Source organism: Phyllostomus discolor, chromosome 10 (assembly GCF_004126475.2).
Source record: "Phyllostomus discolor isolate MPI-MPIP mPhyDis1 chromosome 10, mPhyDis1.pri.v3, whole genome shotgun sequence".
Classification (NCBI taxonomy): Eukaryota; Metazoa; Chordata; class Mammalia; order Chiroptera; family Phyllostomidae; genus Phyllostomus; species Phyllostomus discolor.
In genome coordinates, this window is record NC_040912.2 from 14,473,894 (window position 1) to 14,762,251 (window position 288,358).

At 42.9% G+C, this 288,358-nt stretch overlaps 5 protein-coding genes, 4 long non-coding RNA genes and 1 pseudogene across 20 annotated transcripts in view; 5 read left to right on the forward strand and 5 right to left on the reverse strand.

The window, feature by feature from the left end:
• Positions 1-19,601: 19,601 nt before the first annotated feature.
• On the forward strand, positions 19,602-20,675 carry LOC114507943. Its single transcript, XR_004899590.1, has 2 exons — positions 19,602-19,973; positions 20,148-20,675. It is a non-coding gene; the product is annotated as an uncharacterized LOC114507943 (long non-coding RNA).
• A 2,671-nt stretch (positions 20,676-23,346) lies between these two features.
• IGF2BP3 (insulin like growth factor 2 mRNA binding protein 3) lies at positions 23,347-129,926 on the forward strand. Of its 2 annotated transcripts, XM_028525422.2 has the most exons (15): positions 23,347-23,959; positions 25,319-25,379; positions 65,518-65,566; positions 95,697-95,748; positions 95,845-95,908; positions 104,642-104,923; positions 108,596-108,730; positions 110,131-110,253; positions 112,424-112,559; positions 114,036-114,161; positions 121,943-122,059; positions 122,713-122,787; positions 125,274-125,405; positions 126,630-126,743; positions 127,657-129,926. In XM_028525422.2, the coding sequence occupies exons 1-15, from the start codon at positions 23,785-23,787 to the stop codon at positions 127,753-127,755; spliced, it is 1,740 nt and encodes a 579-aa protein (XP_028381223.1). In that variant the 5' UTR covers positions 23,347-23,784; the 3' UTR covers positions 127,756-129,926. The 2 variants fall into 2 exon arrangements, with proteins under 2 accessions (XP_028381223.1, XP_035866399.1); XM_036010506.1 differs by lacking the exons at positions 23,347-23,959; positions 25,319-25,379; positions 65,518-65,566 and adding an exon at positions 95,372-95,463.
• Positions 72,059-81,642, reverse strand: LOC118497045. The gene is made up of 3 exons (XR_004899591.1): positions 81,632-81,642; positions 77,628-77,631; positions 72,059-72,197 (listed from the first exon to the last, which is right to left on the reverse strand). It is a non-coding gene; the product is annotated as an uncharacterized LOC118497045 (long non-coding RNA).
• A 549-nt stretch (positions 129,927-130,475) lies between the features above and the next one.
• On the reverse strand, positions 130,476-144,245 carry MALSU1 (mitochondrial assembly of ribosomal large subunit 1). The gene is made up of 4 exons (XM_028525832.2): positions 143,969-144,245; positions 142,522-142,700; positions 132,308-132,389; positions 130,476-130,685 (listed from the first exon to the last, which is right to left on the reverse strand). Exons 1-4 carry the CDS (start codon positions 144,207-144,209, stop codon positions 130,501-130,503), a joined length of 687 nt encoding a protein of 228 aa, XP_028381633.1. The 5' UTR covers positions 144,210-144,245; the 3' UTR covers positions 130,476-130,500.
• A 13,274-nt stretch (positions 144,246-157,519) lies between these two features.
• Positions 157,520-178,949, reverse strand: GPNMB (glycoprotein nmb). 2 transcript variants are annotated; one of them, XM_028525998.2, is made up of 11 exons: positions 178,528-178,949; positions 173,080-173,232; positions 172,214-172,357; positions 169,976-170,146; positions 167,446-167,604; positions 166,802-167,113; positions 164,867-164,965; positions 163,890-163,992; positions 162,127-162,338; positions 159,069-159,162; positions 157,520-158,612 (listed from the first exon to the last, which is right to left on the reverse strand). In XM_028525998.2, exons 1-11 carry the CDS (start codon positions 178,595-178,597, stop codon positions 158,465-158,467), a joined length of 1,665 nt encoding a protein of 554 aa, XP_028381799.1. In that variant the 5' UTR covers positions 178,598-178,949; the 3' UTR covers positions 157,520-158,464. The 2 variants fall into 2 exon arrangements, with proteins under 2 accessions (XP_028381799.1, XP_035866400.1); XM_036010507.1 differs by having other exon boundaries at positions 162,127-162,341.
• Positions 178,950-198,784: 19,835 nt separating this feature from the next.
• Positions 198,785-211,057, reverse strand: NUP42 (nucleoporin 42). Of its 5 annotated transcripts, none has more exons than XM_036010510.1 (7): positions 210,830-211,057; positions 208,396-208,632; positions 206,723-206,817; positions 203,437-203,513; positions 202,581-202,667; positions 200,307-200,391; positions 198,785-199,620 (listed from the first exon to the last, which is right to left on the reverse strand). In XM_036010510.1, exons 1-7 carry the CDS (start codon positions 210,934-210,936, stop codon positions 199,046-199,048), a joined length of 1,263 nt encoding a protein of 420 aa, XP_035866403.1. In that variant the 5' UTR covers positions 210,937-211,057; the 3' UTR covers positions 198,785-199,045. The 5 variants fall into 5 exon arrangements, with proteins under 5 accessions (XP_035866403.1, XP_028381508.1, XP_035866405.1 ...); XM_028525707.2 differs by having other exon boundaries at positions 208,396-208,627; positions 210,825-211,057; XM_036010512.1 differs by lacking the exon at positions 206,723-206,817 and having other exon boundaries at positions 210,830-211,017.
• On the forward strand, positions 200,709-210,043 carry LOC118497046. Of its 2 annotated transcripts, XR_004899593.1 has the most exons (4): positions 200,709-200,743; positions 201,961-202,010; positions 207,560-207,704; positions 209,852-210,043. It is a non-coding gene; the product is annotated as an uncharacterized LOC118497046 (long non-coding RNA). The 2 variants fall into 2 exon arrangements; XR_004899592.1 differs by lacking the exon at positions 209,852-210,043 and having other exon boundaries at positions 207,560-207,788.
• A 79-nt stretch (positions 211,058-211,136) lies between the features above and the next one.
• Positions 211,137-288,358, forward strand: part of LOC118497047 — a 77,335-nt gene continuing 113 nt past the window's right edge. Inside the window, exons 1-4 of one of the 2 annotated variants that reach the window (XR_004899594.1) lie at positions 211,137-211,451; positions 221,630-221,776; positions 286,722-287,008; positions 287,714-288,358. The exon at positions 287,714-288,358 is cut by the window's right edge and continues 113 nt beyond it. This is a non-coding gene — a long non-coding RNA (uncharacterized LOC118497047). Of the gene's footprint in view, positions 211,452-221,629; positions 222,860-286,721; positions 287,009-287,713 lie in introns of those variants that run through there. The other variant, XR_004899595.1, reaches the window with a different exon arrangement.
• KLHL7 (kelch like family member 7) lies at positions 215,568-270,175 on the reverse strand. Of its 4 annotated transcripts, XM_036010508.1 has the most exons (12): positions 269,783-269,892; positions 254,703-254,835; positions 250,620-250,722; positions 249,641-249,734; positions 249,253-249,377; positions 244,940-245,115; positions 242,377-242,551; positions 235,660-235,802; positions 221,217-221,457; positions 218,923-219,124; positions 217,547-217,644; positions 215,568-216,564 (listed from the first exon to the last, which is right to left on the reverse strand). In XM_036010508.1, exons 3-12 carry the CDS (start codon positions 250,696-250,698, stop codon positions 216,281-216,283), a joined length of 1,617 nt encoding a protein of 538 aa, XP_035866401.1. In that variant the 5' UTR covers positions 250,699-250,722; positions 254,703-254,835; positions 269,783-269,892; the 3' UTR covers positions 215,568-216,280. The 4 variants fall into 4 exon arrangements, with proteins under 4 accessions (XP_035866401.1, XP_028381537.1, XP_028381538.1 ...); XM_028525736.2 differs by lacking the exon at positions 254,703-254,835 and having other exon boundaries at positions 269,783-270,175; XM_028525737.2 differs by lacking the exons at positions 254,703-254,835; positions 269,783-269,892 and adding an exon at positions 269,153-269,704.
• On the forward strand, positions 284,315-284,908 carry LOC114508057 (annotated as a pseudogene).

Below are 288,358 nucleotides of genomic sequence, written 5' to 3' on the forward strand. Positions count from 1 at the left end.
TCCAATTGGTTGTTTTTTCTTTCTTATGTTTCAAATCATTTATCTGATTCTTGCCTTCATCCATTCTACTGTTGTTTCCCTGTAAATTGTTCTTGATTTCAATTAGTGAATTAATCACTTCTGACCAGTCTTTTTTATGCTACTGAGGTCCTCACTAAGTTCTTTGAGCATCCTTCCATCCAGTGTTTTTTGTATATATATTTTATTGATTATGCTATTACAGTTGTTTAATTCCCACCTTCACTCCCCTCTACCCTGCACACCCCCTCCCACCCACATTCCCCCACTTTAGTTCATTTCCATGGGTCATACATATAAGTTCTTTGGCTTCTACATTTCCTATACTATTCTTACCATCCCCCTGTCTATTTTCTACCTACCATCTATGCTACTTATTCTCTGTACTTTTTCCCCCTCTTCCCCCTCCCACTCGCCTGTTGCTAACCCTCTAGGTGAACTCCATTTCTGTGGTTCTGTTCCTGTTCTAGTTGTTTGTTTAGTTTGCTTTTGTTTTTGTTTTAGGTGTGGTTGTTAATAATTGTGAGTTTGCTGTTATTTTACTGTTCATATTTTTTATCTTCTTTTTCTTAGATAAATCCCTTTAACATTTCATATAATAAGGGCTTGGTGATGATGAACTCCTTTAACTTGACCTTATCTGAGAAGCACTTTATCTGCCCTTCCATTCTAAATGGAAATTTTGCTGGATAGAGCAATCTTGGATGTAGGTCCTTGCCTTTCATGACTCAGAATACTTCTTTCCAGACCCTTCTTGCCTGTAAGGTCTCTTTTGAGAAATCAGCTGACAGTCTGATGGGAACTCCTTTATAGGTAACTGTCTCCTTTTCTCTTCCTGCTTTTAAGATTCTTTTCTTTTCTTTCATCTTGAGTAATGTAATTATGATGTGCTTGGTGTGTTCCTCCTTGGATCCAATTTCTTTAGGACTCTCTGAGCTTCCTAGACTTCCTGGAAGTCTATTTCCTTTGCCAGATTGGGGAAATTTTCCTTTATTATTTGTTCAAATAACTTTTCCACTTGTTGCTCTTCCTCTTCTCCTTCTGGTACCCCTGTAATTTGGATGTTGGGACATTTAAAGATGTCCTGGAAGTTCCTAAGCCTCTCCTCATTTTTTTGAATTCTTGTTTCTTCATTCTTTTCTGATTGGATATTTTTTCTCTTTCTGGTCCACACCATTGATTTGAGTCCCAGTTTCCTTCCCATCACTATTGGTTCCTTGTACATTTTCCTTTATTTCACTTAGTGTAGCCTTCAGTTTTTCATCTAGTTTGTGACCAAATTCAACCAATTCTGTGAGCATCCTGATAACCAGTGTTTTGAACTGTGCATCTGATAGGCTGGCTATCTCTTCATCACTTAGTTGTATTTTTTCTGGAGCTTTGATCTGTTCTTTCATTTGGGCCATTTTTTTTTTTTGTCTTGATGCACCTGTTACATAGTGAGGGGCAGAGCCTCAGGTGTTCACCTGGGCAGGGCAACACACATCCATACGTTGTGACTCTGTACATGGGGCAGGGGTCCAAGAGGGAACAATGGCGCTTGCTCCGCTCTCTGTCAGGTTTCAGTCACTCCCTCCGCTCCGCACCAGCAAATTGGGCCCTTCTGGTGCTGATTCCCATGTGGGTGAGTTTGTGTAAGTTCTAGGACTCTTGGGGTCTCTCCAACAAACTCTCCTGTGAGGCTGGGAGCCTCACCTGGTGCCTCACCCCCCACAGGTGTTTTCAATCAGTGGTTTGAGGTTTTATTTCCCCACTCTGGGGCCCTGGGTTGCGCAGTCCGTCCTGCTCCCCAGTCATCCCTCCCAGTTTACCTGCGCATGAATGTGGGACCGCTCGGTCCATAATCCGCCACCTCTCGGGGTCTGCCCGTTGCTGACTTGCCAGCCAGCTGCAGGCTTGCATGCCCCACTCCACAATCTGCCGCCTCACTGGGTCTGCCAGCCACCACCTTGCCTCGAGTCCTCTCTCCCCAGCTACCCACCTCCATCCCTCCTACCAGCCTGGACGAATATGTCTTCTTTAACTCCTTATTGTTGGACTTCCATACAGTTCAGTTTTCTATTAGTTCTAGTTGTTTTTTGTTTTTGAATTGTTGTCCTTCTTTTGGTTGTGCGAGGAGGCACAGTGTGTCTACCTATGCCTCTCGGCTGGAAGTCCTCCCAATGAGTGTTTTGAACTCTGCATCTGATAAATTGCTTATCTCCCTTTTATTATTTTCTGGAGTTTTGATCTGTTCTTTCATTTGGGCCATGTTTCTTTGTCTCCTTGTTTTGACAGCCTCCTTGTGTTTGTTTCTATGTATTAGGTAGAGATGCTTTGATTCTGTATCTTGGTAGCGTGGACTAATCTAGTAGGTATTCTATAGTGTCCAGTGGCACAGCCTCCCCTATCACCCAAGCTGGATTCTTAAGCCATTCCCTTTGTGTGGCCTGAATACACCCCCTTCTAATAGTTAAAACTATTAGAAAACTATGTGGAGGATCAGCTATGCAGGGGCAGGGTGGTGGTGCTCTGAGGTGGTCTGTAGTGGTCTGTAGCTGCCACTGGGTGCACAGACCCTGGGTACAGGCCAAGGTCAGCCCCTACTTGTGTTTTTCCTGGGGCCACCCTGCCTGAGTTGTAAAGCAATTTGAGATGGCTGCTACTTGTGCTGGGCTTGCAGATTCCCAGGCAAAGCCAAGCTGTGAATCTGGGCTGGCTGCTGCTAGTGCTGGGCCTGAGGTTCACTGAAGCCAGCTGTTGCTTATTTGAGGGGATTTAGGAAGTTGTGCAGCATGAGCTAAGACCAGCCATTCCTATAGAAACACCACTGTTAACAGCTATGAGTTGGGTGGGATGGAGCCTCAGGGAATCTCCAGGGCGGGGCAAACGTTGTTAGCTAGGTTGATGGAGGCTCAGATGAGGCACCCAACTTCAGGCTCTGTGGGGGAGGGTTCAGAAAAGGGACAATGGCTTCTGCCTGCCTTTCTTTCTGGGAGAAAGCTGTCCTTCAGCTCTTGCCTTGATGCCAGACACTTCCATTCCTCCCTGTATGCCACTGGTGCCTTTCAAGCTGCTCCGCTGGTGCAGGATCTCAGAGAGAGTGAGTCTGCATAAATCTGTGTGTGGGTTCTTTAAGAGGGGCTGGTTGGGGCTCCAGAAGTTTCTCCCACTGACTCAATTTCTACTGGTTTTTGCAGGCAGAAGTTATGGGGACTTATTTTCCTAGCACTGGGACTCTGGTCTGGGGAGCCCAGTGTGGGGCTGGGACTCCTCACTCCCGAGATATCCCTCCTGAATTTTTATCCACCACACGCGTGTATGGGACCAGTCTGTTCTGTGTCTCTGCTTCTTCTACCAGTCTGGATGGATGTGGTTTCTTTAATTCCGTAATTGTGAGACTGCCATTAAATTCAATTTCTGATAGTTCTGAGTGAGAATCGTTCTATACTTCAGTTGTCATTTTGACCGTGGTTGTGTGAGGAGGCCAGCCATGTTTACCTATGTCACCTTTTTGACTAGAAGTCCAAATGGACCTTAGTTTGAGTTAAATTTATGTTGATACCATGTAGTACTTCAAATTGGACATTTCGATTTAGTATTGTGTGTGTGAGAAGAAAGCCAAAGTAAATTCTGCTTATTTATTTATTTGAGAGAGAAAAACATTGGTTTGTTTATTCCTAAGTAAATTTCTTTATAATCTCAGTGTGACAAAATCCTTTTAAATTATGACTCAAAATCTAGTTACTATAGAAGAGATTGAAGCCCTGGCTGGCGTAGCTCAGTGGATGGAGCGCGGGCTGGGAACCAAAGTGTCCCAGGTTCGATTCCCAGCCAGGGTACATTCCTGGGTTGCAGGCCATAACCTCCAGCAACCGCACATTGATCTCTCTCTCTCTCTCTCTCTCCCTCCCTTCCCTCTCTAAAAATAAATAAATAAAATATTAAAAAAAAAAAAAGAAAGAAGAGATTGACAAGTTCAATAACATAGTAATAAAAACTGTATGGCAAACACCATAAACAAATTTGGAAGAGAAATGATAAACTGCAGAATATTGTGTAAACATATCACAAAGGGTGATAGAAATAGCAAACCACACAAACTCTTAAAAATTAGGGAGAGACAGAGACAAAGAGAGAATTTTTTTTTACAGGTGAATGCCAGTTAGTAAATTAGAGAGAGCAAGAATGAAAACTTGTTTTACAGGTGAATGCCAGTAAATCAGTGTACACATGAGAGGCAATAATCATTCTGCAGCCCTCAATACAATAACAGATTCAGAGAAAAATGACCAATGAAGTCTAACACCAGTGGATGAACAGCTGTTGCAGAAAGGGGTATTTGCTTGGACTCAAAGTGTCATGCCACAGACAAAAGAAAGGGCTGATCCTTTGCAACGGAGGGACCTGGCAGTCACACCATGGAATTCAGCATCACCAGCAGTGGAACGACCCAGCATGCCCCTCCACCACGGACCTGTACAGCCATGCAGTATAAGGTGCACAGCTTAGCTCATGAGTATTCTTGCCAGAAGTGTTTACCCTGAATCTAATTTGGAGGAAATAATCTGCAAAATTCAGAATGTGGGAAATTCTACAAAGCAGCTAGCCTAAAGGGCTGGGGTCGGGTGGAGGGGTCTCGTTTAGGAGACCCTACAAAGATACGACTTCCACAGGCTGTGCTTAAACCATGACTGTATCCTGGATCTAACAAAAGAAAGCATCAACCAAAGGTATTTGAGTGCGTGTGTGTCGATAGATGATAGATAGATAGATTGATAGAGAGATAGAGATATATAGATATATATAAATCAGGTAATATGATTGTATGGATAAGTGTTCATTTTCTTCACTGTACCAGGCGTTCTGATTCTACAGGAGAATCATCCCCAGAAGACGCCGGCGGAAAGGGGCAAACCGTCATGATGAGAGCAGCCTTCTTCACACAGAACAAACAAATATATTCACACTCACACACACACACACACACACACACACACACACGTGTAGAGAGAGAAGCCAAAGAAGCATATGGATTCATTGTACTATTCTTTCAGGGGGTTTTGTAAGTATGGATTTATTTAAGTAAAAATTAAAGGTTTAAAACCTATAAGTTAAAAAATGAGACCACTGTGGCTAAAAACTGAGGGCAGAAATCTTACCTTTAAAAGTGAGAATAATCCCAGTTTTCGGCACCAAAAACAATAAAATAATGAAACGAAAAGGAGATGAGTGGCTGAGTTCCTCAAAGAACATTTTTACAGTACATGTGGTATGCATTACTGCTCTGGGCTTGCTAGAAAGTGAAATTTCACTTAGCTAAGCACAATGCAAGTAGGTTTAGAATGTTTCTCAGCAGATTAATCCTTTAGAAAACAAATTATGGTCTCATATTGAGAGAAAAAATGCTACTGTAGTAGCATAATGTGTACTACATAAATAGAAAAGCTCAAAACATTTTTTTAAAGATCACACATGAAATGAAACCATATCCTAATAGAAAGACTACATCGACCTTAGAACTGTATCTCATCAGTTAATACTCCATTCTCAAGGTATGAGTTTAATTTGTTTTGATTTCTTGACTCTTAATGGTTTTAGCCTACATACCTATAAAAGTGAGTACTAAAATTTGACAAGAATTCATGTTTAGCTCTGGCCCAGTGGCTCAGCTGGTGAGAGCATCATCCCAATAAGCCAAGGCTGTGGGTTTGGTCTCTGGTCAGGACACACACAAGAACCGACCAGCCCTGATCGGTGTGGCTCAATCGGTTGGAGTGTCCTCCCCTAACTAACTGAAAGGTTGTGGGGTCGCTTCCAGTCAAGGGACATGCCTGGGTTACAGGTTCCATCCTGGTCCAGGCGCCTATGGTCCTGGATCCTGGGAGCCTATAGGAGGCAACCAATTGATGTTTCTCTTTCATATCATTGTTTCTCTCTCTGTTAAGGAAAAAAAAAGGAAAAAAAATGTCCTCAGGTGAGGATTACAAAAAAGAAAAACTAACCAATGCATGCATAAGTGAAACAAACTGATGTTTCTTTCTCTCTATCCCCTTTGCTCACTCTATCTCCCGAATTAATCAATAAAAAATATATATTTAATTTTATAATTAGTAGAATCAGAAGAGTAAATCGAGTCCAAGTGTCCATGGAATATGTTTACTCCCTTCCCCCAAATAATGTTTATTCCTTCTCTCCTTAAAAGTGGTGCTCCATAGGGTTTCCTCGGGGGCTGACCGGGCTGTTTGGGACCCAGATTGTGGTCATGGTCACACAACATGGTGAATGCACTAAATGCCAATGAACTATGCATTGTAGTGTGATCAAAATGGTGAATTTAAAAAAATGATACTAGAACAATCTGACAGTAACCAGAGGGGAGGTGGGAGGGTATAACAGGAGGGAGGGGGAAGGGTTTCAGGAACAGCTATAAAGGACACGTGGACAAAATCGGCGGGGTGTGGAAGTACAGGAGGGAGGTGGGGATGGCTGTGGTGGGGGGGAGGAGTTGTGGGGGGTAAATGCAGACAACTGTCATTGAACAACAATAAAATAATTTAGAAAATGATACTAAAATATCAAAAGATCAGTACCTGGGGACAAAAGACCACTCACCCCTCTCTCACTTTTATTTATAAGGGAGCCATTTAAAAAAATGAATTCTGCTATAATTATAACTCTACAAATGGAAATGTATTATCCTATAGCATATTCTGAATTTCTTCCCAGTAGAATCATCCTAATTATGATATCTATCTCCGTGTTGGCAGTAACATAAGTTTCTCCAGACAATATTTAAATACTGAGTGGCAAAATCAAGCTGTAAAGGAAGTCATCCTTAGGTAGCAGTTTCCTGTTTCAGAAGAATCAGTAAAATTTTAGAGCTGGAGAGGGTTTTAAAGACCCCTTAGTCCAGCCCACTCATTTTCAAATTAGGGACTAGTCAGATAAAAATATATAAGGCTAAACTTATGTGTGACATCATTTGGGTGAACCTGACTTGTTGAATCATTAGGAGGTAAGAGTATCCTATGGGAATATGAGAGTGGGCTGACACAGTAATTTTAAAGTACTACCTAACACACTGGTTAACAATTACCTAATTTCCCCAGTCCACTTACCCAAGAACACAAAGAATGCAAAACAAGCTTCAGCCTAGATAAGGATGAGGAGGGAAAATGAGGGGCCCTATTTTGAGCCGGGAACTGCTACTCTGGGCAGAAATTGAGAAGTTGTTGTCTGCAGTTGCATTTAAACAACAGCCTGATATGTCGCTCCCCCCTCAAAAAAAAGAAAAGCCTGAAATCTACCCACCCTGGGTGATACTCACAAATTACTGAAACAAGACAGAAAACAGAACTTGCACTTTCACAAAATTATAGTAAATCCATGCCTGGATGTTGAACATTGCTCCAGAAACAATGAAAGGAAGACAGAAGTCTGGGAAAAGGCAACAGATGATCAAAGGCATCCATCAGTGAGTGTCTTAAGAGACTAGCCTGAGAGAATCAGGACACTATTATCTAGAAAGTCAAAATAAGAGGATATATGATTGAAGTGCAAAAATTGCTGAAAGAAAAGGGTGGGATGAGCGTGAACTTGCTCATCGAATCTGGGTGTTAAGAATTAGAAGGCATGCTTTCAGATCTTGAGAGATGTTGGGGGCAAAAAGTTTTTAGAGGATAAGTGATCAGTTTCTTGCGGACCGTTCCTGCCAATCTCTGTTCGGACATGATGAACCCAGAAACCCACGACTGACAAAAAATTCATTAATATTTTGTTTGATGGAATTATTTTTTAAATCCTCATCCAAGGATATGTTTATGGATGAGAGAGAGAGAGGGAGGGGGAGAGGGAGGGGGGAGAGAGAGAGGGAGAGAGAGAAAGCAGGGGAGAGAAACAACGATGTGAGGCAGAAGCAGTTCTCGGTTGTCTCCTGTACCCGCCCGACCAGGCACCAAACCCACAGCCTAGGTTTGTGCCCCGACCAGGAATCAAACCCGCAACCTTTTGGTGTATGGGATGACACTCCAACCAACTGAGCTACCTGGCCAGGGCATGGAATTGTTTTTTGAAGGCACCTTGATATTTTCATTGCATTTAGATCTGTTCAGAAAAGGTTTGGATAAATTTTAAATGAGCCATTAAAAAAAGTTAAGGGCATTTTGGATACATCACTGACAATTTTAAGGATTGCATGAGTGGCATTTATTTGCTACTTCTTAAGGGGAAGTGGGCAAGGAACATACCCTATGCATCAATCTTTATCCTCTGTGGTACCTATACCTTTAGGGACACAAATATTTGTTGAGTAAATAAGTGAACACTAATTCACCAAATGTTTTTTGTTGAAACTTATTAGAGAAAGAATTGTAGATTTGAACAAATCCAGTTCAAATTCTATCTAATACATAAGTCTTTATAAAAAAGTGTACCTGCCATATTAATAATTTTCAGAATCTAATGCTTATATATATGGTAAATCATTTTTGTTAGCTAACCACACAATGAAATCTTATGACATTACACTACTACATTTTGGATAATACTAACAATTTGATATTGCCCATAATGAAAGAAGAAATGAAGAAATTAAGGATTCTGTAAAAATCAAAGCATATATTTCACTATCTAAAAATTATAGCTATTTTAAAATGGAATGAGTTTACTGTAACTTACTAGAATCTTATTTGGTAATTTATACTTTTTAACCAGAGAATTATTGTTTAAATAATTTAGATCACAGATTGGCTCTTTTTCTGGACAATCCTGTAGTTTCTTCTCTTCAAGTAGGACTATATAATAGGACTACATCATTAAGGCTACATTATAAAAACCTAATGTTTACTCAGTATATTTTGACAAATGTGACAAAAACCATCCAGAGTAAACCTCAAAAATGTTTCCTGTGAATTCAATTCTTTGTTATTTTTTGGAAGTTAGTCAATGTATGAAGTGGCTAAAGTTTATGATGTTCTCTGTTTGACAGGAGTGAACCAATAACGAATTATGACCAAAGATTTTTCATCACCCTCACAAAATTGAAAATTATAAAAAAAGAAAATTTTAGAGTTTTGGTATATTTTGGTTCAGAGAAATTAATTTATAATCTCATTCCTAAAGTAGTTAGGTTTTTTTTTAAATTTAAGACAAGGCACCACATGCCTTTTAGAGGGTGGAGTGGAGCATGTATTTGCACAAAACAACATTTGTGTGTTCAGCAACTTTCATAGAGGACTTGTCTCATAGGAGGCTGGATGTTAGAAGGTATCATGCATTCATTCAACAAATATTTATTGAGTAAATATTATGTGCCAGACACAATTTTAGGTATTGGAAAATTAACAGTAAACAACATAGACCAAAGAATAAAATAAAATAAAATAAAATCCTTGCACTCATGGAGTTTACTTACATAGTAAGATAAATCAGATCTTACTAATCAGTTTACAGTCTAACAGAGGATATAAGTGTAGAAAAACACATAAAATGATAAATGTCTTGCAATATACAAAGTGCTATGTCAAATTCACATTTTTAAAAATCTGGTATCAGAGGAGGGGAGATTATTTGTTTTATTTTTAACTTTTTTATTGTATTTTTTCCATTGCCATTTAACTTCCTTATACCCCCCTCCCCTCTGCAAACACCACACTATCTCCACATCCAGGAGTCCTGGGGATGTTATTTATAGTTTCAAGGATCAGGGAAACCTTCCTGGAAAATAACAACTCAGCTGAAACCAGCCTACAAGTGCAGCCTAAACTATGAAGCCTGGATTGATATCTAATTATTTTACATGAAATTCATTGTATTACAAAATAAAAATAACACAAAGAAAAATGAGGTAAGTTTAAAATGCAAAGTGCACAGTGTCATGCACATGGAAAATTTTCAACATGAAAGAACATAATAGCTCAGGAATTAAAAGGAAAAATAAGCCAACATTTGATTGCCCTCTTCCTTTTTAAATAATTATTAGTTTTGATTTTAGACCACAATGACTTTCCTATTAAAAATATTAAATACATTTAAAATTTTGCAGTGGAATAAAAATTTTATGAAATAAAATTCTTTTATCCTGTATTTGCATTATCAATGACTCCAAAGTCACAGGATTAGATGAAAAGGTTTTTATTTTTATAAGCCTTGAAGCTATAAACTAAATACACCAAATAATCTTTTCTGTTAGGTTACCATTGAGAGTCTTCATTTACTTTCACAATATAAACTTTGTGTTAACGAAATAACCTTACCATTTGCCTAGACTCTGAAAATTTTAGTCTCTGTGAGAATTGGAAATATCAGAGGTGAAAGCACCGGCCAAATCTCTTTCAATAAATTCCAACGAGCGGTGTTCTTTTGCTTTACAATGTATTGTTTTCAATAAGTGAGAAATAAGAAACGGTGCCCAAACCACTCAGTTGGCTCCATCAAGCTTCCCTCCCCTTCACTCTCTGAGAATAAATTAAACAGATACAATGTATGGGGATACTCATAATCACAGAGCATTAAAATCGGGGTCCTATGGCTGTGCTCATTTCAAATATTGAAAATAAATATTCGTCTGCAGGATCTTTTTCTGTTTCTCCTAGAGCTCTGTTATTCCCATTATTTTTGCTGGTTTTTCAAGTGCACCACTGTTAAAGCTATTTTGTAAGAAGAAGCAACTATGCAGAAGTTCTTTAATTCTGTGAAAACTTTCCCCTTGAATGTTGCTCAAATGAATGTGTCATCTTTAGTATGTTGCTCAAATCAATGTGTCAACTGTGGAGGAAAAAAACACAACAAAGCCAGAGATAGTTACTGTGGTACAACTGAAAATTTTATGTGTCATTCTTCTATCTAACTCCTACAGAAGATGTCAAGAAGCCCCCAGGAAGAGAAACAAACACAGACATTTAAACTGAGTACTTTACAGTCTTTAAATCCAATATACGTGGTCTAAAGCTGGTGACATCTTATTTACCTGTAAGTTTGATCTGGAATATCTTCCAGTGGGTCTCAAGAGGCTCCGGTTTCTGTTCTAACCATCTATAATTTGTTTCTATGAAATTAAAATAGCCAAATTGATCCTTTCTTTAGAAGTCCAAGGGAAGCAGTTGGATAACTAATTTCAGGGCAAATATAATTATTAGCAAATATTCTCACTGGCTGGTCATCTAGTAATTTGATATTTGACTTACCAGTTTTGAAATTTTGACATTTTTGTTTTTCTTTTTAGTTCTTTTACCCTTAAATTCTGTAGTATGGTAATAGTTTCTTATCTAAGTCTGTATGAGAGACAAGGATATGATTTAATAGATTTCCTTCTATTAAATCAGAAAATAAATGTGAAAATAGAGACAAATTTCATGTAACTTTTGGTCAGGACGTTGGCTTGTGTTAGTGGTCGGCATCAGAAAGAGACTCCTTTAGGAGAGATTTTAATTTTTATTCTGCTTTCCCCACCAACTGTTGCTTAGCTGTGGAATTTAAATAAACTTTTTTTCCTGTGATACTGGGTATATGTACACAAAATGTCCCTCCCTGCATTATTTCCCAATGTCAAGCAGTGACCCCTTGCCTCCTTGCATTTCATAGAACTTTCTGAAGTGGTACAATCATTTCATTGATATTCCCTGTCCTAATCTTTTTTCTGAAAACTGAATTCCAAAAATATTTGTAGCAAGCCTACTCAGTGTTTTGTTGTTGTCACAAATGTAAAGGGGGTATAAACAGTTTAACTCACTTTACAGCTGTGGAAACAAATACCAAGAAGGTGGAAAAACAAAGCAAAACAAAACAAAAACTGACCCAGGGTCACAGCAGGGTCAGCTGCATGCATAGAAAACAGGAGCCACTGTGGCATCCACCGTTCACAAAGATCAACAGATTTACAGGTACACGAGGTATTTAAGGGCAGCTTTTAATTCAAAGGCACAGCCAAGGACTTTGAGCTCTTACAACAGGATGTGGTTGGTGTATCTTGTTAGGGGTGGGAAGCCGGGAGGATTTATGACCAGTGACCACCACCCCGCACTGGTGAGCAAATAAGAGCTGATGGCAGGGTGAGCTTCTGCCAGTCACCCTTCCACAGCCCGGAGATGGGGGAGAGGGAATCTCAGCTGCACCATGGGAAGACATACATGCATGTGTGTATGGATGTGTATGTACACACACATTACATGTATATGCAAATAGTAAGTAATGCACAGAACCCCTGCTCCCTCTGAAATTTCATTTAAGCAAAAAGAAAATAGAATTCAAGCCTGCTGAGAAACTCTTGTTAATTTGAAGGAAATCTGGACATACCACTTTTAAAGTTTGACATGAGGAGGAATGTCTTAGCTTACTGAAAAGAGTGGGTTGCTCCTGGAGGTTCTGATGTAGCTGGGCCATAAAGCCAGCTTTTGAAAGTCTGCAAGCAAAACCATAGGCTCTTCATCCCTACCAGCCTTTCACATTGAATTGATTCTACCTATTTGGGATACTTGCAAGATCCTGAGTAAAGTTACTGAGACGAACCAGGTAAAAGGTAAAAAAAAATTTTTTCAAGGTCTCCTCTATCCTCAAGGCTTTTGCCTTTAGTTTTCAATGACATGCAGAACCTTTGGTCAGGATAAATGTAGGTTTTTTGTTTGTTTTTTTTTAAAGAGTCCTGTTGGATCTCAGCAAACCTTAACTTGGGTGCGTTTTCTTATAACCAAAAGTAGAAAAAAGTATTTATTACTATCTCTCACTCAGGATTGTATGTGATTTTATTCAGTGATAAACACATCCCATTACTGACAATGAACTAGCTGGTTGTCTACCTGCATTGACTGTCCTGTCCTCAGTTTTCTCGGCTGTGAAATGGGAATCTAGTAGACCCCCCCATAATCCTTCCAGCCCAGCCCAAGTGATAGAATCATCTTACTCTGAAACAGCTTCAGCAGAAAGTCACATAAAAGAGGACATACCCTGTACAATTCCCTAATTAAACACACAGAAAAACCTGAACTTCTTCATACACGGTATCCAAACATTTGGAATAGTTGTAAAAAGGGATACTTTATCACTTTGAGTCTTTTGTAGGAGGCTCTCATATACATTGCCTCAATCCCTCTTTCCATTGAATAAAAAGTGCTAACCTTTTACTCCAAAGACAAAATCTTAGCTACCATAGTTACATTTTAGAAACACTCTAACTTACTATTTACTATAGTAAGTCTAGATATCTTCCGGTTCACCCAGCCTTTTCCTGTTGCAAGTGCTTTAAACACTTCAACTTCCCATTATACTACAGAGTCTGCCTTCTTTGCATCCACTCTAGCCAGGGTTTTTGAAAATAATTTATTTGTATATTTATACTAATATAGCCATAACAGAATTCAAAATCCATAATTTATAACTTCATATTACATTGCCTAATCACTTTGATAAGGCTACTGTGGTAATTTGCTTAAATTCTAGTGCTTTCAAAATAAATTTATTTGAATATCCAACCCCTAATTCTCCAATATCTTTAAATTACCTGCATGGTTATATTTTTTAAAAATCACCAAACCTGTTTTATGTGCTTTAGATGCCATTAACTGTTGGCTTTTAATAAGTTATATTCTAGGTTTTCATGGAAAATTAGAGGAAAAAGGACATTTTAATCCACAAATAATAAATTTTAATAAAATAACTAATAGTCTTCAGCTTAACTTTCATGTTTTGATTTTACTGCAAGAAAACATGAAAAATCTTTAACAAAGCGAAGTTTTTTTAATATCACATGTAAAGTTACATGAAAAGAAACCACAAACTTTCAAAGAAATTTTTTCCATGATAATTAGTAATAATTACATACTAACAATACGCTCAAGTTTTAATTGTTGCACACCTTAAACAAGAAAAATTATAACCTTGATCACTGGATTTGGTTGTGGGAAGACACTTTAATTTTTACTTAACCAAGAGTTCCATAAACATGCTGATTTTTATCTTTTTCTTGCTGCATTTAGCTGTAATATATTTATTTCTATTGTTTTCACATTTCAGAGTAATTCAGTTTATTGCTATATTAGCAGACATGCATAAAGAAGGAAAAATGCATCACTTATTGTAACAAAAATGTTCATTTAAAAAGCAATGTTCATTCTTCATCTACACAAAGTTCAAAGTATGAAAATATTTGGTTATCCTAATGTAACAAGACATTTTGTAATGAAATAATTTAGGGGTATTTAATAACCAAGGAGAGAGAATTTCTTACAAGAATAGTAATAGGAGGGGCTATCATTGATTGCAACAATATTCTTCATTAATAGCCACTAAAACCTTCAATGGTGGTCAGACCTGAAGTCACATTACAGTTTAATCTGTTTCCCTCGACCTCCATAAATAAAGGCAGTAAACAACAGGACCCAGTTTTCACTTAAAGCCTGCATCTCTTTACTAGATTTTTATTTCAAATCACGTTGTTGTTTTCACAATAGCAGCAGACTATATCTTTGGCTCTTTTTTAAAAGTAGGAACATTTTTATCAAATAATGCTATTTACTTTGATTAAAATAAAGTACACACATTTGGATAATGTGCACAAACAGAAGTGGTAGAACAATCCAGCAGAAAGGATGTGATCATGGCTTCATACTTTGTAAATAAATTTAACACTTTCAAAATATGTGATCATACTATTCTATAGATTTTAAAATTGATTAAATGTGTGTTTGTTTTGTTATTGATTTTAAATTCTCTAATATGTGTATAATAAAAGTTTTTCAAATTTTTTATTTATTGACTTTAGAGAGAGAGAAAGAGGAAGGAGGGGGAGAGGAAGAAAGAGAAGCATCAGTTTGTTGTTCTACTTATTTATGCATTCATAGGTTGCTTATTATATGTGCCCTCACTGGGTGTCCAGCCACAACTTTGGTGTATGAGGCAATGCTCTAACCAACTGAGCTACCTGAGCAGGGTTACAATAAAAGTTTTTAAAAAATAGAAAACAAGGTACAGAAAAAAGTAAAATTAAAAACATATTTTGTATTATTTAAATTATAAGGTCGATGTATCAATAGTATCCTAATTTCAGTTTGGTCTGTATTGTTACTCTTCTCTCCCCAGCTTTGAACACATCACACGGAAGTGTTCTGCTGGTTAAGGGAAAAACTGAATAAAACAGTGTTTACCTTACTTGTCTTAACTTGCAATCTCAGAATTTGAACACAAGTTCTATCTTGCTTTACTCCTTCACAAATCTCCACAGAGGGCTTCTCAGCAGAAATATGTACATATATTCTCATTTGCAGTTGCACACAATGACTGCATTCCACACCAGAAAAAATTGCCCTCGACTGGAAGATTTGCTGTTGTCAAGGGACAAGGGTAATGCTCCCTTTAACCCTACTGCCTAGTTCACTGGGTTAAAACATTTACTCAACATTTTTGGTGTTTATTAACATTTAAAACAAAATTCAATTTAATCTGGTTTTAAAAGTCACAATATTGGCTCTGGATTAAAATAAAATTTGGTTGCCAGAGATAAGCTTCTATATATAGTGTACTACACAAACATTTTACATTGTTTTAGTTTATTTTTTATTTGGGTTTTTACAGATACCATTCATTGAAATCAAAGCCAAAAATGTCATTTTAATCTTGGTAGTTAAAGAAATATATGAGCAAAGAAATTACCATAAGAGATATGATAATCAAATCAAGGGACAAATTTCTAAGCAATTTTCAACAAACGAAAACAAAACATGGTGACATCATTCTGTATATAATTGTCCCAGAACAAAATGTTAACAATATAATAAAGCTCTGTTTGGGTAGCTCAGTTGGTTAGAGCATCATCCCAATACGCCAAGGTTGTGGGTTCAATCCCCAGTCAGGGCACATATAAGACTCAACCAATGAATGCATAAATAAGTGGAATAACAAATAAATGTCTCTCTCTCTCTCTTTCAACTCAATAAACAGAAAAGAAGAAACCTAATAAAACAGAAATCATATCTATTTTTGATATAACAAAATTCATAATTTCTTGACTTTTGTGTCCTTTGTTAGTGTCCTTTTTATAAATTAGATTTTTAATAGCTGTATTTGAATTAGAATGGATTAGAATTAGAATGAAGGACCATTCAGTTATATTAGCTTAATGGAAAATATTCAATATCATGTTTCATACTTGTTTGTATCAAATTATGCACATTTGAAAAAGTCTTTACTAATATTTTACACAGTAAGATTCAATTACTTTCAAATTATTCTCCAAGTTTTGGAAACTGCTAGGAAAAACATTTTTATTTAATAACATATCAATAGTTTCCAAAGAAAAATAACTTAGAAATAGAAAAAAAACCAGTTCAATGAGTGGCACAAGACACCTCTGAAATCTAAAAGATTAAATAAGGGGAATTATGAAACAGGCTCAATTACTGATATATTAACTTAAACCTCAGTTCAAACAAAATTTTGCCCTTGAGGAGGCACTAGCATTGCCAATTTAAAAATAATTGATCAATAAAATTAAGTCACTTAAGAAAAGCAACAAAAATATTCCCAGTTTTAGTCTTTTTAAGCTAATCTACAAAAAAGTAAATGTTTCAACATGAATTTTAGGGCAAATTTTTATAGTGTCAATCTTTATCAAGGTTTCAGATTAGGTTTTGTTTTTCTCTGCTCTATCTTATGTTCTCAGTTTCTCATGAACTTAGGCTGAGATGTTTTGAAATAATTTTAAAAAATCCACCTCCCCACCCTGCTTTCATCTTTAAAGCTGGGGTTATCATGCTAGGGAAGCTGAGGACCAAAATGTAAACTGAACTCAAGAAGCACTGAATTTTAATGAGTCAAAGTGGAAATGGTAATGATCTACCATTATTCTTTCCAATAAGGAATTTACAAATGTAGTTTGCCTTATTAAATCTAAGAATTAACTCTCCCTTTACAGACAGCATGAGGAACTCATCAGTTTTTCTCTAAAATCACAGAAGGAGTTGCTTTGTGTATGAGTGTGTTTTAGAATGGGATCTGGAAAAGTAATGGTCAGGAAAACAAAGCATCCAAGTATGAAAATAGTAACTTAAGATGTGTCTTTTACATGTACACGTTAGAAATGCTGGAAACCAGCTACCACCTCAGCATGTGCTTTGCTTCCCGATTATTTTAGTGAGGAGAGTAGCCTCTTTCCAGTGGGATTTCATGTTTGGATTGCTGTCCCACTTCACTCCATTAGTTAACACACTCTTTCTCTCCCACCTGCCCTCCACCATTAGCAAGGAAACCTTCAGGATAAGTGAGCTGCAGCCAAAAAACAAGTTTAAATACCCTATTCTTCTTAGCCTCTCTAGTCCCCTCCCCCACAAGCAAACGCCTGTCTTCTTTGTTTTCTATGGCTGGTCTGCAAATACTTATGTACACACCAATTACCAGAGACTCTTTTCACTAAAGGTCTCATCTCTCCCCCCTTCTAGAAAAACAGTAATATTAAACAAATATTTTAAAGTTTCACCTAAGTGAAATAAAAGATATAATTGCAATAAATTGCTTATAAATTTTAGCTAGGTTAAAATTCTCATTCCTCACTTAGTAGTTGAAAATTTAAAAAATCAATTTCTCCCAACAAGAATAAAGTTTTTTTTTTTAAGGAAAAAAATCAATTATATAAATCTTTGAATTTGAGAAAATGTTTGAATATATTTCAGGTTTTAGAGTTTTGGCTTGTTTAAATTAACTTTGGAACTTTTATAATTAAAAGTTTCTCTACATAAAAAATTCTTCAATATTTTTTCTAATGTATCATTTTCAAAATATGAAAATTACAGAATATGTAAATCCCAACCTGGATTTTTACAAATAATCCCATCTCATTTTAGATTTCTTAGGTATTTAGGGGTTACCTAAATTATTAACCATAATCTTCAGCATTTCCACTATAAATTTGTCTCTAAGCTTTAGTTTGTTCAACTCAAAATAAACCATTTTTAAGTTACCCTATTTCTGAGAAATAATTTTACATAAGAACTTCAAATATACATATCTATTCACCCCATTAGTGAAATGTGGTTGAATTATATAAAAAGTAAACAAAAAATCTGTATTTGAAAAGTTTTTCTTTACTAATTAAGTCAACTTTTGAATTTTGTTTTAAAAATCTACTAAAATAACTTTGTTTTAGTATTATGGTACCTGGAAGTTTATGTTACTTCAATTAGCTGGTTTTTAGAGACTAAAATGAAAGAATACAGAACTAAATAAAGAATAGTTTTTCCAAAAGAGCTCGAGAATGATGTAACTTCATAGCTAAGAGTTAACAATATAGGAAAAAAGCTGAACTTGCTGTTTTAAACCAGTTGCCTGCAAGTTTTTAGTATTTGCTGAGGAATTACCGTTTAACTTTTTTTAAAGCATGTCAAGCATTTTGTCAACTTAAAAATGAACAATTAAATTATCTGTGAACAAATTAAGTTACATTTCCAAGTGGTACATTTCCTTTTCCTTAAATAATGAAAGAATTGGACAGTATGTTATAAAATTAGATATACCAAACACATTTATACTTCCCTCTTTTCTGTCACGGTCAGAGCTCTGACCTTAACTTATTTTTGAGATCAATAGCAACTTATGTACATAATTACAGACGTAGCACAGACACCACTGCCTAGAATACACCACTGTAGCTGTTAGCTTTTTCAGTTATTCATTTTAAATATGATTATTCGTTTGTTTTGTGCTTCTCCAAGCCAAACTCATTTATTATTTTTTTTCACTATCTCCACCAAACGTAAAATTAGAACGTTTTAGCTACAGAAATCGCTAATCCTTCAAAGTCGGTCTCAGCTTCTTCGGTCTTAGGACAGCTTCAACGAAAACGTTGGTCTCGGCATAGCTGATTTCACCCGGAATTTTTCGTTTGCTTTTTTTTGGAGGGGTTGTTTGGTTTTGCTTAAAACAACCCTGTGGACCACAAAGTTAGAAGGGGAGGGGGCAGAATGAGTCAATTCTCTAGAAGCTCAGGAAAATCCAGGCACCTAGAAATGTGTTTTGTTGTCTCAACTGAATAAAAAGACGCATGCACTCTAAGATATTGGACAAGATGTGACTCCAGCTGCTGAGCACGGCGCAAACCCACGACCTCCGAGTGCTGGATGTTGGGGGAAGGGAGAGGACTCCGCGGGCACCACGCGGTCAGCCCAAGGGGCGGGCCCCACCGCACACGCAGAACTATTTTCGACTCTTCCTTAGTTACCTCCCCCTTTCCTCCTAGGGGGTTGGCGCTGGGGGCTCACAGTTAAAGGGCTGGAAAAATGAGAACACGAAGAGGAGAAGCCCAACCTCACCAATGAGAGGGAGCAAAGGGTTATTTTCGCGCCACAAAAGATGGAAATCTAGGGGCGGCTCGGGGGCCAATGAATGGAAACCAGCAAACGGCTCTGGTGGAGGCGGCCTGCAGTGATAGGCTCCTTCGGTCCACCAATCGGGTGAGAGGAGCAACCCCCGCCCCCTCCCCAGCTAGGGGCGGTGTCTCTGCACGCGGGTTGCTCAACTTGGTCTGGGCTAGTCGGCCCGGCGCAGCGCGAAACCCCGCCCCGGGGCCGCGTTTGCGCGCCCTGGGCGCCCCTCTCGCCTCGCCGCGCCGCCCCGCCCCGCCCGTGGCAGCGGCGCAGGGTTCAGCGAGGGCTCTTAGTGTTCTTTCTCCGTGGGTACCGAGCATCCCGCAGCGCCTGGGAGGCCCTCGCACACTCGGAACGGGCCGGAAGTGCCGGAGGGTCGCCAATCGCACGCTGTCTGGTCCGCCCTGGCAGCCCGCGGGCGGGCGGGCGCAGGAGGACTTCAGGTGGGGTCGTGCCGCGCGGGAGGCGACGGAGGCTCCCCGGGCCCTCACGTCTAACCCGTCCACGCTGCTGCACGCGAGGAGACAGGACCCGAGAAGGCAGAAAGCTCTGGTCCCAGTGCAGGGCCAGGGCGGCGCAGTGGTCGAGGGCCTCCGAGGCTAGCCGGCGGCCGACGAAGGATCTTCCACTGTGAGCTGCAAGGATCCCGCCCCTCTTTCTCCGGGAAGGGGAAAAGGAAACAACCCCATCTTCCATCTCCCGGGGCACCATTTTTTTTTTTATTTAAACAAAAAATAACTGAAGGCAGATTCCGAAGAGAGGGCAGAGCCAGATTACTACTTATCACGCATCTGGTTTCAACAGATCCGAGTCCCGGAGCGCTGGTTGAAGGAGCAAGAGTATGTTAAAAAATGCCTCCTAGGAGGCCCAGGCGACGTGGAGCCCACCCTAGTTACGGACTTCGGCCCTCGGCTCGGCCCCGAGGCAGCGGGAGTCCTCTACCTGCTCAGCCTTCGTTCATTACCTGTGGATACAGCCACGGTAATCGACCTTCTAGACATTATTTTTCCGCTTTAATATTACACTGACCAATGAGAAACATTTTTATTGCACTCAGGTCAGCAGATGAGGAGGTGCAGCTGTCCAAAGAGTAAACAGGCTGCAGTTGGAAAGACTCAGCTGATCAGAGCAGATACAATGGATGGGAGTCCTTCGTGGAATTATTAAATAGGACCTACGACTGTCTCAGGAAGAATTTGGAGTAGCCCATATACATGGTTAATTTCTTGTTTGAGACTCATCAAAAGACTGGAGTCAGATTGACTTTGTATTTATTCTTGAAAACCCATCAAAGATATTTTTGCACTTGAAATGCCAATAAAAAACAATTACCCTTGCTCTTTTTACTCGGCCATTAAATATATACTTATCCCCAGTGCCTGGAAGATTCGAAGTGAAGTGGACTGTATCCACCTCCCTTTTTGATGTCTGAGCTTGTATAACTCGTGTATGTTTTTAAGGTCCTAGATGGAGTATCCAGTTTGTTACAATAATACACAGATTAAGTTCACAAGAGGCTCAGGAACATATTTCATCAAAGCAGCACACACTGTTTTAAGTTCCAGCTGTTGGACTTGTTTGATAGTGACAGACAAGTGTGAGCTAATGTTTATGGAAAATAAACAATTTTTCCCATACTTTGGAAGTAGATATTTCCTTAGGTCTGTTTTAATATGAGCAAATACAGCCAGAAATCCAAAAGGCACCATTCAACTGATTTAAAAAACATACCACACAAAATTTATTAATGAGAAATTACTAAAAATCAAATGATCAACAGGCTAGTTTATAATGAGATCTTTAGAAAAGCAAGCAATACTAAATAAAAAGCACATTTTTTTCAAATAGCTTTTGATCACATGCAACAGGTTCATGAGAAGCTCACAATTTTTCATATTTACATTTTGAATACCCCAAGTCATAAAGAAAATCTTTTTTCTTTTTTTTGAACCAAGGTTTTCTTATTAAAAACATGAAAAGGAAAAATAAGTAAACTCTTTTGAAAAGTTAAACCTACTGTTTGGGGGGGGAAATGGTAAACCTAGCTATAAACATAAAATTTCAACCATCAAAATGGTTTTTTAAGCTACAGCTCCATAACACAGTTCTAAAGTATTATACAAAAACATGTTTGTCTCCTCTATCACAAAGTAACGTTTTACTGAGTTAAATGTGAATGAAAATATCATTAAAGTGAGGTTTACATTTTAAAAATTTGGATTTCCTTGGCAGGGGGAAAAAAAGAACAGTTGCATTTAAAATGGATGATCTGATACCTTCCGGTTCCTTAACACAAAATTATAAAATAGTTTACATTAAAAGAAAAAAACTGTAAATACTTTTCATACTATGCAATGATTCCCACATGCTTAAATAATCTGCCATTCATCTTTTAATTGGAATATACACTTTTAAATGCCATATACGGTTTGACAAGGAAAATTATATCACTTGCCATGATTGCTTAAGATGTTTTAGTGTAAATCACAATATTTTCTCTACTATACAAAACATTTTTCTACTAGTAAGAGTAGCAAGCCATTAGTGAGGTTTGTATTTATTTCCACGCTATACAGAATTTCATTCACTTGTTTCAGCATTTTTATATCTTTTCCATGCAATACATGTTGAACAGATACCACAAGTATCTGGTGCACACGAAGCCTGTGAATGGAGTACAAATCATTAAACGACACTCGGAGATTTCCACCAGAACCCCAGCCCTGCGCTCATTTCCGTATTCCTCGTCTCCAGCTCATTTTGTTGGCCCAGGAAAGCTCCACTGGGCCCGGACCCTCCCCCAACACCCACCATTGTACTCGTTACACACAAGGGAAATTAATGGTTCTCATGGCCAAATGCGGGCAGAAAAGAGGCAGAAAGAGACTCGAAGAATTTTCGAGTGCGAATACTACCTAGGGGTAACGCAGAGTGATCTTCCTGTTTTTGAGTCCCAAGTTCAACAAACTAAAATTATTTAAATGAAAGTACCAGCCTTCCCCACTCCTCCTCCTCCTCCTCTGGAAACTACAGGAAGAAATGGTTTCCGTTTAAATACCGACTTTCCCCACTCTGCCTTCTCTTCTCCGGCCTCCGAGGCCCCGGGACGCCCCCATCCCCACCCCACAAACCTCCGCCCCTGGGCTCCCCTCCCCCACCGGTGGCCAAGCCCGCCCCCGGCCTCATTTATCCCAGAGCCTTTTCTGAAGCGCGCAACCAATGGCAAGCGCGAAGCCCAGAGCCACCGCGAGCGCAGGCGGAGGAGGTGTCGCCCAGACACCCGCCCAGGACGCCGCGAGCTCCCATCCCCCACCGCCCAGGCTTGGGGCCGCCCCACTTCCCCGGTGCCCGGCCGGTGAAGGGTGCAGGGGTGGGGCGCGTCTGCTGGCCCCTCCCGCCCCACTCCCTCGCCGCGTTTCCGCCCCTGCTGGAGCTGGAAACGTGCTCGCGCCTCTGCCGAGGTTACACTTCTCGTGTCACCCGAGCCACCAGCCGAGTGGGATAGTGACTCTTTGGTTTTCTTCATTCTCTATTGTAGGAAATCGAATATTTAAAACTCCGGCCCTAGAACTGAGGAATTGCCTAGTTAGTAGCCCCATCCCATCTCGAGCAGAAAAAAAAAAAATCAATATTCCTCCCCTCTTCGTCCCCTCCCCCTCCGGATCCGCCCCGACCAGATAACCCTTTCCAAACTCTGGGTGCTGTGCTGGTGGGCGCCGCAGCCGCGCTCCGCCGGGCGCTGCGGCGGCGGCGGCTCCGGGAGCGTCTCCCCCTCTTCCTCCCCTCTCGGGGTCCCTCGTCCGATCTCCTCGCCCCTCCCCCTCCGCTCGCTCTCCACCCCGCCCCCCAGCCCACTCTAATTGAGGCGCTGGGATTCCTCACGTGAGACGTTGATTTGTAGTTTGAACACGTGGCTCATTCAAAAAGCCGGACACTCGGAGCGGATTTTTTCCGCCTCCTGCGCCTTCCTCCCTCCACCCCATCTCCCCTCCCTCCTGCCAGTCACCCTTGTGGGTTTTTTTTATGGGGAGGCGGTGCCTGCCCTCACGTAGTGTGATATTTTCACAGTCCGCTGGCCGATGCCAAAGGGGTTGGGGAGGAAGAGACAAAAAGTAGTTTTCCCCCCTCCTCCTCCCCCTCTTCTCCTTTTTCTCGCTAATCCCGCCTCCTTCTCCGAGTTAGGAAGACTCGTTGATGCGTTTGGGTTGTAGGAAGGCTTTTTCTTTTCCCTTTTTTTTTTTTTTTAATAGCCAGAAAGGGAAAAACAACCCTCGGATCTGATTTTTTTTTTCTCTCCTCGTTCCTGTCCTTGGTTCTTACTGTGTTTGTGTATTTTAACGGCGAGAAGACAAGGGGGACAAAACCGCCGGATCCATCCATCCCTGGGGGTGGTTTTAATTTTTCGTTTTTCTCATAATTTTAAAAACAACCACTCTTCACAATGAACAAACTGTATATCGGAAATCTCAGCGAGAACGTCGTGCCCTCGGACCTGGAAAGTATCTTCAAGGACGCCAAGATCCCCGTGTCTGGACCCTTCCTGGTGAAGACTGGCTACGCGTTCGTGGACTGTCCGGACGAGGGCTGGGCCCTCAAGGCCATCGAGGCGCTTTCAGGTGGGCCCCGGCCTGGCCCCGCCGGGCGCCTGCCCCAGCCCTGCGCCTCCGCCCGCCCGGGCCTGCCGGGGTCGGGGGCCCGGAGCCAGGCCTGCGGCTGCGGCCGCTGGTCCACACAGGGCCCCAGGCCCGGCCGAGGGCGGGGAGAGGGGCCGAGGCCCGGGCGCCCACACACGCGTGGGGTCCCGGCTGCTTTCTCAGCTTGGACTCCGGCCCGGGACCCCGCCGCTCTCCTCCCCCCGCTGGAGCTTTGCGGGCTCAGGGTGGACGCGCTGTCAAGAAAGCCCGGGCACGGGCTCGGAGGGGCAGCGGGGCCGGGGGAGGGGCGCCTCCGGCGCTGGACCCACGGCGCTCGCCCCGCGCCCCGCCCGGGCCCAGGCGCGTGCCCAGGCTCCCCGCACGCCGGGCCTCGGCGCCGAGCGCGAACGCCTGCTCCTCCCGTCGTCCTTCCTCTGCTCGACTCGTTACTTAACGGTGTTGGACTCGCTGACCCCGCTCCCACCCCAGGCCCGGCGGTGGGAGAACGTGCAGAGTGAGGCCGCGGGCTGGTGCCTTGCACCGGCGGCCCCGCGCAGCCTCTCGACCCTGCGGGAAGCGGGCAGTCGCGACCCGGGTTGCAAGTTCCACCTCCCCCGCGTCCTACGAGCCAGAGGGGCAGGTGGGTGGGGACCGTGGGTGGTCGCTAGGGAGGGACCCGCCGCTCTCCGCGCCCGGCCTTGGGCTGCGGCCGCCGGGGATGGCGGGGCGCGCTCGGCGAGGACCGGGAACGCCCCAGGGGAAGGCTGCTCTCCGGTCCCTTCGGGAGCCCGCGCCTGTCGGTGTGGCGGGCGCCGCACCGTCCTTCGCCCGTTGTCCCTTCCGTGCCGAGACGTACCGCCGGCGTTTTCTCTTTCAGCGCCCACCCTGCTGTCCTCGCGCCTTTCCCGCCACTCCCTGTTCCCCACGGGCCTGGGCTTGCACACCCGAGAGGGGCTCGTGCGCCCCCTCCCCCAAATTGGCCTCGGGAGAGTGTCGGGAGAGGTGCGTGGAGGGGTCTCGTCGCTTCGGCGACGGTCTCGGGGTTAGGTGGCCCCCTGAGGTGGGCGGAAGAGCCCGAGGGTCGGGAGGAAGAGTGTGACCGAGGTGGTGGGACAGCCAGTTGACTGCCCTCCCCACCGGTCTGTAAGTTACACCAACCCCGAGGGGTTGGCTTCCTCCCTCGCGCGGCGCCGCGCTTCCCCCTCGGCCTGGAGTCGCCTCCGGGGGCCGTTGTGGCTCTCCGAGAGCCACTTGTGTCGCCGCCGCTTAGGCCGTGCGGGTCCCTCGGGCCTGGAGAGCCGCTAAACACTGCCAACTGTCTCCCACTCCTTGTGTCCGCAGGTAAAGTAGAACTGCACGGGAAACTCGTAGAAGTTGAGCACTCGGTCCCCAAAAGGCAAAGGTGAGCTTATTTACAGTGTTCTCCTAGATTCCGTGCTTGGCCCGCTGTTGGGAGGAAAGGCTGTCAACACAGCTGAAAACAACTTTTCCTCCTAGTGCTTTTTGGGGCTGCTTGCTGTATGGCTTGGCCGCGTCTTTTTCTCTTGCGTTTAAGTGCGTGGCAGGTGTGTGTGCGTGGGTAATGCTGAGAAGACCAGAGGGCTTGTTGGTGGGTCCTTGACGCTCAATTAGTGTCATCGGCGTGGAAGTCTCTCGGGGAAGCTCTCACAACTAAATATTCTCCGGCAGAGTAGGTCAAGTCGCCACATCAGGAAATCAGTCTGGGAGGGCAGGTTTGGGGAATCTGTAGGACTTGGGAAGCAAAGGGTGACCCCCCACCCCCCCACCCCACTTGTAAGGACAGGATAGGCTAAAGCGGCCACGGACACTGGCGAGCGTGGCCTGCCTTTCCTTGAGAGGCCTAGGAGCCGCCTGCAAGTCTGAGAGGGGAGAAGTGGCCTTTCCCGTGTTGGCTGGCCAGCCAAGGGTCGGAGCACGTGAGTGGAGGCCTGGCCTTTTCCTGTCCAGAGTCGCCTTTCCGTCACTCCAGAGGTGCACAGGTTTCTGCAGACCCGCCTTTGTCTCCTGCTTCTCTCCCCCCACCCTTTTAAAACGATTTCTGCTTACAAGTAACCACCAGGAGATGGTGAAGGCTCAAGATCTGGGCCACTGCAGCCAAGGGACTGCCCTTTTTGGGGGGCATGTGTGGTGTGTCACTTTGTAGACCGTTTGGAGGCTGTGCTTTTAAGCTATGGAGTGTTCTGGAGAAATGGCTCCTTTCTCCAAATCCGGCCAAGACCCCGGCTCCATACATAACCCTGGCTGGAAAGGTGCTGCTCCTCCCCAGGGGTGCTGGGGCTGGCCTGTTAGGCTTTTCAGGGTTTCACAAGGTGGTGTTAGGCTTCTGCCTCTTCCCCCTCCCATCTCCCCACTCCCAGCCTCGGCCAAGTAATAAGCTGGAAGTTAATTTAAACTGGGGCTGTTTGCGTTCTGGTTAGGCATTGGTGACAGAGTGGGTGCTGGAGGCCAGGAGGGGTTCGCTCTGTCTTTCCTGTCGCTGTGCAGAGAGAGGGAAGGCTACACAAAATGTCCTTGCTTGCCTGGCTCTAGGTTGAGTTCTCATCCAGGTAAAGCATTTTCACAAACTATGTTTTTGTTAGCAAGTTGGTTTGGATTTTTGTGGATTTCTCCTGTTTATGTGCTTAATGTTCATTAGGATATTTGGAAAGAGATATTTGTGACCAGATAGATTTAGTTCTAGCTGGGAATTTCTGTAGGTGGTCAAATAATTGTATATAGTAGAATGGAATTTTTAAAAAAAATAAATTTACTAATGTAATAGAATGTGTACTGAAAAGTATCTAAATTGATCTCAGTTTAATAGGCATTAAAAGACTGAGGATGAAGTCGTATCTCCTTAAAAAGAAGTTTAAAGGCATAGCCTGAATTGTTTCTCTGGGGGGTACGGGGGGGGGGGGGATGTAAGCACATTCTGCAAATTCTGAATGGTTTCATGTTTAGTCACTGTGTCTTAATTTCCTTCAAATATTGAATTAAAAAAATAAGCAACTGATTGTGTTGAAGGACTGGCATTTTAACATTTGAGAGTTTCTAAATTTAAAAATTAAATGTCTTTTGCTTCTCAGATACAACTCATTGACCTGCATGCAAATGCAGATGACTTTCCGGCTTGGTGTTAGTTTCTCCCCATGTGTAGGGAGTTGAATTTAAAGCATCTGGCAAGGACTCCCTGTTTTATTCTTAAAGACTTTTGCTCAACCTAAAAACATAACTCAGTTACTTGTTACTTTGTAATAGCAGGTTCCTCTTTATAGGAAAGCACATAAGGTAAAATGTTACCAGTGGAAGCAAGGATTTATCAATGGAAGCCTCTTCAGTTTATTAACAATGTAGATTAAATTAAAATGCTTAGGATTTTAAATGATACTGTCTTACTAGCAAAATAAATAGGAGTACACTGGAGACAACTTTTCACTGATTTAGAGAATTATCAAGTAACTCCTTTGCTTGTATTGAAATGACTAAAAACAAAAGTGGAGCTCTCTTTTCTGGAATTTTCTTAGAGAGATTTTCTGGAAATCCACATTATAATTTTGTTGGAACTGAACCTTGGAGCTGTGACACAGTTTCCCTTATCTGAATGCGTCCACTGTCTGAACGGGCTTTGGGATTGGACAGAGAAGGGGTCCCGGTGATCCATGTGCCCAGCACCTATATAGGACGGTCAAGGGGTGGAACTGGTGACAGAGAGTTGAACGCCCCAGACCAGTCCTTGCCGAGTGAGGCTGCTGGACTTTTGGGTGGAGTTCTTTGTGCTTAGCAGTCATGGCATTCCATCCCATCATCCTGTAGGCATCTGAGGCAGGCACACCCACACGTGCAGCGATGACCTTTATACCTGCTGTGCAAGGCATGTTGGGAGCCCTGTGCTGAAGAATGCTTATGGCAGCACTCTGAGATGGATGAATGGGCTTGTGGCAACTAAACAGGGGAGCAGGCCTGGGAAGTGATTTGATGCTTGGCAGCCTGGCCCAACTTTGACTAGGGGCAGGGTTGGGCGGGGACCCTTTCAGGAAGGGGTATTGTTGAATTTGGTTCAGACCAAGCTTAGCTCCTGATTACCAAAGTCTCAAGGGAATGTGGAAGGAATGTTGCTTTTCTGCATTCAGATACCCCTCCATTGGGGAAGTTTATAGCAGCACTTCACAGAGCTGGAGGTCCCCTGCATCCAGAGTAGGGGGAGGATTGCTCTGAATATTGGCGATAGTGTAGCACTTTCTGTTCCAAATGTAAAAGCCACAGGCCGAAGATGTGGCTTCGCTCTGAGGCATAAGCTTAACCTTCCCTTCCACTTGGGGGTTAAGTTTAAGTTAAGGGTGGGTGCAGAGGTTGTTGTGACTTTGGAAGACTGTAGCTGAGTCTGGTTGGGAAGAGCCACTGGTATCTTGGTGGGACCTTGTATGTGCCCCTCCGTGATGATGTAAATACCACTGATATTTTTGTTGTTATGTTGTGGGCTATTGGGCATGGGAGAGCGACCAGGAAAGTCGCTGACACTGGGGAACTGAGAGGATGGTGGTTTTACTTCACTTTCCATTACTTTTTTAAATTATGAAAATCTTTTATATTTTCAGGTTTTTTTTATAGCTGCAACTTCCTCATGGTTTGGCTGTTAGGATATATTGATTAGGATATGTAGCCAAATATATATTTGATGATAGGAGAAAAAAACAGGATATTACAGTTAATATTTTTTCAGGAAGGGTTTATTAAAATAGACTGAGGTGCCTAAGCTCAAATGCCTTTTTTGTTTTGTTTTTTTTTTTTATTTAAAAATGTTAAATGAACAGCTCACTTCCATATTAGAATCTTATGTTTAACATGTAAATTGGATACAGCATGTATAAAAACTTACCAGGGAGGGCTTTCAGTGTATCTTATTTGAAAAGGCTATTTAAACACTAGTGCTGCATTTTAATAGCTAAGCATAGACTCGGCGGGTCCCAGGACCAGCTGTGTGCCCATTAGCCAGGGCACAGGACCCTGTTGTGTTAGGGCAACAAAAGCTGTCTTTAATGCTGACCATTTAAACACAGGTATGGAGACCTGTGGGGGCGGCTCCTTGCTTATCAGCCTGGTGGTCCAGGTGAACCTTGTGCATTAAGGGAGATTTCTCACACGCGGGGGGACGTGACATGCTGCATGTTAGGAAACTTGTGTGGCCAGTAAAGAATCAGAAGCAGGGTCATCTTCGGAGCCATCAGTTTCAGATCAGTAATGCACCGCTGCTTAAGTGATTGTAGCCAGGGAGAATTTTTTTTTTTTTGCTTTCATACTGTTTTCTCAATATAGTTTGAAAGAGTTGCAAGGATTTCTTACTTTGCCCGTATTAGAATTTAAACAGAAAATAAGTGTTAAGTGCTTGTGTGTGGCTGTGCGCAGTAACGAGGAGGATGTGAGGGGAAACCTGACATGTGCCTGGAGCCGGTGGGAATCGGGAATCTTGGCTTGTGTTTCTGGCTTTCCCTTTGACTTGTGTGATCTGCTCCTGCCAACTGCCATTATAGTAAACTAACAAGGGGCGTATTTTGTTCTGATTTGCCATTCTGCATGAAATAAATGAGTTACCAGCTAAGGCTTAAAAATATCTATTGGAATTACAGAGATCTGGGCTTTCCCCTCTGTAGTAAGAAACTTGACTTGCATTTCTTTTCTGTAGTTTGGAAGCTCAGTTGCTTTTGCACGTGTACCTCTTTCAGGCAGTCGGCAAGAGGGGAATGATCTTTGCCATACTTTGAAATTCTTTTATGAGCCACGCCACTGCAGTTAATGTGTTCTTACAGGTCTGGGATTTTGTGTGGAAGCAAAGCTGTTGAGCTACCTTGATATGTATTGAAAGCAACTTCATTGTAATTGTCTTTAGCAGCATTAAGACAGCAGCTTTTCCAGCAGTAGCATTTTTGAAAGGTACGAATTATCCATTCAGTAACTGTGGTGGTTGATTTGGTCTAGGAGGAAGGAGACAGGCTGTGCTATTCTTAGCTGAGTTTCCTTTATCGACTCTTGCCTTTGATTCAAGAGGCAATAAGACAGGAGGTGGCAGTGTGGTAGCAGTGGCCGAGGGGTAGATTGGCACTTTTAGTGAGGATCTCTGCCCCATAAATCTGATGCTTAAAAGTTGGCTTGGACTGCCAGGGTTTTGCTTGAAAGCTGGTGGCAAACGTAGTTTTCAGTGCTCTATTAAAATTGAGGGTGCAATTTCTCATGGTCTTAAATTGCTGTTTGGCAAGTGTTCAGTATTGGTAAATAAACACAGTTATAAATTTTAATATACTATGTGGATTTTGTTGCCCTGAAGGGGAACACGTAGTACATAAATTATATATTTTAGAAAATTATCCTGAGACCATTTAACTTGATTAGGAAACCGTTTGAAATTATGTTAGAACTATTCTTGGAGGACTCTAACGGAGCTCTAAGTGGAAAGAGGCCTAAATCCTTAGAATAGCTGGCATTATCATTTAATTGTTTAGGAAGTTGATTCGTAACAAACCACTGTGAAACTAGCCACTCAAAACAAGTTTTTCTCCCCTTGACTCTATGGTTCTTCTAGGTGGTTGCTTCTGTTCATTTGGTGTCATTTTGGGTCATTTACTAAGCTGGGGGAAAAGGTCCATGAAGCTACCCTCACATGTTTGGCCTCTTGGTGCTTGTCCTTCTGACCTTTCTCCACAAGGTATCTAATCACCTAGTGGTGGTGGTAGCCTGCAGCTGGCTGCCCCACTTGAAAGCAAACTTTGCTAGGTCTCTAAAAGGGTTAGCCCCCAGTTGGCACAATATTACTTCTGTCCCATTCTGTTGATCAAGGCAAGTCACAAGGCCATCCCAGATGCAAAGGGGATATGGAAATAGACTCTTCCTCTTGATGGGAGAGTGGCCTGCCAGGTGCAGAGAGGGGGAAGTTGATGGGTGGCCATCTTTGTAGGTTATCTTCCATCAAGTGGGGGAGGGGAAGACCAGTGGCTTGGAACACAACATACCTATGACCTTGGCATATTGGGATGACTTTCTGTCCAACTGAGCTACTTGGCCAGGACTCATTTTCTTATTTTCCAGAAACGTCTACGCACACATTCTGTTTAGGCGGAAGAGTCTGAGTTTAGCAGATCCTCTTGTTGAATGGACAGGACTTGTTTGTGACAGTGGCCTTACACTCTGACATCTGTTTCCACATTTCTTGTGACTGTGAATCTACCTTCTTATGGACAATCCGTTCTGCTTTTTATTAATGTGCATTTGGAAAATCTTCTGAATCTGTCTTAGGTTCTAAAACAGTGTAGACCAAGTCCACTGCTTCTATGTGGTTGTCTAAATACCTGATGATTTGACGAGCAAAGGCTGAAACTATTGGCCAAAACACCTATGGATATCACAGGCTAGGTTTAACATACTGGTTTGGCCAAAAAGTTCATGTGGGTTTTTTTCCCCATAAAAGAAAAGGCACATTTTTCATCTTCACCCATAACTTTATTGATTTGGATATTTTGAGTATGTTGGCTATCCTCCTGTGTGGTAGAACGTTGATTGTTCTCAGTTAACGTCTCGATTTGATCACTGTCAACTTCAGCTGGTCTACATGATCGTGGAGCATGATCCAGTGAGAGATCTCTAGCACAAAACTTTGCAAACCACTTCTGATGTGGTCGATTAGTCACAGCACCTTCTCCACACACTGCACAAATCTTTTTTTTTTTTTTTTGCATTTCAGTTGTTTTTTTACTTTTCTGGAAATAATGAAGCATAATATGCCAAAAATAATTGCTTATTTTCTTCCATCTTCAATGCTAAAATGGCTACATAAAAATTCGCCAATTTTGATAAGTTTTTTTAAATGCATGCTGTCATAATACAATCTGACAAAATTGCTTCAAATGACAACTAAGCACCACTTGAGCTATCTTATGGAGGAAAAAAACAAACTTTTTGGCCAACCCAATACTTGAATCGCTTTATTTTAGGATCCTGGAATAAGTCAAGCATTCTTTCCATTTTATTCATAAAATCTTAGCTATAAGAAATACAAGAAACCTTTTTTTAAATACTATTTTTATTTTTAAGATTTTATTTGGAGGGAGGGGAAGAGATGGAGAAAGAGAAGGGGAAACAGCGTTGTACAGGGGAAGTATTGATCGGGTGCCTCTTTCATGCCCCCTACTGGGGACCTGACCTGCAACTCAGGCATGTGCCCTGACCGGGAATAGAACTGGCACCCTTTCGGTTCTCAGGCCTGCTCTTAGTCCACTGAGCCACACCAACCAGGGCGGATTTTGTCTACTGCTGTGGCTTCCGCAAGAGTCCATTAATATCAGGTCACTGCTCCCCCTCTCCACAGGAAACCTTTTGTAAGCACCCTAAATTCTCTCGTTTTTGCATGTTTAAAAACCTGATTCTTGATAAAGTATCTGTCTTCACAAATGACAGATTCTGTCTTTTGCCACAGTAGTTACCCAAACTAGGTGATGTGTTAGAACAATCGATTTTGAGACAGCATAAGTCTTTTTAAAGACTTTCTGTGTCTACTCAAGTCCTTTGATCAATAGAGTACTACTTTCAAATTATGTTAAACACCGACTGTTTAAAAAAGGAAAACCAATAGAAATGAGATAGCACAATAGTTTTTTTTTTTTTTTTTTTTAAGTGACCTTAATTGCTTCACCAGAGGATTCTCCTTAAAGCCCGGGGAGCAGGAGCGGCCTGCCCGAGGCGCCGCAGGTGATCGGCGCAGGCCCTTGACTCGGCCGTGCCTTCATTCCTCCCATTTAAGTTGTCAAACCCTCAAAGGAGTTTAGGAGCAGCCCGGTCCTGTTTGCAATGGCAAGTCAGAGCAGAGGTGTCCTGTTGCCTGCTTTCTCGGAAAAAAAAAAAAATCTTGTTTGGCTTCTTTGAAGGGTTGATTTTATTGTCTTCCTGTAGGAAAAAGACAGGTACTTACTATATCGTAAAATGTCTGAAAAAAAAAAATGTCTGGACACCCCGTCTTAGGACAGAAAATGAGACTATTTTCCCTTTAAAGTAACTTTTAGCAGCTTCGCCTTAACGGAAAGGAGCTGCAGAGAAGTGGGAGGGGGGCCTAAGGAGCTGTGAGAGTGCAGCAGCGGGCATCGGGAGGCAGGTGGTCGGGACTGCGAGATGTGCTGGAGATGACAGCAGGCGGCTGTGTGCAGAGTGGAGTCCATGGTGCCGGGCTGGCCCAGCTTGTTAACTAAGATTAGTAGGGTCCTGGCTTGCAGAGGAAGCCAGTCTTTCTCTTTTAAAGATTTTATTTATTTGTTTTTAGAGAGATGGGAAGGGAGGGAGAAAGGGAGGGGAACATTGATGTGCGGGAGACACATGAATCAACCAAGGACCTGGCCTGCAAGCCGGGCATGTGCCCTGACCAGGAATCAAACTGGTGACCTTTCGGTTCATGGGAACGAAGCATAAACCCCCGGGCCACACCAGTCAGGGCACAGGAGGAAATCTCTTAGATGTGGAGCATTGTTAAGGATTAGAGAGAGCAGGAGGAAATTGTGCAGAAACCTCTTAATTAGGAGTCTTGACGTTTGCCTCGTGCCCTTGTTGAGCTGACGGGTACAGCCAGGAGAATGTGGGATATGAGGTCCTAGACCTGGGTTTGAATCCCAATTCCACTTTGTAAATGCACGATCTTGTTTAAGGATGAGGAACTCGAGATTGGGGGTGGGGGGAGGGTTAGAATGGAAATGATGCCTCATAAGTTCCTGGGGACAATGTGGGTAAATCATCAATACAGTATCCCTAGTAGTCACTCCAGTGGCAGCTGTTGCTTTTCCCCCCTCTTGAGATGTAAATGCCAAGGCTGGCAGTAGATCATATTTGGTGATAACAGAAATATGGGAAAATTTTTGTTCTGATTGGGGTGTGGACTGATGTAAGTAGAAATCTGTGGGTGGTGTCTTTCTGTTTTAATTTTCACTGAGCGTGTATTACTTTTTTTTTTTAATTAAGGTATAACCTAGATACAATAGCGTGTGTATTAAGTAAACACCTTAATGAATTTTTACGTATGTATACATTCAAATGAATTCAAACCACATGCAGTAAAATGTGAACATACTTGTTTTACAATCCTCCCTATTCCCAGCTATTTCCCAGGTCTTATAGCTGGTACCTCAGTGTACTATTTCCCAGAAATTCTTTCTTGCATGTATCCACAAACACCACTTTTTAATTGAACAATGAAATCAATCTGTTTATATATAATTTGTGCTCTTACTTAAACTATGTATTCTGAGGAATCTTCAGGGTCGGTATAAATAGTTCACCCGTTTTTAACAGTGGCATTGCTCAGCATGGGCATGCATAGTGTCATCATTCTTTTCATAGTAATTTCAGCCGAGCATGTGTATTTTATATGTGTATCATAGGAAGACCTGCGCATTTAAATATGAAGGTGCTCTGCCCCAGACACTTAGTTGACACATATTGACATGGTTGGTCATAGTTTGACAACCAAGAGAGCTGTCTTCAGCGAAGTGTGCAGTGAGACACTGCACACTTTTCAAGCATGGAGGAATCTGTTGCTCTAGGAACATCATATTCTTTCCACCGCGGTTTTTGCGCTAACTCCGACAACGGTCCATCCAGGTCCTGATTCATTTGTGCCCCTTGTATGTGGAAATTCAGTCAGTAGCTGCCAAGGTTTAGTTTTGATAACTTACAGCTCGAAGACCTGGGGCTTATGTTCTCCCATACTTAGCACTGTGAATGTGGGATCTTACCTCAGGAGCTAACAATATTTTCTTGCACCGGGAACTTTGCTAAATCATACTTAGTGGTTACATTTGATTAAAAGTTCGTTTCTGAAACAGAGTGCGGCTCAGGTTGCCACTCTGGCTGGGCAGATGATGATTGGAGAGCGTAGCGAAGAGAGAGGCTGTGATGTTGTTAAAACGGTTTGAGAAGTGGTTGAGTTCTCCCCAGTGATCCCCACGTGTCTGTTTTTTAAAAAGTGAGCTGTTGTTGCAAAAATAAAGCAGCTCCTGCCTTTTCTTTGGAGAAACTAGTGTGTTTGAAAATTATACTTTCCATATTTTGGGGGGGGGGGGTGCTAGTTTACCTACTTCTGCATTGTTTGAGTTTCAGAAATGAATTTATTCCCTGCGGCTCGTATCAGCTTTAGTTTAACAAGCATAGATGGAACATTTGTGCTCGTAGTCCATCTCTGCAGGTAAAGAGAAGCTGTGGATGTGGTGTAGGGTTCCTGGAGTGCCCCAGAACACAGGAGGGGCATCAGGCTTACCTGGGTTTGCTCGGCCAGCCAGGGGCAGGTTCAGACAGGGATGTGCAGGCAAACTGGGGCTAACCATGTACGTTGGGGATGGAAGAGGCAGAAGGGACAGCGGGAGCCAAGGCATGTCAGTGTGAAATATCCTGGTGTGTGCGGGGAAAGCTGCAAGCTTTTTGGGATTAGAGAGGCTCAACTGTGAGAGGATGGTGGTTGAAGCTGAGCCTAGAGGGGGGGGGGTGGCAAGAGCAGCCTTCGTGCTTGAGGAATGACTTTACAGGGTGGGGCAGAAGTAGGTTTACAGCCGTGGCTGGTGTGGCTCAGTGGATTGAGCCCCAGCCTGCAAACCAAAAGGTCGCTGGTTCAATTCCCAGTCAGGGCACACGCCTGGGTGGTGGGCAAGGTCTCCATTTGAGGGTATGCGAGAGGCAACCAATAGATATATCTCTCCCACATTGATGTTTCTCTCCATCTCTTTCTTGCTCCCTTCCCCTCTCTCTAAAGATAAATAAATAAAATCCTTTTTTAAAAAGTAGGTTTAGCCCTGGTTGGCATAGCTCAGTGGATTGAGCGCGGGCTGCAAACCGAAGCATCGCAGGTTCGATTCCTAGTCAGGCCACATACCTGGGTTGCAGGCCACAGTCCCCAGCAACCACACATTGATGTTTCTCTGTCTCTCTTTCTCCCTCCCTTCCCTCTCTAAAAATAAATAAAATAAAATCTTTTTTAACTATTTTTTAAAAGTTTTTATTTATTTATTTTTAGAGAGAGAAGGGAGGGAGATAGAGAGAGAGAGAGAGAAACATCAATGTGCGGTTGCTGGGGGTTATGGCCTGCAACCCAGGAATGTACCCTGGCTGGGAATCGAACCTGCGACGCTTCGGTTCGCAGCCCTCGCTCAATCCACTGAGCTACGCCAGCCAGGGTCCATAAAATAAAATCTTTAAAAAAATTATTTTAAAAAGTAGGTTTACAGTGGTTTGTATGGAAAATAATACAAGAATAAATTATAATACAAGAATAAACTTGGTTGTGTTTTTCATACACACAACTGTAAACCTCCTTTTGCCCACCCTGTATTATTCTGATTGTTCATGTGTTCAGCCAGTTTAATTTAGCAGGTGGTTATTTGGGATTATCATGGAAGACTTCATGTTAATTTTGGGATCTGCTCACCAGAGATCGTGTTGAACTGCTTTTACCTCTTAAGTTCTTCATGGGAATTGCTGTGCCCGAAAAGATTTCAGGGAATTGAGAGCTGCCCTCAGCATACCTTTGACAGAGGAGCTAGTGTAGACGGTGTGAGAACTGAGGAACCCTGCAGTGAGGCTGACTAAGTCTACGTGATTTTTTTAAGGTCAGCCATGAGAAGAGAGTAATCAGTGGTGCTGATTAAAGCACCTGGTATCATTTGATTTTTTTTAAGGCACCGCCAGGGACATAGTGGACCTTTGGAGAAAACGAGGTAGACGTATCTAGTTGCACACACTATTAACAGCAAAATGGGGTTGGGGGGCAGCGGTGCTTGCAGCATATCGATAAGGGGGCCCGGGGCATCTGGCTTGGAGTCGTAAAGACCTCAGCTGTTCAGCTCTGTGGTCCTGGGAAAACTGGTGAAACTCTCTGAGCCACTCAGTTTATCTGTAAACACGGACCATAAAACCGTTGCACAAGGCTGCTGGGGACTAGATAGTGTTTGTGAAGGACCTCTGGAAGTATCTGGCACCTACGTGGCATCGTCTCAGAGAAATTAGCTTGTGTCTTTGCACGTGACAGTTGGAAATCAGGGGCGGATCCGGTCCTGTGTCATCCTGTGGTTGGTGTCTCATCTCTGTAGCTACACAGGGATCTTTCGAGTTTCCTTGGGGAATATAGGTTATGTGTTGTAGGTAAGTTCAGAATTTGTACTTTATGTTTAGGTATGTAGATCCTAGGATCCTAAAATGAGCCTAATTTTGAAATTATCTTGAGAGATCATACTGTTAAAAAAAAAACTAGGATATAAAGACTTCCTGTTAATTTCAGAGGTAGACAACGTAGTATAAAAATTTACAAAGGATAAGAAGTAGAAGTTCAGAAAAGGATATCTTAAAAGACAGTCTGCGTTGGAAAAGATACCCAGTCTTACCAGGTATAAGAAAAACTGGGAAAAACAAACAAAATTGATACTATCTGGTGTTGGTGAGAGTGTGGAGGAGTGGACTCCTGCAGCTGGAGAATAAATTGTCGGAGGCTTCTCGGCATGTCACTGGGCTGCGTCTGTTGGAATTGAAAGTGCGAATACCCTTCAAGTGTCATGGAGAACGGCTCAGTCCTCGTGGTTCCGTGCAGCGTGTAGGCATAGTTTTATCGAAAATATGATAAAAGAGCTCCAAATCTCGAGGCGGGACCTCGTGCAAAGCTCTCTGGGTAGGAGTCCATAATACATGCAGATAAACTTGTTGGTTTTATTACCTCACTCATTACATTGTAACAGGTATTATGCAGATACTCCGGAACTTTCACCATTGTCTACTTTCCAGGCAAAGGGGATGTCTAGCCCTATTTTCACTGTCTGGGGCATTTTGCAGTTAACGATTTTTGAGCTTTGGAAGGTAGATTTTTGAAAAAGAGGAAGATACCTAGAACCCTTTCTCGTCTTTCTCATTTTTCCCCCCTTAAAAGCACTTTGAAGTAATGTTAAACAACTTCTTACTTTTAGGTATATTTAATGTCTTCTAGTAATTTCTGTTATAAAAAATACTTGTCAAAAGACATTTTGTTTGCAGTATTGTTCGGTAGAAAATTGGAAATAACTTAAATGTCCTTAAATATGTAAAATGCACCTTATTTTAACAAACTATCCTGTGGTATATTTTGTGGCAGTTATAGAGAATGATACTGATTTATATGAGCTGACGTGGGAGAAGCAAATTACAGGATAGCTCTTTACAAAGATGGACATTTGGGGGGATCCCCTTTACAAAGATGGACATTTGGGGGGATCCCCTTTTGGATGCACAGGTCTGTTTAAAAACAGACGAAGGTCTGGAAGGTCACTCACGGAAAAGAGTGGCTGTCCCTGCAAAAGGGAACTGACTGCGGAAGGAAGAGGCTAAGGGCAGATCTTTGGTTTTATGACCTTTCCTAAGGGTTCCCAAACTTTGGTTTTGATCCTTTGACCCTTAAAAACTGAGGACTCCCAAAGAGCTTTTGCTTGTTTTTATTTATTGATATATACTTCATGAGCAATCAACTAAGTCATGTTTAAAATTATTCTTTTTTTAAAAGATTTTATTTTTTTATTTTTATTTTTAAAGAGAGAAGGGAGGGAGAAAGAGAGAGAAACATCAATGTATGGTTGCTGGGGGTTATGGTCTGCAACCCAGGCATGTACCCTGACTGGGAATTGAACCTGCAACACTTTGGTTCACTGCCCGAGCTCAATCCACTGAGCTATGCCAGCCAGGGCCAAAATTATTCTTAAATAACTATAATAAAACCCATTTCATGTTAACATAAGATTTTTTTTTTAAACAACAACAACAAAGCCCTGGCCAGTGTGGCTTTGTTGGTTGAGGGATCAATTCCCGGTCAGGGCATGTAACTGGGCTGTGGGTTCCGTCCCTGGTCTGGGTGCATGTGGTCCCCTGTCCTGGCACATGTGGAAAGCAATTAGTCGATGCCTCTCTTTTGTGTGGGTGTTTCTCTCTATCCCTTCTTCTCTCTCTAAAAGCAAAGAAAAAGTGTCCTTTGGTTGAGGATTAAAAACAACAACAGCAACAACCCTCCTAAAACCAAAATAAAAATTAGGAAAGTGGGAATTGTTTTATGCTTTTGCAGATTTCTTTGATGTTTGACCTAAGAACCAGCTGAATCCTTGTAAGTACTTCTGCATGCAGTCTGTTGTGATTATTGCTTTGGTCCAAGCATGTGAAGAAAACCCAGCCTCTATGCCTGGGTTGTGGGCCAGGTCCCCAGCTGGGGGCACGAGAGAGGCAACAGCTCGATGTTTCCCTCTCTTTCTCCCTCCCTTCCCCTCTCTCTAAAAATAAATAAAATCTTAAAAAAAAAAAAAAAGAAAAAGAAAGGGTTATTTTAAAAATTTTATTTGTTTATTTTTAGACAGAGGGGAAGGGAGAGAGGGGAGGGAGAGAAACAGCAATGTGGGGTTGCCTCTCACATGCCCCCTACTGGGGACCTGGCCTGCAACCCAGGCTTGTGCCCTGACTGGGAATCAAACCGGTGACCCTTTGGTTCGCAGGCTGGCACTCAATCCACTGAACCACACCAGCCAGGACAGAAAGGGTTATTTTAATAGTCTCTTTAGATAGTTGTGGATATTCTTCATTCCTACGCCATTGAAATGTAGAACCTGAAATCATATCAGTGAATTTTTTATATTCTGTTACCTTAAAACCCATTGGTCTGTCTTGCACTTTGAATGGTTCTTTTATCCTTAAGTATTGGGAAGCTGTCAGAGCTCATGGTGGTGGATATGTTGGCCAAAATTCTAGTTTTTACGTAAAAGCTCAAATGTAGTCATTGGCGACACGTACTATTAGTTTTTCTAGAAGAAACTGGCTGACCTTATTCTGTTTTGAGCAAATGTGCACCAGGGACTCAAGGTTGAATCACCATGCTGTGTCGATAGCGCTTTTAAGTACACACGGAGCTCCGTGAAAAACGTGGCACGTTCAGTGTGGCGATTCCAGCAGCTGCGCGGCGCAGTCCCCCCGCCCCCCCAGCCCCAGTAGGCGGCGGAAGTGCTTCCTGCGCGCTGCCCTTTTCTCCACAGAGACACTGACAAGGTGTGTGCGCTCAAGGGTTAGTGAAGGGAATCAGTCATTGTTACTGCTTCAGCTAGGACACGTAAAAATGAAACTCGGGCTATATTTTTACTGCAAGTGAAGAATACAGTGATGACTACTACATCGTAGTGTTACTGCCTTGACTTATTTTGCTCACGTGCCTCAGTTTACCCACCATTGCTTTAATACCATCAGTGCAAATGTCAACACGGTGAAAAAGCAAATAACTCAGTAGTATAGCAATAGTTTTTGATTTCTTGGGCCTCTTGAAAGTGCCCCAGGGACCCCCCAGGAGTCCACATACTGAGTCCACATTACACTAATGGGATGTTTGAAATTAGTTGGATTAGGTATTCCTGTGAATACGCATTTACATCGTGACACAGCAGATGGCAAGAACAAGTGAGGATTTTATGCAACTTCAGGGCGTGTTAGCCGCATTAGGGAGTTTTGCGCAAGTCAGTTTGTGAAAAACGGGTATGAGAAGAGAGAAAAACAAAAGAAAAAAGGCCAGAAACTAAACACAAAGGAAGAATCTAGGTGTATGAAGGATAAAATATTTAAATAGGGAGCACTTAAAACAAATGCACATGGGCAAAATGAAGCGAGTTTTATCGTTTGGGCATCCAAGTGAGCTGTGTGTGTTGACTACAGGTTTTGCCTAAGGAAATGGACAGCCTTCAGTATCTTCTGTTGTTCTAAAACGTTAAAGAAACCAAAATAGAATCCACTGAAGTTTCTCTTGAGGAACTTTCTTTCTCTCTCTCTGTTTCTTCCTTCCTTCCTTCCTTCCTTCCTTCCTTCCTTCCTTCTCTTCCCTCCTTCCTTCCTTCCCTCCCTCCTTTCCTTTCCCTTCCCTTCCCCTCCCTCCCTCCCTCCCTCCCTCCCTTCCTTCCTTCCTTCCTTCCTTCCTTCCTTCCTTCCGCTTGCAGTGACGCATTGCATTTGTAAGGATGAGCCTGTGGGGAGTCCTACCTCTGATACACCTGAGCTGTCTTTCCTTGCCCTTAGTAACTGTTGGTTCACTGTAGAAAACAACCACTTTAGTTCCTATCACAGGAGAGGTACTTTCCTTGTCTTAGTCAATAGTGTTTTCTTCTTCAGTAGTTATAAAACAACAATTACCTATCATGGTATTTCACCCAGTCTTTTCTGTATATATCTTTTTCTAGTGTGAGAAAGCTTGGTAGCTAGCTAGTATGTTTTCTCTTTCAAATGGTTCTGTTTTGTAGATCTTGGATCTTAGCAGTTTTTAAATTGAACAAATTGGAGTGCTCACTGCATGCCAAGGTGCTGCCTCTGGTTCTGGGGAAGAGAAGAACGTGCTCTCATAAAGACCAGGGAGGGTCTAGGACTGCGCTGCCCACCAGGGCAGCCACTGGCCCGTGGCCTGTCCAAATTGAGATGAAATCCATGTACCAAATGCACTGGATTTTGAAGACTTAGTTCAAAAAGAGGATATAAAATATCTCAGTTTATCTTACTTTTATCTATTTCTTTTTACTTGAATTGGCTGCTGGGAAATTTAACATCATGTACGTGGCCTGCATTTGCGGCTTTTATAGTTCCGTTGGCCAGCACTGACTTACAGAGGAGAAGTGTGCGATATATATGTAATGTGAGGCGTGTTCGTGGCTGTGGAGGAAAATAAAACAGGATTTGGAGGAATGGGGGACAACTGCCAGGGGCTTGGGTTTGGTTACCGCGTGTCAGATGATCTCAGAAAAGCCTCACCCCTGAGGTTCGGTTTGTTCTCTGCGTGAGCAGAGCCATGTAGGAGGCGAGGCAGTGAGGTGAGCAGGTAGGTGCTCTGGGAAGAGTGAAGCAAGCAAAGGGGGAAAGGGGGAGGGCGAGCCCGGGAACACGGGGGTCTGTAAGTCCGCGAGCTCACTGCCTTTCTGGTCAAGGAGGAGGCCACTGCGGCTGGATTAGAGCCGCAGCTGGAGGGAGGCCAGTGTGCGTGTTAGTGCTCGGAATGGGATGGGAGGAAGCCACAGATGGGGTTTTAGCACGAACAGTGGTTTTAGCACGAACAGTTCTGTTGAAGTTTGGGGAAGTCCCTGCTGGGAATAGACTATGGTGGGTGGAGTGGGATCGGGGGCGGGGGGGGGGGACAGTCAGAAGAAAATCACAGTTATACAGGTGAGTGACGCCGGTGGCGGGACTAGGGCTGTGGAGGTGGCGGGGGTGGTGAATGGATTCTCCTTTGAAGATGGGACCAGCAACAAACGTGGCGGGACAGGGGTAGGCAGTGATGGAGGAGCCAAGGATGCCTTGACAGTTTAGGGGAGAGGCCACTGGAAGGATGACGTTGCCACGAATTGTGATGGGCAAGATTGTGGGGGCAGCATAATGGGGGCGGGAGGTGATGAGTTCAGTTTGGCTGGGTCAGGTCGAGGTGCCTGTCAGACATGTGGAGATAGGACAGCGAATACACAGTGAGGGGGGAGGGGGGAGGGGGAACCAGGGATGGAGTCCAGGGGACAAGCCCCTGAAGCAGGAGAAGAGTCTCAAAAGAGGTGCCCGGGAGTCCTTGTTAAAGGGTGTAAGCAGGGAGAGGTGTCCGCTGTGACAATGGATGCAGAATAGGGAGAGGACGGAGTTGGTGACGTTTACAACCCTGGTGCCGTGACAGGTGCAGTTCTGATGGAGCAGGAGGGCTGAGCAGTGCACAGTGAGGGCTTGTGGAAGAAGGGGTGATGGAGAGGAGGCAGAGCCAGTGGGCAGGGGCTGGCTTTCGGGCAGTTTACTGGGAAGACATCCGAGAAATGGGATGGTAGTTGGAGGTGTCATGCTTTAAAGCTTTTTATTTCAGTTTACAGGAAAGTGTTCAAAGCAGTACCGATGATTCATATATGCTCTACCCATTTTCCCCACATGTTAATTCTGACTAGTTTTTCTGGAGCATTTGAGAATACATTGCAGAACTGCCATTTACCACTCAAAATTTTAGTGCACATTTCCTAAAAATAAGGATATTTTGTTACACGAGCACAGTAAAGTTATCAAGATAAAATATTAAAACCCTAGTGTTTGATCTGCAGGTGTTACTCCGATTTTGCCTGTTGTCCTCCGATTTCCTTTCTCTGACCCTGGATCCAGTCCAACAGACACAGTGCATTTAGTAGTGATGTGTCTTTGCCTTCTTTTGGTCTGAGACAGTGCCTCCGTCGCTGGTGCCTCCTTCATGACCTCTGTGACTTTGAGGACGATGAGCTCGTTATTTCGTAGAATGACTCTTGTGCAGCTGGTCTGCTGTCCCTCTGTGGTTAGAATCAGGGTCTGTGTTTTTGGAGGAATGCCACGGAACTGGTGCTGTCCTCAGCGCACGGCATCAGGCTTGAGACGTTGGTTTTTTCTGTTCCCGTAGTGAAGAAGTGAACCTTGATCAGCGGGTAAGGTGGTATATCTGCCAGGCTTCTCCGGTGTTAAGTAACTGTTTTCTCCTTCACACTAAGAATCTTGTTAGGGGTAATTGAGAACAAGGTAAAGATTTGGTGTCTCGTCTTACTTTCACTAATCTAAGCAAGCGTTCATTGATGATTTTTACCTGAAACCGCTGTGGCTGCCAAATGGTGACTTTCTATTTCAGTCATTGGTCCTACATTGATTAGTTGCAATTTTACTCTAAGGAAGAGCTTTCTCTTCTCCACTTTGTTTATATTAATGTGAACCCATTGATTCTTACTGTACAGATTATAACACGTTACCATTATTTTGTTTCTCTGTCAAGGTCAGGGTTAAGGTAAGAGGCATTCTCCCACGGTGGTGGTTAGCTGAAGGCCCGGATGAGGCAATGATTTCGATACTCTAAAGTCCACAGTACTAGATGAAATCTTCGCAGGCTGATAGTTGATTGTAAATGAGTAGCTTTCTACTTAACTTGAACACAGGCTTTCGCTGCCTAACTGCAACAAATCTAATATATTTGACTCTCTCCTGGTGATGTTTTATAACCAGTGAAAGTCAGGTCACTCTTTGTGTGCAGGACACATCACATTTAAATTCGGGGCCTGTGCTGTGCCCCTGGAAGTGGGTGATAACTGTTGTCTAGTTGTGCATCACTTGCAGTCGATAATTACAGGCAGGTTACTGTTTCTGTACTAGTCTCACTGTGTTTTAGCTCGTGACTGGGCGTGTCCCCCAGTCTGTTGCATTTTGATGCACTAACTGTAGTAGGTGCGAAGTTGGAGGTGTCGTACATCTCTTCAGTGTTTCTGTCTGATTTTACCTCTCTTGGTGAGTGGCAACAAATACACACTGACCCAAATCGGATAGAATCTTACACTGTCTTCTTGAGGTGTAAGATACTGCATACAAACACCCACAGGAATTAAGCAGAACTAGTTTTTTCTATGATTATTGAAAAGGTTGGAAGGTTAAAAAAATATGTAGCTACATAGCAAAATTTAAACCATAAAAATGATTAAAATGACCTTTTTCTCTGTCCCCAAAATGGTTATTGTGTAGTTTCTTGTGTTTGGGATGGAAGGTTTGTATATGTGTACAAGAACCAATGAATGTATACTTTTTTAGAAAAATCACTACTTATTCAGTTCTGCCCCTTACTGTTTTGAAGGTTTTTTTTTTTAAGATTTTATTTATTTTTAGAAAGAGGGGAAGGGAAGGAGAAAGAGAGGGAGAGAAACATCAATGTGTGGTTGCCTCTCACTCACCCCGCACTGAGGACCCAGCCTGCAACCCAGGCATGCACCCTGACTGGGAATGGAACCTGCGATCCTTTGGTTCTCAGACCTGCCATTAATCCACTAAGCCACACCAGCCAAGGCTGTTTTTGAAGTTTTAAAAAGCAGTTTTAAAGTTGCTTTGGAAGCTGGAGGGGAGGAAATTGTGGTAATAGAGTAGTAGTTCATTACTATTAAAATAGGGGAGTGTTGATTTAGGAGTAAAGTGTGTTTACCCATATCTGGGCTGATAATACATTAAAATTTCTTGAAATGTCTTTGTTATTAATAAAATATCAACAATCTGTTAGGTTTCATTATTAACACTTGGTACAGATAATTCTGATTTTCTGAAAACTCCAGCATGTGGTTTACCTCCATTTTCACTGTGGAAAGAAGAAACATGTTTTACAGCGTTTGTTTAATCAAAGTGCCCCACCCTCTGAAAGCCTCAGAGCAGCCCTTGTAGATAACACCTCTGGGATGCGTTGTAGTAACCGGACAGTTCAGTGCTCCAGATTTAATTCTGTGAGCATTCTCCGCCCCCTACCAATTGTTTGTGTCCTTAAACTGCCTTTTTGGGGTTCTCAAAATGCTGCTCATTTTTTAAAGTATTTTTTAAAATAGTTATTTTCCAGTTCAGTTGACATATGACATTATATTCGTTTCAGGTGTACAACATAGTGATTTATATACCTTACAAAGTAAGTCTCATGCCCATCTGACACCACACGTAGTTATTGCCATATTATTACAATATTCCCTACTTTGTACTTTACATTCCCGTGACTATTTTTATAACTAGCAACTTTAAATGCTGTTTATTTTTAAAATTAATTTTTTTACAGAAAAATGTTATTAAAATATTCTGGAAAACACTGAAATTTGATTAGTAAGCATAAAGAAAATAGTTCAAGATTTTAAAGAAGGAAATTAATTTTAGTTTTTACACTGTTGACAATACAAATATTTTAAATTAAAGTATACATTAGTGAAAAGTCTAAAACAGACTTGTTTAAACTAATAGCTCTTAAACTATATAATTTAAACAAGTTTATTAAAAATATCACTGTTTATACTGTCTAAATGTGTAGTTCTGACAAATTTTAGTTGGCCATGTTAGATTTGTGTATCAATATTAGTATTTAACTTTTTCAGAACAAGTTTTAAATTTTATGATAGTGTAATTCATTTAAAATGTTAAAATTGCACTAAACTGCTTCCAAATGGCTTGGTCAAACAAAATTCTGGGTAGCTAGTTTTATTATAATTTTTAATTTGGTTTAATCACTGCCACATACTAAATCTCTAAAGTTATCAAAAGACTGGATGAGAGTATTTTAATAAAATAACAGCAAAGTACCTAAAACAAATACTTAAGGTTATTGATTCAATTTGAAACACTGAAACTTTTTAAAATCAGGAGATGGGTCCCAGGAATATCTGAGTATGTATAGTATTATTTATTGTTATTCCAATAATGAATAAAAACCACAAATGCTCACAATTAAGATTTTTGAAAATACAATTCTATGTTATTAATTGTGAACAAAACTAAAAAAAAATCTCCAAGGTAACATTAATTCTTAGCCAACTGATAATAAATTTGCTTCAAGGGAATTGTATTTTTAAAATACAAGCGATTGTATTTTAGAGCTATTGCTCTTTGACCTTTGCTGTGTGTGTGCAGTTTTATTTTCTTTCAGCTTACCTGTGCAGCCCTGCCAGTGACAACCAGTGTACCCAAGTGTTAGGGAGATAGAGAAGCATTGTCTTACAATTTTTTAAAAATTTTATTTTAATCATTGTTCAAGTACAGTTTTCTCCCTTATACTCCCAATCCAGCCCCCCCTTATCTTACAATTTTGAAAGAGAAAAAAGAACATTTTATAGTAATTTCATTCAAGTAAGCAGTTTTTTAATGAATGATATGTGCATTAACATTGGTAGCCATTGTCACGATTGGCAGTAATAAAATTAAATGCATAGCTGAACTGAGTCTTTTGGACTGATTAGGTAGTTTGTGGTGTCTGGAAGAGGCGGGAGCTGTTAAGATTCTGAAAGTTTCGTTTTGTAATTTACAGAGTATTAAGATGGGTGTGTTTTTTTTTTCTTAGTAAATCAAGTCTGGTTCTGATTGGCTGTCTTGATAGTTTTTGTTTGGTTTCATTACTGTGATGATAATTTACAGGCTCTTGAGAGAATAGACTATTACATGCCCAGCATTTTTTCTGCTTGTATCAGAGTGAAGATAGAATTCTGCAAGTAGTTTTTTAGTTAACCACTTTATGTATTTAACGCCTTCTCAAGTCCTAAACATAGGGGTGAATAACTATTTAAATAATGTCTAACAGATAACTCTATTAGGGTATTTAGAATCCCAAATGTTTGTAACTCATACTCCATTCTTAAATTTGAGACTTGTTCTAGTTTTAATCATCAGTAGAATATGCTAAATGCAAGTGCATATGTATGTTGAAGGGCGTCTTAAAAAAAAAAGTGAAAGCCTTGACCATTTTTGACGAGAGAGAAAAAAAAAAAAAGACGAACAGATGGCTGGTGGTTAGGGGTGTATGAGAGTCATGGTGTGCTGCCCCCTGGTGGACGGTCCTTCCTGATTGCTTACGTTTTGCACTTGTTTCTACAAGTCAGTCTTCAGGCAATTAATTAAAGTGCTTGTCCGGCGTTTAACACGTTCTTAAGTGTTTTGAAATGCCTAAGCTTTTATTTCAACATTTTTACAAGGTGTTAAAGTCTAAAGCCCAGCCCACTAAAATTTAATGCCCTGTACAGATTGTTAATGACAGGTTTAGTTTGTGATGGCTTTTCTAAGAGTAAAGCTTTCAAAAGGGTTAGAGCACTCGAGGATGGGGAGGGCGTTTAAAGCCCCAAGTGTCTATGTTAGAGAACGCCTGAGGGCAGGTAGCTGTGGTTTGGGTACGCTTTGAGGGTGAATACTGTGCCAAGGTAACTCTGGTGCTCAGTGCCCTCTCTCCTTTTGGCTTACGTTAAACTTTTTGGACCAAATACATCAATACACAGCAAGACCAAGAGTTGCTTCCTTTGAGAGACTTGCATCCTCCTTGGTCTTGGAGATGTAAGTCATAGGTCATGTGTTTTTTGCATATGATCAGTGATTATAAGCATGATACTACATTTAGGTTGTCACAATAGGCATAGTTTTAACATGTCACTTTCTATATTGAACTTGAACCACACGTAACATTTTTCTTTTACAATGTAACTGGAAGTGGGAATATAATTTGGAAGTATAAAATACAGTTACTGAAATTCTAAAGAAAAAACAACACAATTAGGTTATCTTAAAGCTTATTTAACTAAAAGACTAATGTCTAATGATTTTAATTTAGTCTTGTCTAATAACTATGTGAGTATATAGGGCCCTTGAGAGGACTTCCCAGGAGAGGGGAACTTCTTGAAGTATCTTTTATTGTCAGTTGGTACAGCTGTTTGTCACCTTATTCAGGTGTCATGCCAGCTGCTGGGTGAGGCTGGAGGTTTTCTTACCTTGAAATTATCACCTGTGTGTTGATGTGATTTTTTTGGGGGGCCTCCTCTGTAACATGTGGATATAAGTTAGGGAACCTCCAGTGTCGCCCCGCCCCAGGAGATTGGGATTTATATAGATATGATTATATTAGACTATGACTATTTTCTTGAAGAGCTGTGGCCCCCCCCCCCCCCCCCCACACACACATAGAAGCCAAATAGTAGAGACCTAAAATTATGGTAGAAATGGCATGAAAATTGGAGTTAGGAGTTTGAATTTGGTTTTTCATTTACCTACTTTTTTTTTTTTTTGGTTAAAATAATCTCTTGAGACAGTTTCCTTAGTATGTGAAGGGGGAAGTATTAATGCCTACTTAGTTCAGTTGGTATAAGGTACCATGAAATTTATTTCAAGTGGCTGGCATGGTCTTTTATGCATTAGGAGTCCCTGAATAAATGGATCATTTTATCATTTTCATTCTCAATACAGTTGTCATTTAGAAATGTGTCATTATGTTGTAGTTGTGGCAGAAATAACCTGGTAATGACTAATCTTTTCCGGGATGTTGCTGCCTTCAGTCTTTCTAGTAAAGGATACAACTTCTACAGCCTTTGCTGCATCTGCTATTTGTATCAGAATCGACATACATGCAAATTGCATATAATTGTTCTTTTTTAAATTTTTATTTATTGATTTTGAGAGACAGACAGACAGACACCAGGGATGGAACCCACAACCTTGGCTAAGTGAGCCCACAACCTTGGCATATTGGGACGACGCTTTAACCAGCTGAGCTACTCAGCCCGGGCTAGGATTGTCGTCCTAAGGTGACAAAGGGTTCCTTTTAAATGAACAGCACAGATGATTTCATTAATATGCATAAAGTTATAAAACACATTTTTTGTGACTATCCTGTATTTGAAGTTACACTGTAGTTACAGCAGCAGAACGAATCTAAATGTATAATCATCCCTGAGTATTCTCGGGTAATTGGTTCCAGGACCTCTCCCTGACCCCGGTACCAAAATCCAAGGATGCTCAAGTCCCTTACATAAAATGGCGTAGTGTTTGCATATAATCTTACACACATCCTCCTGTATACTTTAATCTCTAGACTACTTATAATACCCAATACAATATAAATGTTATATAATTAGTCATACTGTATCGTTTAGGGAATAATGACAAGGAAAAAACATTTGTATGTGTTCAGTACAGATGCAACTATTGTAAGCTTAACTACATAGTACACATTAGCAACAACAAAACATTTTTTTTCCTTTTTCCTTTTTAAATATTTTATTTATTTATTTTTAGAGAGAGGGGAAGGGAAGGAGAAAGAGAGGGAGAGAAACATCAATGTGTGGTTGCCTCTCATGCCCCCCTACTGGGGACCTGGCCCGCAACCCGGGCATGTGCCCTGACTGGGAATCGGACCAGTGACACTTTGGTTTGCAGGCCTGCACTCAATCCACTGAGCCACACCAGCCAGGGCAAAACATTTTTTTTCTGAGTATTTTCTATCTGTGGTTGGTTGAATTCACGATGTGGAACCCTTGGGATATAGAGCAGCAACTGTACTATCCGTCCAGGCAAGAGAAGGAGATTGCTGCCTGATGCCTCAACCTGAGGACCCTTGGCTGTTTCTGCAGCACAGAGAAGGCCACAGGGACCGAAGGGTACGTGTGAAAAGTCTGTGACGTTTCTTTACCACCAGACAGTCATGTAAACGTAAATCATCTTTTTCTTCCAAAATTGTCTTTCTGATGGTACAAAGTGCTAACAAGCCTAGACTTTGATTTTGATGGAATTTCTCATTTGTGAAGATGGTGACTTCCAGATTTTTGAGAGTAGGAAAAACACTTAAGAAATTTCAAAAATACAGTACTGTAGGAGAGAACAGAATAATGAATTCTCCTATGCCCCTCACCTGGCTTCAAGAACCACACCCGCTGATGACTGGCCTTCTTGGATCTCTGTGCCCCCATGCCATATCTCCCCTGGTGATTTTTGAAGCAAATTCAAGACAGCAAGCTTATTACTGTCCTAGATTCTTTAGAGTGTATCTCTAAAAGATAAGTACTTAAAACGTAGACAACACCATTACTACATGTACAAAACATAGGCACTGATTCACTGATACCAAATACTCCAGTCTTTCCTGGTTATCTAATTACACCCCACCCCTCCCCCCCAGTTTATTTGAATAAGGATTTAAATAAGTTCCATACATTGTGATTGGTTTATAGGTCTTAGGCTTTTTGCTTTTTTTTTCCCCTTCTTAACGGCTAAGTTCTTTCTCTTTTTTTCTTTGAAATGTATTTGTCAAAAAACTGAGATATTTGTGCTGGAGAGTTTCCTGGGGTCTGCATTTTGCTGGTGTGGTGTCTCTCAGCAGGTATTCTCCCTCTGTCCCCAGAGGATGTGATGGATCTAGAGGAGCGATTTTCTACCTTTTCTTGTGCGTGAATAGACTAATTACTAAAATTCTGCAGCACACTAAAATATATATATGTATTTTTTGCTGATCTGATCAGAAATATATAGATATTTGAAATCTATAGATATGGGCATCATAGATTATGATTCATTCACACTGTATGGCTATTGTGTTTTTTTGGCTGTTGTCACTGTTTAATTTGACAATCGAAGAGGGAAGAGGAGGTCAGTGCCCCTGACTAAATACCTGACTAAGTCAGGTATTGCATGTTTTAAAAATTCTTGTGGCACGCTGGTTGAAAATCGCAGGTCTTAGAGACTTGATCATTTTCAGGTTAATTTTGTTTTAAATTAGCAAACATATAATAGGCAACTCATGACAAAATTTTAATGTCTTGGCCAAGGTTTTATTTGTTCACAGGAATAACAGATTCAAACAGTTTATCAACGTGAGAGTTCAAGTTGGGGAAAATTGGTGTAGATGAGGAAGTGAGTTACGGCTAAGTGAAACAGGTACTCACCTATTCTTAAATAGTGTAAACAGACTTTTTTTGTTTTCAACCTTACTAGAAGGTACAATAGCTTATTAAGCAGGAGGAATTTGCTGCTGTCAGAGACTGCTCTGGTAGCGCTGCATTTCTGCGAAGCATTCTGCTGGGAGACGGGTTCTGTGGTAATATCTTGGAAGTAAAGCCAGGGTTGAGTTGCCTGGGACGAGGAATGTCAGACATTTGGGTCCGACTCGTCCATCTCCTTTGCTGCTGCTGCTTTTGCTATGTAAGAATTCTTTAATGACATGAACTAGAATTTTCATTTTGATTCTCTTGCGGGGCAGTAACAATGGATTATTGTATTTGCTTGATTATACAAAGTGTATTAAAATTGGGGCATATTAAAATTAGAAATATAAACCATGTGAGTTGTATCACTCTACTTCTTGGAAACAAGGAGGATCTAAACTCTCTTCCTTCTTCCTTCTTCAGACTCTTAGGCGGTGGAATTACTGTAGTTTCTAAAGTGAGAGGGTGATATAACTCAGTGACATGCAATTTTCCACTTTCAAAACCAGTTCAAGAATCGGCCTTGGGAAAGGACCACATCTAATTGGCAGTAATGTGAAATAGGAAGTGTTAATGTAGAGATACCCTGTATTCAGAATATAGCACTTTTAAGTTTTGTCATCTTGAAACACCTCTTTGTGCAGGTGCAGTTCACGTAGTGATGGTGAGACTTGGTTTCTTAATTATTCTTGATGTTTCCTTGACAAACAAATAAAATTTTATCAATTAGTTTTACCTTGGAGTATCAAGTACACTAGGTTTTAGATTAGCTCTGTCCAATTGAAAAAAAAATGTGAAATTTCATGTACATGTACAATTTTAACTTTTTTAGTGGCTACAGTAAAGATGTAAAAAGTAACAGGTGAGATTAATTTTCATACCTTATACAACCCAATATACCTAAAATTTTAATCTTTTAACGTGTGATCAGTATTAAAAACCTGAAATTTTTTTTTTATTTTGGGCACTAAGTTTTCAAAGCCTGTTACATGTCACACTCCTGGAGCAATGCCGTGTGGACCGGATTCGCCACACTTCAAGTACTCAGTAGCCTCTTGTGAGTGGTGGCTCGTCTGTTGGACAAAGTAGTTTTAAGATACTTATCTTTAAAAGTCACTTGTTAAAAGTATGATGTCTTGCTGGAAAAAAAATGCAATGAAGTTTACAAAATTAGTTTAACTCTGGAAAAAATATGGGAATGATTAATTTTCAATGTAACTCAAACAAATTCCAGATTTTGAATCTGAGCACTTTACTCCCTGTGACCACCCCAAGTTTTGAGGAAGAAGCTATGTGTAATGGGCTATATTGTGTTAATGTCAGACATTTGAAAGAAGGACACTTTTGAGTCATACTTTCCCTGATCAACTCGGCGTGTTTCTGAGGTTGGTTGAAATGCTGGGAGTGACTTTTTGGTTAAAGGCACATTTTCAGATTAAATCTCAGGATGAAAACTCCAGAAGTCTTTTGATTCTTCAGGGATCCAGGATGAGTATGTGCCCCATTAATTCAACTATTATATTTGGAACAGTATTTCTCTCATCTTACCTTGCACACATCCTAAGGAAGTGTAAGAACTCACACCATGTTCCTCCTCCGAAGGGGCCTTGAGTCTCCTATGAGAGCGAGATGGCAGCATGTCCTTGCGAGGGTTGGTAACAGGAACGGCACTCGGGAGAACGTGCAGCCATTCTTGGGCTCCGCCAGCCTGTCCCTCTGGCTTCAGTCAAGTTTCCATGCGTCCAGCCTTGTGGCTGTCAGACTGTTCTAGATGGGTGAGGATGAGAAGGTGTGCAGCTTTGAAAGAGCAATACATCTTTGTTTTCATTGAGGGGACTACATAAAACATGGCTGTTGTTCCCATGGAGATCTGGGAGCTGGGGGATGACAGAAGAATCGCCTTAGATGCTCCCTGAGAACTGGAATGTTTAAGGAGACTTTTCCCCCTTTATTCCTGGTTTAAGCAGTGTTGAGTTATTGCCCACTACGAGCCAGGCTATCTGCTAAGCACTGGAGTATCCAGCGGTGAATAAGATAGAAATAATTTAGCCCTCAGGGAGCTTGCCCTGTGACAGAGCTCACTTGGTCACCAGACTTCAGTGTGTGTGAAACCACCTTCTCCCTCCCCGCCCTGAGATTCTGGTTCAGGGAGCCTGCACCGAGCCCTGGAATCTGCCTTCTCAGGAAGCCCTCCTGGTGGTTCTATGGAGATGGTCCTCAGACCACACTTGGAACGTCACCTCCATCTGTGCGGCGGCTGACATTGTTTTCCCCCTTCCTCCATCCAGTAGTCAGTTCACTAGGCTCTGACACCCCCTCTAACCGTTGCACAAACATGCTTTTCTTTACAGTGCATGCGATCTCCTGTCAATCCAATAGATGGGGTACAGTCTTTCACAGGGATTCTTTTAAACAGCTTGTTTTAAAAATGTCCACCCATGGATACATTTTTTAAAAGAATTGATTTTAGAGAAAGAGGCAGGGGGTGCAGAGAGAGAGGGAGCAACAAACATCAACATGAGAGACAAGCATTGTTCGATTGCCTCCCGTATGTGCCCCAACCTAGGGATTTGAACCCACAACCTTGATGTATGTGCCCTGACTAGAGATTGAACCCACAGTTTTTTGGTATATGGAATGATGCTCTAACCAACTGAGCCACCCAGCCAGGGCTCATAGGGAATTTTAACCTGAGGTCTGCCTGATTTACTCCTAAGTCTCCGTGTTGTGCCTTTCTTCCTCCTTTTTGCTGATGCTTCTTTAAGACTGTCCTAAAATGTGTTAATTTCTTCCGTTAGACTAAAAACTTTGGGGAAGGGAGAGAACAGGTTAGAGTTAGAAATCTCAGAAACCTATTGCTGGTTTCTCTCCCTTCATCGTATGTTATATTACAGGTTGGAAATCATATGTAGCTTATTTTTCCCTTAACAATTAGTAAAGTGGGTTTTGTGAAACACAAAAGCAAACCGAAATTGAAAACTGCCTATGATTCTCATCCTGGTTGTTATTTTGGTGCTATATCCCTTCCTCATTTGTGTGTGTGTGTGTATGTATATATACACACTTTTCTTCTGCTTGGGGACATTTATTTATTGTGGTAATACATTTTTAAATGAGGTTGTATTTCATGTTTTTGTAATGTGCTTTTTTTAATGAAAAATGTCATGAACATACCTTCTCAATGAAATATTCTTTCACGTCTGTACTGTCGCCATGATATTTTGTTGCATATATTTTAATTTATTTAGCTAATCCCTTTTACCTGGATGTGTAGGTTCTTCCTAGTTTTGCCTATTTACAGACTTCAGGCTAAGTCTGCAAGCATGTTGCAGCTTTCCCTAAGGAAATGGCACAGGGAAGAATCCTTCGAGTCAGAATCTGTAAGAAAATGCCAAGTCAGTAGCGAGGCAGTCTTATTCCAGTTGCCAGTTTTTACCAGCAATGTGCATTAAACTTTCTACACATTGAGGTTGACCTTTTAAAGAGCTAATGACTTCTGTTTTGCTGTCAAACTTACTTAATTTTTTAAAATAGTTTTTTAAAGATTTTATTTATTTATTTTTAGAGAGGGAAGGGAGGGAGAAAGAAGGGAGGGAGATAGAGAGGGAGGGAGAGAGAAACATCAATGTGCGGTTGCTGGGGTCCATGGCCTGCAACCCAGGCATGTGCCCTGACTGGGAATCGAACCTGCGATGCCTGGTTCGCATCCCAGGCTCAATACACTGAGCTACACCAGCCAGGGCTACTTTATTTTTTTAAAAATAAAACTTTTCAGTTATAGTTGAGATATAATATTATTTTCAGGTGTACGACATGGTGATTAGACGTTTATATAACTCCCGAAGTGATCACCCTGATAAGTCTAGTGCCCATCTGACACCGTACATAGTTATTACAGTATTATTGACTGTTCCCTATGCTGTACTTTACATCCCTGTGACTGTTCTTATAGCCAGCAATTTGTACTCCTTAATTCTTTCTCTTTTTCACCCAACCCCTAGTCCCCCTCCTATCTGGCAACCATCAAAATGTTCTCTGTATCTATGAGTTTGTTTCTGTTTTGTTTATTTTTTTAGATTCTACATATAAATGAAATTATATGGTATTTGTTTAAAGAGCTAATTCTTAAATGTATAAAGCAAGAGAGAATAGGTATAATTATATTGATAATGTCGACTATGGCAATTACCAGTAATTCGCACTAGTCAGCTTGGCCAGGTCGAACACATTCCTCTCTGGGCACGGCCTGAGCTGGCCGGGCACAGCTGGAATGCCACTCTGCACAGGACACCCTCCCCCAGTGGCAGGTCCAGTACGCCCCGCAGTGCTACTCAGAGTCCACAGGCTTGGCTTTCTCTTTCAAAGTGACCCTGTGTCCCGGTTCTTTGCATAAGGAAACAAGGCAGAGAGGGACATGTTACAACTTAGACTTGGTTTCCTCTTCCTGTCTTCTGCTGGTGTTAGCCTTGGGCCATGATACACGATACTCTTTCCTTGTGAAGTGGGGAAGTGGTGATTCCCGTGATTTGTATGACTTGGTAGGAAGAAAGGAGCGAGACAGGGTCTTTGGGTAAAAATAAAGAAAATGTACAGGTAGTTTGGGTGGAAGGTTACAAGTCAAATACACTTCTGTGTGTTGCGTTAAGACTTACCACGCAGTGACTGGCTTCATGAGACCCGGGTGTACACAGTTTTCATGATGTCTTGAGGCAGTTGTGCTAGCTGAGTTTTGAGCACAGTTGCCTGCCTTTATTGGTATTAATAGGTAACCTTGTCCTTTTAATGTCAGTATTGAGTCTTGGTATGTAAATTGTGATTGATTTAAGCTGTGGGGTAAAGTGAACATTTTGCTTTAGGATTAGCATGTCCTTGACCTTTGGGGTTCCACATGCAACTTGTATTTTTCTGAAGTCATTTGATATGGTTACATTATTGGTTGGACTATAAGTAAAATCAGTAAGAATGACTGCAGTGTCATCAGAGGACAGACCTGGAGCTGGAATGCCCCGATGTGGATCTGACCCCGCCACACGTTAGCGGTGTGCACTGGGACAAGTTGGATGCCTGCTTAGGTTTCTTATTTATAAAACGTCAAGGGTTAAATAAGACGATAGACATTGTCTTAGGCAGTTTGGGCTGCTGTACCCAAATACTAGGAACCGGGTGACTCAAGCAGTAGACATTTATTTCTCACAGTTCTGGAGTCGGAAAGTCCACGATCAAGGTGCAAGCGGGTTCACGTGGCGCTTGGTGAGCGCTCTCTTTCTGGCCTGTAGACAGAGGCATTCTTGGCTGTCGGCCCACGTGGCCTTTTTCCTCAGCTGGAGAGAGTGCTGGTTTCTCCTCTTGAAAAGGCAGTAATCCCATTACGGGAGCTCCGCTCTCACGAGCTCAGCTGAGCCTAAGTATTTCCCTGAGGCACTGCCTCCTAAGACCGTCACATTGGGGGTTAGGGCTGCAACATGAAATTTTTTTTGTGGGGGGGGTGCATAAAACATTTATTGTTTATATACTTGTTTATACCATTGCCAAGCTTTACAGTGGAAGAAAAGATGCAAATACCAAAGACCTTCTGCAAAAACCCAAAAATCTGAAATTTGAGTGGGAAATAATCATTATGAACACGTGGTTTTTTTCTTTCACACATAATTTCTAGCTCTGCTCTAGGAGCAGTGACCAGTGAGTGACCCAGGAGCAGTGAGCACACTCATGACCAGGTTGTGTCTCTCTGTATTATTTCTGATTAAAAGAGACCAGTGCTCCATGCAGATAAGGCTGATTGCCGGTGGGGGTAGAAAGTGTTCAAGTTAAACCTGGATTATCACATCGTACCAGAAAGCAAAAGAGCTCTTCGAGGTTACTGGAGTCTCATCAAAAGATGCAGGGAACAATGCAAAGAGGCTTCCACTGCTGGACCCAAGACAGGGCAATTGGAGCATCCAAAAGAATTAATGCAGTGGATCGATACACACAAAATTATCTATGAGTCCATGAATTTATAATGATATGAAAAAACCCTCCCAGAAAACATTTGGTCATCTTCACACAATGCCAGGGCACCAACGGAAAATTCTGAAATAATGATGTCTTTGAAGTCCTGAAAGAAGAGACGGAGGTGAGGACTTGCATGAAGCTGATTTATTTTGGAGATGATTTCAAGGACTTAAGAACGAGGGAAAGGGGAGAGTGAAGTGGGGGGAGGAAAAGCCAGTGGGCGGTGCCTGACGGACTCTGCCAGAAGGAACCGGCCGTAGAGAACTGAACTGCAGTACAGAGCGCCCCCTCTCGGGGAGCCTGGGCATTTCTCTACTGGCTCCCACATCCGCCCCTATAAATCGGAGGTTATCTGAAGTGCTTCATCTCTCCTCTGCTTCTCGGCTGCTTATGTCCTCTCCTGACACTTTGGAGAAGCCCTGAGGCAGAAGGCAAAGTTGTACGCTTAGGGGTGTGTGCTCCGGGGTGGAAGGCTGGAAGGTGGAAGACAGTGCCAGTGTGTGTGGATGAAATCAGAGGTGAGCGAGGGGACGTGACGAGCGACACAAAACTGCAGCGGGAAGGAAGGAAACAAGTACTCATCCTGCCTGCGCTGTACTCACTGTGCTTCAGAGGATCCAGGACTGGAGAAGGGAAAGTTGTTCTTTATGGAAGAACCCCAGCTTAAAAAAAACACAGAAGGCGTGATAGCATGAGAAGGTCAGTCCCAGCTTTGAATGAGGTGATGTGTTTAGGCAGTGATCAGTGGGGAGCGCAGCGTTTCAGGAAGACAGCCAGAGAGAACTGGTCTCTGCAAGGAGTACGAAACACCCCCTTTGACGAAACACCCCCTTTGACGTATTACCGACTCTCTCAAACAAACAACGACAAAAACCAAATTGAGTCTTCAGATCTAATTACCACTTTGTAGGTGACAGAGGACCATATTAAACACCACCATGGGGGTTTAATTAGCAAAATCCGGGCAGGACAAAGATAAATTTTTGCACCCTCCCCCCCCCACCCCCCATCGTAAGAGGCAAGAAATAAAAGGAAACTTACAGACTGTGAGGCTAGAGTCATGTTCAACCAAGTGCAGTGTGTGGTCTTGACTTGGACACTGATTGATTGAACAAACAATTATGAAAGTTTGTTTTTAAAATCATGGCAGTTTGAACACTAACTAGATTTTTAGTGTGAAGTTTTGTTCATCTTTAAGGACTGATAATAGTATTTTGTCTACTCAGAGTCGTTGTAAGAGGCACTAATACTTACAAAAGGCAAGAGAATGAGGACAGATTGGGGGTGATGGTTGCGTTCTGAGGCAGCAGCAGCATGGATGACGTCACTTGTCTCATTCTGCTTGGTGAGGTGGGCTCATGGGTGTTTCGTGCTTTATAATATAAAAATATTGCACAAGGTGTATCAAATAAATTCAACGTAGTAAACATTTACTAAAATGACAGAGGGTGCCGTCAATAAAATCCAGAATGAATGATTGTACAGGATTTATGAGCCAGACCACCAAATAAATGGTACGGAAACAGTCAAGGAAACTCTTGTATAAAACCGACTTAAAGAGACATCAGCACTACACCTTCACATCGTGTTGGGATCTTGACGTGAACAAACCAACTGTAAAAGATAGTTATTGGGCAATTGGAAATCAACAGAGTGGGTATCTGATATCAAGGACTTTTTCTACTCACCTTTAGGACCCATAATGGTGTCGTAGTCAGGTTTAAACAAGAAAGGTCCTTGTCTTTTTTTTTTTTTTAAAGATTTTATTTACTTATTTTTAGAGGGGGAAGGGAGGGAGATAGAGAGATAGAGATAGAGATAGAGAGAGAGAGGGAGAGAGGGAGAGGGAGAAACATCAATGTGCGGTTGCTGGGGGTTATGGCCTGCAACCCAGGCACGTATCCTGGCTGGGAATCGAACCTGGGACACTTTGGTTCCCAGCCCGAGCTCAGTCCACTGAGCTACGCCAGCCAGGGCTTGGTCCTTGTCTTTTATAGCTGTGTACCGTTGGGCTTCAGCAGGACCGTGGGTCTCGTTGGTGTGGTGCAAGTCTAGATAAGGACCCGTGACCGTGCTTGATCATCGAAGCTGGTGTGGAGGTTGACTTTATTAGTTCATCCAGTGGGGTGTCAGTGCGAAATGTCTCTAACATAAACTTAAGTCAGTTCCATTGATTATTAAAGCTCTTGAAGGTGTTTTCGGAGTGAGTCTACATGAGCTTCTCTGTTGGCTCGTTACCCTGTGATTTAAGTTGCATTTAAAAAATAACTAGTATTGTTTGGAGGGGGTGGGGAGAAAAGACAGACAGCTGTAATTGAACAACAATAAAATAATTTAAATTAAAAAAATAACTAGTATTGAGCCCTGGCTGGCGTAGCTCAGTGGATTGAGCTCGGGCTGTGAACCAAAGCATCGCAGGTTTGATTTCCAGTCAGGGCACATGCCTGGGTTGCAGGCCATGGCCCCCCAGCAACTGCACATTGATGTTTCTCTCTCTCTCTTTCTCCCTCCCTTCCCTCTCTAAAAATAAATAAGTAAAATCTAAAAAAGAAAGTAGAGTAAAAACTTCAAAAAAATAACTAGTATTGAATTTTCATGGTAACTCATATTTCAAGCACAGAGAATGTTAAACAAACTTTACCTTATTTTTCTCTCTGGGAGAAACCCTTTGAATTGTATGTGATTAACTTAATAGATAGATTGTGTTGGAATTACTTTTTGAAAATAGCACAGTAATTAAATCAGTATTCTGGGTTTTGTTCTCAAACTTAAGTGCGGCAGTTTTCATTCCCCTTATAATTTTTAAGAAAATCACTGGAAAAGTTAGTAGTTTCTGGATGGTGGATCTGTGAGTCTTGTTCTTCTTCTCCTTCTATATATTAGAACAGAATTTAAATTAATTATTAATTGGGTGCAGCTCAGGGGCCCTTCGCCTTCCCAGGCTGTGAACACAGCAGCAGACGAGACAGCCTAGGTCTCGACTCTTACAGAGCCTGTGTCCTGTTCCTGCTACTCTGTGTGTTAGGAGGAGGTGACGCACCGACTTCCTTCGCTGATAATTAAATTGAGCTTTAATGATTTGGTGATCATAGAGTAGAAACAAACACCAATATACATTTTATCAATTTTTTCTTCTTAAATATATTGTATTGATTATGCTATTACAGTTGTCCCACTTTTTCTCTCTTTGCCCCCCTCTGCCTGGTACCCCCCTCCCCTCTATGATTACTCCCCTTATTTCATGTCCATGGGTCACGCATGTAAGTTCTTTGGCTTCTCCATTTCCTATACTATTCTTGACACCACTCTGTCTATTCTGTGCCTGCCAATTATGCTTCTTAATCCCTGCACCTTTTCCCCCATTCTCTCCCTTCCCCCTCCCAGCTGATAACCCCCCAAATGATCTCCATACCTATGATTTTGTTCCTGTTCTGGTTGTTCCCTTAATTTATTTTTTTAGATTCAGTTATTGATAGTTGTGAACTTGTTGCCCTTTTAATATTCATAGTTTTTATCTTTTTCTTAAACAGTGACTATGAACTCCTTTAGCTTTACCTTGTTTGGGAAGAACTTTATCTGCCCTTCCATTGTAAATGATAGCCTTGCTGGATAGAGTAATCTAGGTTGTAGGTCCTTGCTTTTCATCACTTTGAACACTTCTTGCCAGTCCCTTCTTGCCTGCAAAGTTTCTTTTGAGAAATCAGCTAATAGTCTTATGGGAACTCGTTTGTAGACAACTCTCTGCCTTTCTCCTGCTGCTTTTAACATTCTCTCTTTATCTTTAACCTTTGGCGTTTTAATGATGATGTGTCTTGGTGTGATTCCCTTTGGGTCCAACTTGTTTGGGACTCTTTGTGCTTCCTGGACTTGTATGTCTATTTCTGTCACCAAATTAGGCAAGTTTTCCTTCATTATTTTTGCAAATAAGTTTTCAAAATCTTGCTTTCCCTCTTATCCTTTTGGCACCCCTGTGATTCAGATGTTGGCACATTTAAAGTTGTCCCAGAGGTTCCTAAACCTATCATCGTTTTGTTTTTTAAATTCTTTTTTCTTCCTGCTGTTCTGACTGAATTCTGATTGAATGCTTTTTCCTTCTTTGTTTTCCAAATCATTGGTTTGATTCTCAGCTTCTTCCTCTCCACTGTTGGTTCCCTGTAGATTTTTCTTTATTTCACTTAGTGTAACCTTTTTTTTTTTCCTTCCCTCACATTTTTTGCTGTAGTCAGTGAGTTCTTTGAGCATCCCGATCACCAGTGTTTTGAACTCTGCATCTGACAGGTAGTTTATCTCCATTTCATTGAGCTCTTTTTCTCTGGTTTTGTTCTGTTCTTTCATTTGGGCCATATTTCTCTGTCTCCTCAATTCAGCAGCCTCCCTGTGTTTATGTCTGTGTATTAGGTAGAGCTGCTTTGACTCTTGTCTGGACAATGTGGCTTCTTTAAATCCTTGATTGTCAGAATTCCTTACAACTCAATTTTCTGATGGTTCCAGTAGTTACTTGTTTTGAGAAATAGTTGGAATTCTCTCTGGTTGCTCGAGGAGGCAGACGGTGTCTATCTGTGCCTCCGTTTTGTCGGTTCTTAAGTATTTAGCATCAAACCTAGATGTAACTGAATTCTAAAAACTCATACAAGAAAGGGGCACTCAGAGAAGAGGTGATGGTGTTTTAGTTGTTTACAGCTAAATTAGAAAGTCCAGCGGAGTCAGGTTGATTTTTCTCTAGTACTTCCCAGGTCAGGAGTTTGTGTTTAGGTATGGGATGGTCAGAATTCATGCCTTTGTTTAGTCCCTTGTAACTTGGGGCATTTAAAAAAATTTTATTTATTCATTTTTAGAGAGAGGGGAAGAGAAGGAGAGAAATATCAATGTGTGGTTGCCTCTCACATGCCCCGTACTAGGGACCTGGTCCTCAACCCAGGCATGTGCCCTGACTGGCGACCCTTGGGTTTGCAGCTGGCACTCAATCCACTGAGCCACACCAGCCAGGGCTAACTTGGAGCATTTTGACTCTTGTACTGACCGATAAGAGTGGAGTTTGGGGTTAGGAGCCAGAGTTGAAACTGAGAGTTTAGGATGAGTTAGTGGACAAGTGGGAAAGAACAATTTTTTTAAAGTAATGTTTTTATCCTATTTTTTTCCATTACCATTTTTCCTTATTATACCCCCCACCCCCACGTTTTCATTTCAATATTGTTTTAATTTGCACTGCTTCTGTTTTTAGTGTTATTGAGTGTATTTCTACATGTTTTTAGCATTTTTAAAATTAAACTTACTGGGGTGACATTGATCAATAACATAAATTTCAGGTGTACACATTATAGTACCTCTGTAGAAAGAAAAATTTTTGATGTCCTAACACCAACTGTATGAAAACATTTCTAATGTTTGTCTAAAATGAAACTTGAGAGAATCAGATCATGAAACTGGACAGCCATTTAAGGGAAATAATTATTCTGGAATAAGTTCTAATCAGTAAATGGGCCTTGGGTGCACGCTTTGCAGAATGCATTGGGAAACATGGTTAATGGATTCCTTTTTTTCTTTTTTAAAAATATATTTTATTATGTTATTACAGTTGTCCCATTTTTCCCCCTTCACTCCTCTCCACCCTGCCCACCCCCTCCCACCCACATTCCCCTCCTTTAGTTCATGTCCATGTGTGTCATACTTGTAAGTTCTTTAGCTTCTGCATTTCCCATACTATTCTTGCCCTCCCCCTGTCTATTTTCTACCTACCGTCTGTGCTACTTATTCTCTGTACCTTCTCCCCCTCTCTCCTCCTCCCACTCCCCTGTCCCTAATCCTCCATGTGATCTCCATTTCTGTGGTTCTGTTCCCTTCTAGTTGTTTGCTTAGTTTGCTTTTGTTTTTGTTTTAGGTGTGGTTGTTAATAATTGTGAGTTAGCTGTCTAATGGATTGCTTCTGATGTACAAAAGATGGTATTCCATTTAAAGAATTTATTGGGAGTCCTGTGAGGTGGATTATTTGTTTTTGTAATATGAATAATTACCTGCTAGTTGACCAGATCTCTGTATGTACATTTACATTTGTACTTTCAGGGACATTTTTTAGTAATATATAGCCAGAAGAACGAGTCCAGTGGGGATGAATGCTTAGTTTCTTAACACTGTGCTGCTCATTCTTACTGGGTCAGATGTTTGATCAGACAGATTAGTACTTGCATGTGTGTAGTAATTCTGGCTTCCTTGGTTACCCAGGGTAAATATTTACGCAATGTGAGTAGCTTTTCTGCTGGCTAAAGCTATATATATACATGAACATATATGTATATATACACAACAGTTTTGAAATCTCTGTGTTAGAAACCCTTGTGTTAGGGTATATTTTTAAGGCTTTTGTACAAAATATGAAACTTTATACAAAAGCGGAGCCATCGTGCATGTGCTGTAGCTTTTACAACTGGTAGCACATAAGTTATTTTGAGACAAACCCCACACTAGCATTTCATATGTAAATTCTGAGAATTAGGTGGTGTTTAAAATCTTTTTTTTTCCATACATTGACATTCTCACCATCTCTTTGGTACATTGCTCCTGATGATTAATTACACTTTGTTTTCTTGTGTCAAAAATAATGTGAGAATGCTTCTTCTTTCTCCCTTTTATGATTACAAACAGGATGTGCCTGGTTTTGGTTAATCTGCATATTCTTCAGAGTGTCCTAAGGGGCAGGTAGTGTCTGTGGTAGTAGTTATTTGTTCCCATGCTTTGGGGGAATAACAGGGGCAAACTGACTGGGCTACGAGTCTTGTCTGAGGGGCTGTTTTGCTGTGGGCCTTTAAAATAAGTGGATTATTTGACCTGGAAAGGAAAACCAACTGTGGCTCTATTCTAGAAGTTAAGTAATTTATTTCACTTGAGATGTCAAGCCTAACCACTGGTCTTTTTTTTTCTTTTTCTTTTTTTTTTTAATAGCTAGTTGTCTATAAATTTCTTTGCCTTCTACAGGGTTGATTGGTGTGTGGCATCTTCTATACTATAATCTCATATAATTATTCTTCCTCCCCTCCCCTCCCCTCCCTTCCCCTCCCCTCCCCTCCTTTCCCCTCCTTTCCCCTCCTCTCCTTCCTGTCTCTGACAGTGTTCAAGAAGGGGTATAAAGAAGAGGTGTGTGTGTGTGTGTGTGTGCACGTGCACGTGCAATAGATACTATTATATACAATATATAGTATACTCTATATGCATATTTACATATGTGGGCATTTGAAATAAGGTGTTTGTTTTTTTAAAGTTTTCTGTACTGAAGACACCTTTGATAGCCTGAAATGTATGGTCATATCTGTTAAGATGTTTTTATTTTTATTTTATTTTTTAAAATTATTTTTATTTTATTGATTTTAGATATAGAGAAGGAGGTGGGGAGACAGAGGGTGAAACATTGCTTTCTTGTTCCACTTCCTGATGCATTCATTGGTTGATTTTTGAATGTGCCCTGCCTGGAGATTGAACCTGCAACCTTGGCCTCTAACCAGTCGAGCTACCCGGCCAGGGCCTCTTTGAGGATGCTTTTAAATGCGTAAAATAAAACCCACAGGATTATGAGGAAGTCAATTATTTTGAAATATAGTTAGCAAAATGTTAAAACTCATAGTAACATGTGCTTCTTAACATAATAAATAACAAGTTCTAGCAACACATCTAAATTTCAGAGTAATGAGTGTAGATGATATTTAAAGATCTGCAACAACAGCTTAATATGATATGAAAAGAACCAATTTATGTGGATGTGAAAATCCCAAGTAGTGTAATTCTACTGTGGTTTATGCCAGCATTTATAATTGAAAAAAAAAGGTGCCGCATTTCAGGGGCTAGTGAAAATAAGTGTATGATTTGCCCCACGCCCAGGTCTCTCATCCGCATTCCTGAATTTTATCCGAGAACCCACTGGGCTGCAATCTAGGAGCAAGAATGTTCTGCACTAAGGCTTTGTGTCCTGCCATGCTTAGCTTGAGGCTAAGGGCTGGAATTTAGGATACAATCATCAGATGAAATGTATCGCAAACATCCCATGTGCCCACTTTAGTGGCTTTGAAAATAAGCCATAACAACCTGATGGTGCTAGGTCTCCAGATGATCCCATTGTGCACTCTGCAGCTAAATTTGTCTCTTTTTTGAGTTCTTGGGTTGCATTTTTCTTTTACCATATGTTGCTTTGTAGTTAGTATAAAATTAATGTTTTAAGCAGTTTCTAAACATCCACGTTGGCTGTTAATGTCTTTTGCTTTTATATATGTTTTTTTTTTCCTTTTAAAAAACATTTTAATTCTTCTGCAGGATTCGGAAACTTCAGATACGAAATATCCCGCCTCACTTACAGTGGGAGGTAAGAATTTCTATATTTAAAATTAAGATTTTAGTATCGAAGCCTGTTGTTAGTTCTTCCAAAAGTTTTTCTCCTTCCCCCAGCTCTTATGCTAGGACACAAGGTTTTTCTCTCTTCAGGTTTGTGTCTTGCCGTGGGCTTTTCTTTGTAAGCGTACACTGTATCTTTAAAAAATTGTTCTTTGAAATACTTAAAAAAAATTTGACGAAGCTACTTGGGTAATCTTCCTCATTCCGTCGCATCCCAACAAAATCTTTGAGATCTTTCTGATGAGCTTGCCAATTGTATTTAAGGTGTGAAGTTCCCTCCTTGGGAAATTTTTTGAAAGACAAATACCTACTTCGTATGCTTCGCTTGAAAACGTTACTCCACTTTCTGTTGCTCAGATGGTGGCACTGCGGAGACTGTGGATAGAAACACAAACCAAACATTTAGCATGATTGATTAGCCTGTGTCAGCAATTTTGAAAGCATAATCATGTTGTCATGGTAGAAATTTGAGACACCAGTGGTCGAAAAGATAAAGGAAGATATTTGTTGACTCTTCCAGATGACGGAACCTGAAAGTACTTAAAACCTACCTTGAGGAGAGGGTGCAGGGAGGACTGCTCAGCTCTTCTGTATTTTTAATACAAAAATCAAGAGTAACTAGCTTGATGTGATTCACATTCATCTTCTAAAATGACATTTGATGAGTCACTAAACCCGAACATTCATCAAAATGCAGACTATGGTTAAAAGGTTTCCTTGGTGGTGAGTTGTGGTAAGTTGGTCTGAAGTCTGATTTTTCCAAGGTCCCAGTTGGTAACAAACCATTTATGCTCAGAATATTTTACACAGCATTTATATTCAGAACAATATTACTCACTGAGTTTAATTTTTTTGTAGGAGGAATTGGTTCTTTGGTATAAGCTTGAATATATTTCAAGCTATGTAATATATCAAAAATATATTTTCTTAGATGGAAACAGTATAAATAAAGTTAAGCTTAATGTATTTTTCTGTTTTAGATTAACATTTGTTTAGGGAATTGTGTACCTTGGAGGATGGGTCCCCAAATCAAGTGTTGTGATTTGATCCCTTTGTTTTAACACGGGCTATGTTAGATAGGATTTTTCTGCTTCTGTATTGTAGCTTTCAATGAAATTGTCAAATGGTAGCAGTCAATTTTAAGTAAGTGAATTATTAGAGTAGCAGTAGTACATCACAGTGATTTTGAACCTCTTTCATCTCATGGCACACAAACTACTAAAATTCTGCAGCACATCAAAAATATATTTTTTCTTGATCTGACAAAAAATAAGTATAATTTTGATTTATTTATGCTGGACAGATATAGTTGTGTTGGCTGTTGTCATTTTTTAATTTGACAATCTCAGGGGAAAGAGGCCAGTGCCCCTGACTAAATAGTCAGGTATTGCATATTTTAAAAACTCTTGTGCACACCACTTAAACATTGCTAGTGTGTCAGATACAGGCAAGTGGCAGTTTCCTTTTAATTCATTCATAGTATCTCTTCAAATTTAGATTGCAGTGGCTTCTCAAGCATTTAGTTTGTTGTATTTTTGGTGGCTTTTCAAGCATTAAGTTTATTGCATTCTTATTCAGGGTAAAATGTAACCTCGCTCATGAGTCTAAATCTTTATTTGCCACATCTCACTTTTATATTTCATTTTATCCTCGCCATGGTCCTTTGAGGTAAGGTGAAGTAGGTGGCATTATCTCCATTTTTTCAGGTGGGCAAATATGGGCACACAGGATTCAAATAATTAGGCAAGAATACACAGAATTCTACAAGTTTGGAACTAGACTTTGAAACTCTTGACTTTCACCTCTTTAAAAATTTTTAAATGATGTTTGCGGTGTTGATCAACAACAAAATTGACCGAGGGCTTGTCCAGGTAGGATAAGCTAGGGTGATGCTTTCTTGCCTTGAACACTTGAGTTTCCTTTTTGAGACAAGTCACTGTGTGTAACTTCTATGTACACACCGAGTGTGCCGGCTGTTGTGTGCCAAAGCCTTATCTCAGGCAGTAATGACTTTGCACTTACAGGTCTAGACTCCCTTTATGTTGGAGGGATTAGACTTTGAACCCACTGATTAATCTTAGAATCCCTGAACGTGGGGAGAAGGGACATTAGGCGCCAACTGATTTGATGCAATAGGAAATACGTAGACATGGATGAACTATTCTAGTCTAAAATGTAGAGTTTTGAGCCCTGGCTGGTGTGGCTCGGTTGGTTAGAGCGTTGTCCTGTGCACCAAAAGGGTTGGGGGTTCGATTCCTGGTCAGGACACATACCTAGGCAACCGATCGATGTTTCTCTCTCACATTGCTGGTTCTTTTTTTCTCTCTGTCCTTTCCTCTCTCTATAAAATCAATAAACATATTTAAAAAAATAGAGATTTGACTGGATTCACTTTCAACCTAACTTTGAGTTACAGTACAAATGGAAGATAGAGGCACAACTTAAATTGTGCCACCAAGAAACACCTGCCAGGTCCAGAATATGGGACATTCCACAGGACGAACAATACTGTTGTACTAATCAAGCAGTGGCTTGTTAGAAGGGAAGGAGACTGTTATGGACTTAGACTTATTAGGAAAACAAAAAAGCCAGTTACAGTAAGTTATTTGTGAACTGTGTAAACAGCCCCTCTTTGAAGTAGGTGGCCTTGGGGTCAGACTCAAAGTTGTATCCCAGCTGCATGACTTTCTAGTTGTGTGATCTCTGAACGGGTTTTAAAAATTCTCGGAGCTTCATTTTCCTCATCACTAACATGGGGTGATGACAGCAGCCACCGCATTGGGTGGCTGTGGACATTAATAGGATTATGCATGCAAGCCCTTAAAACAGTGCTTGGTACGCAGAAGTGCACGCTACATTTCAGCTCTAACACAAACAGCACACTTGCCCCCTCTTGACCTTGTTCTCGCCTCAGTCAGATCCAGCCTGGAGCACAGAAAGCACCAGGCGTTTCACCAGGGGGATGTTACTGTGGAGAATCACATAGGACCGAGGACCAAGTCGGTGACCCTCTGAGTGAGGGATGCTCCCTGGCTGTGGCTGGTACCTGGGATGAGGGGCTAAAGCAGGCTGGGAGGTGATAAAACTGGCTAGAAAGCCACTGCTGATGGAATGATGCTGATAGGGATGGCAGGTAGGCGGGAAAGAGCGAGTCCCATCTCTTCCACTCCGGCCGTGCAGTTTCCCTCTAGTGCCTTCTATCAGCAGAAGCCAGCAGGGGGCCGCTGGCAAAGGCGCCAAGGAGGGCCAGCCCCTGTACTGGAAAGTCGGAAGGTGGGTTTGGAACTGAGAGCTTAGTGTCCAGCCAGACTTCCAGCCCAGAAATGGAAAGTCCTCCCCTGCCCTGCCACTCCTCCAGTAAGTCATTTTCTGTGACATCACTGAGGGGTGACGGAGTCTGGGACTGTGGCGGGAACACTAATGGGACAGACTGTGGCATTTTATAAGATCTGTAGCTGGATTGCTATCTTTATTTCACTATGCTCTCTTTATTTTATATTTGTATTCATTTGTTATTTATAGTCTCTTCATTCCACCATATATTGTTGAACAATACAAAAGGATTCTTTTCTTCTTGAATGCTGCGTACATTGAACAGGGGTTAACTGATTTTTTTTGTATTTGCACTTTTTCCCCCTTTATTTTTATTGTTGACACTTGCAGGTGTCCACATTCCCTACCCCCTCCTCTATCCCCCTCCTCCCAGCCCCTGCTTCCCCTGCCCTCTGGCCGTTACCACACTGTCGTCTGTGACCATGGGTTAGACATGTATGTTCTTGGCTAATCCCTTCACCTTCCTCCAGTCCCCCCTCCCCTGCACCGGCAGCTGTCAGTATGCTCCGTGTATCCATGCCTCTGTTTCTGCTTTGTTCTACCCATTTCGTTTTAGATGATGAGAAAGCACCTGTGGGCACTGGGCTGGCTAAACGTTTCACCCAAGTGTTTTGGGCAGATAGGATATGGGGAGACGAACTTTTGAAGGACCTGCTCTCGGAGAATTAGGCAGTTTGTTTTCCCCCAAATATGTGGAGTGTAGACGGGAGATCGAAGAAACTCTCTTGTCTAGCTGCCAACCCCTTGCATGAGGTGCTTGAAGAGGAGACGCGACTAGACCTGGAGGGGCTTGCCGGTGACAGTCCTGATGGCCGGCGCACCCTGGGTCCTTGGGGGCCCAAAAGGTGGGCTGGTGGGATGAGGATAGGAGGGGACATCCTCTTGGGTGGGCAGACAACACCGCGGTGGGGCAGTGACGGAGCCTTTGAGAATACTTTTTGGTGAAACCTTCCTCGATGTCTCAGACGGGGCCCCGTTTTCTAAATTTAAAGAATATTTTTCTGCATTTAAGAAATAAATTTCCAAGGCCTTAGGGAAGGATTTCTTTAAGAGAGGCTTTTCTAACCTTACTGTCTTACTACTGCTCACTCATCAAAATAATCAGAATTCCTAAAAAGTACTCACAAAATGTCAGGTGGGGCACCCTCTCTGAAAGAAGTGTAAGATCCATTAATAATGCAAATGAAGTGTCATAGAGTTCAGTTCTCATTCTGGGGTCAGGCGATAAAAGTCGAATGATGTTTCTGGAGAGCTTTCTGCGTGCACAGTCTGAGCTGCAGCGTGAATCAGTCGTCTGCGTCACGAGGTTCTGCGCCTGCCAGGGCCCGACACCGCGCATGCCGGGAGCCACTGCATTTTCGGGCAAAGATTTGACCATGTGGGCGGACAGATACTAACGGGGAATGCATGCTTGAACATCCCAGTCCTGGTGGGAAACTGAGAATGTGTGTTGGCTTTACCTCCAGGACTGGGTATCCAGTTTTTCTTGGACTTGGTTGAGCTGAGGAGCTGAGTGTCTCGGGAAGAAACTCGGAGGAGGTTTGTGCAGCGTCAGACCCGTTTCTGCCACGTGTGTGGTCTGGTGTGGCTGACGAAGGGAAGCAGCAGCCGTCTTCTGGGCTGGCCACAGAGGAGAAGAAGGGCGGGTGGGAGGGGGTTGGCACCTCACAACTAGAGCATCCCCAGATTGCATCTAGCCCTCTGACATTCATGAGTTGGTCTCTGGTTCTTGACGTAGACCAACTCATGAACGTAACCAGTATACTAAAGCAAGTTGCCAGTATACTAAAAAAAAGCATGTAACCAGTATACTAAAAATAAAAACCCAAAGCTACAAGTTGGAAACTGCAGCATAATATATTGTTGGTTTTTTTTCCCCTCAGAGCAGAGTTACCCTAAATAATTTCTTTTAAAGGTCTTTTTGGTGCTTCTATATGAGCTTGAAGCAATTTTTGGAAGGAAGTGGATCTTACAGGAAATCTTAAAAGGCACTTCTTTCACAGGGGCAAAGGATCGCCCTAACAGAACGCTTCAGGGTTTGGCTGGTTAGTTTTGAACCCAGCTCCTGGTAACCAGTTGGGTTAGAGAAAGTTGACTTTTAGGGCAAAGGGAATATTAGAAAACCATGATTGAGAGACATTTATTCCTTTGTAGTTCGGTGGTGGGGAGTGTCATGATGAAATACCTCAGATTGTGACAGTATTTGGAGATAGGGTCTTTATGGAGATAATCAAGTTAAAGTGAGGTCGTTTGGACGGGCTCTAATCCTGTAACTGGTGACCTTATAAAAATGGAGCACTGTAGACGTGCACCCACAGAGCACCACGTGGAGATTGGCATTACCGTGCCGCCATCTTTGGAAGAAGGGCTAAAGCTTTAGAAAGATGCCCACATTTCAGACCATAATGAAAGTTGCATCCTAATAAATAAGGTGGAAACCTCCTTAAATGGGCTTTTCCTTGTGAGATGAGGCACGTTTCTCCATTACTTATAATGGAGAAATGATGTGGTCCACATTACGCTGAGAAGAATGCTGAAGGAGGGTGAGTTGAAGAGGTCAGAGATTTCCAAGAGGTTAATAACAGCTTCTTAAAGCTGTAACATCTCAGTGAAGTCTGTTATTTTCTTTCCCTATGGACTCTGAATATAGTAAGATAATTATAGGAGACCTTCGCTGGCTGTACTAGGAAGTGGAAATAGTAGTATCATTAAGGTAGGCTCTGGCAGACGGGAAACCGAAAGAGTTTTTATTTAGAAATAGGGAAGTAAGCAAGAAAGGAGTGATGCCATGAGATCTAGTTTGGGGAGAAGACAAGACAGGAGCATAGCTCATGTAAAATACAGCGTCCACCAGAAGTAAGGCCTGCGTGGGTGTGGTTGGTAGGGTAACATATATGGGTGTAAAAACTTACAGTTTTGCCCTGGCTGGTGTAGCTCAGTGGATCAAGTGCTGGCTGCGAACCAAAGTGTCACAGGTTCAATTCCCAGTCAGGGTACATGACTGGGTTGCAGGCCAGGTCCCCCACCAACCGCACATTGATGTGTCTGTCTGTCTGTCTGTCTGTCTCTCTCTCTCCCTCCCCCCTTCTGTCTCTAAAAATAAATAAATAAAATCTTAAAGAAAAACTTATAGTTTTAATTGGAACATTTCACCTAAAATGTTATATGGTGTACTTGAGTGTGATATTGTTATGTTACAGAATCACATGCTTATGCTTTTGTAATCAAAAGATTGGTAATAAAAAAGGGGGTGTTAATTGTGCCGGACCCTTTAGTTCAGGGAGGGCCCTCGTGGTACCGCTCGGGGTGGCTGTGTGCTGGGAGTTAGGAGACTGTTTCGGAGAAGAGGAGGTGGTGGAATGACTTCCAACGGAAGAGATCCAGGCAAGGGCCGTGGGGTCTGTCAGGTGAAGTCCCTGGTGGATGTTGATATATACTTTTTTAATTTTACTTATTTATTTTTAGAGAGGGAAGGGAGGGAGATAGAGAGAGAGAAACATCAAGGTGCGGTTGCTGGGGGTCATGGCCTGCAACCCAGGTATGTGCCCTGACTGGGAATCGAGGATGTTGATATTTTTAAGGGAAGGAACTGTCACTCATTTGCATCTTCTACATGCTAATTCCTGGCAGCACTCTGGTCAGATACTGTTTGGCTCATGATGAATGTGTGAACTACTGTGGAACAGAAGTTGGGTGAGACCAAAGCATTTAAATATTATTGACAATGTAAAGTTAACAATATGCCCTGGCTGGTGTGGCTCAGTGGATTGAGCTCTGGCCTGGGAACCAAAGGGTTGCTGGTTCAATTCCCAGTCAGAGCACATGCCTGGGTTGGGGGCTGGGTCCCTGGTGGTAGGGGGTGGCGCTCAAGAGGCAAGCACATATTGATGTTTCTCTCCCTTTCTTTCTCTCCCTTCCTCTCTCTCTAAAATAACTAAATAAAATCTTTAAAAAGATAACATTAACAATATGAGGTGCTTTAACTCAATCAAACAGAAAAAGGCATCTGTAGGAGCAGTGGGGTTGGCATTAACCTGGGTCTGAACAAGAAGTCACCAGAGGCATAGATGTTAATATTAGAAATAACCCATTTATAGGTTGCCTTCCGCAGTAGGACAGCTTGAAGTTATTAAGAAATTAGTGGCTGATTAAAGTGTTCTGGGTGGGTGCTTTCGAAACTTTTCAAAGATGATGCTATGGCTGAAGCCTGGTGTATGGACACAGATAAAGGCAGAGCTGGTCCTAGGTAGCGTAACCTTGCCTGATGGTTCCCCGGGCATCCTCTGGGGAGGTTCCGTGGGACTCAGAGAATCACTGAGACATCAGTGAATTTGAGTGAATAGTTGTTAGAGGGAGTCGATCTCAACCAAATAATTCGGAGGGGATATAATAGACAGTTTAGGGAGACCGTCGATGCCGATAGGTGATCTTCACCACGGCCCGACTCGAGCCTGGTTTATAAATAGCGGACATGAGTAAGTACCTGTGTGCTGGGTGGTGCATTAACCCTTTTCTCTTCACATCAGCCCCCTGTTCCCACTGCGCAGATGAGGCCACGGAGGTACGCAGAGGTGAAATAACTTGGCCAGGGTCACGCAGACGGAAAGTGGTAGCGTTTCTGTTCCTGCTTGTGTTACTCAAACAGAAAACTTTCCCTAAAAGGCAAGTTTCTAGTTCTTGTAATTATCATCATTCATTTGCTTTCGACACCCCCCTGAGAGTTTGACAGTGAACCCAATAGAAACTGGATCTTCCCAGGGCTGGAGGAAATAATGTGGTTACGAGTAGTGAATGGACTGGGACAGATTATGTGAGGAAGTTGCTGGTAAACTCTTCCTTTCAGAGAACCGTGATCAGTAGAGTTCTCTATGAGTCTTTGCTCTGGGACAGGTCAGCCTTTGCCTCATTAGACAAGATCTGGTGAAAGGTGTGTGGGGAATACCAGAGTTTTCCTATGGGCTGTATGTGAATGTATTTCTGCTGTTTACCGTGCCCTCGCACTGTGATGCCTGGACATTTGTCCTGTGCTTTCATATTTCTCCTGAGATGGTCATCTTAAGGTCTCCATGCCCTTTATATAACCCTTCTATTATGAAAATATAAAGCATAAACAAAAATAGGCTAAGATGACACTCAGTTTCAGTCATTATGATCAGGAAGTTTTGTTTTGTTTTTCACCCTACCCCTCTTCCTCCTTTTGTGCATTATTTTGAGGCAAATTCCAGACACATTCCTTCATTTAGTAAATACTTCAGTATGTATCTCTGGAAGATGTGTCTGTATTGGTTTGCTAGGGCTGCTCTAACAAGACACCACGAAGAGGGTGGCTTCAACAGCAGGAGTTTTCGCCTCGCGGTTCTGGAGGCTGGGCGTCTGATAACAAAGTGTTGGCACCTGCGGTTCCCCCCGCCCCCAGGGCCCTGCTGGAAGGGTCTGTTCAAGACCACTGTCTTCTGATAGTTCCTTGCCGTACAGTGCTGTGTTCCCAGTCTTCCTTGGCGCTCTGTGTGTGTGCATCTACATTTCTCCTTTTCCTAAGGACACCAGTTATACTGGCTTTGGGCCCATCTGAATGACCAACCTCATTTTAACTTGATTATCTCCGTAAAGACCCTACCTCCAAATACGGTCAGTCTGAGATGTTTCATCATGACGTTTTTTTTTTTAAATGTTATTTTTTTTTAGACAGAGGGGAAGGGAGGGAGAAAGAGAGAAAGAAACATCGATATGTGAGAGACAAATCGACTGGTTACCTGTCTCACCTCCCCCAACCGGGGACCTGGCCCACAATCCAGACATGTGCCCTGACCGGGAACCGAACAGGTGACCTTTCGGTTTGCAGATCAGCACTCAGTCCACTGAGCCACACCAACCAGGGCTCATCATGACTTTTTTGGGGGGGCACAATTGAACCCCTAATAGTCTCTTTTAAAAATTTCCGTGTTAAATTAATAGTAACTCTCAAATATGAAATCAGATCATTCACATTTCCTTGATTACATCAATTTAAAAAAATGTTTTTGTTGGAGTCAGGATCTAAACAAGATCTTTTCTACGCTATTTAATCAGTAGGTTCCCCCACCCCACGTTTTCGTGTGTGCAGAGTGTTGAAGTGTGTTTACATGCTGTGTAGAATGTCCCCCACTCTTAGCTTGCTGAGTTGCATTCACGTGTGATCCTGTAACACATTCCTCTGACCCTTCTGGGACTAGGGTCAAACTCAAGTTCACTTTGTTTGGACAGGACAAAGTAATAGATGGTCATGTGTTCCTCCATCAGGAGGTACATGATGTAATATAGTGTTTGTGCTGTGAAATGCCTTTGATCCTTGCTTAGAGCCATTACCGTGTGCTTGCGGGACGGTACTATTCTAATCATGCAAGGTCTACGTTGGTTAGTTTCAGTGCATTTGTAAAGAGGAACTTGTCCTTGTCGGTCATTTGATCACTCGGAGGTAAAGTTGGAGACAGGAAACATGCTCGATTCTTTCCGTTTGTTTTCTGCCTTGTAAGTATGGGTGCCAGTCAGTTTCTGTGTGTGTCATTAGGAGCTCACAAATTTAAACGTATTTGGGTTTCAGAATTACTGGAATCGTTCATACTGATACTTCTATTATTCTCACCCATGAGCCCTTGGAACTTCTTCAAAACAGGGCTAGTGTCCTGTTGGCGTCACCTCAGTGGTTGGTAGCTTCCTTGATTTTGGGTTCAAGAAGTCACAGGTTTACCTTGTGCGTGTTCTGTTCCGGGGGCGGGAGTCAGCCCTTCCTCCAGGGAGCCTAGCTCCTTGGGAAACGGTGTTCAGAGACCACAGTGTGACCGGGCTTCTCTTGCGACCAAATCCATTAGCCTTCTCTCGCTTGTGCGTTTTCTCCGTAACAGGCATGCCCTCAGCTCCTCTCCCCAAGGGCTTTGGTTGCGGCTGCTCTTCTGTGTTATTCTCTGACTCGCACTTCTTTCTCCATTCTCAATTGTGAGCATTCCTCTGCTATTTGTTGACTCTTGTTTCTCGCTCTTGAAAATGCCACTTGTTTCTCCTTGCTTTTTGCTTCCTGCTCCTAAGTCAACATTCATTTAACTATCCGTTGAACTTAAGGCGTCTAAAACCAAGTTTCTTTCCCTCTCAAGTCATTGCTTTGTTTCCTCTGAGTTTTAATATTGCCTGGGTCACATGGGCTTGGCCTTGAGGTCACCCTTGAGTGTCCCTCTCCCTTTTACCTTCTGGCCACAGGACACCAGGTGTCCTTAGGATTGATGTTCTCTCCTGTACCACCAGCCCGCAGGGGAGTCAGCCACCAGTCAACCATTTCCAGCACTTTCCCCTGTGTAAACGGGGGAAGATGACAGGCAGGCACAACCACCTGAAGAGGGGTGACCACGGAGGGCTCCTGCTTGCTGCTCCCCGCTCGGAAACCATCCTCAGAAGTGCCGAGCGCTAACTGGACATTCTGTATTAGTGCAGAGACATTAACTTGCTCTTCTAATTTCATGATCTGCAAATGAGTCTTCTTACTCTTCTAGTGAAAACAACTGGTCATTTCTGTTGGAATTGTATTAAACTACCAACAGCCACAGACAGATTGTTTATGGTTATACAAAGAGAGGTCTTTGGTTTCAGCAGTGTTTACTTGCAGTCTTCGGCACAGCCGAGAAGAAGGAAGTGATAAATACATCTCTCATCTGTGTGGCAGCCAGAGCTTTTTACGTGATTCTTACACTCTTTCAAGTTCAGCTTGGTGCTTAGGTATAAGTGTGGTCCCATGAATAAAGATTTACAGGAAAAGAAAAGTTAACTCCTTGGGGGTGGGAAGTAAAATTATCCAAACTTGAATATTCCATGGCCAAAAAGCCAAACAAACGAGTAACTTAAAAGCCTCCTTAAAAACCGTGATCTTACTTGGCTGGCATAGCTCAGTGGATTGAGCACGGGCTGCGAACCAAAGCACTGCAGGTTCGATTCCCAGTCAGGGCACATGCCTGGGTTGCAGGCCACGGCCCCCAGCAACCGCACATTGATGTTTCTCTCTCTCTCTCTCCCTCCTTCCCTTCCCTCTCTAAAAATAAATAAAATCTTTTAAAAAATAGTAACCTTTTCTGCATGGGATCGATAGAGCTTTATGTGCTAATCTCAGAGGAGCTCTCGTGACTCCTACTGTTTCTGTGCTAAGTGCCCTAAGTGTGAAATAGGACATTTGTCGAACATCAGGCGAGAGGATCTGTGACATTTTTACTTATAACACTTCTGATACCAACACCAAACATCTTTTTTTGTTGTTATTTCTTTCAATTACAATTTACACTCAGTATTATTTTGTTTGTTTCAGGTGTACAGCATAGTGGGTAGACAATCATATACTTTAAAAAGTGGTCCCTCCAATATCTCAAGTCCCCACCTGGCCCCATACATAGTTGTTACGATGTTATTGACGATATTCCCTGTGATGCACTTTAAACTCCGTGACTGTTTTGTGACTAACAATCTGTATTTCTTAATCCTTTCACCTTTTTCACCCTGCTGCCCCTCCCAATATCTTTTGTGGCATTTTTTTCTAATACCACTTCTGCTCTCCAACACCAGCTTGGTGTCCCACAATTCGACTCGGTTCAGATTCCACAGGTTGAGGGTTCCACCTCACAAAACGGCCCCCCACTTTGGATGCAGGTGCAGTGGTATGTCTCGGCTGCTCGATTTATTTCTACCTGGCTGACCACAAATTTGGGGGGTCCCGTAATGTCCTCCCTCAACCTGTTGATAATTCACTAGACTGGCTCACAGAACTCGGGAAAGGGCTTTGCTTGCTATCCCCAACTTATATAAAGGATACAACTCAGGTGTACAGCCAGATGGAAGAGATACTTAGGGTAAGACATGGGCAAAGGAGCCTATAGAGCTTTTTCCAGCCCTCCCCAGGCACGCCATGTGATTCAGCTATACAGACGTGTATGCAACACAAACGAGAGACCATTTCAAATTTAGGTGTTGTAAAAACCTTCGCTTCTTGCTCTTCTCCTGTTGCTTGCTACCTCTGATGTTAGTGAACCAGATGTTCAGGGTTAACGTGGGGGAAGGAGAAGTCCCTGGGCAGGGGTTTAGAGCAGTAAACCCACTGGGAATGGCAGGGCACTCTTAAATTCTATTTCCAAGTGTAGCATCAGCAACCAGAAAGCAGTGTGGCCTCAGTACACAGAACACATTCCCCTTTTGTGTTTTTTGCATTGCTAAATGACCTACATTGTCTTATCCAAAACATAACCTTACTATTTAGAGTTTCTTCCCATGCAGGGATGAGAAAGGCTGCCATTTTCTGGGGTCTCTTCCTAGATGTGTAGTGCGCATTCCGTGACGTCCTCTCAGGATCCCTCGGTTATCAGTTGGCCCTTGTCTGGTGGACAAAAGGAAGTGTTCAGTAAGCACTGGGCGAAACAGAGAACGTAATGTGATGCAGTTCAGAACATGCCCAAACCCAGATAGAGATCTCTGTGTTCCCCCTGTGAGATTCCCTCTTGTCTGAGGTGGTTTTGTGTCGCCCCTCCCCCACGCACAAGTAGCTGTCAAACGGGTTGAAATTAGTTTAGTAAGGTTGATGGTAATGAACTGATTTTTCAGACCTCTTTTTTTTGTTTGTCTTAAACAAGGCCTATATTTGTCCATTTTCCCTTATTTTTGTGCTTATTATCGCATTCCTAGCTCTCATTTCCCTTTTTACTTGACTACCATGCCTTTAAGTTTTAGATCAACTTTAATAGCATAGGATGGATTGGCCCTGGGGTGGATCGGCGGTCGCTCCTTCCAGCCAGCCCTGTCTGTAGGAAGGAAATAGTGCTTGTTTTGGGGCAGTCGGACATAAAGCCCCCTTACTTAGCCACCACTGTATGTAAACTATATGTCGTTCTGTCATCTCATGTGTAAAAATAGGACTGACCTCTAACATACCCTGCAAGTCTACTTATGATTTGAAACACCAGACTTTTGGGTTAGGGACTTCACCTGACGTCAGAGGCCCAGAACCGGCTCTGGGGCGAACTAGCTGGTTAATATTCACACAGGCTGTTCAACTCCATAACATTTTTTAAAATAGTTCACTGCATTTTTTATGGGGGGTGGGGTGGGGAGAGGCAGGGATGGTGGGCATAAGAAAATGGAATGTAAATTTGGTGTCCTAGGTCATTGACTGCTATTGAAGTGAAAATCACTAGGTGTGTCTTGTGAGGTTTTTTTTTTTTTTAAATGCTGTTGCTTTTGTTTGCTTTTCTGTTTGTGGTGGTTATTTATTTTTATTTTTGAAACAAATAGAAATCTTTAAAGCCATGTTGGGCCTTTCACTAGCAGGGAACACATGTTTTAGAAAGCTGTCTTGCAGCTTTGCTACTTGTTTTAATGTTTTAAGTAGTTTAGGTGTTTTGGGTTAGACTTTCTGACAGTATTTTAGCTTAAAATTCAACTTCCTGTGTGGGGGGAGCTTAATTTCTTATTCTCTCTCTTTTTTTTAAAAAAGCCTCAAATCTTGCCACTGAAGAAATGAGTCACAAAGAAGTCAGGCGCATGGTTGAGCAGCGCTCCTTGTGGCTGTGCTTCGGGGCAGGCTGTGCCCCGAGATGCGGCCTCATTAGGGCGGATTCATGCTGAGCGCTCCTGGGTTTGCACCCGTCATTCCCACCACGCTCTCCTCTCTCAGCGAGTCTGCTGTGCGCCTGAGCGTGTTCCGTGCCCTTCTGATATTCTGGTATTGGCGAATGCTACTCGAAGTTGCCCGGCTGAACAAATACTTCTGATTTCAAATGATCTTCATGTTTTCCCGATAAAAGACATGACCGAATTAATTATGTTAGCTTCTTTCTTGCTTAACTAAAGACGGGCAAGTCTTTCATCAGACACAGCTTCGTTTTTGCATGCTAGGATTTTATCCTGACTTTCTGTTTGACTACCGTTTGTTTGATAAGAGGACCTTTGCTCATAGGCTTCCTTCTGCTATAGAGACAGAGCTTTGTTGTATACAATAGAGTATTAGTTACTTTCTATGTTCTGTGTCCACTTGGTGTGTCCTCTGTTACCAAGTAAGGGTCATCTCTGCCTAACAGTGTATGAGGTGTGTCCGGAAGGTATCCAGTCATGTAATGGGAAAAACGAACATTTATTGAAAAAGACATAAGAAGCATTGTACATAGGACACTGATGCCTCACTCCCCTTCAAAGTAGACCTCACACAATTGCCATCAGCTGCCCCATTGTATTTTCCTGAATCTCATTGACGGCCTGAAATCTCTTCCCTTTCAAAGGTGACTTTAATTTTGGGAAAAGCCAGAGGTTACAGGGTGCTAAATCTGGTCTGTAGTGGGGCTGAGTCACCTGGGTGATTTGTTGTTTTTCCAAAATACTCTGTACGAGGTGTGTTGCAGGTGTGGGTGCATTGTTGTGATGAAGCTGTCAATCACCAGTTGCCCATAGCTGTGGCCTTCTGGATCATCCAATAGTTTCCATGGAGGAATGTTCAAGCTTAATGCAAAAGTTGATACAGATTCATTGCCCTACTCGCTCAATCAGTTTTTAAATTTATTATATTTTATTGATGATGCTATTAGAATTGTCTTGATTTTTCCCTTTTGCCCCTCTCTACCCAGTACCCCATATCCCCTCAGGCAGTCCACCCACCATTGTCATGTCCATGGGTCATGCGTACAGGTTCTTTGGCCACTCCATTTCCTGTACTGCACTTTACGTACTTCCCCATGGCTATTCTGAAACTGCCCATTAGTTTCTTCTTATGGAATCTTCTCACCTTGGCCCATTCCCCCACATTCCCCCACAGCCCCCCCCCATCTGAGGACCACCTGGTAACGTTTTTCTTCCTACTTTTAAGAGTCTCTCTTTATCTTTAAATTTTGGCCTTTTAATTATGATGCGTCTTGGAGTGGGCCTCTTTGCATCTGTCATAATTGAGACTCTCTGTGCTTCCTAGACTTGTTTGTCTATTTCTTTCACCAAATTAGGGAAGTTTTCTTTCACTATTTTTGCAGATTTCCAGTTTCTTGTACTTTCTCTTCTCCTTCTGGCATCCCTGTGATGCAAATGTTGGACCTCTTGAAGTTGTCCCAGAAGCTGCTTACACTCATTTTTTTGGATTCTTTTTTCTTCTTGTTCTGACTGGTTGTTTTTTGCTTCCTTATGTTCCAAAGCATTGATTTGATTCTTGGCTTCCCCCACTCTGCTGTTGTTTCTCTCTAAATTGTTCTTTATTTCAATTAGTGTATCCTTCATTTCTGACTGGGTTTTTTTCTTATGCTACTGAGGTCCTCACTAAGTTCCTTGAACATCCTTATAAACAGTGTTTTGAACTCTGCATCTGATAGATTGCTTATCTCCGTTTCATTTAGCTCCTTTTCTGAAGTTTAGATATGTTCTTTCATTTGGGCCATGTTTCTTCAACTCACTGGTGTCTGCCGCCCCCACTGACTAGTACAGTGATGTCATCATTGTTCACACATGCACATTCCAGTCCACTCTCCTTGGTTGCCAGGTTACATCAGTGTTGTACAAACCACTCTTGTTATATTAACAATGGCTATGCTTTTTCTGGACAGACCTTTTATTTTAGGATTTTAACTTGACTACTGATTATAAAACCAGGTATTAAACTATTAAAGTATTATTGATTTGCATGTTTAAAGATATATGTGGTGTCTAACTAAACTGTGTTGCCTGGCACTAACATGAAGGGCTGCACCAGTCAGGGTGATTAGTGGTAAGGGGACAGACACGGACTCTCTGTGGGGCAAGGGCTCTTCTGGAAGGTCGCGCTGGTGGGCAAAAGACAGGCTGAGATTGGGTGACTGCAGGTTCTCCTTGGTTGTGGAAGCCGATGTGGGCTAACTCTGTGCATGGTGATGAGACGTGTGGGGTGCCCACCGAGGGGCTGAGGAACCGAGTTATTCTCCCTGTGAACGCCTAAGAGATTGGCCATTGCCCTTCTTGTAGCAACGAGTGTTGTCCATTTTAACTTTTTAAATTGCACATGTTTTGTATCTATTGTAGTGCTGTCACACTATCATCCAGAGGTAACCAGCATTACTGGTTGAGTGTGTTAGTTGATTTCTGTTACAGAGGGTGATAGTTCACTGTCCTTGGACTTTTCCTCCAAAATGGTTTTCCAGGGTTGTAGCACCGCTTACCTGAGTCAGCTTTTTCGTAAGAGCCTCTGTGCCGTGGGACTCAGACAAGTTCCCTAAAAGTGTCGCCTTTCTCATTCGAGAGTTGGTCAGGCATGGGACCCTTCAGAGAGGAAGGGCCTGCTGGTTCTGCCTCCTTTCTGGCCACATCTCCCAGTCTGGGGGAACTGTTGGCTATCCATTTACAAGCAAGCAGCAGCTGTGAGTGTAAAGGGGAGGAATCTGTTTTTTCACTCCCCTCCCCCCCAAATCATTTCTGGACTCAAATACCTTCTCTTTGTCTTTTTTAGGGATTGCAAGGCTGTAAGGGTGTATAGCAGACCACACCAGTGTTGTGCATTTTAATCTGAGTGCACTATATTTTATGTCACGAATTTCCCAGAATGGCTGTCAGTGGGATTGGGTTGTTCACTTTTTAACTTCGTTTTCAGGTGCTTAGCAAGCAAGTGGTGGCCGCAAGTGGTGGTTAATGAACATTCCCATTGAAAACCAGTAACATTCCTTCTCCTTGCCTCAATTTGCGACTCATCTTGATTTTTATTGCCCTGCCTTCTGCATGTTGTAATTTGTTCAACCACAGTGTTTATTGGACTTGTTTACAGGCAACTGTCAATGTGTATTTTTACCCACAGAAACGTTGTTTGTAATCTTTGGGATGAAATCTCCCTCTGTTGTCCCGCCTTGCTCGAGAGTCTGGGGAAGGCACCTGTAGCACCGGGATCAGTGTAACATAGTCCCCAGTTTTTAGCTTCATTTGGGGTTCGGTCCTGCAGAAGTTAAAAGTGAATCTGAATGGGGTTCCAGTGACAGGTCAGAATGTCCGAGTGTCTTTAGAAGCCCATCATGGCTCTCACGGGTGTCCTGGCCCCTCCCTCTCAAGGTGAGTGTCAAGGAGAGGCTCACCCTCCATATGTGGGTGACCTGTCTCCCATGTCGATAGCTGCATAATTACAATTGAGAAAAGGCAACGGCAATCTCAAGGTGAAGTTCGGAGAGTCTTGCGAGCTGCGTGACCGTTGCTTTGTGCCCCATACACAGCACACGAGGAAGGGTGGTAAGCGGTAAGGATGGCAGTGTGCTTATAGCATCTGTGTCCGCTCCAGCTGGCGTCTGAGGGATTTTGTTCATGGGGCAGAGTGGGATGTCCGGGAATGGTTGCCTGGTAGCAGAATCTTCCAGCGAGCCACTCCTGAACGGGGTGTGGAGGTGTGCCTCAATCTCACGGTGCTCTGCGCTTGCTTCATCTGCATCCCTCGTGTCCTGGTCAGGCAGGGGGCAGATCCACTCTCGTTTGGTGGGTATTTTCAGTTGAGCTGCTTTTTTTCCAAACGAAGCTGCAGTTCAAGGAACGACATAACTGGCAACCCCATTCTAAGTGATACAGGTTCATTGGATTAGACCTACATTCACATACACTCACGGACATGCATTTTTCAAGGACACTGTTCAACCCAGTGCAGGGGCTCAGCCAAGACTGGGAGTTACCAGGGGTTGATAGAGTGTGGTAAGACCTAAAGTGTGTTCCATTTTAAAGCTGGTTACTAAGGAATTAGTTGGGAGTGGATGAGAGATAAGGTGGGAGAGCAGTACGTGATAATAGTCTTGAACCATATTAGATTGCATGGATTTTCCCCCCTTACAACCCCTGGGAAATCTCAAGCATTTTGAATTCAAAATTCACATAGCATAGTGGATTTTTGCTATGGCTGAACATTAATTTTGAAATAGCCTTTCTGTATCTCTTCTTTTGAGTCAATTACCAAGTTATTAATCTGATGACTCACCTTAGAAGTTGGCACCGAGATGCCCAGCCCTCTCTCCAGTACAACCCCTGCAGCTAGGGTGTAGAGAGCTGGCTGCCGGCTGGGCTGTCAGATGCATCCGTGTAAGAGTTTGGTCCAGTTGTGAGCAGTCATAGAGACACAGAGTTGCAGTGTGGATGCATGTTTTGAATTTGCCAAGTGGAAGCCACAAGTGCATACAGCTCCAAACTACTCGGGTGCTGGCAGTGGCGAGTTGCAGACAGGTCTCGGGGAATCTGCCACTGGAGAGGGAAGCAGTCCCAGGAGTAGTTTGAAGATTAGAAGTTGAGGGGTTTTGTTTTGTTTCTGCATCATCTTTAAGACCCCAGGTGAACTTGATGGGTGAGTGCATAGTCTCTAAGAGGTGAACTTGCTGTTTTGTAGGCTTGATTTCCTAAAGTGTGCAGGTAACAAATCGTCTCCCTCTTGCTTGACTTTTCCTTGACTATTGGTGCACCTTTGTTACTTTTTCAACCTTTAAAGTTACTGGAGCACTCCCCATTCATCAGTAATCGGTGCTGTCCAAATTGGTGCTCAAATATTTCCTAAAACAGCACGAAGCAGGATTGTGTAACAACCTGAGGGGTTAGGATTGGGGTGAAAAGCTTGCTAAATAGAATTCTGGACCAAGGGCTGTACTCAGGGGCTTAATTAGCAGTTGTTAAGTACAGCAAATACATGGCCGGGCTCCAAGTAACGCCTTGATCTTGGACACACACTGCCAGAGACGGAGAGCAGTGGGCGGGTTTCGGGAGGCGCTGGTTTGCCTCTCGGACCTCCTGTCGTTTCGGGCGCGTACCTTTACATCCTGTTACTCCTCAACATCCTCCTTTCTGAAAACATTGAGCCATCATCCACACACCAGAGAGCCTACCCCGTGGAAATGTGCAGCACAGCGTTTGTTAGTGTGTTCACGGGTTTAGGGACCATCACCACTGTCTAATTCTGGCACGTTTTTATTGTTCCAAGAAGTCACCCAAGAGCCACTAACAGTCACTGACCTTCCTGTCTTCTGGCCTCTTCCCAGCCCCTGGCCACCACCGGTCTACTTTCTGTCTCTCTGGATTTACCTGTTCTGGACGGTCCATAGAAAGGGACTTATATAACATGTGGCCTCCTCACGTAGCCGAATGTTTTCAAGGTGCACCCATAGTGTAGTATGTACTCCTTTCTTGTCGTGGCCAGGTAATACTCCATTGTACGAATATGCCACATCATTTATTCCTTCAGCGGTTCCAGGTATGTTATGACACGGATCCACAGAGCCCAGTAGAATAACTAATGGACATCTGAAGGGGTAGTTCTTATGGGAACCATTCTTATCAATATTAACTTTGGAATTTACCTCTTTCTTCTCCTCTAGCTGTTTTTATCTTATTTTTTAAAAGTAAATTTTTTAACAGGAGAAGTGGGGAAAAGGCCAACATCTGGGATAGTCTGCCAGCGCTTTGGGGGGCCACTTAATTTTGGATATTTTTCACCTCCTTTAGATAAGTTAATTCTTAACCAGTGCCTTTACCCAGAATGATGTTAGAATTGTAATCAGGCTTTTGAACTGTTGTCCTACCTCTTCCTGTAGTGATTGGTAGCTGTTGAGACAAGTAATCCCTGCATTTCTGCAAAAGGAATGTTCGTGAGTTATTGAAGCTGGGGTTAGGGGGCTGAGGCCTAGAAGGAGGACTGGGCAGGCAGCCACCGCCTCCCAGCTCCCCACTGTCCCCATCCCACCCGAGACCAGTGGGCTGTGGGGGAGGCCACACAAGGCTTAGTGTTCAGGGTTTGGGGGAAGTCCGTGACCCCGGGGCCCGAGGAGGAGATAGCAGAGTGGTAGCTGGGGCTGTGGAGCTCCAGGTGGCAGTTACAGAGAATAAGCTAGATGTGTGTTTACCAACACGGATTGGCCACCACGATGACAGATGGGGAGAAAAGCAAGTTACTTAAAATTGGCCTCAGTTGATTCACCCACAAAATGGGGATACCAGTAATAGCCCTACTCTGAGGAGTAAATAAGAACGTGTATGTAAAATGTTTAGAACAGCAATTAACATTAGTTTTATAAAAATTAAAAGCTCAACAAAATATGTGTCTTCTGTGGGTGTATCTGTGAATATATAAGCATAACCACATACTTTTTAAAAAACTTGTTAAAATTTACACAATTATTTATGCCTGGCTGGCGTAGCTCAGTGGATTGAGTGCGGGCTGCGAACCAAAATGTCGCAGGTTCAATTCCCAGTCAGGGTACATGCCTGGGTTGTGGGCCATGACCCCCAGCAACTGCACATTGATGTTTTTCTCTCTCTCTCTCTTTCTCCCTCCCTTCCCTCTCTAAAAATAAATAAATAAAATCTTTTAAAAATTTTTACACAATTATAAGAATTCACCATTTTAAGTTGTGCAAGGCAGTGGGTCCTAGCAGATCAAGGCGGTTGTATAGCCGTCACCACCGATTCCAGAATGTTGTCATCCCCCCCCCACCCCCCCACCCCCCACGGAGAATCTCCCTACCTGCTAGTGCTCGCTCCCCTCTCTCCCCTCCCTCCAGCCCTGCAACCGCTAACCTGCTTCTCTCTCTGTGGGTTTTGCTTTCTGATAAATGGAATCCTACCATACATGAGCTGTTATATCTGGCTTATTTCACTTAGGATGATGTTCTCGAGGTTCACCCACACTCTAGCACGTGTCAGTGCATTTTTCCTTAGGGCCGAATAACATTCCATTGTGTGTATACACCACATTCTGCTTGCCCACTTGGGCTGGTGACTGTGAATCATGGTGCTGTGAACACAGGCGTTCAACGGTTTTTCCAAGCCCCTGCTCTCAGCTCTTCGGCGTACACACCGGAATGGGATCGTTGGATCCTCTGGTAACTCTATTTTTAAGTTTTTGAGGAAGCTGCCGCATTGTTTTCCATACAGGCGCCACTATTTTATATTTCTTCCAGGAATGTACGAGGCTTCTCACTTTTTCATATTCTTGCCAAGAATTATTATTTTCCTTAAAAAAATTATAGCCATTCTAGTGGGTATAAAGGGATGTCTCCTTGTGGCCTTGACGTGCATTGCCTGAGTGACTAGTGACGGTCAGCATCTTTTCATGGGACGTGCGTGCTTCTGCAACCATCTGCAGAGACGCAGCCAACCGACGGTGGTGGGGGGAAGTAAACACTTTGGAAGCAGGTGGTCAGAAGGGGCCCTATATTTATATTATTTGGAGAGTTTGTACAAATATTTCTGTCAGTGAAACATAAAACAAGTTAATGCTGGTCGATACCTTCATCTGACGGAGTTATAGGGAAATACAGCATTTAGCACTGGGAATGTGGGAGTCGTTCAAGTCCTTTGCCCATCAAAGGATGATTGTGGTCTGCCCACAAAGTAAGGGTTGAGCTGGTTTTAGTTTGTATCATTATGTTGCAGTTTAATTGTGTAAAGAAATGAGGCGACTTCATCCATCATGGGGAAAAGAGTGTGGGCTCTGATGCCAGGCAGCTTGGGTTTAACTTCTTTCCCCATCACGGAGCCACCTGTGCCGCCCTGTCCCAGCCCACGACACGGGAGGGCACCTCAGGGCGGTGTGTGGGTCCGTGAGTTCAAGCAGAGAGGCTGTTTCAGGCAGTGCTGCTGTGAGACAGCACCCGGATGTGTCTCCCATAGGCCATTACTCCAGTGTAGTGGACAGGGCAGAGTGGCGTTAGGTGACAAGCGGGTCACACGGGCCTCCAGACTCTCGTTAGGGACTTGGGGCGCTCTCCCAAACACAAAGGGAAGCCGTTGGAGTTTGTAGCAGGGTGTGAGTCGATTAGCCCTGCTTTAAAGAATCAGCCTTGTCCAGCACTGTCCAGTAGAAAGATGACGCGGGCCACTTATGCAATTTAAAATGTTATAGTGGCCACATGAAAAAAAAAGTAAAAGAGAAAACAGGTAAAAATTAGTTTTAATAATGTTTTGCTAAACCCAGTACAGCTAAAATGTTCCAATCTTAACTTGTCATCAATATTTTAAAACTTTGTTTGTATGAAGTCTTCTGAGCATGGTATACATTTTACACTAAAGCACGTTTCAGGTGCCCAGTAGCCACATGCGGCTGGCGGCTGTCACGCCTGGGCCAGGCAGGCCTGGCTGTTCAAGAACGACAGCTGGAAGCAGAGATGAATCTGGGGAGACCACTGGGGAGCGGGCTGCCTAGTCCGGAGGGAGGTGGTGGAGGCTCCCGTCTGGTGGCGGCTGAAGAGAGACCAGCTGTGCGCCCAGAGCGACGTGTTGGAGGTAGCGACATAGGGGTGTTTTAGGAAGGAGCTTCAGGAAAACAAAGGTGCAATTATTTGGGTCTAATGCAAGGTTTCTGGCAAGTGTACACAGGTCACTTGCAACACACCTGACAAGCAGCCACATCACTGTGGTTCATACTCGCTGGTCTAGTGGGGGAGTGAAGATCATGAAGAGATTATAGAATGACATTGCTTTCATTTCTAGGATTAGGGGAGCGCGGGCGCTATGGAAACCGGGTGCTTCACCCTCTCTTGAGGATGTGCCTGGAGCGTAGGTGTGGGGAGGCACATTAAAGATGTTGGGAGAGGTAGGCTCACCGGAACGCCGATGACTTCCTACACCACGTGGCAGTGTAGACGATTTCCAGCAGCATTCCGGAGCCGCTGAAGAGCAGTACCTTCTAGAAGGAGGAGAGTCACGGGGTGGTGGGCTGGCGACAAGGATGCCAGTTGGACCCTTGGTTCAAGTAGTCCGGAGGCGATGGGGCCTGCACAGCTGCGTGCAGAATCAGTAACCAGCAGGTGGTTTGTCTGGAGAGCGGGAATGACTCCACACTCACGGGGGTGGATCGGCCGACACACAGTGTGTTTTGTTGGGGGGTGGAGGTGGGGCTGCTGAGGCAAAGGAATTCCCATCGTGTGTAGAGCATAATTAGGCTGCTAGGCTGAAGAGGGGCAAGAAGAAGCTTATGTTGACAATGGTGATGGTTTCATGGGCATGTACATAATGGCAAAACTGGTAAAATTTCATGCAGTTTATTGTACTTCAATATTTAATACTTCAGGGGATAAAAAACCTAGATCATTAGGTAGTCTTAGTAATGCTAGTCATTCTTAAGTTTTATTGAGATATAATGCTCACACCACACAATTGCCCCATTGAAAGTGAACAGTTCTGTGGTTTTAAGTGGCTCACAGATAGGTGCAAGCCCCACCATATTCAGTTTTAGACCGTTCTTCATCCCCTCGAAAGAAACCTTTAGCTGTTGCCCTTCCACTCTCCCCAGCCCTGTGCAGCCACTCATAACAAGGGGGATCCCAAAATACCCATGTATTATCTTCTGGAGGGCTTCCCCCACTAGGTGGGTGTTCTAGGACCCCATCTGTACCAGTGTACCAGCAGGCGTTGTTGTGAGAGGCTGTGTTCAGCTCCAGTGAATATGAATGGGCATCTGCCCATTTCATAATGGATGATTTACGAGCGTACCTGTCCACACCACGCTGAGTGTTCAGTTTTTAACCAAAATCAGCATGACCCCCATGCCCCACCCACCCTATTCACCCGACCTCACCCCAAGTGACTTTTTGTTTGTTTCCCTGGATGAAAAAGTCCTCAAAGGGAAATGTTTTGCCGATGTGGAAGAAGTGAAACAAAAAATGGCAGAAACACTGAAAGGCGTCACAATCAAGGAGTTAAACTGTGTTGAGCAGTGGAAAAAAGTCTCAGTAGGTGTACTGCATTAAATGGAAAGTGCTTTGAAGGCCACTGAAGTTTAAATGTGTAAGAATAAAGTACACAATTTTTTATAAGTAAACTTTATTTTTTGTCCCCCCCCCCCCCCTTACTTCCTGTCTCTAGAGTTCCCTGTTCTGGACATTTCGTAGGAATGGAATCCTGCAATGTGGGGTCTTTTGTGATGGGCTTCTTTCACTTAACGTAATGTTTCCAAGGTTCGTCTGTGTTGTAGCAGGTATCAGTACTTTATTCCTTTTTATGGCCAAATAATTTTCCACTGTGCGGCTTTGCCATATTTTGTTTATCCATTCATCCGCAGATGGGCAGTTAGATTGTTTCCACTTAAGGTTGTTAGGAATGATCTGATTCTTTACCACGGTGTTAAGGAAAGTGATCATCTTTGCATTTAATCATGTGATTCTTTCTTTGCTATTTCTACTTTTGGATGAACTTTGGATAAGCTTTTTTGTTTTTTTTTTAAGTGCTGAACATTTGAGACTTTTCCGTTCTGAATCTATAAAGAGGGGGATTCCATCAAGGCATTTCCTCTGAGCTTTAATTTGCTTTGGCAGCGCCTCGCCTTTCCAGTCGGAGTTTAGACTTACCTAAGCGCAGAGAAATGTTTTCTTTCCGGCTCGAGTAAAATAAATTCGTTTTAGGAATGAGAGTTTTGGTTTATTAAGAGCTTGCGGAAATGTTGGAAATGTGCAGTGCAAGTGTTTCGGGTTTTGTTTTTACCATGAAAACAAGGCTGTTAAAAAAAAAACAAAACATCTGTGGTTGAGATAGTGGCAGAAGACTAGACGTTCTAGGAACTGAGAGGAGGCCGGAGCCGGGCGTGGGCGGTTCGTGCAGCCGACAGCGGGAGCGCTTGTCTTATCTTCCTCGCTAGTGCGGGGTGAGTCAGAGGGGCGGGGCTTATCAAGAGTAGGTTGTTTTTACTTGGAGAGTTCAGCGGGGTGCAGTGGCTGGCACCGTTTTGGTGGTCCTGCTTCACACAGCACGTTCAGACAGATGCCTTCCCAGGAGGTTGAAAGGAAAACCGGTTACTTAGCATTGCTCAGTCGCTTGGGGGTTGGAAAGCCTTCCCGGATTTGTGAAACGGATGGGGCTATGGACAACCTTTCCCCCATCTCCCACTTGTGATCACCCCCAAAACGTGTGCATAGAACTCGGAGTGAAGGCCGCAAAGACTGTGGCAATCCATCCCTGGTGTGTAGGTAAAACCCCGTAGGTTGCCTGATGAATGTGTCCTCAGCTAAGTACCAAGGTTGATGCTGGCCTATTTTTCTTTTCAGAACTATAGTTTGTTTTATACTTTCAAGTCAGGTTTATCGAAATATAATTTACATAGAACAAATTCACCATTTTTAGTGCATAGGACTGTAGTTTCTAATTATTTTCCCAGAGATTTTTTACACACAGGATGGCTGGTAATCGGTAGCATTTTTATTACTTAGGAATAGAATGTTTAAGTCTACCAGCAATTTTGTTCTTTATGCAGTACATGCAGTGAAGATTTTCTGTACATTTCCTCAAATTTTTAAGTTAAAAATTTTCTTATTTATTTATATGCCTGTGTTTATGTATACATGTATACATTTACATATAAATGTATGTGTATATTTGTGTGCATGTATAAAAATAAATGTGTGTCATGTCACTTTGTCAGCAGGCCTTTTACAGAACATTAATTTCATTATAATTATTTTTGCAGGTTTAGTCCACACGGTTTATAAATCATGGGTATTTAACTTAAGTTCTCTATAGTAGCAAAAGTTAAGGACATATAAGCTCAGCTGTATGGAGAGTAACGCATTTAATTACTGAACCAATTACTTTTAAGAAGAATTAAGAATGATGTTTATGTAAATTAACATTAAATCGGCAGTTAGCCCCACCCTACTCACTAGCCGCCCCACCTCCATGCCCTTCCACACCCTTGCCCCTCAAGATACCCAACTTGCTATAAAGCGGCTTTCATTTAAGTTACATTTTTTTTAGATTTTATTTATTTATTATTATTTTTTTTTTTTTTAGGGAGGGAAGGGAGGGAGAAAGAGAGAGAGAGAAACATCAATGTGCGGTTGCTGGGGGTCATGGCCTGCAACCCAGGCATGTACCCTGACTGGGAATCGAACCTGCGACACTTTGGTTCACAGCCCACGCTCAATCCACTGAGCTACGCCAGCCAGGGCTAAAAGTTACATTTTAATGGTAGCTGCACCTCTCATGCAGCTTTAATTACTTCCGTGGGGAGGAGTTAAAATACCTTGTTTGAATTTTATTAGGCTACATATAAAACATTTTTGTTATTAAAAAAATTTTTGTTTCAAAAATATAAGTAGGTTGCTTGCTGTTTTAAAGATTTGAGGCATTACATGTTGCCTCTTCAGATGTTGTGAGAGGTTTCCTACTTTTTTTTTCCTTATAAATTGGTCTGTGACCAACATTACACGCATGTCAGATTCACCTCTGAGATCATTAAGAGTACTGTTCAAATAAGCTACACTAAAATTTCCTCCTGAGGAAGTTCACTTTTGAACTATCCTAAATGTCCTTGTGTGCCTCTGCATTCTGGGTGCTGGGGACCATACAGTGAACAGAAAATTCCTGTTCACAGGGATTGCACATTCTGGTGTCCGAGCCAGACAAATGAAATCCACACGTATAGTCAGTTAAGTGCTCTGGATTAAAAATTACACTTTATGATTTAACAGTAGCTATAATTAGAAACAAAGATTAGTGTGCTTCTATTAATAGGTCCCACTCAAGGGAAATTCAACATATCAGATCTTCACTATGAAAAAAATGTAACTATTCCATTCACAAATAGGTGTTAATCTTATTTAAAATGAAAAAAAAAAATAAAAGCTCATTTCTAGACAAACCTTACTATATATTTCAAATTGGAATCAGTAGACAAAATAAAATCCTGAAATATACCACATAAGATAAATATTCCTTTAGAAGAAATTGCTTAAAGTTTAGTAGGAAATTACCATAAATATTTTAGTGTATTTCTTTTTTAAAGTTATATTTCATTGATTATGCTATTACCATTGTCCTGGTTTTTCTCCTTTTATCCCCCTCCACTCAGCACCCCCACTCTCTCAGGCAATCTCCCACCTTTATTTGCATCCAAGGGTCTTGTCTCTGGGTCATGTGTATAAGTTCTTTGGCTACTTCCTTTCCTATACTGTACTTTACATCCCCTTGGCTATTCTGTAACTACCTATTTGTACTTCTTAATCCCCTCTCCTCTCACGCATTCTCCCGCACCCACCCTCCCCATCTTCGTCTTTAACCTTTGGCATTTGAATTATGATGTGTCTAGAAGTGGGCCTCTTTGCATCATCTTGTTGGGGACTCTCTGTGCTTCTTGGGCTTGCATGACTATTTCCTTTACCAAATTAGGGAAGATTTCTTTCATTTTTTCCAGATAGGTTTCCAATTTCGTGCTCTTTCCCTTCTCCTGGCACCCCTATGACATGAATGTTGGATTGCTTAAAGTTGTCCCAGAGGCTGCTTACACTGTCCTCATTTTCTTGGATTCTCTTTTCTTCTTGTTGTTCTGACTGGTTTTTTTTTTTTTCTTCCTTATGTTTCAAATCATTGATTTGATTCTTGGCTTCATCCACTTTACTGTTGTTTCCCTGTAAATTGTTCTTTATTTCAATTAGTGTATCCTTTGTTTTTGACAGGATCTTTTTTATGCTGTTAAGGTCCTCACTAGGTTCCTTGAGCATCCTTATAACCAGTATTTTAAACTCTGCATCTGATAGATTGCTTATTTCCATTTTGTTTAATTCTTTTTCTGGAGTTTTGATCTGTTCTTTCATTTGGGCCATGTTTCTTTGTCTCCTCAATTTGGCAGCCTCCCTGTGTTTGTGTCTATGCATTAGGTAGAGCTGCTTTGACTCCGTGTCTTGGTAGTGTGGCCTAATGCAGTTAGGTGTCCTATAGGGTCCGGTGGCACAGCCTCCCCTATCACCTGAGCAGGGTACTCAAGGTGCACCCTCTGTGTGGGCTGAGCACATCCTCCTCTTGTAGTTGAGCCTTGGTTGCTGTTGGCAGATCAATGGGAGGGATTTACCCAGGCCAGTCAGCTGCAAGGGTTGGCTTTGACCACTGACCACCCACCTCCACCCTTCATGGAGGATCAGCTCTGCAGGGACACAGTGGTGGTGCTCTGAGGTGGTCTGTAGTTGTCCAGTGGGTGTGCTGGCCCTGAGGTTTCCTGGGTGGTTCAGGCCAATATCAGCCCCCACCTGTGTTTTGCCTGGGGCCACCGTGCGTGAGCTATAAAGCAATCTGAGATGGCTGCTACTTTTGCTGGGCTTGGAGATTCCCAGGCAAAGCCAAGCTGTGAATCTAGGCTGCTAGTGCCTGGTCTGGTGCTCACCGAGGCCAGCTGCTATGTTTTTGAGAGGATTTAGGAAGTTGTGATGGGTGAACCAAGGCTATTCATGGAAAAGTAGCTTGGGTGGGCCCATAAGTTGAGTGGGGCAGAGTCTCCGGGGATCTCCAAGGCAGGTCATTAGTGTTAGCTAGGTTGATGGAATCTTAGAACCAGTCTGCCGGTTCTGGGGGGTAGGGGAGGGCCCAGAAAAGTGACAATGGCCTCTGCTCCCCTTGATGTCAGACACCTCAGCCTCTCCCTGTACACCTACCACTGGTGCCCCTCAAGCCACCACCACATTGCTGGCATCCAGAGGGAGTAAGTCCGAGTAGGTGAGTCCACGTGTGGGTTTGTTAAGAGGAACTGTTTGGGGATCCAGCAGTTTTTTCCACTGACTCAATCCCTGCTGGTTTTTGCATCCAGAAGTGTGGAGGCTTACCTTCTTGGCACTGGAACCTGGGCTGGGGAGCCTGGTGTGGAGCTGGGACTCCTCGCTCCTGAGATAGCCCTCCTGAATTTTTATCTACCATATATGGAAGTGGTACCAGCCTGTTCTGTATCTTCACCCCTCCTACCAGTCTGGATGGATGTGGTTTCTTTAGTTTGTAGTTGTCAGACTGCCATTCAACTGGGTATCTGTCAGTTCTGAGTGATGGTTATTCTGTGTCTCAGTTGTCATTTTGTTGTGGTTGTGTGAAGAGGTGAGCCATGTGTGCCTACACCTCCATTTTGACAGGAAGTCTGTGTATTTCTTAATGGTTTACTGTGTTCTGGGGTCAGCAAATATTCTCAAGGGACTGTCCTTTAATTTTTGCAATTAAATTAATGGAAAATTGGCTCACTATAAGTTAATAGAAACTTATTTTGTTTTACTGGTCAAGAAAAGTTTTTATGCTTCTAGTAAGCTAAGGACAGTTGGATTTGGTTTGTACTGATGAGGTGTACACCTGCAGTTTATAGTATAATAAAATGTAGTTACTGTTTTAACAGCTTCTCATTAGAATAACACACACAGTGTAGTATGTGGCTACAGGAAAGATGGTAAAAACATAGCTTAAAATTGTACATTTTGCAACCTATATAGATTTAGAAATGTTCACTTCTTTTTTATACCTTTTACTGTCTACGTATTGATATTCCACTTAGCTTAGTCTTTAAAGACTCCAGGTAGAATATCCACAATGTTCTTTCTTCATTTTGCAAGCCTCCCTTGAGGGGAGTCTGTTCTGCTATACCCATTATAGCTATAAAAGGAAGTTCTTTGAAAAGCAACATCTTAAAGATGAAGCTTAACTTGGGCCCTTGTCTCGTGACTTTGTATACAAGGAGGAAGTATGCCGATGTGTTGGTGTATGTATGGGAAATACATGCTTGCTTCTCCTGCAGCTCAAGAAGCAGGCAGTTGTGGCTTTGAACACTTTGCTGAGCTGTCTTACTTCTTGGTAATCCACAGGCCACGAGCTGGAGGTTGGGGATCTTGGGATACGAGGGGAGACACGCCCACTCACTAGATGTTCCCCCTGGCGGCCTTCCCTCCCTATCAAAGCCCAAAACCCAGGACATTTTTTTTTGGCTCTTTTTCATCACAATTCTTTGTGATTTTCAAATTTATTTCTGCCCTTACTAATAACTTGGGAAACTGAAAATTTGTAATTTTCTCTCCCCCTCCTGATAGGTGCTGGATAGTTTACTAGTCCAGTATGGAGTGGTGGAAAGCTGTGAGCAAGGTACAAGTCTTCTCAATTGCTTTCAATTTTGTAAAAGGAGCAAAGTAAAAAGAAAACTAACTTTTTTTTTCTCTCTTCCTTTTTCTCTCCCTCTAGTGAACACCGACTCAGAAACTGCCGTCGTAAATGTAACCTATTCCAGTAAGGACCAAGCTAGACAGTAAGCAGTTTGAAACTTTTTTTTTTAATCTATTTACAAGAACTAGTTAAGTATAGTGCTTATATTTTGGGCTAGTGGATAGCAGAAATGAACTTCATTTTGCAATGTTTGACCCGGCAGATCTTTTAACATTTGAATATATAGGAGTTTGCTTTGGTTAAAGTTTTATTACCTTTTCAATATGCCTTTAATGACAGTTATAGCCTGATGTAGTGTGAAGCTGAATCACATCCTATTTGCAAAAAGCTGTGGACCTGGTTATCATCAAATTACACAAATTTTTTTTTTCTATTGCTATGCTGGTTTATCCAAAGTGGGTAAGTTGGCCATGTGTTAAGCTAACAACAGTGTTAAATGTTGTTTTCTTGCTCCCTGGTTTTTCCATTGATGACCATTGTCATTTAGGAGGGTGCAGACATTGAATCATTGTAATTTGCTCTTAGACTAGTGGAAAAAATATATTCCAATGAAATGAGGAGGCACAACCTTACAGATCAAAAAATCTCCCTTAGGAAAAGACAGTTCTCTAGGCTTGGGGATGACCTAATGAACTGACTGGGCGCTAGAGAGAGAAAATGAGGACCCCACCCCCCCAGCCCTGCCCCGCCCCTGCCATACTGCTTTGACATACCTGCTCAGATTGCAAACACAGAAGAATGGCAGGCAAGGTGCCCGGCAGCACAGTGCTGAGTGTGAGCAGACCGCGGAGGGCTTGCTCCCGGGGTACACTGCAGGCAGGAATAGCCCGCCTGCCCTCTGGGTGGGAAAGGGGAGAGGAGAGACCGCGCTGGCTGACCCTGAGCCTGAAAGGGAGACAGCGAAATCAGCTGCAGGGTGGGAACTGGGCTGGTTTAATTTACCAAAGGCAGTGCCCAGCCCTGGAGGGACTATGAAAGGGGAGGCAGGGCTGGGAAGGAGACGGAAATTTGTATCACACAAATGGAACTTTATTTTTTTTTTAAGTTGGTGATATTTACATGGTTCAACATTTTAATGGTGTTTTCCTTCCAGTATTGTTCCCCAGCTTTCTTGGAGATAACCATATGTAAGATAAATATATGTGTGTGTGTTTTTCCTCCTTTTTACACAAGTGATACCATAACCTTTGAGTACATAGAAATCTAGTTTTTAATCGAATTTGATTGTATGGATATAGAATGAGTTAGTTCCAAATTGGGTGTTCAGCTTATTTGAGTGTTGCAGTTATGAACAGTGCTGTAGTGCAGCGAGTCTCGACGTTTTTCGTCTCATGGCGCCCATAAACTAATTACTATAAGCCTATAGCACACCAAAAAATAAATTTTTTGCTGACAAAAAATGTATAATTTTAATTCATTCACACCAGGTAGCTATCCTTGTGTTGGCTGCTGTCATTTTTTTACCTGACGGTCTATAGGAGAAGAGGTCAGTGCCCCTGACGAGTGGCCAGGGGCTGCGTGTGTTGAAAGTTCTGGTGGCCTGCCGCTCACACCGGTTGATGGTCACTGCTGTACCGACTCTTTGGCATATGCCCTTTTGCACGGGTGTGAGTGTAGCGGTAGCTTAAATTCCTGTGAGTAGATCTGCTGAATCAAGACACTTGGGCCTTTTTTATTTTATTAGATATTAACAAGCTATTTTTCATAAACTTTGAACTAGTTTAAGTTTCCACCAACACGAGGCAGGTGTGCGTCTCTCCACACTCTTCCTAGCACGGGGCTCTGTCAAACCTGGCCGATCTCCCCTGGCTGGCGTAGCTCAGTGGATTGAGTGTGGGCTGAGAATCAAAGCATCGCAGGTTCGATTCCCAGTCAGGGCACATGCCTGGGTTGCAGGCCACGACCCCCAGTAACCGCACATTGATGTTTCTCTCTCTCTCTCTCTTTCTCCCTCCCTTCCCTCTCTAAAAATAAATAAATAAACAAATAAATCTTTAAAAAAGATTGACTTCTGTTAAAAAAAAAAAAACCTGGCCAATCTCGTGGGTAAAAAGCAGTGTCTAATTCTGTCAGTTCCTTTTTTCCTAAAAATTGAGTGAGGCTTCTGAGATTCATTTGTAACATTTTAATATGAGACTTTACAGGTGTTTAAAACATATTCTATTTTTTCTTCTCTTTGTGTCGTTCACTCATTTTTAAAAAAAATTAAGTTTATATGAGGTTTTGGGCCATCCTAGAAATTGTGGTATGAGTTGTAAAACTGATTTTTACTGACTTTATTCTTCAACCATGTTGTGTAAGAGGGAAGAACGGAATAATGTCTCCACATTTTATGCCCCAAGCAGGTTGGGGGGTGAGAGTGAGGGCGGTGAGAACACAGGGGCTCCACCTGGCTTACCTGCCTCAGTCTTTACGAAGGCCGACAGTAAATACTCGGTAGGGCCCACTCTCTGTTCGATGGGAGATACGGGCTAACATGGTACACACAAGGGTATTGGGAGATCTTCAGAGGCCTGTCCTAGTTGTCTTGTTTGAAAACTTATGTGAGGACAGCTAGTTAAGGGGAGAGGGGGCGAAAGTGCTTAGGTTAGCACTTACTTCGCCTTACGGGAGAATGTATGTTAGGGACATGACCTACGTAGTCTTGAACTTGAAGTAGGAACTGGTCGACACTTAGCAAACCGTCTATTCCAAGCATTGGGAGCACAAACACAGGAAGGGGAGGCTGGTTACTCAAGGCAGAATTACTGCCGAAAATAGTTCTAACCTGACAGCAAACTGAATGTGGAGACGTTTTAGTTCTAAAAGTATTGTGAGAGATTGACCAGGTTCTGTTGATCCCAAGGAGAGAGGAAAAACCGTTAGGAATTTGTAATGTGGTAATGAGGTAACCTAAACAGAGGAATTGGGCATTTAAAAAAATACTTTATTTATTTACTTTTAGAGAGAGGGGAAGGGAAGGAGAAAGGGAGAGAAACATCAGTTGGTTGCCTCTCTCATGCACCCCATCTGGGGACCAGGCCCGCAACCCAGGCAGGTGCCTGACCAGGAATTGAACAGGCGACCTTCTGCTTTGCAGGATGACGCCCAGCCAACCGGCCCACGCTGGCCAGGGCCAAATTGGGCACTTTATTGAGGGAAATAGTCCTCGTATCTCTTATTCTAATAGTCAGTTATCACTTAGTTGAATAGCAGTTATTGACCAAAAGTTGCCAACGAATAAAGATAAAAATCCCCATCCACACGGATGCGCTTGCCAGTGGTGAAAGAGCATTTAGAGAGGGATCGCCTGGTTTTAATTCCTGCCCAGGTTGAGTTTCCTTGTAAGAATATTGGGTTTTCTCTCTCTCAAAAACTCCAAAGATCAAAGGAAATTAGGAAATAATTCTAAGAAAGTTAATAGGATTAAAGAATGAAAAAGTCAGTCTTGTGGTACAGTGTTATAAAAATTTTCTGTGCAAGTTTTCTAATAAGTTTAAAAAAAGATGTGGAGTACATTCTCGCTCGTGAGGAGAATTAATTTTTTTTAAGGGGCGCTGGATGGAGTGGAGAAAGCTTGCATGGCCTCCGACCATAATCTTGACCTTCCAGGGCTTCAGTTTTCTCAGCTACAAAATGAAGGATGACAAGAAACAAATATATTTAGTCACATAAGCATGTAGTTTTAGAAAAACACTCATCAGATGGCCTGGCACATAGACACTAAGGAACTAGTGGCCCTTGTCCGCCCCCCTGGTTCTGGGCTGCTCGTGGAGCAGCGTGAAGTGCTGGAGCTGGAGAGCGGGTCCCTCCAGACTTGCCCACTGAGCCCTGCGAGCCTGTTCTCTGGGCCCCGCACAACTGTGTGCCACCTGCACTCACGTGGCTAAGATTTTCCATGCCCTTTTCCTGGCAGCCCATTCGAAGTGCATCTCTTCAGATGACGAGGGCTGAGTTGGTATTTTCAGTTGACTTCTTTCCTTAGCATCTGTCACGTGGAGTCTGTGTGACTGGCGTGTGCTCATGCAGGTGTGGGTGGAACGCGGGGGAGAGGATACATTCCACCAGAGTCCGTTCTGTGGGAGGGACTGTCTGTGCCACCGCTTCTCTGGCCGTGACTCGGGTCAAGGTGATCTGCTTTAGTCCACACCCATCTGTAAACTGGGAGTAATTACAGTTCTTAGCTCATCAGGCTGTTGAGAGAACCTAACATAGTGCTTCCAAAGCACTTACAATACCAAGCAAGAACTCCAAAGTTAGCAGCTATCGTGCATTTTCCAACATTCTTATTGCTGTTGGTGACACTGTCTTCTTGCTCGCCATGCTTCATTTCAGATAATGACTGGCCGCGGATCCCCCGGAGTTAGGGACCTAGCTTAAAAGCCTTTGTGGTTGCCTCTTTTTGTTATTTAAAGCTCTATAAATTCCACTTTGAAGAAGATTGATTCTTCCATAAGGCTGTCCCTGAGACAGTTTAACGTGGAAATTCCTGCCACCTTGTGGCTAAGAAAAATCAATGGTTAATAGTATTATATTACCAGGAAATACATACTCGTTTTAACCTTAAGTCTCAGATCATTAAGTTTATTAGGATAATGAAATGAGTAAAAATAATAAAAACAAAAATCATTAAAAACAGAAGTATGCGTTTAGTATCTCTTGTTCTTTGGAGCAAGAGAGGCTCAGGTGTCTGGAACACCTTCCGGAGAGGCTCAGCTGACACGGCCCAGGATAGATGGACCTCGCTCCCGGGAGGGCTGGTAATGGGTGGCGAGGATATGACCCTTTAGAATCTGTGGGCATTTCGTTTTTATATTTCTATTTTCTTATTTCTGATGTTTGTTTTTGTTAGGGAATCAGAATAGGGTTTGTTTATACTTCGAGGCTATCACTGAAGGTCCTTCTGTGTCAGTTCAAAGACCCGTACCCATCCCCGCTCGGGGCGCACACGGGAGGCAACCAATCGTTGTTTGTCTTTCACCTTCCCCCCACCTCTCTCTGCCACCCCATCCTCTCCCTTTCTCTCTCTCTGAAATCAAAATAAACATGTCCTTGGATGAGGATTAAAAAGTAATAACAATGAAATAACGCCCTTTTTAGGTAGCTCTTTGGGCTTTGTCTGTAACTGTTTCCTGAGGACACACCCCTGCAGCCGGGTTCCCAGCCCTTCAGTGATGGTTCCTGAACCGTATGCCTCAGCCTCTCCTTGGTACAAGCAGAAAACTGGATCGTGTGACTTTTCAGTCCTGGTTAAACCTCATCTTGTTAGAACCTGTGTTACATACGTCAGTGAGGTCTGGGAATAAGAAGAAAATTTTGGACATGAAATTTTAGAGTTGAACGGGATCATAAGTCTAATCTCTGAGTGTTGTAGGTGAGGAACCCAGCACTAGATAAGAAAATGACCTTTCCAAGGCCACATGGCTACTCCTTGCTCTAGTTGGACTGGAATTCTGGTCTCTAGTCCATCCTGTTCTCACTACTGAGGTCTGTGTGTGTGTGCTCCTGTGGGCGAGTTTAACTTCTCTGGGTCTCATTACTTCTCTCTTCTCCTCTGCCTCATCCTTGACTTAAACTACCTATTCTCTCTCTCTCTCTCTCTCGGCCCTTTTGGCTCTCGGCTTGATCTACCCCAATAAACTTACCAATACAGTTAAGTGCCACCAACTAGCAAAACCACTCACCATCTTCTGAATGACTCAAAATAGTGCTGGAGCAGAGTCGGGCGACGAAGGGAAACAGCATCCTGAGCCTTGCGCCTGCGCGATAAACATCCTTGAGTTCTGTCGAAGTCAATGCGTAGGTTTTGAATAATTTTGACAATTGCTCCTCATATGTCTTTTGAAATTGTTTTAAGATTGAGGTATCATTGACATATAACCTTACCTTAGTTTCAGGTGTACAACGTAATGACTCAGTATTTGCATTCATTGGAGGTGACCACCACAGTAAGTCTAGTCAGTATCCACCACCATATCACCATACATGTTGTATATACAACATATTTGATGGAATCACCATAATGTTTTCCCCGTGGACTTGGCAAACCACCAAAGGACAGAGCTGAATGTCAAACTCTGTACATAGAGAGGTTTCAGTGTTTCCCTTAACATTCAGGAATTCAGGCTCTTTAGTCCTGAGGAAGTCACTGCTTGCGGTCAGGCTGCTCCTGTACTGCCTCCGCTCCATCCCGAAGTGGAGCGCTGTGGTTGGGGGGCGGACTCCCGGCTTCATTGGCAGGTGGATGGTGGACACACGGTGCGGTCCGTGGGCAGGAGCAGCCCAGGCCGGGGGCTTCTGGGGCCCAGACTGTGTACGCCCAGGCTACTGGGTCACCGTCCCTTCCTGCCTCCGGACAGAGAGACTCTCTCCTTTTCTCCTCATTAAAGAAGAGAGTGGGGTGGGGATAGAGAAAGAAAGAAACAACAACAAAAAATATATTTTCAAAGCAGCACAGTGAAGTTTGGAAGTCAGTTTTCCGCCAAGTCGAGAGAGCTGTGTCTTCGGCCATGTGACCGGGTTTGGAAGACACGGACGCTTCTGCTGACCGGCAGGCTCCTCTCCGTGGAGAAGGGTGTCTGTCTGTGGCCACCTGTCCCGCTCACAGAAGTAATTACATCCTTGTAACATTACCGACGGAACTCCACAGTAACACTTGCTTACTTTCTTCTGAAGCCCGCGGTGCTGTCTGTAGCGGGAAAGGACGTGCTAGCAAACTCGGCTGCCTTCGGCACCTGTGGCTGCAGCGGACTCCTCCGCTGGGTCCACATCTCCCTGGTTTTCTGAAGGAGCCCTCGGCGGTCTGTGACTTCTGGCCTTTAAAGAGGTTTGAAGTTGTCTCGAATGAATATCTAATTGGCCAAAACTTCCTGCAATTCCAACTTCCTATAAAAAACATACTTCGTAAATATTAATAACATTTCTCAGTGATTGTCTTCCTTCAGAAATAACCAACATATCTGATGTCCTTAACCCCCATCCCCTTAAGGAAAAGGGGAGGGGAAGAGAGCGAGGAACAGCGGGCAGATGTAAGGTTCTGTCGCGAGGGCGTCGCCATGTGCCAGCTCTTGCCCCAGGAAGCTTATGAAAAGGACGCCCTCTGACAGAGAAACCACGTGGAAACATCCCAAGGTGCATCTGGGAAAAGAAGAAAATACAAAATTGTGTGCATCATGGTCCCAGTTGTGTTTTTGAGGAGGTGCTGAACACAAACATCCATATGTATGTAAAGAGCTGGTCTGTTGGCAGAAGCTACCATGGTTCCCAGTGATTCTGGGAAGGCTCTTGGAGAGTGGGTGAGGGTGACAGAAATGCCTTTTACTTTGTATTTCCGTGTGACTTGGGTCTGTTGTACTAAGAGCTCATTTGTGTACAAGACATTGTAGGACAAGGATGGGTGAGGGGCTGAGAGTGAGGGAAGAGGGCAGAATTCTGGGTCACGGGAACATAATGGGAGCTGAGAACTGACCGAGTGATTATCCTGAGTGTTCAGTCCCACCAGTCTCCAGTGAGTGTTTTAGAGAGCTCTGTCCCCTGATGCTTAAGATGTTCTCATATTTGTATTTTGTACGAGGATGAAGTGAGGGAGGTGTATATTTCTAACATCCTCTCCTTCTGATTTGGAAAGATTGGCCCGGACAGGAACTGCCCCTTGCTTCTCTGGCTGTTTGCACACGCTTAAACTATTACTAACCTCTTGGGTAATGGCTTAATCAAGAGTTCCCCTTGCAGCATTATTTACAATAGCCAAGATATGGAAACAACTTAAGTGTCCATCAATGGACGAATGGATAATGAAAACCTGGTGTATGTATACACAGTGGAATAGTATTCAGCCATAAAAAGGAATGAAATCTTGGCATCTGTGATACCACAGATGGATCTTGAAGACATTATGTTGAGTGAAGTAAGCCAGGAAGAGGTCAAAGACAATGATCTCGCTTATATGTGGAATCTCCAAAAACAAACTAACTCACAGATTCAGAGAACAGATTGGTGGATGTCAGAGATGGGTATGGGCAAAATGGGCAGAGGGAGTCAAAAAGTGCAAATTTCTAGCTATAAAATAAGTAAATCATGAGGATGCAATGCATAGCCTGGCAACTGTAGTTACTAATACTGTATTGCATACTTGAAAGTTGCTGAGAGAGTAGAACTTAAAATTCTCATTACAAGAAAAAAAATTCTGGCCCTGGCTGGTGTGGCTCAGTAGACTGAGTGCCAGCCTGTGAGCCAAAGGGTCACTGGTTTGGTTCCCAGTCAGGGCACATGCCTGGGTTGCGGGCCAGGTCCCCAGTAGGGGGGGCATATGGGAGGCAACCATGCATTGATGTTTCTCTCCCTCTTTCTCCCTCTTCTCACTCTCTAAACATCAATAAAATCTTTTTTTAAAAAAACTCTGTAGCCAGTGTGGTTATGGACGTTAACTAGATAGACTCACTGTGGTGACCATTTCACAAAACATACCAACATCGAGTCCGTATGTCCTATACCCAACACTAATGTAATGTAGTATGGCAGTTACACCTCAATGAAAAAATAGTTTGATGAACTGTTTTTTCTTTCTTTCTGTTTTTCAGATGGCAAGTCTGTTTTGTTCCCTTCGGAAACTTGTCAATCTTTTCTTTCCTGTGTGTACTTCAAAGGAAAAGTGTGTGTGTGTGTGTGTTGACGTGTGGGCTGTTAAGTGTGTTCTGTGTTATTCGTTCTGTGGCTTTATTCAGAAGTTTTCCAGCCAGTGATCCTGAGTGGAGGAGGAGATAGGTATTACTTTGCCGAAAGGTTTATGGTATAGCTCAATTTCTCTTCCAACCCCTTGCTCCTTGTCACCTTTCAGAGCTTTAGACAAACTCAATGGATTCCAGTTGGAGAACTTCACGTTGAAAGTGGCCTACATCCCTGACGAAATGGCCGCCCAGCAGAACCCCTCACAGCAGCCCCGAGGCCGCCGTGGGTTTGGGCAGAGAGGCTCATCGAGACAGGGGTCTCCGGGGTCGGTGCCCAAGCAGAAGCCGTGTGACCTGCCTCTACGCCTGCTGGTTCCCACCCAGTTCGTTGGAGCCATTATAGGAAAGGAAGGGGCCACCATTCGGAACATCACCAAACAGACCCAGTCCAAGTAAGTGTTCCTGAGGGTGGGCGTTAGTGTCTTCTCCCTCTGGGTCTCAGTGATGGAGCGTGCTGTTCTGGGGCTGGGTGTTCTTGGGAACACAACTTCTCGTACTTGAGAATCTGGAAAACCCTGTGATTCTGCTATCTTAGTGTTTATTTTATAAAAAATGTGGGGCTAAATCTAACCCTCAAAGGGAACTGCAAATTTTCACACATTAATGGAAAACAAAATACCTAATCCACTTGTGATGGGGGGGGGGGGCCCTGGCGAACAAAAGGGGCAGCTCACCGGGTGTTCCCAGCCCCCAGTGATACCTACCTTTTTGTTTTTGGACGTAATTTTCTGGGCCCAGTACAGAGATAGTTTTTCAGTCTTGCTTTACTTGAATAAAGAATCATTCAGCCTATGGTCCAAATTTATCCCATGAGTAAGCCATGTAGCCAGAATGGCTTTTTCTTCAGGATCTTGATTGAGATTTTAACTTGCAGATTTTAGGGGATTAGGAGATTCTTGGGCAAACATTGGAGCCAGCTTTTCAGGAGCAGAAGGCAGGAGCTCTATGTTATGAGTTACCACTGTGCCGGGCACGTTGCCCGCAATGGAGAAGGCCCTCATTTGGCAGACGAGTCAGATGGAACTCCGCTGCTTCACATACTAGTTGTTTTGCCTTATTAACCATCCTGCGATACTATATGTGACTGTTTTGACCCAGAGAAGCTTGGTGATGGAACCCTGTCCCCGCCCTGCTTCTCCGGAGTGCCACCAGGCACGTCTCTGGACTGTGGCTGCCGTGTTTCCTGAAAAGCCGAGTGTACCAGGCTGTGTACAGACCTCTCTTGGGTCAGTCCCTCTGCACCAAAGGGCAGGGGAACGGTCTTGGGCCAGCTTCAAAGATGACTGCGGATTCTTTTGCTTTTTAAATTCGATAAGGACATTGATTTCCTTTCGTGTGGCCCAAGGAGTTAGGGAGAGAGAGCCTTTTTCTGAAAGGACAGCTACGGCGCTGTGTTTGTTCCAGCTGGCTCCGTAGTTGTCGTGGGCACCGTGCCCGCGGTGAACTCGCTGACTGATGCCTCAGGAGAACCAAAGGGAACTGTGTTTGGGGGTGTTGGCGGGCCCGCGGCACCTGCAGGGCGATGTCTGATCCTGCCTTGCCCTGCCGAAGCAGAGCATGTTTGGTGTTGGGTGCCTCTGTGCAAAACCCACGGCCTTTGACCTCATCCTGTAGGGAGTTGGGCAGACGATTGAACCATTGCCTAGGTCACTTTTAACGTTCAGTTTGCCTGGTTTTAATCCTGAAATTGAAGAGTGTCTTGCTTCCCTTGATTCAACATTACCTGCAGAAACTAATTATTAAATGGTTTCCCTTCCTCGTCGCGTGGCAGATTAGAGTTGTTCCTTTTAACGCTGTTCATTTCCTCGTCAGAGGAAAGCGCTCCTGTGATTTAGATTGAACTGTTTGTTTTATTCAAGGCAGGAAGATGGAGGATGGAGAGGGAAGGGAAGCAATTTTTGTTATATCCGATGATTCATTTGCAGAGCTCTGCCAGTGGATGTACTTAATTCTTGCCATTGCAACTAGTCATGATCAGATCCTCTGTTTCTGGACCGGCCTCCGAGGCCTCCTCCAGTCTGTACAGCAGCCTTCCCTTCTCTCCAAAGAGAGCACAGTTAACACAGTGAACGCTGGAAATAAACTGGAAGGGAGGAGTTTAATGTGTCACCCTCTAGAAGATGAGCAATGCTTACTGTGACCGGGGATTTCTGAAATACTGGCTGGAAAAACGGTTCCTGAGATTGGGGGTTCCTGAGATCGGACCGTTGACCTAACACACTGTTTGATAAGTAGTTACTTCTGGTTAGCCCCTATTCGTTTCATTTCTACATTGCCCTTATTTTTTGTGATAGGTTCCACTTCTGAAATACGTCTTTAGTTTTCAGCTCCCACTGGGGAGAATGAGCCCCAGAGGGAGTGGCCATTCCCATGGTGAGGGATGCTGTGGCTCCTGCTCTTCCGTGCGTGAGTGGCCAGAGGGACGCACAGGCACCTCGTGTTCTCTCCTGTGCCGTTCCAACGGTAGCAGACTCGCTTTGCATTTAATTCAAAATGTACGTGTATGCAAATGAAAACAGTCACCCTTCATCTCTCCCCCCAGTGTTGCTCTAAAGGAGAAATTTCCAGTGTCACCCCAGTACATTTAATTAATTAATTAAAGGTTAAAAAATAAAGAAGAAATCTTACCAAGGTATGTATTGCGTTTTTTTCTCAGTAGACCAATGACCTCTCGCAAGTGTTGGTATCTGTAATTATACCTCATGTTTTCAGACAGCTGTGTGATTTGGATATGCTCTTATTTAACCTTCTCTTTCTGGTGGGTCTTTTAAAGATCATCCCAATTTTCTTTCTGTTGCAAACAGTGCTCCAGCGAACATCCCTGTGCTAGTGGTGGTTTGCACCTGGGGGTGACCCCCCCCTTACCACCAGGGACATTTGGCAGCATTCGGAGACATTTTTGGTTGTCACAGCTGGAAGAGGGATGTGCTACAGGCATCTAGTGGGCCGAGGCCAGGGTGGCTGCTGCCCACTCTGTAGCACGGGACAGCCCCCAGAACAAAGAGCCAATCCGGCCCAGCATGTCCGTAATGCCGGAGGTGAGAAACACCACTCTCGGCATATGTGTGGGACTGCATCTGTAGATGTTACTGGAAGTAGAATTAAAAAAAATTTTTTTTAAATTTTTAGAGGGGAAAAGAGGGAGAGAAACATCGATGTGAGAGAGAAGCACTGAACAGCTCTCTTGCACACCTCTCTCCCTGCCACCCCCACACGGGCCCCAACCGGGAATCAAGGCCACGGCACTTAGCTTTGCAGTTGATACCCCAGCAACTCAAGCCACACCCCGTCCGTGCAGGAAGTAGAATTCTTGAGTCAAAGGCGATAAGCATTTTGGTTTTGATAAGCCCTGCCAGTTTGTTCTACACTCCCACCCGAGTGTGGGTGTACCCAGCTTACCCATTCTCTTGCAAATACTTAATTATATCTACCAAAATATTTGCAGGTCTGGAAAAGTAATATGCTTCATTTTAATTGGTGTGTATCTAATACTAGTGAGGTTTGACACTTTGCATGAATTGACCACTTGCTTTTCTTTGAAGTAGAATTGCCATCTCTTTGGGTTTTGTTGTAGACTTTCCTCTATGAAGGGGGCAGAGTGTAGGAGGAGCCTTGCAAAAGGAAGCAGATGAGCACAATGTGCTCACACGATGAATAGTGAAGAAGGCCGCCTAGAGTAAGAAGTTCGACCTGGTTCGTGGGATTCCCGCAGCCGCCCTCTTGGCACTGCTCCAGTTCCTGTTTGTTTTAGAGCAGAAGAAAGCCTTTGTCTGAACTTCAGCTCTTTGACACGAGACGTTTGTTCTGTGCCATCAAAAAAAAAAAAAAGGAAGCTTTAAGCAGAATGCAAAGATGTCCCTGCTTGGTCAGACGGAGGAAAGAGAGGGAGTGTTCCTGGAATTAACATTCTCCTCCGAGGCATCCTGTTGACAGTTTGTCAGGAGCTTATGCTCTTGAGGGAAGTGACTCATCCTCTCTGCCCTGAAGTCCTGTGACCTTGTAAACTCGGTGGGGAACGCTTGCTCACAGCTGTCCTTTTCCTCTCTCCTCGTGCCCGCCCCAAGAATCGATGTCCATCGTAAGGAGAATGCAGGTGCTGCCGAGAAGTCCATTACTATCCTTTCTACCCCTGAAGGCACCTCTGCGGCTTGTAAGTCTATTCTGGAGATTATGCATAAGGAAGCTCAAGATATAAAATTGTGAGTAAAGAGGCTGGAGAGGGCAACATCCGTGCTGTTTTGTTTTGGGTGTCATGGCACAGTTCTTGGGGCAATTGCTGCCCTCAGGAGCTGCGGCGGTGGGCACCCTTGACTTGCTTGTGAAGCACAAGTCCTTAAGAGAGTTGCATTTGTGTTCGGATATGGGATGAGGGGCGGTAATGGGGGAAAGTCCAGATGTAGAAGGTGGTGACTGGGGGACATGAGCCCATCTAAGTGTAAGGTCCAGGAAGTACCCCTGCGGTTTACCCAAGGCAGGGCCTAATGCTCCTTCACTTTGAGCTGGGGGTGGGGGGGGTCAATTCTTACTGTCTGCTCAGCCCCACCCTCAGCAGCAGGGCCTGTGGGGTGGGAAACCCCTCATCCTGGGCTGAAATAGCCTGGGGATGTATTTGGATATGCCAGATTGGCACTCTTAGCTATCTTTTCCACAGGAACTTTGAGCGGAGGTCAGGCTCTGTGCTCCTTTTAGCGGTCAGTGCAGTGCTGCGTGTAACGCAGAATCCCGGGGAAGGTGCTGCAGTGAGCCTGGACCTAATCACCAGCATTTAATGTGTAGGGACCTTAGAAGTATATTAAATATATTTCATTTATAAGGTGTTACATGGTGCTGTAAGATTATAATTCTTTTTTAGTATAGAGGGGGGAGAAAAAGGAAAAAACCCACCACCCAGATAACCTCCATGACATTTTTCCTTTTTAGTGTTGTATTTTTTCCGTTACCGTTTTGCCCTTACACCCTCTTCCACCTCTGCCTCCCAGCTGCCCTCACCCCCCGCAAGTCTCCACACCATGGGATTCCTGCCTAGTCTTGATGTCTACGTCCATGAGCCCCCCTTTTTTTTTCCGATGACATTTTTAAACAGTGTTGTGTGTGACTTGGAATTCAGAATGGTACAAGATGAGATGTGAACCCTCTTCCCCACCCTCCATGCCTCCTGCTCTTACTTACGTTCTTCCCCCAGAGGGTAACTAACCACTGTTGAGTTTCTTCTGTTTCCGTGTATAAACTGTGCCTGTATGGTTAGAAGTGTATTTTAAAATTGATACTAAAATCATGCTGTCTTGCATTTGTGCATGTTCTGGTATTGGGAGGTCAGGAATTAGAACTCGGGCAGGAGCAGTTTTCAGAGCTAACAAAAGGAAACAGTTTTTAAAAATTAACTTCTCTCCAAATACATGTTAATGTTTTTTTTACCTCCTCTGTTCATGCATTGCTAGAATGTAGGCTAATGGTCAGCCAGTTTTAAAGTCTGTCCAGCATAATGCTTCCTATATGGCAGGTAGGTAGGAAGTAAATGTTTAATGAACGAATATTGCCTTTTTACCCAAGAGTTGGTTCACTTACCCTGATTTCATGACCATTTTTTTTTCATCTACAGCACAGAAGAGATTCCCTTGAAGATTTTAGCCCATAATAACTTTGTAGGCCGTCTTATTGGTAAGGAAGGAAGAAATCTTAAAAAAATCGAGCAGGACACAGACACTAAAATCACGATATCTCCGTAAGTGCTACCTTGCGTTCTTTCGAGTTGGAAACTTTGAGTTGGAAACTTTTCAACACCGTGTTTAAGCTCTGGGTTACACATTCAGCATCGCTTGTGCCACTCGGCAGCCGTTCAAGCCGGCCCGAGTCCTGCACTTGCACTTGGTTCCTCAGGCCCAGGCCACCGCCCACGGTCTGTCTCTAACCCTTACTGGTACTGGACGCTTTTATCTGTCCCCGCTAAAGACGCAGGGGCCACCGAACACTTCACATTCCTATTTCCTAGCTGAAGTTTTGGTCACATTTTCTGACACATTCTCCACAAATGGGTATATAGAGCCCAGTTTATCATCCTTTGATGTGTAAGAAATGATCCCAACATTTGATAGCTTAAGACAATAGCAGCCGTGTGCTGGTCGCCTGGTTTCCGTGGGGGAGGATCCCAGGGGCAGCTTCGGGGTGGGGGGGCGGTTCTGGCTTAGGCCTCACCTTGTTTGACGAGTCTGTGCTGGCTGTTGGCGTGAGGCCTCCGTTCCTCAGCACGGGGCGCTGCCTCCTTCCAGAGTGAGTGGTCCCCGAGACAGCGAGACAGAAGCGGCAGTGTCTTGATAGCATGGGCTCAGGAGCCACACCCCGACGTTTCTCTGGGCTCCCACAGGAGAGCTCTGTTCAGTGTGCGACAGTACGCTGCCCTGGGCAGGGGCCATCCCGGAGGCGGCTGCCGCCCGAGGGTCCACAAATGCTCTCGAAGGATTTGGGAAGGTTTTCCTTTTTCTGGGAGTGACTATCCTTAGTTTCCACCCAGAAAACAATATGGTACGAATAGATGGATGAACTAAGGAAGAATTGAGGGCACAGGGTGTATGGAACAAGGAGTTTTCAAAGGAGAAAGTCCTGCTTGATTGTAAAGAAAGGAAAAAAACCCCACAAAGTCTTAAATGTAATGCATGACCCTACTCTGTCTCGAGGTTTATGCTCAGATAGGGGAGGGTTTTAAGTGAAAAAAAATCTCAAAAGCTATTCTAGAGCAGCTGTTTTAAAAACTGTAATATAAAAGCTTGGCAGGGGCGAGGCGGGTTGAAACTGGAGATTAGAAATACGCTGCTTTAAGCAGTTGAAGACAAATAATGGGTAGATGTTTATTACATTTTTAGCAAGCTGGAGAGAAAAAGGAAGGCTATCCTGTTCATTTGTCGCAAGTTGAGCTTGAGGTGTTCTGCTAGTCGTGCAAATGGGAATGGTAGCTCGGGGAATGTGAGGGAGAGCGGTGCCCATGTTCCACGTCCCCTCGGTCTGTGTGATTGTTTCCCACGGTAAGGACTGTAGCTCTCCAGGCTGCGCACTGGCTCCGGTGACGGGGGCCTCAGGTGTCTTCTGCGTGGTCTCGAAGCTCCGGCGGGACCTGGGTCGAGCAGGGAGTTTCTGACGCTTGCTGCAGCATCCTGACTTTCGGTTGTCTAAGGGGCCATCCAAGGGCCGCTTTTTTAAATGTAGTCAAGATGGATTGAAAAATGATAGGAGAAAAAACCCCCTGAAAACTGGAAAAAAAAACACATAAAAAAGAAAACAAAAAGATAGATTGGTTTACATTACTTCCTCTCATCTACTTTGATCCAAATTCTAAAATCACTGGCGAAAAGAAAGTTCAAACACAGGAGTTCTGGTTTGCCCTTTCGGAGCATTTCCACGCTTATTCCGTGCTTGGTGACCCAGAAAATGTGATTGCAGGAGAATGCCAGTTATGCCTAGAATTGGCCGGTGCAGACTAGGAGCGTGCTTATTAAAAGTTATGTGCATCTGATTCTTGGTTTCTGCTAAAACTGTATCCCTCCAATCATTTTCTTTATATTTCACTGTTAAATTGTGAAAATGGTTCAACCTTATGTGATCAAAAAGTACACTGTGCTTAAAACATTAATAGTGCAATTAAAATTAAATTCATGTTTTAATTAACCTCTGGTGATTTTAATTGAGAAGACGTGTATGGGGTGGGGGATTCTCTCCTGTAGCCTTACAGTTTTTGGATTCATCTCTTTTGGGGCTTACTCATTTTTCATGTCTAACCACCTACTTTTACATATTGTCAGCCTCCACAGTTGGGTTCTAATTGCCATCTGTGGCTGAACCCCTATTGACTGTCTTCCTCCTGTAATTTCCATTCTCTTTCTTTCCCCCTTTTCCACCTGCAGACTGCAGGAATTGACGCTGTATAACCCGGAGCGCACAATTACAGTGAAGGGCAGCGTGGAGACCTGTGCCAAAGCCGAGGAAGAGATAATGAAGAAAATCAGGGAGTCTTACGAAAATGATATTGCTTCAATGAACGTTAGTTTTAATATAAAGGGCATGTCTTTGATGAACAGTTAAAAGATGGGTTCAGCTGCATTGATACTGATTTCTTGAATGGTGTCATCATTAGACATAGGTTCTCATTGATTTTTAGCATCCTAGGGAGTGCCCTGGGAGAGTTGGGAAGACCCAGGTTTTCACGTTAGGCTTGGCAATCTCTGTGATTTCAGCAAATCATTTAGTCTTTGAGACTTAGCTTCCTGACCTGTGAGTTAAGGCTAATACCTACCTTAAAAAGGTTAGTATCTCCTGCGCGACGTTAATTTGAGGGAGATTAGTGCAGTAGAAATATGAGCCTCAGAGGTATGTGAACTGCAGCTCCATCCTCTTGGACAACTTACTTGATCTTTCTGAGTACCAGTTTCCCCCTCTGTAAAATGGGACTACTGCTTACATTGCATGCCTGTTAGAATTACAGTAGGTAGCAGTGCATGTCAAAGCTGTTATTATGGACACAAATTTAAAATTTGGTTACTTAGAGATAGGAATAAATAATGTGTAGTGCAGCTAAGACAAAAGGGAACTGCTGACATCCTTCATGGATGGAGTGGTGCTGATGATGCAACATTTGCAAAGTTCATCTTGAATTTTTCAAGTGAATAAAAAAAAAAAAAAGTCCTCAGTTGGGCCTGTCATTGGAAACATTACACCTGAAAGAAGGGACATGAGGAAACAGTATTACCATTGTGAGAGCTTAGGCTGCAAACCGTCTCGCGCACTTTGCCTGCCTGCCCACCTGCCCATTGTCATTGCCCGTCCACATGTCCACGGTAACTGGAGTAAGTCCAACTCCACAGGCCTTTTTGAAATATTCTCAAGTATGCTCAAGTCTCAGCTCTCTAATCTCCACCCCACTTCCTCAACCCTTATACCATTAAATCAAAACAAAATCCCCTTTCTGGCTCCTGGATCCACTCCAAACATAACTTTAATTGTAGTGCTTCCATGCAGATGGGACCTGGTTTCCCAAGGGCTGGGCTGTGCATTAGGCCTTTAGACTCGCGACTGCCAGGCATTACCCACAAGGAAGGCTCTCCTAGGAGCTGGTTCTCTGTCTGTGGTTTGCTCTTCAGTGAGCAAACTTGTTTACTGACTTCTTCGACTCCTGCGCAATTCTGCCTGGATTTTCGTGGGCCTGCAGTATGGAGTACCTGTTCGTCTGAGCTCTGTGAGCGGTCCATAAAGGACAGGAAGGCTCTGTCCCTGCTTGGGGAAACTGTGGCTTCAGATCAAGGAGCAGGCAAACAAGCCCACGGATTTTTAAAATACAAGAAATATAAACATATAAACTGTATGCTCAAGTGTGGTCACAGGAAACATCTGCTTTGTTCTCAAGTTTGTGTCAGATGGTTTTGTTTTTTTACTAGACAAGAGGTCACAATCGGAATATTGTCACTTACCAAATGCTCATACTTTTAATTGTAAAATGAAGGGACCCTTTTACCATTGCAGCTTCAAGCACATTTAATTCCCGGATTGAATCTGAATGCCTTGGGTCTGTTCCCGCCCACGTCAGGGATGCCGCCTCCCGCCTCAGGGCCCCCTTCAGCCATGACTCCTCCTTACCCGCAGTTCGAGGTAAGAGGCCGCGCTGCGGCGTCCCTTGCGGTTGAGCAGGACGCAGCCAGGCTTGGTTGCCTGTGAGTGGTGTGACGTGAGACGTTTCTGTGGGGAAGATCTTCCCGTGAAACCTGGCTCCCATGTGATCTGGAATTGGCTTAGGGCCAGCACATGCTTTCTGGGTCTCGTTAATAGAACCTTCTAGTCGACCTCATTAGTAGCTGCGGGCAGGAATCACCACTTTGGGTGTTTGGGGTGGTAGAGCTGCCAGCATGCTTTCAGATGTCAAAAGTTTGAGGCTTTGGGGCCAGGGGAAGAGGTTATCTGTGTTTAAATACTGAAGAAAAGGATTTTAAAGGGCTTCCTTCATCTTTTTCGCCGGAAGTTAACTGCTTTGAAAGGTTAGTAAAGATGACACCGCTTTTTTTCCCCCATTTTGAGTGTTTATAATGAAATGTTTCAGAGGTTTTATTTATTGATTTTTAGAGAGAGAGGAAAGGAAGGAGAGTTAGGGAGAGAAACACCCATCGGTTGCCTCTCGCACGCTGCCAGGCCGTCTTTCCCCCAGTGGATCTCATACCCACTGCTGACGTTTGCCCAGGTCCTGTATTGCTGTCTTCCTGTCTCCTTTTACATTTCTCAGTGGACAGTCTTCTGTAAAGCGTAGCTTTCTCTGCTTCATGCCTTCAGTGGGGGGAATGGTTTTTGTTCATTACATTAGAGTTTCCCCAGACCTCTTGAATTAGAATGCCCCCCTCCCTCCGGCCCTGGTAGGGAGATTAGGGCCAAGACCCAACATCAGTATTCCGGAAAACTCCATGGATGACTCCAGCGTGTAACCAAGGTTAACAACAGCCGCTGTGTTTCTTACCTGGTCCAGAACCTGTGCCCCACCTTGGTCTTCAATGAATGAAAATCTCAGTAGGAGTAGATGGAAGCCTAGAAACTCGTGGTTGTGTAAAGGTCATTCGGAGCTTTTTGTTAACTATTCACTGCCAAGAACTATGGTTCTGGAAAGAATGTTTACTAGTCTGTGGAGGGTGGACTAAATGTTGGAAAGAATATCTCCTATCAAGACTAAAGTGTGGGAGATAATATTTAGGATAAGCATAAACACACCGCTCATCTACGTCCCTTTATATCTGACTTGTTTGAGGCTTTAACGTGTAGTGAAAAACCTCACCCCCTTTTCTCTCACCACCTGCCATTCCAACTCAGGCAACTATCAGGCCAAAACTGCCTTGGGATGCTGCCATATGTCTGTTTGCATGCTTCTAAATACGTTTTGGCATGCTGTGTTATCAGGATTAGGGTTGGCCGGGTGTTTGGAGTTAAAAAATGTGGTCTGAATGAGTTTTCCTTTTTTAAGGGAAGAGTTGAAGGGTAGGTAACCTGAGTAGTTCTGGTGGAGGTTCTGCTGTACCGGGTAGGACTGGTGCTCCTAGTGGCTTAGCAGACTGCCCCCTGGGCCAAGATGACTGCTCAAGCTCCAGCCATCGAGTCTGCCTCCAGCCAGCAGGAAGGATAAAGGATCAAAAATCAGCAGTCACCTCATTCAAGGGCACTGCCTGAGGACAGCTTTTCACTCTTCCACGGGTGGTACCTGGTTTGCTAGACCATGACACCTGGCCACTTCTACCTGCAAGGGAAGCCAGGAAACCGGGGCTGTAACTGGATGAGTAGATGTCGGGGTGGCTGTCGGGCTCTGCCCCCTGGATAGAGCAGTATTACACATTTAAGGGGTTTCTCGGAGCTTGGAAGGGAGATGGTAAGCTTTTAAGGTCTCCTCCCACCTGCCGCCCCCCCCCCCCCCTGCAAAAAGGAGACTCTAAATTAATCCTGGAAAAAATTCCATATTCCAATTCCACTCCTGCAGATTATTTTCATCTAATAAAGAGAAAATTCCATTTTCAAAGAATTGTACTATCTCTGGACACCAGTTAGAGTAAAATTGACTTCCAAGTAACTGTCAGGTACTTTTCTGGTTTAATGTTTCAGAGCACAATTCTTTCACCAGTTTGTGTGAGTATACAGCTTCACGGGGGAGCCATACTTAGTTGGAATAGCTTTGCCTTCACTGTGTATTAGTAGACTTTGTTCTTTTTCTAAACCCGGATCAATAATAAGTGGTCACCACTCTTTGAGATACAAACTGACTTGTTTTTTTTTAAAGGCAGTAGTTATATTTGCCAAAGCTTTATCTTTTTTTTATTTTTTTGCTTACCATTTCTTCTTATAGCCCTTTTATTCCCTCAGGCTTCACTTTTCTTCTCGCTGAAGAACGTAATGTTGGAGGTCTGTGATATTTTTTAAAACCTGAGCTAGAGAATGCAAGGTTGGCAGGCATTCGCTCCCAGCAGTCTGAGGGTTGTCCTCTACCATGGTCAGGCATCCAGGCTGCTGCCGGGAAGCTTGCTGCTCCTCAGAAAACCAGGTCACTTGCTAAGATTGCCTCTTTATCCTCGGTGCCCTGCAGGTTAGCGGTAGATTTCCTTTACTTTAAGTGTATGTTGCCTGGCAAGGAGTAGGTTTTGATAACTAGATGTTTCAAAAAATCTGACACTCTTTTTATGTACTGCTTCCTCTTTCTTTTAGAGTTGTTTAATTTTTTCCCCCTCCTGTTTTCTCACTTCTGCTTTGTAACATGACAGGAGAATGGATGCAACTTGTCTTCGGATAAAGCCTTTGACTCTGTTCCCTTCCAGAACTTTGCCCGCCTCTCCCCCCTGCAACATACATACCCTTCTTCCTGGAACCTGCCAGGTTGATTTTTCCCATAGAGCCAAAGAGTTGGTTCCCCCAGCAGACAAAAAGTCTGTAGTTCCTGCCTAGCAGCTGGCTCGTGCAGCACTTAATTGGCAAACTACGAGTTTATAAATGACAGGAAATGCTCCTTTCAGAAATGCTCGAATAGGAGGGAAGAGGCCATTGGCAGCCAGCGAGCAGAGCAAGAGCCAGAACTGGCACGCAGCGGCTTCCACACAGCGACATCCACAGCCCGATGGTGTTGGCAGCTCGCTTCAGGGCTGGCAGGAGTTAGCCCGAGGGCTGTTGTCTTAATTTTGGTAGCACCTTTGCAGTCTTCTCAGAAGTCTTCAAAACAATAGCATAACCTTAAAATTGCTAACTCCTACCTACAAAAAAGGCAAGAAGAGTGAGCATTTCCTTATGTCTGAGCTAGTTTGAGGTGTTCTTTAAGAATCAAAATACAGCTTGAAAGGGATTTTGGAATCGATGGCTGTTCCATGGAGTCTCCTAGTCCACCTTGGGGTTTCTTGCTATGGGTGCAGCTCTTTTGTCAGTAAACAATTTCAAAGTAAAGAACTCCTCGCACACATCTGTGCCTTTAAGAAGCCCTGATTACTGGTTATGGGGAGAAGGGTTATTTGCCTTTTTTTTTTTTTTCTTAGGACTTCAATATTCTTTTCAGGTCATGGAATTGAGTAACCATAATTCCAGTTCCAGACCAAAATCTATTAAAACAAAACAAACAAAACAAAAAACCCCAGGAGTATCTATTTTACAAACCCCAGGGAAACACTGGCGTCCCTCCAGGTTCCTGGAGGCTGTTCTTGCTGGCTGGCATGCGTGTCTCCATGCCTTTGTGATGTCTTAGGTTCTGTTCCCCACAAAGTAAATACACTTAACCTTACTGTTTACTCATTCTTGTATCTCCTCACGATAGATGATTAGGAATTACTCAATTGGCAGACTGCACCAGTTATGCAAACTTTCATTTGAGCAGCTTTGTTCTTTTGTTTTTTCAAGCCGTAACACAGAGTCTGCCAGTGAGTCCAGAGGAAGTTTTGCCGATAGGCATCTGGCAGAAATCCACTGGGAAGCAGCCTGTGTCCTGTGAATATCCTTCACCCCTGAAGGTTTAGGGAAAAGGGTTTGAAGTAATGCAGCTGAACATTAACTTAAGTGCAAAGAATGTGTAACAGAAAGGTTCATGCTGATGAGATTCTTTCAAGCTCCATCTCGGAGACTTAAAAGGACGGGGCTTATCAGAACCCATTGTTCGGGCTTTGGTTTCATAAGTAAACACGAAGTTATCTGCTTATCTGGGGGTCGGAATTCTGAAAACTCGGCTTGCTGTGCTGCACCGCGTGTGAGAACGGTCCGTGCCAGAGAGCCAGTGTAATGACCGTCAAGTGGACGGGATGTTTGTGTGAGGTGTATTCCCGGGGGAAATTTTCCTTGAAAAGGAATTTATCATCGGGGAGATGACTGGTGGATATGGAATGGGAGCAGAGGGAATTGGGCAGTGCTCAGAAGTGTCTTCATCAAGCGTCCGTCAGACATCTGATGAGTCAAGTTGCACGAAGGTGCCGTTGCCCAGGGTGCACGCCGCTGTCAGTCTCGGGCCCCCCCTGGCGTGCGTAGTCTGCTCCGCTCCGGTGCTTGTTATACTTGACAGGTTCTGTTGCTTCTGTTTGCACCCCAGTGCGGAACACTTTTCTGTCCAGAGGCTGATTCTTCTGGTGTCTGCCCCTTCTTTCTGTCAGAATTTGGTCCTTTGGACCCTTCTCTACTGATCACATTCCTTTTCCAAATTTCACACACCTCTTCTCTTAAATGTATTTTCTTCTTTTAAAAAATATTTTATTTATCTATTTTTAGAGAGGGGGAAGAGAAGGAGAAAGAGAAGAGAGAAACATCAATGTGTGATTGCCTCTTGCATGCCCCCTACTGGGTACCTGGCCTGTAACCCAGGCACATGCCCTGACTGGGAATCGAACTGCTGACCCTCTGGTTTGCTACCTGTCCTCAATCCACTGAGCTACACCAGCCAGGGCTTAAATGTATTTTCTTTTCTTTTTCTTTTTTTATTTTTAAGATTTTTCATTTATTTATTTTTAGAGCGGGAAGGGAGGGAGAAAGAGAGAGAGAGAGAGAGGGAGGGAGAGAGAGAAAGAAACATCAAAGTGCATCAGTGTGCGGTTGCTGGGGGCCATGGCCTGCAACCCAGGCATGCACCCTGACTGGGAATCGAACCTGTGATGCCTTGGTTTGCAGCCCGCACTCAATCCACTGAGCTATGCCAGCCAGGGCTAAATGTATTTTCTTAATCTTTGTTTTGGATTTGTTACCTCTTGTACTCCACCTCAACCCCACAAATGAACAAAACAGATGTATTGATAGCCTTTCATCACTGCGGTGGAAAGATTATGTAGCTTCTGTTCAACTGCTAAGGCTACGGCGCAGTTCCTGCCTCGCAGTTCCTGCCTCGCAGCTCTTCTCCGGGCAGCAGTGGTCTTTGGTATCGTCTGGGCTGAGACGCGTGCTCGGGCTGTGCTGGCCGCGCTCGCGTCCAAGGCTGGTGCCCGTTAGTCATCCTCTGAGGACACTCAGAGGCTGCTCTCTGGGATCGGTCACAGGAAGAGTAGTTTCTGTTAAGCACCAGCTCTTAATAGTTTCTATTAATCGTTTTTCTCTTATAGACATGCTAAATCATGCAACTGATTTTTCTTTTCTTTTTAATTACCTGCTAGCAAGCTTAGGTCAACTTTGTCTGATAGTAGCATTTCTGGCCTCATCTTGTCTTTTCTGTTCAGGTCCCTGTGCTTTTATTTCTTCGCTTCCTTTGTTTTATGTCTTTCTAGGTTATGTGTACTTTGTAAGCAGCATAAAATCTTTCTGGAACAAGGCCCAGAAAACAAGTAATTATACAATCATGGCAAAATACAATGGGGCAGATACCTGGGCAAGTTACACATTAGATTTAGGCTAACCAGTTAAAAGGTCTTTATCACTGTCAGACCCCTGCCCCCTAAATATAAATATATGTATATTTCAGAAGAACATGATATGAATGTTCTCAATGACATAAAATACTTAGATCCTATTTGTGCTTTTAAAAATTGGTTAAAATTAATGTAGGAGTTTTACTATAAGGACCAAAATGACAAAATAGATGCTAATATTGAACACAGGTTTGTGTGTGTGTGTTTAATCCTCACCTGATGGCATGCTTATTGACCTTAGAGGGGAAGAGAAGGGTGGGGGAAACATTGATGTGAGAGAAAAACATCGATCAGTTGCCTCTTGCACACACCCCAACTGGGGACCAAACCTGCAACCTAGGCATGTGCCCTGCCTAGGAATCAAACCCATGACCTTTCAGTTTACGGGATGTCACTCAAGCAACTAAGCCACACCGTCCAGTGCTTGGATAGTTTATGGTCAGTGTCAGTATTAATTTAGTCATTTTATCTAGTTATTAAAATAGGCTTTAACATGTCCCTCTGGAATAAGTGGTATGCGGTTCCTGCATAATCCCCTGGCAGGCCGTGAGGTATGGTGCTTTCCTAAGAGAGGCACTGTGTTTTCAACTTAGAAACACCGAAGAATGAAATCATTTCAGTTAGTGTTACTCACTGATGAACAGCAACAGAAGTCTCCTGACAAAGCTGTACGGGACAGGCCCTATTACAGATCTCCAGTCAAGAGCTGAGTGATAAGGCAAAGCCTTCTGGTGTTTATTCCAAGGATGCTTGTAGGACTACAGGAAGACCGCATTTAGCTGACAGCTGTGTTGAGTGTGTGATGACATCCTGGGAAACACAGGGAACACCAAAGAAATACCAAGCTGTAAAGAATATTATTGTACATCCATTTGCACAGTTGCTGTGTTTTTCCTAAGTGTGGAAGCCGTGGTTTGAACTGAATGCACCCTTTTAATATATTGACTAAGATAAATATATTGGCGTGATCATTTGGAAATATGTCAGTTTTAAATGGTCATGCTCTGATACAGCATTTCTGTTACATAAAATCTTAGGAGTGTTTGTACAAGGGCACAAGTTTATGTTTAAAGGTTTGATTGGGGTATTATGAATTAGTGAAAAATTAGAAACCAGACTTTCTGAAGGTCTTTAAAGTAGCATCCTCAGATGTATAACAAAATAACTGTTACGGGAAGATGAAAGAGCCATGGATTTTTCCCTTGACTTTTCTGTGATGTGTTTATTTTATTCTCATAACTTCCTTTACTTGTTAAGAATTTCATTTATACCCTGACCGGTATGGATCAGTTGGTTGGACTGTCATCCCATAAACTGAAGCCGGTTTTATTCCTGGTCAGGGCACAGGCATAGGTTGTGGGTTTGATCCCTAGTTGGAGTGCGTACAGGAGGCAACCAATCAATGTCTCTCTCTCCCTCCCTCCCTCCCTCCTTTTCTAAAACAATGAAGAAATGTCCGTGGGCGAAGATTTAAAAAGCAAATTTCATTTACTTGTCAAGAACCTACCTTGGATATAGTGATGGGGGAATCTTCATTTTAAATACAATCTTATCCCTCTGTTCTAATACATTTAAACTTTATAATATTCACATAGCTTTTAAATCCATAATTTGGTGACATTATAAAGTTTAAGAAAATTGTGTACAGTCCTGGTCGGGTGGCTCAGTTGGTTGGATCATCGGTCTGATGTGCCAAGGTTGTAAGCTTGTGGGTTCAATCCCTGGTCAGGACGCGTACAAGAAACCACCAATGAATGCAGAAGTAAGTGGAGCAACAAGCTGATGTTCCTGTCTCTCTCTCTCTGAAATCAGTAAATAAACATTTTTTAAAAATGATGTGCATAAGTGACATTTTGCATTGCAAATGCTTTCAGGATGAGTATATGAGATCTTCTCAACCTGTTATGTAAACTCACATCAACTTACTGTGGTGTTTCTCCTAAAAGAGTCCTGATATTCCTGCTGCATGCGAATGCCCCCATCCCTATGCCAATGATAATAGCCTGATTTGTATCCCGTAAGCAAGAGTGTCCTGTGTTTCTTTTCCAACAGCAATCAGAAACGGAGACTGTTCATCTGTTTATCCCAGCCTTATCTGTCGGGGCCATTATCGGCAAGCAGGGGCAGCACATCAAACAGCTTTCTCGCTTTGCAGGAGCTTCTATTAAGGTACCCTTCTGCCAACTGGGGCTGTCCTGGTGCTTTAAATAGTCAGTTACAGAAACACGAACTGTCTCACCACCTAATAGGAACTGAAGTTGCAGTCTCTCCTACGATTACATAGTTTATTTCATATTGTTAGTTTATTTCAGATGCTACTGCAGCGACCATAATTCGGGGCTATTTACCAGTTAGTTGTCTTACATCGTGAACAGTTTCTTAGACACACAGGAAGCTTGGGGGGCTCTGATCCATGAGCGCCAAGCCTGCTTCCTAGTACCCGTGGGACAGGGGAACACGGACAGAGGAGACGCAGACCCAGCTCTCCCTCCAGCTCTATCAGCCGTGCATCCCCGGGCCTGGTAACTCAGCTTCTGCAGCCTCCAGTTTGCCCATACATGCAGGAGAGGCAGCACACCTCATCAAGCTGTAGTGAGGATGAGCCGAGGGCCTGACTGCAGATGGACATTTACATCAGGACCAGGCACAGTGTAAGGACAAGTATGTGGCAGGAGCCATTACTAATAAACCCACATTAATCGCTGCCTCTTTGTAACTTCCTTCCAGAAGGCTTTCATTCTACACTTCAGTCAGGCTTGTTAGCGGAACCCCTCTGGCACTGCCACCTGACAGTGTTGTAACCCCTCGATGGTCTGTTACAGATTGCTCCAGCTGAAGCCCCCGATGCTAAAGTGAGGATGGTGATTATCACCGGGCCGCCAGAGGCCCAGTTCAAGGTATGTGCTCTCGAGTCTGTGCACGGGCAACAGAGGAATGGAAGCGGAGACTGTGATGCCTTCTCTCCAGGACCTCCATGGCCTGGTGTCCCCCTTACATGGATCTCATACCCAGTAGAAAGTTTCTCACTGGACATTCCTAAGACTAAGAACAGAGCAGAAACATAACCCAAACTACATTTCAAAAATAAACCAAAAGCCTTTGTTTTAATTTTGAGAGCTCTGCAGGGGTTGCTGGACTTGGTTTACCTAGCTCCCTGAAAGAACGTTTGCTCAATGCCTCGTTATCGTACGTGAAGGTGAGACCTTAAGACGGAACTTTACAAAGCTGCCTGGTTAATATGCCTTGGAAAACCTGCTCCCTAATTGTTCTTGTCCCGGACAAGCCTTAACTTTGCATTAAGATGCTCCCCTTTCATCTCACCCTCGGAGTAACCCTTAGTCCTTGTCTGTAGCTTGTTTCCCCAGGAAGCTCCTCTAACCCTTCACATGTTACAGGCTATTGTGGCATTTGTCCTGGTGAACCACTGCTCCCAGTACTGGGGTTCGGGGCCTTTGGAGCCGGAACGCGTCACGTGTATACTGAACGGTGGTGCAGCTGGGTGATGAAGAGCAGACACTTAGTGGCCCGCTGCTAGTTCAACTCCCAGCTCTACCATTCACCAGCTCGTGACCTTCCGCAGGCTACTTAACCTTTCTCTTGCTCGTTCCTCATCCATGAAATGGGGATTGAAAGTTTAAACCATATATAAGTGCTTAGAATGGCGTGTGACCCATAGGAGGCACAATACAAACGTGGTGTCGGTGGTATGCAGCAGACTCGGGGTAGATCAGACTAAGGCCCTGCCAAATCCTCAAATTCACAAATACATACCTTCAAGTATATGATTTCTTCTATAAAACTTAGTGTCTTTGTCATCATCGGTAAAAAGCAACTACTGAATTCTAATGAAACCAATGTATCCAAACCCACGTCATATTCCTACCACTTCGCTGCTGTGTATAGGACAACTCTCCAACTTAAACCTGAGTTCCCTTAGCTCTAATGTGGCTAAAAATAGTGCCTATAAGTCCCCTCCCCCCACATTTTAAATCCTCACTTTCTTTGACCTCTGTTTTCAATGGGCCATTTTTCTCTAAAAATACAAATTCACTTCATTTACAGGGAGAACAGGAAACAAAAGGAGCTGCTTTGAGATGTGTGGGTGCAGGCTGTCTAGGCGCAAACTCAGGTCAAGAAATTGACTCCCTCACACCAGCCTTGTGGTCCACACAGGGAGTTCAAATTATAAGTCAGAAATGTTGAAAATTGCTTCCTATCCTGAACTCTGACTGACAGAGTCAGTCACTTTTAGTTTGAAATCTTAAAAGATACAGGCAACCCTCAGTTATTACACGTTCCTTCTCGGTGCTGAGTGCTTCCACGGTGCAGTTTCTGTAATGCTTGAATGCTGGGGAATCCAGTTTGTTTCCCTTCATCCTCCAAGGCCCACACTGTGCAGTTGTCTTAAATCTCACTTATGTGACCAGTGATGATTACAAACAGGTGATTACAAAGAGAATTACTTAGAGATCTCAGGAAGAGTAAACTTCCTAACCCGTATTTTTTTCCTATGAATTTAATCGGCAGCTTCTGTTTTGGAGGATGACGTATGTCCCCAGTGTCCTTTGTGTTAATGGCTATACCCGTGGCCTGAAATTGAGGATACATGGAATACATACCAAGATTGGGTTTGCTTTTTTCCCCCTGTACCCGCCTCAAATGAGCGTATTATTTCTGCACCAGTGAAAATGTGTTGGGTACTTTAGTTTGTGGTTTGCCCTGGCAGCTTGTCAAATGAAACCAACTCTGATTTCTGTTTCCTTTGGTGTCAGGCAGAGCAACTCACGGGTAGTCCATCCTGGGAGAGGTTTCTTATATAGCACTTCCAGCTGTATGCAGTAGGTGACAGGGTGTGCCGACTGTAAATATCAGATGCGTATGTTAACTGGACTCTGGAGCTTTAGAACTCCAAGTAGAAACCGCCTGGCAAAGAGGAGGAAACAAACTGCCCCTCTCAGCAGTTCCTCTCTGAGCCTGGCACAGCTGGCTCTGCCGTCTTCCCTCGTCTCCTTTGCTCAAGAAAAACAGAATCGCTTCCTTATTGACTGTAGGAGCGGTTTCGACTCGGTGGGGAGCAAATGGCCATTTGACCACTAAAGTGGTTTATTTTTAGTTGCGATGACAACTAATTAACTGCCTTTAACCGCTGTCAGAAGAATATGGGTTATTCTGTCATCAGTTGTTCAACTGCCTGGTCTGGGGTGCGCAGTACTGTCGACCTTTCCCAGGGCTAACTTCTCTGTCTCGTAAGTGGTCTTCAGCCTGCCCAGCGTGGACGTGCCACGGCGGGGGGCCGACCCAGCACGTCTGGGCCGTGCTTAACCTTCAGGGACCTGTTGTATCTCCAGCGGGAATGATGCTGAGAGGGTGTTTTCATCTGTAGGCTCAGGGAAGAATTTATGGAAAAATTAAAGAAGAAAACTTTGTTAGTCCTAAAGAAGAGGTGAAACTTGAAGCTCACATCAGAGTGCCATCCTTTGCTGCTGGCAGAGTTATTGGAAAAGGAGGCAAAACGGCAAGTACTTCAGCGAAACCTGTGCAGTGAGTGGTATGAGAGGGAGAGCGCTAAAGGGGACTTGGGAGTTCCAGGTCCCTGGGTTTTGGCTGATGTGTGAAAAGCAGGACTGCCTGGGCCAGGGTTTGGAGGAGGTTGCCTTCGGTTCCTCCTGTGTCGGTGCTGGTGTCGGCTGCTGGTGAAGGAAGACCTCCCTGACCGCTTTGTGTGAGAAGACTCTCTCATACTGACAAGGGGCATTTAGCATTTCTCGGCTGACATAACTCAGCTTTTTACATTTTTATTGCACAATGACATACGAAAAGAAATTTTAAATTTCGTCTGCCTTTATAACTTGTACTTCTATAACTGAAGAAGAAAATGGTTTCCAGTTTTTCTTTAATATTGGGTTGGTCAAAAAGTCTGTTTAATTTCTTTCCGTAAAATAAGACACATTTTCATTTTCACCAATAACTTTATTGATTTGGATATTTTGAGTATGCTGTCTCCTGCTGTTGGCTTCTAGTGGGTAGATGCTGCTAAACATCTTCTAGTGCGTAAGACAGCCTCACAGCAAAGATTGGGCTAAAATGTCAATAGTACCAAGAGATTTCACAAACCACTTCTGACTCCTTTGGTCAGTCACAGCACCTTCTCTATACATTGCACAAATCTCTATTTGCATTTCAATTGCGTTTTTACCTTTCTTGAAATAAAACATAATACACCAAAAATGTTGCATTATCTTCTTCCATTTTCAATATTAAAGTGGCTGCACAAAAATTCACCAATTTTTGTTTTTTTTTTTTTTAAAGGCACGCTGACTTGACAGCTGTCACAGTACAATCTAAACAAAACTGTTTCAAATGAAATTAAAGACAACTAAGCACTACTAAAATCATGTAGAAAAAACTAACCGAACTTTTTGGCTAACCCAATACATGTAACTATGTTGTTTTCAAAGCTATTTACAATTTTCAAGTGATTGAGAGGAACACTTTGGAAGCAGACTCTCAGGGTTTGAATTTCGTTTTCCGTTCCCTTCTATAACTCTGGGCAAGTCAATTTCTTTGGCTGAGCCTCCGTGTTCATCGTCTTGCCACGGGGACAGTATTAAAACTGGACGGGGTCATTAGTGGATGGGTTGGAATTTGTGGAGCCATAGCCAGTGTTGGGCACACAGGAGGTGCTCTGCATGTGGCAGCTTGAAAACACAACTTGACAATTTGTGTTTATCTTTCTCAGGTGAATGAGCTCCAGAATTTGTCTAGTGCAGAAGTTGTTGTCCCCCGTGACCAGACGCCTGATGAGAATGATCAAGTGGTGGTCAAGATAACTGGTCACTTCTATGCTTGCCAGGCAAGTGGGTTCTCACATGATAGGCTAGTTTGTTGCTTCTTTCTCAGAGGGAAGCAATTTTCCTGTGGGTACCCTTACCCCACATAAATATTTAAAATTGTTTAGTGCCAAACACCTAAAAATTTGTTTTTTAATTTATTGATTTTTATTGTTTTTCGAATGAGTTGGTTCCAGGCAGTAGAGAATTCAGGACAGAACAAAGACTGAGGAACACACTTTGACATGATTCTGGGTGGGGTCTACTCTGATCTCACAGCTGAGGGTGAAATGGCAGAGAAGGGGTAAAGAGATGAGGCAGTGCATGATGATGATGATGATTTATTTTCTGCACAAGCTTGTTCTGAAATGTACAACAGGCTCCAAGACAACACTGCACTGTGGCTGTAGGTGGCAAAAGTTATGGGGAATCCAGATGTTCACCAGGAATGGAATTAGGGACTGCCATTGCCCTGGGCACCAGAACAGCTCACTTTTTGTCAGATTTCTCAATTCCACCTGTGGGGTGGCGGGGCGGGGTGGGGGGGCAGTTTAGCTCCTGGAGTGTGTTCTGCTTGAATGCCTTATCTTCCTCATCCATCTTCTTGGCCTGTTTCTTGGGCTGCTCGGGGGGCTTCTTCTTGCCACCTTTGCTGCAGGACATGCAGCTGCCACCACTTCCTGAGACCCTGACCCAGGGGTCCCATGCCTGCCTGTGCCTAGGCCTCCAGCACAGGGCCTGCCGATTCTAGTGCCAAACACTTTCAGTCCCCGCTCTAGTAGGTTACGCCAGAGACCCTACTAGCAAACTAACCTAATTAGTATGTATAATTAATCTCCAAATAAACTTCTACATGAAGTTCTTGAAATGGAGAAGTAGAACACCTTTTCGTAACTTTTGACCAGGTAGAAATTTCAAAGTGCTGTCCTTTTGTAGGTTGCCCAGAGAAAAATTCAGGAAATTCTGACTCAGGTAAAGCAGCACCAACAGCAGAAAGCTCTGCAAAGTGGACCACCTCAGTCAAGACGGAAGTAAAGGCTCAGGAAACAGCCCAGCACAGAGGCAGACGCCAAACCAAAGACGGATTGCTTAACCAACAGGCGGGCGGCTGAACCCCCGTCCAGAATCACATGCACACGTTTCTACCTAGCCACTTGTTTCTGAGGACCAGGCGACTTTCGAACTCCTGTCTCTGTGAGAATGTATACTTTATGCTCTCTGAAATGTGTGACACCCAGCTTTAAAAAGAAAAAAAAAATAAAGGGGGGGGAGGGACGAAAAGAGAGGAGCTCTGCACTTCCCTTTTGTTGTATTCTCAGTGTAACAAATGTTCTAATTTTTCTTAATACTCCCCCATGATGCAAGACATTGGCTCCATGATGCACTCGATAAGCCCATCAAATAAACACAAATCGATTGCTCCTGAGTCAGAAGAGATACAGGAACTTAAATATGTTAAGCTACTAGCATAGAAAAACTGTCTGTTTTGTGTGTACCTGACACTAACATGAATAACATAAGGGAAGTGCTGAATGGTGTTGGCAGGGGTATTAAATGTGCATTTTTACTCAACTACCTCAGGTATTCAGTAATGCAATGAAAGCAATTTTTGTTTTTTGTTTTTTTTTTTGAAAATTTTATATACTTTATAAAGATAAGTCCAACTGTTTTTTAAAAAAATAAAATTTAATTAGCTAACAGTAAAATAACAGAAATTTTACTTCTGGTGACAGTAAAGCTGGAAAATTAATTTCAGGTTTTTTGAGGCTTTTGACAGTTATTAGTTGGAAAATCCAATAAATGTTCAGTGACATGGAGCAGTGCCTATATTTGGAGAGCAGCAATACCATTTTTTTTTTTTTTTTTCGTTTTCGGTAGGGAGAGTTTTCGATGGTACTAACAGAGCAAAGTGGTGGCAGGTGGTTTTGGAATGGCTAGTTTAAATGGCTTCAGGAGACTTCATTTTTTGTTTGGCTATGTGATTGAATGCATAAGCGTTTGTGCTTCTGACTATCACTACCTAAAGAAAGTGCGTCAGTGAAGAGAAGCAGCCCCTGTGGACTGTGAACTGATTGGCAAAAAGCAAGCCTCAGCTTGTCTTAGAGGATGCTTAGCTCGCCAGCACACCTCAGAGCAGTTGGGTTACCCTTTGCGCAGACCCCAAATGAACTGCTTTGTGGAGACCGACGGGGCAGTCAGGTGGCGTGACCGTGCAAAGGCAGTGAAAGGCTGTATCTGCATGTGCCAGGCACTGTCATGAGCCTCGCTAAGCTGTTTTGAAGATTTGTAAACAAGGATAAGTCGAGGAAAATGAAAGGCCACCTAAAATAATACATAAAATGCAGCAGGATTTCTGTATTCTCTGCAACCAGCTATTGTGAGAAAACGATTTGGGGAATATAGTTTGAATGACTGTGATAAAACATTCAACATTTGATACGGAACTCATTTGTCCATCCCGTAACTCGATGGCAAAGGCCAGAATGTACGTTCATGTGGTTGTGGGGGTCTCCAAGGCCACACTGCTCTCAGAATTGTGTTGCTTTTGTTCCTAAAATGTTCACAGTCATCCTGTTACACGGATCTGAAGGACATATGTAACAACCCCTCAAAAATCATTTTGCCTCATTTGTATTTCAAGATGAATTTCTACAGACTAGGTAAGTTTTTCTGATGACCAGCATATCAGACATTTTGAAAATGACTTGAAATGTTTTCCTAAATGTTTTCAGAAAACCAGTTTATTTTGTAGTTTTAGCCAAAAAGTGCCCTTTTTGTCACTGAATTCACCTAGCATTCATACTTTTGTTCCCCCCGAACAGTAAATTGCTTTAAAAAAAAAAAAAATCATGAACTGGCTTTCGGGTTGGTTCTTAGGTAAGATGTGCTTATGGCCAGAGCTCTTCCTCAGCATTTGATTTCTCCACTATTTGTTGGTATGTTTTGTTGTTTTAATACAGATAGGTGCTACATTTATATCTGCTGGTTTAAATTCTGTCATACTTCACTTCTAGCCTTTTTAGTGTGGCAAATCATGTTTTACTTTCAATGAAGCATTGGTAATGGAGTATCTGGTAGTAGCTAGGAAATAATTCTGTAACTGAGTTTGTACTCACTGCATATGGATCATTCCTCATTTGTAATGTGCCCCAAATGCAGCTTCAATTTCCAGATACCTTGATACAGAATAAAGTTTTTCATCATTAGGTGCAGCTTGATGTGTAGTATGTTTTATTTTTGGTCTTTTCAAATAAATGTGAATATAACTTACACATTTACACAGACTTTGAGTAACACCATGTAATCTCAAGTTAAGCACCAATACCTAGTGGTAAATTATTTTCTCCATTCCATGGTATTTTAATGTAACTCTTGATAATACTGTTGCATATGAACTAAGAACTATAAGCTTTAAGTAACAGGAACAGTGGGGTGGTTATGTTTGTTTTGCTTTATTAAAATTTTGGCTATTCTTTTCTACATAAAATACTTACGCTTAAGCAAAAGTAATTAAAATCTGAGCAGAGGGCTCAAGTGAAGCACAGGACCCCATGAGAGCTCCAAGGACTCCTGCTGGGACATCAGCGATCCAGACGCACCTAGGACTGCAGCTGACGCTCACTTACCCGCAGTCTCCACACCCAGGTGTCGGTTAGCCTGAGTGCCTGCAGTCAGACAGGATTTGTTCTGACAACAACCTACCCAGTTAGGTGGGGTTTGTGAGCTGTATTTTGAGAAGTGACTCAGTCTCAATCTGAAATGACTAAAACAGTATTTTATTCACATTTGAACTCCAACTGGAGTCGGGGAAGAAGTGTCATCTTCTAGTCCAAGAACGAAGTCTTCAGGCAACGTCTCAGGTGCTATCTGAGCTAACTGGTCATCATAAGAACGTAGGGTCCATAATTTCTCTAGTTCATACTTTTCTCTGGTTTCTGGAAGCATCAAGTGAATCACCATGCTGCCTGTCAAGGACAGATAAGAGTGACAATGAAGGAGTAGTCTGTTTGCTGCTGTTCTTGTGACCTCACGACCCTCTGTGATAGTTTGTCACTCACAGTGTAACCACAGGACCTCGAGCAGTGGCTAAGTGTGGACCACAGATGAGCATCACCTGGGAACTTGTAGGAACTGCAAACTGTGGACCCCAGCCAGCAGAAGACCGGGGAGGTGCCGCTGTGCTTTTCTCAGTGCATCACAGAGGAGGCACATGATACTGGTACGTAACATCACTCACGTTAACTTCAATTCAACTTTATCCAAGTGACTGACGGTGAGGCCTGTCGGCTTTCTCTTGGGAGACAAGTCTCCAAATGGGTCACATTTCTGCACATCCTATGAGCAAAGCACTGCGGGCCTTTTGTTCTGGGCTTTTTCAAGGACGTTTATGGTCAATAGCCACAAAGACATATTATCTCTCTGGAGCAAAAGGCAGGTTTGCTTACAGCAGTGGTTCTCAATCAAGGTCATTTTTGATGTTCACAGTTGGGGGCGGAGAAAGAAAGGGAGGGATACTGCTAAACGTCCTACAATGCACACGACAGTCCTACCCACTCCTACTGAACTACCTGGTCCAAATGTTAACAGTGACAAAGCTGGGCAACCCTGTCTTACAGCTTTGCCAGAAAAAGCGTCTTCCACCAGAGCAAATGCAGGCCTCCCTCTTGCCCACTGTAAACCCTAATCTCAGGGTTCCTCTCTTAGAACTGTGTGTGGGGCCCTGTGTTGCACTACAGAACCTGGGGCCCGGGGCACCAGGTGTAAAAACGCTGCAGCTGGCTACTGCTGCTATAATAAACTGCCCTTCAACTTCCACCTGGAATAGTCTTGAATAGTCTTGAGTCTTTTACCAATATCCATGAAACTGGCTGGCTAACTTGTTTACAAGCAAGATAAAATCTCAGACCCCCTCATAATTCTTGACGTTACTTTTTTTCTTTGTACCTTGTGGGAAAATACTTTGAAACTATGTACGTATTAATACCCAAATCCGTTAGGTCTTTTTAAAATTCCAGTCCTGTACCTGGAATGCCCTTCAGCTTCACCTTGGCCAGGTTATTTAAGACCAAGGTTACGAAGACCAAGCCTTCTACCACCACTAAGGGATCCTCTCCCATCTCTACCCTGGTATGCATCCTGTTCGCCATCATCTTCCTGACCTGACTCATTATGTACATGCGAGGTAGTTGAGCATTTCACATGTAAGACCACCTGGCTTATAATGAAACATTTCAAAAAGTTTACATGGAGCCCTGGTTGGTGCGGCTCAGTGGATTGACTGCTGGTCTGAGAACCAAAGGGTCATGGGTTCGATTCCCAGTCAGCGCACATGCCTGGTTTGCAGGCCAGGTCCCTAGTAGTGGGTGTGGGAGAGGCATCCACACACTGATGTTTCTCTCCCTCTTTTTCTCCTTCTTTTCTCCTCTCTAAAAATAAATAAATCCTTAAAAAAAATTTCCATAAAAAATCTAGAATTTTACATGGGAAAACACTGGGCAATTTGATCTCAATCCTTCTGTGATGGAAAATAGTTCAAGGTTAATGCAATGCCAAATATTTATCTTTCAGATGTGCCCAAACAACTTACCAAAGTCCACACACATCCAGTCTTCAGTGTCCTTTCCTTCGATCTTCACGTGTGGCTCACTTTTACATTTTAGGAACTTGTACTGAAAAAAGGAGAGGTCATATATTAAAGGGAGAATAGATAAGGGAAATCTCTGATCTGATGATATTTTTTTCTTGGTCTTAATTTGGGACCTAGCTTACAACACTCCTCATACTTTGACCCATAATATAGGGAGCCCTGGCTAGGTAGCTCAGTTGGTTGGAGGGTCTTCCCATGCACCAAAAGGTTGTGGGTTCAGTTCCCAGTTGGGGTATGCATAAGAGGAAATGGGTCTGATTTTCTCTTCTTCCCTCTCCCGCTCCCTCTCTGAAATCAGTGAGCATGTCTTCAGGCGAGTATTGAAAGAAAAAACAAAAACAAAAACTTAGGGAAACTAGTTTCCCCCTAAATCCTTCCCACCTTCTACACCTCTCTCCTGAATCCTGGCCAAACCCTTCTGATAGGGCCACTCTACCCATTCACCACAGTGTCTGTGGTGCAGAGAGAGGCCGAGTGCATTCAAGATCAAGCTCACTTGCATCATCCCTCTGTCCACGATAGGATGGACATTTCTCGGGGGAGGCAGATGCGGCCTTCCCACTTTAAGGCTAGCTCTTCTCGGTCCATTTCAACTGCCTCTACGACAGTGTTAATGGGACTTTACCATCCCACGTCTCTACTCCCAAAAGGGAACTACAAATGGTCTAAAACAACAGATATACCACAATCTTAGAAAATTCACTTAAGTCTAAAACTATTACAACAAAGAAGGACATTAATGATAAAGAGACAACTAACCAAGATGACAGAACCACTATAAACATATACGCATCAAACCCCAGAGCTCCTAAACATATAAAACACTGGCAGAATTGAAGAAAGAGAAGAGATGGTAACAGAAATACAGAAGACTCACTGCCCCATTTTCAGTAATGGAACAGAAGATCAATGAAGAACAGAAGACTCGAACAACACTACAGAGCAACTGGACTTAACAGGCATTAACAGAACACCATACCCCACAGCAGCAGAATATATGTGTTTACGCGCAATGGAACACTTCCCCCAGATAGAGCATGATGGCGGGCCATGAAACAAGTTTTAATACATTTTTAAAAATTTGGAAATGATAAAGTGTATTTCCTGATCACAATGAAAAGAAATAAGCAATCAACAGAGGGAAAACTAGAAAATCCACAAATATGTGGAAATCATGAGTTAAAGAACAAATCAAAGGAAATTTAGGAAATATCTTGAGACAAATTAAAATATATCAAAACTTATGTGATGCAGTGAAAACAGGTCAAGAGGGTAATCTGTAGCTGTACATGCTTACAGGTGAAAAGTCCCCAGATCAAAAACTTGAACTTACACCTGTAAGTAGGAGGAAATGAACAAATTAAAGCTAGCAGAAAGAAGGAAACAATGATCAGAGAAAAAACTTGAGGCAAAAATCAATGAAATCAATGAATCAAGATTTGGTTCTTCAGAAAGATCAATAAAATTGACAAATCTTTAGCTGGATTCACAAGCGAGAAAACAGAAGACCCAAATGACAAAACTCAGAAACAACTCAGGGGACATTACCATCAAGTTTAGAAAAGGAAAAAGGATTATAATGCTACTATGAATGATTGTACGCCAGCAGATTGGATAACCTAAATGAAATGAATAAATTCTTAGAAACACAACCTACGGAGACTGAATCACGAAAAAAAAAAAAAAGAAAGTGTGAACGGACCTATTTAGTAATAGCAACAGGACTGAATCAGTTATCAAAAACCTCTCAACACAACTATATCTCAATTTTAAAAAAACAAAGCGGGCTGGAGGGAGGCTTGACCAGTGTGGCTCAGTTGGTTGGGCATTCTGCAAAGTGAAAGGCTGCTGGTTCGATTCCCAGTCAGGGTACATGGCTGGGTTGTGGGTTCAGTCCCCAGTAGGGGCGCTTCTGAGAGACACCTGATCAATGCTGCTCTCTCACATTGATGTGTCCCTTTCTCCCTTCCTTCCCTTCTCTCTAAAGATAAATGAATCTTAAAAAAAAAATAAAAATCAAAAAGAGAACAGAAGGGGAAAAAAACGCCCAAGAAAGGCTTCACTGAACTCCCACAAATATTTAAACAAAGCTAACACAAATGCTTCCCAAACTCCTCCTAAAAAACATTGAGAATACTTCCCAACTCATTCTGTGAGATTCACATTACCCTGACACCAAAGCCAGACAAAGACACTATTAAAAACTGCAGACCAGAATCCTTGATGAATACTGATGCAAAAACCCTCAACAAAATACCAGGAAACCAATTCAACAGCATATGGAAAAATATATACACAACCAAGTAAGATTTATTCCGGGAATGTCAAGATGGTTGCACATGAAATCAATACAGTAAACAAAACGAGGGACAAAAACCACAGGACCATCTCAAATTCATGTAAAAAAAAAAAGCTTTTAACAAAAATTCAACATCCTTTCACAATACACTCAACAAGCTAAGAATCAAAAGAATCTTCCTCAAGATAATGAAAGCTCACAGCTATTATACTAAATTGTGAAAGACTAAGTTTCCCTCTAAGATTAGTAACAAGACAAGAATGCCCACCTCTGTCCCTCCTATTCAACTAGTACTAGTGTTCTAGCCAGGGCATTTAGAGCAAGAAAAAATAAAGGTATCCAAATTGGAAAGGAGGAGATAAAATTATCTCTATTTGTAGAAATATGATCTTATATGCCCCCAAACCCTAAGGATTCTAGGAAAGGGGAGGGGAGAGAGAGAAGGCGAGAGGGAGAAACACATAGACAGGAACCATTAGAACTAGTCAATGAATTCAGCAAAACTGTAGGATAAAAACATGAATACACAAAAATCAGTTGCAATTCTATACACTAACAATGAAAAACCTGAAAAGAAAATTAAAATTCCATCTACCACAGGATCTAAATACTTAGAAATAAACCTAACCATAAAGGCCAAAGACTTGTATGCTAAAAGCCACAGAATGTTGCTAAAAGAATGAAAGACACCAGTAAGTGGAGAGACCCTGATTCCACAGACTGGAAGACTTAATATTGTTAAGATGTCAGCACTACCCACTGTCACCTACAAGTTCAATGCAATCCCCATCACAATCCCAATGGCTTTTTTTTTTTTTCCAGAAATAGAAACGATCCTAAAATATGTGCGTCGTCTAAAGAGACCCTAAAAAGCCAAAACAATTCTGAAAAGATTACACAGTCGGACGTCTCAAACATCCCGATTTCAAAACCTACTACAAAGTTACAGTAATCAACAGTGATCAAGGCAGACATATAGAACAACGGAACAAGACAGCCCATGTGTCCAAATGATTTGACTTTCAACAAGGGTTTCAAATCCCTTCCATGGGGAAGGTCAGTCTTTTCAACAAACGGTACTGGGTATCAAGTCAGAAAATAACTATTGGCAAAGATGTGGAGAAACTGAAACCCATGTGAACTGCTAGTGTGAATGTTAGTGATTCCTCAAAAACTTAGAATTATCATGATCTGGCAATTTCACTTCTGACATTAAAAGCAGGGACACGATGGAGCCAAAATGGTGGATGGAGCAGATAAATCCTGAACTCATTCCCATGAGCAAATCAGAAATACTAAATTATCTAACCATTGTCACTGAGAACCACCTTGAAGACTAGCTGAACAGGACTCCTATAACTAAGGACATAAAGCAGAAACCACATCCAGGTGCAGAGGAGGGGCCATGATGTGGTATGAACAGGTCCCACACCCAAAACATAGGCATTAATAAACGGGGGGAAAATCTCAGGTCGCCCCAGAGGAAAGGGGGGTCCAAGCCTCCCCGGCCCAAAGCCACTGCGCTGGTAAGAGGAGGCCCATAACATCTGGCTTGGAACACCCGCAGGGTTACATCTGAGGGAGACAGACTGTGGCGAGAGACCCTGACTCTGCTCTTAAAGGGTTTGCACCCAAACTCCCTTGCTCCAAGCTCCAGTGCAGGGACAGCAGTGCAGGGTCACTCAGGGAGGCATTAAACTGACTAACTTTAGGGTGAAGACTAGAGAAGTGGGAACTCTCTAGAAACAACAGGACCTGGCAGGCACCACTGTTCCTTTGTTGAGCTGTCCTCCCACACAGCTGGCAGAATCTTCTCTCTCCATTAACCTGGCTGACACCATTCACCTGGCCCTGGCACTTCCCTGAGATCTTGTCCCACCTGTCCCCTTCTCCCGACTAGAGTCTCTTCCAGAGGCTCCAGGCCCTTCATTTAAGTCGCTGGCCTCCATGTGCACTGCAATCTCTCCCAACCCCTCACAAGCGTGGCACAAGCTGTCTGTGGTCAGACTCACCTTGCACTGTCCTCTCCCCCAAACTCCCTCAGGCTAAGCCTGGGTGGCAACTGACCACCTCGGCTTGCACTATAGCTCCTACCAGGTGGCCCCAAGCCCGGCACAAGTGGTGGTCAACCACGGCTAGAACAGTAACCTTTTATAAGGACCATTAAGCGTGGCACAAGTGCTGGCCAGCCCTGGCTCACTGTAGCCTCTCCTAAGAGGCCCCAGACCCTACACACCCAGCGGCTGGCCTCAGCTGGCATCAGAGCTACACTGAGACAACTCCTGCCCCCAAGGACCAGCCCCTGCACAACAGCCGGTCTGCTGTACTTGCAGCCGGCCCTCACAGCCAATCGGCCTGAGAGCCAGCCCCGCCGACTGATGTGTCTGCAGCAATCACGGTGCACACAACCAACCCATACAAGGATGCCCTGGCGCATCCAGCTCTGGGGACCCGGGGCACTGAGCCACTGGCCTCACAGGATACCGCCTACACAATGCCACTCTTTCGGGAGCAGGAGACATACTGGATCCACCCAATACATGGAAATGGAACAGTCCAAATGAAGAGACAAGGAAACACGTTCCGAATGAAAGAACAGGACAAAACTCCAGAATAAGAACGGAATGAAATGGAGAAAAGCAATCTGTCTGATGAAGAGTTCTAAACAATGGTTATAAAGATACAAAAAACTTGGGAACAGAATAGTTGAAATCCAGCGATAACTTCAACGAAGAGAAAATACTGGGAAGGCCAAAAAGTCTGTTTCGTTTTTTCCGTAAAATAAGACATTTTTCATCTTCACTCACAACTTTATTGGTTTGGACAGTCCGAGTGTGCCGGCTGTCCCCCGTGTGGAATCACGCTGATTGTTCCCAATGTCTCATTTGGACTGCGGCCAACTTGAACCGGGGTACCCGACCGTGGGGCATCGTCCAGCGAGAAATCTGCAGCGCGGGTCTTCGTAGCCCACGTTTCACACGTCCAGTCAGCCACAGCACCTTTTCCATTCACCGCACAAGTCGCTTTTTGCGTTTCAATTGCGTTTTTACCTTTCTTGAAATAATGAAGCACACTATGCCAAAAATGTTGCATACTTTCTTTCATCTTCAATATTAAAACGGGTACACAAAAATTTGTCAATTTTGATGGTTTTTTTTAAGTGTACATGGATGAGACAGATGTCACAATATAGTCTAACAAAATTGTTTCAAATGAAGTTAAGGGTGACTAAGTGCTACTAGAGTCATCTTACGGAAAAAGCTAGATGAACTTTTTGGCCAACCATTTATAAAAAGAACCCAACAGAACTTAAGAATACAATAACTAAAATTAAAAAAACAATACACTAGAGGGAATCAACATCCGATCAGTTGATGGAGGAACAAAGGAAATCTGGGAAACAAGGCAGTGGACCACCCCCCGACTGGAACAGCAAAAAGAAGGAACAACTGAGAACAGTTTAAGGGACCTCGGGTGCCACATCAAGCACATCGACATTCACATCACTGGGGTTCCAGAGGCGAAGAGAGAAACAGACAGAAACACTAGTTGAGGAAACAATGACTGAAAACTTCCCTAACCTGGTGAAGGAAATAGACATACAAGCCCAGGAAACAGAATCACAAACAAGATGATTCGAAAGAGGCCCACACCAAGACATAACAATTAACATGTCAAAAGTTGATCAAAATTACAGTTAAACTATACAACCACCATCATTCAGAACCACCTGAAATCTCGCTAAATGAAACCCTACAGCTAAGGATTTCAGGAAGTCACACAGAGACTGGCAGGAAGGTCGGAGGTGTGAGACAGGCTGGTTCCACATGTGCTGCAGATAATAACTGGAAGGGATATCTGGGCTGTGGAAGGTGCCCACCCCCTACCAGGAGCAAGGGGTACCAGGCCCAGAACTCCAGGGTTCCAGTGCCAGGAAGACAGTTAAATGTCCATAACTTCTGGCTGTAAAAAAACAGGGGGGACTGTGGCCGAGATGAGGGCTTCTGGAGTCCCAGGCAGTCCCTCTTAAAGGGCCCACACACAGATCTACTGGGACTCGTTCCCTCTGAGCTCTAGCACTGGGGCAGCACCTCAAAAGACATCAGGGACACACAGGGAGAAAATACATTGTCTGGTATCAGGGCAAGAGCTGGGGTGGGGCGGGGCGGGGGCACTTTCTGCCAGACAAAAGTGCTGGCAGAGGCCATTGCTCCTTTTCTGAGCCCTGCCCCCCACAAACGACCTGGCAGGTGGGAGCCATACCTGAGTCTCCCTCAAGGTGGCTTACACTGTTCACCCTGCCCTGGTGATCCCAAGACCCTGCACCTCCCACATGAAGGTCCACCCAAACGGTTTCCAGTGGCTTTTCTGTAAGAAAATCCTACCTTGGCTAATGCTTCAGATTTTCCTGAAATCTCTCAAACAAGCAGCCTCTGGCCTCAGCATGCCCCCTACCTCCCCATAAGTGGCCCCAGGCCTGGTGGTAGCAGCAGCTAGCCTTGGTTCACAGCTTGACCTGGCCTGGGCACCTTCAAGCCCAGTAAAAGGAGTAGCCATCTGCAGATGACTTTGTAGCTCATGCCAAGTGGCCTTGGGCAGGACACAGGCAGCAGCTGACCTTGGCCTGTAGCTCCTGGAAGGCCCCAGAGCCAGTGCCCCTGGGGGACAGCTTCAGACCATGTGGAAGTACCACCCGGCCACCTCCACAGAGACACATTCAAGGGGCAGACTCAGGGGGCACCAGAGCCCCGCTGAAGTAACTGTTGCTCTGTGGGGTGGGCCCCTGCACAGCTGATCCTGCGCTGGTCTCAGCCAGTCCTTGCAGCCAACTGGCCTGGGGGTAAATCCCTCCCACTGATATGCCAACAGCAGTCAAAGCTACAAGAAGAGGGTATACCCGGCCCACACAGGGTGGGGGCAGGGGCATCTGGAGCGCCCATCTTGGGTGACCAGGGCTGTGCCACTTAACCCTACAGAACACCTACTACATAATGCCACTCTACCAGCCCAGGAGATGCAGCAGCTCTACCTAATTCACAGAAACAAGCACAGGGAGGCTGCCGAAATGAGACAAAGAAACATGGCCCAAATAAAAGAACAGAACAAAACTCCATGTAAAGAACTAAACGAAATGGAGACGAACAATTTACTAGATGCAGAGTTCAAAACACTGGTTATAAGGATGCTCAATCAACTAGTGAGAACCTCAACAGCATAAAAAATGACATGGAAACCATAAAGAACCAGTCAAAAAGGAAGGACACACTAACTGAAATGAAGAATAATTTATAGGGAATCAACAGTAGAGAAGACAAGGCCGAGAATCAAATCAGCAATTTGGAATATAAGGAAGCAAAAACCACCCAATCAGAACAGCAAAAAGGAAAAATAATCCGAAAAATGAGGATGGTGTAAGGAGCCTCTGGGACATCTTCAAGCACACCGACATTCTCATCATGGGGTGACAGAAGAAGAGAACAAGCAGGAAATGGGAAACTATTTGAAACAATAATAATAACAGAAAACTTCCCTAACCTGGTGAAGGAAACAGACAAAAGTTCAAGCCACACTAAGGCACATCATAATTAAAGCGCCAAAGGTTTAAGACAAAAACACAATCTTAAAAGCAGCAAAAGAAAAGCAGTTAGTTACATATAAAGGACCTCCCGTACACCGTCAGCTGATTTCTTAATACAAACTTTGCAGGTTAGAAGGGATGGTCATGAGGTGTTCAAAGTAATGAAATGCAAGGACCTACCGCCAAGATTACTTTACCCAGCAAAGCTATCAGTTATAATAAAGCTCCCCAGATTAAAAATAGCTAAAGGAGTCCATCACCATTAAACCAGTGTTATATATGAAATGTTAAAGGGTCTTCTTTAAGAAGAAGAGGAAAAAAGATAAAAAATATGAATAATAAAATGGCAATAATACATATCTATCAACAATTGAATCTAAAAACAAAATAAATGAACAAACAGAACAGAAACAGACTCAAAGGGGCAGAATATTCTGAAGGCTGCCAGATGGGAGGGGGTTCAAGGGGATGGGTGAAGAAGGTGAAGGGACTGGGAAGTACAAGTTGGTTGTTATAGAACAGTTGTGAGGATGTCAAGTGTAGTACAGAAAATACAATTGATAACATTCTAGTAACTATGTACGGTGTCGGATGGGTGTGAGATTTATTGGGATGATCTCTTAGGAAGTTATATGATGTCAAACACCAGGGTATATACCTGAAAAATATAATATTGCATGTTTGCTGTAATTGAAAAATAAAAAATGATTTAAATTAAAAAGATTAAGTGACTTCGTGACCCACCTCCAAAAAACAAACAAACAAACAAATGAATGAATGCAAAAAGTTAAGAACAAAATCTTGCCATTTGGGACAAGGTGAATGGACCTAGATGGCATTATGCTAAGTGAAATAACTCAGAGGGAAAGACCTTATGATTTCACTTAAATGTGGAATCTAAAAAACAAATGAACAAACAAAACAAAAAAAACTTCATAGCTACAGAACAAACTGTTGGTTGCCAGAAGTGAGGAAGGTGGGGAGATAGGCAAAAAAGGTGAAGGGAATTAAGGAGTGCAAACTGCCAGTTACAAAACCAGTCACAGTGACACAAAATACAGCATAGGGAATAGAATCCATAATATTTGATAATTATGTCTGGCTCCAGATGGGCGCTGGACTTATCATGGTGATCACTCATTACGGTATACAAATGTCTAATCACTATGTTGTATACCTGAAACTAATACAATATCGTATGTCAACTATAATTATGAAATAAATTTAAAAAAGAGCAGGGACATGAACAGACATTTCTCTACTCATGCTTATAGCAGCATTATTCATAATAGCTCAAAGAGGGAAGCAACCCAAATGCCCATCAACAGATGAAAACATAAAATGTACATACATATAAAATATTCTGAAATATACAATAACACAGATAAACCTTGAAAAATTGCTAAGTGGCATAAGCGAGTCACAAAAAAAACAAGTAGGGTATCATTTCACTCAAATGAGGTTCTCAGAGTGGTCAAATTTATAGGGACAGAAAGCAGAACGGCGGTTGCCAGGGCCTGGCGAAAGGGAGAATGGGAAGTTACTGTTTTAATGTGTCCAGACACCAAGGCTCAGTTTTCAGCCCACTTATATAACCACCCTTCTCCAGACGGTCCCAGCTAGTTTTCTGGTCGTCATGGTCCCCTCTCTGACCGGTCTTCAACAAGGTGAGAGGTATGTTTCCCTGTAAAAATTCACATTCACTCCATCTGGAAAATAAACCGTGCCTTCCGTTTCCTCAACTGTAATTCAGAGGGCAAGGACTGAATCTTTTTCACTTTTTCTTCCCAGTACCCAGCACAGTGCTTGGGAACACCAGACAAGCCCAAACATTTGAATAAAACTCTACGTCAGCACTGTCCACTACAACTTTTTGCAGTTATGGGAATGTTTTATAGTTGTGCTGTCCACTATGGTAGCCATAAGTCACTTGTGCTAGCGAGCACCTGAAATCTGGCCTAGGACAACTAAAGAACTGAATTTTTTATTTTAATTTATAATTCAATAGCCACATGCGGCTAATAGTTACTACACGGGACAGCGCTGCTCTGAAACTCCCTCTGGGTTTGACTGTCTTCTAGTCGGTCTCAGATTGTTTTGTAGTACTGTTTTTTCACTATCAAAGGATATAAAACACATTCAAATTCTGAAACTATGGGTTTCTTATACAATCTCATTCTATGCATAGGTGTACGTCTCATGCATTAACCATCTCAACCTCATAAGCCGACGTTTTCCATCAGTTAACGGTGCCAAAGGGATAAGAAAGCATCCTACCGTCTTCACGATGTAGTGGACCATAGCATGTAAGTGTCGGGTGGAAGTTCCACTAGCAATCACAAAGTAATCTGCATATTTCATTTCTGGAGGAATCTTGATCACACAAATGTCTCTTGCATTTTCTTGCCTTAGAAGTGAAACCAGCATATCAATGTCAAACTTGGGACCAGTATGATCTGAAATGCACAAAGATTTGCTTGTGTCAGGTGACCAAGTAGGAGAAAGACAGGGTATGCACCCAGAGACACAGACAACTGACAGTGAAACTGCTCTTCCATGAGGGTATTTTGATTTGAAATGTTTTCAAAGTCGGCAGGGCCCAGGTCTCCTGGAAGCTGAACCTGGGCAGGGGTTTCGCACAGCATCACTCTGCTTTCACAGGGAGGGTGCTCAGGTTACCCGGAGCCACCATCCATCCTTTGCTAAAACTGTGTGCAAACAGAGCCACACATCAGCAACAAATGACTTTTTGTTAACTAGTACTTGAGGAAATGAGCGATATACCTTAGACGCAAAACTGTCAGAGAAAGAAAGGAAAAGCAGCCCAAATTGCGGGGCTGGGGGTGATATTCTGGGTCGTATTAAATTGAATCCCAGACATAGAGGGTCACGGAACTAGAATTGCAAGGTGGCAGGGCATTTATTAGCTCGCCCTCAACTTTCATTTGAGAGATAAGAAACAAGCCTAGCAGAATAAGTACCGGAACCCAAATCAACTGATGAGAGTTAAAAGTTTAAAAGCAATTCTTATTTTGAACCCTCAAGTTTTTCTTATAAAGCCATTTGGGTTATGTAACAACCATTATCGGTGAGAACCTAATTTTTTTGTTCCTTTAGCGATTTAAATATTTTTTCTTCACTTTGGAGTATCAGAACCCGTAAGTTTATAGCTCCCTTAAACGTCCCACAGCAGACTCCCAAGGACCTAGTGGCTAAATTCACTAACACCTTCCCCCCTCATACCCTAGCCTTTTCGCAGATGCGATCTATTTACCATCTCTAAAGTTTCTAAAAACCTCCAGTAATTACAGGGCCTTAAATTAGCCCCACATCCTATGAGCTCTTCGTACACCCTTCGCCCCCCGCCGCTGGCTCTTCCTCCGAATCTTCACGCCCCAACACTCCGGACAAGTCCATTTCTCAGGACTTAGGAAGAGTGTGAAGGGGAGTGAGGGCGGTGAGGTTGTGATGCCAAGGATCCGGTGTGGCCGTTCGGACGTCTGGGATTTAGGAGCCCTCAGTTCATCTCCTGGCCCCAGAGTCTTCACTGTGAAATGACAAAGTTGGCGCCAACAACCGTGTAAGTCCCTTCCAGCTCTGGATCTGTAGGAGTTTTGTGACTCCAAGAAAAATGCATAAAAAGGGTAACTCAGAGCCTCCTCGGCTGGAACCCAGCTTCCGGCTGCACGCACGGGGCCACGATCGCCTTACCCCGCGCCCGTACCTGCAAGGCGTGATTCCGGGCGCCCCTCGCTGGCTGCCCCCCACGTCCGCTCCTCCAGGCCAGGTCCTCCATGCAGGCCATGCGAAAGGTCGGGGGTCAAGCAGGCCCGGCCGAGCGCTGGTCCCGCCGGAAGCTGCCTCGCTGCCAGCAACCGAAGTCGGTGCGCAGCGCCCACCTTGGAAAGGTGTCTACTGCACAGCCCGGTCCAGAGCTGCCGAGCCACAAAGCCTCCCGGCCCCATGGCCTGCGCCGCGCGGCGACTCTGGAGGCGGAGCTTAGTGGAACCCAGGCCGCTTATGCGGCTTTCGATTGGCCAGGTCCTGCAGCCGGCCTGGAAAATCTACGTCAGGGACGTGGGCGGAACCAGAGCCCGAAGGCGAGGCCGTGGGCGGAGTCTGAGCCCCAGCGGTGGCCTGGATAAACTGAGGAGGACCTAGGCTTACGTTTCATAGGAGTGGGAGGACTGGTAATTCTCCACCTTGCTTTGCCCTACCTCATGTCACGGTGGCGCACCGGTTGTCCTTGCCTTTTTCTACATGTAAATTTCATGAAGGCGGGATTTTTTTCTTTCTTTAATGTATTTCATTGATTATACTATTACAGTTGTCCCATTTTCCCCCTTTATTCCCTTCTGCCCTGCACACTCCCTCCCACCTGCATTCTCCTCCTTTAGTTAATGTCCATGGGTTGTACATATAAGGTCTTTGGCTTCTCCATTTCCTGTTTCTGTTCTTAACTCCCCCCTGTCTATTTTCTACCTACCATTTATGCTGCTTATTCTCTGTACCTTTTTCCCCTCTCTCCCCCTCTCCCTCTCCCACTGATAACCCTCCATGTGATCTCCATTTCTGTGATTCTGTTCCTGTTCTAGTTGTTTGCTTTGTTTAGTTTTGGGGGGTTTTTTAGGTTCAATTGTTAATAGCTGTGAGTTTGTTGTCATTTTACTGTTCATATTTTTTATCTTCTTTTTCTTAGATAAGTCCCTTTAACACTTCATATAATAAGGGCTGGGTGATGATGAACTCTTTTAACTTGACCTTATCTGAGAAGCACTTGATCTGCCCTCCTGTTATAAGTGATAGCTTTGCTGGATAGAATCATCTTGGATGTAGGTCCTTGCCCTTCATTACTAGGAGTACTTCTTTCCAGCCCCTTCTAGCCTGTAACGTTTCTTTTGAGAGATCAGCTGATAGTCTTATGGGAAGCCCTTTGTAGATAACTGTCTCCTTTTCTCTTGCTGCTTTTAAGATTCTCTCCTTATCATTAATCTTGGCTTATGTAATTATGATGTGCCTTGGTGTGTTCCTCCTTGGGTCCAACTTCTTTGGGACTCTCTGAGCTTCCTGGACTTCATGGAAGTCTATTTCCTTTGCCAGATTGGGGAATTTCTCCTTTATTATTTGTTCAAATAAGTTTTCAATTTCTTGGTCTTCCTCTTTTCCTTCTGACACCTCTATGATTCAGATGTTGGAATGTTTAAAGATGTCCTAGAGGTTCCTAAAAGTCTCTTCATTTTTTGAATTCTTGTTTCTTCATTCTGTTCTGGTTGAATGTTTCTTTCTTCCTTTTGCTCCAAATCGTTGATCTGAGTCCTGATTTCCTTCCCATCACTGTTGGTTCCCTGTAGATTTTTCTTTATTTCATGTAATGCAACCTTCATTGCTACCTGGGTCTTTTTTATGCTGTTAAAGTATCCAGTGAGTTCTTGGAACATCCTGATAACCAGTGTTTTGAACTCTGCACCTAATAGGTTGGCTATCTCTTCATCACTTAGTTGTATTTTTTCTGGAGCTTTGAACTGTTCTTTCATTTGGGTCTTTTTTTTTTTTTTTTTTTTTGTCTGAGCCCACCTGTTATGTAGTCAGGGTGGAGCCTTAGATGTTCACCAGGGTGGGGCAACCCATGTGACTGCATTGTGACACTGCATGTCGGGGAGGAGTACAAGAGGAAACAGTGTCATTTGCTCTGCTCTCTGCCAGCTTTCAGTCACTTCCCCCACTACCCACAATCCAATTGGGCCCTTCTGGTCCTGATTCCCAGGTGGGTGGGATTGTGTACATTCTAGGACTCTGTGGGTCTCTCCAACAAACTCTCCTGTGAGGCTGGGAGTTTCTGCAGCCTCAACCCCCACAGGTGTTTTCAGTCAGAGGTGTGAGACTTTATTTCCGGTGCTGGGACCCTGGATTGTGGGTCTGTCTCACTCCCCAGTTGTTCCTCCCAGTTTATCTGCATGTAAATATGGGACCACCCTGTCTGCCAGCCACTGCCTTGCCATGAGTCCTCTCCACCCAGCTGCTTGTCTCTGCCCCTCCTACAGGCCTGGATGAGTATGTCTTCTTTAACTCCTTGGTTGTCGGACTTCCATACAGTTTGATTTTCCGTCAGTTCCAGTTGCTTTTTGTTTTTAAATTTGTTGTTGTCCTTCTTTTGGTTGTGCGAGGAGGCACAGTGTGTTTACCTATGCCTCCATCTTGGTCGGAAGTCCAAATATTATCAGGAATTTTTTTACAGATCTTATTTATTTTTAGAGAGAGGGGAAGGGAGAGAGAAAGAGAGGGAAAGAAACATTCTCCCACAGATGCCCCTACCAGCCCAGGTAACCAGGAATTAACCTGGCAACCCTTCAATTTGGGGGATGCTGCCCAACCAGCTGAGCTACACAGGTGAGGGCAGTAACTCTTTTTATACAGTGTTAAAATGAAGGACGCAGCAGCTGAAAGCTTTGAAATACAGCTGATCCGCCGAAGCAGTCTTGTTTTCCAAGCCGAGCTTTCTGCCGTGTCCAGCAAGGAGTCAGTGACTGGAAGGCTTCCATGGCTACCTCTCTCCTTAGGGGGTTCTAGGATGGTAGAAGTCATTTTATAGACCAGGTGAAGTACATTTTCACCATCAACAAACACAGGTAGCTTGGTTTGCCATCAACAGCCATTGTGAACCCAACCAGAAATAACTTGGAGTTGGCAGGTGGGTTTTGTAGGAAAAGGCAAGCAGGTCAGGTCTTGAGGTTTGAAACTCAAAGGGCCGAATGTAATTTTAGGACTGTATGAATGTAACTACTCCTTAACTAGGGGCAAGGAGCTCTGCTTTTGGCCCTTTGAAGGCAACCATAAAGCTGATGTGGCCCCTGGTGAAAATGAGTTTGACACCCCTGCTCTAGACAGTTTTGAATGGAATCACTTAAATTTCATGCCTATGAGGTTGTTCAGACAACACATAAGGAATGTTATAAAAAATTTCCAAATATACACTAGTGGTGAGAAAAACAAGAGAATTACCCAGATTTTCTCAGATTCAGCAAATCTTTTTGCTATATTTCAGATCTCTTTCCCTTTAGAAATAAAATGTTAGATTCAGCTAAAGCCCGTTCGTTCACAATCCTCTTTAATCCCAGGCCTCTCTCCATTGTCAGTGAATTCAGGCCTCTGCCCTGAACTTGATGTGTACCATTCCCGTGCATGTTTCTGTTCTCTAACTTCCTATGTAGGCATACATAATTTAGAGGATTGTTTTACATGTTTTTAAATTTTGCTTAAGTATCATGCTGTACCAGTGGCTTGTTGTTGGCATATCTTTGCTGTTTTGCATTTCCCCAGTTACTGGTGTGGTTGGTCATCTCTTCACATGTGGATTGGCATTTGGATTTCCTCCTTTGTGGGTTGTCTGTGCATGAACCTTTGCCAATTTTTCCATGAATTGTGTTTATTTAAAAACTCTTTTAGAAGTTATGTTATTCCACTTAAAAAAGCAAGGGATAGCCCTGGCTGGTGTGGCTCAGTGGATTGAGTGCCGACCTGCAAACCAAAGGGTTGAGGGTTCGATTTCCAGTCAGGGCACATGCCTGGAATGTAGGCCAGGACCCCAGTAGGGGGTGAGTGATAGGCAACCACACATTGATGTTTCCCTCCCTCTCCTTCTCCCTTCCTTCCCCTCTGTCTAAAAATAAATAAATAAAATCTTTTAAAAAATTAAAAAGTAGGTGATATTTGCAATGTATTAAAAAATACACATAACATGTAGATAAAATATAAAGAAGAAGAATAAAACAACCCTACCATTCAGCTTAGTAAAACAAGTCCCCTGACTGTTGCTTCCACAGCACCTGCTTCTCCTCCCCAGAGACAACCACTGTGCTGAATTTCATGGAGTAATTCTTTCACCTTCCTTTCTATAGGCTTTCTGTAGGTTTGTGTACATTCCCATTTTGTTTATTTTTCTATGCTTTTGAAAACTTGACATAAATGGTATCATATTGCATGCATTCTTTGGTAACTTGCTTTTTTCTGTCAATATTAGATTGATGAGAGTCTCCCTATTGGTGTTTATAACTGCAGGTTTATTCATTTTTATTGATGCATAATATTCCATTCTACATGTTTGGAATTTACATGATTCCGTTCTAGATCAGTATCCCAACTGATTTATCCATTCTGTCATCGAGGGACATTTGGGTCGCTCCTCATGCTGTTCTGAATGTGCTTGTCCATGTCCCCCAGAACACACATGCCAGGGTTTCTCTGGGGCATCCGACACCCAGGAGATTGCTGGATCATACATATGTGCATTTTCAACGTCACCAGATAATGCAAGATTGTTTCCCAAAACCATTGCTCCAATTTAAACTGCCCACAGCAGAGTATATGTGTTCCGGTGTCCTCGCTTTCACCCACACTTGATTTTATATCTTTGCCAATCTGGTGGGCGTGAAGTAATGTCTCATTGTATGATGATTTGTGTTTCCCTAACAATTTTTTTTGCACAATCTAAGCACTAATCTTTTATCAGTTACATGTAGTAAAAACTGTAGTCTTCCAGTCTGTGCCTTTTCATTTTTAATCAGCTTTATGGAGGTATATTTATATAAAATAAACATAACCAATTTTAACCCTAAAATTTAATGGTATTTGGCAAATGCATGCAGTTGTGTAACCAGTACAATTGTGGTATAAAATGTTTCCCGCGCCTCCCAGAGTTCCCTGTGTCCGCAGTCAGTCCCCGCCCCCTGCCCTCTCAGGCGAGTACTGATCTGCACTCAATCATTATAGTTTTGCCTTTTCCAGAATATCATGTAACAGACTCATGCAGTATGTCTGGCTTCTTTCATTTAGCATAAAGCTTTTGATATATATCCATGTCATTCCATCTAGCAATAGTTTGTCCTTTTTTTCATTCTCAAATAGTGTTTCATTGTATGGATAACACTATTATGAACATGTGGGTACAAGTTGCTATATGAACCTAAGTCTTAATTTCTCCTGAGTACCTAGGGGTAGAAGGGCCAGGTCACACAGTACCTATATATTACCTTTATTAAAAAACTGCCAAACTGTTTCCCACACTGCTGTTTCCCATCTTGCATGTCCACCAGGAGCACATGAGAATTTTGTGGGTTTTCTTTTTTAAGATTTTATTTATTTATTTATTTTTAGAGAGAGGGGAAGGGAAGGAAAGAGAAGCAGAGAAATATCGATGTGTGAAAGATACATTGATTTGCTGCCTCTCATCTGCCCACAATTGGGGACCTGGTCTGCAAACCAGGCATGTGCCCTGACTGGGAATTGAACCAGCGACCTTTCAGTTTACAGGCCAGCACTCAATCCACTGAGTCACACCAACCGGGGCAATGTTTTGTTTTTTTTTTAAACAAGAAGTTTGAGGTGTCTTTTTCATACAGCACTTTAAAATTTAACACAATTTGATATATCAACCTTTTTCTTTATGGCTGGTGCTTTTGGGGATTTATGAAGTCCTTCATCATTTGGTTTTCATGTCGTGATTCTCCTTTTTGTAATTCCCCCTGAGAGGATTATTAGATTTTTTTCTTCAGAGAGTCTTTTTGGATATTTTCCCCATAGTCACTGGCCTCTGCTGTGGTGCAAAGGTAGTCACTGGCAACATCTAAATAAACGAGTGTGGTTATGTGCCAATAAACTGTATTTATGGGCACTGAAAGGTGAGCTTCATGTCATTTTTATGTGGCACAAAATAGTATTCTGTTAATTTTTTTCAAGCATTAAAAATGTGAAGATGGCAGGGGTAGGAGTGAATGGACACAGAAGAGGCTGTAGGGGGGTAAGTGGTAATGGAAACATAAAATAAAATTTTAAAAAATACATAAAACCCAACTTTTGCTTGTGGGACATAGAAGAACAGGCAGAGAGCCAGACTGGGCCCATACACAGAGCAGTGGCAACTGTTAGTTTGGGATCTAATCCTCCTGACCTCACTGTAAGGAAACCAGGTAATTTCCTCCCTGCTTTGCACGAGCATCAGAACTCAAGGAGACGTCAGAGTTCATCCAGTGTAGTTTCCCTCTCTTCCTCCTTCCCTCCGCTCTATAGATGAGAATTCAGCGCACAGAGCGGGAATGCTTGGCTTAGTCCCACCTACTTTCCTCTACTCAGTCCCCAAAACAAAAATTTAAAACTATATCCACAGCCACAAAATCCTTCTGCCACGTTCTCATCAGCAGTTAATCTTTCTTTTATATAAGGAATATGCTAAAGGAATTTATTCTAATAAACACCTTAAAATAAAGAACTCACTAAGTTCAAGTCTGGAGAATTATATCACTAAAGACTGTACAAGACAGTTAACAGCGAGAACGGCATTGTAACTTAGAGGGAAATTTTGATTAGTGAAGTGACATGACGGGACCTATGGGAAGATTATACAGAGAATTCAAATCGGTTAAATATCAATACTAAAACACCATTAAGGCACCCAAATCCCAAAAAGCCAATGGAAGATCTCCAAAGCAAATTGTATTCCAGAATTTCAAGGCAAAAGGAATGGCAGTTCAGTTGTAAAGAAACAGGAATTGCTTCTGGAGATCAGGCTGAGGTCAACGGCGTTGGCCAGAATGGCGGGGGTGGCCCTGTGGGCCAGAGGTAGAGATGTCACTGCAGTCACCTCTGAACCCAAGCTCCGGCAGAGTCCTTGTCTCTTGTTCATTGGTTGTGTCCTCTCTAGACCAGAGCCTGGGACAGACTGGTGCTCAGTCAGTGATGGTTGAAGGATCTAAATCAGTTTGCCAGAGGTGAGTTTGGGAACTGGCCTGAATTTTTAGGGTACCATTTCCAGCAGCTATGAGATCGTTCTTTAAAAAAAAACAAAAAAATCCTTATAGGACGTTTCCCCAACTAGGAGCCCCGTCAGAAGGTGGTCACCTTCAGCCCCTGGACTGTCTTTTCATCTGCCCTTGTGCTGCCCCTGACTTTGGAAGTCACTAGACATCCCGGATGCAGTGAACACGTTGACAGTACTGCCTCTGAACTGGTAAACAATGGGAAATCCAGCCAGGGCCACCAACGTTTATGAGTGAGTCAGGAGTGTTTAAAATGTGGGCATTTATAAAAAGTCTTAGAAATGAGAAATTCCCAGAATAATTGATTACCCACACACTTCAGTTTCCTTGGGAAGTTCTAATTCTCAGCAAACATGAATCGTCATCCCACTATCTTTTAGGTTATCCCGCTCTTTCACAGATAGATAGCCATCCAGCAGAAGCTAAAGGACTTGTTGCCAAGGTCACATGGAGAACATAAATCTAAATAATTCATGATTTCAGCTCTCTCTCCTGCGATTTGTTAGAGTGAAGTGTGTGTGTGTGTGTGTGTGTGTGTGTGTTGGGTGGGGTGGGGCGAGGAGGGCACGGGTGCTTGATGTGGATTTTGACCCGCAAGCTCTGTGTTTGCTGCTCTCTGCTACCCTCTGTTGACAGGAGAAGGAAAGTTGGGATCTCAAGGCCATAGTTCCCAATGTTAGGTGCTGGCAGCATCGCCCAGAACTAGTGAGAAATCCAAATTACGGGGCCCCATCCCAGAACAGTGAGTTAGAAACTTAGCGGTGGGGCTCAGGAGTCCGTTGTAACAAACCTCCAAGTGATTCAGCTGCAACTCGGTATTTTTCTGCATAGGTACCAGTGTCCTGGCCTCCTGCTCATCATAAAAATGACAAAGTGTCTTCCCACGGCTTCTGTCCCCAGGCCTCACATATGACATATACCACCGTGCTGTACACAAAGGCCTCAGGCCCACCGTCCTTTCAGCGGGGTCTGCACAGCCCCATGCAATAGCAAGGGAGGGCCCCGCATGCACTTTACTGATGAGGAGCCGGAGGCTCAAGAAAGGCTAGATAACTTGGCCAGGGTTACTCACCTTTAAGTGGCAGGGCTGGGCTTGTCTCCAAGCCTCCTGACTTTACAGCCATCCCCAGGGTTTCTAACATTTTTGGGCTCGATAATATGGGTTGCTTTGTTGTGTGTGTGTGTGGGGGGGGGGGGGGGGGCTGTCCTGTAGCTTGTAGGGTGTTTAGCAGCATCCCTGGCTTCTACCAACTAGGGGTCAGTAGCGCCTCACCCTGGCAGTGACAGCCAAAAATGTCTCCCAGGGGGCAGAGAAACCATGGCTGAGAACCATGGGTTCTCAACCAATTGTTGATAGTTGTGAACTTACTGCCATTTTAAAGTTCAGAGAACCAGTGACCTACAGCCAACACAGAACTGGGGAGAAATTTCACAATTCACATTCTGCAGATTTTATGCTCTTTGGAGATGATTTCAGAATAAATAGCCTATTTGGGGGATTCATAGGTGCCTTCACCTATGAAGGGAAGGCATGAGACTAAATGTTGATCTCCACCACTCCTTACAAAATTCTTCACCATTCCTTTAAAAAAGTAACAATAATTTGTTAAAGCCATCTGGCATCCAGTATGTATTCACATTTCCCTTGTCCCAAGAATATCTTTGATAGCTTTTTTTCCTCTCCTCCCATAGATTCTAGATTGGATTCAGGATCCAATCTAGACTCCTAAATTGCTTTCAGTTGCTGTGTCTCTCTGTTTTACTCTGGAACAGGGGTCAGCAAACCATGGCCCATGAGTCATGTCTGGCCTCCCACCTGCTCTTGTAAATGGGTGTTTGCTGGGACTTGTTCTTCCATCTCTGTTTATGGTAGCCGTTGAGTGGTTGCAATAGAACTGTACGACTCACAGAACCTAAAATATTTACTACCTGGCTCTTTACAGAAAATGTTTGCTAACCTATGATTTAGAACTATTCTCCAACCTTTATTTTCTTTTTCAAAAATATATTTTATTGATTTTGCTATTGCTGTCGTTATAATTTTCCCCTCTTTGCCTGCTTCCACCCAGTACCCCCTATTCCCTCTTGCAATACCCTTTCCATTGGTTCGTGTCCATGGGTTGTACATATAAGTTCTTCGGCTACTCCATTTCCTATACTGTTCTTAACATGCCCCTGCCTATTCTGTACCTACCAATTTGAACTTCTTAATCCCTGCACCTTTTCCCTTATTCTCCTACTTCCCCCTCCTCTGGTGACCCCCCAAAAGATCTCCATATCCATTATTCTGTTTCTGTTCTGCTTGCTTGCTAGGTTTGTTTTTTAGATTCAGTTGTTGATAGTTGTGAATTTATTGCCATTTATTGCTCATAGTTTTTATCATCTTCTTTTGCTTAAATAAGTCCCTTTAACATTTCATGTAATGATGGCTTGGTGATGATGAACTCCTTTAGCTTTGTCTTGTCTGGGAAGCATTTTGTCTGATCTTCCATTCTAAATGATAGCTTTTCTGAATAGAGTAATCTAAGTTGTAGGTCCTTGCTTTTCATCACTTTGAGTACTTATTATCAGTCACTTTTAAAGCCTGCAAAGTTTCTATTAAGAAATCAGCTGACAGTCTTTTTTAAAATATATTTTATTGATTATGCTATTACAGTTGTCCTATTTTTTCCCCCTTTATTCCCTTCCACCCTGCATACCCCCTTCCACTTGCATTCTCCCCCTTTAGTTTATGTCCATGGGTCATACATATAAGTTATTTGGCTTCTATATTTCCTATACTATTCTTAACCTCCCCCTGTCTGTCTATTTTCTACCTACCATTTATGCTACTTATTCTCTGTGCCTTTTTGCCCTTTCTCCCCCTCCCACTCCTCTACTGATAACCCTCCATGTGATCTCCATTTCTGTGATTCTCTTCCTGTTCTAGTTGTTTGCTTAGGTTTTTTGTGTTTTGTTTTGTTTTTTAGGTTCGGTTGTTAATAGCCATGAGTTTGTTGTCATTTTACTGTTCACATTTGTGATCTTCTTTTTCTTAGATAAGCCCCTTTAACACTTCGTATAATAAGGGCTGAGTGATGATGAACTCCTTTAACTTGACCTTATCTGAGAAGCACTTGATCTGCCCTTCTGTTATAAGTGATAGTTTTGCTGGATAGAGTCATCTTGAATGTAGGTCCTTGCCTTTCATGACTTGGAATACTTCTTTCCAGCCCATTCTTGCCTGCAAGTTTTTTTCTGAGAAGTCAGCTGATAGTCTAATGAGAACCCCTTTCTCTCTTTATCTTCATCTTGGCTAATGTAATTATGATGTGCCTTGGTGTGTTCCTCCTTGGGTCCAACTTCTTTGGGACTCTCTGAGCTTCCTGGACTTCATGGAAGTCTATTTCCTTTGCCAGATTGGGGAAGTTCTCCTTCATTATTTGTTCAAATAAATTTTCAATTTGTTGGTCATCTTATTCTCCTTCTGGCACTCCTATGATTCAGATGTTGGAACGTTTAAAGATGTCCTGGAGGTTTCTAAGAGTCTCTTCGTTTTTTGGGGGTTTTTTTGAATTCTTATTTCTTCATTCTGTTCTGGTTGTATGTTTCTTTCTTTCTTCAGCTCCAAATTTGAGTCCTAGTTTCCTTCCCATCACTGTTGGTTCCCTGGAGATTTTTCTTTATTTCACATAATGCAACTTCCATTGCTGCCTGGGTCTTTTTTATGCTGTTGAGGTACCCAGTGAGTTCCCAGAGCATCCTGATAACCAGTGTTTTGAACTGTGCATCTGATAGGTTGGCTATCTCTTCATCACTTAGTTGTATTTTTTCTGGAGCTTTGAACTGTTCTTTCATTTGGGACTTCTTTTTTTTTTTTTTTTTTTTGTCTCGGTTTACCTGTTATATAGCAAGAGGCAGAGCCTTAGGTGTTCACCAGGGTGGGGCAACCCACATCACTAGTTGTGATACTGCGTGTTGGGGAGGGGTCCGAGAGGAAACAGTGCCACTTGCTCTGCTCTCTGCCAGCTTTCAATCACTTCCCCCACTACCCACAATCCAGTTGGGCCCTTCTGGTGCTGATTCCCGGGTGGGTGGGATTGTGTACATTCTAGGACTCTGTGGGTCTCTCCAACAAACTCTCCTGTCAGGCTGGGAGTTTCTCCCACTGCAGCCTCAACCCCCACAGGTATTTTCAATCAGAGGTGTGAGGCTTTATTTCCAGTGCTGGGACCCTGGGTTGTGCGTCTGTCTCACTCCCCAGTTGTTCCTCCCAGTTTATCTGCACGTGAATGTGGGACCACTCTGTCTGCCAGCTGCTGCCTTGCCATGAGTTCTCTTCGCCCAGCTGCCTGGCTCTGCCGTTCCTACAGGTCTGGATGAATGTTTCTTCTTTAAACCCTTCATTGTTGGACTTCCATACAGTTTGATTTTCTGTCAGTTCTGCCAGAACTGACAGAATTTTAAATTTGTTGTTGTCCTTCTTTTGGTTGTGTGAGGAGACACAATGTGTCTACCTATGCCTCCATCTTGACCAGAAGTCTCAGCTGACAGTCTTATGTGAACTCTTTTGAAAATAGTGATCTGCTTTTCTCTTGCTGCTTTCAAGATTCTCTCTTTACCTTTAACACTTGGCATTTTGAATTATGATGTGTCTTGATGTGGTCCATGTCGTTTGAGATTCTCTGTGCTCCCTAGACTTGTATGTCTATTTCCTTCACTAAATTAGAAATTTTCTTTCGTTATTTTTTCAAAAAAGTTTTCAGTTTCTTGCCTTCTCTTCTTCTGGCCCCCCTATGATTTGACTGTTGGTACCTTTGAAGTTGTACCAGAGGCTCCTTACTTTATCCTCATTTTTACTTGATTTTTTTTCTTCTTACTGTTCTGAAATGTTTTTCTTCCTTGTGTTCCAAATTATTGATTTGATCCTTGGCTTCACCCACTCTATTGTTTATTCCCTGTACGTTTTCCTTTACTTCACTTAGTGTATACTTTATTTTGCCTGGGTCCTTTTTTATGTTGTTGAAATACCCAATGAGTCCCTTGAGCATCCTTATAACTATGGTTTCGAACTCTACATCAGACAGATTGCTTATCTCCATTTGTTTAGTTGTTTTTCTAGAGTTTGTTCTGTTCTTTCACTTGGGTCATGTTTCTTTGTCTCCTCTTTTTGGTAGCCTCCCTATGTTTGTTTCTATGTATCAGGTAGAGCTGTGTTGACTCCCTGTCTTAGTAGTGTGGCCTATTGTAGAAAAATACACTGATAAGTTGGATGGGGCAGAGCCTTAGGAAATTGCTCGGGCAGGGCAACCTGTGTGAACCAGGTTGATGGAGTCTCAGATATGGTGTCACCTCTCTGTGGCTGTGTTGGAGAGGGCTTAGAAAAGGCACAGTGGCCAATGGCCAATGCCTGGTCTCTGGAGTTTTGTCTGGGAGGGACCTGTCTCACAGTACTTGCCCTAATGACAGACAATTCAGTTTCTCTCAGTATATCACTGGTGTACTTCAAGCTGCTGCCCAGGAGCTGGAGCCCAAAGAGAATAAGTCTGCATAAGTCCTAAGTCCATTGAGGACCCTTAAAGAGATGCCTGAGAATCCCATAATTCCTTCCACCACCTCAATTTGCATTGATTTTTACAGCCAGGAGTTATGGGAACTTCCTGTCACTGGAACCCTGGGCTGGGGAACCTGGTGTGAGGCTGGGGTCCCTTGCTCCCATGATACCTCTCCTGATTTTATGCACCACGTGTGGGTGTGAGACCACCTGTTCCACGTCTCTGCTGCTCTGCCCTCTTACCCATCTGAATGAATGTAACTTCTTTAATTCCTTGTGTGGGCGCATTGTCATGATGAAGCTGTCAATCACCAGTTGCCCATATCTGCAGCCTTCTGAATCATCCAAATAGTTTCCATGGAGGAATATTCAAGCTTAATGCAAAATTTGATGTGAATCTGTCGCTCTACTTGCTCAGTCATTTCGAATATGACAGCCACATAGTACACATGCTCACTCAACAGCATCGACTGCCCCCACTGACTAGTGCAGTAAAATTGTCATTGTTCACGCATGCACATTCCAGTCCCCTCTCCTTGGCTGCCAGGTTACATCAATGTCACACCAGCACTTCTCATTGTATTAACAATGACTGGACATATGCCAGACAGACCTCATATATATTTAATAATATAAAATGCTTGCCCTGGCCAGGTAGCTCAGTTGGTTGGAGCATCATCCCTGTAAGACAAGGTTTCAGGTGCAATCATTGGTCAGGGTACATATAAGAATCAACCCATGAATGCATCAATAAACATAACAACAAATGGATGTCCCCCCCCCAAAATCAACTAAAAAATTAATTTTAACGAATGCATAAATAAATAAAATAAAAACATAAAATTCACAGTGCTCCGTGGGATCGCATTGAAGAAATTTTTATGTGTCAAAATTATACATGAAAATAAAAGGCACACGACAAATTGGAAAACCATTGTCATTCCAGGATCTTATCTGTTTTCATACTTTATTTTTCAGGCAGGAGAGTAAAAAAAAGTCACATGTGACATATGGTAGATAGCTTTGGTTACAAATGGAGGTAAAACCCTTACTAATCAAGTTCATATGTCATTTAGAGAAACTCGTAGGAAAACCAGGAGCCCCCTTCTTTGGAAAATCATAATATGTCATTTCAAATAAATGACCAGCATGTACAGAAATCCAGATATACATACAAGGCTCTCAGCACTCTGAGTGCTGGGCCATGTGCCTGCCAACATGCCTGATAGAAGCTCGAAATAAATGTCCGTGGGGTAAAGGGATGCATGCATGCCATTTCTTTACACAGCTGGGCAGGCAGGTTGTCACAAAAATATTCACACCTATCAATTAGATTATTATTATTTTAGTGTAACAATCATCCGTATCATAGTGGAGGCTTGGCCTGTTCATTGTTCTTTTGGGAGCCTATGCATGTTCATTGCAGTAGCATTCAGTTAGCTTGGAACCGGATTTTAAGGATGAGCATGCAGCTCACCGGGTTTATGCATGTGTGTATATGGAAAGCCAGCCTCTCCCTCTGGGCACCTGGATCAGGGTCTAATGAGTCATCCCTTCTCCCCCTGCGCATTGGATACAGGATGTCTATCCTACTAGTTGTATGAAGACATTGTAAGTGAAACATAAATCATGATGAAAGAAAGCACTGCTGGCTGATTTATCAATTATATAACATAGCTGAGGCTGTGTGCAGTATAATTCCTCTCCACTCCTCTAAAATGTCCTTCCACCTGTACAAAAACTGGACCTCCCTCCCCCACAGCACATGCTTTACAGTAATCGTTCGGGGAAAAGAGTTAACAGTCAGCTACTCTAGCGCAGCTCGCGCACACAGCGCTGAAGAGCGAGTGTGCTGTTGCACAGAAGTGAGGCTGAAGATTTAAAGACTTCCCTGCTGGTTCTTGAGCAGTGGGTCCTTTTCCTGGGTTCCAGGAAAGAACTTGACCTTTGCTTGCTCGAGGAAAATGTTCAGGCCGTTGCCTTTGATCCCAGTACTGTTTTCTATCGGTCTGTATTCCTTGCGTTTTCTGAAAACAACGTGTTAAAAAGTTTTTCTTTAAAAAAGATCTCCAGCTGGAATATATTATCTTCCACAACCTTTTACATGCCTGGTGCAAAACAGGTAATTCCATTTAACCTAATCTCTGGCTTTTAAGACACTGAAGTCTTATGGGAATATATTTATTTTCTCTTCTTCATACAAGAAATGTGCCTGTTTACTATAATTTGAGATTCCATGTTAAATATTAAGCTAACACAATTTTGTTAAGTTACCGACATCTGGTAGCATTTTTTAGGATTAAAAAGAAACCACAGTAAAATCAACATGCTAGTTTGGTATTCATCATTCAGTGGAAGATTCTCCTCCCACATACAAAATGGTTAAAAGCCAAAAAGGGAAAATGGCCCATTTGTGCAGCACATTGCTGCCCATTTGCAACAATACAGGATAGTGAATTGAAGTGTTGGAACCAGCAACTTACTTGTACACCAGGAGGGCGATCACAGCGACAATCACGGCCAAGCAGCCAACAGAGGCCAGGGCGCCACCTGCCATGCTCACAGAGTGGCCTGGGTCTGGAAACAGAAGAAAGACCCTGTTAGAGACATCTTCCACCCAGAGGACATGCGGCTTGTAACGTAATTAAGTACACGACGCAGGGAGCTCTCAGAAGATGTATGGCTCCCTCTGGGCTTTTGGTAATCTTTCCCATTAAATAATACATAGTCTTCGGGTCAGCTTGTCTTCCATTTAGAGAACGAGTTAGCATGTCTGGGACACTGTGTGAAGGGCTCAGGAGAGGGACATCACGTCCTGAAGACACCTGCTCAGGTCTCAGCGGACCCAGTGGCGCCCACGTGATACAGGGCTCTGTGATCCTCCTGCCCACTCCCCTGGCCTCATCTCCTCCCGCCTGCCTTCCAGCTGTGCTGAGAATCCTGGGAGTTGCCCACCCTCCCCACACTCTCTCATACCTCCACACCCTGTGCTGCCCATGTCCTCCCCTTTGGGACACCGTCCAGACAGACATTCCTGAGACAGTGGCCACCCCTTCCCTTGTCGCTATTTGCTCTCTTCCTTTGCCTCCATCAGGTTGTGTTGCAATCACCCCCTTACACATAGTTCCCTCCTGCTACATTGTGAGAACCATGAAGCAGGGATTATGCCTTCTCTCACTCCTGGAACCCAGCAAATCAGCTAGCCCTGTCTCTACCACCAAAGTATAACTGCATGTTCATCTGTGTTTTCTCCACCCTCTCTGCTACCAGCGCAGTCCCAGCCACCAGCCTGTCCCCTGAGGAGACCTCGTCATTGTCTACCTGCCTCCAGGCTGACCCCAACGGTCCTCGCTGCACCCAGCAGTCAGCATGGTCTTCTAAAAGCATCCATCAAGATCGTGCTTCCAACCCACCAGTGGCTTCCCTTATGCCCAGACTAAAACCTGAGCGAGCCCTCCTGGTGGCCTGCAAGGATCGAAATGGGCCGCTCCTCATGAATACTCGGGTCTCAGTTCAGAGGAGGCCCCTCACCAAGCTGGTGCTCCTGGGTCGGCAGGACTCGTCCTGACCTCTTAATCTAAAAAGCCCACGTTTGTCGCCTCTCTCCCAAGCAAGTCACTTTCCGTGACCTGACCTTGTTTCATTCTCTTCACAACGCCATCTCATTTGCTTATTGTCTGGTTCTGCTCAGAAGGGCGGGGGTCGTCTTCATCATGTTCCCCACTCTGTCTGGGACTGTGTGTCTGGGCCTAGGGCTGTGCTGGGCATGGAGCAGGTGCTCAGTGAATGTTTGTTGAAAGGACTGCAGCTGCTTCATGAATGTGCATTGAGTCGATGAATGCAAGTTATTTCAGCTGAAAGTCTATGGGTTTGCCTTGGAGCCACGATCCGTTTCTGAAATTCTGACTTTGGTGGCCTAAATCATCAAGTTCAGTCCCACTGGGTTAAAAGCTCTCTTTCTGGCCCTGACCAGCGTGGCTCAGTTGGTTGGGCATCGTGCCATGTAGCGAAGGATTGCCAGTTGGTCAGGGCACATGCCTGGGTTGCAGGCCAGGTCCCGACTGATGTTTCTCTCTCACGTCGATGTTTCTCCCCCTCTTCCCCTTTCTCTAAAAATAAATAATATCTTTTTTAAAAAATGAAAGCTCTGCTTCTGAACTTCCTTTATTTGGATTTGGAAAATGGCTTTGGTCACACCTAAAGTTATCGCTCACTACAAGAAGAATTAAACAAATAGCTAAGCCCCCAATCCAAATAAGAGAACAGTGGTTTGCTGGCACCCAGGAAGCTTCATAGACTCGCTTATGGGTCTAAAGGCATTTCTCAAAGACCAGCAGCACAGGGGGACTGAGGGCGGTGGCTCCTGGAGGTGCCAGCGTGGGGGGCGGCCCACCTGCCTGCTCCCACCCTGACTCTCGGGCCCTTTGTCCCGGGCCCCAGTGCACCCGCCCTCAGGAAGGACAGTTCCTTCCTTTGTACTCTTGTTTTCTTGCTTTTGAATCTACATCTGGGAGCTTACCAACAATAAGCCGTTGTACAAATAGCTGCATGTACGGTCACTGACATTTTTCTTCCAGTGAGGTTAAAGCTGCCTTTTTATATTAATGACTAAATATGTTTCAGTACATTTTACCTTATGAGAGAGGACCCAGGTCCAAAGGAGTGATTTGTGAGTTAGTCTCTGGGTTGTACCTGACAATCCTCAAATTAAGGGGCAAACTAAGTGCTGTCACGTGTGTGCAGTTTAGTCTCTCCCTTCCACCACGCTGCTCTCCTCTGAGAGAGAAAGCCATGACTCAGAACAAAATCGGTTACAAATGAAATTCAGTTAGGGTCACCAGGTAGAGACTGCACTTTAAGGTTGGGGAACACGGAAAGCCAGCTGTAGATGAAAATTCCTCAATGACATTCTCTTGTCTACCTTGTAAACATTGTACCTCTCCAGCACTGGGGGGTCAGGACTGGTTTTCCAGGCGAACACTGAGGAATAGGTCAGTTGGGTTGTTACGGTCTCCGTGAGACGCTCGGGTGAATTTGGGAAGGGACAGAGAGGACTCGTGGCAAGTTCAAAGGGAGCGAGGAGGCCACTCGGTTTCTCGTCGCTCTTCGGGGCTTCATGTCTTTGCCCAGGTGGATTCTCGTGACACCACGATGCCAGCCCTCCTTTTGTCATACTCCAATGGGAGAACACCGTTATTTGTTGAGGTTGGTCTACACCTCCCCCTCGAAATGCAAACCTGTTCGAGCGTAAGAGGGTCATTTCCTGTTATTGCTGCTCCCTGATCACAGCTGAGTGTTTTTCGTCCAACCGCTTTTCTCTGGCCACTGCTTCTGCCCCCACCCCCACCTCCTCTCTCCTAGGCAGATTCGCTGTTGGCTTTTAATGCCAGCCCCCAAATCCACATGAACAATAGCTCAACGAATTTTGCACCAAAATAAAATCGAACATTGCTAACACAGCTCTGAACACCTTTAGCAGGAAACACGACCGCTCTTTATCTGCCGCGTGACACGCGCGTACAAGCATGAAACAAAACTCACTTCTGCCCGGGACGGAGACGAGGGTGCTCGCAAGGGCCAGGCTGGCATCGTCACCCAGAGTCAGGTTCAGACAGTAAGTCCCCGCCCCGGCGAAGGCTCGTCTCACGGTCAGCAAGCACGCGTCACCGTCACCCACATCCGCGGGGTGGCAGACTGTGTCCTGGGCCACCTGGCAGGTGGGGTCAGCCACGGTGGTGCACACCTCAGTGGGACTGCCGAGGGCACGAGAGAGGGAGAGAGAGGAATGTAACAGTTTTAAGGGCATTTCTCATGCCCTTAAAACTCATGGCATTTCTATAAAATGGAACTCCACCTTATTTTTTGCTCAAACCATGTGGCATTGAATTGTCACCTATAATTTGCTTGTTGCCCTTACGCAAGCCGGGGCATAAGCTACTGTTTCCTCTGGGTCCTCTGGAAGGTGAGGCCTTGGGGGTGGACCAGGAAGAAGTTATGTGTTGTCCCCAAGGCAAGGGGCTCTTGGAAGCCATGTGAAGCCCACATCATCCCCTCCACCTCTGGCTTCCCAGAGTGCCCAGAGAGGCAGACGGTGCAGGCCGTGATGTTACTAAATGCCAGGGCCGGCCCTGCCTGGGTTCCTGCAGAGGCACGTACAACAGTAGCAACGCCTGCTGGCACCAAGGTGTGTACTGGGCACAAGGCACTGAGTGTTAGATACATGCCATGGTCTCGTCTATTCCTCTCGGTGATATTCTGAAGGAAGTGATATTACCACCCAAGTGCAGCAGGGAACAAAGCACTCGAGGAGGGAAAGTAATTGATTGGCCCAAGATCCCACAGCAGGTAGAGGTGGAGCTGGGACTTGAACAAGAGGAGTTTGACAACCTCTTGGCAACCTGGCCATGCACGACTGTCTCAGCTGCTGTTTCTCACTCCTGGGCAGACTTCCTGGGGGCGGAGCCTGAGCTCTGATGCCGGGTCTGAGGGGCCGTGGAGTGAGGCAGAGGTGCACCCTGGCCGCTGCCACCACTTCATCAGGTTTTTCTCCCGTTCCTGTCCATCCTCATTCTACCCCTCCGCCCCAGCTGGAGAGCCTCTCAGCTCCCATTTTTATACCTCCCCCTGCCATTCATTAATGTATACATCTGCACCCACATACATTTTAATCACTCGGTTTCCATGTATGTGGATCAATTAATCATTAGCATATTTAATGACTCTACATAATGCACATATCGGTTAATATATATTTAGTCTATTATATGTAGTTATAACCAAACCACAGGAAGCTAAAGTAATGCATTAGAAGACCTTCGTAAGTCATGACGAGAGACGGGATCATCAGGCACTGCTCCTAGCTAACACCAGGACACACCAGCCTCTCGGCACTCTGGAGGGGCCGCAGGGGGCTGACGAGCGGTGCCCTGAGCCAGACCATGGTCTGTGAACTGTGCTCTGCCAGGCACCCAGGGTCTAAGGGGGCAAGTGTTCTAGTCACTGTGGCCCCATCTGTAAAACGAGGAGGCTCGTAGGATTGTGTGAGGGTTCAACAGATGACAATGTCAAGAACACAGTAAGTGTTGGATCGATAATCATTATTTAACTCTATATCCACAGTTAAAGGTAATGAACATTGCTCAAGGCTAGCAAAACAGATGCCCCCTTGAGGGGGCCCTGGAGGGTCCCTCCTTGTCCTGGCTCACTGACGGGCTGGGATTTTAAGTCAGTAGAGAAGGGGAGACTGGACTCCAGGCCCTGGGGGCCTCGTTGACCGGCTCCCCTGATGGAGACGAGGTACTCACGTCCCTTGGCAGGCCACGACAAAGTCCATCAAGGGGTCACCAGACTGTGGCACGGGCATCACGACTTCTTTCGTCTCAATGATGTCGACCTCCAGAATTCCATCTGACAAAACAACCCCCCCCCCCCGAAAAACACATCAAAATACAGTGGAAGCCAACCCAAATCAAACGACCCCTTGACCATCCAGAAGGCCAACAGAACGAGACAGCCTTCTCGCCACACCAGACACACCAGCTCCGGAACCTGCCCCATCGCTGCCCTGACACGCCCACGCAGTGCTTCCCGAGTCAGACTGGGCTGTTCTTCGGCCCGGCCTACCGCTTTGTTTCTGGGGCCTGTGTGTGTGTTAGAAGGCAGCTCCCCCTCTGGGCACGAGTTTCAGAAAAAGATGCCCCCGGGGGGGTGCAGCCCCAGGTTTAGGCCGTGGCCAGCTTCTCTCCGTGGCGGTGAGGTGGCTCAGCCCCAGGGTGCACAGCGTGGGTTTCAGCCCCCATCCCCAGAACCAGGGTGCACGGCGGGGCGGCAGACCCCACCTGTCTTCTCTTTCGGGCGCTTGTGGGCTGTGCCCGGAAACGCACAGCTGTGTGCGGTAGCCCTGCTCATTCATGTTTCCCAAAGTGTGACTTTGTGAAATCGGCTAGGGGAAGGGAGCGGAAGTCAGGGGAACTTGTTACTGGCCGCCTTTCAAGGCTCATTCATTCCCATTTCTGGGATGCACAGGGTCGGAGATCCAGGTCCCGGGCAGGCTCAGCAGTATGTGGGCCTTATGGGGGCGCTCATTCATGGTAGGATGTGAGTAGGAAGGCTGCGGTAGGTGGGCGGGAATCCAGAAACGAGTAGAGTCTTTGCTTGTGTATGTGCAGTATCACCTTGGACAGAGAGTGGGTGCCCCTGCTCCCCAACCCTGCCCCCCAGAGTCCATGGAGTGAGGGGTGGCCCGAGGTAGCTTCTGACATCCTCCCCCTGCTAGTCTCACCGACAATTGTGAGCCTGGTTGTGAAGTACCCGTCTCTGTCGATCTGGCAGCGTTCACCAGGAGTCCCCGCCCACAGCAGGGGGCGGTCACCAGGGGGGGCTGCGGAGTTTGAATGACAGAGCTTGGATTAGTTGCTGAGAAGGTTAAAGAGGTACATGATAGAACCAAAAATCTAAACACCTGCCTATCTGCTTGTTAGAAAACCATCAAGAATCCTATACTTCTAAATGGCTGTAGACATTTGAACTAAACGTGTTAATGATTCATATAGATGTGAGAGCTGTAAGGCATTATAATTGTTAAATCATGTAAGTAAACACAATCCCGTATCTTGTTTAAACACAGGAAGCGAGGGAAAGGTAGAAGCCATATTAAAATGTGCAATATAACCATCATGATGAAATAAAGCAGGTCATAAAAGAGAAGGTCACATTTTAATTTTGGAGGCTGGTATTCTGGGCTCAAATATGAAGCCCCTTGTTTTTAGCTGGTGGAGGCCATGGGCATATCATTTAACCTCCCTTAGCCTCCATGGACTCATCTGTGAAACAGGCATAATACTTCCTGACGCAGCAGGTTGAACTGTGAAACTTAAAGGAGGTGAGGCACATAAAAGCCTACTTCTCATGCCTGCCGCAAGAAGTTCTCAATGCACATCCGTTTTCTTGTCCCAGCATGCACCTCTGTCCTGCACATCTATTTAGATGTGGTATGTTGTAACGTACATAAGACACGTAACTTGAAATAGTAAGGCTGATGCACAATAGATTAAGGGGTGAGCCACGTGTACAAAAGCCATGTTTTCCCTGTTCAGATGCCTCATAGCTCCAAAGCTGACAGTCTAAAAGTCCCACAGTTACTGGTGAGCAGAGGTGTTCCATTATCACTCCCAGCTATTAACAGGATTTAAGGGGAGTGTGAATGGGAACTTTCACTTTTATTGCAGAGTTCTATATTTGAATTTTTACTAAGGAACATGTATTAATTTTGCAATTTAAAATATTACAAAAAAGAATTAATAAAAATCAGTCATTATAGTGTCTTGAATGATATATTTTTTGGCCCACTAAGATCTCATTTTAATAATAGCACTATTATGACAATTTTTTATAATGAACAATTTTGTTTTGTAAAAACAGTTACAAGTCTGGACATCACGATGGTGCGTTCCCTCTGGGCTTGGTGATGGCGCCCTCTTGTGTTCAACGTGAGGATGTCAACCTATCGCAATCCCCCTGGGTCCCGGAGTGCTAAGGTGTACTGACATCCGTGTGAGGAAGGGCAGAGGCTAAGGCTTTCGAAAATACACTCTGAGGGACTTCTTGGATGTCCTCATATACTATCAGTAGAGGGTGGGATTTAAATAATTAAGCCTTATATTCAGAACAATTTATACGTTTAGAGTCGTTCCACCTCAATAGCCAAGGAATATTCTCAAGGTACATTCGTTTGGGGGTCATTTAGAAAGTGGCTTTTAACTGTGGCTGTGTCTTCATGGGGCACAAGCTGGATTCAGACTGGGAAGGGAGGACCGTGGAAGAGGGGAGTGGTGGGGAGGGAAAGTGGGGTGGCCTGCATGTTCACAAGGACCAGTGTGTCTTCTCATCGCTATAAAACATGGGAAACGAACAGAAATGGGATGAAAAGTACACGCAACAAAGTCAGTGAAAATTAGGAAGGTCAAAGAGCTGTATGTAAGTCACCACCGTTTACTTGCAAAGGTTACTGAACCAGGTTCTCCTTTCTTCCCCATTTCAACAAGCTTAAAATAGTGTTAAATGGCTTTAAAATATCAACAGATTTTTGCAGAGTCTGTACACAATCCTTTTAACTAGTGATCTTACACCTTAACCTACATAAATTTTTTTTTGCAGTTAAGGTCTTCCCCACCCCACCCTACCTCGGCCCTCTCAAGGTCGCCCAGAAAACACTCACACGAAGACCGAGTGGGCTTCGGAGGCCGGGGTGTAGGTGGGGCACAGGGCCCGGGCACGAGGGCTTGCACAGTGAGGTTCAGGCCGAAGGTTCCATTGAGCACATACGTGTGGTTCAAAGTGTGATTCATGGAAACAAACAGGCCAGTATTGTCCCCAAAATTCCACTTGTAGTTAATGGCAGACTGGTTCAGGAAGTGGCTGGGGTCGTGAACGAAGACATCGAATATGATGGGGATGTCCCTGAGGAAGGTTTCATCAGATGCGTTCCGATCATTCTTCTGGGACATAGTCACTGATATAGGAATCTGATCTACAAGATACATCAAAAAAAAAAAAAAAAAAAAAAAAAGAATGCATGATTGCTTGATTTTAAGTGGATGATTTCAATAACCCTTTTAAGTTAAAAAGGTAAATCCGGGATAATCCAGCATCATTTTCCCTTTCCCTATACAAGTTTTCTAGAGTCTTCCCAAGCTAATCTGGAAAACAGAGGGAATAGGTCGTTAAGTATAAGTTTGAGAAGGAGTCCACCTGAAACGTAACCTAACCCAAAACACGGCTCCAACCCTGTCCTAACCCCCTGACATCGTCAGAGCTGAGTGCCTCATCCTCCTTGGTCACGTCAGAGTTCACGCCTCTCACCTGTCACCACGTACGTATCTTTCACTTTTGCGATGGGAACGTACGTCCGTCCCCTCCTTCTGTAGACAGCTACTTCCATGAGTTGAGGGCCGAGCGTTATATTGGCTGTGTTGACGGAAACACTGGCTGAACACCGTCCCAGCTTCTGGTAGTACTGACCTGCGAGAGGGTGGAGCATTGAGGTATTGGTTACATGACACGATGGTTACAGGAAGGCGTTTCCTCACGATTAGCCACTGCCCTTTGGAGACGGCTCCGGGGAGGAAAGGAACAGGAGGGGCGTGTGGTCCTGGCGGCTTCAGAAAGGACGAGGGTGCTCATTTTTATGTGAGACCTCATCAAACCAACCCACGGGTAAACAGACGTCAGGGCCTGGTTAGAGTGAATGGAGCTGTTTAATGGGATAACACAGTCATTCGTTCACAAACACTTTTTATAAGTGAGTGGCCTGGCACTTGAAATATGTGTTATTTCCCACAGAAAATACATTTAATGTAATGCTGAGGTGTCAATGGAGCCTTTAAAAATGTATCCAAGAATCTACCTTATTTTGTAATAATATTAGTATTTCAGCTATATTATCAAACAGCTTTTTTAAAAAATTACTTTAGGAGGCCAGAATCCTCCACTTTCTAATAGCGTTTGCATGTAGACATGCGGTTGACGCTGAAAGGTATGGTGTGCATGTAAAAAGGACTGGAGTGGTTCCAGACGCACCTTCTAGAACACCCGAGAGTCATTCTCTTTGCTCCTCCAACCCTGACTTAACTCTAACTGCCACTGTGTAGCAGTGAGAGTAACTCCTCTCAGGAGGGGCTCACAGATTTCTAACCCTATTGAGGCCCACGGTGTAGCTGCATCCTCGGAACCATAGTTACTCCCCCTTTACTTTGACGGGCAGAGGCAGTTCGGGTGGAGGTTGCAGGGCGGGAGAGGTGTCTCCGAGCGGTTAGCTACCCGTGAGGAAATGTTAGTAGTTCTGGCGCTGAGAGCGGGCCACCGAGGCAATGCCTAGCTGAGGGACAGTATCAGCTAACTCTGAGACCTCAGCGGAAGATGGAATTCAAAACAGTCTTGTTAGGCAAACAGCAATTTCTGGCTGAAAGCTGATTTTAAATGAAGATATCTTAACGAGTTACGTTAGTGGATGGTGACAAGACTAAAAGGGGTCTGGAGTGCCAGTGAGCCTAAGTGACTCCCCGAAAACTCCATGACAGGTCGGGGACACCATGACGTTTGGTGAGGTGGCAGACGTGGGCCATGAAAAGCGTGGGAAAAGGTTAGCTTTCCATCAACTCATTTAAGTACATGGGCATAAAATTGACATATATTTCGTAGTTTGTACCATCAGGATGTATTGTTAATATTTTGTTTTGGTTTATAAGTTAACTGAAGAAAGACAAGCTTTCTCTAATGTACGAAAAAAGACAAAACATTCAGGAATGTGGAGGCTGCATTATGGGTAGCAATTTTCAAATCCTCTGAGCCAGGTGGCACCTGGGGACATTTTTAACTAAAGACTTAGCAGCTTTGCTAGAAATAAGCTAGATTTGCTTCTAAAGATAATCACTTGACCAGTAATATAGCAAAGTGGGTACCATTTGTGGTTAAAAAAAAGAAAAGAACCTGGCTGGCATAGCTTGGTGGATTGAGCGCGGGCTGCGAACCAAAGTGTTGCAGGTTCAATTCCCAGTCAGGGTACATGCCTGGGTTGCAGGCCATGACCCCCAGCAACCGCACATTGATGTTTCTCTCTCTCTCTCTCTCTCTTTCTCCCTCCCTTCCCTCTCTAAAAAATAAATAAAATAAATAAAATCTTTTAAAAAATTTTTAAAAAAGAAAAGAAAAAAGGGTAGGCTACACATAAAAGAATAGCAAAAGTTCCATTAGGTTATTTCTACACAATGGAATATTCTGCAGTGATTGAAATAATGTATATAAAGAATTTTAAAAATATAGTTAAATACTCATGACATTAAGAAAAAATGTCTATGCATTATAATCCTAATCAAGAAACACTAGTAAAGAAAACACTATCATATTAACAGTGATAACCTCTGGTATGAATTACAGATGACTTATTTTTCACTTGTACTTTCCTGCATTTTCCAAAAATAAAATGTTTCTTTAATTCTTGAAAATTCATTTGACAACATAAAAAATTAAAGAGAAAATCAACAGATACCTATGTATCATCCAGGTAAATATTAGTATTTTCTATTAGTATTTTAAGATTACTGCTTTAGATAGAAAAAGATTGAGTAGTTTAGTTTTCAAAAAAGAAAGCTGAATCCATTTTTTCCCTCCTTTTAATTCTTTGGTGTCCCAGAAATTTGTCAAGGCTAATCTATGTGTGTATATATACATACACACATATTTAATCTCTCATCCTTCATTCCAGCTAAAGAAAGTTAACAGAGTAACTATTATTAAACTCTCAGTGTTACTAATTCTATAGAATAAGAAAAGATAAAAAGTAAATTTTAAGGAAAGGTCAAGGAAAAGCTAAGAGGGTTTGTAAAAGTCCAACCAAGGGTGTGGAAGATGTAGATGAGGTTACACCCCCTCCTTCTGTGGTGGTGGGGGAACGGCCTTCCGTCCGGGAACACGTGATAGCTTTGGTCGGCGCCGTTTTCCCGGTCACCGTCCTCCGCCCCCGCTGTCCATTTGTAAACGTACGGGTCCGAGGGTGGACCTGTCCCTAAACGGAGAAAGAGAAGCCGTGATCGTCATCCGGGTCAGAATGCTCAATGCTCATCGTTGAATTAGACACTTTTTGATATTTTAACTAGTTTAAATACAGTTGAACAACTACAACCCCAATGTTCAAAATTCATCCTATGCTGCATTTATGACCTGTGCATTTATGTGTATTATGATTTTTTCTACATATGTGTTCAATGTCAGTAACTTTTACATAGAGCAATTTTATCAGGAAAGTTCAATCTAGAGATATCACTTAATACACAGGGTCTGGCACAAATAACACCCCTTTTATATTACAAAATCTTTTATTCCAAAATCATAAGCATGTAATTCTGTAACATAACAATATCACACTGAAACACACCGTACGACATTTTAGGTGAAATGTTCAAGTTAAAACTATAAATTATTACGCCCATATTATTACCCTACCAACCACACTCAAGCAGCATTCCTTACTCCTCCTGGACCCTGTATTTTATCATCGTACTGGGTCTCCAAACCACGACCGTATCCAAACCCAACTGAGCGTTGCTTTATCTTTTTATTTGGGGATACATTCTGTCTGTGGCACTTTTTCCTGACTCATTTGACAGCACGACTCCCCACTCCTAGAGACTTCAGCACACATCTCCTTAGACTATGGGGATTCTTCTACATAAACACATCATTACCACCCCTACCCAGTAATCAAGGGTCACGTGACACATTTGGCTATTTTGTTTCAGGAAGGAAGGAAAGAAGGGAGGGGGAGAGGGAGACAGCAAGCAAATATGGTAGAACGTTTAAATTGTCGAATCTACGTAGAAGGTGCTTGGGTACTCAATGTACCTGGGTTTCTGCTTTCCTGTATACATGACATTCTTCATTTTAAACAAGTCACGATCAATATTGTTCCATCTGGAGCAACTCCTTACCTCTTGGTGTTTTATGTCACTGGCTTTCATGGAGAGACCTTTTATTTACCAATCTAGTACAACCATTAGTATTTTTACTCTTAAATTGACCCACACAGGGCCTGTGGGAGCCCCTCCAGCTGATGTCTGTGTCCTGGTGACATGTTCCCATGCTTAATGATGTCCCAGGCTCACGGGGTACTCCCCCTTTCCTGCAGCTGGAACCACTCATTTCTTCAAAGACCCCTAGACTTTTTAGTGGTGATAGTTTATTGAAAGTTTCACGAGTCACAAGACCTCTCTCATACAAAAAATGGTCAGAGGGCTAGATTGTCATCTGAAACATTCATAACAACCAGCTTTTTTTAGGGGAAAAATGCTACGGAATATTAAATACCCCATTTTTTAACTGTCAGACCCTTTCTATACAATGTTTTCCACATAGGAATATGATAAATTAATAAGGAACACACTAACAATTTAATAGAAGTTCTAAATAATAGAATCAGATTGTAAGTGCACAATCTGATTTAATAGCCTTGTTACAAATTGAAGAATCTCAGTAATTAGCTTGGAATTTTTGAAATGTGCAGTTCTAACAAGATAATTTCCCTTGATGTATTTGTGTTTATTTGCACTCTTTAACGAAGAGCTTATCTGCTTTAATGATGAGCAAAACAAATCATATGTGTGTGTGCATGCATATTTTAGCATCTGTGCTAGCCACTCAGCACTTGCTGAAGAAATACTTGTGAGGAGAAATTACTCCAATCAGCGAACAATGGTCAAACCAGCTCTTTTCTGAGTGGCCGAATTCCAAATAATAAAACCAAAGTCCGAGGGTCAAGAAGGTATTCGCTGTCCAACCACCTGCACACTAGGAAAACACCGAGCATGACAATGTAGCCTCCGCGGAGGGCTCCAAGCAGCAAAGAGCCATCCGTTTGCTGAAATAGCATTGGCTGATGTTGATGAAGGGACTGGGTGTGATCACACACTCACCCTCCCTCCCTGTCATCCAATAGAGGAGAGGGTGACATGGGATGGCAGCAGCATCTTGTATTAATTGCAGAGGTATTGTATCTACGAGGGTCAAGGTTTCCAAGACGGGTCTCCAGTAGTTTGGAGAATTAGCGTGTCCCTGTGATGTGAGTAACATTTCTTACCATTTCTGCAGTTCTTCTCGTAGACTATGTTGCCACTGTCATCTTCCTTTTGGCACCTGGGTAAGACCAGGGTCACCACAAACGTGATGTTCGAGCCCACCAGTGCTGGGGAGTCGCTGGTCAGAACAGCCTTCACGTGGCCTCCTGGGGCAGAGAAGGGTGGCGCTCAGGGACCGACACGCTCTTTCCTGTTACTGCTGAGTCACGCAAAGTTAAACCTACTTATAAGGAGCAGCCTGAGGCTCCTTATGTCTCTTCACAGTAAATTAATTTATTTTTCTGGATGCCTAACTTTTGCTATCCAAGTACAACGTTCTAGAAGATAAACTTTAAAAAGTCAGCCCAGTTAAAGAATTTTCGAAACACAGAAAGAATAGCCACTGAAAATAATCTTTAAAATCTGCTCAGATGGAGGAGAGTCGTATTGAAAGTTCATATTATTCAATTTCCCAACCAGTGACTGAAGAAGTCATTCATTCATGTGAATGGAAAGATATATTCCCTTTCCGACAAACCACATTTTGAGATGGTCAAGACAGCTCTGGAGTCTTAGATCTTTTGAAGATGAGCATTCACATGCTAGCTAAATAGGGTTAAGACTAAACCTGCTCACTCTGCAAAAACTTCCCAAAACGATAAACTTGTAAGTTCTGAGGAGAGTAAACTCTGTGTGTGTGTGGGGGGGGGGGTGCTGAGAAAGTGACGTGTTGCCATAAAGGCAAGGTTGCCCAATCCAGGTGCCCCCCACTTGGTAAGCAGGGGGCTGTCACTCACAGAAGGAACAGCAGCCATGTGCGCTCCCAGTTGTGATCTGGGACTAACTTAAACGGGCAGCAGCAGCTGTTTGGGTTGAGTCGCTGACTTACCTTTCCAGGAGTCGTTCCACCTCGGGTCGCCTCTTCTCCACACTGGATAGAGATGTTCATTCCACTCGTTTTCATCCGAAGACCAACCATTTAATCGGTTGCACTCCCTCCCAGAACCAGAGGTTCTTCCATTGCTCAGCACGTCATGAAATCCTATACCAATATTTGAAAAACAATTATTCAGTCTACTCTATTCCTCATTTAGTACTTACCTAACAATGGTTAACGCCACTTCCCATTTCATAAGGTTGGAAAGAACATGCATAGTATTTCCAATGTTAAGCAAGTAAAGGTTTTTTTCTTTAATCCTCACCTGAGGACATTTTTTTCATTGTTTTTTAGAGAGAGAGGAAGGGGGGAGGCGGGGGGGGGGACGAGAGGGAGAGAGAGAGAAACAATGATGTGAGTAGGAAACATCGACTGGTTGCCTTCTCATACACGCCCTGACTGGGGAGCGAACCCACGGCCTGGGCGTGTGCCCTGACCAGGAATCCAGCCTGTGACCTTCTGTTCTACAGGACGATGCTCTAACCAATGAGCCACAGTGGTCAGGGCTAAAGGTTGTTTTTTTTGTTTAATGTCCACTGGAAATATCTTTAATACAAGTATTCAGATGCTATCTCTTCATGTACTTTAGACGAATAAAAAAACCTGAAAGTCAGTATTTCTTACCTATCATTTGGTTTTCCCATATGTCTCCTCAGAGTGTTTTGATTTGATGCAACGTCATTAGCAAACACTGATGCGGACAATCTTCAGGCCAGTGTTTGCATCTCTTTCCACCCGCATCACTCACTGGGCTAAAGGAAGGCCAGGCTCAGGGGTGCCTCCGGGATGCCGAGAGATCACACTGGACAGCCCACTGGCGAACACTCTAATGCTTCTAATGGTCAGCACAGGCCTGGCCTTGGTAAGCATTGCGTGTGCACTTGTGTGGTCTACGTTGCTGGGTAAAGGGTTTTTAATGCCACTCACGTCAGGTTGGTTGGTAGTTGCTTTTAGAGATGTTTATGTGCCTATCGTTTTTCTGCCAATTTCTTCTTTCATTCCTGCCAGTTTTTGCTTTATGTATTTTGAATCCCCAATTGTTAAATCTTTTTCATAAAGTAATTCTCTTATCATTAGAAATTGACCTCTATCTCTGGTAATCCTCCTTGATTTGAGAATACCTTGATATTAATACTTAGTGTTTAAGTGGCACATCTTTTTCCAGCTCTTTGCTTTTAATACACACACACACACACACACACACACACACACACACACACATATTTGAAGTGGGGCTTTTATAGACTGTATATTGTTGATTTTTAAAAAAATCTACTCTACCTTTTATTTGGTATACTTAGGTAATTCTCCTCAGAACAGATTTTGGGGCTGGTGGTGTGGTGATGTGATGCCCGGAGCTGTGACAGCTCCGTTGAGCCACGAGGGCACAAGCCTGAAGAAACAAGCCAACACATCCAGATGTCAGAGTGGAAGGATGGAAAGAGTTCTCGCTGATGTTGTTGAGCTCTCGCTCTAGCGCTGCCTACTCTGGACTTACTGAGACGCTGTGTCTCCCTCAACCTACTTGAGAATTCTGTTACTCACAGGCAAAAGCTCAGCTGTCTCTAGTCCACAGCCAGCTCCTCAGCACACACTGTCATAAACTGCTCTCTCATCAGTTCATATGGCCTTATACCTTGGCGTGGCCATGAACTCTTACAGCCAGAAACACTGTCTTCTCTGACATCCTGGAAGAGGTCTTTCATGAGGTGGCGTATTTGCTAGGTTGTTGGAGAAGCCTTAATGAGTGGATGCCTTTAACCTCCGTCTTCTGCCCCTCCCCCCCTCCCCAGAGGGAGGAGGGAGCGGGGAGCAGCAGGTTGTTCCCTCCCTACAGGGGAGGCGGGTGGAAAAGGAAAGACCATTGAACTGGGAGTCTCAGAACCTGGTTGCTAGTCTGGGTTCTGCCATGAAACAGGCCGGAGACCTCAGGCCATGTGTCCTCTGTGCGCCGTCAAAGCAGACAAAAACAAATGCCCTGTGAGTCTGTGAGATCCCGTCCTGTGTTTCTATTTGGAAAATGATACAACTATGTGAGGGCAGGAAATGCATGCTTATCAATAAATGTTTATAGTGGGAAATTGACTTGAATAAGTCACAGAACGGTAGAATATTCAATCTGGGAAGAGCTAAGATACTTAGTTCTTATACAGTTTTTAAAAAATGCATGCTGGCCCTCACTGGTGTGGCTCAATGGATTGAGTGCTGGCTTGTGAACCAAAAGGTCACTGGTTCGATTCCTGGCCAGGGTACATGCTTGGGTTGTGGGCCAGGCCCTCAGCTGGGGGTGTGTGAGAGGCAACCAATGGATATTTCTCTCACATACTGAGAGAAATTCTCTCTTTCTCCATCTTACTGAAAAAAACTGAATGAACTTTTTTGGCCAAACACACACACACACACACACACACATATATATTTATAACTGTATGTGAATCTACAATGACCTCGAAAATAAAAGTTGAATTAACAATTAACAATAAGTTGAATTAACAATAGAATACAACAAACCCAATAGGAATCAGACTGGAAGGGACAAAAGAGTGACGTGTGGGTGGCGGGGGTAGGGAAGGATACAGGGAAAGGAAAACGGAACCAGCCCTGACACAGCTCCGGCTTTTCTCTCCGCACGTTGGCCTCGCCGCTGCCCGTCGCCAGCAGACAGGCACTGGGCCGGCCAAAAAGTGTGTTCAGTGCTTTTTCATATGATGGTTCTAGTAGCACTTAGTTGTCTTTAACTTCATTCGAAACAATGTTGTTAGATTGCATTATGACAGCTGTCATGTCAGTGTGCATTTAAAAAAAAAACTTACCACAATTGGTGAATTTTTGTGTAGCTATTTTAATATTGAAGATGGAAGTAAGATATGCAACATTTTTGGCTTATTATGCTTTATTATTTCAAGAAAGGTAAAAACACAACTGAAATGCAAAAAAAAGATTCGTGCAATGTATGGAGAAGGTGCTGTGACTGATCAAATGTCTCAAAAGTGGTTTGCGGAATTCCTTGGTACTATTGACATTCTGGCCAAACAATTCTTTGCTGTGGGTCTTATGCGTTGGAAGATATTTAGCAGCATCTACCCACCAGAAGCCCATACCAGGAGAGAGCTGACATACTCAAAATATCCAAATCAATGAAGTTATTGGTGAAAATGAAAAATGTGTCTTTTATTTTACAGAAAAATCTAAACGGACTTTTTGGCCGACCCAAAAGCTGCCGGCTGCTTGTTACCTAACTTTGTTAACACCTTCGTCTTCCTCCTTCTGACCAGGGCTGATTGGACAGTGGCAAGGAATCCCTCAGTGTTTGACCCACTGACTGCTAACCCCTAGCCATCCTTGCTTTTTCTGGCCAGAATCTGTAGTTTAAGGCAAGGAGCAGCCAGGAACGTCGAGGTTTTGTTAGGTTGCCTAATAGGCTGGGACTCTCCTCAAAATGACAGAGAGGTGGACCCTCTGGCGTGCCTGTCTTAGGAGCAGAGCAAACGGGTGCTGGTGGAAGGGAGGCTGGAGTCGGCACAGGGCCCCCACTGGCCTGGGGTCTCTGTCCCTCCATCTGTGCAGGGCAGACTCCAGGGGGAGCCTGTCCCGGGAGGTTCACTGAGGTAAGACAGTTGCTACTTTGCATGTCCCCCCTCCAAGCACCTACTGTTCGCTGATAGCTTAAGAACCCCATACCCAGTTTTGCCAAAGGAGAAGTGAAAGCTGGGGACGCTAAGTCACTCCTGGCCCTGCCCCACAGCTGGCAGCAAGCCGGGTTTGTCCAACCGCAGGAAGGGCAGCGGTCCGCCTGGCAGCAGCCTTCTTCCTCCTACCCACTGCGCGGCCGGGGCCAGTTCCTTCACTTCTGTGGCCTGTTCCCTGGCCTGGGAAACAGGACCATCGTGCTGCCAGGCTCCCCAGGTGAGGCCAGCAGCTCTGCGTCTGGACTCCCTTGTCAAAGACAATGGGCTCCTTCGGCCCCAGTCCCAGGGGGTGCTGCTAGGCATCTCTGGGGACTTGCACCGCGGAGCCTCCAGCCTCAGCTGCTTGGAGCAGAATCAGGTGCACCTGGGGCCACATCTTTCCCTTTCCCCCCAAATGTCGTCCCCCTGCCCCCACCACAGGGGCTGCGCTCCCTGGCGCCCCCTTTCACCCGCCTGGGCCTCTCCTGCCCTGGGGAAGGAAATCCACCAGAGCCCTCCCAGCAGTGTCCTGTTCCTCCTCTCCTCACCCAGCAGTCCCGCCAGATCCCACCCACTCTGCGAGGACCGTTTAATTATAGGGCACTTTTCTCCTGCCAGGAGGCATGAAGGGTGTGTGCGTGGGCCTCTCGCCCGGGGGTCCAAGAGCCTTCTCTCTCAGAGCTGGGGGGGCAGGTGAGCGGTAAGACCCACACTCATGGCTGCTCTCCCCTGTTGAACAGGGGAAGGCAATCTCTGCTCCACGAAGGTGTTGTGGGGGTCACCTGAGTGACCCAAGGGAAGCAGCCAGCATACAGGCTGCACCTGGTGGGGACGAGGTGGATGCTGGTTCCTTCTCAGCGCCCCCGCCTCCCAGGAAGTTGCCTGGCAGAATGAGGGTTCCTGGGCTTTTCACGCAGTGGATGTCCCGACTCTTTGGAAACAAGGTGAAGGGGACCTCCTGGAGGGGTGGGAGGGGGTGTGATTTATGGTCTTCCTACTCCACTCTAACTCCTGCCCCTGGACCGGCCCGTGGGCTGCATAGGAGTTTAGTGGCTCTGAATTCTGGCTTTGCATTCCGATCACAAGAGGCGCTTTTAAAGCAAGAGCACTCTGACCCTGCCTCCAAAGATTCTGATTTCAGGGGTCTGGTCATCGGCCTTGTCGACAAGTCCCCAACCCTTAGTGGATGACTCCGGTTGGGACCTGGGCTTCCGCTCTGCTCTCAGCAGCCTCCCGGTGGCAGCCGCAGATGCATGCAACCCCGGGGAGTAACCTCAGCAGGATTAGCAACAGCTTCTGGGTTGGGATTATGACAGAGTTTGGGCCCCATTTTATCTGAGGTCCCTACCCTATTGGGTAGGAACCAGGCAAAGTGCAGTGGGTAGCGCTGCTTTGTGCTCAGGCCAGAGGCCGTCCCCTCACACTCCTACCCTCCCACTGTCTGGCAAAGAGTGGGTCACCATTGCAATGGAAAAAGACAACGCTCCGTAAGAGAGAGGCTGCACGGTTATTACTAGTTTCCAAGAGCCTGAAGCGAAGAATGGAGGAGGGGGGTTTTGCTGAGGTTCCGACATTCCCAAGTTTCCAGAAGAAGAAATGAGTGAGCATGAATGTAGTAGCCTGAGGAGCTTCACGGAGTCCAGCTTCTGGCTCAGACCACATCGCTCTGACGGGCCACCATTCAGCCGACAGCCAGAGAAGGGGTTAAACGCAGAGATGGAGAAGTACTCACGTTTGGCGGCGTCCAGTGGCAGCCTTGCAGCCAGAAGCAGAAACCCCAGGAAACAGTAGAGACGCTTCATGCTGAATGAATTCTCACAGACCCAGCAATCAAGGCTTAACTTTTAACTCCTCTGGCTCCATCGGCTGGAGAACAACAATGCGCTTCTGGCCTCGACTGCGCCCCACTCCTTACTTCAATTAAATACGGGCCTCGGGGCCAGTCATGTGATGGTGTTAGGCAGCACTGCCTGATCTGATCTCTGGAGTACAACCCTTTCCAACTCATGTGCTTCTGACTCACTAGCTTTTGGCCTCTATTTATTCACTTTTAAGAGGCACACTGTTTTTTTTTTTAATGTTGTGATTCCACATTTCTAGTTAAAGACGTTTCTAGTTAACTTCCTTTCCGTTGGGCCCTCTTCTAATATACTTCATCCAATATAATTTTGGCCGCACCCTCATTGATTACCAACTCACCGCCGCTCCTGTACCGATCGACCCACCCAGCTCGTGCTGAAAGGTCACAGTCACGGCTCTTGTGCTGTAGTGCAGACGGCCAGCTCCTGGCAGTGCTGGCTGGTGCCGGCCCTTCCCCTTCCCCTTCCCCCACGAGAAGGTGAAGGAGGTAAGGGACGTCTCTCTCCAGTCCCTCAAAACTGTGGATTACGTATACGGATCACATCTGCTGTGCCAGAAGGTGCTTCCACCAGCTGCTCGGGCCCCCAGTAGTTGAGAAACTTACCCAAAGGCAAACTTACGATTTCTGTGCAATTCCATGTAATTTTTGGAACAACCCGCATAATTTTTGGTAGCTGCCGCCGCAGCATTCATGTGTTGTGCCACTCGGGGTCAAGTGCGGAAAACATACAGCATGTTTATGTCATGTTACAGAAAGCAGGCATTAAATGTCAAAACAAGCTTGTCTGGAACATGAGCTTTATACAATCAAATTATCTCTGTGCAGAAACTTTGGCAACGTGAGCACTGTACTGCACACGATCTTTTTTTAAGTCACATTCACATCACCGGTTTCAGTGGGTGCAGAAGTCCCCGTGGGGGTGAGAATCAGCTTGGGGTTATTGACCTACGCTTCAGCTGTGTTGACGGGAATGGAAATGGTCTGTGAGACTGAAACCCACAGAGTGGAGGGCGTGGCCAGCTCCCTACCCCGAGGCCACGCAGCTCTTTGGAGCTCCTTTTACAGCCTTGGAAGCGGGGATGAAGGGGGAGAAACAGCAAGGGGAGCACATTTGTGACGGAAACAACACTGGTTTCATGTACACATGAATGATGGGAGTGTTTTATGTTACATGAGTAATCTGTATAATTCTGTCTGCTCTTCACAACAAACGTGCAACTTTTAGAAATGAAAGAAAGCTCCAGTTTAGGAAAAGCTCACTGTTGATTTATTGTTTTAAGTCTCGCCGCCCTTTGTTAGTAAGTAGTTCTGGCTTGTACTTTTGGCCAGACGAACTACCTCCACCGCTAAATCAATTGGAAGCGACAAACTCTTCGGTGACAAAATCTTAATTAATAGGGAGAGAGACAGAGTGACCAAACCTTCCTTTACGTCTCTTCTTCCCTATCTGGCCAAGGGGGGCAGGCAGGGCAATAGGCACCAAGGCAGGTGGCCAGGTGGGGCGAAGGAGCAGCCAGTCCTCGCTTTGCAAGCACTGCCAACGGTCACAGGTGCCGTGATCATCAGCAGCTGGCAGCATACGAAGCCGTTTCCTTTGTAGGACCAGACACAGGGTGGTTGTGGATAAGAAAGATCCTCAAGGTGTTTTTTTTTTCTTTCTTAAATAAAATCATACTGCAAATTAAGTTTGAAATCGCTCATTGAAAGAATGGAACCATCTCAATTACTCGGGGTTATTGACATGATTCTTCTGTTTGGAAATGATGTTGAGAAAGTAATAGCTTTTGGGGATGCACGGACCTAACTCCCTGTCAGCACCCTGGTGTCCAATGCCCCTCGTGCTGGCCGCGGCCCCAGCTTGAGGAGCAGCACCTGAGACGTAGTGCCTGCAGCAGCTGTGCAGAGGGGGGGACTTGTGGAGGTGGGGGTGTTAAAAACCTTTAATTTTAGGGATTTCTCAGTTCAAACTGGTGTTTTTAAGCAAGAGAATACAAATTAAGGTTCTTTTCTCCCCAGCTTCTGCAAACAGCTGTTGTATCGGTTCCCTATTGCCACCATAACAAATGGCAGGAACTTGGAGGTTAAAGTAACACAAATCTGTCTTGTTCTGGGGGTCAGAGCTGAAATGGGCCTCACTGGGCCAAGATCAGTGTCAGCGGGGAAGCTGAACTGAAGACTCTGTTTCCTTGCCTTTTCCAGCTTCTAGAGGCTTCCACATACTTCCTGGGGCACAGCCCCCACCCAGCTGCAAAGCCAGCCCGGCTGGTGGAGTCTCTCTCTCTCATCACACCTGACGCTGGCTCTCCTGCCTCCTTCTCTCCCTTGTAAGTACCCCAGTGATTATACGAGGCTCACCTGGATAATCCAGACTCATTTCCTTGTCTTAAGTCCGTTGATTAGCTACTTAATTCCATCTGCAACCTTAATTCCCCCTTGCCATAGAACATCTTTACAGGTTCCCGGGATTAGGATGTGAACAGCTTTGTGGGGGTGGGGGGCATTACTCTGCCTGTCAAAGTGATACAGCCGGTGACTTAGCAAAAAATTCTATTTATGAAGAAGAGTATGTGATATCAACAGCAATGGGAAGTACCTCTCCAAGGTTCCAAGACTTGTTGAAACAAAGCCTTTGATATCTGGCAGAACAGAAAGGCAAGAATAAACTAAAGATAAAGGAACCAGTTCAAAGAGAGAGAAAGCTCATGTGATTTGCCTTGTCCTGACATGGGCTTTCGAATGAACATGCTATAATCAGAGTCACGGTTTTCAGATTTAAGCATTAACAAATGACTCAGACTTCTGTTTTCGGCCAGGTCTTCGGTCTCAGGGTGCCCTCTGCATGAATAAGTCATCAAATGCCCTCGTTTTCAGATTTACTAAGTTCTGAAATGACTCTTCAACCAAGACATTTTCCCTAGCTTTTCAGGGAAGGAGGGGAAAAAGAATGGCAAAGGTCAATGTTCCTCTTCTGGTCACCACTGCACCCCCAAACCACCAATGTCTGTTGCCCTTTCAGCCTGATGACTTACACTGGACAAGCACAGAGGGGGCATGAGGAGGGTGCATTCCAGGTGGGAAGGAACACTATGAGTACAAGAACGAACTTAAAAAAAAAAGAAATGAAGTAATGATAATGCTCAAATGTGGATGAACCTCGAAAACATTATACCAAGCAAAAGAAACCAGGCACAAAGCCACCTAGCGTGTGATTGCATTTATATGAAGTACACAGAACAGGCGATCCGTAGCAAACGGAAAACAGATTGGTGATTGCCGGGGGCTGCAGGAGGAGGGAAGGAGGAGTGAGTGCTGGGGGTGGGGGTGGGGGGGTTGTTCGGGTGCCGTGAAAGCATCTGGGAGGCAGATAGTGGTGGAGGCTGCACACCGTGGGAAAGGACTAAATGCCACTGGGTTTTTACTTTAAAATGGTTGATACTATGTTATGTGAGTTTCACCAGGATTTTTTAAAAAAGAACAAAATGATTAGCTCCATAACACCCCTTGTGCCAGGCACGATGCCAGAGGGTGAGGATGAAGAGGGAAAGGCCCCTGGCCCTATGGGGCTTGCGGTGCACTTGGAGGCGGTGGCCAGGTGAAGCCGCATGCAGTTGCTGTGGCAGAAGCATGTCAGTGTGCACAGGGAGGGCTTGGGGTGATGTCCAATACAAATGTAATGTGAGCTACATACAAGACTTAAAATGTCCTGGTGGCCACATTAAAAAAAAGTACAGAGAAACAGTTGAAAGTAATTTGATACTATGCATCATTTAACTCCAGCATGTAGTCAGTATATAAAATTAGTAACAAACTATTTTACATTCTTATGCAGCCTTTGAAATCCTGTGTGTTTCACACTTATAGCACATGCTATTTTATTTTATTTATGTTTAAATCCTGAGGATATGTTTATTGATTTTAGAGAGAGAGGAAGGGGGAGGGGAGAGAAAGATACATTGATGCGAGAGCAAAATACCAACCTGTTGCCTCCTGTTCATGCCCCAACTGGGGATCGAACCTACAACGTTTTTGGTGTACGCGTCCAGGCTCCAGCCAACTGAGCTGTCTGTCCAGGGCAGCACATGTCATTTTAGGCTGGTGCATTGCTAGAGCTCGCTGGCCGCATGTGCCAATGGCTGATGTTTGGGACAGCGCAGCCCTGGAGAGACGGGAAAATCCTCTGCAGGGGTGCAGGGTGGCCTGGGGCTCGTGCTGCGCCAGGCAGAGGCAGCCGTGGGAGCCAGGGCCCCAAGGGGAGCCAAGGCCGGAGGGGCGCAAAGGTCTGCAGGCGGTGAGGCCAATGCTCGCCCTACGTCGAGCTTGATTTTGATGGAAAGTGGACGTCATGCACGTGGGTATTTCTTTCCTCTCAGGAGGGGAGACACAGAAGAGGATATGTAGAGGTCGCGTGCCCTTCACACGTGATCGCTGTACTGACCACTCCCCCCACCCGGCCCGTCCGTTTCCAGCGCTCTTCTCAAAGTGGAAAGAATTACTGCAGAACTCCATCTCACCTCAACTTAGTCACCAGCGCCTTGCTCCAGGACGCTACGGTGTTATCCAGGAGCGAAACCTCTTGAGGCAACAACCGATTTCTGAAGTGTAAGGTACGTTTTTGTCACTTTTTAAATTTTATCTTGAAATAATTACTAGTACAACTCCCAAATATCCTTTATTCACATTTACCAATTTTAACATTTTGCCACATTTGCACACTAATCGACATAGACTTATGTGTACATTTGTATATCTACACATACATATGTTACTTTTTTGTTACTGTTTTTTATGAACCACAGACTGCAGAATCAGGCTCATCCACTTTATGTGCTTCCGCTGGTATTTCCTAAGATCAAGGGCAGGCTGTTAACCTAAGTGCAGTGCAGTTACCCAAAGCAGGAAATTTATTTTTATTTTTAAAAATGTATTATTATTTTAAAGTATATTTTATTGATTACGCTATTACAGTTTTCCCAGTTTCCGCCCTTTATCCCTCCTCTGCCCTGCACCCCCAAACTCTTCAGCATTCCCCCCACCTTAGTTCATGTCCATGGGTTGTACATAGAAGTTCTTTGAATTCTCTGTTCCCCATACCATTTTTATCTCTCCCTGTCTATTTTATGCCTACCACTTATGCTGCTTCTTCTCTGTGCCTTTTCCCCCTATTCCTCCCCTCCCCCTCCCCACCGAAATCCCTCCATGTGATGTCTATTTCTCTGATTCTGTTCCTATTCTAGTTGTTTGCTTAGTTTTTGTTTTCATTGTTCTTCTTTTCTTTTAGGTTCACTTGTTGATAGTTGTGGGTTTGGTGTCATTTTACTGTTCATATTTTTGATCTTCTTCAATTTTTTAGATAAGTTCCTTTAACATTTCATATAATAAGGGCTTGGTGATGATGAGCTGCTTTAACTTGACCTTACCTGGGAAGCACTTGATCTGCCCTTCCATTCTAAATGATAGCTTTGCTGGACAGAGTCATCTTGGGTGTAGGTCCTTGCCTTTCATGACTTCAAATACTTCTTTCCAGTCTCTTCTTGCCTGCAAGGTTTCTTTTGAGAGATCAGCTGATAGTCTAATGGGTACTCCTTTGTAGGTAACTGTCTCCTTTCCTCTTGCTGCTTTTAAGATTCTCTTTGTCTTTAATCTTGGGTAACTTAATGATGATGTGCCTTGCTGTGTTCCTCTTTGGGTCCAACTTCTTTGGGACTCTCTGGGCTTCCTGGACTTCCTGGATGTCTATTTCCTTCGCCAGATTGGGGAAGTTCTCCTTCATTATTTGTTCAAATAAATTTTTGATTTCTTGCTCTTGTTCTTCTCCTTCTGGCACCCCTATAATTCGGATATTGGAACATGTAAAGTTGCCCCGGAAGTTCCTAAGCCTTTTTTCATTTTTTTGAATTCTTGTTACTTCATTCTGTTCCAGTTGGATGTTTATTTCTTCCTTTTGTTCCAGACCGTTGGTTTGAGTCCTGGTTTCCTTCCTGTCACTGTTGGTTCCCTGAATATTTTGCTTTATTTCACTTTGGGTATTCTTCATTTGTTTTTTCATTTTGTGACCAAGCTCAATCAGTTCTGTGCGCATTTTGATTGCCAGGGCTTTAAAACTCTCCATTGGATAGGTTACCTATCTCCTTATCACTTAGCTCTCCTTCTGGAGTTTTGCTCTGTGTTTTCATTTGGGCCTATTTCTTTGTCTTGAGGCACCTGTTAAGTTGTGAGGGGGAGGGGCCTTCAGTATTTACCCGGAAAAGGGCAACCCTCCCTGCTGCCCGTGGGGGAGGGGCCAGAAGGGAACAATGCGGCTCACCTGCTGGGCTCTCGCGCACTTCCCCACGGACTCTCGTGTGAGACTGGGAGCCTCTCCCACTGTGACAGCCACCGTGGTCCACCGTCAGCTCTGGGTCTCAGTTTCACCTTCAGCCTGCCCTGTCCCGTCGGCTGTCTTGCCGTGGGTTCTCTCCGTCCGCCCGTCTTACCCGTCTGCTTGGTCTAGTTGACTGTTTCTTTAATTCCTTGGTTGTCGGAGTTCCATGCAGTTTGATTTTCTGGCACTTCTGGTTGTTTATTGATTTTAGACTGGTTGTTTTTCTCGTTTCGGTTGTGCAAGGAAGCAAAGGGTTTCTACCTACACTTCCATCTTGGCCAGAACTCCAAATCAGAAAAATTAATATTCATATATGACTATTACCTAACCCCTAGTTGATAGCCCCATTTTCCAACCATCCAATAACATATTTTAGAGCACCCCCTTCCCAGGATCCAGTGCGGTGCTGTGCACTGAGTTTAGTTGTCTCTTTAGTCTTTTAATGGGAAACAGTCCCTCAGCCTACTTTCCCTTTCGTGACATCAAACTGTTTGAAGAGTATAGGCTAGTTTTTTTTTAATAGAATGCCCCTCTCTTTCGAGTTGTCTTTCTCACGCAGTTGCCTTTGTGAGCCTATTTGGTTTGCTATGTGTAAGTTTGTAACTTTTTTATTTTTCAATTACAGTTTGCATTCAACATTAGTTTGTGTTAGTTTCAGGTGTACAGCATAGTGGTTAGACAATCGCCTACTTCACACAGTGTTCCCCGATATGTCCAGCGCCCACCTGGCACCATACATGGTTGTTACAATGCTATTGACTATGTTCCCTGAATGGTACTTCACATCCTGTAGCTGTTCTGTAACAGCCAACGTGTTCTTCTTAATCCCTCCGCCTTTTTCATCCAGCCTCCAATCCACCTCCCCCTGGCAACTGTCAGTCTGTTCTCTGCATCTATGAGTCTGTTTCTGTTTTGCTTGTTCATTTACACATGCATTGTTCTTTAGATTCCACATACCAGTGAGATCATACAGTATTTGTCTTTCTCTGTCTGGCTTATTTCACTTAGCATAACAGTCCCTATTTCCTCCAAGTGTCCGTGGGGAGGACTGTGGGGACTGACTTGTCACGTTCGTGCCTGGGTCCGAAAGGCAGGTGGGACTGTCAGATCAGGGAAAGAGGGTAGGGGACAGACCCCAGCAAAGTCACAGTCTGGAAAAAAGCTGGGAAACACGGATACGGAGCAAGCCAGGCAGCCACATTTCAAGGAAGTGTATACAGCCACCGCGTCACAACTCTCTCTTTGTACAGAGGTTACAAGTTGTATCACTTCTCTATCAGTCCTTGCCCAGCTGTGCCTTTAGTTGCTCGCCTGCTGATGCGAGTGTTCATAAACAGTGTGTGGCAGGCTCTGCGAGACTGAGAATCAAAGCAGCTCTCCGTCAAGGCACGCTCACGGAGCCCGTGGCCCCGACTCCCGAGACTGGGATCCCAGGCCGGGCGCTAGATTCGTGTCTCCTCAGAACCTGTGTGTGCACATCCTGGCCTTTCTTTTCTACACGCAGGAGCATATTTTGGCTGTCAGCCATCACCAGTGTTCTGTCTGATTGCTGGTTGAAGCACTATAAAAGATCACACGGGTGATCCTGATGAGTCAGCCAGTATGAACATGACTTTGAAGTGCCAGGGGACTGTGGGACACGATTCAACTTGCGGCCTCACACCATGTGACTCTGTCCAGCAGCAGATGACATTTTATTAGAGAAGGTCAAGCAGAACTTACAGAAGCGACTCAGCTAATGTGGGTGCTTGGATGGTGTGAAAACCATGTGAAACTCTTTGGAAAAGTTACTCTCTTTTAAAAGGAGTCACTGGTCTTGGGAAAGGTTGGATTTAAGCCATTACCTAGTTCCACACATAAAAAATAGTTCGAATTTCTGGGTTGCTTTTCCAAGGTCAAACATCAGCCTCACCGTTAGTGAACCATGGGGCGGACGCTATTCACTGCCTACCCCAAAGCCATTCCCTTATTCCTCATTTTCTCATGCGGTTCGAGCTTTGGGTGGGGATCTCTAGTTCCCAAGGGTGGGGGTGCACCCCCGGTCTACGCACAGGCCCTTGATTTCATGTCCCTTCGGAACCGGCGTTCACACCCTGTGTGGTCACATTCTGGTCACTAGCACAAGGGCAAGTCCACTGGGGGAGCCTCAGGGAACATGGTCCTCTCCTCCATGAGGAGGGTCTACCAGGCCAAGTTCTCTGCCCATGTTGCTGCCACTTTTCTGCCTTTGAACTGTGGTCCCTGATGAGGAGCTGCTGATAGTATCTGGCAGCCCTGGGGGCACAAGAGAAGAAACCTCGCTCTAGGGCCCTGAGCTGGTTTCGTCCAGCTGTTGAATCCACGCCGGTCCCATCTCAGGATTTCTACTCCTGGGAGAATTAAGAGCCCTGTCAGTAGGCTAGTCTGGTACTTGAAGCCAAAAATAATTCTAAGTCATTATAATTAGGACTGATTACCTGCAGGCCTCTGTACGGAGCAATCAGGGCAGTCAGAGACACACTGGATACGATTTTCATTCTCAAGGGATGTTCGGTCGGTTTGGGATTGGTGAAGGTTTCCAGCAAAGGGCTGGAGCGTACACATTCAGGCTTTGCGAGCCATACAGTCGCGGTCGTGAGTGCTCAGCCCTGCAGCTGTGACAAAGCAGCGAGGACAGTATGTGAGTGTGGCTGCATTTTTATGGACACTGAAATTTGTATTTCATGCATTGTTCAGGTGTCGCAAAATAGTCTCTTTTTTTCCCATCAGCCATTTCAAGATGTAAAGACCTTTCTTAGTGGGCTGCACAAAAGCTCGAGGTCAGCTGGGTTTCTTCACTCATAGATCATTGACACCCGTGCTGGGCAAGGAGAAACCTAGAAAAAAAAAAAGACTAAATTTTTGATGTACAGGAAGGGAAAACAAAAGTTAGGGGAAAGATAGGCTTTAAAGTGTGGCTGTTCTTTCGCTTTTGTCCTTGAACAAAAGAAAACCTCTGGGCAGCTGAGAAGGGCTGACCAAGAGTTGAGGGAGGACTGGAAAACTGATGTGAATGGAAGAAATGTTCGAGGACTTACAGGCCCTTGAGGTTCAGTTCGAGAAGTTCTCTCTACCCCCACGTCACTGAGCTGTTCACACACACTTACTAACGGCTATTAATGCCGTTGTTCCAGCGTCCAGAGTTTGGCCTTAGATGGATCTAGCGTTCACTTGGTAGGTGGTGTCAGGTGGGGCCCCAGTTTCATTGTGATCCACGTACCAGCACGATTTCCCCAGACTGTCTTTCAAGCACCCCTCTCTTTCCTGCTGTGTTGTGGTGGGTGGTTGGGGACAACCCAGGTGTCTGTCACCTGCGGAAGGGGGGGGCATGTGTAAGGATGTGCACATGGGTACCAAGCAGCAGCAGGGAGAAGCCTAGAAGTCCTCAGACTGACATGGACCTTAAGACTTAAGGAGAACCTTGCACATGGCAACTCTGTGACACAGAGACACGTGCCTCCGCCGTCCCTGAGCCCTCCACACCAGCACGGGGACGCAGAGTCACCTCAGACAGAATGTGGGGTGGGGGTAGGGAGTGAGGAAAGTGAAAAGGAGAATAAATAAAAGATAAAGCAAGGGAGCAGACTTAGGTGGAGACTCACGACAAGAATGGGCTTCCAACAGAGGAAATAAAAATAACCCTCTTCGTCTAGGTTAACATTTTTCTTTTAAAGTTTATGAGCGTCTCGAGAAAGCAGATCTGTTTCATGTTGTGGCCAGGGCTCTCTTGATCATTCTTGCCTTCCCCGTGAGAGGTGAGTCACCTACACGCCACGGCAGGTAGCTCCCTCCTGGGAGGAGCGGCAGCCCACATGACGTGGGAAAAGTGCCAGCGGTTTTGTCAGGTGTGTGTGGGGGGGCGTTAGGGAGTGAGAGCGTGAGAAAGGACTGGAGCGGCGTCTCAGAGGATGGGCAGGGTTGTGCGGCTGGACCAGGGGGTCAATGCCCATCCTCCCAGGACGATGACAACAGTGACTATGATGATTACTTGTCCGTCCTGGACGATAGTCTAAGTGTTTCACATCCTCGCAACTACCAAAGGCAGGTAGGTATTTTAACTGTTCTGATTTTTCAGGTGAGGAGACTAGGGCACAGAGAGGTCAGGTAATTTGCCCAGGGTCACACAGCAAGTAAGCACTGGAACTGGGATTTGAACCCTTGCAGTCTGGTTCCAGAATCTGCTGCTGAATCCTCTCAGTGCTGAGGGTTTCACTAGGTGTTGGCAGGATCTGGTGAAGCTACAATATATTACCAGCACCACTTAACTTATACTCATTATTAACAGTTTAATTATAAAAAGGTTTAAATTTTTGAAAATATGGGGACAGTTGTTATTACAGGGGGAATAATACATATAGATTTTTTTGGCCTTAAAGTCTTTTTTCAGGAAGATTTGTTCTGGGGTTTTATTTCTCAATAAATTAATATGCTGTTATTTTTAAATAAAAAGTATTGAGGGCCGTATTCTAGGCTGAACTATACCGTAAAGTGCCCTTCCCGGGCCTGGACAGGGAGAGTGACAGGGTGAGAAGGGGCCATTTGCACGGAGGCACAGCGACCACCAGTTAACAGGTTAACTGGACCTTTTCATCTCTTCATTGTGCTGCGGTCTGTGACTTGGTCAATGGGAGAGCCTTCGGCGTGTCTTCATTAGTCTGAGACATAAATGGCCACAGTCTACACTGCCAAACAGACAAAGACACTGTCAGTGAGCAGAACAAAAGGGGGGGAAAGACGACGAGGAGAATCATGTCAGCGAGTCGCATCGCAGGGAAAGTTGCAGATTTCTGTATTCGGGCCTCTCCTGCGGCGGGCTGCTCTTTCAGGCCCGTGTTCTGGAGCGCGTTCAAACCAAGAAGAAAGAGCGACATTCTTCGCCAGCCGGAGATAACAAGAGGCATTTTCAGTGGGATCTGATGCTGGGTCGGGACTGCGGCGAGTATGGGAATAGCGGGGCCTGAACTCGCTGGACCGATGTGCGTTGCTCACTGATGTTCGAAAATGAAAAGGCCCCATTGATTCAGGGTCCCTGCCCCCGGCCCCCTTCCTCGAGGGCGTGAGGACTTGGCAGGGCACGCAGGGCCGACGAGAGTGACACCGTGAAAGAGAGACACACGGAGGAAGTGGGCTCCTCTGGCAGGAACACCCCGGCGCCGGTGAAAGGGGACATTGAACGCCCGTGGGGCCAGGCCAGGGGCCACAGCTGTCAGATGAGGCTTCTGTCGAAGGAATTGGGCCTCTGGGGAGAATTAAGGCCGGGGCTGTGGCGAGGTGGTGGGGGGAGGGCTCCGAATGGCGGAAAGACAGCTGGGTTGGCACCGGGAGAGCACACCAGGCCCCCTGAAAGGCGGCCCTGCTGCAAATAAGGGCCATTGTTCAGTGACACTTCGGTCCCCAGGGGCTCACGCAGACCTGCTGAGAGGAGGTGGCTGTCTCTCTGGGTCGGCTCACACTGGAGTCCAAGGCACACGGGGCTGTGGTTTAAAGTCTTAATTTAGCTTCCCGGAGGAGAGGATTATGACAACATGCTTTAATGGGTGCATGCTTCAGAAAGACAGCAGGCCTAGAGGGGACACTCCTGTAAGTGAGACAAATGACAAGGACAGTCAGGACACAACCGATAGAAGGGGGAGGAGGAGGAGGAAGAACTTTAAGACTGAACCCTCCCTTTATACACACACATCTTTATACATATGTTTATTCTATAACAAAGAATTTCAGATGTGCATAAAACAAAATAGTACAATGATTCCCTGTATAGCACATCACCTGGATCTAATGATCACTAATATTTTGCCTTTTTTCATTATATAGTTTTCATCTATTTCTTTACTATTATTTAAAAGCAAATTTTACATACTTCCTGAACACTTCAGTATGCATCCCTAAAAAAAAAAAAACATTTTTTGTAACTTCAAAATGTAACAATTAGAAGTTAATAATTCCTTAATATCACTGTATTTAGTCCATTGTATTAGTTATCCGCTGCTGTAGAGAGCACTCAACTCCACCCTAGATCTGCTGAGCCTGCTCACCTCTCCTCCTCCCACAGGCCACAGACACGGCTGCAGGTGCAGAAGTACTGGGGAGCTAAGGCCCTGGAGGTGCGGATTTGGGCCAGTGAAAGAGAGGAGAGGGGAAGGAGGCTGCAGATAAATTACTTGCTTCTCTGGCCCTGGCTGGTATAACTCAGTGGACTGAGTGCCAGCCTGCGAACCAAAAGGTCACTGGTTCGATTCCCAGTCAGGGCACATGCCTGGGTTGCAGGCCAGGTCCCCAGGAGGGGGTGCAGAAGAGGCAACCACACATTGAAGTTTTCCTGTCTCTCCCCCTCCTTTCCCCTCTCTCTAAAAATAAATAAATAAATAAATAAATAAATAAATAAATAAAATCTTTGAAAATATACTTTGTACTTGCTTCTCCTTCTTGACCACAGATTGTCAAGTGCAGTAGTTTTATGTGGCCTCCCGTGAGATACCCTGCCATAATGATCGACCTTCTGTGTTAGCTACAAGGCAGTGGCCAGCTTGATTGTGCATGCGTCCTTCCCTACCTCCTTTTCCTTCCCGATCACTCTTGCTTCCCTTGGATTGTACGCCCCGAGATGGCATTAAAGTGTGAGTTCTTATCTCAGGCCTGTTTCTAGGGCTAGGACACAACCCTCTGAGATCTTGTAGTAGAATGTAAACAGATGCACTAAAAAACACCCGCAGCCACTTGAAAGCCACTGTCCAGCTATGACAGCCCCCTTTGGATTCACAGGGACATCTTTATCCAGAGTCCCATCAGCTCACAGAGAAAGGCCCAGAGTGGAAAACCGTAAAAGCTCCAACTCGGCCACTGCCACTTGTGAGTGTGGAGTCCACACTGATACACTGTGGCCACAGCCCTCCTCCTCGGCTTCATCTTACTTTTTCCTGCCCTCACTTTCCTTTTGCCCCAATTTTCTCATCTGTTTCTTTAAACGTCTATCTTCCTATATATATATGTTATAAGTCATCTCCCATCCTTTATAGAAGACAAATTATAACTCAGTAAATGACACATTTTTTAATCACATCTCACAAGATCAAGTGCTATCTTTCCCTAAAATCCCAATAAACTAAAAAGGCTTTTCAGGACTTACTCACTTAAGCAGTATTATTTATTCACTAGAGGATTCTCACACAGCAGTGATGGGGGGCGGGGCAGTCCCATGGGGTCATGGGATTGCTCTGCAAAGGCCTTTGCCTGCTGTTAAAGTGCATCCAGGCCAGCAAATCCCATGATATCAAGTCAGCTGCCCAGGGCTCCCCAGGCAATCACTACCACCCTCTTCCTCTTTCTCAGCAGGAAAACAAGTCCAAACCAACTCACTGTCTACTGAACAGGCACATGCCCTGTGGCTTTCCCTGGCACCCAAATGCAACGTGATTAGTCTGCCACTTATGCAGCAAACAGGGGAGCCCAGAAAGCCAGCCACCGAGTTAACTCCCTTTGCCTGTGGCGGATTATTTGAAATATTGAAGGAAGAGGAATGGACGAGGATCAGGCATCACATCGTTGAGCTCTGATGAACCACCACGATGCGTTAACCAGCACGAGAGACAGCAGGGTCTTCTCAGCTTCTGTCATTCTGGTGCCGCCTTCACGGTCTTGGTCATATTGTGTGCTTTTTATTATCATTTTTACCTAATGTTTATTGTTGAGTCTACTAACCATACTTTAATCTCATCCTAAACAATAGTACCCATGAATTCAGGAATTTGGTATGCAAGCTATGTTTTTTTTTCTAAATATAGAAAAATACTGTAATCTACCTATAGAAAAGTAAGCTGTTGTAAAATAAATATTGGAAACGTACTGGGACAAACAAAAATGTCTTCACGTACTTCCTAAAGTCATCTCACATACCTCCAGAGGTAGACGTGCCACGGTCTGGGACACACCCAGAGGAGGAACTGGATTCCGGGTCTCACAGGGCTGCCCAGGAAATGGCTGGCTATCGTGGGATTTGGAAGATTAGAGAACCTGTCCTTTAAAAGAGTCAGGCGTCCCTATATACATTATTATAGATGAGTCACTGAACACCATAAATGTAAGTGACCCCCCAGATGAATGCAATCAGCAAACGCGTGTATTGGTTCCATCGTCTGAACTTGATAAAGAGGCCAGCTGGTTTCTCTTCTGCTTCAGGCATTACCTAGTCATTTTGTTTCAAGTTTCCTTTAGCACTCCTCTCTGCTAAAGCTCCTGATTAAATGGGAATTAGGGAGCTGTGCTGAGATGAAGTGCTGCTGTCACAGGATAAAGGATAAATATGGTATTTTGCCGTGTATAACGTGCTCCCCTGTATAATGCGTGACCACATTTTGTGTGCATTATACACGGGATTAGTATGCCCATGGTATGTAATCATTATACCCACCCATATACGATGTGCATCCTTATTTTTCCCTCAAAAATTTGGGCAAAAAGTGCACATTATACATGACAAAATACGGTAGTGTACCCAGATCTAGGGAAAAAATTAGGTTTGGGAAAACCAAAATAACCACAAGGTCAGGTAAGTGAGTATAGCTTGTATACCATTCCTGTTTCCGTTTTGATGCTGCTTCTGGCAAAACTGAGTCTTTAAAACAATTATGTTTACTAATGCCAAGAGTGCAGCATTTGCAAAGCCCTTTAGAAACAACTCCGGCAGCTATAAATAAGTGCATTCAGTTTGTCAACAGCAGTAAAAGAATGTTTTGTTTCTAAAATATTAGCAAATGGTGTGGCCAGAGGGAAGGCTGTATTCCAAAGTGGGCTGGGAGTTCCCCTGGGAACCCCTGTGGAACGACAAAGGGTGATGGAGAGGGGTGAGCATCCCATCAGAAAGGGGCTCGCAAGAGACTACTTCAGTCTGTCTTCACACGTGCTGGCCACGGGGGAAGGGGGAGGGGCAGGAAGGCCTCTGTTGTAAGGGTTAAAAATGGGATTGGTGGTGCTTTGCTAAGGCACAACTGAGCGTGTGGAGGCGAAAGAGAAAAGGACAATGTCTGCGAGGCCAAGGAAGAGAAAGCTTGTTTACCAGCAATAAAACAAGGATGGGAAATGCTATTGGGTATAAACTCCAGATCTGGACAGTGTTAGAGCTAAGTTCCAGGACTTCAAAACTGAGGCTAGTCCAGAGATATTTGTAGAGTGATTAAAAAAAAAGTCAGGCATCGGAAGCAGAAAGGACACACGACGTGCTTCTGAGAGATGCTGCAGTTAGCCAGAAGTGCAGGTTCGTGGTTTCCGCGTGATGGGTTGGCAGGATAAGGGCATTGTGGGAGAGGCAAGACCATTCACCACAAACCCAGGGCTGAGAAGCCAAGGGCTGAGAAGTCAGGCACTGGCCTGGGGACACCATCACCTCTTTGGGGATGGAGGGCATGGGTTGTGGTAGTAGCTTTCTCCGTGGCTTGGGTTATAGTGGCCCTTAGACACTAGCAAAAGAAGGGAAATGGAAAATTTCAAGGTTTTTACCAGTTCTTCTGCACTGTTACGGTAAAAGCAGAGGCTAGGAGGCAGAAGAGATTAGGAGAAAGGTGTCCCCACCCTGAGAAGACCCTGAGAAAAGTAGAAGGCAAGTGGGGCTTCCATAGACACTTGGAGCTTTCCCCCTAATTTGAGGGGAGTTTCAGAGGGCCCCTCTGTTGGCACGTGGATACTTTCGGTGAACAGAAAACAATGTAGAAAAAGTCTAGGCATTGCAGCCTCTGCAGTCCCCTCGCCACTCCTCTTCCTCAAAGTAGTCACAGGGATAAACAATGTGACAAGTTGGTGGTGTGACGGAAAGTTCCCTAAAAGCACAAAAAGCACAGTTCAGCAGTCATGTTCTCGTGCAGGTTGAAGAAAGAACAGTGTGTGTATGTGGAGGGCCAGGCCCAGGAAAGCGCATCCTGACACCATTTGTGTCAGTAGATTGCTGGAAAGCCTGAATGTCCATCAGCAAAGGAGAAGTTGGGCAAATTACGACACATTTGCGCAATGGCATACTATACAGCTGTTAAAAGCAGGCAGCTCTTTGAATCAGAATTTGGTCAGGGTATATCAGAAGAGACTTTGTGTATTCCATGGCTGATCGAGGATGGGTCCACAGCCCTGGCCAGAGCCAGCAAGAGGCGGTGAGAAATGCTACTATAAACAGTACGACGTGGTTTTGTACCAGCCTTCTTCTTCCAAGTGCCACAGTTTCTCATGTACAGGGGCAAAAAACAGTATTATTACTATTACTAATAAATAGTACACTGCTAAATAAGAATCAACTCTCCCATACAACTGTAAACCTACTTTTGCCCATCCCTGTGTTCATGTACATAAAATCTGGTGAATCTTGTTGAAATGCAGTCTCTGATTTAGTAGGTTTGAAATGGGGCCTGAGATCCTGCATTTGTAAAACTTGCAGGGCTGTTGATGCTGCTGGCCCTGGGACCGCCCTTTGAGGAGCAAGGGGTTTGCAGAGGAGTGGATAGGCTAGGTTGTAAGGATGTGCATCTTCGACGTTACTCGATATTGCTGAATCACTCTCAAGTGCTTGCAACAATCCCCCCTCCTATCAGCAGCTCCCAAATCTCTACAACATTGTATCTTCTATGTCTGTTACTGTTGGATTTTAATTTTTTGCCAATTTAATGGGCATGAAGTGGTATCTTGTTATATTAATTTGCCTTTCGTGAGTATTATTGGACCTCTTGAGTTTCTTCTTGTGTAATAATTCTCACTACAAACTATTATTTTGGGCAAATAAAATGTCCTCATTCATCTGTTTCCTTCTTTCAAGCATCCTCCTTAAGAGAGTCCCTCATATTTGCAAGGCTTTTGACTGTTCCTTTTTAGAGTGCTGGAAGTAAAAGTGGCAAGGCAGAGCGGAAAGAATGGGGCTGGAAGGGCAGACAGCAGCAGCGACCATCCAGCCACGGGAAGGATGTCTTAGCCTGGTGTGCGCACGCTTCCCTCGCCCAGAGAGAGGGAGAAGGAATTGGAAGGTTAGGGACAGAGGGACAAGAGGGCTGTATCTGTTTTGATTCTTAGGAGAATAAATTTCACTTAAGGAAATATTTCTGCCCAAGTTAAGTCTTTGCCATCAAGCACGGTTACACTGTGTCCCACAAATCACGTATGTGTAAGGAGAAGCCGGAGATACCTGTATTGTGGTGGTAATGTGTGTGTATGATAGAAAATGCTGATGAGCAAAAACAAACAAACAGCCCCAAACCCACAATCTAGTTCTAGATTTTGGTTTTCTCACTTAGAAAATCATCAGGATGATAGCACCTAATCATAGTGTTAAAAATAAAATAAAACAGCCAAAATCGTAGAAACAGAAAGTAGAAATGTGGTTGCCAGGGCTTGGGAAGAAAGAGGGAGAGAATGACATTTAGTGGGTATGGAGTTGCAGTGTGGCAAGATGAAATAATTCTGGAGATGTTACACAACGCAAATGTTGTGCACACCACCTAACTAACACTACTGAGCTGTACCCTTAAACATGCTTAGGGTGGTGGATTTAACAGTATGTGGATTTTTAAAAACCACAATTAAAAAATAACAAATCTGAGCTATTATTAACTTTTAGCACCCCCCCCCCCCCCAGGATTGAATATACTTCCCCCAAATTGGACAATATGGTACATGGTATTTTATAACAGGCTTTTGCCCGCTGACTAAAGAGCGAAAGCCTTTCCAAGTTATTCCCTATTCCTTTAGTCCTTTAGAAAGACTGTTAAATGTTCCAATATATGAATCTACCACAATTAACCAATTTCCTGTTGTTGGGCCAGAGATTGGGTTATTTTACCCTTATGAGTAATACCATATAACTAGAATTTGCTGCGCCTTTTAAACAGCTTTAACGTCAGCTTGTTTCATCTCTCCCCCTGCCATCAGCTCTCAGCCGTCACACTTCTGCCCCTCTAATCTTTGATCAGATAATCAAGCCACTCAAATCAGTTCACTTGTAACACAGCCTTCTTTGCAGTCCTGTCACTTGCTCTTTGTCCCCGGTGAAAGGGACAGCTCTTGCAGTGGCGTGAAGGGAGGCTGCTTGTGCTTAGTTTGGGGCAGGCCTTTCCGTTTGAGCTGCTCTCCCGGCGCTGGCCCTCGCCGCCTCACTGAGTCCACCCCGGCGCTGGCACAGGCTCCTGTTGCCCTTTCCCGTCCTTTCCCTCTCAGGGCCCGACTCAGTGTGCCCGTGTACTTGGCCCCCGCCTCATTGCTACCTGTTTCTGGTTTGCTGAGGCCCTGCTGCCCCTTAGCCCAGGGTTAGGAGTTCCTGGCCTTCTTCGACCCCTGATACCAAGATGCGGGCACCCCGAGGGTTTCGACTTTGTGGACTTTTTGCTTTAGTGTCTCACACTTTTAAGTTACCCATAGCACTCGTTTGTGCTTTTTTTTGACAACTGCACTATTTGACAGCTTTGGACCTCATTAAGTTCACCACATTTTGTGTGTGTGAGCACAGAAACAGATGTCAATAATTAGGTCAGAACAAAACTCCTAAATCACATATTACTAAGTAGCCTAAATGTAGCTGGATGGGCTCGTTTCCCAAGTTTGCAGGATCTCATGGGACACTTCATTATAAAACACGTTTCCAGGCCTAACCCAGTGGGCACATCATTTAACGAGTATGCGGGCGATAATGAAAACTTAGAAACACTGGCCCCTTCCCTCCTCAGAGCTCCCAGGCCACTGGGAAGTTCAGTTGGGACCCAAGGGAGCCTGGTAAGCCCGTACCCTACCGATGGTAGTGACGCATTCATTCCATCAGGGCAGGAAAAGTCTAGAAGTCAGCTGCAAGTTGGAATAAACATTGGAAAGTCTTTAGGGCGCGAGAACAAAGCAGGAACTTGGGTGGTGTCTTTATCATCTCCGTAGCAAGATGGGTTCGAACATGGAATGCTCAGGTGTAAATTCTATCCCAGACTCTGGAGTCCCAACATTTGTTAGTTGGAGCCATGCAGTTCTTAAAAAATGATATGAGAGCATCTGGATCATCTAAGGGCTATAATCCTTTGCATATAAGAAAATCATTTGGTGTACATATCTCTTATTAGGTAAGGTTTTATTTTCACTTCCTACATTAGGAAACTCCTTGAAGCGCTAGCTGTGTAATTTTTGAGACTTGAGGCAGGAGCACAGAGCTCTGACATCGGGGCCTCAAAGTGTGCCAGGTCTCTGGTTTCTTGGGTCAACCACGTACTGGATATGAAGATGTTCCCCCCCCCCCCCCCCCCCCCACCGCCGCCCAGCTGAGGACACGGAGATCCCGGCGTGTCTGAGAGTTCTGATAAAGGCTGTGGAAACACAGCTGAGGAATCCTGACCCCTCTACATACGCTGTTTATTCACATGATCGCAACTTCTGTCCCTCTTATAATCCAACCATTTGATAGGATCATGGAAGGAATAAATAAAGTTTTATAAAAATTAGGCTAAGATAAAAATTAGCCTAAAACTGTTGAAGAAAACTCAAATGGCGGTCCATGAGACAGCCAAAATTGAGGGGGAAACAAAAGCATGAGGGAAAATGCCTCTTAGGTCCGAAAAATATAAGTTTTCACTCTTTAAAAACTGTTATTTCTCTCTTTGAGAGTATCTTCTTTTACATGAAGGGAAGTCATGCTACTAATGTTTGGCGAGTAGGCCCAATATTTAAGCATTTTTCCCTTAATGGTTCTAGATATTATCTCCTTCTTAAAAAAAGTTTAAAGGTAAAACTTTAAAGGGTAAGATAGTAAAATGATGTAGAATGAAAAAAGTATTTTATTCAGTGCACACTGACAGATTTGTAGTAATTGTAGTGCAAGAAAATCGCCTGCTGAGTATCGTTTTACTTAGGCTCAAGAAAAAATGTTAAATTTCAAACCTCTAAATTTATTATTGAAAGCTCTACTCCTTATAAATATATATACATATACATACGTGTGTTTATCTGTTCTTTTATATGAACCATTCACAATAATTTTAAAAGACATTCTTTTCTGTATTTAACATTGTCCTTTCAAATATTTAGAAGTTCCACAGGGGGTGGCTTCAGTGGAATTTTCCCCAGAGTAAACTTCTTAGACTGAAACTGCTCTAGTTCTTCTGCTGTTAGTTGATGCTTGGGCGTGAATATTTCATTATCTGTCGTGCTGCCGTTTGAGATGGGGACAGAGGTGGACGTGTTGCTATTTCCAAAACTGTCACTGGATGGCTTGGAAAAAGCAGTGTGAGACTGTGAGCCTGGATTTCCAAAGCCAACCACAGAGCTGCCGCTCCCGAAGGCTGGGGCCCCTAGAGCTCCGAGAGGGCCCGCTGCCACGGGGGCTGGGAACCCCGAGAACCCAGGTGAGGTAAACCCTGAAGCTGCAGGGGATTTGAATGAAAATGAAGCAGCAGATGTGACCTGGGGTTTCCCGAACCCAGGAATTGGAGTAGAGGTGGTGATGGCAGGACTGGCAGAGGGAACGGCTCCAAACGCTGGCGAACTCCCGAACACAGGCGGGCTTCCGGAAGGGGCAGTGGCAAATCCAGAGCTTGCTTTAAAACTAAAATTTTGAGCAGTATCACTCATGCTGTTATTCACTGGAAAACCTACAAATAAACCAGAAAAAGAAATCTATTCTAGTCAGAAATGCAGCCACATTAACATACCCCCACCCGACTCCCCTCATTTTCCCCTTATTCCTGCCATGTTTGGATGTTGCAAAGAGAGAAGATTACTGGAAGGGAGAAGAGTGAAACTGAGAAGCTAGAACAAACACACGGAGCCCCCCGGAGCCCCCGATGTTCTGTCTTCCTGCTACACTGACGTCATCTGCACCATGATTTACCTTCACTCCAGGAGGCAGCTGTGAGGAAGCTCAGGGAAGTGCACTTGCACTCCTCCAGGGGGAAGGAAGGCTTGCCTACCCCCTGCACCCTCCCCCATGTTAGGGAGCTGTCACTTGAGGGTGATATACACTGCTATACACAGTGACAAGAAAGTCCTCAAAGGTGCTGCTACCACAGCTATGAAAGTCTGAAAAAGCCATTCCTAAAATATATTTCTAAAGCTTGAGCCATAGGGTCTTTCAAAGAATAGCGAAGCCCATTCTGGCCCCTCCCCCTTTCACCAATGCTTGCTGAATCAAATTCTTTGAAGCTCCATTATGGAAGGTGGTAGAATTTTCAAGGGCGACTTAAAATGGTACTTAACGGACCTTCAGGCTTTATGACTTGAAAACTATAAAATCCTATTTTTCAAGATCAGTGAAGTCCTGCGTTACTTTATCACTTACCTGGTGACCCAAATGCTGCTGTTTGGCTGCTGCCAAATCCAAATGTAGGTGCTGCTTGATTTATTCCATCCTTTATATCAGAGAGCTGTAAAAAGGGGCAAATAATAGAGTCCTGGATGGATAATTCTCAAGTACCTTTCTGTATGCTTTAGAGCCAAATTCAATTTTTAAAACTGAACTTAAAAATGCACTAAAAAATGTGAAGTTAAATGTTTAACATAGAAAAATGCACACAATAGGAATATGCATAGAAAAAAAGTGCACCAATCTCAAAGATTAAGAGTAAAGGCTGATGAATTATGGTTTTAATTTTACTTATGCTTTTAAATATTTTCTAGCCCTGGCTGGTGTGGCTCAGTGGACTGAACGCTGGCCTGAGAACCAAAGGGTCACAATTTCGATTCCCAGTCAGGGCACATGCTTCGGCTGTGGGCCAGGTAGGTCCCCAGGGAGCATGTGAGAGGCAACTGATCGGTATATCTCTCACACGTTGGTGTTTCTCTTCCTTCCCCTCTAAAAAGTAAATAAATAATAGCTTAAAAAATATTTTCTAAATTTCTCCAATGAACACATATTAAAGTCAGAAAAATAATTTTAATAATGCATGTCAGTATCTATAGGCTGATCTGCATTTATAAAGAAATCTAGATATTAAGAGACACTACTAAAACTTAACACTAAAACCTATTAAACATTTCCTGTTGCCTGCAAATACTCTATGCTCTTGCTGTTTCCCGCTATAGAAATGTCTTCCAGCTCTGCTTACTGGAATCTTCACCTCCCTTTCAAAAAAACTTTTCATTTACAGCTTCCCAAGAAGCCTTTCCTTCTCTAACCAACCCAAACAGATGTGATTTCTCTCACCTGGAAGCCCCAATAGCCTATTTAAAAAATAAACTTTATTGAAGTATAGTTTATATACAATAAAATGCATCCATTTGATGTCTGTGTGTCTATAAAATATACATATGTCAATGAGCTTGACAAACTTATAACCACCACCACTATCAAGACTTAGAACACTCCCACCACCCCGCAGAGCTCCCCTGCGTCACTTTCCCGTCAGCCCGCTCCCGGCCCCCAAAGTCCACTCAGCTGCTCTCTCCCACTGTACTGATGGTGAGGTTTGTCTCTTCTAAAGTTTCATATAAATGGAATCATTAATGTGTATTCTTTTTTTGGGGGGGGTCTAGCTTCTCTCCCTCAGTGTAGTATTCATTAACAGGTAAATGAATAAACAAATTATGTTATAATCATACAACAGATTTAAAGAATGAGTTACTGATACACTAAGCCAGTTGCGAGTGCACTGTCCAAGACCCTCACCTACTGGGGGGCCTCTAGGAAGCTGGCAGAGAGCAGGGAACGTCCAACTGTGAGGGAAGTTCTGTGGCTCTGTGGACTCAGTTTTCGCTTCTAGGTCAGCTCTCAGAATGGTGATAGAGGGCCACCTCCCACCTAGGGACAGAATATTTTCAGCAAGTCCTACTAAATTGAAATGGCATTATAATACCTGAAAGGTGGAAGGGGTTGGCTGGCATAAGAGTCTAGTTGTTTAGGAAGCACGCAATTAAGAAAGGGTGGGGTGCTGGGATGGTCGTACAGTCAGTCATTCGGAAGTTTAGGCAACTACCACTCTCATATCCTTTTTCAGAAAGCAGAAACATAAACCATCTGGGAAACTGGAAACATTAAATTCTAAAGGTAAATATCTTATTTTAAAGTAAGGTTCTTAAGCACTTTTTATGGGGGTAGAAAAAGTATAACTTTATTGACAGGGAGAATGACTATGCTAGTTACGATCATGTACCTTCGGAGACAGGTGAGTATAACATAACTCCTAAAGGCACTTCTGTATAAGACAAGGAGCATGTGGTAAGTATTCTTCAGTCATGAAAGTATACATTAGTTTAAATGTGCCGTCATATTTTTCTTTTTAAAATTATTTTATTTCTTTATTTTTAGAGAGAAGGGAGGGAGAAGGAGAGGGAGAGAAACATTGATGCGCAAGAGAAACATCTATAGGCTGCCTCTCACATGGCCACAACCGGGGACCTGGCCCACAACTCAGGCCTGTGCCTGGGTTGATTCCCACTGACTGGGAATCAATCAGACCAGCAACCTTTCGGTGTGTAGACCAGCGCTCAATCCACTGAGCCACACCAGCCAGGGCTCGGCAGAAAATTTTAACTTTGTTTTCCAAACACAAAGTAAAATTCTTACAAAAAAGCAATAGATAAGATACTTCCATATAGTAAACTCTCTAGTACTCACCAAAGCTATTTTAGTTGATGTATTTAGACTTTTCAGTTCATTCACCCTGTTCTTCCACTGAGTTATTAATTGTTGGATGGAACTGAGCTGAAGAGAGAAGACAGAAAAATAATGAGCCAATACTGAATGCTTATATATATATCTCTCAAACGACAACTTCATGTCTTTGCCAAAATTACAAAAGTTTATGAAACATTTTTATGGCCCATAACTTGTAAAATTTGCATTGACCTGCTCCTATTTGCCAAAGATATTCCAGCTGTAGTCCCCTCTCCCTGGTTCTGCAACTCCTTAAGTCACCTGGCTAAGAATCACAAGTGCCTGGCAGCAAAGTCAGTTACACTCGGAGGGGAGGTGAACACGTGCACTAGTTAAAACACATGATCGTGACTGTAGACAACACAAAAACCCAGTCTCTGTCATTTCCTTCAGCACCAAACCTATTCAAACTCAGTCTTTTCACTTTTGATATTTAACATGTGAGAATGTTAACCTCTATAACAGACTGCTTTATTTAACTTTGCTTTCCTAAGACTCATCACGGTTTCTGCATCGAAGAGACACTCTACAAATGTTTACCAAATAATGAAGGGTTTAATTTCTGGGAAGGATCGCTGGATAATTTGTAATAAAATAATGACATTCCTAGTTTCTACAGTCAAAATATATCATCACCATTTTAGATAACTAATCAATTGCAAATAAAGTAATGTAGAAAGTAAAAGTAATTTAGAAAGTAAAAACTGCCTTGTCTTGAAAAAACTGTAGACCTTACCCACTTTGCCAACACAAGCAAGCCTCTACTACAGAGAAGCCTAATCTGTTATTGAGGTAGATGAATAGGAAACAAACTTACATAACTCTGTAAGTTATTGCTGGTTAAGAAGTTATGGTATTCAAGCCTCAACTCCTCTGGTGAAATGTCTGTAAAACCTGAAGTAAGGAATCAATTGGAATTTTTAAATAAATGCCAATACTTTTGATAGTACAGTAAAGCTAGAGGTGCTAGACAAGATAATGTACTAATGTGGGTCATTAGAAAATTTTCATAAAATATAAGGAAAAAATTCATTAAGAAAAAATTAGAATAAAATGTAGTAGTTATTATCTTTGAAGGGGGATTTTTTTTTCTAAATATAAATGGAGAGGAAGAAAAAAACAAAGAGAAGAACAAGAAAGTTGACTATGTATACATTTAAACTTCTGTCTAAACACACATTCTCTATGTCAGAAACTATAATAAGCAAAATTAAAAGGCAGGCAAGCTTGGAAAACTATAACTGCAACATGCAGGAGAAGAACTGATGTTAATGTATGAATAGCTCTTACAAATCACTAAGAATAGTAAGCAAATATAATCATCAGGCAATTCACAAAAAATTCAAATGGCCAGTAAATAAATGAAATAAAAAAGTTCACTTAAAAATACAACTTAAAATAGAGATCAAATGCTTTATTTATCAGACTGGCAAAGATTAAAAATGAATGTTATTTATTGTTTTTAGGAATGTGGGGAAGTGGCCCTGACCAGTGCTCAGCTGGTTGGCCACTGTCCTGCAAAGTGAAAGCTTGCTGGTTCGATTCCCAATCAGGGCACATGCCCAGACTGTGGGCCCACTCCCCAGATGGGCCATGTGTGCGAGGTGGCCAATCAATGTTACTCTCCTCTGTTTCTCCCTCCCCTCCCCCTCTCTAAAAATAAGTACATAAAATCTTTTAATTTTAAAAACTAAAAAAAAATGTGGTAAAGTAGGATGGCCTAAACGGCCATTGAGGAGATTAAAAATGTACCACTTTTACAGGAGAAAAATTGTCAATGAGCATCAGTTGCCTTAGAAATGTTCACACCTTCTAATCTCAATAGGATTTTTAGGATTTAACCTCAGGAAATAATTAGATGCATTCAATCTACTACAATATATTGCCTGGTTGTGGTATATGAAGAAAACTTGTTTTCACACAGGTATGTAGTTGGAAAAGGATGACTTTAATGGCCTCTTCAGATAATTGTGACTATTATTCCTTGATATTACACCAAAACTTGACAGGGGGTAGTTTCTAAAAGGTTGGCTATAATGTGGGTTCAAACTTTTTGTACTATTATGCTAAATCCACTGATAACTTAGCACTTAGAATGGATTTTTCAGGTATGTGTAATTTTGTAATATTACAGATTGAACATTTGGAAAACACTGGATCACTTAGATATCTAGAACTTCCAAATGCTGGCAAATGTTATTTTACTGTACCAAAGTATTCATATTTGTTCATGTCACTGTCCATCTCATTGGCAGAGACTTTCAGTATCAAGAAGTCATCAAGCTCACATTAGAAGAAAACAGTTTTCCATAATCTAATTTTCTCTTGAAACCTTGAATTTTATCATTGTCAATAAATACTCAGTTGTTCTCTATGAAGTGACAGCCTCCCTTCATTTATTTTTTAAGAAAATGTCACCAAATACTTAAGTCTAAATAACCATTGTTCTCAGTCATTCTTTCATTAAAAACTGACCCATGGGGAAGAAAAGCTGCTAGTTCAGCTCCCAAGTCAAATAATCACACCAGAACTTCCCCTTATAAGAAAACCCTCACACTTGAGTATTTGGCAGAAACAGCTTCATGCGTGCTTCCCGTTTTGTCACAGGGTATAGTAAAAAGGTTTGCACTTAAAGACCAAGATTTAATAAAATTAATAACTTGTACCATCTCATCAAGGACATTTTTAAGTGAAAATGACACTCATTTTTGAATTGACTACTGTTAAAGGCTGGTAATACAGCACGCTGTCTCTGCCTTGAGTTATACTTCGATAGGAGTTTTATGCACCCATGCTTTTGCTTTCACTGTGCAAATGTAAACACAGTGAAAATGGCAATTAATGTGCTAGCATTATTATGAAAATATTTTTTAACTTTACAGCCCTTACAAGGGTCTCAGGAATAGGGTTGCTAAATTCAGCAAATAATAATACAGGATGCCAGTTAAATCTGAATTTCAGACACACGAGAACTTTTTCAGTGTGCTATCACAAATGTTAACATGGTTATTCATATGCTAAAATATTACTCTTTGTTGATCTAAAATATAGATAAACCTGGCAACCCTACTTAGGGATCTACAGTCCACATTTTGAGAACAGCTGCTTTAGGGCATTCATTAGGCATTAGGCTCAATTCTGAACTAATTTTAAAAGGCTGAATACTTCCTCATTTTCTTTACTGAAAAATCACAATCTGAATTCTCTTATTTATTTGTATTACTTATTGTCCCCCTCCCTCAAGAACATGCTTCATAAGGCAGGGATCTTGCCCTTCTTGCTCATCACAATATTCCTAGCCTTAGAATAGGGCCTAGCACAAAAGAAATTCGACAAGAATTTGTTGAACGAGTAAATAAATAACTAAGGAGTCGTGAGACACACATGTTCAGAGAGAATGAGCAGGTAGAACTGGGACAGAGTAGAGACCCCAGAGTTCTGAGGGACTGCAAGGACTCCCATCTGCTAGGTACTTGCGGTTTACTCCATAGGCCAGAAGCCCAGGACCACCCAGGGTGGGCTTAGAGAAGGGTGGCAATCTAGGTTGCAGCCCAGAAAGGGCTTAGAAACTATGGACAAAGGAAAAGGGGAGGCAAAGGCATATTCTATAGAAGTGCTATCCCTGCAGCCCAGCTAAAGCCCCTTACCTACAAACATCTCCAGGATAGGCCTTCCTGTGCTTTATAAAGAACAACTATCCTTAAAAGGAAAGGTAGGGAAGAAAGAGAAAACAGAATCAGACAGCTAAGGCCTTAAGAGCAGGCAGGATAAGACTCTTCTACCCACCGCAGGCGGCCGAGAGGTTCTGCAGGGGTACCTAGAGAGAGAGCCACGGAAGCAGAGCCTCTGCTTGGGCCTTGGAAATGGACCTGTGGATGGTCCTGATTTCACTATTTTCTCATGAGAACTACAAATCCTAAATGAACTATACCTTCCAACCTCAATCTCCGAATCATGAAGTTCAGCTAGAACTCAGGCTAAGTACTCAGGTACTTAGCTGTACTAACTACAGTTAAGTTTGTGCTTAATTTCTTTATGTGGCATTGTCTTGGTTTTAGAAAAATAAGAGTTGTAAAACACATTTTAACAAGTTTCTCAGTTACCTGAAATACTAGATTTTTTTTTCATTGGTGAATAAGCAGAGAACATCCACTGCCCTGACGATTCCCAAACCTCCATATCCTTTACAATTCCTTCCCTGACGGAAAAAAAAGAATAGTTTTCATCTGCTTATTAAAATTGATCTTTTATCATTTTCAATGATTGAAATTTTAAACTGTGGTAAATATATAACTTTAGATTTTTCCATTATATCTTCTCAAGTGTTTTTAAAGCAGAAGCATATAGAAATACAAACTATATTTCATATTATAGATATATTACATATTAAAGAAGTTCATAATTTTGGTTTCCCAGTACTCTGAACCATTAACCAACACATTTAACTGAGAACTATTGTACCATACATATATTAAAGAACTAAAATATAATAAAATATACAATACAACTTTAACTTTTTTAAACTTTTAACATCAGTGATCATTTAACTGGGAAAGACAGAAAGTACCAAGTAATATAGAAGTATAACATTTTTACAGGGGTAGGACTTTAGAGAACATTTAGTCTAATTTTCACATTTTGCAAAAGGGTAAACAGACCCATACCCATTCAGTTAATTTGTTGTCAAAGCTGTATATGGAATCTGTTCTAAATTAAATCCCCTGTACACAATGCTACGATTAATAAAATGATAGATACAACAGAGAATCTATATTGAATTTAGGATTTTTATAACAACATCAAATACAGGAAGAAGGGGTTTCATTTGTTTTTCTTTTTTAAAATATCAGTAGTATATGGTACATGGCTCAAAATGTTTACTGCTGGTTCTAATGTATGGAAAGTAAAAGACCAACAAGTACACTGGTGTTTTGTCCTAGGAGCCAGGAGCTGAGGTAGTTGCACATGCATGGCCAGGCACTATTTTGGCACCAGCCATAAATTCTACTACAAATGTTCTCAAGAAATGATAAGGAATATATTCTATAATAATAAAGGAAACCAAATGAAACTAATTTGAATGAGGTAAATGAAGTAGAAGTTTTAGAAAGAAAAATATGCCCTGGCTGATCGATGTGTGAATATTGATGTTTCCCTCCCTCTCTTCCTCCCTCCTTTCCCCTCTCTCTAAAAAATAAATAAAAATTAAATTAAAATATGAGATACGTGACCTCTAAGATCACAAGTTGCTTTATGTTACCTCATACTTTTTAAAGGTCTCATAATTTATAACAAACTTAAGCAGGACTACCTTAGAAAGATATTCACAATATAGGGTTAACAATAGAAAAGTGGAAAAAGCATAATTAGCTCCGAGAAGGCACTGTACTGATATGGAAAGATGACACATTTTTAAGTGAAATAAAGTCTAGTATGATATGTTTTATACACACACACACACATATATATATATATATATATATATATATATATATATATATAAAAATAGTGGTTATCTCTGAGTGACTGGATCATGGGTGCTTTTTCTTCTTTTTGCTTATTCTGATTTTTAAAATAATGTATTACTTCTAATGTATTAATGTATTACAATATATTTAAAAATATTAAATATATTTATATTTAAATATAATATATATTATATTTATATTATAATAATATATTATATTAAATATATTTATATTTTAAAATATATTGTAGGTACTTTTTTAAAAAATAAGCAAATGGATAAGTAATTTTTCTGAAAGCTTTCACTTACAGAAGCTTCTTTTCATCTCTCTGTGCATCAGTGCTAGGTGAAGAAGCGAACAGGTTCTGAGGTAATCCCACCCCCCTGTTCCTGTTAGTTGAAGCTCCAGAATCAAAGGAACCAAAAGACGACTTGTCTTGCTCTCTGCTGCCCCCCCATGGCGCAGGTCTGGAGAAACTGGACGGCTGGATGACACTGGAGGATCTTGGGCTGTTGGCATTCCACACGCGTCTGTTACTATCTGAAATAAACAATGAAACAGAACAATTTTACTGGCAACTCATCTTTTAAACCTCTAAAAAGTTCATTATATTTTGTCTTATTACATAGACATTATGCAAAGATTCAACATCCCCACTCATTTTAAATCACAAAACTTTTTCTTCATTTTTGATTTACATAATTCAGTGTAGTATCAACAAATCACCTAATGGTCTAATTGCATTTCTGAATGACAAGATTGAGAGGACTTTAAATCCCTAGAAAAATAATGATATATTACTAAGTTCAGCTGACATAAGCTTATTAAGTAAATAACTGCTTGGTAGTGGAGTGGAGTGAAGGCATATCATACGTTCCTTCAGGATAAAAAGCTGCCTTTATCATTCTTTGCTCCCCCACTGGGCCTGATATAGTAATAACGTCTGAAAAATGGGGAATGTATTAAAAAGTTTGTTGAAGATAAAAAGTTAGATTCTAGACTTTGTCCTTGAGATGCTTATAATCTATCTGACTCAGTCTTCCCTTTGGGAAAACACATACCCACTTATCTTTCATAGGGCAATTATAAAGGTAACTTATATGTAAATAATGTGCTGAGTTCCTCTATTATGAGCAAATTACTAATATTTCATAATTATCAAAATGAGCCAACAGGACTATCCTTTTTATATATTTTGAAAAAGTCATCACTTCAACTATCTCAATTACTCATCACTTTCTATTTAGTTCTAAGGTAATTCACCTTGTTTCTCACTGAATTGGGGGTGTTCTGTTAAATATTTATACAAATGTGGAGTGATGGGAGATACACTCGTTTATAAAAATTCATCTCCCAAATGTAAAACTACCTAACCTAATAAAACCAAAGAGAACAGGCAGCAGATTGCCGGACTAGATCCCTCAAGTATGGATTAATGATATTTTATTTTTCTAAAGCTCCAAATCCTTTGGGAATGAAACAACTGAAGAAATTCAATTCATCTTCTGAATATAGCTTTTAGCCTTCATACTTCTTCATTCCTGAAGCATTCGCTTGCTTCAGTAGCTAAATACGCTGTTTATTTGATGAGTTTTATTACACTTCTTTCCTCAATTACTCTATCCATTCAACGTTTATTTTCTAATTATTCCATGTTGAAGGAGTCTCCACAGAATGTCAAATATTACATTCTGTTGTTAATGGAAGTGCACTCACATTTATCAGACCCTGAGTCCTAATTTTTGGTTTGGAATATTTCGTTAGGTCTGCTGTTGGTAATGCAAAAAAGACTGCCTTCAAGAAGAGCGACCAGGCGTGAAAACGCAATGCAACTCCAGGTTTTAAGGGCAGATACAGAATATCCCCAAAAAGGGGCAAAGAGGGGAGAGTATGTCAGGGGAGTCAGCATCTCATGATGCCTTTAAGGACGAAGTTCTAATTCTAGGAAAACAAAACTTCTTCATCTGACCATTAAAACCCTGTGTTGTACTATGGTTTCATGCCTGATCTCTCCTCTCCTCGAAGACAGTGCTTTTCGCACCATCCATAATTGATAGAATGAAATATGCCAACACCTTCGGCAATCACTTAGGCCAGGGAAGCAAGTCAACGTGGTCCTCCACACCCCGTTCCCTCGTAGCCCAGAGTTCTTAATCGGGCATCCCGTCCTCCCAATTTTGCCCCAAATTTTATGAGCATGTGCATCTGTCTGAGCAGCGGCTCTGTAAGCTACTTTATTATTATATGTCCAAAGACGTTCGCGACTTCCCCAGAGACCCCTGACTCTGATTCCAGTTGCTAGCCTCTCCCTCGAAAACAAAGTTTAGTAAAAATTATATTCGAGTAAAGGGTTTAAAAAAACAAAAAACAAGTACCCATAAGAGTATAGTAAAGCAAGGAGGCGTCTGGGTCGACCTTTGCCAATTCTCCGAACCACTGCCACTCACCGACAGGGTAGTTTTGACACGTACGTTTGACTTAAAACTCATTGTTGGCATTACTCTTCAGAGCCAAGCCCCTGCCTTTGTCCGCTCAACAAAAACCGACCGAGTGCCTCATACGCGAGCAAACACGTCGGAAGGAGACTGTGCTGGGCGCGGCGGACAGAAGTCCCCTCACCGGTGCGCCGCAGCGCGCGCCGAGCCCCACGCGGGACGCCCGTTCCCCACCGGCTGGCCCCCACGTTAGGCCCAACCCAGCTCGGCTAGAGGTGGCGCAGGACTGAGGGCAATCTCACTTGAGGGCTGATGCTGCCGTCCCCCGCCCGCATTCCAGGCACCGGGATGTTCATTCCAGCACCGCTCTCCAAAGCGACACCGGCCTTGAAGGAAGAACTGACAGATGGTCATTGCGGCGGCGTCACCGGCCCAACGGTCTCAGGGAGCGCCCTCAGCGAGGGGAGAACCTGGAGATCCTAAAGCAACCGAAAGTTCCGGCCCCGCTGCTGTGACGTCATCTCATGGCGTCCACGCAGGGCCGCGGGTCTTTCGTCCCTCCCTCACTGCTATGAGAGGCGTGCGTTTTACCCAATAGGAATTGTGAAGAGGGAGGCGGGCCTCCGGTACGGCGTGAGGCCGCGGAAAGCGGAAAGATTGAACCGGTACGTTGAGAAAGAGGCAAGTTTGGCGCCGTTGCGTTGCTAAGGGAGACTAGAAGTCGAAATGAGCAGAAAGTGAGTCCAGCAAACCTAGACGTTAAGCAAGGGCGGGAGAGGAGGATTAGCTGCGGTTTGAAAAACCGATTGTATATTCATTTGCAACATCTGGGAAAGTAAAAGAGTGCCTAGCTATTCGTAAGGATAGAGTGTCAAAGGCAAATTGTAACGGTAACGGGAAACTGTTTAAGAACAGACTGCAACTGAAAGGTATTGTAACAGCCCTCATTTCTTAAATGGTATATGTTCTTACACAACGAGAAACCTTGTTCATTAAAGTGCACATAAACGTTGCTGTTTGAAATTATATCAGCAGGAATGAAACGTCCCACTCTTACTTGGAGGATCTAAGACACACACGGGGAAGCAGTTTCGATTTCTACCCAGGGGCGGAGCTCAGATAAGGGACTCCCGAAAAGAAAATCCCATATTTTCTTTGTCCTTTTCAAGGAGACGTGACCTTACATCCATTTCTCAGTCCAGGTCTGATGTTGATGCCTTTACACGCAGCTGCTTTATTTTGAGCCTGTCAATACTGTTTCATTTAAATTTTACCTAAAGTCTACCTTCCCCCCAAATCCTACAACGCTTTTTATGGTGAGACACCCTACAGTTCTGGTGTTCAGTCTCTTTGATTGAGACTAATCAATGAACCTGACTTTTGTTGGACTGCAGGTTTGTCTCTGGCTTTTAGGACAGCGATTTTCAGTCAGTGTGCTGCAAGAATTTTTAAAACATACAGTACCTGTTTAGTTAAGGCCACTGACCTCTCTTCCATCAGATTGTCAAGTTAAAAAAAGAACAGCCAGCACAACAATAACTGTCCAGTGTGAATGAATCAAAATTAAATCTATTTTTTTGTCAACAAAAATGTATATATTTTTGGTGTGCTGCACAATTTTAGTAATTAGTTTGTGTTCCATGAGTTGAAGATGGTTGAAAATTCCTGGTTTAGGTTGATTGACTTTTGAACTTGCTCGTATACTTTGGATTTTTGAGGCCAATCCAATCTACAGGAGCAGTGGGAATAACGGGTGCAACCTAGCTTATTTTTTAAAAAGCAGTTTAATTCATTTATTTTACAACAAACTTAAGAGTTACAAATAGAGTACAAAGAATGTGTTTTTTCCCCCTGAGCCATTTGGGACTGTATTGCAAACCTAACGTCCATCACCCAAATACTTATTTCCTACAAATAAGGAAATTCTCCCACTTAAGCACAATATAATTACCCAAATCAGAACATTAATATTGATGCATTAATACCATCTAATCCTTAGATTCCATTTATATTTTGCCAAATGTCCCAATAATGTCCTTCAGAGGAAAAGAATCCAGTTCAAAATCATTGTGGACTTATATTTCTTTTTTAATTTAAATTTTATTTTTCAATTACAGTTTACATTCAATACTATTTTGTATTAGTTTCAGGAGTACAGCATAGTGGTTAGACATTCATGTACTTTACAAAGTGTTCCCCCAATAGTTGTAGTACTCATCAGATACTGTACATAGTTATTACAATATTGTTGAATATTGTATGTTCCCTACGCAGTACTTTATATCCTCATCACTATTTTGTAACTGCCAGCTTTTACTTCTTAATCTCTTCACCTTTTCCACCCAACTCCCCCCACCCCCAACCTGCTCCTCTCTGAGTCTGTTTTTATTTTGATTGTTTTTTGGTGTTGAGTTGTATAAGTTCTTTATAAATTTTGGATATTAACACCTTATCAGATGTATCATTGGTGAATATCTTCTTCAGTTCAATAGGTTGTCTTCTCATTTTGTGGATTTTCTTTGTTGTGCAAAAACTTTTTAGCCTTCATTTCTCCTCCTTGCCAGAGGAGATAGATCAGAAAAAATATTTCTAGGGGAGGTGTCAGAGATTTTACTGCCTATGTTTTCTTTTAGGAATGTTATGGTTTCGAGTCTTAACATTTAAGTCTTTAGTCCATTTGGAGTTTATTCTTGTATATAGTGTAAGAAGGTGGTGTAATTTGATGTTTTTGCATGTATCTGTCTAATTCTCCCAAGTGCATTTATTGAATAGACTATCTTGACTCCATTGTATGTTCTTGCCTCCTGTCATGTTAATTACCGTATATGTATTGCCTTACTCATATCTTTATAATTTTAAAAATTGAGAGAGAGAGAAACATCAATTTGTTGTTCTACTTATTTATACATTCATTAGCTGATTCTCGTAAGTGCCCTGATGCGGGATGGAAATCTCAACCTGGGCCTATCAGGTAGATGCTCTGATCAACTGAGTTAGCTGGCCAGGCTTCATCTTCTCCCTCCCGTTCTCTCTCTCTTAATTCTCACTCGAGGATATAGTTACTCATTTTTGAGAGAGACAGGCATATTGATTGGTTGCCTCCTGTACATGCTCAGATCAGGGATGAAACCCACAACCTAGGTCTGTGCCCTGACTGGGGGATTGAACCCACAACCTTCTGGTGTACGGGACGATGCTCCAGCCAGCTGAACCACCTGGCCAGGGCATGTTTCTTTGGACTCCACACTGGAACTTTTCCTCAGTCTTTCCTTGACTTCTGTGACCTTGACACTGTTAAAGATCCTAGCTTGTTATTTGTAAAGTTCCTCAGTGAAGATTTATCTGTTTTCCCATGACACATTTCTTTTCTAGTGGAGAGAAAAATTCAAAACCCAACATAAAAATGTTCAGAATAGGCAAATCTAGAGAAAGAAAGATGAATGGTTGTCTAAGGCTGGGTGTTTGAGGGGTATAACTGAGTTGAATAATGTCCTCCCAAAAGTTATGACCACCCAGAACTTGAGAATACGACTTTATTTGGAAATGAGGTCTTTGCAAATGTCATTAGTTAAGATTAGGTCATACCAGATGGCAAGGTGGGGGGAGAAGGTAGGCCAAATCCAATGACTGTTTTTGTAACACCGCATAAAGCCAGAGACACACAGGCAAGAAGGCCCTGTGAAAACAGACACAATGAATGAAGGGAGGCAGTTACAAGCCAAGAAACTGCAAGACTGTCAGCAGCCACCAGCAGCCAGGGGAGAGGCTTGGGTAGTTTCTGCCTCAGAGCCTCCAGAAGGGAGCAACCCTGACAACACCTTGATGCAGGACGTCTGGCCTCCTGAACTGAGGAAGAACACATTTGCTGTTGTAAGCTGCCACGTTTGTGGTGCTTTTTTGCAGGAGCTGTGGGGAACTGATACACAGAGAACCTGGGGGGGTGACTGCGACTGAGTGTGGGGTTTCTTTCTGCGGTGATGAGAACGTTCCAAAATCGTGGTGATAGTTGCACAACTCTGTGAATGTATTAAAGACCCTGGAATGGTGCACTTCACACGGTGAACTGTTTGATATGTGACTCATATCTCAATAAAGCTGTCATGTACATAAAAAACCTACATAAATACAAATACCATTATGCTTCTCACAGTTTCATTCTCATTTAAACATTTTTAGTGTTTAGATTATAAAACTCCCATATAGAGGGTTGGGTGGAGGGGCTGGAACGGGAGTAGGGGGGAGAAAACTGTACTTGAACAATGATTGAAATAAAATAAATAAATAAATAAAACTCCCATATAAAGAGAACAATGAAAATTTAAATAGAAACACTGCTTGACGAATTTTAAAAACAATAATTAACACATCTAAAATAAAGAACAAATAAATTTAGCAGTCTATTTTAAGTTAAAAATATTTAATATTACCAGGTAAAAACATTGATGGTGACAGCTTTATATGGCTCATTCCATACATTTCATAATGTAAAAGGACAAAGCATTATGAGGAAAGAAATAAGTAGATGGGTTTATAAGAGACTTATTTACCACATAAAAGCAATATGAGATGACAAATATTTAATTCAAATTCTTACAAAACTTTAGACACAATGGGGACAAATATCTCCAATGTGTCTTGCTAAGGAAATCATGTACCTTTATAATCCATAAGAAGTTCAAAGTCAACACTGATCAGTTGTTGACTTTGATTGACAATGATCAAAGTCAACACAATCAGTGCTATTCTAGTGACTTATACATTTGCTCTAAATAGTTTTATTTTTGGAATGATACTTGGATTGTATTTAAAGTGAGGATTGAAGAGACAATCATTTATTTTATTGGTTGATTTTAGAGAGAGAGAGAGGAAAGTGATGGGAGGGAGCGGGGGAGAGAGGAACATCGATTTGTTGTTCTGCTTATTTATGCATTCATTGGTTGATTCTTGCGTGTGCCCTGACGGGACTGAACCCACAACCTTGGTGTATCAGGATGACAGTAACCAACTGAACTACCTGTCCATGGTTGACATGTAATCATTTTTGAAAGCACTGGGTAAAACGGTGATATAAATTAACTATGGGTGCTAAGCTTGACATTTGTTTAAAAGATGGAATATATTTAATTGAATATATTTCATCAGGTGTATAGTACATTTTTTAAAATCCCGAAATGCGATTATGAAGTTTGTGAGAGAGTATGTGTATGCCTTGACTCACTCTGCCTTGCTTTTAAAAATGGAACACACTTGGCACTAAATGCAACGAAGGAAGACAAGCAAAACCATGTGAGACTAAGCTGCTCTACGCTGTTTCTTAGTTCTTGAGTGAATCAAAACAAACAGACCTAATTACACAGCACTTCTGTGATGTATGAAAATAGAATCTAGAGCTAAGATGAGACAGTTTCACTGAGGAGCCAATCCCCCCCTCTGTCATAATCATAGTTACGAATGCGAAATTCACTTAAGAATTTGTACTTTCACTGATGCTCATTATTTTTCAAGTTTTCTTGCTAGATATGTTCATGATTATGTGGCCGGCTAAAATAAGGTCTGTAGTCAAGTAAGGAAATTTAAATAAAATACATGTATTTTATAAGGATCTTTCTTTACTTGGAACTTCCTTCCAAAAAAATAAAAAAAAAAACAACCCAAAAAAACATCCCACCAAATTAAAACTTTGTAACCAAACTCTTGGAACAAAGCACTGGTGGCCATATTTTGGGGTCTCCAAAGAGTCTTGAAGTGCACTCATTTTTCATGTTTCAAGGGTTTCTTCATTTGCTCCACAAGTATCAACAACACAAATTAAACAACTTGTTACTGGAAAAGCCCGAACTTTGGAGTTGGCAAACCATTTGTCTGTTTCAGTATTATATTCAAGGATGTGTCCTAATCGACCCACACCTTGAAAACCAGCCAGAACATAAACTATAGAGCCGACTGCTGCACACTTCACTGTCACACCCTTCCACGGCATCGGCGAGACCATCTTCCATTCATTTAATTTAATATCATAATACTCCACATTGTCCAGACCACCTGCAAAAGGATAAAACACAAACACTGTACGCAATCCACAGATCTCTTAAAGTAATAATTCTTTGCATTTTTCCAACACTTTTATTATGAAAATTTTCAAGCATGCAAAAAAGGTGTAAGAATTTTACAGTGCCCACATATCTACCATTTAAATTCTTATGCTTACCTTAACCCAGCAGAAATTTAATTTTTATTTATCATTTTCGAATCATAAATATTTAATTATACAAAATTAAAAATTTTCTATCTGTTCTAGAAGAATAAAAAAGTATACCAATCTGTGAATTTTCCTTTGGATTAATTATAATTATTCAAATGTCCCACTTTGACCTTCTGTCTTTCAGTAGTTTGCAGAAAATAGTAATGAGCAGAGAGAGGAGAGAGGAAAGAAGTTATTTTATTGTTGCACTTAAGTAATGTTTAAAGGTACTGACTAAAATGAGGTGATGGAGTATATATAGATTCAGTCCAGATTTCCCTTATTTAAAGCAATTACTGAAGATTTTAGTACATTATTTAGGAAAATAAAAAGGTTAAATTCACTCATTTAAGAAACAGTAATAATGTTTTCATGCAGTGTTTAAAAATGTTTAGGAAACTTTGCTATTCAGAGCCTGGACACAAGTCCTAAAACCTGTATTTAAAAAGTTTAAGAAGTATTTTTTAAAACTTTGATTATTTCTGTCACTCAACAGTTCTTAAGCTAGTGTGATGCCATAACCCAGGAGCACTTAGAAATGTGTGGAAGCCATGTGAGACAGTTACCCTGACTGATGGCCGTTCCCCACATTTCATGAAAAAGGATGTTAAATGTGCTCCAATGTTTCGTAAAATGCTAGTTCCCAGAAACTATAAAAGTAATATAATGATATATGTGATGAATGCTTGTATCTAGATTTTAAGAACCGTTTCCATAATTTAAGATAAGAAAATAATCAGCAAACTCATCGGGAAGGTTGCACAGTGAAGTGACATCACACACCTAAGCCATTCTGACCACCCACAGCAAATATCTTATCTTTCACAAAGACCAGTCCGTGATTCTTCCTGGCCTCAATCATTGGACACAGCTCAGTCCATCTGGGGAAAGAAAAGGAAGGTTTCAGTATGCTTGTTCACTGGCAGTAAAAGGACTCATGCTGATTCATAAGAAAGGCCAGCTTCCTATGTGTACACACACACACACACACACATCTGGAAGGCTAGAAAACAAAAGCTTCACAGTGGTTTGGAGCAATTTATCTATAGATGGGGAAATACGGATTTTATTCCCTTCAGCTCTGACAGGAAATGAAATGTAGAGGATATCTGGAGACTACTAACATGTCTTTGGAAGAAATCTACTTCCTGTAGTTCACAATGCCTTGTAAAATGGTATAAAAAATGAAGAGAAAGATACATCAAAGACTATAAAGCACAAATAGTGTCACGTGGTTTTAATTAAATGTATGTATGAGTAAGTGAAACACAAACTTATCACAGGCCTCTAGCAAATTGGCAAATGAAGGGACGTGCTAATTACTGAGTAGCAGGGGTGGTGTAAGTACAGTGACATGAAACTAATGAGGGAATGAATGCAGAAGAAATCCCAGTCAGACCTCTTGTTCACACTCAAAAACGTACAAAAAACTTCAGAAAGAAAATTCACTTGCTTTTTATAGGATTGTTCTTCCCTTACCAGAACAAGTTATTGGGTAAATGTTTTCAACTTAAATGTTGTGCCAATGAGCTGCACCTAAACTCTTGTGCTCTCTTAATGAACCTGATGATCTCAAGACATTTCCTAGTCTAAACACTAGGAAGAGACAAGTTTCAAGATACATTGCTTTCAATTCTATTCCTAAAATTGGTAACCAGTTGAACAAAATATGCATAAAAAAAATCTTGTAACTGCATTTTTTGGGGGGGGGGGAAAGGAGTTGTTGATTATGCTTCCTTAAATCCTTTTGAAGCAGGTGGGAAGCATAAATAAATGCACATGACCATACTTTATAATTAAAATGTTGCTCTTAATTTTATAAAAGCAGTAGCTGGGGTGGAAGACTTCTATGTTTTGTAGTCTGGCAATATTTCCTAAACATAACATTTGAGCACAGGAGTTTTCCTTCTGATTTTCCCTTCCTACAAGAAGGAAGGGAAAGGGAGGGGCTCCCACAGGGTGCAAGGTGAAGCCATTTCTTAAGCTATAGGAAGAGCCCAGGCTGTAAACATGCCCCTGACTTTGGCACATTTAAAAGTGTCTGTGCATTCTTAATACAAGGCTCCTTCTGCACTTTGACATGTTCTTTCTTAAGCTTACAGAATACAATTCTGTGAATTAAGAGTTTACAGAATACAATACTGTGAATTAATACATACGTTTCTGTGGCAGGATCATAAACTTCACAGGAATTCAACACACGGCCAGAAACATTGTTCCCTAAACTCCCACCACAAACATAGATGAGGCCATTGGCCTCCACCATCCCGTGGCTGCAGCGCTGGGTCAGCATGCTGGGCTTCGTGTGCCAGCTCTCAGTCCTCGTGTCATAGCACTCAAATAAATAGAGGGCTGAGTTTCCTGTAAGAGAAGAGGGCCCCATCATGCCTGCTGCCGTGTGTGTGTGGGCTTGGGGCGAGCTGACTGGAGAGTCGAGTCAGTGGCTGGAAGAAAGAATTTAGGGTTATAGAGTCTTCTCTATACTCAATCAGTATTAGCAGCAACATGTAGGAATAGTTGGTAGAGACCTTGGAAAATATTCACAGCATACACTGGGGAGACTTATTGGTAATTAAATTTTAGAAAAAGAAATTGGTTTTATTTTAAAGAAAATTAAATAAGAAACTTTATATATGTCTTTAAGCCCAGTTGTGCATGATAGGAATTATCCAACCTTGAAATGTTTATACAGAGGAGAAAAGCATAACTATTTACAGATGGTAAACCCATACCTTAAAATACAAAAATTACCATCTGGTAACATGCTGAGGCTTATCATTTAATATTCTATAACAGCCACTGCACCATTAACAAATTGCTCTTCCTGACTGCTCTCAGTGGTTGTGTGGGCAAGCCCTGAAGTCACGCTGGTCCGTTCCTGAGTATTCGCTCAAGGCATCGCTGTATGTTTCTGGTGTACTTAGATTATACCTTGTAATGGCAAAACATATATTCTGTTTTTCAACTTCTGCATATTACAGGAGCCCAATGACGTTTCAGAAACGATACTATCAAAGTGCTTTTCTTCCTTCCAAGAAAAGAGAAGTTAGAACTTGACCAAATTATTTCTCATCTGCCGTTTTCTGAACTTTGCTAATGCTAAAAAACAACAACACACACTGCCGCCCTTATAATTCTCAATCACAATCAAAATGTACAAAAAGCAAAGATCAGAAAGTAACAAACAGAAAAGGCAATGGTCCTGACTAACAACAACTTCCTTTTTTAAAAAATGTTTCCAATTTGGTAGATTTAATTGGTTGACACTAGGAGAAATATACAGTATATGGCAGAAATAAAATCTATGTAAGTAAAATACTGACTTAAGAGTAAATGAAGTTATCTATAATATTTGCTGCAAAAAGTGTATTTATAGAACAGTTAATTTTTATTATTTTTAGCATTTATTGTATGTATTAGACATTCTGTGAAAAATGCTTTTAAATGAGAAAAATCATCTCTTAAATCACATTTAGGAAATCGTATTTTTTCTTGACTTATCTGGGAGGGGTAAAAGCTTAAAACATAAATATGCAGAAAAAAGTAAAATATTCTCTGGGCTAATATAAAAATTATCAAAGAAAATATAAAGGCTTAACATTTAAATTCCATATTTTAGGTTTACTCAGTATTCCTAGTTTTCCTTGTCAGCCCATTATTTGGCTAAAGAAATTACTTGAAAAGGTGAAAGCATATAAAAGCTATTATGTGTCTAGACTTCACCTAGAATATTCACTTAGACAAATTCTTCATTACTAGACTTACTGGGGTGGGGGATTACTTTCTAAGTTACATAAATGTGTAACCAGTATGCTGTATACCTGAAACTAATATGATAGTGAATATCAATTATAATTAAAAAATAAAAATGGAACAAACAAAGAAAAAATTATTCATTTTGAGAAAGACCACTGCTGGACGCTTAATATCAAGAAAGGTTTTTACCTCTGTACCTAACTATTCTGATCAATGAACATAAAATACCACTATCAGTTATTACATTAAAAAGATAAAGAATGAAGCAACTAAAAAGTTCATTCTTAGTTTTTTTTTATGATGCAAAGAAAGGAAAGATAATACAAATTTTAAAAGCTTGAATATAGAAAGAGGACTTAAAGGGTTTCTAAGTAAGCCAAACTCTGAAATCTTTAAAGCAAATAATACTACGTATCAAAAACAACTAATCTAGAACTAAAACCCAGATGTTGTCAATGAAAGCTTCGTCATGACAAAAATGGACAATTAATATAATCTAGGAAGTTGCAGTTCTTATAAACATTTTAAGGAGTAAAGTAAGCCTTCAGGGAAATGGGCTGCAAAATGTACCATACACATTTAAATTATGTCAAAAAGTATCTGAACAAATAACACCAACAGTTTATTTAAATATGAAAGCTGAGACACTCAGCTTTACAGCACATGCCCCAAACAGAAACATGAGTTAAGTCCTTACCGACTTCGGAACCGCCAGATGTATAAATTTTGCCCTCCGCGGCACAGGCAGCCAGGCTGTCTCGAGGTGTTGGGGGTCCCAGCTTGGAATACCAGCTATCCTTCACGACATTATAGCAGTCCATTCGTTTGATGGGGAAAAGCTGAGAGCCACCCAAAATGTACACAACATTGTCCCAGAACACGCATGCTGCATCTCTGCGTTTTTCAAAGGGGCAGCGGATGTCTGTCCAGCTATAATCCTGTAATAGAAAAGGACAGGAAGCTTTCAGCGATGGAAAAATATAGTCAAAAAGGATAAGGCAAAGATGTAGTTGAAAAATACAAAATATAAGAATATGTTAATTTAGGAGAGTACATATAAAAATGTTTGGTTTGAGACTATTAATCTAATCTGTGTGATTTATTTTTCAGAATGTTGGCAGGAGGCAAGAAGAAGACAGTGGCTGCTTTGGGTCCTTTCTGGCTCTGAAATGAATTCTAATAGATTTGGATGCATCGTCATCATCTAGTCTTCTGTTCCTGCTGTACTGAGGATAATACAAGAAGATTCTAAAACAAGTAGGTTTGTTATTTTAAGCAAGCTTTTTTCCAAGTATCCTCAATACCTTCCCTGCCAGATGTAGAGTGTTATAAAGAATCGGTGGTTAATATGGAGTTGAAACTGCCATTATCTTACTGATGTCTAAAGCTAGAAAATATTTTGTGGACTTTCTGTGAGATATTAATTTTCTGTAAACATTCAGTCGAGCCACTGTATTCAGCCGGATGCTTAAAGCTGTGATACTTATTATGAAATACTTGAGTACAGTAGTTCCCCATTATCCATGGTGGGTTTGTTCCAAGACCCCCAGTGGATGCCTGGAGCCCTATACATACTACGTGTTTTCCTACACATACATACATACATACATACCTATGATGAAGTTTAATTTGTCGATTAGGCACAAGAAGAGATTAACAATAACTAACAATAAAATAGAATAATTGCAATAATATACTGTAAAAGTGAAGTGAATGTGGAGCCTCTCAGAGTGTCTGGCTGTGCTGCACCCATCCTTCCCTTTGTGATGAGGTGAGATGGTACCATGTGTGCGTGACGAGGTGAAGCGAGGTGAGCGATGCAGGCGTTGTGACGCAGTGTTAGGCTACTATTGGCCTTCTGACGAAACGTCAAAAGGAGGATCATTGAGCCATGACTTAGGAATTATTTCTGGAATTTTCCATTTAATATTTGCAGACCACGGTTAACTATAACTGAAACTGCAGAAAGTGAAACTGTGAAAAAGGGGTACTGCTGTAGTCTGTTCTGAGTGGTCTGGAAACTCACTCTCTTCCTCCCAGCAATGAGAAATGGGCACCTACCCGTGCTTCACAGTAAGGTCTGCTCCCAGTACCACTCTGTTTCCTCGCTGTGCCAGGTGACATCTGCGGGCGCCTGCGCCCTTCTCCTATGGAAATGTCTGGGGGATGCACCCAAAGTCACAGAATTTTGGGTCCTCCCTCTTTGAGTGAGGAAGCTATAGTGCTCCTGCTGCTTTTGGAAAGTGGTTGGAGATAATAAGGGTCAGGCAGAAATCCAAACAACAGCCAGCCTCTCAACAAAGCACTGTGTATGATTATTAGTGTTCAGTTCCCTTTGGGGCTGATACCATGCTAGTATCCCGCATTTCAGGCATTCATTGCATTAGGTCATAGGATCACAGGAAGTAAGTTTTATTAAGGTCCCTGATGTATAATACCTTGACTCCTAGTGATGGTAAACATTCTGCTTTTTAGGTGACCAGAAAAATAAAGCCTTAATCCGTTTTTTATTCTCAAATTAGGATCTATGCATCCCCTGGCTTACTGTGTGGTATGTGTATCGGCAGGCACACACAACTATGGGATAAACACAGCACCTTCCCAAAGCTTCAGTTTTACTCAGTGGACATTGGATAACTCAGAGAATCTCAAGTCTTGCCACTCTTATATCCAACATATTGCTATTTATTATTAGAAAGCAATATGGCTACTTTTCCATAGTTTCTAAAGGTGTCCTCAAGAACATTATTTCCATGCTGTTCCTTATTTAACTTCAGGATGAGAAAATTGGTTTATCTCCAAGACCTGCTACTCTTCAAATGAAAAATAACTGCCCATGTAGAAGCCGGGATTAAACAAACAAAATACTTTTTTTCTTTTAGCTAGATCAGCTTAAACATTTAGATGCTAGGATATGAGGTTCCAAAGAATGAATTCTGAAGAGTTTTATAACAGAATAATTCTAACTTTCTAATCTTATTTGGGGATTTGAGTAGGGAATTGATGGGTGTTCATAGGTACATACAAGGTTTCAGATTTAAGAATTAAAATAAATTGCTCTTTTGGAACTATAAGCCCATGGGGAAAATGATTAACCTTTGTGTGTGTAGCACGTGTGTGTGACACAAGAATAGGCACGTGCTCCTGGTTACTTGCAATTTGGGCTTTGATGTCTCTAGAAATCCTCAAGTTTTTAAACAAATACTGTCATTCGTTGGTTGTTGTACATGAGGCACTAAGCTTGACAAACACCATATTATATGATATCCTGCCTAATAGTTCATTTTCTAGGCAGAAAGTAAAATGATCTTTGCAAGAATTTTTACCTAGAATGTAAAATGGACTTTATTGCAACTAAAAGTTAATGCTTTACACCTGGGCTCATTATGGCTGGCTGGCAGGTGTTATTAAGCAATTAAGCACACCTGTGTTGGAACAGCTCTCTGGCTTTGGTCGTATGTAGGTATGTGGGGCAGGAGGGGAGCTCATGATTGTGTGTGCGTGTGTGTATATAGGTAGATCCCCCAGGGAAGTCTGTCTGATTCTTCCAATCTGCCTGATACCCCTCATCTGAAACAGACTACTGAGAAGGCGATTCGATGTCTGCCCTTTAGCGGTTTGTTACACTGCCTAGGTGGTGACATGTGGAGCTGAGAGGAGAAAAACAGATGGGAAGGAAGGACTGTCAGCTCAATGGGTGTGAGCACCTGGCCTTATCCTAGTGATGGGACCACTGCCAACCTGGGGCCTGCAGGTGAAGGGTCACTTACAGCTCCTTGCAAACCTAGACTAAGGGCAGGCTAGAGGGACATGACCTTTCCGGTTAGCAAGAAGATGGACAAATGGCACTTGAGTCACAGTGTATGTGTGGGGGCAGGGAACTGTCACCCTAAAAATAGAATTTAATTTAGTTAAGTTCAATTGAGTTTACGTAGTCTGTGCAAGGTTCTGCATTTAGCTGCTGAGAATATATGAAAATAGGGCAAGTGGAAAGCCTGGAAAAGATGCAAGTGGAAGGACACACACACACACACACACACACACACACACAGAACTCCCTTGTGGAAAGTCCCGTCTTTCCTGGTCCTGGTCAGCTTTTCTGGCCTCTGCCATATTGAGCCACACTACAGACTTTTTTTTCAAGTTCCAGACTCCTTTTCTTTTCGTCAGTTTCCCCGACTTCCCCGCTGTGAACCCCCAGCACACTGGCGATGGAACGCTCCGCTCCGCCCTGTCCTGGGTGACGTCCCAGCTGCAGTGCCGTGTGCTGCAGGCGAGCAACCCGCTGCTGGAGCGGAGCGGCTGTCACGGTCTCTCTGAATGCCTCAAGGCAGACACATCAGTCTGTACTCTTTTTCTTGAGGGTAAGAACAGATGTTATGTAATCTGTATTCTGAAAACACGCAAATCCTCAAAAAACAAAAACACTACCAGATGTAGGTTTTAATAATCAAGGCAACAAAAATCCAAACTAAAAGAAATACTTTTTATTTTTAAGACTTAAGAACTTATTTGGAATCACTGTGAGAGGAAGCCACGCAAAATTAGGGAAGATAGGGTCTTAGAAAAAAGAAAAGAACAATTAACAAAATGGTAAACAACCTTAAAATTTCTTGCAGAAACCTCAAGGAGTCTACCTGAGTTTAAATGACCAAATTATAAACACTTTCTCTGAAGCCAGTATCTGATTTATCTCGGTTTCTAAGGGCTGTCAAAAATAAAATCACAGAACTATGGTGACAATCGATATTGAAAGCAGGTTTATGTCAGATGCCAGAACATTCCTAGAAGAAGATTCATGAAAAATGCATAGAAACACTTTTGGCTTCATTCATTTCACAAGTCACAAAAAACTAGTAAACTTGGGCACTGAGCTAGACTCTGCATGGAGGAGCTGTGGGTCTCACAGAAGTCAGTTAACCTCTCTGGCTGTTACTTTTCTTATCTGAAAAAGAAGACAATGGGGTGATCTCAGGGCCCCTCCTTTGAGCTCTAAAATCCAATGATTTTGGGGTCCAAATGATTTATGTGTTAATAACAAAGAGCTAATATTAATTTAGTTATTATTCAGTATTTACCTTTCTAGGAACTATGTTGAAATATCTTAAAACATTACAGTATTTCCTCAATAACTCTATGAAGTAATATCCTCGTTTTACAGATAAGAAAACTAAATCTTAGAGATGTTACATATCTTGTCAAAGGTCACAGAGTTAGAGAGTATTGAATCCAAGATTTAAGTCTAAATTTATCAGACTCCAAAGAGGTGCTCCTAAACCTTACATTGATCTGCTTCTCTAAAAATCCTCTTACATGGCAGCCAAGAAAGAACACTGGATTGGGAGTGAATTAATGTGGGCTCTTCCCATTGTTGTTGTATTTTTAGCTAAGTGCCTGGGCATCTATAAATCTCACCTATAAACTCAGGATGTTGGCAGGATGGCTGCTGAGGTTGTGCACAGCCTCCATATACAACTTACCACTTATAAACACAATGATCAACCACTAAAACCACAGGTTGTCTGAAAACGGGATTTCCCCCATGTCTTGGTGTGGTGTTTGGCTTGGAGCTTAGCATGTCTAAAGGAATGTTTGTACTGGCTGATAGGCCACATTTGTAGAAAAGTGTATCTTGTCCAGCTCAGCCACCTTCATTTTTGACCTTCTGAAGGTCAAAGGCTATAGATATGACACGACTCCTAGCTTGGACCAGTTCTCCCTGCAGCACTGTCCTTAGGTCACACAGACTCCAGTGTGCACCTTGTCCCTATGGCTCCTGGCCCTGTGGCGAGGAACAGGGAGACCTGTGACCAACCAATGAACAGTAACTGTGGCTAGGGACCACAGGATTTCATCTACTTTTGGGGTAAAATCTAAATAGCTTCCATTTTCATCCTTTGCTAGAACAACAATTTTCCTAGGAATTTACCCTAAAGGGAGCACTGGGCAGTATATAAAGTTGGCACATACAAGGATGTTTCACTGCAGGGATATTGTAACAGGACAAAATGTGAAACAGGCCAAATCTGCGCGAAGAAGACAGGCATTAAACAAAGTATGGTATATTTTGTGATGGATACTCTGCAGGCCTTCAAAGGGATGGCATTTTCACTGACATGCAAATATCTCCATAATGTAAATGCTGAGAGAGTAAAAGACGTTTTTGCAAAACAGCATGCGTGGTGTGATGCCATATGTGCACAATGAGAGGCCCAGAGTGATGTTCACTAAGCACTGATGACGTCTCTCGGTGTTGGGAGCACTTCGGTGTCCTCCTTCAGGTCTTGCTATATTTGAATTTTCTGCAATGAGCATGTGTTATTTTTGTTTTAAACAGAAAAAGTAAATACAACAACCAGGCCAATGATACCAAAAGTGTGGTACAAGGAGAACAACATCTTACACTTATAATAGTGTTAAGTGTTTTAACAGAAATGTAAAATTTAAAACTAAGTCAAAGCTTTAGAAACTGAAAAACCTAAAGGGTTATATTATAAGGCCGGATTTCACCTACAAGAGGGATCAGACATAGTCTCTGTCTTCCTGCAAAACAGCACTCTTGTGAGGGCACTCAGGTTTTTCAGAAGAGAGCACTTGATCATGCCAAGTAATTTCACAGGCTGTACTCATTTTGAAATGCACTTATTTTCAACAGTCACACAAATATTCCTAGAAATATATTAATCCCTCCCAAGTCCACAGAATTTAATAATCAGCCATTAGGAGAAATACTCTTGTAAATTAAGTTAAGAAATATAGCATTGGCCCTGGCTGGTGTGGCTCAGTGGTTGAGCTCTGCCTGTGAATCAAAGGGTCACTGGTTTGATTCCCAGTCTAGGGTACATGGCTTGGGTTGCGGTCCAGGTCCCCAGTAGAGGGTGTGTGAAAGGCAACCATACATTGATGTTTCTCTCCCTCTCTTTCTCTCTCCCTTCCCCTCTTTAAAAAATAAAATAAAATCTTTTAAAAAAATGAAAGAGATATAGCATTGTAGCTAGGGAAAAAAAGGGCTTCCACAGTTGAAGTGGGCAGAAAATGACTGTGCTGTTTTAAGCTGACAGATAAAATGAAAAATAATGAATATATACATGGGTATTTCTGAGCTGTTAATGACTAGTTAAAATTAGCAAGGAATCTGAAGTGAGGCCAGAGACCAGCTCAAAGGGAATTACTAATTAAGAATCACTGCTGGTTTAGAAGGTCACAGAATGTTCTCCCCCTCCACTCTCAAGCTAAAACCCTATCGCTAAAAAAACAAAACTCAAACTGAACTATGCAGAAGTTTAAGTATGAAATGAAACTCGGTCCAAAAGTGAAACCTGACATGAATCTTGTGCTCAGTAACAGCCCTTCTCCTTGAGAAAATAAATGAGATAGTAGGGAGCATTCTGGTGCTGGCACCTGCCAGTTGTCTCAGCCCATGATCTGTCTTTAGAAGTGATGTGTAATCTTGGCACAGGAAGGCATAGCATACTTTAGATGGTCATCTAAAGTCCCAGAATGCAGTAACATGACTCATTTAATAGAAGGCTCTCACCAGGGGACAAACATCTGTTCTGTCTCAGATGTGCAGAGTACAGGAGATGATGCAGACGGCCAAGCGGTGTGGAAGAGTTAGGGAAGGCAAACAGAAAAAAATGAAGATGGTAAGCTTTTTAAAATTTAAATATGGAAAACCTAAGGATGGCAAGGAGAACCTGGGTGAACACTGATTTTAAAGAAAGAGGGAGTTAAGTGAACATAGTGGCTATTCACACAAATACCATGATTTATGCTTTTTATTAATGAACCAGGAAACTGAGGCTAACTGACTTGCCTAAACTCATATGCCCGGACGTGAAATGCTCCTTCTACCGAACAGCTGCTTTCCTTAAGAGAAAAGGGACAAAAAATGGCCTCACAAGAGAAAAAAGACCAATGGCCTACTCCTTCAGTTCTTTTACCTACATCTAATTTCTTAAGCACAAAGTTAGATGCCATTCAATCAAATCATATTTTGTAAGCTTTCATGAAAAATATTAATAACCACACTTATCAAGATAAAAAAGATGCATTCATACTTAGGATACAATATATTCACTTTTTTTCCCCTTTCCTCCTATCCAAACTACCAATACATTTCCCTCAAGAAAACCCCCATGAAGCTTCCATGAACAAATCCAACCCAGGGGATCTCTTCCTCTCATGCCCCTAAGGCAGTCAGTGTCCGTCCTGTCTCGGGACCTTTAACTGCCTCCGTGCAGCGGCTGCCTCACCGCATGGGCCTCTGTGCGCTCTGACGGCTTCACGCTTCTGTGTCCATCTCATGCACGGCGAATCTGGGGACAGGACCGTGATACGTGTTTTTCACATACCCTGCTGCTGCTCAGCCCACACATTTCAAATTCTAGATGAGCTGTAATACTGGTCATATGCCAAAATATCATTTGTTTAAACTATACTTTTATAACCAGCTAACCATACCACATGCTGCCGTACGACATGCTCTGTGGTTGATAACAGCTGAGGATAGTTACCTCTTACACCTGTATGACCAGTTTTCAAAGGGAATAATCACACCAAACCTATCTGAACATGATTTAATACTTCTGGCAGAAGTATTAATACACCCTGCCCGCAGAGTGGGACCGTCTCCACAGTGCTGGCCTGTTTAGGAGGGAGAATGGCCATGTTACTGTGAGAAAAGGCACTGTGACCCTTAAATATGCAAGACTTCAAACAGGAAACTGCACTCTGACTTGAAGGTAATGTCACTGCTTTTGATTTAGGGCCAATCTGTAGTTAAATCCAGTCCTATAAACAAAATTGCCTGTGAAATGTTATATAAAATTGTACTGGTTCATTCACCCTAACATGCTTGAGTGCAGGCCATTCTTGGAGATATTGCGGGTTTGGTTTCAGACCATTGCAATAAAGCAATTTGTAATCTTTTTGCTGGTGGAGGATGTAGTTTACAATTTATAAAAAATGCAACATGTGAATCACAACAAAGCAAAGTGCAATAAAACAGGTGTGCCTCAGAGGGGAGAGGAGAGGGAATTTCAGGGGGAATTTCAGGGGAAAAGGGGAAGGGTTTACAGGAAGAAGTATAAAGGACACATGGATAAAAACTAGGGGTGGGTGGAAATGGGAGGGAGGCGGGGAGGGCTGGGTGGGTGGGTTGGGATAGGAGTAAAAGATAGAAAATTGTACTGCAACAACAATTAAAATAAAAAATATTAAAAAAACAAAGCAAAACAGAAAAATTAATGAAACCAAACTATTTTGTTTCTTTGAAAAAAATCCACAAAACCAATAAATCTTTAGCTATAGTGACCAAGAAAGAAAGAACACAAATTACTAAAATTAGGAATAAAAGGAAAATAACTAACACCTTTATAGATATTAAAGGGATTATCAGAGGTTACTATGAACAACTTTATGCCAACAAATTAGACAACTTAGATGAAATGAAAAATTACCAGAAAGACACAAATTACCAAAGTGGACTCATAAAGAAATAGAAAACACGAACAGATTATAAGGACTTGAATTATTAATTGAAAATCTTCCCACAAAGAACAGCCCAGGACCAAATGGCTTCATTGATGAATTCTATGTATTCCAAAAAGAAATAGTGTCAATCTTACACAAATGTTATAAAGAATGCCAGGAATAATTAAGAAAATATTTTCATTCATAAAATCAACCTTAATTTAAAGTAGGGAAGCCAATCTGGCCTATCAATGATGAAGAAAATTTCCAAACCTCGGCACCCCCCCCCCCCCCCCAAACAGGTGTGCCTGTTCCCATGCTGGGCCAGACACTAATCCCAGTAATGAACCTGCTTCCGAGTTCTGAGTCAGCAAGTGTGTCAGCAAGTGTGCATCACACCTTCTAGGCGTGATGGTCCCTGTGGTTTTCTGTCTTCATAATTTAGAGGCTCTGGCCCTCACCCTGTAGTCTTACTCCTGGCTTGTTCTGACAGGCAGTAAGCAGAATCCCCGTTTCTCGAGGGCACAGACTGTTTCTCCATCATACGGACATGGTGAGCCTAGACTCTCACAAAGATCTTAGTTCTCAGAGCTCATCATTTATTTGACAAGAAGAGTCCAAATAAAAACTGGTGAAGTAAGTCAACTTTTATTAGGCATCAATATCATAAGACATTCCCATGCTACTATTTGAGATCACCAGCACCAAGAGAGGAGAGCACTGGATACAAATAAATAATGCTTAGTAATCACTAAGCACTCGAAAACTTTAAAAAAGCAGGTACAGGAGGGGAAGGGACGGCTCAGCAGGCTTTATAAAAGGGCCATAACAGGAACAGTATCATTTCAATTCAATACAGTAACCCAAGACTTCCTTTTCTCTCAATTCTTAGAAAAAATATTAAGATTTCCTTATAATTTTTAAATCAGCAATTAATACAAATATTTGCCTCCTCTCATCAGTGATATACAAAGAATATCTAAAGGCAATAGTTTATAGGGATATGGGCCTAATTCTGGATAATTCAATTAAGTAATAATGAGTAAATTGTCCCCTTTGGAGGAGATCAGTCCAATAAAAAAGATAATTTGGGGCTGGTATAGAACACACAAAAATGGACCCCATTTAATGATCATTAAAACCATTTTAACATTTGTAAAAATATTAAGTTCAAGAATTTTTAAATGAGATAATTACTAATAGTACTTCTTATGTTCACTTTGGGAGATTCAGTGTAAATAATAATTTATAATGAAATCAACCTTCCCAATTGTTTTACTATTAGACAGAATAAAGACCAATCAACTCATATTGAAATGTTATACACAAATAGTAAATGGTGCAAATTTTTCAAGATGAAGCTTTACAGCAAAAAGAAGGGATAGCCCGATACTTCCAATAGAAACATTTAATAAATAATGTGATAAAATTCTAAGGTGTTAGTGTCAGGGAATAAGAGAGAGTGGATGGAATGAGTGGTTTTTATTGGTAGTTGTTTCCTCGATTATTTGAAGTTTTGCACTGGAAGTCTAAAAATTTGTGGTTGAATATACACAATAACAGTAAGTATGGGCCATTTATAAGAGCAAGGTAAAGCATCAAATGAGAATCCTGAAGTTACAGTCTCCAGGCTGGTGCAGAATATATATCTCTTTTCAACTGTCCAATAAAAAAAATCAAGGAAAGCGTTAGAACTACAGACTAAAACACAAAGTGCTGAGAGTCATTCTACATTTGCCTTATTCTAGAAACAATGTTCACTGTCTCCTCAATGAAATCAGGATTCTTTTTATCCCTTTGTACATCAAAATAGCTACCAACTTTATTTTAAGATAAAGCATTTCTATAAAAACGTGTTTAATTCTTTTTAATGATCAAGTTCAGCACGATAGTGTGGCTTTGGGAAACAGGCTGGGGGTAACTATTATTGACACCTGAAAGCTCTGGCTCATAGAATTACAATTTAAATTCCTATGGTTTCAGTTTTTACTTGGGAAAAAAGAGTGTATTTATAAATTTCCTGCTCTTGACTTCAAAGGATCCTGAGAAATTAAAAAATACTAAAATTAAATAGCCACTGCACAGACTTAACCTTACCTGGAGTGAAATGGATGTGCAGGTGTGACAGCCTCTCAAGTACCCTGACACTGTGCTCACTGGATTGTTTGGCACAGGCCATGAGGCCTCATGGTACCTCAGTCTTCTATTGAGAAGAAGAGCCAAATGTATCTTTAGTAAAAAAAATACCTGCCTATACTCTGGAGATGGAGAAATGGACCAGAGATGGATGTAGAAGCTGAGAGCAGCCCAACAGGGAAAGCCCAAAGATGAAGGTATTTACCTATTCTAATCTGACCCTCCTTCCCTGAAGAGGTCTTCTGGATATCTGGCAGCATGTCCACTCACTGCATTACGATGTTAAGTATTATAATTATAATAAGAAGGAGAAGCTGCTGAGGCCTCCTTCTCCAGCACAATAGAGGAGGAACTGCCAAGGCTGGGGACTCTGTGGCAGCCAGGCCAGGTGTGGTCTTACTGGCCCAGACTGAGCAACCACTAGAAGTTGGCACATAGCTAACACTCTGGCTAATGAACATCTCTGTTACTGTCTACACAGACCAGTAGATGGAACTTCTTTTCAAATGGCAAGACCATACTTTATGGTCTGACCTCGGGATCTCTCTCTGCTGTATGCCATAAGCCGCAGGAGCCCTGGTCTGCCTCACCTCCCCAAAAGCAGTCAGTCACACACTGGTCTCCTTATAGTGATGCTCATAATACTCATGAGCTCTGGAGAATAGGAAATGGGAAGGGTCCTTCCTGCATGTCTTGGTAAGACAAATGCTTCACAGGACAGCAGTTATCCTTGAACACAGTGTTGGTAACTTTGAAGTCCCTAGATGCCCAGAGGCCTAGGGCAAGGCCTGTGCCAAATCCAGCCGTCTGCCGGTTTCTGTGAGTAAAGTTTTGTTGTAATACAGCCATGTCCATTTGTTTATGTACTGTTTATGGCTGATTTCTTGCTGTAGCATCAGAGCTGAACAGTTACAGCAGAGACTATTTAGTAGACAAAGCTCAAAATATTCATTTATCTGCCCCTTCATAGAAAAAGTGTGCCAAGCCTTGATTACTGCATGTTGGTATATAACCCTTTGGAAATGAAGGATAGCTTGCCTGCCCCAAGAATCTCCTACATATTATAGATGACACATACCCTATATTTGGGTGTCCTACTTTTACACTTTTACTGGGTAAACCCAAAAGCCGCCAATTGCAAGTAAAACTCAGAGCAGGAGAACGCTCAGTAAGTGGGACAGGCTCAGTGGCATGACTCGGCTGCTCAGGCTGCACTGTGACCCTGGGGCACCAGGATGCGACCAGGATGCTGCATATAGCTTGAGGCATGCCCCAGTATGATCGCAGAGCATGCCGCTGGATTCTGGAGCAAGGCCAACTACTAAACAGGTGCCATTTTCTCAGTAACAGCTCTGGCTGGCACTAGGTTCCAACAGACAGTGAATACCTGACACCCAAGGAACCCAGGTGATCACATCATTAATCCTTTTTGAAGTTTTACCTGATCTACCAAATTATACACAGCATGCTTTTAACCAATAATCTGACATGTAAAAATAAGACTGGGCTTACCGGGGCCCCAAAGGCATAGAATACCTGAGCGGGCTAATCACAACCTTTACCCAGGAGGCTTTTCCCCTCAACCAGGGTTGTTTGTCCTCACAGAGGCAGTCTCTACAATCAGGTGGTAAATCTGAGAGACCTGAGCTTGGTTCATTCGTGATAGTTCTAGTCACAAGGGCACCGATACAGCATTACAGCCCCTGCAGGGATGGTGCTGGAAAACCATATGGAAGAAACACCTTCTGATTTGGCAAAATTTCAAGCAGTTCCTTTCACTGTCCATTAGACTGTTTTAGGATGGAAAGCCTTTGGTCAGTGTTGTATCAGTTCTTCGACAGTGGCTACTGGTTTACCCAAGGGGGATGTAGACTTGAAATAGCAAGGATGGAAGATGATGATGATAACTGAGGAAAGATAAAGTAGATGGTCTCCAGAAAGGACACAAATTTGTGTCCAATATGAGTTCTTCCCGAGTGCCCACGACTACAGTGAGGTCTCTCAGTCATCATGTGGACAGGGCTGCGTCTCTATCTTCCCTCCCCAATCTGATACTTGCTCAGTGGCCTTATGAGTCACCACCCTGGCAGAGGCTTGTATCAGCCAGTGATTACAGAAGCTAATGAACAACCCACTCTGAAGTCAGTGTGAATGTCCATACTGGCCAGCACCCACTTTGTCAGCAGCATTAGCCAACTGTGAGCCCCTGATCTGTACCATGCCCTGAGGGAACCAGTTAGTTAGTACCAGGCTCACTATACTGGGACCTTTCCATTGTTGAAGAGACAATATCCTGCCCTCACTGGAACTGAAACTCTGCATCTGGATTGGCCTTTGTGGTCTTTTGCACTCTTAACATCATCACCACATTTGTTTTTTATAAATTCCTTGTACGTCTCCACTACAGTAATGTACAAAATGCCTCCAAGGACCCACTTCCGTGACAAAGATCAGAGAAGTACCCTGATGTCAACAGGGTGCCCTGGATTCTTCAGGTATCTATCATCAGCCAAAAATAGGCCTACAAAATGATGAAAGAGACCCTTATGTGCTTAGACTCAAACCAGTTATGAACTTGCAGGTTGGAATGCTATCTTTTAGGATTGTGGTATTTGTTCTGTACCAGCAGTACATGTACTGTCAGCAAAATATTGTATTATCTTCCCCACAGCCAAAAAACACAGGTCTAAGGAATAAGGGGTAGAAATGTGAGTGGACTCTATTAAGGTTATCATTAATAATCTATTTAAAAATCTGTGTCCCCAGCCCTGACTGGTGTGGTTTAGTTGACTGGGCATCACACTGCAAACTGAAAGGTTGCTGGTTATATTCCTGGTCAGGGCACATGTCTGGGCTGTGGGCCAGGTCCCCAGCTGTGGACATGTGAGAGGCAACAGGTCCATCTTTCCCTTTCTTTCTCCATCCCTTCCCTTTTCTTTAAAAATAAAGAAATAAAATAATAAAAAAAATTGTGTCCCTAAAACTATGACTCAGGCTCTGCTGGCCCAACTGACACAATGTGTACTGGAAAACACATTAAAATTGGTGATCATTTCTAGATGGTGGGATTAAAGGTAATTTCATCTTTCTTCATGATAGTTTGGTTTTCCAAATTTTTCTAAAATGACTGTATGATTTTATATGAGAACATAATTACTAAACTAAAAAAAACACACACACATATAGGTCCAGAAGCAGATTTTCATGGAAAACGGCACATAACAAAAGGAAGGACTTGGAATGAAAGGAAGGCGCTGCTAACAAAATGAGGTTAAGGCAGGAGAACTAGTTTTCCACATTCTTTTTAGTGGTTACTGTGCAGCACTCCAGAGCAGTTATGGAAGCATTTGAAGTCTGACTGAGTCCCAATTTCCTAATTTGTAAAATGAAGATAACTATGTATCTCATAAGGTGTGTGAAAGAACATCATAAACAGTAGCATCGCTACAGGCATGAGTTATTACTACTAGTGGTAGGTAGTGGCTTATGTGCTCAAAGCTTTCAGAAAGAAAACAAGAAAAACCAGTTACCTTTGGGTTAAAGTATCTACAAGACTGCGGCTGCGAGCCTCCAAAGAGGGCTATGCGGTAGTCGTGTTTCTTCCTTCGGGGCCGTGTGCCCTCTACCAGTTCTTCTCGATCCTCTGGAGACAGGAGGTGATACCTCATTCCACCTGTAGAAAAATACATGGTAATAATGCTTTAAGAACTTCGGGCACTTGAATGCTTGGGAGTAGAAAAACACCCACATATAATAGTGCTTTTATTTGTGCAAACTGTTTTTTCCATCATCCCCCTACTGCATTTAAGGAAAGAGTGAGGGAGAAGAGGCAGGAGGATCTGAGTTCTAACCATTTCATTATTCTCAGCAATTACCATTGTGCTGATTGCCCACCGACTTACTATCCACCAGTGAACTGTCTGGTTCTTCAAGGAATAGCTGCCAAAATAATAATTATTGAAATTCAGACCTCCTAGCCTAGTGGTTCTCAATCTTAAATGTAGATTAGAAATCGTGTAGGAGATCTCTGAAGCCAAGCCTGGGTCGTACTACAGGCTAGTTAGATGGAAATTCCTGGGGGTAGGGCCTCAGCACTGGTATTGCCACTTAAAATGTGGTTCAAAGACCAGCATCTTCTGCAGCGGGGAGTGTGTTAGAACTGAATTCTGGAACTTACCCCAAACCTACTGAATCAGAATCTGCATTTTAAGCAAAGTATCAAAGTAATTCAGATGCACATAAAATTTTGAGAAGTACTACCTTAGATGATTCTAAAATGCAGTGAGGATTCAGAACTCTTGCAATTTAACAGGATCCTTTACGATTTTGTCAAGGGCCATTTAACAGTGGAAAACTTTTAAGGTGTCATTTTAGATCACTGTGGGGAAGGTGGACTGTTCAATAAATGATGGCAGATAATGACATGGAGAACAGATTTGTCCTCCCACTCATATTTACTCTAAGTTTAAAATCAATAGAATATTTGAATATGCAAAAAATCTCATAAATATACTAAAAAATGGTTCTTTATAATTAAAATAATAGTCAAAAATACCCCCCCCCCAAAAAATCAAAACCAAAACCAAAAAAAACCCCACAGGAGACATGAAAAAAAAAATTCAGACTTAACTACATAAGATTTTAAGTTAAAATTATAGCATGGCAAAAAAAATATCAAAAGACAATGGCAAACTAGGACATTTATAAATCATGTAAAAGGCAAATATAAAAAGATACCCTATTAATGAATAAGATTAAGACCAGCAACAGAAAACTAGATTCAGTATCTGAACACAGTTCACAGAAAACAAACTACCTATAAACTCTTCAACATATGAAAAGATGCTCAAGTTAGAGACTTACAAATTAAAATCGTATTTTTTCACTTATGAGATTGGCCAAGATCCAACTATCCGGAACTCGGGGGGAAGTGTAGGGAAGCAGCACCCCATTCGTTGCTGGTGGGGATGCGGATGGGTACAAACTATCTGGGGGGCAGTACAGCGTGACCCACGAAAATCACAAATGCATACGCCCTTGAGCCAGTAATTCCCCTTCTAGGAGTCTATCAGCCTGAAGTTCACTGTCAGGGAAATGGTTAAAAGTTATGGTATACCCATACAATGGAATATTATTGTGGCTGTTGGGAAGAATGAGGAACGGTACAGATGTAGACATGGAATGGTGTCCAAGAAATAATGTGGAGTGCAAAAAAGCAGGATGTAGAAGAGTGTACAGTGTGATACCATTTGTGCTTAAAAATTTATATTTTATGCATATATATACTTATTCATATATTTAATTTATACAAGCCTATGTAAGTAAATGACTGTGTATGCACAGACTCAAGACCATCTTTGGAAGGACACACAAAATGATAATGGTAATCTCCATACTAAGGGGGTGAGGGGGTAGGGGGCAAGGTTATCAGAGACCTACTTTTCTCTATATACCTTTTTATACTTTTTGACACGTATATGATATGCAGTATTTATTATTGATCCAAAAAATAAATAAGGTAAACAATTCCCAACCCAGGCAAAACACTGCTGTTCATGAGGTTGTGTTGGGCCCTTATAACTGGGAGAAGACAGGTGTAGAGAAGAGTTTGTGAGTGGATACAAATCAGTATCAGTATTTGGCATTTCCTTCCATTTCAGAATATGAGTGGAAGCACTTGGCATTGGAACAGCGGAAATCTCAGGGGCCGAGGCTCTGGGGCATGCTCGAGGTCAGGGTCTACAATCTTTTCCTGCAAAGATCCAGAGAGTAAATATTTTAGGCTCTGCAGATCACATATGGTTTTTGTCTCATATCCTTCATTTGTTTTTACAGTTCTTTACAAATGTAAAAACCACTCTTAGGCTCGAGACTGGATTTAGTCTATGCAGTGTAGCTTGCTGACCTCACTGCCACCCCTTCTGCTCCGTCTAAGACCAGTGGTTCTTAAAGTATGTTGTTGCCCTGGAAACTTGTTAGAAATCCAAATTATTGAACGCTACCCCAGACCTTCCAAATCAGAAACACTGGGGTTTGACAGTCACTGTTTTCAGAGGGCTCCACACAGGTCACAGGTACACTTTGAAATCTACCGACACAATCTCCCAACAGGAAGGGAAGGTAGTGCGGAAAGAGAGACAGGAGGGAATAGGCCACTGGGCGAAGTGGCTGACTGGCCAACTGTATTGACCCAACTGTTCCTTTGGGAGGGGGTCCCTGTGAGAGTCCGGTCTTGTCATTTGCAAATTCCGCATTAAGACCTTGGTTTGGCCCTTTGTGGTGGCTGTGTGTTCTTCATTTTTATAACTAATTTCCTTTTAGTTGTAAATTCTTTTAGTTCAGTTTTAGTTTATTTTTGTTTTTCTCCCAGTCTCACAGACAGCACTAAGTCAGGTGGCAGGAAGGTAACTGATGATCTTAAGACGGGAGACTGGAGGCCCTCCTTCCCCCGGGTAGCTCTGCCCAGGCCCCCGAGTCTGAAAGAGTCTCTGCTGCTTGTGCTAAGTCAAGAAGTTTTAGGACTCACTGTTCTTTATCAAAATAAGCAAGCAAGCAAGCAAACAAACAAATAAGAATATGTAATAAACAACAAGACCTCAAGAGTCTAATCTCCACACTCGGTTGGATCTCTGGAATGGTCCTGCTATCCTTTTTCTAAATCAATTCAGAATCCACATAAGAACTAAATACTATACTTGACTGAGAATAGCTAGTTTTCCTCAACCATGTATGAAGAAAAAAGTGCAGCTCTCTGTCCAATGGAATGCTAAGCCCAGAAACATAACACACAATCTGAGAATGAGGCATAGCAAAAAACCCAGTGTTAACATGTATGAAATCCAAAGATGAGAAGCCCTAATATAAAACCATCTACTTAGTCCAAATTTTCTTTCATCTCTCTTCATTTGAGAGACTAGAGGCCACCTATGTCCTACTTTTTATAGCACTACACCTTGGTTTTCAAGACCCCGGCCTTTGGTTCCAGTAGCTCAGTGAATGCTTCTCTCCTGGCCCTTTCCCCCCTCCTCCTCCTCATCTCACACACAGATACTAACAACACTGTGTCCTGGAGTCACACCCTTTTCTCCTGTCCCCTGACACCTTAACTGGATTCAAATATCCACGTCTTTAAAAAATTATTTGTATTTAATAGAGGTATATTATATTATATATTGCTTCTGTTTTATGCTTTTGTCACTTATAAAAATTTTCCATATTATTCATCTGCAGTATTTTTTACTAGGTATGAAGAATTCCATTATATGGTTACATAATACTTTTCCAATCTGGGTGACAACTTATCTAAAACCACAATATTATTAAGTAATAGCTCTATATGATGAGTCTGAGGGAAATTTTTCTTAACTTCCAAATTAAGGGAGGAAAGTGATACCACATAATAATTAGGGTACTCAAATTTCTCACCATTCTTGAGAAGGATGTGTTACGCAGGAGTGAAAGTGCTCATTTCTCTTTTATTTCCATAGCTTTGTGCCTGATACTAGCTATATCTTAAATAAAATGTCCAGATGAGATACCGATAACAAGGTAAGGTTCAAGGTAGGTCTTAGAAGACGCTTTCTTGCTCATTGCAGGTTCAGTGTCAGACCACTGCAATAAAGCAAGTATTGCAATAAGGCCAGTCATCATCTTTTTGCTGGTAGAGGGTCTTGCTGTCAATTTATAAAAAGTGCAACATCCATGAAGCACAATAAAAAAAAGTGAAGCATAATAAAACATGGTATGCCTGTATTAACTGGGATCTATACTGCTGTCCTATTTCTAAGACACTGTCCATGAGGTTTTTGGTTTGATTAATTAGGAAGAGTAGGAGTTCAAGGAGAGCCTGGGAGAGTTAGGAGGAGCATCCCGAACTCAGCATATCACCATCATTACATGGCATATCTTGTGCCTGTTTAAAGAGAGAGCTGAATTTCCACTGATAGCAGTATGGCAGTTTAGGCTTTCAGAAATACTTTCTTATTACAAAATAATTATAACGCTGGAAAGAATAAAACACACATTCTTTTAAGTGCATAGCTAAGGTCAAGGGGCCAGAAATGAAGAGGGAACTAAACACCAGAATGGTAAGAGATGCTGGAGCTACTTGGAGGGCTTTTAATAATACTGGAAACCAGACATTGATTTTACTGGCTGTATAAGGGAGAGGAGGTAAGGTCTGCACAAGATAAGGTGTTGGAACTGAGATATCCGCCAAAGCCAGGTTACTTGGATGGATCATACTTTTAATGAGAAAAAAAATCTGCCTGATGGCAAAAGGCAGAATAGTCATTTGCCTTTTTTAAATTTCAATTCCAGGTGAAGGTAAAGTATCCCTCCTTTGAGAATTTATAATAATAGCCCTGCTCTCCTGCAGGTTTGAGGTCTGAGTTTGCCTACGTGTAAGTCTAGGAAACCATAAGCTAAAAAAAATTCAAAGTAATCCTGGATTGTTGGGCCCCAGGTACTTAGCAAAAGCAAATACTATTCTCCTCTTGAGGGGAAGAGGGAAGGCCTGCAGGAATACAACCAGGCCTCCCAATATTCCTGGCAATTCAGATCAATCAAATATAAACTCACAATCTAAAATGACAAAACACAAGGAATTAAGCCACCAGAAATAAACCAACAGAGCTAACAAATAGCAGCATTTGATCTTTAAAGACTTTAGATATTGGTATTATTACATATAGATAGAATATAAAATAACTATATGACACACATGTAAAGATATCAAATTATAATGGTGTACCCAGTTACCTGAGAAAATATTTACAGAGACTGACATCTGAGGATCCCCAATTAAAAAGTTACCCGGCTTCACCGATTACCCTACAGTTATCCATGAACTGAGAAACCTATTCACCTATACAGAACTTATCCTATCAGGTTTATATAGCTCACTCTTATAAATAGAATTCACAATGAAACCAAACATTTAAGAAAAGCTTCCAAGAACAACAAAAACAGAAAAAAATTCAAAGGCAATATAGAAAATGTTGACAAGATGAGAAAAATCAAAGGCACTATAATATTACTTTAAAATATTACAGACATGAAATAAGAATTAGAGAATAAGTAAAAGCTCACAGAAATAAAAAATAACTGAAAGAAAGTGTTGGAAGAAAAATCGAGGCAATCTATCAGAAAACAGAATGAAGAGGTAAAGAGGAGTAAGAAGGGAGACTCAACAGCTGAAGAATCACACTACCAATAACAGAAAAATGAGAAATCTGTGGCTAAAAAGATAGGGAATACCCAACACGATAACTTAAAAAAAATAAAATGCACAGCAGGATACATTATTGTGAAATTTCAAAACATTAGGGATAAAAAAAATATTTTATATGTTTACAAAGAGGAATAAAAAAAACGAAGGATCAGAGTGGCACCAGATTTCTCAAAAGTAACACTGGAAGCTAGTAAATAGTGGAGAAATGCCTTCCAAATTCTAACTGACAATGGTTTTCAACATAATTCTATAACTAGTTTATTCCTCAACCTTATGGTTAAATAAAGAGACGAGATTTGTCAAGTTTCCAAATAGCTACTGATTGTGCACCCCTCCTCAGGAACCTCCGGGGACACACTCCACCCAACAGAGAGAATCGGGAAAGGGGAAGCCCGGGGTCCAGGGGAGGAGTGAATGGACACCCCAGGGTGGCAGAGAGGGAGTCCCAAGGACAAAAACAGGCCTTAGGCCTGGAGAGCAAACAGTCCCAGTTGGAAGAGGCAGGAGGAAGGCTCTGTGAAGGATGTTCCCAAGAAATAAAATAAAAGCAAAATTTTATTTAATCGTACAATTCTATCAAGTGGCATTTTACAGAGTGGTTGCGACTTAGCCCGCAAATCAAGACAATGAAGTAAATGGAAAAAAATGTGACAAATTATTAGCTCCAGGCAAAAAAAAAAAGAAGCCGTTTGAGAAAGAAAATGTGATTACAGTACACTATTTGGCTAAATAACGTGAAAAAGGGAACGCTAGAAACAAAGTGCATGAAAGCTCTTACACACAAAAGAAGTGATGTGCATGTTTTTCTACCTTCTGTCACACACGTCCTTATAATATAAGGGCTGGCCCGAGTCCCCTTCAGGTAGACAGCTCAGAACCCCAGTGGATTAATTATCTGGAAGAGCAAAGTCTTGAATGCGTCTCCCTGGACTGAGTGCTTCATTCTAAAGGGTTCTGAAGCCCATGAAAAACTGACTACATGATCAGGTTATAAATGGATATTAAGGCAACTTACTTATCACCATCTTAAGGCATTCAGGATTGTCTTGAATAAGTGGTTCAGCTTGTACCGTTTTACTTAAGAAATTCTTTGATATAAGAGGAAACCTGACTTTAGCAAGGATATCAACCATAAATGGCTGGCGATTAGGTTCATCGTATTTCAGCCACCTGACTGCAGCATCATAAACCTAAGGGGGGAAAAACAGCACAGTAAAGTTCTGAGATGGCAGGCACATTTCCAGTTACCTAGATGTAGTCTCACATGGAAGGGGGAGAATCTCATAACCCCTGATTCCCCATTTTATCCAGATATTTGCTTTCATCCCCCAAAACTTGCCTATACTTCAGAATACTCTCCACACTGCTCTAGTGATTCTTTTAGGTTAATGTGTGTGTGTGTGTTTTTTAGAGCTAATTACTGCTACATAATGTAGTGACAGGAAGAATGTTGAATTTATAATTTTAAAAATAAATGATCACTTCCTTCTTGGAAGGAGATATGCACATTTCTGCTGAAAAAAAATCTACTGGTCAATGACAGTTACAACATATGTTCATTTGGGAACAGGAAAGAGGTTAATTTCCTAAGAGGCCTTCCATCCCAAAAGATGTGAAAGTCACCTATGGTTTTATTTCAATCTGATGTTCTCGAATTGTGAATTGACAGACTTATCGGCTTTCCAGAAACTTTATAATATACAAATTCTATATTAAAAAAATAAATCATAGTTTATATAAGAATTGTTTTCCAAAACAATACTGTGGCATTCATTTAACTATACCAAACAAGTCCAAGTTTATTAACATAATTTGATGAACAAATCACAGCTTAAACACACTGAAAACAAACATTATATCATGTACATACACATCTACCACACAGATGCTTGAGCTAGTTAAATTTGGGTTGGTGTTAATAACGCCTAAATTCTATTTCCTTATGAATTAGTTAATTTTATGGGAACTGATCTATTTTTTTTTCAAATAAACTCTTTCTTTTGGAATAGTTTTGGATTTACAGAGAAATTGCAAAGATAGCTCAGAGTTCCCAATGCCTTGCACCTAGCTGTTAAAATGTTACTTTAGTATGATATGGTACAACTAATGAACCAACATCGATATGTTATTATTAATCAAAGTCTATACTTTTAAACAGTTTTTTTTTGTTTTTATCCAGTGCTCTCTTTCTGTTCCAGCCTCATAGAGGGTGCCCCATTACATTCGGTTATGTCATCTCAGGCTCTTCTAGACTGGGACAGCTTTTCAGACTTGCCTGATTTCTGATGACTGATCATTTTGAGTTCTGCTCAGATACTTTGTAGACTCTCCCTCAGTTTGGGTTTGTTTGATGTTTTTCTGCAACCCTTGTTTAGACTAGGGTTATAGATTTTGGGGAGAGAGACCATGGCAGTGACAAGCTGTTGTTATTGGATTGTATCAAGGGTGTACGCTACCTGTTGACATGAGATTGCTGAGGGCATTAACCGGCAGGCAGCGTTTGTCAGGGCTGACTACTGGTGGGTAGTGTTCGTCAGGCTTCTTCAGCCTAAAGTTACTTTTTCTCCCCTTTCCATACTGCATGTAAGTCAGTTAATTCTGGCGATGGAAGTGAGATTTTTCTTTTTGCCTAGTCAGGTCTTCCTGGTCCAAATTGTGAACTTGCAAACTAATACTTGGGGCCATGAAGAGGACTAGACGAAAGAACGTGGCTCCGTGCAAACCTTTCATCTTCAGAACAAAGTAACTCAAAGCCTATGATCTCACACTTCCTCTATTAGTTTCCTAGGGTGCCACAACAAATTACCACAAACTCCCTGGCTTAGAATACAGAGAAGGATGTGGGACCAAAAAGAGGGATTAAGTGAATTATCTGCATATCAAGGTGTTACCCCACCTCACTCCCCAAAGCCTCCGCCCAGCTTACGCCTCTGACAATTTATGTGGCAGTTCTGAAGGTCACAGTCCAATATGGGTCACACTGGGCTACAGTCAACTGTCAGCAGAGCAGCCTGAAGGCTCTGGAGGACAAACCATTTCCCTGCCTTTGCCAGCAGCTAGCAGCCACCTGCATTTCTTGGCTTGCGGCCCCTTCCTCCATATCCAAAGTGGGTCGGCGGCCAGCTAAGGTCTTCTCACATCGCATCACTTTGACACAGAGTCTTCTGCCTCCCTCTTCCCCATCTAAGGACCCTTGTGGTTACATGGGCCCACAGGGTTCATCTCCTCTTCTCAAGGTCATCAACGTAAGCACATTTCTACGGCCTCATCTGCCATGGAAGGTGATCTATTCCCAGATTCTGGGGATTAGTGTATAGAGACCTTTGGGGGAGGCACTGCTCTGCCAGCCGTGGCACCCAGTAGCTTTCTCTCTCCTAAGTGAGCCATCTCTCGTACAGCCAGTCATCACAAGCACCCAAGACTTCATTTTCTTATGAAACAGACTTTGGAACACTAATGTAAAAAAACGCATTCTCTCCTAATAATATTCTTTTCCTTGTCACGTATCCCACCACAAAGCATAAGAAATCAATAACAACATTCTTACTAAGAAAAATGTGAGAAGGCAATGTAGTCACCTGGTCTTCTGCTCTCACAGTCAGAGTGTCCTGGTTAAGGAGATGTGTCACTCGCTTGACATCGAGCTGTAGAAATTCATCAGTTTTGTAAACTTCAGTAAAATGCTGATGGATAAAGTCATCTGCAGTGGCTTTCAGTTCAGGGCAGTCCAGACACTCCGCTAGCACACTTATTCCTGCACGCAGAACGACAATGGAGAGTCACTTTTCAGAAAACCAAACAGGCGTCGAAGATAAACCATGACTCCAGGAAGCCTGCACGAATCTCCTCTCTGGGTTCCTTTCTGCTCCACTGACTTGTCTGTTTGCCATGCCATCTGATGTACGGTGGATTCTGACGGTTTGTAGAACAAGCCCCCTTCAGTGTCTTTTCCAACTTTTGTTGGCTACTGTTAAACATTTTCTCTTGCATATTAGTTTTAAAGCAAGCTTACCACACCCTACTTTTTAAAACCCTGACATGATTTTAGTTAGGATCACACTAGTTTTTAGATTACTTTGGGGGCAGGCGACTGACTGTTCAGCAGTCTGGAGGAGCTCCAACTGTTAACACGGCAGATCTGCATTTATTCAGATTTCGTGATTCTCAGTGTAATTATACAGTTTTCTTCATAGAAACCCTATATACTTCCCATTCAGCCTTTTCCTAGCTATTTTAATTTTTGTTTGGGAGAGAAGTTATTAATTGATTGTTAATGTCACATTATCAGGAGTATGCAAAGTACTTATTGTCCTTGAGTCAGCAGCTAAGACTATTTGTTTATATTTTTAAAGTGTAAAAAAAAAAAGGGCAGGTGAGAAGGAGGAAGAGGGGAGGCAGAGGAGAGTGGAAGGCAGCGGGAGAAGGATGACAAGGAGGAGTGACAAGGACCACATGTGACACAAGGCCTGAAATACTGTCTCGCCCTTTACAGAAAAAGCTTGCCAACCTCTCTCCTAAATAAAATCATTGAGTATTGTATGTGATCTCCCTTCAAAGTCATGAGATAAATTTTTTCAGTTCATTACCTTGATTTTGCATGTTTTAACTTCTTCATGTTGTCTTCAGATAGAGTTTTGAAGCCTTCATATTTATAGCATAAAGGTTCTCTTAATTGAGGCCCGCTAATGAACTGGTCATCTCAGCTGCCAGGTTTAAATGCGCTGACGGAAGCCGGGCATGGGAAGTTTTCATGTGAGTCGTCACCTACATGTATACTTTTGCCCCCATCAGGGAGATGACATTTTCACCAAGAACCAGTATTTGTTTACTGACTAGGTTTTGGCAGCTGAATTTGTTGCAGTTATGCAATCTAATTAAATATTATACAGCTCAATAAAATAGGAATGTGAAAAGTAGTTGTTTCTATAAAAACTAATCTTAAGGTTTATTAAGACAGATTTGAAAAAAGCTCAAATTAGGTGTGACCAATACATCTGATAAGATCTGGAAAACACTGTAAAATTCTAGAGGGACTGTGTACTCAGACTCTCATTAAATTTATTGCCTTTCCTATTCCTTCTAAAGTTCCTGCTTCACATTAGTGCCCCGTATCTTCTTTCCATGTCATTTCTCTTTCCTGTAATAGTTTCCATTGCTTTGCATTTTTGTTTTGTATCATGAAGCAATTTCGTGTTTGATCTTTATTTTGATTTTCAGGAATTCTGTTTTATGTTTTAATTCAGTTGAATTGCATGACAAATCATGTTTTCCCCCTTCAAATACACCCTTTCTATTTTAAGTTCTCTTCCATTTCTTACATTAAATTTGACTGTAGGAGCCATTCATTTTGGCTGTTTAGCTAGAGTTCCTGTCCCTCAAATGACTGAGTTTCCTTTAACTTCAACATATGACCTTTGCCTAATTCCATCAGCTGTCATGGATTCCTTTAACACTCATAGAAGTCAGATTGTTGCAGTGTGAAATTGACAAGCGATGAAAAATAAGAGAGGCATTCTCCAGTAAGCTCCCAGGCTAAGAGAAAGCAGGCTGGAGCACCTCCTGGGGACACTGAGTAGCTGCCCCAGGCTCAGCTAGATTATCAGGCTCCCTGCTAGGCTGCCAAGCTGCCCTTCCTCCCAGGGTTGTAATCAATGACGAAGGAAGGCATCCAGAGGTAAGACTCCTACATGGTCTCCTCAAAGCCCAAACCTTAAGTAGTTAGCACAGACTTTCTTGGGGTTCCACACTGTGCTTTGTATTGCCACATGGACTCCTCCGTTCTAGTTCAGTCGCCCCAGTATGAAATTTAGAGTGCTAGGGAGTTAGGGAGACATACTTAAGCCATCATCTTCCAAAAGCTTCTTTAAAATCCCTTTTGTAATAAATTTTTGAGCATATGTATTTATATAAGGGGAAATAAACTTAAATCTTATTAATGAATGGAACCCCAAGTTATGGCCCAGAGAGATAGAGGAATTCATCCCAGAGTGTCACTGTCAGGAGTGAAGGCTGGTCTTTTATTTCCTAATATGGGGGTCTTTTCACTGTAAACCAATGGCTACCTTTAAAAAACTCCCATTAGTACGTTCACCTGCACAGCTGTTTCCCCTTCTGCTCCATCTGGTCCAGTTCCTTTTCTGGATACAGCAACAATCTCATTCTCAGCCCTTTGCCTATTTTTTCCCCTCCCTAAAACTTACTCTGTTTTCATTCTACCTGCCTTCTAAGATCTTTTTCTCACAGTGGAGGTGTGTGCCAGGTGGAGTAATGAAACGGTCTAGGAGGGGAGCCCAGACAAGGGGGAACTGACGAGGCCTGCAAAACTTCTCGAGCATCTCCAGGAGCCCCCTGCCCCAGCCTTTGGCCTCGTGACATCAGCGCCCCTCATCTTCCCCTGCGGTCAGAAACCTTTGCGCTGGCTGGGTTCCCAGGCCCCTCTCTCTCTCCTTTCTCTCTCCTTTCTGCTGTCCTAGCACTCCTACGCTGATCTTCTTCCCCTCTGAATCACAGAGAGGGCAGGAAAATGTAATTACAGAGATCTGGATGTTCATTCACGTGCTGCTAACCATGATCTCACAGTGGAGAGCATACCACACCGCACTCCGGAAAACTATCATCAACTTTCTCTGCTTCTCCTGGTATCAAGTACAAGATATTTTCTTTTTTTTGTTGAATTTATTGGAGTGACATTCATTAAGCAAGTTATATAAGTTTCAGGTGTACAATTCTATACTGCATTATCTGTACATTGTATCCTGTGTTCATCACCCCAAGTCACATTTCCTTCTATCACCATTTATCCCCCTTCACCCTCTTCTACATCCCCTCAGCTCCCTTTCCCTCTGGAAATCAGGAGTGAAGGCTGGTCTTTTTTCACCTTTCTTTCACCTTTTTCACCCAGCCCTGTAAGTCCCCTCCCTTTTGACAGCTGTCAGTCTGTTCTCTATCTATGAGTCTGTTTCTATTTTGTTAGTTTATTTTGTTCATTAGATTCCACATATGAGTGAAATCATATGGTACTTGTCTTTCTCTGACTGGCTTATTTCTCTTAGCATAATGCTCTCCAGGTCCCTTCATGCTGTCACAAAGGGTAACATTTTCTTTTTCTTTTTATGGCCAAGTAGTATCCCATTGTGTAATTGTACCACAGCTTTCTCACCCACTCATCTACTGATGGACAGCTGGGCTGCCTCCAAATCTCAGCTATTGTAAATAACGCTGCAATGAACATAGCAGCACATATATTCTTTTGAATTAGTGTTTCAGGTTTCTTTGGATATAGTCCTAGAAATGGAAATGCTGGGTTCATTTTTAATTTTTTGAGGTAACTGCATACTGCCTTCCAGTGGCTGCACCAAGCTGCGTTCCCACCAACACCGCACAAGGGCTCCGTTTTCTGCACATCTTCGCCAACACTTGTTGCCCAACAGTGTGGAGAGGCAGCACAGTGTCTCAGGCAAGAATAAGATTGCTTGAATTCCAGCCCCAGCTCTTCCACATACTAGCTATACTATGTGACCTCAGCACATTACATAACTTCAGTTTCCTCATCTGTGACAAACCCCAGGCATCATGAGGGCTTCAACGAAGGTAAACACTCATAACACTGGTAAACCTCCACCAGATGCAACCCTTACTCCTTGTCTAGATAAACAAAAACTCATCATTAACGCTATTTTATATTTTGGAAAACACTGATACAGTATTTAACGGGCTCACTGCTGCCTAAGTCATATGCACTTCCCTGAGCTCTTCTTAAGATGCATGACTAGAAACATTTCTGCTGAACGATGTCTTTAAAATTAAATGAGGACACTTATGAGCACATTTTTTTCTTTACTAAAATACACAATGAAAAATTTTTTTAAAAAACGGAAATCTAACTTCTTACCAAGACAATTTGAAGCATCAACTTGCTCTTTCAAAAAATCAACACACATTTTCTTCACAGGTTCAATCTGGTACTGGTTTGCGGCATCTAATAAAGACTGAACGTTGTTGCTATTCACAGAAATTCTGTAAATAAGTTAAAGTGAATATTAATCTCCTGCAGCTTTTTATTTAAACAGTGCTGCTGTAGAATGCATCCCACTAGTCCCTGAAATTAAGCAAAAAGTTAAACTTTTCAGTCCTTGGATTAGTATGGCAGAGGATCTCCCCCACCCCTCCACCCCCAATCCTTCAAAGTTTTTCATTCTGAAGAATGTGGAACACATCTATTTGTGTTCGGGATCCCAACCTTACCCCCTCCACAACAAAAACGATCCTTGTGCACTTACCTAGCAGTATAAGCAAATTCCACAAGTTGTTCAATAATGTCAGGTTCGGCATCTTTGAGTTCTACCTCGAAGGACTTTGACTCGAGCATGTTAGCTGCAATGGAGATGAGAAACATGAAGGGCACAGGCACGGCTGCTCAGGGGCCGGGCCGGGCCAGGCCAGGTGTGGGGAACAGGACAGAGACTTTGCCGGAAAATACCCGAGAAAGCCCAAAATCCCTATAATACTGATAAAACTCAAAGTAATTCTCCATACATGAGATTCACCTTAAATTAAAACAATCTAAGAAGTTACTGAATTAGTGTACTTATTTAAAAAAAGCCCAAGTGAACAGAGACCTAAAACTAGAGTCAGTATTCTCCCAACTCCTAGAGTAATTTGGGAGCACTCTTTCAAATCGCTGTGAGCAAAATGCCTCTGATGCAGCTAGAACAAACCTCTGAGAACCATGACCATTATATACAGCCAGCTACAACCAGCAAAGCTCGCACTCTTCCCCCAAACCCTGGCAGGTGGCCAGAGCATCAGCGAGGGAATGTGAGACAGATACAGTCCACAGCCTGATCAAGCTCATTTTAAAGCAGTACCCAGTAGAGGCACCAGGACTTGGCCCCAGTTCTCAACTCCAGATGTAGGGTTCTTTCCAGTATGATGTGCCATGTTTCATTTCTCATTTTTATTTAGTTTAACTTGCTAGATAAAATGTCATAAGGTTTACCTATTCCCTTGCCTTTCCACCCAAGGTTAAGAAGAAAACCCTAGGCATTCAAGTAGAAGCTCCATCTCCATCAATAAAGACCTTGGGCCTTTCCAGCTAATGAAAGGACATGTTTCCTTGGATTCATCATCACCGCGAGCACTTCTCAACCTCTTCCCTTTCTTTTCTTAAGTCCTTTAAAAATTAGGGTAAATGGCATATTTTCATCTTGACCCACCTCATTCTCAAAAAATAAGTATGTTTGACCTTAAAATACTTACTTGTGAACATTAAGTTAAAAAAATGACTGGCTGCAGCAAGGACAACACGATGAGCAGGTATTTTTCTTTCCTGGACCATAAGGATCACATCACACAACGTTTTCTAATCAAGAGAGAAATAAATAAAATCAAAAGTAGCTCATTTGGCCTGGTTTAGCAAACACATAAAACAGGTGTTGTCAAATGCTTCATCTCTATTTTGTTTAAATCCTGCCCTGGGCTGGTGTGCCTCAGTGTACTGAACATTGGCCTGTGAACCAGAGGGTCACAGGTTCAATTCCCAGTTGGGGCACATGGCTGGGCTGTGGGTCAGGTCCCTAGTAAGGGGTGTGCGAGAGGCAGCCACTCAGTGATGTTTCTCTCCCTCTCTTTCTTCCTCCCTTCCCCTTTGTCTAGAAATAAATAAAATCTTTTAAATCATCTTTTTCCAGTACAGAATTTGTTTACAATACAAGACCCATTTAGGAAGGACTTACAGAGTTGCTGTCATGAGTCTGCTGTATCAGAATCGGGCACTGAGCTTCCTGACAGTCAGGAAAACCTTTATAATCAGGAAAGAGTAGTCTACTATCTCTTAGTAAAGCCTCCCTTCCCCCCCAGGACAAATTCTAAGCTATTTATCATAGTGAGATTTTTATGGGGACAGTAAATGACACAGTGACCCATCCCTGATAAAACGCAGAGTACATGCTCCACTCCCACGGGAGTAGCCTTCACAGACCTGACTTGAAACAGAAACAACTCAGAATACACAGAGCGGATGAACCCAATGTCCATCCAGCACTCTTTCCTTAAATAACGCTCCTCTCAGATGTACTTCTGATAAGAGCTGTCTATCAGTCACTTTAAATTATGATTTCTGATCAAGGCCAAAACGGTGTCACTCTAGGTTGCTAAAAGAAGACAAATCTAGATTAAATACTTAAAATGATGGAAAAAGGGAATATTAAAGAAAAAATACATGGTTTACTAGAACCATGAGAGATGAATTTCAAGGAAACATGTTCTTTCTGCAAAATAAAATTTTAATTTCTTAAATGAAGTTATAATGTACAGGTAAGGCTCAGAGAAAATTTACAGCCTGAGATACACTCTTTTAGGTACTGGGAATATGAGGCAAAGATTTTTTTCAGAGTGAAAAAAAAAAATCTGTCACCTACAAATCTAAATAATGGCTTGGTAGCTCAGAGGATATAGCATTTTGCATTTTTTAAAAGTGTTTTGCTGAAACTATTAATCTAGTTTCTGATAAATCACTGATATCTCCTATTCTCTTACTCCATAAACAAATTCAGATAAGATGGTAATGCTTAGACCAAGAAAGGAAATGGGCCCCCAAAAGTGGGCTAAAGGATGAACAGGATTTCACTTTTATGGCTTATCTGAAGGCTTTTTTTTAATAAGGCCTGTAAAATGTTGCTTGGAAATTATATGCAGATTACAAAGCTATTGTTATTCCAGTAATGTCTTGAATTTTAAAATTTTTATTTCCTTTTATTTGGGGAGGGGGTTCAGGGTAGGCAAAGCTCTTAGGTGACTTTGCCACATACCACACCAAACAAAAACAAAAACAAAAAAACCAGGTAGTAAAAACCAAACCAACTATTTGCCACCAAAACAAGCTGATCAAATTGCTTAAGAAAGGAAAAGAAAGGGAGAAGGGAAAGGAAAGGGAAAAGGAAAAGATAATGTGATAACCTTAGTTTTTTTTTAAAGGAAAAGAATATTGATAGAATAGCTAGCAAATCAGATAGGGCAGGGATCCATGGCTGCTAATGGGAAGTTGCAGAAAACGGTAGGGAGAGCTAAACTGAAATGTAGCAAAAAACCTTTCCTAGGCACACTCAGCAACAGGGAGCTCCAGTGGAGGGAATTTATAGGCACTGGAGGAAATTAGAGAAGTCAGAGGGATCTTTATAGAACCATTTAGTCTTAATCTAAGATTAATCCTCTAGCTGGATATTAATGTGGGGGGGGGGGCGGTGTGAAAGGGGGGGAATCTTCTGTATCCAAATGGAACATTTATGTGACTGTACTACAGCAGACTGACAGGTTTCAACAAAAGATGGGACTGACCTATGGAGAGGTCCCTCCTGCTGTCAGTCATCTGGGGAAGCAGGGTATCCACAGACAGGAAATGGGAAGAGCAAGAGGCTCAGATAAGTGGAGAATGTGAGAGGTAACAAGTCCTAGGCGGATGGAAGAGAACTTAAACAAAAAAACTACCTGTTGACGATACATGTTCATTGGATAAACCAAGAAAAATAACCCTTGCAATTTCTCTACGTCCCCCACAATAGTTATATCTTTGTATTAATTTCAGCTTTTGAATCTTAAGTCTCTTATAAACAGCACAGATTTTCTCGTGACTCAGTCTCTAAGTTCTCACCATCTAAGATTATTTTCAGTAGGGTTTAGTCTAATCCTTCACATTTGTTACTGATAACTTATGTTTTACCTTACAAATGCACCTTCTTTTATGCTGTTTATTTTGCTTCCTTGCTGTCTTCTTTTTTCTTTAACTGCCAGTTGCTATTTTGGTCACATTTTCCTTGCACTTTTTTCTTCCTTTAGGGACTTACTTATAGATATGCCAAATATTTGCAAACTGAATTCAACAGGGTATTAATCAGATACTGTTGTAGGAATGCAAGGCACATTCCAAAAAACAATTCTATTAATGTGATTAATCATATTGTCAGGTTAAAAGGGAAAAACATCCCGTAGGAAAACTTCAATACATAGAAAAGGTGTGTTGGATAAAATTAAAGATTCATTTCCCGAAGCTCTTTAATAAAGAAAATGATGTGTCTGTATAGCAAAGGCCATTCATCAGAAATCAACAGCAAACATCACATTTAATGGTGAAACAGGAGAGGCATTCTCATTCAAGTTTGAAACAAGCAGGAATTTAGTATATGATAAAGATACCATTTCAAAAATGTGGTGAGAAGGTGGAGCACAGATAAAGTTTAGGGGAGTGAAACTATTTGTATCATACTGTAACAGTGGATGCATGTCATTATTACATCCATCAAAAGTCATAGAATGTACAACAGAAAGAGTGAACCGGAACGTAGACAGTGGTTAGTAATGTAACAATGTTGGCTCATCAATTCTAACAAATGCACTCTACTAATGCAAGATGTTAATAATAGGGGAAACTGTGGGGATGGGGCAACTGGAAACCTTGTCCTTTGGCTCCATTTTCCTGAAAATCTAAAACTGCTCTAAAAAAAACCCCAGTCTATTTATATTTAAAAATGTAGTGAGAGATCAGATAACTGAAAAATGTACTGGGATGGCAGTTACACTTTTAGTGGAAACATTAGATTTTTGGCTCTTGATGCATTCCTTCTTCCTCTGGGGAAGGTAAGCACTGGGTAGGAAGTTGCAGTTCTTTTCTCAGCCTGTCGCTTGTGGAGGAGTGACTACAGGATGGACAGGAGCAGGGCAGTGGTCACACAGAGCCAGACCTCCTGACTCACTCTCCCTCCATAAACCTGCCCCGAAAGTGGAACATTACCTCTTGGGGCAGACTTGCTCCTGAGGCAGGAGAGGACTGCACCCATTCCTCGGGCTGCTCTGCCTCAGGCCGGTGGGTAAATTTAGTTCATGGGAGAAAGAAGAGGAAGCCCAGTTTTATGCTCAGGTCAAAGCCACGTTCTCCAGACTGTCACCATTAATTTAGCCGTCTTCTGTGTCTACTTCTCAAATGTTTAGAACATCAGTGGAAGAGGCTTCTCAAGTCCATACGCAGAGATAACCAAAGCACCGTGGGAGGGAGACAGAAATTTTGATGTTGCTTTGGTGCCTTCAAGTGTTAGAAGAGATCCTTTATCAGGAAAGACGTCAAGACAGGAAAGCATTTTAGGCATGTGTAGGTAGAATGACCTTTTACCCTCTTTACGAGTTTGTCAGGAAGAATTGCCAAAGGCAGCTAGGGTCCGTGTAAGCTCCACAGCACTGTATGAGGTTCTAGCTTTTAACACCATGTGCTGGCCTTAGGTGGAGGCACGCAATCAGCTGTCCCAAATGCCACTCTTCAGTGTATCCCAAGGAGAGGACTGAGGAATGACTAACCTTTGGATTTATGTAGCTTGTCAACAGGTTCTGCAATCAGTCCCTCCCAGTGAAATTTCAAGTTGGCCCTGAGTCTAAATACCTGAGCAGACTGTAGATTCGCCTACAGCTGCTGGGTGGTGGATTTGAATCCCTGAAAAAATAAAAGGGAATGGAGCCCTTATTTTTATAGGGGCAAATCATCTTGACTGGACAGACATACTAGAAAAACCTCAACAAAGCCAAAATAAACCCAAAGGCTAAGAGAAATATTTAAAAAGCCTCTTTAAGAATCATGTTTATTCAGAAAAGCAAAATAAACAGCGCTGGATTTACACATACATATCATCACAAAAAGGCAAGTGGGAGAGGGAAAGAAAACAAAGGAAGATACCTGGATTAATAGAGGAAAAAGGGGATTTCCCTTTTTTAAAGGACACATGGGATAAATTAGGCCAAAACAGTTTTGAAGGGAAAGGAGATACACTTTGGTATAACTGCTCTTTAATCATGGAACAAGGAAAGAGTTATTTTTGCTATTTATTCAAGAAAGGTGATAAGGATCAAAGAGATATAATAGAATAATTCAGGAATAGATTAAAGCAGTTCTCTCAGAAAAAGCCTGGACCTGGGAAGCTTTTGAAGGTTAAAGCTAAAGTTAAGAAATCACACACCTAACAAGACGGCTGCCCTTAGAGGCTGGGGCAGTTACAACAGGCAATTAGAGTAAGTCCAGATAGATTTGAGAGGGGAAAAGGAAGATCCACAACACAGTCTTTTATGAATTTATTGAGTAATTTATAAGGTGATACGGGTGGGAAGACAGGAGTGGAACATACCTGGGAAGCCTGTGGGAATAAGACTTGAAGGGAGAGTACCAGCTTACATTAAAGGGAAGCCCAGTAACCCAGACATAGTCCAGGTCAAGGTTTGATGCTGGACTTCCCCGTAACTGGAACTACCTAACTGGGGGCGGTGAAGCCTGGCTTGAGCAAGTGAGTCGGTCCTGAACACACAGACCTCTTATTTTCCACCGCGGCAAAGTCTGTAAGAAAGGCGCCAGGGGAGAAGCAGTTAGCAAACGGACACCTGGGCCCAAAATGAAAAGCAAAGGAAAAGGAAGGGAGGTATCCTGATCTAAACAATGTTACCTCTACAGGTTACAGAAAGGAAAAGTATTCAACTTAAACAGGTTAGCAATTCAGTGGGGGCTGTCGGAAAGGAACAAAGGACTACAGACCATTTTGACACAAACAGGTGACAGGAAGGAATACGTCTGCTACCACCAAGTTGCCAAGGTTTGGAAAACACAGATAGCGAGGAAAGACAAGGTTTTGAAGAGCACACAGTAAAGGCCATACTGGTCCCTATGGGGAACACAGGCCTTACAGCAATCTGTTAGTGGTCCTTCTTCAGGTGAGACAGATGGAGGGGACAAGAGAAAAGACCCCTCCAAGAGACAGCATTAACCAATATAAGGAACGTTACAGCAAGACGGCATCATGATGGGGACACAAACACGCAGAACAACCAGAAGGGTCAGAGCTGGAGAGAACGCGTGGGCACAAACGCTGTTCTGTGCCTGCTACAAACACAGATTACTCTTTCCACAAGAGGGAAGGAAGGTTTTGTCACAAGACAGAACTCAATCCTTTTAGCCCTGGGTAGCCAGGAACACAAGATTAAAGAAAGAAATAAAAATTAAACTTTAAATGTGTAGGATGGACAACAGGGAAAGGGGGCAAACTCGAGGAGACCCTGGCAGCTGAGTAAATCTCACTGGCAAATGTCTAACGTTTTGCCCAAGAAAAACAATGTGTCTTATGCCACTGAAACATTATTATGCACGAATGAAATTCCTTCTCTATATGGTAAACACAGTGTCTCTATTAGCTGTTGTGAAGTGATTCCTCCCAGCTGAGTTCAGTCTCAGAGCCTGTCATTATAGTGACAGACTGGCAACCTGTCAGAACCAAAAGCCAAGATTTTCTTACATTTTCTTTGAAAACCCTCAGTTCCTTTAAAAACTGAAGTTTCTGTTCTGTTTTTGGCTGGGAACAATAGTGTGGGTTAGGACTGTATAATGATGTGTCAACAGCTGCACTATTTATTATAGAGATGGGAGATTTACTTGGCTCTCTTCAGGTTTGTGGAGGTGGGGGGTGATGCTGTGCTAATTTTAAGAGTTCCAGAGTCCCTTTGACGTGCAATAAGACATGTGGCACTGACTACTCTGAAGCTGGAGAAATGCAGCTTTGGAGGTATTAAATGAAATCTATTCCAATGGCAGACAGTCCACGCTGCAGCTGCCGAAGAAGCTGTCCTGCTACCCAAACACTTAAGCAAATGCCTCATTGCTGAGGCTGAGCAGTGTATGACACCAGGGAGAGCAGACATTTGCAACTCAATTGCTTTCATTTGAATTTACATTAGGGAGATCACAGATGTGGTAATTTAATAAGAAGGTTCATAAAAGTCAAATTTGGGAGACTTTATGTTGCTGGTATGGAATTAGATGAAGTGCTTTCAGCTGTCATATGATTTACTGCAGACAAGCTGGAACACTAGGAATGATACCTTGAGGAAAACTCGAGATGGGAAATGGAAGTGAACTTCCAGTCTGGAGTTAATTGAATAGATAACTGTCCATTTCAAAGCTTTCTGGAGTAAGAACTTAAGTAGCGTCCTAAACGGGTCTTCAGAGGATGCACAAAAGAACAGTCGTTGCCAGAGGAGGCCTCATCAGCACTGAAGACAGAACCACACTTTCTGTGCCAGCAAGAAGACAGACAACCTAAAAGGCCGAGCAAACCTGGAAACAAGAACTTACAGTGGCTCGGTCCAGCTAACTTCTGCTGGGAGTGGGGTGGGACTTGGTGTCTGAACTGTACCAACAAGGGAGTTTATGTAAAGATCCACGTCCAAATGAGACACAATGGAACACACTCTTGACAGGCGGGCTGGGACTTGGGAATCCCCCATGTGCCGTGCTTCTCTAACAAGATAAAGCTGGACAGCTGCACAGTGCTTGAGAAGCCCATATGTAGTTTCTTCTCTTCACCTCTGCACACCCCAATAATTTAAATTGCAGGATCTGTATGTATTTTTTGTCCTGCAGGGGAATAAAAAGATGGCTGGGCTCAAATCTAGTTTACAGAGTTCACCATGAGACACACGTTATGGTCCTGCTTAAGTGGAAGTATGTGGGTCTCAACAGAGTAACCTCATTGTTAATAAAATAGCAATGTCTTAGGCTCTAACTTAGATTAGAATCTCTCTCATACACACACACACACACACAGGACAAAATTAGGAAGAGATTTAAGCCCAAGACCTCATTTCCTCTCCTTTTGGTGAGGAAAGTTAGAAATATTCTCCCCTTCCCACTCTCAGTCCCTTTGCCCTGTTCCCAACACCACACATAGGTGGAAGCAGATACAGATGCACACACAGTACATTCTCCTTTCAGGGAAAAGATATACCAGTAGTTTTCAAACTTTTTTCTTTAATCAGCAGAATCCATTTTCAATGATTTTATTTCATATAATTTGTATAGACAGAATGGTTTCTCTGCAGCTGGGACTAGCCCGGCAACCAAGGGATGGAAGAGGTTCCCCTCACTATTATGCTTAATGATTAACTTAAAAAAATTGGTTTTGATCTCAGCAATTAAGTCTTTCTGGAGGTGAAAGTAACCCAAATATCCATGATGATAGAATGAATAAATTGTGGTGTATTTATACAATGGAATACTATGTACAAGGTCTGGAAAAAGTTCAGCCACTGTCAATATAATGAGAATGGTTTGTGGGACACCGATGTAACTGGCAGCCCAGGAGAGTGGACTGGATTGCGCATGTGTGAACAATGATGACTTCACTGTACTGGTCAGTGGGGATGGTAGACACTGTTGAGTGAGCAAGTATACTGTGTGGCCATCACATTAAAAATGACTGAGCAAGTAGAGCAACAAATCTGCATCAAAGTTTGTTAAGCCTGAACATTCTCCTCCACTGAAACTATCTGGATGATTCAGAAGGCCAAAGATGTGGGCAACTGGTAATTGGCAGCTTCATCAGGACAATGTACCTGCTCATGCGTCATGTCTCATGCAGTGTTGTTTGGTGAAACATCAAATCACCCAGGTGATTCAGCCCCCTCTACAGCCCAAATTTGGTGCTCTGCAACTTCTCTGGCTTTTCCCAAAAGTAAAATCACTGTTGAAAGGGAAGAGATTTCAGAATATTGATAAAATTCAGGAAAAATATGATAGGGCAGCTGATGGTAATTGGGAGAACTGTGTGAGGTCCCAAGGTGCCTGCTGTGAATGGAACTGAGGCATCATTGTCCCATGTACAATGTTTCTTGTTCCTTCTTCAATAAATGTCTCTATTTTTCCTATTACATGGCTGGATACCTTCTGGACAGACCTCATACAATGGGGATGAACTAGAGCTAAACAAAATATAGGTAAATCTCAGAAACATACTGTTGTCTTTAATAAAAAACTAAGACACAATAGTATTTTTTAAAATTGTTGTTCAATCACAGTTGTATTCTTTCCCCATTGCTTTCCCCTGCCCCGCCATCCCCTTGCTTCTGCAGTCAATTCCCACCCTGTTGTCCATGTCCATGGGTCCTATGTACATTTTCCTTCACTTGACCCAACCCCTTCATTCCCCCATAATCTCCTCCCTCCTCCCCTCTGGTCACTGCCAGTTTGTTCTTTATTTCCATGTCTCTGATTCTATTTGGCTCATTTGTTTTGTTGAGTAGGTTCCATTTATAGGTGAGATCATATGGTACTTATCTTTCATTGTCTGGATTATTTCACTTAGCATAATATTCTCCAGTTCTATCCATGCTGTTGCAAAGGGTAGGAGTTCCTTTTTTCTTTCTGCTGCGTAGTATTCCATCGTGTAAATGTACCAGTACTTTGATCCACTCGTTTATTGATGGGCACTTAGGCTGTTTCCAGCATTTGGCTATTATAAATTGTGCTGCTATGAACATTGGGGTACATAGGGTCTTTTGAATTGGTGTTTCAGGATTCTTAGGGTATAATCCCAGCAGTGGAATTGTTGGGTCAAAAGGCAGTTGTTTTTTGGGTTGTTTTTTTTTTTGAGGAAATTCCATACTTTTTTCCAGTGGCTGCACCAGTCTGCATTTCCACCAAGAGTGTACTAGGGTTTCCTTCTCTCCACAGCTTTGCCAGCCTTCGTTTGCTGGTTTGTTAAAGATGGCCATTCTGACCAGTGTGAAGTGGTATTTCTTTATGGTTTTAATTTGCATCTCTCTGATGGCCAGTGTTGTTGAGCATCCTTTCATATGTCTCTGGGTCCTCTGTATGTCCTCCTTGGAGAAATGTCTGTTCAGGTCCTTTGCCCATTTTTAATTGGATTGTCTTTCTGGTGTGGAGTTGTGTGAGTCTTTTGTATATCTTAGAGATCAAACCCTTGTCCAAGGTAACACTGGCAAATGTTTTCCCATACAGTTCATTCCCTTTTCATTTATTTGATATTTTCTTTAGCCATGCAGAAGCTTTTTAATTTGATGTAGTCCCATTTGTTTATTCTTTCCCTTATATCCCTTGCCCGAGGGCAGGGGTGTCAAAATCATTTTCATTGGGGGCCACACCAGCCTCACAGTTGCCTTCAAAGGGCAGAAATAATTTTAGGACTGCATAAATATAACTACTCCTTAACTGTTAAGGAGCAGAAATTATATTTGGCCTTCTGAAGGCAACCATGAGGCTGATGTGGCCCCTGGTGAAAATGAGTTTGACACTCCTGCCCTAGGGGATGTATAGGTGAAAATATTGTTGCATGGGATATCTGATATTTTCCTGCCTCTGTTCTCCTCTAGGACTTTTATGGTGTCATGACTTATATTTAAGTCTTTTATCCATCTTGAGTTTATTTTGGTGTATAATGTAAGTTGGTGGTCTAGTTTCATTTTTTTGCATGTACTTGTCCAGCTCTCCCAGCAGCATTTATTGAAAAAGCTATTTTCATTCCATTTTATGCTCCTGCCTACTTTATCAAATATAAATTGGCCATAGAGATATGGGACTTATTTCTGCACTCTCTACTCTTTTCCGTTGATATGTGTCTGTTCTTATGCCAGTACCAGACTGTTTTGATTACAGTGGCCTTGTAATCCAGTTTGATATCAAGTATTGTGATCTCTTTGGCTTTGTTCTTCTTTCTCAAAATTGCTGATGCTACTTGGGGTCATTTATGGTTCCACATACATTTTTGAAATATTTGTTCTATATCTATGAAAAATGTCATTGATATTTTAATAGGGGTTGCATTGAATCTGTAGATTGCTTTGGGTAGTATGGACATTTTAATGATGTTAATTTTTCCAGTTCATGAACACGGTATATGCTTCCATTTATTTGTGTTTTCCTTAATTACTTTCTTCAGTGTTCTGTAATTTTCTGAGTATAGGTCTTTTACCTTCTTGGTTAAGTTTCCTAGGTACTTTTTTTTTCTTGTTGCTATAATAAATGGGATCCCCCCCTCAATTTGTTTCTGATAATTCATTGTTCATATACCAAAATACCTTTGATTTCTGAATATTAACTTTGTATCCTGCTGTTTTTGCCAAGTTCACTTATTAGGTTAGTAGTTTTTTCGTGGAGTCTTTAGGGTTTTCTATGTACACTATCATGTCGTCTGCAAACAATGACAGTTTTTCTTCCTCCTTTCCAATTTAGGTATCTTTTACTCCTTTTTCTTGTCTGATTGCTGTGGCTAGGGCTTCCAATAAAATGTTGAATACAAGTGGTGAAAGGGGACACCCTTGGCTTGTTCTTGATCTTAGATGCCAAGCTTTTACTTTTTGCCTGTTGAGTATGATGCTGGCTGCAGGCTTCTTATGTACGGCCTTTATTATGTTGAAGGATGCTCCCCCTGCGCCCACTTTGCTGAGTGTTTTCATCATAAATGGGTGCTGTACTTTATCAAATGCTTTTTGGCATATTGAATATGATCATGTGATTTTTTTGTTTTTTCATTTTGTTTATGTGATGTATTACATTTATTGATTTGCTTATGTTGTACCATCCTTGCATCCCTGGGATGAATCCCGCTTGATCATGGTGTATGTTTTTTTTAATGAATTGCTGGATCCCATTTGCCAATATTTTATTGAGGATTTTATCAACTATGTTCATCAGCGATACTGGCCTGTAGTTTTCTTTCTTTGTTGTGTCTTTATCTGGCTTTGGAATTGGGGTAGTACTGGCCTCATAAAAAGAGTCTGCACCCTGGCTGGTGTGGCTCAGTGGACTGAGTGCCAACTGTGAACCAAAGGATTATTGGTTTGATTCCCAGTCTAGGGCAGATACTTGGGTTGTGGGCCACATCCCCAGTAGGGGGTGCGTAAGAAGCAACCATATATTGCTGTTTCTCTCTCTTTCTACCTCATTTCCCCTAACTAAAAATAAATAAATAAAATCTTAAAAAAAAAAAAAAAAGCTTGGCAGTCTTCTCTCTTTTTGGATTTTTCAGAATAGTTTGAGAAGGATTGGGGTAAGCTCTTCCCTAAATGTTTGGTAAAATTCTCCTGTGAAGCTGTACAGTCCAGGGCTTTTGTGTGCCAGGAGTTTTTTGATCACTGCTTCAATTTCCCCAGCTGTTATCAGTCTATTCAGGCTTTATGTTTCTTGAGTTGTTTTTGGAGAATTGTATGTTTCTAGAAATTTGTCCATGTCACTCAGGTTTTCAGGTTTCTTGGCATATAGTTGTTAGTAGTAATTTCTTACAACCCTTTATATTTCTGTGGTATCAGTAGTAATTTCTCCCCTTCCATTTCTGATTTTATTTATTTGGTCCTCTCTTTTTCTTGATGAGTCTCATTAAAGGCTTGTCAATTTTGTTTATCTTTCAAAGAACCAGCTCCTGGGTTTATTGATCCTTTGAATTGTTCTTTTAGTCTCTATGTTACTTATTCTGCTCTGATTTTGAATACTTCCTGTCTTCTACTTGCTTTGGACTTTGTTGTTATTCCTCTAGTTCTTGTAGATACAGGATTAGGTTGTTTATTTGAAATGTTGCTATCTTTTTTAGGTAGGCCTATATTGGTATGAACTTCCCTCTCACGACCTGCCTTTGCTGTATCCTGTCGGTTCTGGGCTGATGTGGATGTGTGTTCATTTTCATTTGTTTCCAGAAACTTTTTGATTTCTTCCTTGATCTCATTGTTAACCCATTCATTGTTTAATAACATGCTATTCAGTCTCCATGGATTTTATTGTTTTTGAGTTTTCTCCTTGAGTTTGGTTTCCAGTTTCAAGCCATTGTGATCTGAGAAAATGCTTGATATGATTTTAATTTTCTTGAATTTGTTGAGGCTTGTTTTGTGTCCTATCATGTTGTCTATCTTTGAAAATGTTCTACATGCATTTGAAAAGAATGTCTGCTTTGCTCCTTTGGGGTGAAAGGTTCTGTGTATACATTTGGCATTTTAATTATGATGTGTCTTGGAGTAGGCCTCTTTGGGTTCATCTTGATTGGGACCCTCTGTGCTTCCTGAACTTGCGTGATTTTTCCCCTCACCAAGTTAGGGAAGTTTTCTGTCATTGTACTGTCAAATAGGTTTTCTATCCTTTGCTCCTTTTCTTCTGATATTCCTATGATGTGAATGTTGTTATGTTTCATGTTGTCCTGAAGTTCCCTTAAACTATCCCTGTTCTTTTTGAGTCTTTTTTTTCCTTTGGTTGTTCTGCCTGGATATGTTTTTCCTACCTTGTCTTCAAGTTCACTGATTTGATCCTCTGCTTCATCCAGCCTGCTTTAATTCCTTCCAGTTTATTTTTCATTTCAGATATTGTATTCTTCATTTTTTCCTGTTTTTTTTTTTTTTTTTTTTTAATAGCAGAAAGAGAGAGAGCAGACTTATTAAGTGATAGTATACTCCACAGAACATGGGAGCGGGCCAACTCTGAGCAGATATTGACCCCTACTTCTTGTTCATAGTTTCTATTTCTTTTTTCATGCTGCTGTGGTTCCCACTCAGCAGTTCGTTGTAGTTGTCACTGAGTTCATTGAGCATCCTTATAACCATTTTTAAAAAATTCTATGTCTGATAGACTGCCTCATTTTCATTTAGCTCTTTTTTTTTTCTGGGGATTCCTCCATTCTCTTCAATGGGGGGGGGGTTCTCTGTCTCCTCATTTCTGGTGACCCTTTGTGTCTGTTTCTGCATCTCAGGATGCTCTGCTTTGCCTGCCTGTCTTTGCGGGGTTGAACCCAGGCTAAGAAAGGAACAAATATTAAAATAAATTCCTAACTCAACTGATCAAGGGCAGGGGAAGGCAAAATGAAATAAGACGGTGGGAAGAGTATCCTGTGGGATTTAAAGTACAAATAGATAGTGATCAAATAGGAATTCTGGTGGAGAAGAACAGCAATAACCATGATATGCTCACCCAACTAGCCACAATTTATATAGAAAGCAAATAAGACTATTTTAAGAGAGGGAAAAGAATGTGAGCTGACTTAGGGAAGGTAGAATGCTTTTGCAAGGTTAGATAGAGGGAAAATAGTAACAGTAAGGAATAGGAACATGGCATAGCATGGAAGAAAATAAAGTTTACAGCAACAATAAGAAAAGTCAGGAAGAAGGCAAAATGGAATAAGACCAGGGAAGGGTGCTAAGTGGGATTTGAAATAACAGTAATATGAAAAAATTTAAATTTATATTATCTGAATGAAAAAAATAAAAAATAACAGACCAAGAGTAGTGAGTTAGCTGGAATACAATTGAAGCAAAAGAAGCTCTGCCCCGCTATACTGAGTGGGAGCAAACTGCACCCACAATCCTCCCTTCTTATTGGTAGGGCAGCTGCACGGGCCAGGTCCCTGCCCATCATGCCTCAGCTCCCCTTTTAAAAAAGTCTCAGACTTCCGGTAAGATGGAGGAATAGGTGGACGCACCGTACCTCCTCGTACAACCAAAATTAGAAAACCAATAATTTACAACAATAATTTACTATCAGAATAACACCCAGATCCGGCAGAGGATTTATCTGAATGGAAGTCGGGCAGCCAAGAAGTTGAAGTAGACGCGTTCATCCGGACTGGTAGGAGAAGACGAGCCGGTGGGCGCGGGGCTGGCTCGGGTCGGCGGCGCGCGGAGGTCGGGGGAAGGTTTGGCGCGAAATCGGCGCAAAAGCCATCTGGGGGCACAAGAAGGCAGCGGTGATCCCTGAGTACGCAAGCTGCGGCTGGCAGACCCAGAGGGGCAGCGATTGTGGACCAGGGCAGAACTCACGGCCCTGAAGCCCAGACAAGGGTCTGAGTCCAGGAGAACGGAACTACCGCCATTGTTTTCTCCCGTCCCGCCCCCGCCCCACCCCCACATATAATGTCACAATCTAGCGACTGGGGTGCCCAGCCCCAGTGAGCACCTAAGGCTCTGCCCCCCACCGTAACAAGAGCAACCAGACCGGGGGGGAAAAAAAAAAAGGAGAGACGGGGGAAAAAATATGTTTTCAACAGAGCAGATCAGTCCCCCAGGACTCATCCTTTTGAGTGACCAAGAATTAGCCAATCTATCAGATGCGCAGTTCAAAACACTGGTGATCAGAAAGCTCACGGAACTGATAGATTTTGGACGAAATCTAGAGGAAAGGATGCAGGTTACCATAAAACAGATGCAGGAAGATACGAGGAGGAGAGCCAATAGTGAAAGGAAGGAATATGAGTCTCAAAACAATACAGTGGACCAGAAGGAAGACAGAATCAACCAAGCAGGAAAGCATGATGAAATAAGAATTCAAAAAATTGAGGAAAAGATTAAGAGCATCCAAGACACCTTTAAACGTTCCAATATCCGAATTATAGGGGTACCAGAATCGGAAGGGGAAAAGCAACAGATTGAGCACATATTTGAACAAATAATAAAGGAGAACTTCCCCACTCTGGCAAAGTCTTCCAAGAAATCCAAGAAGCTCAGAGAGCCCCAAAGAAGTTGGACCCAAGAAGAAACACACCAAGGCACATCATAATTACACTAGCCAAGGTAAAAACGAAGGAGAGAATCCTAGAAGCAGCAAGAGATAAGGGGACAGTAACCTACAAAGGAGTTCCCATCAGGCTGTCAGCTGATTTCTCCAAAGAGACCTTACAGGCAAGAAGGGGCTGGAAAGAAATATTCCAAGTCATGAAAGACAAGGACCTACATCCCAGATTGCTCTATCCAGCAAAGCTCTCATTTAGAATGGAAGGGCAGATAAAGTGCTTCTCAGATAAGGTCAAGTTCAAGGAGTTCATCATCACCAAGCCCTTATTTTATGAAATGGTAAAGGGACTTATCTAAGAAAAGAAGATAAAGAAAAGACATGTATAGTAAAAGGACAGCAAACTCACAAATATTAACAACCACACCTAAAGCAAAACCAATAGAAACTAAGTAAACAATTAGAACAGGAACAGAACCACAGAAATGGAGGGCACATGGAGGGTTAGCAGCAGGGGGGTGGGAGGAGGAGAGAGGGGGAAAAGGTACAGAGAATAAGTAGCATAGAATGTAGGTTGAAAATAGATAGGGGGAGGGCAAGAATAGTACGGGAAATGTAGAAGCTAAAGAACTCATAAGTATGACACATGGACATGAACTAAAGGGGGGGAATGTGGGTGGGAGAGGGGGTACAGGGTGGAGGGGAGAGAAGGGGGAAATGGGACAACTGTAATAGCATAATCAATAAAATATATTACAAAAAAAAAGTCTCTCTGGGTGCTCCTGCTGCAGTGCGAAGCTTCTGCCTAGCGCTCCACACACTCTTCCTCTCCAAAAAGTCAAGAGTCTATCCCAGGCGCGGCATTTGCCCTCCACTAGATTCAGGTGCAGACAGTATCTCTCTCACTCTCTGACACTCCCCCTGCTGGCACTGCTGCCACAGATAGCGTGGGCCACTGGCTGTGTCTGTGTGTGTAGCTCGGTTCTTCCTGAGGACTTTGCGTATCCAAGTTGCTCCTGGCCAGGTCTGGGGATTCCCCACTCTGTGAGGGGAGGGAGCTGCTAGGCTGCTATCCCTGACCAAGCTCTCCATGGATGCAGGTGACTGGTTGTAGGCGCCATGACAGCTGTGGCTTTGGGGGACTTTGAAAGTCGGGGGACTTTCCCTGTCCACCTATAAAACCTCCTTACCAACGGTTTTGAAGCATCCTCTGTGCTCTTTGGCTTCCAAGCTTTGTATCATCTAAGATTCTGTTGACTGTTCACTTTGTTTTTTTGGAAGATCAGCTAAGTGTCCGTTTTGGGTGGAAGAGCAAGTGGACTTGGCTCCCACCTACTTGGCTGCCATCTTCTCTTGGCACAAGAGTATTTACTGTACATTCCATTTATGTAAGTTCAAAAAAAGCTAAAAAAAAAAAAATCTGTGGTTCCAGAAGAATAATGGTTACCTTTGAGGGGTAGTTACTGAGAAGGACATAAGGAATGACCTCTGGTGTATTAGTCACATTCTGTTTCTTGGTGGTGGTGTGGTCACTTTGTAACAATTCACTGAACTGCCTGTTTATGATTTGTATCCTTTTACATGAAGATGAATACTTCATTAAAAACAAAAGGCTGGAAATGACTGAAAGGGTGATAGAGGAAAAGGTTCCATAAGAAGCTGAAGCCCAAACAAAAAACAAAACAAAGCAAAAACAAACAAACAAAAAAGAAGAAGCTGAGCCCTGACCAGTGTGGCTCAGTTGTTTGGGTGTTGTCCCACAAAGCGAAAGGTCACTGGTTTGATTCCTGGTCAGGTCATATGCTTGGGTTAAGGGTTTGGTCCCTAGTTGGGACACATCTGGAAGGCAACTGATTGATGTTTCTCTCCCACATAGATGTTGCCCTTCCTCTCTCCTTTCCTTCCCCTCTTACTAAAAATAAATACAGTCTTTAAAGAAGCTGAGGCTGCTGGTTCTGCAGAACCCCCTTTCACCACTATGTATAGGATTGGCTCCTATGTTACAGAAAGATAAAAGGACCTAAATCATACTATTTAAAAATCATAAAGTTAATTCATGGTAGCAGGCATTAGAATTCAGATTTCCTAATTTCACAGTGTTCTCAAATTCTTGTAGAAATGTTTCTGGGCATATACAGAGGAATCCATGTCATTCAGGTACTCATTATCCTGATCCCCAAAGTAATGAGGTCATTAGGAGAAGCAAAATTAGTCATTACACAAAAATATTCATGAAAGGACAAGAAGACATAAAATTGGTCTTCACTCAAACATCCTTCCCCTGGCTCAGACCAGCTTCTATTTCTGCCAATTCCCATCAACTGCCCTTGTCAGTCATTCTTGGTGAGCCTCTCCAGTGTTAGGATGCTAAGCAGAATAATACAAGTACAACATAAATCAACTGCAAAGTGAACCCAGACATCTGAGAAAAGATGCAAGATTCCATGAGGCTGGTAAAAGTGCTATGGGAGAACTGCTGGGCTTACATGCAAAGCCACTGACAAAAGGAGAATCCAGCAGATTAAGGTCAGTTAACCATTGTGAGAGAGATGCCACCCAGCATCCATTTTCCCTTCCCACTCAGTGAGACAATCCTGATTTTTCAGGAACCGTATTTCTATTTTGACCGGAAATAAACAGGATAATATAGTCTAAAGCTAAGTCTAAGGAATGGAAATAAGTGAATTTTTAAAACTAAAGAGCTAATTTATACAGTCTCACAAATCCCCTCCTCCTCAAGTAAACAAGTGATGCTGCAACCCAGTTGCACCTTGTCTGTGTAAGAAATAAGACACTGCTTTACAGTGCTGTAGCCCATGGATGAAAACACATTATTTGGGGCAACGGGAAGGTGTTGGAAACAAATCAGAGCACTGGTGAACTGTGTTTAACTACCATTTACAGGCACACACTAGTTAAATGCACCAGTCAGTGGTGCTGTAAATACAAAAACATTTGCACGAAAGGACCATGAATGTATACATAAAAATAGACACGTAAAAGTAAGGTACATAAAATACTGAATTCAGGCAGTCACAGCTACTCCAGCACAAAGGCCAGGAAAGATGTAAAGGAATTCCCAGAGATATCTACTGCATTCAAGCACCACGGCCAGATCTGCTGACAAAGACAAGATCCTATCAGTCAGAATCTGCTGAAAGAAGGCAAAGCCATTATCTTCGTAAAGATCTTAGATGCCTCTACCGTCATCCACATTCCTATCAGAACCACTAGATAAGCACACTAGGTTCTGCAGTTACTCATCCAACCTGCTTTTGTCCCTTGAAAAACAGGACCACTATCACAAAACCAGAGCATTCCCACAAGTCTCCTTAGACGCGTATTTTCTATCCACAATGTTTACAGAATTAAGAAGTAACCAAGTAACTTTCCTTGATGCTTTGTTGGTATAAGACGTTATGGATTTAAAAATAAATCAATAAAACCTCTCTAATTTACATTCTCCGGCATATTAAAATTCGTTCTTTTCATAACCCACCTTTCGCCAACGGCGTGAAGACTTTCATTAATGCGCCACGTACCAAAGATAGAACAAAGAGCTCCTCGTCCTAGCAGAGGCGCACAGTGCCCTTACAAGACTGCACGGCGTGTATGGACGACTGTTTTCTGTTCTAAATCAACACGCACTGTAGGGTACCGCAACTTGCTCCACCCAGGTACCACGGAAGGGGGCGGGGATCCTTATTTGAAAGGAGCTGATTTCTGGCCAAGCAGTGCTTCTCTCCCCTCTTGGGGGGCTTCGGGTTGGCTTCCTCGCACAGATCTCCTGACACCTTACAAGGCTGTCCAATGGAGGGATCCTCGCCTCACAAAGACATAACTAGGGCAGAGCTGTTATACAAGCGATACCCGACGCGGAGCGCCAGCCCGAGGAGTCTCCCACGAGTCTGACTTGGGAGTCACAGCATCAGCAGACGAGAAAGCACTTTTGCTCGACAATTTAAAGCGACCCTCTACTAACAGCAGCTTTGCTAGCGTGCAAAAATGGGAAGCCAGAGGAAGAAGAGGGTCTCGATTCACAGGGCGCGAATTTCAGCCCAGGGAGCAAGGGGCCCGAATCCCGGACCACCTTCCCCCCTGCAGTCGGTCACACCCACCCCGGAGATACCTGTTTCCGCATGTTATTCATGACACCCATGAAACCTGCCAACAATTTAGCTTCTTCTCGAGCAGCAAGTTTCTTCTCGGTCTTCTTCTTGCAGCTTTTCTCCACTCCGGAGGCTGCCATCATCCGTCGGCTCGGTTCACACCCGGGGCTCGCCGGGCTGGGCGAGGGGTTGCACACCCCCGGACGCGCTGAGCTTCTGTTTAGCAAACACCACGGCTGGGACTGCGGCTGCGGCGCCCTGCTCCCGAGCGTTCGGGCGGCAGAGGCGCGGCCACTGCGGGAAAACAAGGCCTGGAGGACCGCTCTGGAGCTCGCCGCGAAGCAGAGTCGAGGGGTCGGCTACATCCCCGGTAGAACCGGAGCCAGGCGGAGGAGCTTGCGCACTGCGCTGGAGGGGGCGGGGGCGCTATGAAGGGGGCAGGGGGCGGGGCCTATCGTCACAACGGCGCGCCGCTCGGAGCCACGCAACGCGGGGCGCCTCGGTTGCCTAGGTGCGCGCTTGGAGCCGGATGTTGGGTGTTCCCGCTGGCCCGAGGGGGTGCGTCCCTTCCCTATTGTCCAAGATAGATTTTCCAAAGTTAGATTACTGGGGAGAGTATCTCGTGTTGGGCAATTGGGCGGTTGAATACGTCAAAGTGTCTCCCATTAGTGTCATCTCCGTAGAAACAGGGTTGGTGTTTTCTTCACTGTCAGATTGGAATGTCCGTAGGCACTCACTAAACATCACACACTGCGAATTAAAGGCTTATTACATGGAACCCAAGATTTGTTTGGGATTCATAAAGCAAGAGCACACAGTCCCGTGGATGTCTCCTTATGCGGATTGCTTGACTACTTGGGCTGGCATTTTTGCTCATCAGTGTTTAAACTAAGGTCAGGTGTGAGCTCCAGCGATCAGTTAGGCTTCCCCCAAGTGTTCTAAGGAAACACGAAACTCCATCACAAAATTGATGTTAATGCTTTTCCTAACTCTAATAATTTATTCTTTTTAATGTGCGGTAATGTGCAGGATTACTTGAAAATTTCCATTCTGAAAACTTTCTAAAGACCCTTTAATTTTATGCCTAGGTCTGTATAGGAATATACAGAGACATGTTTTATGTAAAATAATTCACACTATTGAAGCATTGTGCTTTCTCTTGATGAAGACAATATAGTACAACAAAGAGCAGTGGCAGATAAGCCTCCATTTTTTACAAAGAATAAGACTTTGAATGAGACGCACCTCGGTGCACGTTGTTTTCTTCCTTTTAATCTAGATGTTCCCAGATAGTCTTCTGTTTTAACTTGCCAATAATTTGAGGTTTTTGAATGGACCTGACAATAGGAACCATTTATTCCTAAGGAAATTAGAAACTAGGGAACTTTCGTTTATTTTATTAAATGGCCTGTGACTTTGAAAAATGAGAGCATCTTTAAACTGTTTTTAATGGAAAGGAAGTGAAAACCTGTCTTCTAACTCTAAGGGACACTAAGGACTTGATTCAAAGGCAGAAGTGTAGGTGGAGAGATTACGTGCTATTCTGTAACAAGGCAAAAGAAACAAAGAACAGCATCCTTCCCACTTGATGTTTCTCATATTGCAGAATGTAGACCATCAAGGGTCATGGAAGAGCCAAAGAATTCAGAGCTGAAGGAGACCATGGAGGCTATATTGCCCACAGCTTAAGCATGTGGCTTTGCCTAGATGCAAAGTCAAACACCCCCACTCTCCAGGTGTTCAATTTTGGCCAACTTGTTTAATGGCTTTTATCCCTCAGGCTCCTTATCTGTAAAAAGGGAACCTACTTTGTGGAACTGGTAGGATTACAAAAATGCTTAGATTGGTGCCAGCACAGGACAAACAGTATTACTGAGTTAATAACATTAACTATCGTTATTTAATCCAGCATTTCCCAAAATGTGTTTCTCAGAATATTAGTGCTATGAACCATCCCCCAAATTCCCCCAGAATAGGACCATTGGGAATACAATTTTGGGAAATAATATGTCCTTCTTGGAGAAAATCCCAAATACATTTGCATATTAAGTTTCTGGAGAAGACTTGCTGTATCTATTGCTTGAGCTTAATCAGCTTTGCTGTGGTATACTGGCTTTTGACGTGTCCAGTCTGCCCATTCCCATTTGCAATGAATTAATTTTCTATTCTCATGGAAGATGGGGTCCTAAAGTTGCACTTGTTTCATGGGACTTCATTATACTTGGTTTTGACTGATTGGATCAAAGTTGAACACCTGAGCCAAAGAAAGCCAATTAATAAACTGAGGCAAAGAGCATCATATTTTCTCTGGAGACTGGAGAGATGGATTTGGGTGAGCTGGAATGTGGCAGCCCCACGGGGAATATGTACAAGGAGCTCAGGCAGCCGTCTTTGGACCATGTGCACAGATAATCAGAGAATGGCAGTATTCTGAGACTTCAGAGAGAAAGGCTAAAGCAGAAACTCAGAAGTCAGGAAAGAGACCAGGTGGTAAAAGAAAGGGAGAGGGGAGAGGGCAGAGGGGGAGGGGAGAGGGAGATAAAGTAAGGTTAACTAAGCTTGAAATCGAGGATCTCTAAGCTTAACAGGCTTCTTTTAATGCTTGGTTCTAGCAGTGTGTTCACATGGTCATTTGGTTTTATAAAATTCACAAAAGTAAGCATTTTAACCACACTCAGTTGATTTTGTTGTCTCATTCTACTTTGGTTTTTGCCTCTATTGCCCCTCTTTTGCTATTAGGGGGTGTTGGAGCAGACATGGATATTTTGGGGAACCAACTAAGGACAATTTGAGCTGGGGATACATTTTGTTAGGGTTGAGTAGGATATACTTTTGTAGACCATAGTTACTTACAGGTAATTATTTTTAGCTTTTCTGATGTAGGTACGACTTCCAGGAATAGTCCCAATGCCCACTGTGCCAACGCTGTGCTGTAATGAAAAGATGCAGGGGCAGAAATCTTATCACAATATGCCCTACAGTGCCCAACACTGGAGGGAAATGTAAGGAGTTCAGGAGAAATAAGTCTGAAATGTATAAAGCCAGAAGCTGGTCTGTGGAGAATTCTTTAACCTTTCAGATATGCAAAAATGTAAGGAAAGATTTAGTATTTACTGAGTTCTAATTTGAAAGAATGTGTACAACCCTGTGTTCATTGCAGCATTATTTACAATAGCTGAGATTTAGAAGCAGCGCAACTGTCCATCAGTGGATGAGTGGGTAAAAAAGGTGTGGTACATTTACAGAATGGAATACTACTTGGCCATAAGAGAGGAAATGTTACCCTTTGTGACAGCATAGATGGAGCTGGAAAGCATTACCCTAAGTGAAATAAGCCAGTCAGAGAAAATAAGTACCATATGACTTCACTCATGTGTGGAATCTAATGAACAAACTAAACTAACAGAATAGAGAGACTCAAAGAGAACAGACAGCTTTCAGGGTGTGTTGCAGGGATGGGTGAAAAAGGTGAAGGGATTAAGCAAAAAAACAAAAAAAAACAAACTCACAGCCATAGACAACAGTATGATGATGACCAGAGGGAAAGGGGGGAGTAAAAGGGGTAAGGGGGGATACATGGTGATGGAAGGAGACTTGACTTGGGTGGTGAACACACAGTACAATACACAGATGATGTACTATAGAATTGTACACCTGCAACCTACATAATTTTAATAACTAATGTCATCCCAATAAATTCAATGAAAAAGTGAAAAAATAAAAGAGATAATGGAAAACAGTTTTCTGAAGTTGTTACACCAACTCAACCTCCCCCAACAGTGGGTAAGTGATGGGGTGGATCTATAGCCTCTGACGCCTGATATTGTCAGATCCATTGATGTTTATCAATCAAAGGTCATAAAATGATATTCTATTATCATTTACTTTCCTTATCTCTGTTAATGTTAAATATCTCGCTGTATTTTTATTAGCCATATATATTTTTCTTGGGACCTGCCCTGCCTGGTTTCAGAAGCTATAACCCCTCCCCCCCCACCCCATGGCTAAGGCTGGGTGAGTAACCTTGGGACCATAAGCCACTTAGGAGACAAAGCTTATCTCCCTGGCAGAGGTGCCGCTTCTGCTCCTTTTACTTCACCCTGCCTGGCCCCCAATGCTTGATTGGTTAGCCTGTGATGGGTAAGATTCCTCAAGGGAGGGATGACCTAAGTCAGGCATGATCACAGAGAGGCCCCAGGGAAGGACTTGGGGGGCTATAGCAAAAGGGGGTGATGTACCCTTGCCCCTCAACCTTGGCATAGCCTGAGTGCTCATTCTGTCTGCAAGTTTTGGCTGCCTTACTTCCCCTGCTTGACTTAAGCCTGAAACAATGACAGAGGGTGGTGCAACCCTGTGCTGGAAAGGGCAGATTCCCCGGGTGATCAGACCTAAGAAAGAATATATAAAATCCTGTGAAACCTGTTTTGTTCAGAATGCTCTCAATTAAATGATAAGGGTCCGAGGAGGAAATGAGTTTGTTTCCCAAAGTTTTGTAGCCCTTTAGCTAACAGGCCCTGACTCAGAATAAGCACTCGTAGTTCTTTGTATGCTATCTACTATTTGATCCTTACTGCCTAACAAAGATTAATGAGCTTTACCTGTATTCCTGTGAAAATTGAAAGCCAATAAAAACCTATCAAGGCAAGGGTCGGGGCATTCTCCTCTTGAGAGAGTAGCCATGCTGTCCCTTTTGCTCCACAAGACTCGGTAGTTCGTGTGAATTTGTCTCATATCTCATCCATGACGCCACAGACAGTGCAGGCCGGTGCCTGTGTCATATTTTCTCTCCTTTGAAACATCTGTTCATACATTTTGACTATTTTCTATTGGGATATTTGGGTTAAGCCAGTAAAACTGAACACAGCAAAAGGAAAGGGCATGCATGAGCTGTGCTGTATAAAATGTAACATTGTCCAGAAACCACAGGGAGTGAATCGAAGCAACATTCAACACTACGGATATCAGAGTTAATAGAAAACGAGAGATTCCGATGGCATTTTTCCCACAGAAATAAAATAAAATCCCGAAATTTTTATTTTGATGGAATCACAAAATACCCTGACTAAGGCAATCTTGAGAAAGATTTATGTTATAAACCTAAAACATTTACAAAGATCTGCCCAACCCTGGGGCTTAGGCACTCGATGTCTATGGTATATGCTTTTCTGAATTACATTTGTTGTTAACATTTTTATACAGTGTGGAAGGTAATGAAGAAATAAATAAATGTTTATCTCACATTTTCTTTCCTTCTTTCTTTCTGGGAGGGAGGGAGGGAGGGGGGAAGAGAGAGAGAGAAAAATGATATGTGAGAGAAACATCAATTGGTTGCCTCTCATACATCCCCAACTGGGGATCTGGCCCACAACCCAGGCATGTATGTGCTCTGACTTGGAATCAAACCAGTGACCTTTTGGTTATAGGCCAGTGCTCAAACCACTGAGCCACACCAGCCATGGCTATCCCACATTTTCTGTGTAAGAATTACTATAGTAGAAGTCAAAGAAATAAAACATGGTTCCTGGCTCCATGTCCCCCACAAAGTTTAGATGCTAATTAGGGATGTAAGGCACTTGGAAGCATCAATAGCATCATAGCAGCAAGTGAAAATAGTCAGAGGATTGGTTTGTAGGACTGCGTCTTTTCATCTTATATCCCCTGCTGCTCCCAAGGGTGAGTGAATGAATGAACACTTAGAAGAAATCAGTTGATTTTGTTGGACCCATATTGTTTTCTTAGTTTTTCTAAATGTCAGAAGACCTCCATTTGTTCTTTTTGTGAAGTTACCTGAGATCATTCACCTGGAGGGAAGCGGCCCCAGTGGACAAAGGAAGCTGGTAACAAGCCTGGAGACTTGGGGGTCACATTTTTAGTAAAGAACTATAGAAATGATCCCTGAAAGTATAATCTTGGGATAACATTTTTAAAAAGAGCTTTAGGTCCCTGGATTATGACAATGGAACCCTTGGTCTTGGACACATTTATTAATGTGACAGGCAATACATGATTTTTCAGTGTTACTTAAAAAATACCTAATGACATTGAACATCTTTTCATGTGCTTATTGGCCATTGGTGAAATTGCTTATGTCCTTTTGATTTTTTTTTTTTTTGTCTATTGATGTGTAAGCATACTTTGCTGAGGTGGGTTTTAGGCAAATTGAGTTTGAGATAATGTATGTGTAAACATGCCCAGTAAGTCATTGAAAATGCAAGGCGAGGTCTCCAAGACAAGAATACAAATGAGCAAAAGCAGCTTACTGATTCATAGGTCAAGGAGGAAAAGGATCCAGCAGAGGCAAAGAAGTGCTCAGAGTCATCTAGTAAAACATGTCCTCACATGATCCTTAGCAGCCACACTTTCCAGTACTACACAGGTTGGTGCGGCCTGCCTGCCTCCAGGAAGTCCAGGGTTTGTTTGTTTTGTTTGTTTGTTTAGTTTTACTCCCCAAGTTTAGCCAAGAAGCCTCAGGGGTGCTGATTCATGTCCAAATGTTTGTCCTTCTAGCTCTTATTTTTTTCTTAGCAGACCCAAAACTCAGTGTGCCCCCTTGATGCTGGAGGATTCCAGAGAGCCATCCTGATGTTCTGACTCCAGATTGTACAGCTGAGGCCGTGTGGGTGCACTGCCTTCTGAAGCCCGAGCAGTCTGAAGAGGTCCCCGGAGCAGGCCATGCTCCTGTTGCCTGGGAACCTTCTGCACTATCGCTACCATTGCTGAAACGGAACTCTAGGGTTGTTGTCTGCAGACCCAGGCCAAGCCAAACTGCTGTGGCTCTAATTATGCAGATCCTAACCCAGGTTATGGTTGTTCCTTGTAGTATAGAGGAGAAATGCACACTACGTTGTCCAATGAAATTTCACCAAATATGACCTTATCAGCTTCAAACTCGTACGATTCACACTCACTTTCCTGGGGCCGTGCCTGCCTCTGGTTGGCTGTGTTGGGGGCATATCAACTAATGAATCCAGGCCAGGATTCACTTTTTTCCCCCAGCCGATTGCTTTACCTATCTTTCCCCATGTTCACAGCAAATTACCTCCTAGGAATCTTGTTGTTTTCTGTTGTCTAATTTTAGTCCATCAAACAATTGTGACTCATTTGAACTTGAGAGGGAAAGAGACAAGTTCTCACTTCCATTCCTCCCAAGAGTACCATCATGTGTTGAGGGCTTTGGCCAATTCATTCCCATTCCCAGCAGAATCTAAGTTTTCATGCAATGAAAACAGCAATGGATATGTTTGGGGGTGGGAGGGTGCTATCAAAATGCCCTGCTGTGACTCAGAGATACAGAGAACAGACGGATGGTTGCCAGAGGGGAGGGGGACTGGTGGACTGAGTAAAAAAGGTGAAGGGATTCAGAAATACAAATTAGAAGTTACAAAATAGTCATGGGGGTGTACAGCACAGCGTAGGGAATATAGTCAATAATGTTGTTATAACTGTGTATGGTACCGGATGGGTACTAGAAGTATCAGGGAGAACACTTTGTAAAGAATATAATTGTCTAACCACTATGCTGTACACCTGAAACCAACATAACGTAATGTTAAATGTAAACTGTGATTAAAAAATCAGATTAAAAAAGTCCTTTGCATCACAACAGCACCTTCTCTCTCTCTCTCAATCAGAAGTTACCCTGAAATGTTGAGCCCCCCCCCCCCCCCCCCCCCCCCGCACAGAGGTGGGCTTTCTGTGAGGTTGATGAAGCTGAAGGTAACTTGCCCTGGTCCCGCCCGAGGGAGGGCCCTCACAGTGTGTTCACAAGCTCACGAATTTTTGTAGCATTTGCAAAAGTAGATATTTTTGTAGATATTTTTGTATCCTTTTTCTCAAAGAAGTGCTCTCCATCCCACTCCCCCACCCCCTCAGTTATAAAAACTTTAGGCCCCGCAAACCCCGGATCCAAAATTTTGTGAAAACGTTTTTGTTGTTTTAACTTGTAAGAGGTGGAGAAGCATAATAGAACCAAGCCGATGTGATTCGATCCCCGATTCCATCTCCTACTAGCTGTGTAGGGCTGGGTGTGTTACCTAACCTCTCCGAGCCTGAGGGTCCTCAGCTAGAAAATGGAGATACTAGTGCATGTCTTCTAAGATTGTCGCAGGAATTAGAGAACCTGCCTCAACAGAATGGGGTGTGGCGCTTAGTAGGTAATCAAAAGCGTTGTGTGTTACTGCTATAATTATTTCTTTGTTAACCGCGGAAAGGCCTTTCCTGGGGGAGTGGAAACTTTTTTCCATGTTGTCTACCTATCTGTTGGTTCTCAGTCCTTAGCCAGACCTGATCAAAAAGATCCTCGAACATGGAAAGAAGAAGCCGGAAAATGGGGATCTGCTCTGAACTCTTAACTGAGTAGCTCAACTGCCAAGCACTGATTGTTTCTTCTTTCCTATCAAGTTTGAGGTTTTCTGGGTGATTGGATTGCTTTGACTTTCCCCATACTATATTACAGAAACAATTCCTATGTAAGCAAGAAGGAAAGAAAATGTCTTTCAAAATCATCCACTTTTGGTCTAAATCTCCGAGGAGAAAGTCTGATACTGAAAGTGTAATGTGAGGAGTCAACACCCTTTCAAACGCGATGGGAAGGGACGAGGTGGTGGTCTCTGGCCCTCGGGCCTACACGTCAGGTGGGCGTGCCCAGGAAGGTAGTGGTTTCTGTTTTTCCAATTAAAGCTCCAAACCTATTTAGTTTTCCAAACTCATGGGAGTTTTCGTGGGAAAAAATATAATTTAGTTACATTTTCAATTTAAAAGATATGATTTATATACATAGATGCTTTAGTGAAAAAGACTCGGGAACGAAAGACAATATCCCTAGTACCCTCAAGAAATTATTTGGAACACAGAGGAAACCCAAGCAGATTGGAACATTTTTTATAATTGCTTAATTGACTATTTTGCCTGAGGGTCATACATTGATTCACTATAACCATAGCTTGTAAGTAAAATACTGCTTTAGTTAAGATGACAACAGGACAAGGAATCCATCTAGGAGAGAATTGCAGCCCAAGGCACTTAGCTCTGCCTCAGAACTCAGGCGGAACTGGCTGGGGAAAACGTGTGTGTTTTCTGAATTCCTTTCCACTGAGTTGCAACATCTTTTTCTAATTTATCTTGAATATCCATCTGCTGCCCTTTCCCCCCAGCCCCCTACCCTGTTAAGGACCGTGGTATTCATTCTCCTGAGTTTATGTTTATTTTCGTTCTTCTTCATGGCCCTCCCCTCTGTCCCACCAGCGCACGCAGCAGAGTGACCCTGGGAAGTCAGGGAGGTTCTGCCCCCCGCTCTCTTCTCACTGGGCACTTGCTGACCGGACTTTCTGAGTAACTCTTTCCAGCTTCTCCAGGCTTCTTTTCTATCCGCTTCCCCTCTACATTTCCACACACCTTTCCCCATCCTCCACAAGCATGTCCAACAAGAGACAAAACACACAGAAAAATTACAAATAGTGATGTCCTAAACACCCCAAATAGGTCAAACATAGTCCCCAAGTAATCCATTGCTGTACCAGCTTTCAAAATCTGTTGGGAAAAATATTTCATAATTATGAGGCAAACTTCTGACATGGAAAAATAGCAGAACATATGGAAAAGACATAGAAAAACTGTCTGGAAACCCAATTATAAACCAAATTGCTAACAGCGCTTGTATGTAGGGGATGAGAAATATTTGAATAGAAATAAAAAAAAGAAAAAAAATGACTCTTATAACCCCTCCATATCGGCTCTTCTTATTTTAAATTTTACCACTTATTTTAGGCAGACAAAGAAGGAGTAACAGAAACAGCAAATGTAAGGAAGTTGCAAATACTGCAGAGCTGTTTCAGCAGAGGCCTCTGGGCCCACTTCGCTTGCACAGAGCTTCGGTGTGTTATCGCAGTAAGATGGTTATGTTGATGTGTGTAAAAGTCCCGGTCAGGTCCTTCGTGGTGGCAGCCAGCTCATGAGAAGCTGGGAAGGACAGGTCTGGAGGGCTGTTGGGAGAAAAAAATCTGTCTCTCTCTCTCTCTCTCTGTCTGTCTCTCTCTCTCTCTCACAACCACAAAGGCATAAAAACAATGAAGACAGTAATACTCTCGAGTGAATGTTGGGATGACTCCCTCCTTCTGTACACAGGGTGGGAGCTAAGAAGATGGGACGCAGGTCAAGTACCCGTGAACTCGTGTCAGTTTTTGGAGGGCAGGTACATGTCTCAGAGAATGTGTGGAACAATACAGAGCTTTAAAAGCAAAATGCTAAAGCCATTCATTGAAGTGTATCTGATTTTTACTGAACTCAGTGAGGGAAGCAGAAATTGCCAAATAAGACACAAGATTTGGTTTCCTGAAATATGTACAAATGCACACAGTTAGCAAACAAAAACACTGCTACTTGAGATACTGAACTGAGTAACATTCTACAGGGCAATAAAACCATAATATCTTCGGGACTGATTTCTCTAGAGGCTATCACACGGGAACACTAGGTCAAATCCTTCAGAGCAGCCTCTAACTTCACGGGGATGTAGCACCATTTGCCCTTGTATCTGGCGTGGATTGCTCGTGGAACACACTTGGAAAACAACGTGACCAAGCCCACTGGAATGAGATGAGGGTAAACCGGAACCACATGGTTTCACTCAGTCTGTCTTCCAGTGTTACCTTGGAAAGTTCTCAACATTTACCTTCGTAAGGGAGCCGGTATTTTCTTATACTGCCATGGCTCGAATTGTGTCTGAAATAGGAATAAATAGGCTCCAGGAGGCATGACTACGGATGCAACCTGTGACTTTCAGTATTTGGAACGTGTGAAATCGGTTCTGGCTTCTCAGAACTTTCCTTTGCTCACCAGCTAGTTCCCCACTGAATTCTATGTAGGCAAACAAACAAACAAACAAACAAACAAAAAACTGTTCTTTCTTTACCTGCCTTCACAACCACTGCTGTTTCTCTTAAATGCAGGTCAGAGAACTATTTGTGAAACCAGGACCAAGAGAAATCTTGTGAATGGCAAGGATTTATTTTTTCTCCTTATCTTTGTGTCCTTAGTCCTAACACAGGACCTGGCACACTCAGTAAGTGAAGTGAGCATGAAGAAACTTAACTAGCTATAAATACTCCTCATCCATGAACTTTACCTAGGCTGGAATGTGATGAAATTGGATAAATGGAGTTTGGGAAATGCCTGTTCGCACTGCAGTGTGTTTTTCAGGAAACAAGGCAGTTAGGTATTCTGTTATCCTCACCCTCCCGTCTCCGAGTACGAAAAAAATCTTTTATACATTTCTTCATTCTCCTGCGTTTGTGAGGCTAAGTACCCCTAATATTTTCTCTTATAAATGCTTCAAAAGATATAGCAACTTGAATGTGTTCCCAGATTTGGTTCATTTGTAATCTTTAAAGGGTAACTTCTCTTCTTTGGGGGCACTATTAACCTCTCAGCGATCAGACACGAACATAGCACTTCATCGCTGCGTGCTCACTTGGCGTTAACGGCTACTTGCTTCAGACCAGCAGGGGAAAGCTATTTTCAAGACTGAAATATAATACTACTGCTTGACAGATTCTGCAGTATTCCTGCAAAGCAGATAAAAATTATGCAAGTGTATTCTTTACCTGGTAATCTGTGATAGAGTCTTAGGAAGAATCTTATTGTAACATAACAGCATTTAACTATTTTGTGTGTACGTTCGTGTGTGTGTATTTTTGGGTGGGGGTGGACAAAGAGCCTAAATGTTTGATTTGTTTATTTTTGTCTGGGAAAAATCTAGATTTTTAGAGAGAAGCTGGGCCCAGGTCACACGAACTCTGTGCTGAGGCATGACGACTCCGTGGGGCAAACTCTCTCTCCTCCCGCCTGCTGCCTTACAGAGGGCCTGGCAGGGGGCCTGGACCCTCTGACTCAGGTGTGGCTGTATGTAATGCTTAGGTCCAAGAATCTGACATTAGTCATGGTCTCTGTCATCTGGGATACACTTTGCTCTGATGAAAACTGCAGCTAAGGGGAAGACACTCAGTGGGGAATTAGCTGGTAAGAGCAGAGCTCCTTAGAATCAAGTGATACCTGATTTTCATCGGCAAAGCAAATGAAAAAAATTGTATTTCCTTTTTTGAGAAAGCTCCGGGGGAGTCACACTCCACAGTCCCAGTGTCCCTAGAGGACACTGGCTTCTCTGTCATGGCCAAAGGGGAGGTTAACATGAATACTTTCTCCATCCATTTGGGAAGCCAGCTTAACCTCAGAGGAATGGAGATTGTTTGAGACAGATTATTTCATTACTTGTTCATGGTTCATCTATTATCTTCATTCTGTCTCTAAAGTGATTTTTCTAAATCCTTGTGGTTTCCCACCTTCTGCCCTTCTCTGGTTATATGTAAACAACTATCCATACAAGATTAGAGCAAGTAAATAAATTAGAATTAAAATCCAAATTTTTGTTTTTGCAGCCCTCTCCCAAACCCCTCTTTGCATCTGGAAGTTTATGTATGTTTTTTTCCACATGTGCATTGGCATCTTTTTCTTAGCAGAAACATGGTAAAAAAATCTCAGAGATAAGTGAAAAACCCCAGACTTAAAAAAAAGGAGTATGTAGCAACTTAGTCTGCTTGGAAAAATCAGTGTAAACTCAACACCTTAAAAGGACATTTTCCAGCTCTGCGACTTCTTACATGCCCCAGCAGGAAGTAGCACTCGCTCACACCAGCTCCCCTGGTACAGCGCTCAGGTTCGGGTCTGTGTTCCTTTTCTCCACTAGAAGGAGCCTGGGCTCCTTGGACAGCAGCAGTTTCCAAGATTAGAGACAAGAACGAAACATTTTAATGGATCAGGAAATATTCTTCTCTTGCCAGAACACAATGATTCTTTAAACATACATTAAGGACTTCCAGTCAAGATGGAGGCATAGGTAGACACACTTCACCTCCTTGTGCAACCACAGAGAGAATTACCACTAAACATCAAAACGACACCCCAGACTCTCGGAAAATTGAACTGTATGGAAGTCTGACAACCAAGGATTTAAAGAAGCCACATTCATCTGATGGAGGGGCAGAGACGTGGAGAAGGGCAGAGAGGCAAGGAGACACAGTGTGGCGTGGAGAGGTGGTGGCAGTGGCAGAATGGGGAGTCCAGGTGGATAAAAATCAGGAGGGACACCTTGGGAGCCAGTGATCCTAGTCCAAGGCCAGACAGCACAGCCCAGGGGTCCAGTGCCCTGAAGATAAATCCCTACAACTTCTGGCTGTAAAACCAGTGGGGGTAGGGGTGGTAGAAGAAACTGCTGGATTTTCAGGAGACTCTACTTAAAGGGCCCACATGGTCTTAGAACATACACAAACCCACCCACTCTGGGATTTGCCACCAGAGCAGCAGCTGGAAGGGTGCCAGTCACATATGGGGAGTGGGTGAAGTGACTGGAAACATGGTGAGTGTCGGGCAAACCTCCAGAAGCCAAGCAACAGCACTGTATTCTCTCTGAGCTCACCGCTGTTGAGGTCCGCCCTGCCTGGTCTCAGGAAACTGTAACTGCCCATGGCTAAGGCTGAGTAAGAGGCCTCCAAACCAGGAAACATTAAGGAGACAAAACTTATCTCCCTGGCATGAACGCTGCCTGTTCTGTGGTGGCCCCCAGTGCTTGATCAGTTAGCCAATGATGGGTAAGATTTCCCACAGGGGGAATTGCCTAAGACAGGCATGATGACATGGAAGCCTCAGGGAAGGACTTGGGGGGCTGTGGAATGAAGGGGTGATCGACATTGATCCCTGCCCCGTCGGTTTTGCCAAAGCCTGAGTCCTTGAGAAATCCAAGTCTCTCGGCGGCTTTTGTCTCCTTTGCCTGACTCAGGCCTGCAGAAATAACAGGGGCAGTGCAGTCCAGACCAGAGTCAGTGGACTCCTGGGGTAATCAGACCTGGGACATAGAATATGCAAGATCTCGTGAGATCTGCTTGCTGGAGGATGCTCTTTAATTAGAATATGAAGGCCTGGCAGGAAATGAGACTAGCCTTTTAGGTCCTATAGTCTTTTTAAATGATAAAACCCCCAAACCTCAGAATCCCAGCGGGAGATCTGCCACTCCCTTTCAAAGTTAACTGCTTGTTTTATCTTCCTTGTCAGACTGTAATTCAAAAACTGTATCGGAATGTTTAAAAAAAGCCTGCTTGGGAAAATGAGACGCTCTCCACTAGAGAGAGTGGCTGTTTCGTACCTATTTCCCCACAGGACTTGCTTGTCCGTGTGTATGTTTTTCTTGTGTTTCAACGAGCATCTGCAGCGATGGATACCGCTGGATCGGTATCTGTCTCACACCACCCCCCTTCACTGCCCCCAGAGCCACAAAGTGGCCAAATGGGTTGCCCCACCATGGCCATTACCAATGGGTCTCTACCCCACACAATTTACAGATGCCTTTTCTGCAATAGGCATCTGTTTCCACTGGCTAAATTTTGAAAAATTAAGAATCAAAGGCCCTTTTTACTATGTTAAGTTCATAATGATATACAGAAGAAAAAGGCTAGGTGGAGCAGGAGGTGCCATCATGCTCCACTAGCCATGATGTCCACTCCATTATGGGAGTGGACATCCGCCATGACAAAGAGGAATGGTTCAGCGCAAGGAGCCCAAGGGCCAGGACATCTACCTAAGGCTGTTGGTCAAGCTGTGCCGATTTCTGGCCAGATGGACCAACTCCACCTTCAACCAAGTGGTGCTGGAAAGGTTGTTCATGAGTGGCATCAACCAGCTGCCTCTGTCCCTTTCCCTGATGTTCCAAAAGATGATGCTTCCTGGCTGGGAGGACAAAACCACTGTGGTTGTGGGGATTATCACGGACCACATGCTTGCCCAGGAGGTGCCGGACTGCAGGTGTGCGCACTTGTGTGAGCAGCTGTACCTGGAGCTTCATCCTCAAGGTCAGGGGTAAGATCCTCACCTTTGACCAGCTGGCCCTGGACTCCCCCAAGGCATGTGGCATCATCTTTCTGGTCCTCACAAGTCAGAGAGGTCTACAGGCATTTCTGTGAGGCCTCTGGAACTCTGCACAGCCCCACCAAACTACCTGTGCTCCCACGGCCTGGAGTCTGAGCAGGCCAGGGGCCAGTGGGCCAACCATGGCTACAAAAACTAACTCCAGATCACAGTTTGTTATTAAAAATATTTTGAATGCTGACAAAGAAAAAAGTTAAAGTGTAAGGAAAAAGATATAAGGCAAAAGAATTGTGACTATAAATATACTTGTTCAATTTTACTCATTAATGAAATAATAAGATAGTTTTTTTGTCTTCAATTTATGTCTCGCTGAAGAATAATTTTAAAAAGAGGGCATTATACTTATAGGACTCTCTGATGTAGATATTAAGACACACAATTCAATGGAATGAGTTTAAAGATGTAATTGACTTTATTTAATGATTCGTGAATCGGACAGTATTACATGTAGCAGAAAGAAAGAGCTCCAAGGAGCTGTACAAAATGGAAAACTTCTATACAGAGAAGAAGGTAGGGCAAAAAAGTTGTTCTCACAAAAAGCGTATTGTTTCAGACAAGGTCATTCTCCTTTGGGGGACAGACGGGGTCTAACACCTCACTAGTGCCGACCAGGTAATTCCAGATTAGCTAAAGGTTAGTTATGGGAGAGGCTGAACCTGCAATCAGGTCAGTGTTGGTCAGTCTGAATGATTAAGTCTTGCTTGCTGATGTAAGGCTTAGCACATGTGACTCCATTATGGACCTGTTGTCTCTTCTTTAACAATATAAAATTAATCCATGTATAAAAGATTTTATTTAACTCATTAGTTAATGAGGAGACCAGCCCTATGTGACCACTTAGTCAAAGGAGAATTGCAAGAACTACATATATGTAGGCAGTAAGGAATGTTGAAATGAATATACAAATAGATGCAAAATGGTTCTATCCATAGGCAACAATAAATTGCATTCAACTGCTAATTTGCATTTCTATGGACAAGAATCCTTTGTACTATTATTAGGCTACTACAACTCACAGAGTTGTAAAATAGTTTGTAGTGAGGGGAAAAGAGCATTTCTCCTTCCTTCCTAAGTTCTTGGCTGGGACCCTGTAACAAGGATTCACAAGAAAAGTCCATACAAATTTGTATGAGTTCTATGTGACAGAGGAGACTTCATAAGGAAATCAAGGCCCAAAGAAGTAGTTATACCTGAGTGTTTTAGTGCTAGGTTTTGTGAAGGGTGGAGAGCGGCAGAAAATGTGATAGCAGGCACCCACTCACACAAAGGGTGTCATCAGCTGGAGTAAACAGCAAGGCCTGTTTGCGCAGATTCCTGTCTTGGAGATAAGGATGTTCCTTTCCTCCGGGAATAGGAAGGGCGCCACCCACATGACAGTTTTACGACCTGCTTCAGGGGAAATTCAGAATGTTCTTCCTGCACTTGCCATTTTTCAAATTCCTTTAGCTTAAAATATTCAACATGTCAGGTGCCGTATTTTGGGATAGCACATCAAGTTCAAAGACAATGGAACATGGAAAATGTGCCAGACAGGACAGTCAGTACAGGCATGGGCAAAGTAGGTTCACAGTTGTTCATAAAGAAAAAGGCATGATATGATTATTATAATAGCTTTATTAATTTGAAAGAATGTCACTTATAACTGTAAACCTACTCTTAAAAAATTTTTTTAAATTATTTTTGGAGACAGGGGAAGGGATGGAAAAAGAGGAGAGAAATATCATTGTGTGGTTGTCTCTTGAGCACCCCCTACTGGGGACCTGGCCCACAACCCAGGCATGTGCCCTAACTGGAAATCAAACCAGAGACCCTTTGGTTTGCAGGCTGGTACTCAATCCCCTGAGCCACACCAGCCAGGGCTGTAAACCTACCCTTGCCCATCCCTATATATATGTATTTTTTTCTGCCTATTTTAAAGTCTTTTACATTTCATTCTGACAGTCTACTCATAAAGTATATAAATGTTCTTATTTCTATGTCTTTATAAAGGAAATAATATGCACAAAGAACATCAGAAGCATGTATAAATTTCTGAAGCAGATATTGTTCCAAGAAAGAGAAAAGTTGATCAACACCAGCAACCACATGAAATAACCAGGAGAATGGAGGTTTGGCAATTATTCAGTACACATAGTAGTCATGCGGGTAGGTAATGTATATCAAGAAAATAAAAGCGCTGGATATCCTGAAGAAGAGAATTAACTACATAGACTCAATCCCTCACCACCCTGGAGAAGCTATTTCTACACCCTTGCTGTGCAAAATATGGTTCAGGGGTGAGTAGTGTTGCCATCCCTTGGGAGGTTATGAGAAATGCAGAGTCTCAGGTCCTCCTCCTGTCCTTCTAAACCGAAGTCTGTTTTTTAACAAGATTCACAGGTGATTCATATGCCCAACTATTGTATCACAGTGGTAAGACTATTGGTTAGATAAGTGCCAGACCCAGAATATATGAAAGAGTGTATCATTTTATAGAGAGAAACCATGTATCAAAAATCAAAATCTATAGGAAAGGCAACCAGTTAAAAGTAATAGTGAGTTTTAACTAAAATAAAGGTTTAATTGAATAACTAGTGCTTTGGGGTAGAATCACTTTTGGATTGTGATCGGATTCCAAATCCAATTACGGGCTTGTTAATACGAGCAGCAATTATTTGACTACCCAAGCCCTGCAGTGCTAGTAATCAGTATAATATTGTGTTTGTCTCTATATAAGTTGTTTAAAATATTTATGAGAACCTGCCATGTTAAATTTGTCACTTTAAGTAATTAGAGTATATAATTAACTGAATATTTGGGAAACTTAAAGTTGCTAAATCTGTGATCTGGTGTGTCAGTTGTACGGGTAGTGCATGAATGTTTAGGATAGTGTTGATTGTTTAGTATATAAAGAGATGCTGATTGTTTAATGCATTTCTTCTGCAATATTGGTGTATAAAATACAACTCCCAAATCACTTATTTCATATTAGTGGCCTGCAGGTAGTCTGGGGAGGCCATTCCCCCGCCTGTGAGCTGAGTTCAGGTATGTTCCATGTGTTTCTGTTGTGGGACCAGTGATTGCTCAGGGTCTTCTCAGAGCACTGGCAGAACTGTGAAGAGGAGAATGAAGACACGTGACTACCTTAAACCCACGGCTCAAAACTGGCAGGCTCCCTTTTTGGTCCACGTGCCATTGTCTAAAGCAAGTCATAATGCCAAGGCCAACATCGAAGAAGTAGGGAAGACTGCTCTACCTGCATTTGTGAACCATGGCAAAAGGGAGGAGGCAAGGAAGAACCGTGGACAAATGATGTAATCCTCCACACTCCATACAGCCATGAAATCAAAATATTGGATATGTACTGAAGCAGAAGTAGTAGTGATCATTTTCTGTGCATGAAAGCCTCATAAGTAAAAGACTTTCTATAGCAAATTTCTGGTTAGTGAAAGACGATTTATTTTGGGGGGATCAAATGCAATATGATGAGAACATCATTTGATCTCAGTGTTTTTGTAGCAGGATTGCAAAATTACTCATGATATAGAAATTTAGGAGGGGTTTAGTTTTCTTATTTTTCTATAGCCTATTTGATCTTGTGACCTGATAGGTAGCTGGAAAGAAAAAACAAAGTGAAACTCAATTTA

Excerpts from the sequence above, each read along its gene's own strand:
- IGF2BP3 (XM_028525422.2), top strand. The coding sequence starts at position 23,785 with ATGAACAAACTGTATATCGGAAATCTCAGCGAGAACGTCGTGCCCTCG. Across the intron at positions 95,909-104,641 it reads AGTAAGGACCAAGCTAGACA|AGCTTTAGACAAACTCAATG; the intron begins GTAAGCAGTTTG and ends GTCACCTTTCAG. Across the intron at positions 104,924-108,595 it reads ACCAAACAGACCCAGTCCAA|AATCGATGTCCATCGTAAGG; the intron begins GTAAGTGTTCCT and ends GCCCGCCCCAAG.
- MALSU1 (XM_028525832.2), bottom strand. The coding sequence starts at position 144,209 with ATGGGGCCGGGAGGCTTTGTGGCTCGGCAGCTCTGGACCGGGCTGTGC. Across the intron at positions 132,390-142,521 it reads TCCACTACATCGTGAAGACG|TACAAGTTCCTAAAATGTAA; the intron begins GTAGGATGCTTT and ends TCCTTTTTTCAG. Across the intron at positions 130,686-132,307 it reads CTGGATGTGTGTGGACTTTG|GCAGCATGGTGATTCACTTG; the intron begins GTAAGTTGTTTG and ends TGTCCTTGACAG.
- GPNMB (XM_036010507.1), bottom strand. The coding sequence starts at position 178,597 with ATGAAGCGTCTCTACTGTTTCCTGGGGTTTCTGCTTCTGGCTGCAAGG. Across the intron at positions 167,605-169,975 it reads CTACATCTTCCACACCCTTG|GTCAGTACTACCAGAAGCTG; the intron begins GTTGGACTTTTA and ends ACCCTCTCGCAG. Across the intron at positions 167,114-167,445 it reads AGATACGTACGTGGTGACAG|ATCAGATTCCTATATCAGTG; the intron begins GTGAGAGGCGTG and ends TGTATCTTGTAG.
- NUP42 (XM_036010510.1), bottom strand. The coding sequence starts at position 210,936 with ATGACCATCTGTCAGTTCTTCCTTCAAGGCCGGTGTCGCTTTGGAGAG. Across the intron at positions 208,633-210,829 it reads GGGGGACGGCAGCATCAGCC|TTCAGATAGTAACAGACGCG; the intron begins CTCAAGTGAGAT and ends TTCATTGTTTAT. Across the intron at positions 206,818-208,395 it reads AGAGATGAAAAGAAGCTTCT|GGAAGGAATTGTAAAGGATA; the intron begins GTAAGTGAAAGC and ends TTTTTCCGTCAG.
- KLHL7 (XM_028525736.2), bottom strand. The coding sequence starts at position 269,905 with ATGATGGCAGCCTCCGGAGTGGAGAAAAGCTGCAAGAAGAAGACCGAG. Across the intron at positions 242,552-244,939 it reads CTGTGAGAGCAGAAGACCAG|GTTTATGATGCTGCAGTCAG; the intron begins GTGACTACATTG and ends TTCCCCCCTTAG. Across the intron at positions 217,645-218,922 it reads TATGATCCTGCCACAGAAAC|ATGGACTGAGCTGTGTCCAA; the intron begins GTATGTATTAAT and ends TTCTTTCCCCAG.